This window comes from Paralichthys olivaceus, chromosome 4 (genome assembly GCF_024713975.1).
Source record: "Paralichthys olivaceus isolate ysfri-2021 chromosome 4, ASM2471397v2, whole genome shotgun sequence".
Taxonomy (NCBI): Eukaryota; Metazoa; Chordata; class Actinopteri; order Pleuronectiformes; family Paralichthyidae; genus Paralichthys; species Paralichthys olivaceus.
The window spans coordinates 2010203-2234503 of NC_091096.1; the positions used below are offsets into that span (position 1 = coordinate 2010203).

Sequence of the window (224301 nt, forward strand, 5' to 3'; positions counted from 1 at the left end):
TGCGAGTCAAGAACTGAAAGACGAGAGGAAGTGTGTTCTCTGCCATCGGGGTGAATTAGGGCTCATTTGCTAAATGGTGAAACGTGATGTCCCTGCAGCCGAGCGGCGGATAAATCAAACCCTCTGTTGTGCTGCAGTGCAGAGAATCTCTCTCTCCTCTGTCCTCTCTTTTATTTCCCGCTCTCCGTGTCTCTCCTCCTCTCTCTCATGAGCTGTGGAGTTGATGGGGTTGATGATGGAGCGGCGCCGTGGCTCCAACGCTGTGAATATCCATCAGAGACACAGAGAAAGTGATGAAATGGAAGAAAAAAATCTCCATCACTGACTTTCCTGAACGTCTGGGTCTTTGATGCAACATTAGGCAGCTACTGCAGCGAAGGGGGGGGGGGGGGGGGTCACTGTGTCAGGGTGTGAGCACGTGTGTGTCTCTGTGTTTATGGGTCCTGTGTTTTCATCAGAACCACTTTAAACATCAGCTGGGTTGTGAAATAAAACGAGAAATCGTCAATTAGGAAATATGTTCGAGTAAATCTCCACGTGTAGAACACCGTGTGATTTTAGTCTTTAGATCAAACTCACACTGTTTCAGTAAATAGTCACGACGTCACCGCTGAACAAACACTGTGTGATCTGAACTTCATCTTTGTCGTTTGTAAAGTGCTGCTGGACGATGGTCTTGGGTCGACCGTGTTCTGTCCCCGAACACGTCATCAAAACCGAGTTAGAGAGAAAAAGAAGAAGCTTGTAGTAACCGGAGTGTAGCCGGTGATCCATGTTGGATCTAGTGGCCTCAGCTGCTACATGAGGTTCTCCTCAGATTGAAGCAGGTCTGTGCACTCAGCTGTGCCAGAACTCTTCAGTGTGAAGAATCTTCCAGTTCTGCACATCGGACGTATTTGACAGAGACATTGACACTGTGGTGAAATGTGCTGCACGCAGACCAAAACCCTGATTTGCGTCGTGAGGACGCAGCAATATCAACACATATAATTAACACACGTGTACATTGCAACACATCTCGTACATGTTTTTGGTTCAGCAGGTTTTCGGGATTGAAGAAGCTAGATTCAAGATTCAAATCCACGCTTTATTCTCTTTATTCGCAAAACACAAAATTGAAAACCCTTCCAGTTGAATGGAGAAAGACTTCCAGACTCCTGAAATGATGTGCGGAGGAGAAACATGATCTCTGAAGTGAACTTAACACGTCTGAAGCTTTTACTTTATTTTTAAATCAACACGTGAACATTCATGATGGAGTGGAGGAGTAAAACTGAATCCTCTGGAGGGATAAATCAAATGTCCTGGCAGCCAACGAGTTCACACTCACACACAAACATGTTAAGCTTTATTTCCCAGCAGGGGGCCTCGCTCTGAAGCTGCGTAGAACCATGTAGATGCTGCTCCCCACAGCTGTAACAACATATGGAGCTGCGTTCGCCAGCCAACACGGAGCTCGTCATTAAACAGCATTATTAAAATCACATACAGCAGCGGGGGGTCGATGAGAGGCTCGGCTGGGGCGCGCTGATTGCTTCATTAATTAGGTTTTCTGTTTTTTTTTTGTTGACAATTTGTTGCATGGGAGGTGCTCACTGTCAGTTTGTCTGTTACGTGTTGGAAGTTTGACGATAAATGTGGTTCATTCATCTGAAAATTGGCTAATTATGATTGTGTGTGTGTGTGTGTGTGTGTGTATGTGTGTGTGTGTGTGTGTGCAGTGTTTAGTCGAGGCAGCAGGTGGAACAGCAGGAAGTCACATCAAAGTCATTTGTGTCACACTAATGTAAACATGCCAGAACCCACAGGAAGCTCTGATGGATTGAAGTGAAGAAGCTGCAGGTTTGAGCTCCACTAAGTTAAATGAAGCTGCTCTCAGACGTGCACTGAACTCCGGAGATCCTCCACAGTTTCTCAGGACGATGTGTGACTTTCCCCAGGGACCACCGTGGTCCTCTGCCCGGGGACTTAACGCTGAGTCAGTGTTGATGGTCTTCTAGTCTCCGCACAGTCTGTTCAGCTGCGGGCCGCCACAGCCTCCGCAAAGGTGACCGGCTCCACAATCTTGTCCCTTGCCTCCAGATTCTGTTTATGAAAAACACAACCGTTAACATGGAGGAGATTCAAATTGTGCAGATGTTGATTGGAGCACAAACCATTTTCAAAATACCTGAAATGTTCAACTTTTACAAGCTGAATTTAAATCAGGCATCTTCAGTGCTGTAAGCCCCACCCTAAAGGTACACCCCCTGAACGGGGGGGGGGGGGGGGGGGGGGAACCTAATTTTGTTTCGACTTCCTGGTTCCTGGGGAAATTTACCTTAGGCGGAAACGCAGCTTGACGACTTCTTTAAATGGGTTGAAAAAAAAAACTTTGATCTTCAACATACCGAGCAGTGCAGCACTTCTGATTTTACTCAGAAAGTAAAGTCAAACTTTAAAATTTACATTCCCTTTAACTTTTTTGTGAGTTTTGAATATTTTACTCTTTTTCCATATATTTCAAGTCGTAATTGCAACTTCTCAAACTCCTCCGCTCTGAACTTGGAGCTGGAAACTTCCTCCAAACTTTTTTCTTTCTTAGAGATTTCACTGGATGTGTGTTGGGCGTCCTGATGAAAGTGGTGACATCACACAGACTGTTCTCGCTCCCTCAATCCACTTCTCACACTCTACATACTTTTCACACATCAAAGTGCTGCAGACGCTGGAAATATAAAATGAATTCTACGTATGATGGTCGTCACATCGCGAGCTGTGACCGTCGCAGCACAGGAAGTGAAGGGAGAGCAACATGGAAGGTGCTGCCGTTGAAAATACACCCAGACTCATCTCTCCTAACTTTTATAATCTCTCACTCTGTTTCCTCGAGTCATTACGAGGCTGCGATGAAGATAAAACTAAAACCCACAAAAAGGATCAGAACAACATTCAGGACGATGATGATGAAGAGGAGGGATGCACGCTCTCTGAGTTCTACCTCTGTGGATTAACACGCTTAATATTTCTGTGTTGTAGTTTTTTTTTATTTTTCCAGAGGGTCGTGACCTGATAATCTTTTTCTGAGCCACTCTGATGGTTTTCTGTGTTTTTTCCCTCAGTTGATGAAGTGAAAAGATCTTTTAAACGTTTAGTTTGAGTTCAGATCCCGTTGAATCCCTGAGTGAAACGTTTTTCCGTCTCCAGCAGATTTATATGATTCATGGATTAAATTAGGAGAAGGAACCTGTCTCCTGTCTGATAATCTGTCTTATTGTCCGTTGGACTCAGTGTCCTCGTTACACATATGAAGTAATAGATTACAATGTGGAAACTGTGGTTTAAGACAAATGATGCCTTCAGGACAAGAGCAGATAAATGAGCACAGCAACACAAACAGTCTAATGTTCTTTAATGAGTCAAATATATTTATCCCTTGTCTGTCTTATTTTCCTAAATGCTGCACATCTTATTTTGAAATTCTAATTGTAATATGTTATATCTATATCTTCCCCCGTCGCTTTAATTTGCTGTTTATCATTTGCTCCGGACATTTTCACTTCACCCCCCCCCCCCCCCCCCCCCGACCTCGTGTTGATGAACGATGTGAACATTTACATTTACAGCTGATTCACGAGCTTTGAGATGAATTGTTGCATGAATCACTGAGTCCTTTTGTTTTGTTTGATTTTTTTAATGAACCCAAACTAAAATCATCTCAGAGCTGACGAAGCATCTGAACCACCGGGACAACAACAACAACAACAACAACAACAACAACAACAACAACAACAACAACAACAACAACAACAACAACAACAACAACAACAACAACCACAACAACAACAACAGAGCTGCAGATGAATTGTGAGATTTTGTTGAATAAATTACACATTTAAAAACACAAACACATGCATCAGTGTCAGACGTCCTGATGAAACTAATGATTTGTAGTAAATCCTGGTTCGTGTGTTCTGTGGCTGCATGTCTGTATTCACACGTGTGGGATTTGTTTCATGTGTCATGTTTTATTCTTTATTGTCTTTATGAATCAGGAGGAGGAGGAGGAGGAACCACCTGACATCAGTGGTCCGGTCCCGCCCACACCCTCTCTGCTCGGCCCCACCCATTGGCCCCACCTGCTGCCTGTCTCTCCACACGCCACCTCCTCCTCCTCCTCCTCCTCCTCCTCCTCCTCCTCCTCCTCCTCCTCCTCCTGCTCCTCTCTGCTCAGAGGATTTGAACACTGCACGCTTCATAAAGCTTCACTGCGCTGGACTCACACCTTCATCCCTTATCCAGCTGCACACCTCCTCCTCCTCCTCTTCCTCCTCCTGTCTGCAGGGTTTATTGGAGCAGCTGCAGGAGAAGTGGAAGAAAAGAAGAAGGGGGAATGTGCGCAGGGTCCTTGAACGCCTCAGAGAAGTTCACCTGTTGATTTCACGCCGAAGATTTCAGGAATACTTCAGGAGCACGCCTCTCTCATCCCCATGGCAAAGTTCCTGGCCGAGCTACTGGGATGCACACTTCCAGACAAGAGCGCTGCGCCATTGTTCGAGGTGAGAAGCTTTGTTCTGGGACCAGTTCCCTCATGATCTATAATCCCTCACCGATATTCATCCATCACAAGGTTGCATGTTCACATCATAGATTCTCCATGGCAACGGGAGGCTGAGGCAGCTCCCTCTGTGATTGACAGCTCTAGATGTTTGTCTGGCTGCAGATTCATAAAAAGAAAACCTGTAATATTCCTGAAAACACGAGCTCGTGCTTCACCTCTGCTGCTGCTGCTGCTGCTGCTGCTGCTGCTGCTGCTGCTTCACCTCTGCTGCTGCTGCTGCTGCCCTCAGTGACTTTGTGACCAGCTTGTTTCACTTTGTGTGTTTTTTTTTTTATTCTCCTCCTCTGACGTGGAGCAGATTCTATGATGTTCACAGTTACCTGCCAAAAATAATTTTAGGACGATTACGTGGGGATTTTCATTGTGAGCTGCACTCGGTGCCAGAAAGAGTCTCAAAGGATAAATGGTTGAAACACTCAAGTATATGGGTCAGTGTGCCTCACACACACACACACACACACACACACACACACACGTCTGCCTCAGGACAGTTCACTTTTATTCGACTCTTCACGGGTTGATGGATAAATCTGCTGTGAAATGTGTTTTTGTAGAAAATGCAGAACTTTGTCGGCTCCTCCTCCGATGCTGCCTGTAGGTTTGTCTTCGTGTTTTCTCTGCTGATCAGCTGCTGAGTTAAGTGTTTACTTAAATTAAATGAGTGTTGATCAGACCAGTGATGGATGGATTGTCTTTCTTATCCCTGAGGGGCCAAAACATGTTACAGAGAATAAATAAACATTTAAAATACAGGACAGAATCGAAACTGCCACATTTGCGTGAGTGTGGAATTAGAAGAAATTGCATTTAAATATAAAAATCCATTCCTCATTAAATATGTCTGCGACCTCCATTTTATCTCAAGCTGATGAGTCTAATGATTCTTATGGAAGGAGCCAAAACTCTGGTTTGAATTCATCATTACTTTGTTGTCATGAGAGCGAAACCTTAATGATGCATGAAATGTCGCCTGGGCTGTCGGGACGATCTCGGTTGGTCCAGGATTGAAATACGGAGCAGCTGCCGGGTGATTCATTAAGTTTGTCTTGTTCCCTTTTTACACGGAATCACTATCAAACATTTGCTGCACGTCCCGGTGTTGGAATAATCTCACGTGAAATACAGCGACAATTTAAAACCGTTTAGCTTCAGGCATTTTCTTGTCGTGTCTCCAATTTGAGGCTATAGATTAATGTCACGTGCTGCCTGGGTTATATAAGTGCAATGGTAACTAGACTAGATTTCCACCGTGCAGGAACCCTAACTCCTTCAAGTCAGGGAAGATATATATATATATACTGTATATTTATATATATATGTATATATTTACTGACTTTATATTCAGTCCCAGATTGTTGTTAGTTCGTTTCTGTCTGATTCCAAAAGGAAACACAATTCATTTTAGTGTCGGGACCTGTTGCGTAACATGGGCTCAAAATGAATAAACAGTTTTTTTATATTCATCACACACAAACACACAGCAGCAATAATCCACTGCAGCCGCGGGACCGTTAATCCGCCGGGCATCATCTCAATCTGCTGAACACACACTGTGTGAGAGCCGCGTATTAAAATCATCTCAGAAATGTGTCGAAGAGGATCATCGCAGCAACTTCTGGGAAAATTAAACGATGACCTGCTCTGTGTGGATCGACCGGGGGACAGAGATTAGATTCACACACGTTATATAAATCCACGTTTTCAGTTCGGCCTCCAACCACGAATCTGTCGAAGAGATGCTCTGCTGATTTTCACTTTAGATCCATTAAAACTACGTCTGTTCGAACTCTGCTGCGTCACGTCTCCACGTTTAAATCAGATTTCTATGTAGGTGTTTTGTCTTTTTTTTACCGGTTGATTGGGACCAAAGAGTCCGTGCAGCTGCAGAGGAGAGCGATTGGGCGAAAGTTCCCATCAGGGCGAGGTGTCAGTCAAACCGCTAACCGCTCATCACAGGGTCGTTCCCGCCGGGCGGAGGAATGACTGTTGATGAAGCCCCTTCTTCTCAATTCATGGCAAACAGCTGCGCTGCCTCCACATGTGCCAAACACAAGAGCGAGCAGATTTCATCCACAGACGTTTGTCATCGAGTGTCGACCCCCGTGACTGAATGATGAATCACGACGTCCTTGAACTCTAATGGCTGCTGGAAACCAGCGCCAAGAAAACTGAACCATACTTCTTCCATAACTTTCTAAATGCTAGTTTGACTATTCTGAATTAATACGATTCTTTTTGAGAGTTTTGATATTAAAGGCTTGAATAGAAATATATTTTTGGATAAGATCACCTCGAGTTTGTGGCAGAGGAAACAGACAAAAGATGGCGGCAAACAAATCCAGGTCTGGAGTAAACTTCTCACCAGAAACCTGCCGGTAAAAAGACTCATTTCTACCACGTTAGTTAAAGTAGGTTAACAAGTGTGATTTCATTAGAAATAGTTTTTAATCAATGTCGTGTTTGCAAATAATTCATTCAGCCAGTTCGGCCTCACTCGTGTGTTTCCTATGTGATGTAACCACACGGTGGCAGCGTGCAACACACATCCACGTGCAGCTCGCTGGTTGAGTCCAGAGAGAGAGAGAGAGAGAGAGAGAGAGAGAGAGAGAGAAAGTGATGGACTGAGATTTAATCCACCGACTCTCGGAGGAAAGAGACGTTTGTTTCATTTCTTCCTTCTTGTGAAGAAAAACTAAAACAACCGTTGATTGAAATACCTTCTGCTTTTTACAGGATTTGAAGATTCTTCTTTAAAAACACAAATGTTCTTCAGGAGCATCGTTTTTACTGCTTTTAAAAACCGTTGGACTCTGACGGTGGCGTGTTGCTTATGTTGCATGTCTTGTTATTTTTGTGGATTCAGATTCAGTCACACCGACCGAGAGCTGAGAGAACGAAGCAGATATTGTTCTTATAGACGAATGTGGTTTTTCTTTAAGTCGCTCTCCGGCTCAGAGCTGCTGAGTTTCACCGAAAAACAAATCCTCTTCTGAGACGACAGGTGTGATCACAGACATCCAGTCCTTCAGTGAACTCAAATCAAACTGTCTCCCATGATCCCGGAGTGAACGTGACGAGAGAGGAGGAGGAGGAGGAGGAGGAGGAGAGGAAGGAAAGGGCTGAGGGAGGGAGTCGAGTGATAAGGAGCTTCACACGGTCATTTGAGGCGTCACCGGCTGTCAGTCATTATATAAGGAGTCCGTCACTGTGCGAATCCTCGTCATTAGAATCCCTTTTACTCACTTTTCATTGTTTGCATCCTGGAGGTTTAGAAAACTTACTGTTCATCCTGCCTGGTTTATCTGCACAACGTTGTGCTTTTACTTTTAAGACAAATAGCCATGACCACTAACTGTTCACGTGCCAAATGTGAAGTCGCTAAGACGAACGCTTCGTTTGCTGAAGGTTTGACTCTAAAGATGAGAAAAGATTGAATCAACTGAACTGTAAATTCTGCAGCTTGAGGTCAAACGGTGAAAGAAAAAGTAAAAAATGTCGAAGATGAAGATGAAGCAGCCTGACTGACGACGGAGGGAACGTCTCTGTGCAGCTTCACCGCAAACACCAGGCGAGTTGATGGAGCGAGGCAGATTTCATTTCAGGGGAAACTCTGCTGGATTTCTGTTCCAGCATTTTAACTCTGTGCAAATATGCTTTTGACTGTGGTTTGATTCCGGGAGACTCATTCACATGAATAGCAATGAGATGCGCTCTGCATTCAGGAAGAGGAGACCCCCCGCCATTCATATGCACATAACAGTGTCTCATACACACCGGCTCATTGGCAGTCACACACACACACACACACACACACACACACACACACACACACACACAGTGTCCTCCTCATGCACGTCCCCTCGAGATGAGTTGAGCCGTCTTTTCATCCAGCGCCACCATCGGGTAACGTTCTGAACTACTGCAGCAGAAAACACGACGAACACGGTACCGACCGAATAAACATCGCAGCGTCGTCAGCGTTAGCTCGGCCGATGTGAGCGTTCGGCCTTAACGACTTCCTGTTTGTGTCAGTAAAACCATGTGACCGCGGAGTTGACCTTGACCTGTGAGGGTGACTCCCCCAACAGAACGACCAGGACCCCACTGACACCTCGTACATCATTACTCCAGGACGACTGATGCACCGAGGTCCCAACGTCTCTCTCTAACACACACACACACACACACACACACACACTCGTCGTCTGACCTTCCACAGAGGGCGAGCACGTTTCATCTGCAGGGGCGAGGAGCTTCAGCAGCGACGGGTCACTGAGGTCACAGCCCGCTGGGACAAATTTAGCAGAGTGTCTCAGGACGACGGACGTTTACTGCAGCTTGTTTACTGCAGCTTCCAGAGACGAAGTGCTGAAGTGGAGTAAAAGTGCAGTTAAAGGTCCAACGTGTCCGATTCAGGTGAAAGGTGAAATGTATTCACTGGTTCATCTCGTCTAAATTGTATGAGTTGTAGTTTTCTTTACCCCAGAAAAGACAGTTTATATTCAAATACTTTATATTTACACCGAGGGGACCCTCTGTACCTTTAAATGTAGGAGGACAGAAAATATGAATCGACAGTAAACTCAGATCTATGATCCTCTCCGTATCTTTGACGCCTGCAACGTCCCGACATGCAAACTTTTACTTGCATGTTAAAGTTGAAACCAGGGGCCCCTCTGTGTTTTACGCCGTGACTCAGTGATTCTGCAATCTTAAAAAAAAAAAAAAAAAGAGAGACAGAATTTAGAAATCTCCAAAAGATGAATGAGACGCCCCCTTCCTCTCATTTCCCTCACCCTTCCCCTCCCCCTCACCTCGTCCCTCTCCTCCCATCGGGGACGTGTTCTCGGCTGTATCAGACTCCTCTAAAAGGTCACAGGCAATTTCCTGCAGTAAAAAAACCAAAAGGACAAAAATGATGAAACACGTTTCTTCTGTTTCGTCCACAGAACGAGTCTCCTCCGTCAGACTCGGGGAACACGAGTTGCTTGTTGATTTAAAGCGACGTCTGTAAAATCGAGCCGTGGAGAAAAAAGATCCCGTCTGATTGGGTTGAAGGCGGCGTCATAAGATATGGATGATATATTTGCTCTGTGGTTTTCAGAGAATTAACGAGATAATGAATCAGCGGAGGTGAAGAGTGTTTGAAGGAAAGTTTGCGATTGACATTTAAACTTTTCTGGGCGGAGGAAGGTCGAAGTGAAACAAGTCGTTAATTATTCTCAGATATTTTCCCGATTCATTAAAAACCAAGTCACGAAGTGAATCTTTTGTTTTCACAAGTGATTTATAATCTTGTGTCATCACCTCAGTACAAATGATGAAAGCAGAAATACTCTAAAGATTATTCTGTGAATGAGCTCGGTGCAGTTTGAGCCTCAGTTTGTTTTCAGTGTTTGATTTCTTTTTATTCTGACACTTTTCTTTTCATGTGCAGATAAAAAGCTGCTCTGAAGTTGAGAGAGAATTTTAAATGTGGATTCTCCAAATCCAAATGTGATAAATTGTCTTTTTAAGTGTGTCTCTACTCATCGTCCTGTTGTTGTGGACGAGTCTGACCAGAATCTCCGGCTGCTTCTTCTCAGATGAAACACAAACTCTGCAGAAACACCGGATTTTGCCATTTCCCAGAGTTCAATCTGTTTCACGATTCCACCACGTTTGTTTTTTAGCAAGATTTCAAAAAAACTGGATCAGAAAAGCGATTTCTGCATTTTTCTTTTTCACTTTCTTTGATTTGTGTTGATTCATGGATATTATAGAAAAATACTCGTATGTTATATCAGGAAACTGATTTCTATTCGTGTGCAGTTTGGTGCAGCGTGGTTAAATTTAAAGGGACTGTTGTGGGGCAGGTATGTACAACCTTAACGTGCAGCTGCAGGCCTGTAGGGGGCGCATTGTGTTACACGTTTCCTCTATAGGTGATCGTGTTTGACAGATATCTGATTTCTTTAAAACATGCTCACGTTTTTATTAAACACACAAATGATTCTGTTCAAACTTTGTCTAACGATGACTCACAGGTGTTATGCACAAAATTCCCTAATTGAAAGAAGAGTGAACACAGAGCAGCTCATGTTCATTTAGCCTCCAACTAATAGTGTCATTAATTATTTGTACATCAAGACTTTAGAACATAAAAGCTCTGCGAGCCTCGTGGGGGCAGAAGCTGTTGCATGCTTATAAATAATCATGTCACTATCTTTGTTAAACTGATGAAGTGTTTATAAAAATAGATTAAAAAAAAAAAACCCTCCATATTCCTGGAGGTCTGTTTTTCAGCTTTTCCCTAAAAAACCACGAGTCGCAGCGTCGAGCGTCAGATTCCAGACTCGTGTAAAAAAGGTCCTGTCTCTGCTTCCATCAATCACCTGTGGGACAAATAAATGAAACCTGCAGCAGCAGAACCAGAAAACTCGACTGTCGCCTCTGCTGCTCCGGTCTCACACCTGCTCCCCCCCCCCCCCACACCCCCCCCCCCCCCTAAACATCTCCAGATGCTGCAGCTCGTAAAATCCAATCCACCGTTTCCTCCTGAAGGTTCAATGCTGCTTCCTCTCTGGATCAAACGATATCTGTACACTGGGCGACATACTGCGTGTGTGAGCGTGTGCATGTATGTTGTTGTGATGTGCATGTGTGGATGTGTACGTGCAGAGCTGTGTGTGTGTGTGTGTGTGTGTATTTCAGTGTGTATCTCTGTCTTCTGTCCAGAGATTCATCAGGACTCGTTCTGTCTTCGTCTCAGAAGCTCGACCTGTTCCTCTCTCATCTCGCTCCGTTCATCTTAACGCTTCAGTTCAGCTGCAGCTATTTTGCATTTTTACATTTGCAGCGTTCAGGAAGTGACATTAATGAAACAGAAGAGTGAAGCGAGGGGGCGACAGGGAGGAGAAGTCCAGATATTGTTAAAGGAACTAAATAAATCTTACTACTTCCTCCTCTTATCCTCTCATCCAGTGGTGGACCGCACATCTGGAGCCCCGGGACATTTCCCGCTGGCCTGATGTTCTTTTTGGCTTTGAACCGATGACTCGACCCCAAAATTATAACAAGCAGAAATAAAGTGACAGACTTTTCAAATCCATTTTTCTGGCAACCGACATAAAAAAAAAAAAAAAATCCTTGAGAGGTGACACAGATATTTCACCTCACTCTGGGAACTAGTCCAACTCCCGCTCTGAATTATTGTCCCCGTCCTCTCTCGTCCACATCCATCTATGTCTTCACAAGTAAACACATATTTACCTTCATATATAAGAATAACCTTTCTAATAACTAACACGATGTTGTCTCCTCTCCCTCTCCACAGTGTCGTGGTCAGCCTCCTCTCGGACTGAGGCCTCCCTCCAAACAGCGGGTACGTGAACCAGCGTCTGCTCGTGTCTCTGTTTGTCGGAGCTGAACTGATTTGCAGGAAATAATGTTTGGATCTTTAAAGTTAAACATGTTTGTGACGCTTGTAGAGCATGAGGCATGTTGGTTATTGGCCTTGGTGGAACAATGTGTTCCCCCGAGAGACAGTCTGTGTCCTTCACACACACACACACACACACACACACACACACACCGGCAGACTGTACGGAATGTACCATTGAGTCGGTTCAGCGTACGCAAAACACTGAGCTGAAAACATCACATGACGACAGCGGCGGGCTGAAACAGTGATTGGTTACCATGGATACCCTCTGGTGACCTTTGACCTCAGGCGAGCCGCGATCATGACGTGCATCTTGTTAGATCGAACGACTCTGTGACTCGTGGACGATTCTTCTCTGGATCCCACGTGTTTATTCTTCTTCTCTGACACACGCTGACACTTTGATTATCTGAGACGGCGACAGGATGTTGTCAAATTAAAAAAGGAAGCGCTGGTAACTAAGGGTGACCAGGTTTTCTTTGAAGATGGTATAGAACACACACACACACACACACACACACACACACACACACACACACTCACACTCAGGACTAAACGCTGGAGGCCGCCACTTTGATCTTCTCCCTCTGTTTGACTCCTGTCCCCCCCTCCCCCCTCCGCTCACTGTTTCTTGTTTAATGTCGTCCTCTCTCTCTCTCTCTCTCTCTCTCTCTGTCGTATCATATACAGTTACATCCATAAAACCTTTGTTGGAACCAGAAAACCTCATTCTGATATTTCTGTAAAACACGTTCTGCTTCTTGACCTCGGTCTGATTCTCCGTCTCTGTCTGAGAATGCAGCCGAACACATCTTTCATCTCGCTCCTAATTCCCTCTGTCAGTTTTACGAGTATTAAACGAACCCGGACGACTGTGTAATCTGGCGGTTTGTGTTTCGGCGGGCGGGCCCCTCGAGGTCGCTGAGCATTCAGGTGTTCGCCTGGCTGTTACCTCGTCAGGATCAAAGCCGGGTAGAGGAGCCTGGCCTTGATCATTTGAGAAGCATGAGCTCAGCACCGGGCTTTTGTTCCCTGCTCAGAGCTCAGGAGTGACACTGACACCGAGAGGCAGCAGGAGAGGAATCTGTGACGCTGGTTTACTTGTAGATTGAATGGTGATAGTGCAGCTTGTTCTTCACACAAAGAAGAATTAAATTCACCTCCAGCGGTTACGTAACATTTAACTGAACCTCCATGCGAGACGGGGAAACACCGGAGGCCGGCGGATACAGAACCAACTCTGTTCAGCTCCGAGCAACGATGGTTTCACGGGTGCTGAGAAATTCTTCCGGCGATTGAACACAAACCGGAGGAGACGACGGCAAACAGCCACGAATCCACAGACCTCAAGTCAGCAGAGGCAGCAAATATTTCATTTTTCACACCAATGTCCTGAGTCAATATCACAAGACGCCTCCTCAGGTTCAGAGTTTGTCAGAGCGACGACTCGTGGCTGCGTTCGTCTGTTTGTTTACAGGAAAAACTTTGTGTCATCATATCACATGTACTTTAAATCAAGCTGCTCTTTTACTGGTGCTTCAGTTTTAAGAAGTTGATTTCTCTGCATGACGGCAGCAGGGTACTGTTATAGCTCCTGGGCGTGTACGTGTGTGTGTGTGTGTGTGTGTGTGTGTGTGTGTGTGTGTGTGTGTGTGTGTGTGTGTGTGTGTGTGTCCCACAGACAGACTCATTCTAACTCTTCGTTCAGGAAATGATTCACCATCATAAGGTGTCATGTGATATAAGAAGTCAGAAATAGATTTTTCCAGGTATCGCTGCCTCCTACAGGACTTCACACAAACTGTAGCTCGTGTAGCTTCACTGATGGTTCTGCTCCCTCTCGTCACACAACGCCCAGAAAAATGTACCATCGCGACGTCCCTACTGGTCGGTAACTCCGCAGGGTCGACCCCCTTCTGCCCCGTCAGCTGACAAATCATCTTCCCACAAGGCTTCCTCCAGAGGAATAATCCAATTTTAATTTCCGCAGACCTACAGCATGCATGCCATCTCCGCAATAAAGCCCACAGGATTATTTTTCAATTTAAACATGGTGTCGTCAGCTCTGATACTTTAGTTTAAAGAACAATCTTCACTGAGGGACCAGTTTTTTTAATGAATGTGAGACAGGAAGCAGACGTGGTGATGGACTGATGATATAAACAGTTTTCTCTTCGATGCAGGTTGTAGATATCAGTCCTCTTAATGTAAATGTTAATATTTATTTATTTACGATCCGAGAATTATTCTCAGTGAACATGTAAAAAAAAATATCAATGTTAAAGGAAGTGAAAAAACAAAAACTCTTTCAGGTTGTGAGTTAAACTTGATGGAAAAATGTGAATCCAGAAAGAAAGAGAGGATTTTTAGAACCTTCTTTAACGGAGAAGCATAATTCCTGGATCTTGATGAAATAAATCAGATTGATATTTATCACGTTGCTTTATTGAATTCAAGGGTCATTCATTCATTCGTTCATTCAGATTCGCTGCAGGTTTGACATTCTTGTGTTTTATTTCCGTTCTAAGCCTCGACTGTAATCGTAGTAAGCGTTCAGAGAACCTTGTCGATGCCAAATGAAACATGCAGTCAATCTCGGACAAATATCAAAACTACACAACGGCTATAAATACACAATCGCTGCGTGGCGCCGTGGCCTGATTCGCTCCTGACCTGGTTCACGGTGAATGACGGACGGACCGGGTCACATGATTCTGAAGTCTTTTCAAACTAGGGCAGCGGAGCGGCCGTCCAGAAATCACACAGACTTTGATCCAGGTTTTGTAACAGCGTCACATGACGGCCTGTAAAGCTCGTGGTCAGTGAGTCAAAAAGGAGAAAAAAAGAGATTAACTGGACGTCACAGGAGAGAAAATAAACTGTGACCAGAAGCTGGGATCGAATACATCATTTCTAATAAATGCAAAACGGGGAAAACATTGATTACTAATCAGACGAAGTGTTACGCAACAGAATACGACTGCAGGACTAATCGTGTGGGGGGGGGGGGCAGAGGTTCGATGTCTCCGTTCAGCTGTAAAAAATTGTCACTTCAACTTTTACCAGGTCAGCTGTAGTTCAGAGCAGCCTCCGTCTGCGAGATAGTAATCCTGCTTCCCTCAGATGTCGCGGAGCGGCGGTTTCCTGGTGGTCAGCCTCTATCAGCAGCTCTGTAGTTTCGTCCCGAGCGACGGGTCAAAGGTCGGAGGGAGAAGCGTCGCTTTGAGGTTCAAGGCCCCCGAAGCGATTATCTCATGACAGCAAATGAAAACGCCGAGAGGCAGAAGCGGACGTTAGTGTCGTCTGTTCACTGTCAATTACTCCAACATCTGAACCTCAGAGCAGTTTGAACGATGTGAAGCCGCTCTCTGACTCGAACTGAACTCCGGAGATCTTCAGCAGCGTGAGAGCCTCTGGACATGCTGCGGACTTTCTCCGCCTGCTCCTCTGGTGTGAATCTTTAAGGTTTCTGTCATTAAGGTCATTCTGATCACACTGATGTATGATTTAATCAGTTATTTGATGATATTAACGAGGTGAAATGTCACGATTGACAGCTCGGACTGACTCGTGATTGGTCGAGTGCTGGTATTGATCCGGCCTCGACCCGGCGGCTCCTCGATCGCTGAAGGCCGCTCTGCTGTGACACTACTCACAGGTGCCAGTAGCTGCAGTGATTTCTCTTTGCTTCATAATTCCTGAAATATCTGATGACCTTTATCTGTTCTTTGTTTTTAATTAGTCTCTGCTCTGCCCCGTAAATGATTCACATAACTCGGCCTGAGCTTGTATTAATAACTAATAGGACTAAGTGACATGAGGGAACAGCCAGTTCTCTGGCGCGGCCGAGGGTCGAAAATCTCCGAGATTACGCCGGTCACGCCGCGACAAAGATTTCTGCTCCTGCAGCAGGAGGTCAACCGACAAAGAGCAGAAATGGACCAGTTCTGTAAACTATATCGGTCATTACGTGTGTTATGGGTTTGGGAATGATTTTTGCCAGCGTGGTCGACTGCGGAGCTTTGATAACGGCTTGTGTAGCTGCAGCACAAGAAGGCTGTATTAGGAATTTGTGAAATATGAGTTGATCTCTTGATCCTGGGGCTCGATAATGCAAACCTCCATGATTTAATCAGCGTAATCCCTCTTTCTGGTAATATGCTTTAAGAGGATTTATCTCTATATGTTATTATGGCATCAGCTCCTCAGAAGAGATTATTCATTTTCCCTCTGAATCATATGTTCGACTGTATTATTAAAAAGCACATTATTTTATAAAAGAACAAGGATTTCTTCTCCTGCAGGAGCGTGACACACACATAACACACACACACACACACGCAATCGAACACATGTTAACGTGTTACCTCGACCAGAAGCAGAATAAATACAACATCCAGTGTGGCAGCATCAAAATGGTCTTTCCCATTGATTTCCTGTTTGTGTGTCACAGAGAAACACGTCGGCTAATAGGCTGAGTTATGCAACAGCATGCAGCTGTGGGCTTTTACTCATAAATCCCTGCCAGGGCTCAACTTGAGGAGATTAAATTTGAGTGAATGCCCACCCTGACCGCAGCGCGTGGCTGCAGAGTCACTTTCACTTCATTTGACACTCCGCTGGAATAAAGAGAAGGAGACTCGAAACCTTTGTTTTGGGGAAAGATTTGATTTCGTGCTCTCGAAGATGCAGAAGTGTTTTTTTTATTCTGCAAAGATTTCACAAATGGAACTAGAATGTCAAGCTCCTCTGAGTCTAAGTCTAAGCAAATATAAAATAACTCTGAAAACACTTTATCTCACAATGAGAAAGTAAAAGATAATAAATCTGGATCTGCACCATAATTGAAACGGTTCTTCCGTTAGTTCAACCTAGTTTCATGACGATCTGTCCGATAGTAAAACATTTATGTTGGAAACTTGTCTGAATAATTTGCACCTCATGACTCCGAACTGTTAATCACCCGCCTGGACTGTAGATCTCACTTCTTTCTCTTCTTTCCCATAATCCAGTTGTGTGGGCGGTGATCTGTGTCTTCTGTCTCAGCGTCAGGTCGTCACGTGACCTGCAGAGAGAAGCACTTTTATTCTGCTCCGTTGGCTCTTTCTCCGTTTAACGCTTCAATTTTAATTGGCCCGTATGTGCTGCCCACATTCTGCTCCACATTAAACGCAGATGACGACCATTACTCTGGGCGAAGGCACCTGTCCCGCAGTAATAAATTAGACATTTTTATTAGCGCCATAATTTTCCCCCGTTGTGCCGTCAGTGCCGTCCACCTCCACCGCCCCACAGCTCATCAGGTTTCTGCTCGGTCGCTGCTTTGTGCCAATAGATTTATTTGCTTTAGTTTGCTGGATTAGTTTTGACCGATACACTTGACTGAGGACGAGATAAACTGAGCTGCAGCAGCGATTCTGGAGGAATCTAGGTCATGAATTCAACTTTTTATTTTTTCTAAGTTGTTCTTTTGTTTATTTATTGATCATTTGAATCATAATGTCTGGAGCTCATTGAACTACATGATTGTCCTTTAAGTATATACGGTAATACCTTCATTTACTTTGATTAAACGAAGCTGTTGTTTAAAACCATTTTGCTGCAATGACGTCATTTGGTGCCAGAATCTATGAAGGGGGATGGAGTCTCAAGACCTATACTGCAGCCAACCACCAGGGGCTGATCGATACGCTTGGCTTCACGTCCAGGAAGCTGTCGTCCATCTTTATTTTTAGTCTTTATATAGACAGTGTTTTTGTGTGTTTTACAGACGCACACAAATTTTCCTTTACCCCAAAAAAACCCCTCAAAAGATGGAGATGTGAGCACAGATGTCAGACTGCTTCATTTCATGTCCGAGTGAAAGCTGATAATTCCAGTAATTCAAAGGAACTTCTCTGTGTTTTCCCTCTCATCCATGAAGCTTCGTCTCTTCTATGGCGTAGCCGTGATTTCCACGGATATTAAAAGAATCCTCATAAAGTCCCTTAGAATCCTGGTTTTGTGTCACAGGCAATATGTGTATATTTACATTTTGAGGCCTCAATAACTTTACGCTACGATTTCTTTGCTCCGTTGTATAAAACGACCCTGATGTGACTGAATCTCTACTCTCTTCTCCTCAGACGACTATTTTCGGGACGTTAAACAACGAGAGAGGCCGATGTGACAACAGACTGGTGAGTCACCTCCATGTTAACTTTCTCCAACCGGAACGTGACGCTGGCAAAGTCAGGACGTTTGGGTTCTGAGGGTGTCACTGTGACGACGGCTTTAACTGAAGCAAGTTGTGGGAATTTTAATTAACCTAAAATTCCTGAGGATAAATATTCTCAAAAACAGATGTCCACCTTTCTGTGTGTGTGTGTGTGTGTGTGTGTGTGTGTGTGTGTGCGTCTGCGTCCTCTGAACATGAATGTACATTTTTGTGGATATTGACACGTTCTGAAAGGAACATCGTCTTTCAGCTGCGTTCCGAGCCTCCTCTGCCCGACAGATGGTAAACGTCTTGTGAGTTTGTCGATGACACCAGGTTTTTGTAGATTTCCTCTGTCTCTGTGAAATACAAACGAGGACGGCAGACGCCACAGAAAGCCAATTAACCAGCTACAGAGGAAATTATTAAGCTGGCTTCTCGTTTGCGTGGCTTCAACTCTGGGAGCAGGCGAGTCTCTGGTGAGCTTGTGCCAACTGGCACGACTTGTTTAATCACTTAGCCCAGCGGCACAGAGTGAAGCCGGCAGATTTATGGTTACGTCCATTGATCAGAAAACAATGAACGTGTCTCTTTGTGCTCCGTCTACAAAGCCCCCACGGGCCCCGTGACCATTCAGCAGCATCTCTGACGGCCGGCCCCTGGCTTCATTCAGTCCGGGCTCAGTAATGGACTGCAGCAGGTGGGTGGGCAGACCACTGTTGATCCACAGACATCTGATGGAGCTGATCACGAAAGACATTTAAACCCTTTGAGGATGTAAAGAGACACAGCAGGTTATCGGTGTTTGGTGACATTTGTTCTGGTGGAACGTGTCCAGGTTCTTCAGCTGCTCCGAGTCGAGGGACTCCGTCTTTATTCAGCTTTGAATTAATGTTAATGTGACGGAAGACGTGAGCACTAAAACTTAATTCCAAACCAAACCAGGTTTAATTCATAATGTGACCGATAATTTACTGATAATAAAAATTATTATAGTTTCTCTCGATGATTATCATTTGTCCAGAAGGAAAAACCTGACGAGAGAGTTGACGCAGACACTGATGACATATTTAAGTTTATTATTTTATGCATTTAAGCCTTTAACCAAAAGCTTTTACCTTTTTTTATACTCAAAACTCAAACACGTAGAAGAAATTTGGGGAAACAGATTTTATTTGCAGCCATTTTCCTCAAGCGGTGCAAAAATATGGATTCACATGCATGAATTGATAAAAAGGGAGCTTAAATAAATCCCTGTCACTCGTCAGCTCGCTCTGTGTTTGTGGGTCAGAGATCAGGGTTTTTAGGGTTAAGGGGCTAAAGCTCTAGAAAACCATCACATCACTTAAAACCAGGCTTTATTTCTCTCCAGCTGGTTTCAGTGTTTCAGACGATCCACTCAGGATTCATCCATTCACTTCCCTTTCTCTCAGTTCAGGTGAGGTTTTCTGCTCCTCCCTGACTTCACGTCTCCCCTCTGGATGTTTTTTGCCTTTGGGCTCACGAGGCCCAGGTGGAGCGGCGTCAGGCGCTGGCCGAAGATTATGCTAATGTTATGGATGGTGAACAAAAGGATCTCAGTGGGTGAGGCAGCCAGAGAAGACGAGCCGCCATGATATCGCCGCAGACGGCTTAACTCTCATGCATCACGGGTCTTTGTGGGATTAATCTAATAATGAAGCCAGAGTTTTGCCTAAATCCTAATCGATTTTTGTCACCCATGTGGACGTTGAACTGTATTTGAATAGTGGATAAATCCGACACACGCAGCTGCGTCTGACAACCAGGATGAACATTCGTATCTGTGACATAGAATAAGAATAACTTACTGATCTAGATTTCACTCATACGTCATTAGAGCTGTTTCCATTAATTGCAGTTTAATGACAGATAATTAACAGCGGCCTTTTGTTGACGATTACGTAACTCTTTGATTTTCATTAAAGTTGAATAAACAAATACAGCTGAGATTGAATCAGAGCCCTGTGACCGGTATTAGAGATTGGTTTCACATGACGACGACAGCACGAAGCTGACCACGGAAGGAAACTGTCTCAGTTCAGGAGGCTGCGTCCTCAGGAGGCTGCATTTGAAGACCGTGTCACGGGGGCGCGACTAGGCTGTCCCATCTCGAAGGCCCTGACCCACGTGTCCTTCCACCCTCAACGAACAAAGGCTAGCATATTTTTTCCTGCTGAACATTGGAGATAAACTCTGGTTGTTAAAAACTTCTCAGTGTTTTTAACTGATCACAGTTCAGCTTCACTCTTCAACTGTCTGGAGCTGATTCAGTTGAAGCTGAGAGAGAACAGACGCTCAGGAAACTTTCTCCATGTTCACACTCACGCTGCTGGTTTAGGTTTACTGTAGTTTGTAGTGTCCCCTCATAAACACAGATCTGTGTTTTCAAATGTCTGGGTACATAATGTGCTCAAATGCCTGTTGATTGACACGTCCTTGTCCTTTGCAGGGAATTGAACTTCAGAGCGGTCGGTCCGCGAGGTCACGCTGCTGCCAAAGTCCATTTACACGCTCGCGCTCATCGTTCATTTTTAACATTTGCTCTGTTCACCCTTTGCTCACAGACCCAGAACGTCCCTGACATATATATAAACCAGGCTCAGAGAGGTATGATGAGCATGTGGCACAGGAACGTCTTTTAGAATCCAGGGTGGTTGCATAAGACTGATTTAAGGGCACCGGTTATTTAAACATGTTTTTTTCCAAAAAAGAACATTCAGAAACCAAAGCGTGTTTCTTCAGAGACCAGAATTTTCTCCGACGTCAGCAAATCTCCGCTGGGAACGTGGACGTCGGCCAAAACCAAAGTGCTGCATTTCTTCCCCCTCGTCCATTTGTGATTCAGCAGCAGCAGAAATAAACGAAAGGTTTATCAACGCACAGTGACTGTCAGTTAAAGTAATGAACCCGGGACACAGAGGCCGAGAAGTCGTGGTTACATCACACAAACGGCAATTATGGTTAATTAATATGTCACAACCTCTCGTAAACGAGTCAGGGAGGTTCGTCTTCGAAGAGATAATGTGACGGCAAGGGGACGAAACCAAAACGTCCGATGATTACACTTTTAAAATTGAAGTAATTTGCAAATATTAGATCGTCGTGTATTTCTCGACTCTCGGTGTGTAAAGGTCTGAACTCAGGGTTAGGATCTTACTAGAGAGTGAGTTACGAGGCCTCACAGACGGAGGCGGTCGTCTGTACGATTCTCCGGAACATCACGTTTTTCTGACACTTGACATTTTTGTCTAATTGAACATGTAATCCCGCTAGAGGCCTCGTGTGACGAGCTCCACTTGGAGACCGGATTAGTCCACACAGGACAGGACTGTACCACTGGTGCTGACATTTTGACCTGCGAGGCCCCAGTGGGAATTAAAGTCCTGACCCGGGGTGCGTTAGTGAACCGCCTCCACATGGCGCCTAAGTGGCCACCAATGAATTAATTACATTAATGGCTGATGTTCGTGAAGACACTGTGATTATCATCCGGTTCGCTTGGAATCCCCAGAGTTGCTCCGCAGAGCAACGCGAGGACATTATCGTCCACTGTTGTCAATCACACGGACACTCGAGTTTCCTGACGAGATAAGATAAAGAGGTTAATCTTTTTTACTACATTCATTTAAAAAAAATTCACTCTTCAACTTCATGACGTCAAAGTGGTGGAGTTATGTCTTTGATAATTGTGTGAAGCTAACTGCTAACGTTAGCAAATATAACAAACGTCCATGACGGAATGACTGACCGAACGAGTGTTTCTCATTGGCTGCTTTTCTTACAGACGGGTTCTCCGCTGTGGTATCAGGTCTTTTTGCTTGTGTGTTCCTGTCCTTACGTCTTTGTGAGGACCATTTTAAGCAGAGACAGAACAGAGTGAGGACATTTGAGGGTTAGACGTAGGTTTGGGTTAGGGACTCAGGAATGTTTTATGTCTGTGAGTGTCCTCACTAAGACACAAGTACAAACGTGTGTCTGTGTGTGGACTCAAGTAACCTTCTGTTGGAATCAGACTGGACACACACACACACACACACACACACACGTCCTTGGATGTTACGTAACCCTGTCATAGCAGGCTGCTGCGGACACACACACACACACACACACACACACACACACACTGAGCCATAGTGATGAAATTAGCCGTCTGAGGAGCAGAGGGAATATCGGGTGGATCTGTTTGGAAGAGTTTATTTTGAAACGTTTGACTACATGCGAGCTCGTCTCAGGACCTGCTGCTCGTCCTCTGATCATTAGTCAGAGCCTCGAGGTCTCTGCTTCTGTAGAGAGAGAGAGAGAGAGAGAGAGAGAGAGAGAGAGAGAGAGAGAGCGATGACCTGCTGACGTTAAAATAGCATCGACTCTTCCTGGAAACGTCACTTTGTCCAGTAAAGTGCGATGGTGTCTCGCTCAGAGGAGGGTTTCATTTCGTCTGATGGTGTTGATTTAGTTCAGGGACGAGAAGACGTCAAAGGTCAATATGTGAAATTAAAGTTCACGTTTACAAAATGGAAACTTCATCGAACATAAGGAATCAGATCTCATTTGGAGCGTGAGTTTGTACCGTGGTGAGAGCAAACGTCAGCGAGATGAGAACTGAAATGACAGAAACCATCTTTGAGAAAGTTTATTTCACGCGCACTTTGACTTTTTTGGTTTGGTCCATGTCCCATCTGCTAATATGGAGGAGGCGGGGTTTATGACCTTTTTGGGAGGTGAGGTGTCATCCACATTTATCTATAGTCTATTGTCTGTGGTCACAAACCTGCTGAGCGCTTCTCCTCTCTCATCACTTTGTGTATTTTTGTATGTTTCCGTGCTGCGAGTGGTAAAAAGCTCTGTCATCTATAAGAGTGAGAAGTTTCATCGTCACATTCGTCTTCAAACAGCATCTGTCATGAACCTGCTGATCAGCGAAGACGAGTTTTCCCTCTGTCATTATTTCTCCTGCGACCTGAGAGCTCGGAGTCTTTGTTGAAAAGCCGAAGTTTGACCTCTCTGAACCAGCTCCCTCCACTTAACCTCCAGACCTGAAAACAAAGGCAGAGTCGCTCTCTGACCTTCGACCTTTGAGTCTTATCTTTGAAGTGCACATGGAAAAACCAAAAACTCTGCGATGGACTGGTGACCTGTCCAGGGTTTAACCCCGCCTCTCTCGGACAACGTCAGCTGGGATTGGCTCCGGCCCCCACGTGACCCTCGAGGTTAAGTGGCACAGATGCTGGACGGAGACCGACAGGGATCAGCTGCTGGATGTGATTACAGGGACAGAAAAGTAGAAAACACTTAAAATACCAAATCCCTTTATTCCCATCAACCAGCCGAATCTAAATTCATAATAAACTTAATCAGGTATTGAACATTAGGCTGTGATAACGCTCCTCTCACTCACACTGGACCAATGGTAGCTCGCCTCCGCTCCCGTTGACTTCCTCCCTGACCGAGCGTTTATTTCGCTCCACCGGGGCTCGTGTTGTGATTTGCTCCCCCTCCCCTCCGACCCCGTCGAACGCAGTAATCCAAGAGGAGATGAAATTGGCTTAGTGACTGTGCGACCTGTCTGCGGAGGGAACGTCACAAAGGACGGCAGTGAACAGTTTAAGCTGATTAACCCCAATAAGTCGGTTTATCTCATTAAAGCTCGACTTCAGAGGCTCGGCTGTGTCGGCTGTATGAGTGTGAGCGAATACAGGGAGTTTAATTAACATAGTTTGACTCTGAAAAGCTTATGTAACAGTGACTTGTGTTCTCAGCTCACGCCACCTCCTGTAAATATCAGATCATTGGATCTGATGGTTCCAACACTTTCAGCAAACTTTAAATGTTTAACTCACAGAGACCAAACACACGTTCTCACTCTTATTCATACCGATCGTAGAGTTAATGTCAAGTTTGACAACAAGACAGCTCCGAGATATGAAGTCAAAATGTTTTCATCGCCCCCCTGGAGGCTGGCTGTGGTATAGGTCTCAAACCACGCCTCCTCCGTGGTAGTAAATGGGACACGTACAAATTAAAAAGTAGGTGTAAAAGTATTATTATATATTCCAAAGGTGGTTCTTTGTTCGTGTATTCATTAGTTATTTGTGGTGTTCAGCTAATTTGATAAATAAAGCAGATGCTGATTAGTGGCGGTTGTGTGATTGTTGAGTTGATCACCAGCAGGTAAACATCTAAATAGAAAAAAATCTATAAGCAGTCACCTACAGTCTTTTACATTAATTGTTTGTTGTTGTTTAAGTTGATAGATAAGAAACCGTCCCCGTGCTTGTTGTTCCAACATAAAGGAAGTGAGGAAGAATGTGTATAGTGACGGTAACAAATCTGTTTTCACATGTAAAGGCAGAACAAACGATTAACATAATACGTAATAAACACAGTTTTTTGTGGAAATATAAATATAAATAGTGTGTCGTCAGTTTACCAATGCGCTTTAATAATGATATGTTAGTATTTAAATACATGTAAATGAATATTTGTACCTGGACGTACAACACACTGTACAACCTCCTGAGACCAGACTCACTCTGATAATCAATGAAATTGATGCCACCGTCAGAAACCTCTAATTATGAGCAGTCACAGTGGTGTGGTGGAAACAGTGCGGATAATGAGTTTAGGCAGTGATCCGTGCGCACTCATATTAGTCAGCTGACATTATGAGAGGAAGAGTCAAGCTTCACCTCCCGCTTCTTTCTCTCCGACAGAAAAAACAATCAAAGCGTGGTTTGAATATGTTTGGTTTTTGTTTTTGCTTGTGAGATCAAGCAAAGGACGGATTCAGAAAGACAAACGGGGATTAGAAAGATTGTTTCCTGCGGTTTATGTGATAACAGCTCAGAGCGAGGGATGAAATTATAGAAAGAAATGAAAAGAAAAGGGACTGAAACAAAGAAATAAGAGATTTATGCACCAGATGAAGAATTGAATAGTTTCTATCTGCTGGATCCATATTTTTATTTGGACTTGAACCAAATTGTACCAGCTCTTCTAATTATAAGAGATAAACAAAAAGGAAGAAGAAGGTTTCTACTTGATTGAAATACAAATTGTAAATATATTTTAAAGATCTGAGTATTTTATAAATACCTATATCATAAAACCGCCTTCATTTTTTTTCATTAGAAATTCATATAATGATAATAAGTGTGGGACAAACGGACATGTCTGTGTTTGTATATAACGTCTGTGGTGTTTGTGTCCCGCTGTCCAAACGTCTTCATGTCTCCCCTCTCAAATTGTCCTTTAGCATCAGAAGCAGTGTGCGTGTGACGCCCGCGGGAGGTTAACAGGAGAACAGCAGCTCCTCTTATCATGTCCGAGCACAAAGCCTCAGAAAACAGTGTGTTTTAAATTTATGCATTGAAGATGCTCCGGGCTGCACGGTGCATACATCAGCCATTAAGCTAACGGATTTTCAGATCAAATCATAAACAGTCTTTGTTTGCGGCTGTAAGGAGACACTCTCTCTTAATATTAAGGGTTCATGTTTTATTCATGACACGTCGTGGCCCGTGGCCCGCAAAGGCTTTTTTATTCAGTTAAGAGAGATTACATTTGTTAAGTCGGTGGTTAAATTGTACGACAGGATGAGGTTGTGTAGATTTTCACGCACCGTCTGACACGGGCGGAGCGGTTGTGTTGTCACGTCTGTCCCAGAGCTCAGGGAAGAACGACAGAGAACATTAGGGCTGCAAATACGAGGCTCCGCTGATAGAGAGACAAACTGTCCAACAAATCAGAATATCATAAAAACTGCTTGTTGTAATTCGTCAGAACCCACAGTGACAGATTCAGAACATAAAGATATTCAGTTTAATATCAGAAGACACGTTTACATGGATTATTCTCCCCTTAGTCACATTGTGTGGACATGAATACGTCTTAACCTCATTATTATTTTTAGTTACCAGCTGCTCGACAACACAGAGTGTAAACAAGAAGTAGAACATGATGTTGATCTGAGTCATGATCACACTGTGACACGTGAACAAGCACGAATGGAATATTCTATTAGAAACTCATAAAAACACCCATAGTCAGATTATTGGTGTCCATGTGGACGCTGTTGCTACAGGAACCCTGGAAATCATCCAGCGGGACCGACTGCGAGAGCACAGATCACTTTCCTCTGACATTCTCTGGGTGATGTGATGATTTTCATTTTCGATAGTAACAATGACTTGAATTTATAAAGCACCTTTCAACGTTCCCGTGGCTGCTTCACAGAGCCAGTCAAACTAGTATAAATAAAATCTGACAATGTTGAAAATGCAGTGAAGAAGCAAATGACTTAACACTCAGGATAAATACAACTCCTACACAAATAAATTCAACTTTCACAATCACACAAATGTGCAAATCAAATATTCCAGACGTATCCGCTGCTGATGTCGTCTGTGTGTTTACAATGAAGTGGTGATTCAGTCACAATCACATTTTGCTGTAGGGCTGTATTCATGAACAGAGAAGCAGCAGCAGCATGTGTCTGTGAACTGGATCCACATCAGATATATTCTTCATTCAAGCTAATGTTTTTATTCCTGTATAAATATAATGACCTCACAGCTGCCAAACTGTCTTCTCCACATCTCCCAGAGCTGCGAGCGTCTTTGTTGTCTTTCCGCATAATGCCAGCCCGGCTGCCTTCGTTGATTTGTAAAGGTCGAGTGTGCAGTTGTTTGCTGAGGTGTAATAAGAGCGACTGTTTTCAGTTCCTTCATAAAGCTGCCACGTAATTAATGACTGATTCATTAGCAGGTTCATTTGTCCTCTTTGTCCATCAGGAAACTGCAGGTCCACCGTTTGGACTGACAGCGTACTTACAGTGTGTGTCCGTGTGTGTGTGTGTGTGTGTGTGTGTCCGTCCGTCCTTATTTGCAAATCAAATCTACAATCCTGTGAATCTTAATGAGAGGGTTGAGCTGCAGAGCTACTTCCACCTCAGTGATGGTGTAAGGTTCCGGCTGCAGCACAGACCAAATGAAGATGGACGTCATGTCTCCACTTCACAAACTGAACCAAACTATCTCAGACACGAACATCACCATCCTGTGCGTTTGTCGGGAGAGTCTGCACTCGGGTTCTTGCTACAACACAACGAGCGACATTCTCAAATAACTTTTCAGTTCGGTCCACGTCCCATCTGCTAACATGGAGGACAGTCAGCCACCAGGGGGCGATCCAGGCGTTTTGGTTTCACTTAGATGTGCCAAAGGTTGTAGAAATATATTGAATACTCAGTGAGTCAGTTGGGAGCAGCTTTTATTCTTTATGTTTATCACGAGTTACCAGTAAATAAATTGGTGCTTAATCGAGTTAAAACAATTAACTAATTATTAATTAATATTCCCCATGTTTCTCATGTATCATGTGACAGCAGTAAATAACCACAGGTAATGAATTTCATTAGTGAATCACTTGACTTCACTTTCACCGAGAGCTTGTGAGGACAGAGACGCTGTGTGAAGGACGCTCATGTAATCTGGAGGTCAGAGTATGTTTGGTATGTTGTCCTCCGGAATGTGAGCTGCAGCCGCTGCCATCCGCTCTGCACAGTGATGTCACACTCCTCCATGTTAACAGATGGGACGAGGGCCAAACTAGAGAAATCAAATAAAAATGTTTTCAGAGACTGCTTCCTTGACCTCGACTGAACTCCTGTATCCGAGATATGTTGGCGTCATGTTTGTACAATGGGAGGAAGAACGGAAACAAACAGTTTGGACAAACAGGAGCATCATCATCTTTATGAATCCTCAGTTTAATAACCCTCTTTATTAATCCTCAGGGACGTTGAGAGGGAAACGAGCAGCTGCTGATGTCTTTTAGTAAATTACACCAAAACAGTTTTCAAAATATTTCAGCTCCATGGAATTGAGAGTATCTGTCGAACCTTGTTGTTATCTACAGAATTAAAATAAGCTTGTTCTCATTTAAAAAGATTCCTGACCCTCGTCTGTCAGTCAACATTCTGAACATGTCTCACATACTCACTGTGTCACAGCTTCTGTCAAACAGTTCCACGGTCACTTGATTTTATTCTGAAGACATAAAAAAAATCTGTTTCCACGTTTTATTCCCAAATCATTTCTTTAAATAGCAGAATTTTTCAAATCTTGTCCCGACTCTTTACTTCAGATGGATTTGATTCTGTAAGTGAACTGAACGTGTGTGTGTGAGAAACATGGAGGTCGAGTTCAAACACATAGAGAAGGATCAGGAATCGACTCATTTCCCACTCCTCTAATAACTCCCTTAGGTGGGCAGCAGAATGAATAATGGAAGGGTTTGTGTGTGTGTGTGTGTGTGTGTGTGTGTGTGTGTGTGTGTCTCTGCAGCCCACCACACAATAATGATAATTGACCAATTAGCTGGCGGAGAGCAGCAGAAACACCTGGGGCTCGACCAGAGAGGTGAAACGTTAGAGAAGACAGAAACGAGACGAGGATCCAGTCAACAGTGATTTTCTTGTCGTCAGGTCGTCGGTAACGTCGCCACCTCCACGGTCCCACGGCTTAAACGAGAAACTGTCGAGTTACCGTTTATACAAATAACAACTTTCACTCAACTGTGATGCAGTGAAACGTCTGAGTATGATTTAAAAACATCACATTTTTAACTTAACGCTTTTGTCACTGGAGTGAGTTCTTCTTTATAAAGTGGATTAACCTCAACTCTCAGTCTTTCCTTAACTCTCCACACCTGGATCACAAAAAAGAAACCTTACATGTCGTAATAGCTGCTTTTAGTTTTCACCGAAACAAATGATTTATTCTGATATTACAAGATTTTAAAATACTGATGCAAACGCACCTCGTGACAAAGCGTAAATATATTTAAATACCTCGTCAAGTTTGTATAGATGTGACACACTATACAACATAGAGTGTGTTGATATATGAGGAATAACATGATTTTCAAACTTTACAAAACTTTTTTCTCATTTATCAAAAGAGGCCAGAGTTCTCAGTGTTGTGTGTGAGGCTGACCGACTGTGATGTTTTCACAGTCGGTCATAAAAGAACTTTCACTTAATAATTTATGGGAGTTTTTTAAAATTTAAATCAGGATCAAACTGATCAAAGAAAAAAAATGAACAGGCCTAAAAAAAAAACTGACCGAATCCTTGACCGAGCTCTGAATGCACTTTGATCAGGACTAATAGAAACAGTGGTGAGGGTTTAAACAGGACAAGTTGGTGTTAGTGTGAGTGAGTCGTGGTGTCATGTCTTGGTTTTTTTGCAGGTAACTACACAAGATGTTTATGGGTCACAGGTTAATGCAGGTCATCGTGTCAGGGGCGTGAATCTGGTTTCACAGCAACTCATCCCACGGTAGCTGAGATATTTGTCGCTGAATCTTTTCGACCGAGACCGAAAAAAGAATCTTTGACCTGTTTTTTGAAGACCAGACTCCAGATCTGCTCAGCGCTGCTCTGGTGAACCTCTGTGAACCGCTCACTGGAACTAAACTGCGAGACTCATATCAGCCCGACGACTTTCCATCACACAGCGACCCACTCTGAAATGCAAACATGTCACCGAGCTGCGAAGTCTGGCTTCATGGCTCCGGCCTGGAAAAAGAGTTGCACAAACAGTTCTGGGTCACGCCGTGCAGATTCAAAACACTGGTTATCTAACGGACCTTTGACGGCGGCGAGGATTACTGAGAGCCCGAGGCAGCTCCTCCTCGGACTCTTGGACGCTGGACTCCTCACATCTACAGATTAGAGTTTGACACAGGATGTGACGTCAAGAGATCATTTCTGATACGGGGCATAGTTATGCAACGAGAAGACTTTACAGAGGACGTTCTGCTGCATCGTGGGCCGATGATAAAGATGGACAATGCGTCTCCACTTTCCCTCCCATCGTCCAGAAATGAAGATCAAGATGTCCGAGAGCAGTGGTCTGGGTATAGATGTGAGGTTCCACGGAGCAAATCTGAAATGAAGCCAAAATCTCATGGATACGTCAAATTCTGGAGCCGTAGTTTGCGGAGTAGCGATGAGGGGTGTGGGTGAGCCTCAGCTGTCAATCATCACATTCACCCCTTTTTTATATCATCCAATAACTAATTAAAACCAAACTTTCTGGAGAAATGAGCAGACGTCAGTGTGATGAGAACGACCTATAATGACTGGATAATGTATATATTTTACTTCTTAGTTTGGTCCATGTCCTCTCTCCTAACACGGAGGAGGCAGGGTTAATAAAGGTCAGTGATCATGACTTTGCTGCTCTTTCTGCATCACCGCTCCATGTTAGATGTTCCTACTGGAAACCGCTGAGTACAATTACTAAAGCTGCAGCCGGCCAATTGAGAATTTAGTTCCTTGCTCAAGGGCAGCGTGACAGCAGGAAGAGAACAGCATCGTTCTGTGTTTCCAGGTCTGGGACTCAGGGAGCAGCGACCCTCCGGTCACTGGTGTGTCTCTCTGACTCAAGGCTACCGCTGTCCCCTCTGCAACCTCCCCGTCCTGTTTTGTTTTTTTTAAGCACACAGGAAGTCAAGTACTTTTTTTTGTTCTTTAAGAAACTCGCAGCTACGTATTCATACCTCGCTGTGCGAGCTCCAAATGCCACGGTTCAGCGAGCCCGGCCTCAGACGCCCCGAGGCGACAGTAGCTGTTTGATCTGCAAAGGCCACATTTGAACCTCCTGCTGTCGGCTTTGAGCACAACCATTCCACGATGCTGCTTTTGAAGAGCTGACCACAGCTGCTGCTCTGCCAGAGGACCGCTCTGCTCTGTATGTTTAGTATGGATAAGACTCCGCCTGGTTCAGGGAGCAGGATGGAAATGTGGATCATTGCAGACGGTCGTCATTTGTTTGATTGAGATTCTAAACCTCTTTTAGAACCTGACGAGAGAATAACTCTAAAACTAAACGTGGTCGATTGAAATCCAAAGTCTTTCATTGTAAAATATGCAAACCAGAAACTGTTACCTGTGGATTCAAGCTGTGTGAAAAAGGAAAATAAGGATTTAAATATGTGTTGAATATACTTTATATTTACATATTTGTATGTGTGCATTGTGTGTATGTCCACGATCAGCTGACATATTGCAAACATAGCCGCTATCAGATATCAACCTTGAGCTGTAGTTTCCACTGAGATAATGAGGATGATGATGAAGATGAGGATGATGTGAGTGATGAAGATGAGGCTGATGAAGATGAGGATAATGTGAGGGTGATGAAGAGGATGATGATGATGAAGATTATGTTGAACCTCCATCATAGACCTTTAGTAAAATCCCAGCTGCAGCTTTGTTTTTGTTCAAAAACATTTTTATCTTAAACTGAAACTTTACATATTCAAGACTGTTGTTTTTATTAAAAACCAAATCAGCTGCTCAGGAAATAATTGAACGTGATCAGATGTCATCATCGAAAAAACCTTTCCACAGTGAATCAAACTACACAGAATATTATATATATACATGTATATATATACATATATTTATATACATATATATATATATATATATATATATCATAGATCATTTTTATACTTCATTTCGTTCCAGTCCTTGATCGACCCTCCATCCTCGTCTCCTCCAACTTTAACTCTCAACATCCGATTACTTCTTAGAGTTGTTGTTATTCTCGGTGAATGACATTGAGGAGGTTGGAGAACTGGAGTTGTCTCCGACAGAACAAAAGCTGAACTCTTTGTTATGCAGCCGAAGCGTGGACGAGCTCTCTAGCAGCGCGGGATGAGCTCATTTACACACATTGCCACGGGCATGAAGGAGGCTAGAGAGAGGAGACGGCAAACGGAGGAAGATGAGGCTAATTATTCTCCCCGCGGAGAAGAACAAACTTCCCCTGGCTTTCTATGGGGAGGGGCGGGGGGGGGGGTTGTCAGGATATGATTCCCCGGTGAGCAAAGAAGAAACGCTGAGGAGACGAAGAGAGGAGGAAAGTGACATAAAGCCCAAAGTAAAATACGGATTCTCAATTAGCAGCTCGTCACGGCATCTTTGGGGACTTGTATCCAGTACGAGTGACGTCTGCCACCATGGTGGAGCAAAGGAAAACAAAAAATATTATTCCGGGCACTTTGCTTCCCATGAAATGATCTGATCTTGTTGTGGCGTGTAGTCGCTAACCGCACACTTCATTTCATTCGTTCTCACTGAAGTCCAGGCATTTCCTGAAACTCTCTGCAGGGGCTGTATGTGAAAAAGCAAATGTCCGAGTGGAAGATTCCCAGAAACTTCACAGCGATAATGACGCTCAACTATTAGATTTCAGTGATCAAAGGTCAAGGTCGCAGCGACCTCACATGATTCTGTAAAAGAAATATTGATTCTAGTTTCTTCTTGGTCCAGAACCTGATAAAAACCAAGACCGTGGTTCAGATACAGATTATTTTATGATCTTGCCCTGATCCTAGATCTTTGTGATCTTTCCTAAAATACAGCTTGTGTTTAGAGGAACATTAAAAAAAACATATTAAAACCTCTTTTAAATTAGCAGGTTTATAAAACACACATTAATTTGTCCCTGTAGGGAAAGAATGTGTGCAACACGAAGGCATCGTCATGGCGACTGAAACTGAAGACAGTGAAAGATCATGGGATCATTATTCTCTAAATAAAGACGCATCATATAGAGATTCTGTGACCGAGATACATCATCATGTCTGATCGGACTCAAACAACAACGAGCACGTTGGTCAGAAGAAGCTTCTTCTTCTTCTCCCTCTCATGAGAAGTTTGTTCTCTTTGAAGCTACTTCAGACAAACTTTCCCCTGAAGGACACGAGTATCGACTCCCCAGTCCTGGAACTGATAATCCTGCCTGGAAGTTCACGCAGCCAACCGAGGTGAGGGGATTGTTTCTGTGTCTCCCACTTTGTGTTTTGAGTTTATTTCTTTACATTAACACACACACACACACAGACAGCTGTGTACGTGCACAGACAGATCGTGGTCTGTCAGTACCAGTAATCCATAAGGATCATCCTCTCTGGTCTTTCTTTAAAGTGCTCCAGCTGACGGTTATATAAGTTACGGGGGATTAACCCACTGCAGAGAACATCTCGCATCCTTGTTTACGTTGTGTCTTACAGTCACAGTCACACTCGATGTGTCGCACAGTGACTTCAGTTGTTCCCTGATGAAATGTGTCTGAAAGCAAAAAACCTTAAAAAGGTTTAAAAGTATCCTCGAACTTGTTTTTGTGCATTTTTTAGTTTGTGCTTAACAGAGAAGCTGAATTATTGAGAAACATGTTTATACGAAATTGGATTTTTGTAGTAAACCTTGACTTTGCATGACTCACCTCTGCAGACAAACTGCAGTTCTCGACCCGACAGGAGTCACGATGGTTAACTGTGCGATCTTCTATCATCTGAAATGAAATGACCTGCACACATTTCATATTTGTGCTGAGATTTCAAACTGTTCCTCCAGCGGTCCTGATGAAATGCATCAAATCTTCCACAGAGCGTTTTGTTGGTCGATGACGTGTCTTTGGTGGGAGCCTGTTTTCAAAGTGGATGTTTTGACGGCAGCGTCAGGATGAATTGTGTTCCAGAGAAGATGAGTCAGATCATCTCCAGACATTTTTCTATGAGGTGTGACTTTCTGTTGCGATTGTGAAAAACGCTAAATCTGACAAAAAAAATCTACGTGAAACTAAATCATCTGTAAAAATGAAAAAAGAACAATGAAGGTTTGCACAAAGCTCAATTACACGAGGTTTGTGTTGATGTTTTTTGTCTGAGCAGGATTGTACGTTTAATTATCTGATCCTGCAGCTGCTGTGTGTCTCATCACATCACTGATGAATTCACCTTCTCCACCCATTTCAACCTAGTACATCCAAAAATCTTTCTCAGGAGAGAAGCAGCAGAATATTAACGATGGATGAAAGAGAACCTGACATTCTGGTACGGTTGTGAGAAGGAGGAGGTCTGTGGCAGAGAGGCACTTTTTAAATAATACAGATTTGGCTACGAGCACAGTTGTTATTATATTTCATCATCACGCTGAGTTTAAAATACTGAGTCAGGATTTTACACAGCCACAGTCGCAGCAAGAATAATTTTACTGTTCGTCTATATTCAACTTTATTGTTGTTTTCTGTCCTGTACCCATCCAACGCTGTGGCGTCGAAGCTTGATCATTAATTTAGTGCTAATGTCAGTATTTTCCTTTTGGGAAAAACATTTTACATGTTTGATTGTTTGTTTTGGCATCGTTTATATATATATATATATATATATATATGTCATATATACATTGTGAATGCACATGTACTTCATGTGAGTGTGGCACCTTATCATTGTCAGGGTGTAACTGAACGCAGGCCACTTCCTTTTCCCTCCAGAGGGTAAAACACAGTGACGTCAGTGACCCGCGCTGTCTGGAACACCTCGAGTACAAACACACTTGAACTTGAGCAGGGTTGACACAGGACGTGGAGGAAGAGGAGGCAGCGTGTTACAGTGCAGACGGGTACATTATGCCACAGTACAGTTTGTTCTGCTGTAACCGACTACACATTCCATCTCCGAAAACTCCCAGAAGCCCCGAGTCTCGGAGCTGGAATGTGCCCTAGTTATGCCTCATCTGCGATATACTACTGCAGCTCAATAATTCATGGCTTATTCCGTGTGGTCTACTTTCTGAACACGATCAAGCTGCTCCAGAATCCTGCAGCAGAGACGTGACAGCGATGCCTTCAAGGTGCAGCTGCATGGAAAATCTGCATGTTTGTACCGTTTCATTTTAACTTTGTACCTGTTTATTACTGCTCCTTCTCAACAGAGCAGCTGCTGGTCTCACACCTCAAACCCAAACTCACCATTGAGCCAATTAATCATAACCAGTAACAGTTAGAAACTGGTTTTAAGCAGATAGCTGGTTTAGAGGAGGCAGATTAACCAGATTAACCTGGGAGGCTGCTATCATAACAGTTATAATTTGAAATACAAAGAAATGTCTTTATGACGTCCGATCAAGCGACTGATGAGGTTTCAGTTTATTAAAGAAACGTTTATTCGCTGCAGGGGGCGCTCTTGCTCAGTAACCTTTTCTTAGTGTTGCTTTAAGGCGATTATCATTAAATCTGTCAAGGTTCGTTTGTCAGGTCGCAGGATGACTCAAAAACCATCTGACTGATTATTACGGAACTTGGTGGAATGTTTTGGAATTTCCCTGCATGGGTATAATTCAGTGATTTGACAATTCTTCTGTATTTTGGGATTTATTTTGTGTCGCCTGTCGCTGCCCTCAGAGTAGAAATCCATGATGCAGAGATTATTATACAGGATCTGCACCGATAGACTAATTGTGAGGCCAAGAATAGAATGAGCTGCTCCGTGATTTGTGGATGGTCGTTAGGGAGCAGCGGGTTTCCCTCTTTCCCAGATGAACGAAACAAAGTCGCCCTTTAAACCGTGGAGTTATTTCACAAAGGTTGTGCAACGTCAGATTCCAACACTGGACAGACGCCTCTTTCAAACCGATCTATCCTCGGATCTACGGTGGACATCGATACCGCGGCTCAGGGGTCGTCCCAGGTTAAGCTCGGTGCCGCAGTGCATTTGAGAGTTTCCTGTGGGTTGTATGTTTTATAAGGATACCAGACTCTTGTAGAAAATGTAATATCCTGCGGGGGGGAAATCATTTGTTAGCTCGTCAGTCTGAAAGCTGCCTCTATTCCCTGGCTGCTGCCTTGAAGGGTGATCTGTGAAATAACACTCTCAGCCTTCAGACACTTATATTCCACACAAAGAACCAGGAGGACTTTCTTTCATTTCTCAAATTAGTACTTTTCCTTCGACCGCTCCCTCGTGCTCCACATGTTCTCAGGTTTGAACCGAAAAACAACCATCAAACGAATTGGAAATAAGCACAAAAAGAAGTACCACCTGTGGCTATTTCTGCAAATGTACTTTACTTTCTCAGCTTCGTATGTTCAGAGACAAATCTTACAGTGGTTTCCGTAATATCTGTATCCGAGGAGAAAGGGGATATTTGAAAGTATAATAATGCGGCAGACTCTTGCTGATTCCTCATTCGGTCCTGACATGGATTTCCTGGAGTCAGATCATTTTCCGTCAGGCATCACTTTTGTGATTCAGCTCTGATGCTGAGAAATCTGTGAAAGATGCAGCCGGTGAATGTTTCAAAGAATAAAGTGGACAGATGGAAGAGAGCGGGATCGATTTGTTTATCTCGTTGCCTTTTCACGCTCCCACTTCTCCACCAGATCCTTTTCCCCCGTCTATTTATTCTTTCACTTCTCTCACATTGCAGGCCAGCCATTGTTCCCCTGCCCTCCGGCCTCCCTGTCTTCTCTCTCTTATTTCTTCACTCCCGTGTCTGTCTCGCTGTTTATCCACCATCTATTCAGAGGCAAAAATAAAACCCGAGAGCCCGAGTCCATCTGGACCTGTTGTGGCATGCCATTTGGTACCCTGAACGGCAGCCAGCCCTGGGCCGCCATCTGTGCCACTCTTTGTCACAGAGGTACCGCTCTGGGGCATCGCCAGTGGCACACAAACCATCCGCCCATCCAGTCACCCAGTCGGAGAGAGAGAGAGAGAGAGAGAGACGGTCGGAGAGAGTGAAGAGCCCTAAAAAGGACTGTTCCAACTGACTGACTCGCCCTTGCTCTTACATAAAGCCGACAAATGATGTAATCCTGGACATTCTTCCACTTTCTTTGTGTGGGTGGTTCCGTCTCTCCGGGCCGGACTGCTGGATGAAAGGAGCTGTTGAGATTGTGTATCCGCAGATTAGCGCTGCGCTGGTTTTTTGGGACTGCAGTGTTCCTCTGCAGCTGCAGCTCACAATGTGTGGCACTTGACTGAAGAGCCTCGGCCCGAGGCTTCTCCTCCGGAGCCACCGATGACCGGCCAGTGGGTGGCGGTGCGGTGAATTCGTACTGTATGCGTGTGTGAAGGAGTGAGTGGGAGAATTCATGCATGTGAGTTTGTGTGTTTGTCGGAGTTAGTTGAATTGTGACCTGCTGAGCCTGAGACTCATTAGTCACAATGCCGATACTCGCCTGCTAGGCTGAACACACACACACACACACACAAACGGGTCTGTACACACTTGCAGACACACACTGGAGACGTGACCATGCAGAAGAATCCCTGCTTCCGACTGTTTATCCATTTTTTCCGTCTGTGCGTCACCAGATCGGTGATTCAAAGACAAGGCGGGCTCCACCGGAGAGGCCTCAGACGACGCAGACATGTTTGCGTCGTGACGTTTATCAGTGAATGTAGAGCAACTTCGCTTTTTTCTTTAACTATTCCCATTATTTCTTCCTTTCAAGTATTCTGTCTGTTCAAAGAATGTGAAACCACATCTGAAATAAATACTCTCTAAATGAGGTGTAGCTCCGCATGTCGTGTTTTTGATGGCGGCTGTGCCAAGAAATATAAACTGATAAACATCTTACATCACACACCACGACTGCACCATTTGTCAAGAGGCATAATGATTTACTATCAGACTGGTGTACAGGCTGGGAGGGAGAGTTTCTCTCTGTTTTAATATTAAAACAAAACCGCCGCCTGTAGCTACGTGCTGTGAGCGCCGACACATTAAAAAAGGCAAATCTATAATAATACAACAAGTGATAAGTAAAGTTAATCTTTCAGCTCTCTCAGAACTTCCCTCGGAGGTCAGAGCAGGGTCAGACTCATGATGGAGCCTCTGTGACGTTCGTTCATCTCAGAGAAAAATGCAGCCCTCAAAAATTGTCTTCCTGATAAACTGGGAGACGGAAAAATTGAAAAATCCATTCTTCTAATACCCGGCCGGACCCTTCGTCACCGTGGACTGAAGGTTTGGGTAATGGAACAGAAGCACTTCCATCATCTGTCACCGACCAAAACACATTTCTCATCAAGTGGCTCCAGTCACTGACTTCCCACTGGGTTCTCTGACCCTCAGGGACACTTCACACCTTGTTCGTTCCAGAGCTTCAGACTTTTCAGTTTCGTCGAACGATGGTTGAGTTATAATCCAGCGGCAATCACCTCATTAGATTTCTGTGCCCGAGCTCTGTACTGACACTGTTTCCCGGCTCCCAGGCAACGTGAACATTACCACATGTGCTTAGTCAACATGAGACTCTGGTGGCAACACGCTCTCTACATGGCTGTGGTAGCGTGTTCGTTAGCCAACAGTTCAAACTCTAGTCGACGCAACATACAAATGAATTCATGGTGGAGTGTGAACACTGATTTCACATGAGTTCAGTTCATGTAAACACGTCCCTGCTCCTCCTTATTCCTTTGTGCACATACACACACGCTGACTGTTTCTATTGATCCCGGGCGGGGCGTCCTCTCACCCACTGTCCTCATCGTCATGACGGGAGGAAGGGCGAGAAAAGGAAGAGGAGGAGGCCGGGTCGAGTTGGGTCGAGTTGGGTGGGGCGGTTTGTTTTGGTGGCGTCTCATTGTTTCCCTGGTTTCCTCAAGTCACTTCCCCCACAACGCAAACACATGAAATAAAAACAGATCCAGGGAACATCTGACTCCCTCTGTTTGGATGCGAGAGGAGTAAAATACCATTGTCCCGTATATTTGATAAACTCTGATGTTCTAAGATGGAGGTCGATGATAAGCTTTGTTGGCAATGTACCGTTTCTGTAAATCAGGCTCGAGCACTTTTGTAGTTTACTTTTAATTAACATTTCATGTATTTAATGTTACACCCTTTAGATCTAAAAGAACTACAAACAAATCAAATGTGCAAAGAAAATATGATTATTTTGTTTTATTCTGTTGCCGGGGGATAAAAACATTCAGCTTTGTCATCAAAGGCAAAAATCTTTTATAAAAGGAGGTGAATGATTTTATTTTTTAATGATTTTAGTTTATTTTCATTTATCACCCTCTGCTCTGACAATGTCTTAGATCATCGTGTCAAACCAATAAAACCCTCGGTGAATTAAACACACACACACACACACACACACACACACACACACACACACACACACACACACACACACACACACACACACACATACAGTCTACCAGCTGCTCAGGCTAATTAACCAGTGACCTCTGCTCCTCCAGCCGTGCTCCTCTGTGTTTTTATGCAGTTAATGATATTAGTGTTTGGCGACGCTGCTGCATCTTCACCGCTCGTCTTCACCGCTCGTCTTGATGCCAGAGCACCTGCCTTCTCCAACCGCTGCAGAGTCTGGTAATAATCTGTCTTCAGCGCAGAGATCAGGAGCTTTTTCTTTTTTATTCGTGATGAGGAGAAGCAGGTGTTTCACTGCAGGAACATACAAATGTTTCTTCTCTTACAAATGACCCAGGACGGAAACGTTGAAATGTTTCAACCACGTGCTGACATGTGGATTTATGTGTCTCGCATAAAATGAGCAGGTTACATTGATTTTTTTTTTTTTTTTTTACATGTTCCATCATATTGATTTTAGGGTGTCATCAAAACCAAGATGCGTGTAAGGTCGATAAGTCTGAACCATTTCCTAAATGACATCAGTATTTTTGGAAAAGCTTTCTGGTTCTTTTCTACATTTGGAAAAGCTGCTGATCCCGTTTTAGTTTGAAAGTTTTGTCTCAGTCTGGACGAACAGAAACTCAAGACTTTTGGAAACTATGCAGTCACCCACTTCCTGATCGTGTTATCAGTCACCAATAATCTACCAGATATTAGTTGCCAGGTTACATAACAGTTTCTGCTGATGTGTTTCATGTAGAAAATATTTACCTTCTACTTTCTTTTTCACTTAGAATATAAGCACCTGTATATCTCACATCACAAGTATAAGTTATAATACTTGTTATATAAATACATATATGCCAGTTCAATAAGATATTTGTGGAGTAAATGAATGGAACCTAATTTAGACTCTATTGTTTTCCATTGTCTTTCCTCATCTGGATTACGTTGTATCTCTGTTGCCGGATTTTTCCTCAACACTGTCGAACAGAGGAAACGTTGGTGTCCGACCTCGTCCGTGAAATCTGAGGCTGATCTGCAGGAACGAGCGAGAGATGTCTTTTATGACGGTGTGAAGGGACAGTCTGTGCACGGTGGGAGACGAGGCTGGGGACAGCTGTAGAAACACAGAGAGACAAGCCTGGAAACAGATCAGATCCGTTTGTTTCAAACGTTGTTCAGTTTCTCTCCAGGCTATTACAGTGAAAAAACGTTTTTCACTCCCATAGGTCTAATTAAAGTGTCGCGTTAGGAGATATAACACGATGTTTTGAGAATATTTTAAACGTAGACACGAGAGAACGGGTCTCATTTTGAGGTCGTATGTAAAGAAATGAAGCCAAAATACCTCAGTATGTATGGATATCGGGAAAAATTAGCAGAACTAGCTAAAATGACAGAACTCGTCTTTGAGTAACATTCATTTAACGTGTATTTAGCATTTTTGTTAGATCCATTCAGGAGATAAAGACTGAGGGGGCAGGTTTGTGACCGATACCGCAGCCGGCCACAAGGGGGCAAACCAGACATTTTGGCTTCACCTTTGGGGAGCTGTCGTGTCGTCCATCTTTATATCCAGTCTATGGTCGAAACAGTATTTTGTGTTTTTGTTGTATTTGTTGCTCTTCTTCTATCTTAACTAAAAATCCCTGGTTCTACGTGAGAGGAAGAGGAAAAGACAAATTGTTTGCATGAGAAAAGGAAAGTGTGAGATTGATGTTGATGTGATGAGAGTTGGCAGATCATCGTCCTGGTTTCACTTAACACGTCGTGTTATTTCATGCTCTCTGTTACCGTTCGCCCTCTTTTCTCAGTCTCTGATCACACTCTGCTCCCTATACTCTCAGATCCATAGGAGAAGTGGCCCAGTTCTTTTTTTTTTTACGGTTATATAAGCACATTCTTGGTTGAATTGGAAGCAGCAGTTCCTCCACGTGGTTTTGATCAGCTGTGCCCCGAGTAGTAGGTGTTGACTGACGGTAGTTCGGGGGGGAGGGAGCTCCTCCTGTGTGGTCGGGATCAGTTTACCAGAGGGAGCGTGGACACTTGTCCGCGCTGTGAAAACAGTCTGAGCAGCCGAACGCCAGGAATTCCTCGGACGCCAGAAGGGGGTCGCCCCGGTGACTTATGGGGGGGACGCATTCCTTTCAGAGCCTGGAATCCGAAGATGGTGGAGGGGGTGAGGGTCTGATGCTGGAGTCTGGTTCACTGAATGAAATAAACCTTTGTGGGTTTCATTGTCAAGAATATTTCACAAATCGGGACAAAAGCTTTTGCTTGAGCCACAATTGCAGCTCACAGACAAACTGTTCCTGTATCCGCTCAAATATCCAAGCAGTCAAAATGCAGAATAATATCATTATATTATATGTTTTAGATTTGAATGTGTAACGTTAACATCAGATTAATGTAGCTGGTTCATTAAAAAGATAACATAACATAAACTAATCCATAATGTTACAGCAGTGAGAGTCAAAAAATTATTATCACTAAGTAATTCAGTTTGTCATTAAAGCCCTTGTGGCCTAATGGACAAGTCACTGGCCTCCTAAGACAGCCATTGTTTGTCTGAGTCCCATGGGGTGAGTATCAGCAGAGTGGCGCAGCGGAAGCGTGCTGGGCCCATAACCCAGAGGTCGATGGATCGAAACCATCCTCTGCTAATGGGATCATTTAGCCAATTTCCCAAGTGGAGGTGATAAAGGCGTTTGTCATCTGATATCATGTGCAGGAGATCAAGAAACCTGTTTAAAAGAACTTTCACATCATTCAAGAACCCACCCTGGCTGCACCCGTCGGTTCTTTAGCTTCTGTTTTTAAACCTTCAGTCATTTTCTCATAGACTTCAGGAGCTTCTGCTTCATGTTTAATCCTCCGTCTGAACGTGAGTCGCACTGCACAGACTCTTTTCACACTCATCAGCTGATCAGTGTGTTGATCTCACACAAACCTTGTTCTGCTCAGTGAAGGTCAAACATAGAAGTCAGGGAACAATAAGCACATTTAACAAGTGCAATATTCGAGTTGATTACTTTTAACTTAATTCAGCTCAGTTTCCACCTCGATGTGTAAAAGTTTCTTGACCTGCAAATCATCACGTTTCCATTCCAGCCAAGGAGCCTCGGTCAGTGGCCGCCGATATCTGAAGATATCAACGCGGACTTGATCCTGCGGCCACTGACCGAGGCTCCGTTACAGAACCACAGTGTTCCTGATTCAGGAAACCTTAATATCATTAACCACGGCGGCCGTGCTCCACCATGGCAGGTCGACAGTGTGGAGGCCCGACAAGAGAATCATTCATTCAGCTATTTACTGGTTCAGTCATGTTTATTACGTCACTTCAATAGTATTTCCTTTTTAATGTTGTAAAAACCCAACCAGGAGGAATGCAACTATTTCTCTACGATCACAAATATGTGCAACTATATTTAGGAGGCTTTAAAGTCTTTGTTCCACTTTTAGCTCCTCGGTTCCTGTTTGAAGTTTCAGCTCGTGAAAACAAAGGAGGAAGGAATTGCAGATGGAAATGCCTGTAGAGTTGCACACATTTGCAGATGACTGTGACTCGAATAAGACGTACAGTACAGGAAGTGTGACATGGGACCGGAGATAATTTTAGCTTCGTGTGCTGACAAACAGAAAGGTGCTCTGGATGTTCACACAGTAGATCTGGAGAAATCTGCCTTCACATGGTGTTTTCCACCGAAGCCAAACCTTCACCACACACTTCCCCAGATGCTCCCTGGCGCTTCGTCTCTAATTGATCTGCGCTGCTGAATACATCACAGCGGACGGGATGTTTTTCACATGCAGGCATCTGGTGTCCATAAGAAATGTTCTGAAGCGCAGATGCTCTGCAGTAAGTTCGCTGTTGGTCACAGTGGCCTCTGCAAATTGGTGGCTACTATAAAAATGCGAGCAAATTAGAGGGCGTGCGGGCGCGGGACCAAGAGTTCTGTAATTCATTTGAGAGAGTAAAGCTCACAGCTCCACATCACAACAGAGCCCACTTGTATGTCTGATAAATGACCTGCGTGTACGTTTTGAGATTCTGTGGGTCTGTGTCCCGCCCTGTTGCACGGGCATGTGCTGCACAGTCGCAAATCAAAGCTACAGCGCAACGATTTCTGCTGCAATATCAACAGACCATGATAAGCTCTCGATCACCACCCACAGACATGGGATTTTTTCTGTTTTTCAGTGTTGGCAATGGGCCGTTTGCGTGGTCACCAGAAGATCTGTGATGCTGAGGGGTGTGTGTCCGTTTGATTTTTATAAATTAAGAGATAAGGTGCCTTTCAAAAATATATCGCCTTGTACATTTATGTAGTTTTCAGACCTGCACTGAAGTCTGGACATTTTTCAGAAATGATGCGGAGGGGCTGAAAGTGAGAATGCAGAAGTCAGAGTCAGTTGCTCTGGACATTTTCTGGAACCTTCCCCGTCAGTCCTCCTGGTCAAATGTCAGAGTGAGTCCATGTAAGAATGCAGTGTCCAGATTTTCATCACTTTTCTCACATTGTGATGTCTGATGTGTTTTTCATTTCATTTTCATTTCCCCAGATAATAATTCATGGATCTTGATGAAAGAAATCAGGCACATTAAGGGGACTGATATTTATGAGTGGGTGATGGTTTCACCAGTGTGTTTCATCTAAACTGTACAAATTGTTGAGGGACATTCTCGTTTTTCAAATGTTTCAGGATTGGTCTTTGAATCTTGAAGTCTAGACATGAGAATTTGTATTAAAAAATATATTTTTTTTACTACACACAGGGTTGCTCTGCAGGAACAACACTTGTAACAAGGGCTCCAGTTGACATCACTTTGATTCTTAGGAGACTAAAAGCTGGAGAGAGAGAAAAAAACACAGATTCCAGGAATAGCTGCACAGCTCCCATGTCGAGTCTTTGTTTGCATGTGGTGTGAAAGTTTGCGAGCGGCTGATCTAAACAACTGCTGCTGGTTGTCAGGAGACATGAAAGGGCTGAAGATGGAGCCACGCCAAAGAGCAGCGTGCAGGCAGGGAGCCTCCACAGCAGCAAGGCACCTCACTTCCACTGCGGCCGCTGCTGACGCAAACATCCCCAGCGTGTGAGCCGCCCGTACCTGATCTTACCTCACTGTGATGTGTGCTCGCTGACCTGGTTTTCTGCACCACAAATCACACACAAGACTCTCCAGGTGTGTGTGTGTGTGTGTTTGTCAGAGGCTTTGCCAGAGTGTGTGTGTGTGTGTTTGCGTGTGCGTGATTGGAATTGTGCGTGAGAGTTTCTGATGTTCCTGTGCAGGCCAGTGGGGAACAGCCTGGAGGTACATGTGAGTGAAGAGATGAATGTCCAGTCGACTGTCTCTGCTCCCCTCTGCCTCTGTAATTACCTAATGCTGTGATGACTCAGCACTGAGTCGTGAACCTTCCGCTTCAGGGCCTGTCGCTGGTCCCAGGATTGAAACGACAGAATCAGACCTTCTCATGTCTGTTGTGCAAAATGTCTCAAAGTATCGTCCGTAGTTGTTGTCCAGAGATTTGAGAGCTTTTGGTGTTAAGAACCGACACTGGGAAAATGGTTGATTCAACAAATCTAAATCTTTGTGAAGTGGCAACGGAGAGAATTTCACCAAAGAGGTCATTTTCTTATACATAAGTATATTTATATATATATGTATGTATATATGTATGACATGATTCACTGCAACACAATGAGGAGACAGAGGAGAATGGGCTCAGAGTATGGACGTCAAAGACATTACTGTTAAAGTCACTGTGTCACAGAACAAAGGCTGAAAGCTCAACATGCAAATGTGATGCACGAGAGCAGACTGAATCATTAACAGCACTTTAACCTCCCCACCCTCACCCCCACCCTCACCCCCACCCTCCCCCACTAATCGCCGTGTTTGTGGATGAAAGACGTGAAATGGAAGAAGCGACTCCAGAGGTCTTAATGCTCTCAGCAGAGAACGCAGAGACAAACCATTATCACCTCCTTCAGGAGCTGTTTCCTCCTGATGTGCTCCTCTTGTTATTCAAACTACAGATGAATTTGGTCTCTGGGGCCGTCACTGCTCACACTCAGGTGAATGCACCTTGGGCAACATCCACACGAATACATTTTAATTTTAAAACTACAGCGATCCACATCAGAGGTCGTCCAATCACATCTGGAAATTCACATCACGTGACCATTCATAACATTGGCTCCATCCATGTTTGAAAGAAACGTTTTCAGACTGAAGTCTGTCCACATGAGACATGAGACATGTGAGACATCAATCCATGTCCATCGCCTGACCACTCCCGTACATGGGATTGTGCTGTGGCGAAGGTTGAGGCCGGTTTATGCCCGAGGTCTCTGTGGTGGGATCCCACTGTGCCAACTGCTGTTTCATTGAAATGAATGAGGTGGCTGCATTTTTTCATGCCGTGCTTTTGTCTCTGTGATCACACCTCATTAGTGTTTGACTTAAATCTCAACCCCCGACTCCCATAAGCCGCCTCACGCTGACATGTTTCTGCCATTTCTGTGATGTTTGAAACTAATACGCAGTCTCTCTACGGGTCCTCGTCTTTTGCAAATGCAGTGGTCTGTATTTCTAAAGAGCTTTTGCAGTCAAAACTGCATTCACCCGATCATCCATTGGACGTGCATTAGACTTAAATTGTCTTAGTGTCATGTTGTCAATCATGTGTGAAGCACTTTGCACTAACCTGCGTGAATGGTGCTGTATAAATAAAGTTTGATTGATTTTATTTGTTTATCTCTTTCAAACATTTAATAAAAACATAAAATACATATGTAGAAAAAAATCAGAGGAAGAACAAAACAGATAAATTCACAAATGAGAGAAGCAGCAACGCTTGTCCAGCTTCACCCCTAATATCAAAACAGCCAATAATAAAGCCAGGTTGAAAACTTTAACTAAACTACAAAAGTTGAAGTTTATTATATATTTATTTTATTATTTTACACAGTTTTATCTTTATATCGAATTTAAAATGTCAGACTATAAATGTATTTTTATTTATTTTTCATTATTTTTTAGATTTTTCCTTTTATTCGCTAATTTCTCTGTTGCGCCTGACCGGAAACACGTCACGCGTCGCGCTGCGTCACCCGGAAGAGAGGAGCGTTTGTTTACATTGCTGCGGCTCGTCGAGATGAATCCTCCGATGATCAACTCCACAAACTCCGTGTCGACAACGAGAAGTAAGAGAAGCACAGAACCGCCGACATGTTTCATTCTGCTGCTCCTCACACGGCCGAGCTAACAGCTAGGTCCGCTAGCTGCTAACGTTAGCTCCGGATGTTGTTGTGGGAGGCGGAAGTGTCTCAGTCGGTCGGTTTCACTCTCTTCTGAAGTCGGTGAACTATGAATTGTTCTCTTATCTCACTAATGTCCACCCGTCGCGACTTCAATAACACACGAGCCCCCTGTTGTGTTGCGATGCGTGTATCCGAGTTAGCATGTTAGCTAGCCCTGTACTTCTGATTGGCCAATGTGAGGATCTGACTTCAGCTGAGGATGAATTGAAACGGTGACTGTGCAGAGCAGCGCTGACAGACACTGACTCCCTGGTGTTATCAGGAGACTTTAAAGCTGTGATGCTCTTCGTTATCATCTGAATGTGAAAACTCTGAACTCCTTGTTGTCTTCTAATTTCTCAGTGTGACTGAAAATGTGCTCGTGTACAGTCAGTGTGTGTCTTCACCTGAGCTGAAGTCTCAGATTATTTTGCCTGAGGAAGAAGCTGAACAGCTGCAGGTTTGCTCTTGATGGTTGTAATGTGATGATTCTCAGTGTCCTGGTTTGAGGATAAAATGAGCGGAGGCCTGTTTCTGTGAATCGCTGCTGGAGTCAGATCCTCACAGTTCAAACTGCGATAACGACACACTGCTGCCAGTTTATTAGGTACACCTGACAGAAGTTAATACAGTCTAATAGATAGATACTTGATCCTGAGGGAAATGTAGGCGTTCAGTAGCACATAAAACAGTCAAACACAAGATTATAGGAATGTACTGTGACTGTGCTAATGGATGTATTCATAATACAAGTATTGCAAGTACAAGGTGATTGAAAGATACAGGTGATGGAAGCCAAATATTAATACAGATTTAAAGATAAATAACTGCAGCTATACAAAGTCTTGCATAATACAGCAATCCTGCAGTAAGTCATTTCCTCTCGAATGATTTAGTTCAATCGTTTTGAGAACAAACACCTCAGACTTGAATACAACATGTTTTTATGTGTTTAGAGCATTTCAACAACACATTGAAATCTCTGTGCAGGGAAGCGAGAGGCCGAACGCTCTGTTAACTGGACGGTGGAGGAAACGCAGGTGCTGCTCTGCGCCTGGAGCGACGAGCGTGTCCAGAAGAGCCTGGCAGAAAACCTCCGCAACCGCCATGTTTTCAAACACCTTTCAGCCCGCATGAGTGAAATGGGCTTCGCTCGGAGTCCGCACCAATGCCGGCTTCGGGTGAAAACTCTCAAGGCCAATTACGTGAGGGCCAAACTCCAGAGGAGCGTCAACAGCGCGCAGCAGTGCACTTTTAAATACTTTGCAGAGATGGATGCTGTGTTGGGACGGAGGTCAGTGGGAGGAGAGGGAGGGTCGTTATTTTCTTCTTCGGAACAGATGGCAGACGGCATCGACAGGACAGGAAGCATCCCACAAGATTTTAACTCTAATACTGAGATCGGCGGTCACCATTTCGGTCCTTTGGGGAGGACGGGGAGACAACGGTCGAGCTCTGTGGAGGTGAGAGGAGCTCGTCAGTCTTGGCAGCTCAGCTCTGAAGTGAAGTTGGAGGAGAGAGAAGATTCAACGGATGAGTTTGAGTTCATGGACGCAGGATTCTCACAATGTCCGAGAGACAGATCCCACCAAGTTTATCTGGAATCAACTGTTCATCAGGAGATAAGTGGTATGTATTGATTGTTATATTAATGTTATAAAAAAAACCATTTTATTATGTTATTACAATATTTTTTAAGTATTAATTTCTACTTTTAATATTTTATTATTAGCAAGGTAGTGTATTTATTTAAATTCAAATTCTTTGCACCAAATTTCAGTAAAGTGAAATATTTCACTGAAATAATCAGGAATTTTTCTTTCGTGTGTTCTGTTGATATTTTACTTTGACTCAGCTCAGCAAAGCTTCAAATGAAACGAGATGTTAATAAATATGTCGTCATGTTGATTCATATTTTATGATTGAGTTTAAGAAATGATTTAGTCCACAGTGACATCTTTAAATGGTTGTTATTTTACCATCAGCTGTCTTGAACCTTAAGACGCTTCATTTCAAATGAAGTGAAGAAAATCATCAAATATACAAATGTTTGTCAGGATTTATTGATTAAAACAGTTTCAGATTCATTTCTTGTTTTTATTATCCTGTGTCAGGTTCTCCAGTGGAAAACAGCTTCAGCTCTCCTTCCCCACACGTCGTGCACCCGCCACCATCTCCTCCCCCTCCTCCTCTTACCCAGCCCGCCGTTTCTCCTCTTCCTGCACCACCAGATCCTATCACCCTCCCCACTTCTGGCCGCCATCACCTTGCGTCCCCCGGCACGGAACCCGTCCTCAAGCACCTGCTGGTGAGCTTCCAGCGGCTGGTGTCGGACACCCGGGGCCTGCTGGTGCAGCTGGAGAGCCAGCGGCAGGAGCAGGCTCGCTGGCACCAGGAGCTCCTGACCAAGTGGCTGGAGAGAGAGGAGCGTCGGCAGAGGGAGACGGCTGAGAGGGAGGAGAGGAGGGAGAAAGCTCGCATGGAGCACGAGATCCGAGTCCTGGAGCTCCTCACCAGTCTGGGCAGAGAACATGGGTGTAAATGTGGAGGCAGCCAGACTGTACCAGAGGCAGCGACCGGTCCGAGTCACAACACTGACAAAAACAGAAACTAGGTCGCTTGAGGATTTTTTAAATGTTTGAGCCAAAGAGTGGAATAGTTGAGCTCAGGTGGAACCAAACAACGGCAGTGATCATGCAAAACGACACGTTGAGGGCAGTTTGGTTTCAGGTCTCAGATCCGAGTTCACAGCCCAGAATCTGCACTGAACTCCCAATGACTGCAAGACTCCTGATCACAGGACAACAGGTCGTGTGGTGTGAACTCGGTGAACTCTGTGTCGCTTGCAGTGAGATTTGCACAGAACCAAAAACAGGAAAAGACCCTCAAACTTGCAGGTTGGTTGTTTTGCTCAGAAAACTTAGGAAAATGAAAAACAAGCTTTTCTCCCTGGTCCCTGGGACAACATGGGTTCAACACGTTGATTGATCCAAATGTAATTTAATCGATTCATGCACTTTTACAGAAATTAAAACCTCGATATTTTCAACCGTTTGCTCCTCAGCCTGTTTGAATGTTTCTTTAGAACATCTGCTCTCCCACTGGATGTTTGTCCGTGAACACGACGCTGGCCTGTGACCCTGGTGGCTCACATGGGAATCATGTTACTGTATAGCCCTGGTGATTGTCTTCACTGCTCAGCTCTGCCCGTGCTATTTTGGGAACACAGTACAGACTTATAGTCGATGTTTGTTTATGTCCTTGCAGGAACATTTTCAAATCCATGTCACGGTTACATAAGAGACCTTAGACACACTCCTCACATTCCATTCAGGCTCTGTTTCCATAAGAGTGAACAGCTGATGCTTTAAGTCCCGTCGCATGTGAACGAATCCACATTACGTGAGTGATTTATTTTTGCTGTTAAAGCTTCAGTGATTTAAACAAAACAACCCCCCCCCCTTCTTGTTACACTCACATTTAAATCCAGTTTATTAAACCTCTGGGTAGCTGCTCTGTGCCGATTGTTCCCCGAACAGACAAACTGGAATCTTTCACTCGACTCTTCCAACACAAGCCGTCCTGAGTGTGAACGAGCTGAAATGGAACAGCTCCGCTTCCTTGAACTTTTGAAATGCTAAAACCTGATTGTAATCTACACTGGTCAGGGTGGTGTTGTGTCGCAGCCTGGAAACCAGACCAGTCAGCAAACTCAGGTTTATTCACACCCCCCCCCCCCCCCCCCCCCCCCCCCCCCCCCCCCGAGACGGGTTGGGCCGATCACAAATATTTATCTGTGATGCCTGACAGCCGACACACATTGTGTCGCTAAAGCGTCTTCATTAACAACCAAGATGGGTGAGCTAGTGTTGACAGGTCCGTTTAACCGTCTATTGAGAAACTATTTAACGAAACGGAAAAGAACCAACAACAACAAAGTTTATAGCTTTCGTTGATTCGCATTTTGTTGCTCTGAGGGTTTTTGTCTCTCCAGTTTCATCCAGAGACATTTTGGTCTGTGACCACTGACTGTGGCGCTTTGAATTTGATGCCAGAATAATTGTGTAAGGGCACGGCCACCAGAGTTAAACTCCAAACAAAAGCCACGCTGCAATTTGTCTCGCCACAGGAAGTGAATGTTTTTATTCGCCTCCTCAAAACGGACAGGAGGCGAAGGTTTGCCACTGATGAAGAAACAAAAAACAGTCAGTGTCATTTGTTAAAGTTGATCAAAACAGCTACAGACCCAAACTGACATCGATTTGAATGTTTGGTTAAAGTCCCAATATTCAAATTCTATTATTCCTGATCAGCTCTGATCATCGTTTATTTAACAATCTTTTTTTTTTTTTTTTTTGCAATACAAGAGAAAAATGTCGAACACCGGAAAAGAAAACATGATCCAGACCTGAACTTCCTGTTTGAGCCTCAATCTTGATCTCGACCTCGTGTGCAGTCTTTAAAGCGAGAGAGCGGCAGGATTACTGCATATACATAAATCTGCGTTAATCCCATGTTACGTAATGCCACTGGATGCTGACAAGATTTGGGATGATTCACCGTTATTTTACCGAGGCTTATTACTCTGCTCGTAAACCAGGAGGAAATCCACCGAGCGCAAACAGACATCCGGTATCTAGTCCGTGCACAAGTCACCTTTCTTTATTGTTTGAACACACGTTACTCGTACAGGAGCCTGTTTTTGTAGATAAGAAGATCTGTCAGGAAGCGTTTGCTCAAATTAAATTAGACATAAAACAGAATTTACAGCTTCTTGCTGTTTTCCCCTCAGGTTGTTTTATTTGCTCTTATCTCATCTGGTTTGAATAAATATAAAAAAGGGCAAAATACATAAAGACGACTAAATTATTAACCACCCAACAGTCCTGTGTAACACAGCAGATAGAGTTTGACAGAGAACGCTGCGTCGGGGGATTTAATACAGTTGTCATTTCAATATGATTGTGGTTCGCGTGATTATTTCACTTAATCCGTACACATTAAAAAAAAATAAATAAAATAGAAATCCAATGATTCATCCTCGCTCTGGACTTTACATCGTGTGAGAACAGCAGCTTCTGTTTCCTCTCGATGTCGCCCAATCAAACGGTTGTTGCCTTGAATTATTTCGGACAAGTACTGAGCGAGATGTTTTGTTCTTTCAGCTCTTCCATCAATATAATTATGATCTGTTTCTTTTGTTGTTTTATGAAAATTTAGTTAATTGAAATGAGGGATGCAGATATACAAAATGGAAAAAGGGCGGAGGGAGGTGTCGGGATGAAAAGAGGACGGACGGCAGGAGAATAATGTGAAAATATTTATGTGGCAGGTCAATTAAAACACGCAACATTAAACATACAGCTCAGGATGCATAACTGCTTATTAGTGAGCATTTTTATTGCAGTGTGATTTTATTGTCATGGCGACATTAGAGTTTTTAGCGATGCTAGCAGCGCGGTTCTCTGAATGGAAATGTGGGTTAGTAACTCATTCAATCACACGGGTGAAGACTTAATTAACTATTAGAAGAATCTGATCGCCTACAGTCATTCACTGTCCCCACAGTAATAATCATAATGACGATAATAGCTGTTTTAATTAGTGGTAGTCCTATTATCATTGGTAATGTTGTTATTATTGTTGTTATTATTTATATTTTTATTATCCTGCAGACTCTCAGTGTAGTCATTATATATTTTATTATATGAATAACAATAATAGTAATAAATATTGTAAGTAGTAGTTGTAGCAGTAGTACTATTACCCTTGTTAATGTTATTATTTATATTATTATACATTCATTCAAATCTGCCACTCGGTTCAGTCAATATATTTTATTATATGAATAATAATAATAATAATAGCTATTATTAGTATATGTCGTAGTAGTAGTACTATTATCATTGTGAATGATTATTATTAATTTTGTTTATTACACCATCATTGTTCGTGTATTTATTCGAATCTCTTCAGAGGTCAAATTAAATTTCTCTGAAATGAAACGTGTGAGAGAGAAACTGATGGAAAAACCCTGAGTGGGAGAAAGAGGGAGTAAAAAGGAAAAGAGAAGTGAAATTGAAGACGAGAGAAAAGGGGGAGGACGAGACGGGAGGAGGGAGGGAGGGAGGGGAAGGAGGCGGGATGATAAGGGGGAGTCCTGAGCTCTGATTGGCTGCTTCCTCCCCCTCACCCTGAAGTCTGGAGGCTTTTCTCTGCGCTGCAGCTCAGATTCATCTGAAGGCGACGGAGCAGCAGCAGCGGCTTCTCTCCTCCTCTCATCCATCCATCCATCCATCCACGCGTCTTGTCTTTCAACCGGGAATACACGCTCCTCTCTGCGGCATTTCCACCCGAATGATGCGGCGCTGACCCTCCAGAGGAGCCCGGGAGCAGCGACTGTGGTTTCACCGCCTCGGGTTTTTTTTTTTTATTCTCATGTAAAGAGGGAGAAAGTCTCAGCTGTTGAAAAGGTTCTTTCCTCTCGGTTGCTCTGGAAAAGAGTGAATCTGCGTCCGGATCTCCGCTGGTTGAGGTGAGAGGAATCACTCCGCTGCTCTGTCGAGGTTTTCACTCAGTGTTGGGATGTTTACGCGCCGTGGAGCCGTTTGGCCAAAATGCGCGCAGGTGGTGGAAGAGGCGCACTCAGTCGGTCTGTGGCTGCGGGTCTGAGCCGGTGTGTGACACTGACATCGATGATTCTCACGATACATTCCAGTTTCTGTCACATTTCGAACGATGATCTCTGCTCCTTGTGGTGTGGAATCTTCGTTCTGGACAGAAACTCTTAACTAAAGTGATCAGTGTTATACCTGCTCACTGTGTTTGCACCATACATACGAAATATAAAGATTTATTTTCAGACTTTTGTTGTGAATCTAGTGATTAAATTCTGAATGTGACACAGACTCATCAGGGCGATGTTTCATATTAACCATGATAATGATTATGTCACATTATTATTTACTTTCACAGTTAAAGTCTTGATTTCTTCTCCTGAGAAGAAGATTTTCTTGTTTAAACTCTTTGTTATCATTATTACTAATCTGAGGGGGGACCCTTTATGTGCTATATACTCCCTCATCCTCCCCCAATCCTCCCCCTCGCCTCAGGTCCAGTGTGACTCTGCATGTATTGACCTTGTCTAGAGAAAACATCTTAATCTTAATGATCGTGTTGCACAAATCATGAGGCTTCACCAGAAAGTCGAGGTGTTTCCCCACAAACAGATCTTTGAAACCAGTGACTATTTTTACTCCACCGCCCTGTGGCTAAGAGGATTCCCCCCCCCCCCACCCCTGTCCCCTCTCCCCTGCAAGACAGTAAAGGATCAGTGAAGTTAATCCCACATCTCTCCTCAGTGACTCCTTCCTGTCCTCCTCCTTGGCCTCTCCGTGTCGCTGCTCTGTGTATTACAGACGTGCTCCTGGTTCTCCTTAATGTGCTGACGAGCTCAATCCGTTTATTGGTGATTTGTCAGGACTGTGGCTGTGTGTGTGTGTGTGTGGGGGGGCTCCTCTGGAAACACTTGGGTTGTTGTTGCTGTGGGTTGCTACTGTTCCCTGGTGCAGCGTTGTGGTTGTGGTGGGGTTTGTTTGCACCAGTGCACATACATGCAGGACTTAGTGGAACTGGGAAGTCGCCCATCATGAGGAAGTGAGGGTCTGTGACAGGGGCCTGACACTCGGTGCAGCCGGGGATGTGACCGTAGATTACAAAGGTGTGCAGACTGCAGAGCTGTGAGGACGACGAGACGTGTCCGCACAGCTGCAGCAGCGCTGTCTTCAGATCTGTCACGTAAAACCTGAGCCAGCATTGATTTACTGATTTTTGCAGGTCACAAGACGTCTGAGAATTTATTGAACGAGGACTGAACCTGCCAAAACAAACACAAGTCTTATTCAGAAGCTGCTCACTGCAACTGAGTCCCATCACACAGTTTCATCTGTCGTTGATTGAATATGTTCAAATTTCCATTTTTTAAGGTCACAAAGTGGTGAAGCAGAATTTGATGTGGCTGCAAAGTGGGTCCAGACTATAACCTGACACGCAGGCACCTCCCAGTTTAGCCCAGTGTCAACCAGAGACCTGCAGATTGTTCCATCAAATGAATCTTTGGGTTCTTCACAGACTCAGACACCTGAGCTGAAATTCGTCTGTTTGATGTTTCGTCATCACAGTCCACTTCCCCATTTTCCACGCAGGGGCGGGTGGAGGATCAGAAGCCTCGGGGGTGTTGCTCCTGCTGCAGCGTCCCTCAGTGCAGGGTGTTTAGTGTCCGCAGGGGGGAGGGGGGGGTGGGGGTTCATGTTGCTGTCAGGGACTGATGACACCAGCTGACGGGGTCCTATATGGAAGCTGTGATTTTTATCACTCGGTGCAGCAGCTGCAGACATGAACCTGCGTCCAAACACTGTCGGTGCCTCGTCACTCATCACTGGAGTGAACGTAGTGGAGGGAGATAAACTTTGTGTTCAGATGTTGGTCACTGCGTCGTCCCTGATCATGAGTTGATTGGAAAGAGTCAGAGGGTTTGAAGAAACGCTGGGATCGTTTTCCAGTCTTCTAACATCGTTTCTGATTCAGCCAATGACAGAACAAGGGGCTTCAGGGTTAATGGCTGGTATAAGGACACATGCTAATATGGCTGCTGGACCTTTAGATTCTCTGCTGATGAATTTTACATTTACAGCAAACAAGATAATGTCCAGGATGAAAAAGAGGAGGTAAACACGTGGAGGACGAGCTCGGAAAGGTTTTGGTGATGAGGGCCGACGTGGGTGTGGATGATCTCCTGCTGCGTTCTTCATTTGTTAAGGACAAAACGTTGGAAAATGTCCAGACCCAATTTTCTGGACATTTCCCTGAGTGCATGTCAGAGAACAGCTGAAGTTAAACTGCGCAGCGTGAGCCGCCCTCTGGCAGGACGGAGGGGGTGAAAAGGTTAAGTGAGAAGATGATTTATCTGCGGTCGCCCTCTTCTCCTCTGGTCGGAGAATGTCGGAGTCAGTTTCCAGCTCTGGAGTTGTGGTATGTTGTGATTTCTTCCGTAATAGTCGGAGTTGTGTTTTCCTACTGAAATCTCCTCGGCCTAGTTGTGGTGCGTTCGGTCCTCCTGACCACACACCAGCTTCAAACACCAGCCGTCTTTATTTAGGCTGCTTCCACTATTCCACCGTGGCCTCCTCGCCCTCCTGTGCAGCCACTCGGATATCTCTCACCCTCATTTCCTCAAGCCATGCATGAGTGAGATTCCTCGTGCCCCTCTGTGTTTACTGAGGGGGGGGGGGGGTGTATTGATTTACTACAGGTCCCGTTTAAAGTGTCTCTGCCAGAATCACATTCTCTCGCTGTTACAGCCTCTTTCTCTCAGAAGCTTTTCTTTGTGAGGCTCCGTCTCCTCAACCGAATCGCTGTTTTTCATTTAAGGAAGTTTTATTACATCACAAATCTCTCTGCCTGCTCGTGAGTGCATGTTTGATATTGCTCAGGAAAATAAAAGTACCTCACTTGAGTGTCTGGCTGATGGCGTGCGTCTAGCGGACCGCGGGAATGATTTCCTGTGTGTTCAGGGCGTTCGTTTTCCTTTACGGCCTCTGAACTGCTGATGGGTGCTCATCAGGAGCGGTCGTTAACACCGCGGGCAGCGTGGCTGTTTGATAGGCCGTGTTTTGAACGAGCGGGAAACCAGACTCTCATCATTTTCTCTCTGGGGAAGCAGCTCCGCCCAAACGTTAGGGACAAAATTACCTGTAAACGCGTGTCATCGATGGCGCCGCGGCCTGGAGGTGATTCCAGGGTTTTTAAGTCCTAATGGGACATTTGCCCGAGGAGGTCTGGTGCTGTTTTTTTAAGCCAGTTGCAAAATGTCCCCAAATTGTAAATGTTACAGCGCATGATCATCTGAAGACGCTTGTCTCAGACCAGTTTACTTCGTCTCGTCTTTGTTTAAATGTCAGGGAGAGGCGGGGGAAAGCTCCAGACCTTAAGATCAACACAAGGTAGCACAGACTCAACGTCATGTGACGATCGCTGCTCCAGTTTTCTGTCGATAAACAAAACACGTTTCGAATATTTAAAGATAAAATCTGTGACCTCAAACCATCTTTATACACAGAAATGTAAATGTGCTTTTGTTTTTGAAATCCATTTAACTTCTCTCCCACACTGAGGCAGATGGTTCCTCGTACACGTCCAGTCTGACTATAATTACCCCCCCCCCCCCAGCGAGCTGTGGCATTTTGTTTGTTTACCCTCAGCTGCCACCCGGCCAGCGGCCACGCTAAACCAACAGCGCTGAGCTGAGGGTTTGTTTTTGTCGGGAGCCCCAGGACCCGACATGTGGCCCCCACACACACTCTACCACCACCACCACCACCACCGCCACGACACCTGGAAGCTAAATGTAAATAAGTGTGTCTCAGTCGTCGCTCGCTGACGCTCTTTGTTTTAAGGATTATAAAAGTTGCAGCTGGTGAGTGAGGAGCAGGGATCAGTTTGTTTTCACTCTGTTGTGACAAAGAAATGTTCAAGATGCAATTGATCCATTAACTTTAAATACAAATGCATCTGAATATTTAAAACTGTCACTCACACCAAAGTCAAATGTTATCTTTGGCTGAAGTTTAAACCATGATGACATGAAGACCAAAGTGAAAATATATAAACAATCAATGATGTAGAACGCTGTAACTGAAATGTATTTAAAGTAAACAGGTCTATGAAATAATAACAGGCTCAGAGCAATAATCCCTCAATGTCCTGAATGTGCACAGAACCTCCCCGTGTTTATAATAAGGAAATATATTTATTCTATCACTCCGCCCGGTTAATGGTTAGAAAAGAAGGCGTGGATCAGGGAGGTGGTGGATCAGATCCCACCCGGCTGGGAAAAGAGCAACAGTCGTGTTCTCAGCCCTCGATCACCTGCTGCTCGTCTCAACCCCAGTTCTGGACAGCAGATGTCTGTGGTCCTACTTGGATGCTACCGCTGCTGAGCAACAGGACTTAAATAAATAAATTATACTTCTAAGAAAAGAGCATTTAAGTTTAGCACCGCCGCCGCCCCCCCCATGTAGTCTGAAGTAAACAAACAGCCATGATCTGGTCGACTTGCTTCAGGATCTCTGCCTCCGTCAGACTCTCGCTGCCTCTCTCTGTGGGGAAGCCACATGGTGCAGCAGATGCTCGGGCTGCTGTGCTCTGACTCCTCACGCTCGTCTTTCTCATGGAAATGTCCATGGTTGTCTCGCTGAATAATAGCGATGGAGGGTGTGTGGGTGTGTGTGTGTGTGTGCACGCGTGCTTTATGGCGTGGAGGGCTGGGCGGTGTGCCTCGTGTGGCTGGAGGTTTTATGTGAACTTATGAATACACAGGGTATTGTTTTGGTTTCTGTCTCCAGCACTGCAGCGTCTTGTGATCCTGTTTTTAAAGGTTATGCTCTTTTAAATGCATCTAAATCATTTCTCTTGGTTCCCACGCCTGGTCTGATCAGATGATGTTTATCCCTGTTGCATATGATGTGGGTTTTTTTTTTCCTCCAGTTCTGTCACGGGACAATGAAACCCTGGATTTATTTGAACTTTCTGTGCCAGTGTGTGGGCAGGTGCAGTTTATACGTCCTGGCATCCCCGTGTCCGCCCCTGGCAGCGCTGCATTGCATCAGCCTCTCGGGCTTCCTGGCTCGGCATCCAGCCACGGGGCGGCATATTGTCCAGGAGGCAGGGGTGTGAGGGTGTGTGGGGGGCGGGGTTGCTTACACCCTGTGCCGAACCCCCCCCCCCCAGTTTGTGTTTCCTCCGCCATAAGTCTGACAGAACCTAAATGCCAGGTTCAGAGGTCAGGAGGCTGCGAGAGGATGGAGGGGATGACGTGGTTGTTCTATCTTTGTGAGGACCAGGATCTGGATTTGTACATTCTCAGAGTAGAAATAACAAAAGTCCTGCAAAAGAAAAGGTGGAATTATAGCACCCAAACCTCGTTATTTAAAATGCTCAAACTAAACTCAAAATACACGTCAAATAAAATGTTCCTGAAGAGGATATCTGTCATTTAAGGTTGTTGGGGGGTTTTTTGTGTCGCGATGCCTTGAAGCTTTTTCCTCTATCGCTTGAATCAAAGCTCCAACTGATCGGAATCAAAGAGCCGATGTCAAGAGGTTTGTGCTGCGGGAGAAGTTTCCATCAATGTTTGCATGGAGCCTGTAATCGAGCACAAGACTGTACACGTGTTCCTCCACTTGTTGTGACACACACACACACTGTGACATGTGAAAAGTTAAATCCTCACTCGTCTTCTTCGCTGAGGTTGTAGGTTTATGTAACAGTGGATGAAGCTCATCCTCCTGCACACTTTAATTGTCGTCTATCCAGTGCAACACACTAATCCCACCAGGGTCAAGAGTTCAGTTTTCCGACTCATGACTCATATGTGACTCCATCCTTTTTCCTTTTTTCTGCCTCGACCACATCTCTTTTTTTTTCAGTTGCCCATTTGTCCAAATAAACTAAACTCAAACTCTGAAACCAGCAGATCCAGAGGAGGAAGGGTGTTGACTGCGTCCAAACCATTTCCCCAAACAAACCTCTGCCGTCTTGTGTTTGTGTGTCTGAGCTATTTTGGGTTTGTTTTGACCGTCCTGCATCAGCGTCTGCGGTGAAATATCAGAGAAGACGTCCTCGCTGACTGCTCCTGTGTTTTGTTTTATGTCTTGCAGGACAACATGCCTCAGACTCCACCATTCACGGGGCAGCTAAACACAGGCAGCTACAACAAGAACCTGTACCAGACCAAGGAGGAAGGCTACCCCGGCCTCTACTATCATGACAACAACCTGGTGTCCGGGTCCCTGGAGGCCCTCATCCGCCACCTGGTCCCAACTGTAGATTATTACCCAGATGTGAGTAGTTTGAACATTTCACCTGTTTATATTCCTGGTGGTTTCTTTCCCTTTGCAGTCTCATCAGAGTGTTTATTCTGTCTGAGACGCTCTGGTGCATTGAGACGCTTTAAAGCACCAAAGCTGCTTCTGCTGCTTTTTGCATCCGTGTTCGTTGTGTAGGTGATGATTCCCTGCAGTGACGTTGTAAAGCAGATTTGCTTTTGCAGTAAACTCATAATGTCTTCTCTCTACAGAGGACGTACATCTTCACCTTCCTGCTCAGCTCTCGCCTCTTCATCCACCCGTATGAGCTCATGTCCAGGGTGTGTCACCTGTGTATGGAGCAACAGCGACTCGGCGACCCCCAGGGTGACAAGGTAACAGGATAAGTTCTCCTAGTTCCTTGTTTTCCGACGTAGAGTTCGTTCTTCCTCGTTTTCATGATGTTTTTCACGCATTTCCAGATGAGAGTCAGGAAGAATGCCCCCAAGATCCTCCAGCTCCTGACCGAGTGGACGGAAACCTTCCCGTACGACTTCAGGGACGAGAGGATGATGCGCAGCCTGAAGGAGCTGACCCACCGACTGGCCAGCGGAGACGAGGTCGGTTCACTCTTTTATTTCTTCATGCTTCCCCACTAATTCAGTTCATAAAGCTGTTGTCACAGGCCGTCCGTGGAGGCCATGTTGTGTAGCCTGCACGTGCTGCAAAGCTACGGACTCAGGCAGATTCTGGCCGATAGCGGCAGAGGGAGGTGGACGGGGCTTCTCTGGCAACAAGAGAATGGCTGAGCCGAGAGAAAAGCCCCATTGTTGAAGGGACGGGTCGCTTTTTTTGTGAATCCCTCCGGTGCTCTGTCCTAGGCAGCGTTTGGATTGTTCCACCGCTGCAGAGCTGAACGTCACCGGCTTAGCGTCTTTGCGCTGTTTGGATAACAGATTTTTTTTTTTTTATCAGGGTGGATCTGTTTGTGTCCTGATTCTTGTCACTCTGAAGCGAACGCAGAAAGTGTTTCTATCACATTTACAATTCCTTTAACGCTTCGTTGCTCCTTTAGCGGAACATGTTTTTTGTTTTGTCGTCTCGGCCTCGTGTCTGTCGATGAAGACGTTAAAAGAAAAGTGTAGAAAAAGTCGACACAAGACTATTTAGTCGGAGTCTTTATTTTTTAAATCGTGATTTCTTGCTCTAGTCGGGTTCGCGTGGCCTTTGTTCGGTCCGTCATCACGAATCCTGATGTTTTCACGTGCCCCCCCCCCCACTGTTCTGTATGTTGTGCATGACTCATCAAAGTGACGAGCACGAGTATTGATCCCGATCTAATCTAGAAATCAATACGTTTCTCACTTGGACGCATTTACACCTCCCAATATCTGCAACAACCCCCCCCCACACACAAAACACACCCTAACACCTACACATGAGAAATGCTCTGTTCTGTTCTCTCACAAACATCTGGTGATTTCCACCTTGAAGAAAACAAAAACACCCTTTAACAGATTCTCTGGTGCTTTCCGCTGATTGTTGGTGATATCATGCTTCAGTTCATCTAAAGGATTAAAAGCCACAGGTATTAATTATTCTAGTTACTAAACGTCTACACTATGAGGTGACGTGTTTAAAGTGTTGGGCCTTCATCACAGTTAAGAATAAAGTTGTATTAAAGTCAGCAGAATCATTCAATCGGGATTTTATTCGTTTGTTTCTCTCATTTGTATCTGATGTGTTTATTTGGAGATGAAAATAAATTCATAAATTCATCATGACCGAGCATCTGAAAGCAACAAGAAACTCTGCGGTTGAAAGTTGAACTCGGGGTCAGATTGTGTAACCACTTTAACTTTTGCTTTCAATTTCAAAATATTTCCCCTTTTTAAAATTCCACTTCTTCTGCTTCCAGTGTCTCAACCGTTACGAGTGACGGGACATCACCACTTCCCCTTTGCCCTCAATCGTCTGTGTAACTGAGGAAGTCACGCTCGACTCTGTATTTGCACATTTTGATCTGTGGCATTTACACAAAAATCTCTTTCAGTGAACAGAGAAACGTTATAAAAACTTCACGTACAGTTTGTTCTGTGTGGACAAAGAAACCTTTGACAGTGACGGGACACCCTCCAGATGTGTGGTGTGCATGTGCGCTCATGATTAGCACAGCGTGACCGAGAAATGCTCTTTCAGATGAATAGTTCTCAGGGACACTTGAGGTTGTGTATTCATACGTGTGAGACCACTTTGTCCCCCACTGTATATTCTTCCAGATTTAAACTGCACAAACACTTTGGTGGGTTTTCTTAGAAGTCTAACGAGACATCAGCACAAGTGATTTGCGTTTGTGTTCTTCACAGATTCTCCCAAATCATGTTACGAAAACTAAACGCATAAAAACCATGAGCGACTCTGGAGTTAAAGAGTTGGGATGCTGGTTCTTCAGAGGTTTGACCGCAGCTCTCTGGGAACGGGTTCCACTCCAAAATAGATGTCCCCTGAACATCTGGTCAAAGACGTGTCCAAAACCACACTCGAAACATTCCAGGACCTTGATCTCTGCAGTAACACTGTCATTATGGATGTGGTTGGATATATAGGGAAGCGGCAGCGGAGAAGAAAACAAGCACTGATCTCGATCTGACCTCATTCAGCGGCGCAGAGTTCTTGTTTTTCTTCAAATTGTGCAGTAAATGCAGATGGTTCACAAAGTATAAGACAGACTTTTGGACAAATACGACCTTCAGTTGATTCCTTCTAGAGATTGCAAATGTACGAACTCTTGACTTTTCTGGATAACGTGACCTGGATGTGACGTTCCACGGCGGGGAGGTATTTCTGTCCCTTCGTGACTCGGCAGCATGGACACGCTTGCAGATAAATTCGTTCCCACCCAGTGCACCTTTAACTATCTGTTCATTAGTGCTGCTCGGCTGAGCTGCTAAAAACAGTCCGGCCTTCACGTGGGTCAGCTGGTGCTCCACGGGAAATGACACGGCTCAGCCAAGAAAACAGGACCTCCGGTGATTCCATGGCGTGAAGAGACTACGCGCTCGGCTACGGTGACTTGTACTGAGCGGCCGGCTGCCACCTCAGGATCACTGCCAGGTTCTTCAGAGCGGGGAACAGCACGCCCCCCCCCCGCCCCCGCCAAGCCCCGCCGTCCGGACCGCCGATAGTTATGATGAGAAATGTCAGGCACGTTCTCGTCTCCAAGATCTGAGACTATATTTGTCCGACCCCGGCCTGTCCTCTGTTTTTAGTTTGGACAGAAGCTGCGGCAGATGGTTGAATCTGAAGTGGCAACTGAAGCGATTTTCACTGGTCACGTGTTCCGCTGTCGTCCAACTGTGCAGGAGCTCGGTCCAGCGTGAGCTGAGGGAGCGCGGTGTTTACCACTGATATCAGTATTATATTTCATGAAGGGCTGCAGCTAATGATCAGTTTGAATGTTTTTGTTTTTATTAACACCTAAATACAGAAGAGAAGAGTCTGTCACGAAATCTGCAAGAAGAAGACGAATGCTTGTTTTTATCCGACCCAAAATATAGAGATATTTCATTTACTTATTTCATTTCCAGAATCGTAATCAACAATCTCGATGAATCATTTATTAATCGAGACACAAACAGCAGTACAACATGAGAAAGTGTGTTTTTCTAATCTAATAACTTTGGGTGTTTTTAATTCCTCACATATTTTTGACATTTCACAACATGAAGTGTTTAACTGCAGAAAATAACCGATAATGAAAAATATGATCAGTTACAGGCTTCAGCAGCGTCACCACCTTCCTGAGGAGCAGTGATCATTTGAATATTTTATTTTCTCTCTTGTTATCGGTCCGTCTCCACCGGCACTGAAAAATGAAAACCTCATTTCTCTCTGCAACTTCATTTTCTTTGCCTCTGTCCTGTGCTCCTCCAATCATCCCTCACCGAAACTGCAATATCCACTCGGCTGCAATTGATTGGCTGACTTTCCAATGTGTGTGTGTGTGTGTGTGTGTGTGTCATCGCACTTGTAACAGCCACATCACCGACAGACAGACGCATTAGTCACGCCCCCGAGAAGTGGATTTCAGTAAAGTTACCGCCCCGGTCGTTTCCAGCCGACTGATGAGAGTCTGCTCATTTTTCCCAGAGAACCTAAGCGCCGCACAGAGAACTCACATTTGATTGCCTCGGCTCGGGGGCCTCCACATCCATTACAGTGCCGGTTGTGTTTCCTTTCACCCCGTTGAGCTGGAGTCTTGTTTGTAGAACCCAGATTCTGGAGGCTGCTCTGGCAGAAAGTCCAGAGAGAAGGGATGTGGTTGCGAGAAAAGGGGCCTCAGCTCCCCAGATTTCTTGGACCGCTCGTAGCAGCGGTACGAAAGAATCCGTGCGCTGGATCCTCCGCGCTCACACAACAACACACGGCCTACAACACGTACACTGAATCTAACACACGTGTCTGCCCTCCTTTCCTCTGTAGACCCACTTATGCAACTTCTGTGCTAAACTGTGTCAGCAAGGGAGCGATTATCTAATCGTGGCCAGTTCTGAGTCAGGGGAATGTTCCAAACTGGACGACCCCTCGACCCCTGAGGCCAGGAAGTCAAGAGTCCGCCCTCCTGGTAACGAGCGCGGCAGGGAGACGCTTGCGTAACAAAGCGAGCGACCCTCCGAGTGCGTGACCAAGAGGCTGCTGTTGTGCAGAATGAACACCGTCGTTCTGCCTCGGAGAGAGCGGGGTTGTTGTAGTTACCACTGAGGTTGTCATCGCTCGGTGCCACAGAGCAGCGGGTTAGTGAGGCACAGTGGTGAGGAGTCAACCTAAAACACCCGCGGCTCCTCCAACATCGAGGTGTGGTCAGTTTTACGTCACACTCACATTTCTAGTTGTCGTCTCTTTCTCGTGCTCATAGAAACCAAACAAAGCAAAGTGATGGAACCACTGGTTTCACTGATTCTACCTAATTCTGCTTGTTTTTTTAGGAGGATCCTTATCTTTCTGTCATACATGGAATTATTTTAGGGTTATTTGTATTTTTAAAAATTTGTGACGCACTTTGTAAGTTAATTTTGAGAAGTAGTTAATAAATAAATATTATTATATGGACTTTGGGCTCAGATACTGATACTTTTACATTCTCACATATCGGCTCATTTATGTTTCATAATAATTCCAAAGATAAAATAAATTAACATAATTTGTGCATTGTTTATTCTGTGAAATGAAGGTTTACACATTTGTGCATATCAGCAAACACACACGCAGCTACAGATCTACAGTGTTGATATGTGAAAGGCTCAAATCAGCTGATACTGTCGGTCAAGTAAAAGTCATAAAGTCTTCGGAGGTTTCTACGGCTCCTCAATGATCCAGGTCGTTTGTCCCGTGAACAAAACTTTGTTCACGTTCTTTTGAACGACGGTGTTCATCAAGGAACCGTGTTGTGTTCCCAAGTGAGATCATTTAAAGCTCCGTAACTTTGAGGTTATAACTAACTCTCTCCTCTTCTCCATCGCTCCCTCAGGTTTACAGGAAGGCGGTCGGTCAGATGAGCCAGGGCCTGATCAGGAGGTTGACGGTGCTCAGCCAGTACGAGGAAGCGCTGGTCAAGATCAACGCCACCGCGGCCGAGCGACTGACGGCTCTAAAAGCGAAGCCGCAGGCGTCCATCCAGAGAGACATGCTGTCCATCTGCAACGACCCGTTCACTGTCGCCCAGCAGCTCACGCACATAGAACTGGTGAGAACCACTTACGTCTTTTGGTCAAGGACGATTCCCATCGATCATCCGTTTAAACCATCGCACCTTATCCATCACTGTTGTGACACGTCAAACCAGGTTAAGATGTAAATGTCGTCTTCCAAAGAACAATGTGAAATCCTGTCAGGGACTCACACTCGTATCGGCTCAGAGAGAAAGAGCCGATCGATCTGCAGAGGAGAACATGTGAGACTGTGATGGATTAGAAACCGCTGCTCGTGCCGCGGACACAACGCGGCATTGATTTTAAACTGTGGCGTTTGACCAGCGCTTTATTCTCATTATGTGTCACTTTGATGAATAGAAATAACAACTCGGTAAAAATAGGGTTCGAGAAAAGTTAGTACAAGATCGAATAGAGAGAGAATCTTACAGTTAAATATCAACGGTGATGGAAACATCATTTTATTGTCGGAGGTAAAAAATCAAAGATTCATTGTATTTATTTTCCTTTTCAGGAGAGACTGAGTTACATCGGACCTGAAGAATTCGTCCAGGCCTTCGTCCAGAAAGACCCTTTAGACAATGATAAGGTAACGTCTGCAGGCTTTACACACACACACACACACACACACACACACACACACAGTGATTATGCAACAATTTCTTTTGGCTGAACTCCTGATTCAGACCTGAATCTTCTGTGTGTGGGTTAGAAATGAGACGGCCTAGTTTCTCCTGCAGACAGATGTTTATACAACACGGGCTGCACGGGTCAGAGCGAGGGCAGGTTATTACCAGACTGTGTGTAGCGGATATTTGGTCTGCAACCACACACACACACACACACATTTTCAGAATGATACACTCGGCCACACCTCACTGAAAATTTCCTCAAATCATCCCAATGTCTGGATTAGATGGGCATGCATGCACCTTATCTCCTAGCAACCGCTGCTGCTCAGGGTTTGTTTTGGGAAGGGGAGTGAGTGTGTGTGTGTGTGTGTGTGTGTGTGTGTGTGTGTGAGTGTGTGTGTGTCTGGCGGTGGGTTCTTTTGTCTGGCATTCGGCTGCTAGGCAACAGCTCATTTTTGGAAGCCAGGTGATGGGGGGGTTAAGACGGCCTTTGTGCCTCAGGCTCGCCTCACTCTCACCCCAACGAGCCACTTGGAAGAGACGGGAACGAGTGTGTGTGAGTGTGTGTGTGTGTGTGTGTGTGTGTGTGTGTGTGTGTGTGTGTGTGGCGTAAGGCCAAAGGAATGTATGGAATTAGATCAAGAACCCAAACAAAGGAGCAGCATGAATAATGTGACGGACTCTGACCACTACAGAGTGAAGTTCAGTGTGATCGGCTCCATGAAGCCAGGACTTTATTTCTTTATGCTCATCGATGCATCACCTGCTTTAACTCTCCAGTTCAGCTCTGTTCTTGTTTGGCTGTTGTCTAACGAGGATCCTGTTGTTTTTGCAGAGTTGCTTCAGTGATCACAAGAAGGCCAGCAACCTGGAGGCTTATGTGGAATGGTTCAACAGACTCAGTTATCTGGTGGCTACAGAAATCTGCATGGTGAGTGACGCAGCATCACGAAGCCCAGGTTCACTTGGAACCGGAAAATGTTTTCGAATTTTTCTCGATTTGATGCTTAAATTATTTTAAATAAGTTCTTCTGAATCAGTCATGTAAATAAAATAAGTTTTCATTTTGTTAACAGCCCGTGAAGAAGAAGCACCGAGCTCGAGTCATCGAGTTCTTCATCGACGTGGCGCGGGAATGTTTCAACATCGGCAACTTCAACTCCCTCATGGCGATCATCTGTGAGTAGTTCTTCTACAGGAGAAAACACAAACATTCATTTGCACCGACGAGCGTCACATCTTCTCTCGTTCCCTCTGATCCACACTCTCCTGCTCTGGGGCAGGTTCTTCCGGTCGTTAGTAAATCAGATCAGCGTAGTAAATGCAATTCGTTGTTGTTTGGTGCAACGATGAACTCTTCCCCTGCAGCACGAACCTCTCGTCTCAGTTCATTTCCAACTTATGTAACTTACTCCGGCCTCATGATATCAGTGAGGGTCGTCAGCTGAGGGGACGGACGACTGATGATGCAGATAATTGACTCGATAGAATTTGGTCCGAGGTGGGAAGCAGCTTTCTGTTGTCCACGTTTGCAGGAGTGTTTGTACAGTAGCTGCAGAGAATCATGGGTAGTTTGTTAAAGCTCGATCCGGGTTCCATATGGATGTCAGAGGCCTAAAGCATCGTCAGGGACCTGGTCATCCTCACAGGCCCGAGGGGGTGAGGAGGGGTCGTGAGGATCTCTGTGTCCAGGGGGGGGGGGGGGGGGGGGAGGCAGCTGGCAGAGGACGCAGAACGACCCCGTCCAGGCAGATGGTCAGCACTGACCAGAGTCTGTGTGAGGGGGGGGGAGGGGGAGAGAGACGGTGATGATGAGAGTGGAGAATATTAGAGCGTCCAGCTGTCCTCTGTCTTTCTCCCCTGAGAGAGAGAGAGAGAGAAAACAGCCGCAGGCAAAGCTCTCTCCACCGGCCTCGTCTCCAGGGAACCAGCAGCAGTGATGTGATTAAAGGGTTAGTTCACTCAAATAATGAAAAGCTAATTTCACTTAATCATCTAAAGGAGGACGATGTGTCCTGTCGTATTTCTGGAAATCTGTTCAGTAGTTTCACTGTGATCCTGCTGACGGACCAGTGATAGAACCGTGCGATGACCTGATGTCACTTCAGGTTTCTCTGTCTGTGCCGTTTGGGTGAAATGATCCTTTAAACCCAAACAACATGCGACGTTGTGTCTGTGGTGAATAGAGGCTCTGAACAGGGTGTTTTGTAAAGAGGACGTCTCACACCTGTCCTCACACACTCGTGTCTTTGTGCTGCGCCCTGGAGAGAACGTGCTCGGTCACACACACACACACACACACACACACACACACACACACACACACACACACACACACACACGCTGTGGTCGGGACTTTGGTTCGTTTCGTGCCGGCAGCGTTGAAGGTTCATGTAAAAACCAAGTGCAGCGAGTTCAGGGACAGAATGAGGCTCTGCTGGGTTTAGTGGTTCATGTTTCTTGTGTCTATTGAACAGAATCTGAGCTCCATTGTGTACTGCAGGTTTGTGTTGTCGTTCTGCTGTGATGGTGACCCCTCAATACACACACACACACACACACAGAGGATTACCATATGGGAAGCATAGGGCTGGCAGGGGAAACGAGGCGTGTGTTAACTCCATTGTTCCTGCTGCCTTTTGCCTCGCTGCATCAGAAGAAACAACAGGAGAAAGAAAGAAAAGGGGGATGGCTGACATGTCAGGGGAGAAAGAGTGGAACGGGGGGAGGTGTGTGCGTCTGGCTCAATGAGAAAAATGCCATGTGTTAATGCGGAGGTGTCATGTGTGATATCTCTCTCATTGTGATATTTATTGTGTGTGTGTGTGTGTGTGTGTCCGTCCTGCAGCTGGGATGAACATGAGTCCTGTGTCTCGACTGAAGAAAACCTGGAGTAAAGTCAAGACGGCAAAGTTCGACATCTTAGAGGTGAGTTTCCATTAAACCAGATTTTAAAGTTCCTCCGTCACGTCTCACCTCCTCCTGTCTGTCGCTCACCTTCAATCAAATCAAATACACTTTATTGTCCCAGAACATTGTACAACAAAAAACACAAAAACAGTTCACAAGGACATATCGTCTAAGACCCAGAATAATAATGCAGAATGAAAGTGAGGTGAATATTGCACCTGTCCTGAAACTCTTAAAGGATATAACTCTTATATCTTAAAAACCAGAGTGTGAAATGTTCCGGACAAATGTTATATATGAAATGTATTAGATTTTTTTAATCCTATCACATCTGTATTCAATCTGAACGACTGGAATTGTTCAACATGTCGGCAGCTGCTCCCTCACATCCACTCGTCTCTCAGCGACACCTCGGTTTGTTAGTCGAGTTCTGACCGGAGCTGAATTTAACTTAAACTGACTGTGTTGGTTTTTTTTTTCTCCTCTTAGCATCAGATGGATCCTTCCAGCAATTTCTACAACTACAGGACGGCTCTGAGAGGAGCCACGCAGAGATCCATCACCGCCAACAGCAGCCGAGAGAAGGTGAGGCCACGCTCGCTGCTTCGTATTTACAGATAAATAATCTAACCTCGACTTTTTTGAACTGGTTCATTTGTAGTTCAGCTCAAATCTGAACTCTCGGTGCTGCGAAGAACCAAAGAGGGAGAATTTAATAAACTATTTAAAATCCAGTTTGTTAAAATAAGGTTCAAATTCCAGCAGCAGAGGAACACGTCAATTTGGACGAAGGATTCTCAGAGTGTTTGGTGACGTCTCTGCAGCCGAGGCACTTTAAGCTGATTACAGTAAAGTAGAAAGATGAGATGTTTATCTTCGTGTGTAGTTCAACAGCAAACATGAAGGAAACGGTCGGAGTCAAAGCAGAAAAACAAACCAGCGCAGTTTGTTGTGTCTCGTTAGCGCTTGGACGCCGCGTTCCCATCGAGGTTCAACATCAGCGCGTCTCCAGTGAACCTGGACGCGGGACAGAGGTTACATAACGGTGCAGCGCTCCTAGGGGACAGATATAAATGGGTCAGGATCTGACGAGCGTCTTGGTTTTCCTCCTCATCAAACACGCTGTGAAGGAAAGAGAAAACATGGCGGCCTGCCAGATCACATAGCGTTCCCCGCTGCCTCTCTGGTTCCCCCGCCCTGTCCGTGCCAGCTCCGAGCTCGCGGGCTGCCAGGCGTTAGTGGTTATCCTCCCCTCACGTCATCGCATGCTGAATAGGAGTTTTACCGTCAGTCAGTGTCTGGCTGCCTGAGGTTTGTGAGGGGATGTGGTGTTTTTGTTTTGGAGCTCTCATAATGCTAACAGACAAGAGGTCGGGGTCATGAAACGGAAAGTTCCCAAGAAGTCTGGTATGTTCTTGCCCCTGTGACCTCTGCTCTTAGGCGGGGGTGGGGGCGGGGGGGCGCTGCGTATGTTCGCCAGGCGTCCACTCGGCTGTTGAACTTGTCAACAGAGACAAAGTTAATGCTTCGTTTCGATCAAAGATTGAAATGAAACCAAAGCAGTTGGATTCTAATTATATCCAGTTAAATCACACATGCTTCTACTTTACAAACAGAAACTTCAAATAGTGAGAGACCCAGATTATGATGAGAGCTCAACAGGATGAATAAAATAAGAGGAATAAAAAAATAGGAATGCAGAGAATAATCAACAAAAACCAGCTGATCAACATTAACAAGCGTAAAAATAAATCTAATAAATCCAGACTCTGGCTCCAGGCCCTCAACTCTCTCTGTGTCCAGCTGTGAAAATGACTTCCTCTCTGCTGCTACATACGTGTGTCCATACGTGACCGCAGACTTCACACGCTGCACAGACGTGACCAAACATCCCCGGACGTGATGTCCAGACACCTCAAGCTTTTCTTGTTTTGACAGACACACTGAACTGGGTTCACTTGGTCAAACATCTCACTTCTCTGTTGGTGATCGGAGGAATTTGTCTCGGGAAACTTTGTTGTGTAATTGTTTTTACAAACACGCTGCTACACGTTGGAAAGCTCGTGGTTTTATTTTCATTTTAACGTCATGATGAAAACAGAAGTGAGTCTTTCTGTAAAAGATTTTGACTCCATGTTTACAAAGATCTCACACACAGTGTGTTGGGTGGAAATCCCCTTCACGTCTCCTCAGTGAAACTAAATCTCTCCCTCTCTCTGTTTTCTTGCAGATCGTCATCCCTTTCTTCAGCCTGCTCATTAAAGACATCTACTTCCTGAACGAGGGATGTGCCAACAGGCTGCAGAACGGTCGCATCAACTTTGAGGTGAGCTGAGTTTTAAATTCCCCACAGGGAGTTTCCCGTCAACAGTTTTACACCCTCGACGTCTTGTGTCAGAAATCGTCACCGCGCGAGGCGACGGATTCGGTGACGATTATTTCCACTTCCCTAAAAGAGTGTTGAGATTGAAGAAGTGTGTGAAGTTCAGCTGTGTTTCCATGGAGCAAACACACTGAACACTGGAGAGTTTCCACTGCTCTTTACTCACAGCTTCACTGATTCAGACTCTATTTTTAAATCTTAATTTTATCCTGGGAAACTCGGCCGAAGCCTTTTTCTGTCGATGACGTTCGCACACGCGAACAGATTAACACCTCAGAACAGCTGACTGAGAAACCACCGCGAGCCGTACAAGGTTAAATACCTTGCTCAAAGGCAGCGCGGGGGGGGGGTGTTGTATTTGGAACATGAAGTAAAGTAGAAATACATACACGGTTGACATGTTAACTCATATTCACCTTCGTCCATTTACGGTTTCATTTCAGAAATTCTGGGAACTCGCCAAACAAGTGAGTGAATTCATGGCCTGGAAGAAAGTGGAGTGTCCGTTTGAGAAGGATCGTAAGATCCTGCAGTACCTGCTGACGGCCCCCGTGCTACCTGAAGATGGTGAGTCAGTTCATGAATCAATCAGTGTCGTAGAGGAGCGTTCAGAGAGCACGGAAAGTGAAAGAGGTTCCTGTTTTTCTTGATCCGCTCCAGGATTTCAAAGCTTCTTCCATTAAAACGTAACCTTCGCAGCAGAGGTGATGACCTCATCAGTTGAGGACAATGAATGAATGATGTAGAACCTTTGTGCTAAATCACAATCACATGATATTTCATGTCAGGAATCTGTTTTTTTTCTTTGTGGACGACACGTCTTCAAAAATCATTTTTCATTAATGCTTATTGATTTTTTTCTTCCTCTAATGGCAGCTTTGTATCTGGCGTCGTACGACAGCGAAGGTCCTGAGAACAACATGGAGAAGGACAGATGGAAGTCTCTGAGGTGTGTATGAACAGACACACACACACACACACACACACACACACACACACCCTCAGGAGTTTTAGATTCTTTCAGTCTCGACTGTCAGCCCACATCACCCCCTGCCTCCTCACTGATCAGACTCACCCAGAGGGATGTAGGTCACACACTGAGGCTGACCTGCACACGATTCAATAAATGCATTAAACACACACACACACACTCTCTCACACACACACACACTCTCTCACACACATTCATTATTCTTTGTCACCGCTTTGCCATCGCTTGCGTAGACAAATGCAAAGGACATCAGTCATTTTCACACAATTACATCCTGTGTACACACACACACACACACACACACACACACACACACACACACACACACACACACACACACACACACACACACACAATGCTGTGTAATGAGGGTGTGGTGCATTGTGTGTGTTAGTGTGTGTGTGTGTGTGTTCCTCTCTCTGGCTGATCAAAGCCCAGGAGAGCTGACAGAGGGACATTTGCTCTCTGCAGCTTCACACTCTGAAGTTAAATGAACACAAACTGAATCAGGGACGTCCAGTTTCTCCTGAGACATGTTTGGATTAACTTTGGTTCAGATCACTGACTCTGGTTCAGCTCAGTAATAATTTCACTTTTTCACAAACCAAATGTTTAATGTTCTTTTATAAATTGCTTTTTGCTAAATCAATATTACTTTAGCCAATTTATGAAAGTTTAAAATAATCACACTCATGACTCCTTTAAAACATAAAGTGCTGCACACATTCACTGAGCATTTTACATTTTTACTTCTTTTTTAAGAGTAAAAGAAAAAACGTTTAGTTCGGGTTTGGCAAATAACGTACGATTTAAAGATATTTTAAAAACTCCTAAAGCCAAATAGATATATTTTTCCTCGGGGAGTTGGTAGAGACCGACACTGAATGAGAAACAGGATGAAAATCACGCTCTGTTTAAACCGAACAGTTTGTTAATAGATAAAAAAATCATAACAACATATTTACATGAGCTCGATGTGGAAGTCTTCCCCTAGTGGCCAAAAATATATAAACGAATGCACATGATTTCTGCTCGTTTGACAAAATAACGAAAGATACGAAATAAACCTGTGAAACTCGACTGTGGACAATGATCACATGTTGAACGCTGCCAAAAAGAGACACACGATCAGAACTCTGTGCGTGATGTCACGTTTCCCGATCGGCTGCCAGCTCAGCTCTTCGTCCCCCCCGAGCTTCGCCTGTGCTGCGACACGATCTGTCACGTTGTTGCAGCCGAGCTGCGTCAGCAGAACGAGCTGAGGAACGCTTCGACGCTGCCTCAGGGGACGAGTGTCGCTCTGCACACGTCACCTCTGAAGACAAACTGCAGCTGCAGCTCACGTTCCGCTTTGTGAAGTTGGATCAGTGTCGAAAACTAATTTCACTGAAATCAGATATGCCGGATACGATCGGTTACGCCATTAAAAGAAACTTTTAAGATCAAATCTTAAAAACTTCTCTGGAGCAGAAAACAGAGAGAATTCAGTTTTTCATCGCTCTAACTCCAGTTTTCTTTCTTCTCTCCACAGATCCACTCTGCTGAGCAGAGTCTAAACCTCCAGACTGAAGAAACCAGATGGAGGACAAACCCCCGACAAGGAAGCCGCGCTCGCTCAGCGCCGCTGTTGTCCAAACCAAGTATTCCCGTATCGGAAGGGAAATGACAATCTCTACTTTGGCTGGCGAGGACGTTTTGTGTCCCTCCAGCTTCAGATTTCTACCAAGCTCTGCTTTTCCTTCTCCTCCTGCTCTTTTTTCATCTTTGTATGACTTTGTAGAGTCTTTTTAAGAAAACAAGAAACACCACAAACTGTCAGAATAAAAGCACGGGCAGGTGCTTCTTCTTGTCGGAAACATTTGACCCTGACAAACCTCCTGCGAGCGTCAACGGACTCGTTCCTCTGCCACACTTTTTTTTTCCCACTGAAACTACAACGTTAGCTGCTGGTTGGCTAACGCTCTCTGGTTCCACAAGCCAGCACTCTGAACGGAGATCGAACCCGAACACACGAGTTCATCATGAAGCTAGCCACGATCTCTCGTTCTGTCTCTCTCCTTTTGTACGACGCCCGAGCATCTTCCGCTTCATGTTCTTGAAGGTTTCGTTAAATGTGACGTTGTAAGAGAAAATGCACCGGCTGCGTTTTCAACATAGAACTGACTTGTTTTGTTTGTGTTGTATAAAACTGTGTGATCCCTGAGCAGGAAGCAACGCTTGTTGTGTCTCTGACCGTCTTCAGGCCTCGGTACACTTCAGACAAAGTTTCTCTGACGGTTAACGTCATCGCTGTATTTGTATATACAGGTCTACGTATCTAAATTAGATGCATTTGTACACAGACATCTTCTGCAAACTGCTCGTATGAAACATCTCGCTGAGACAGTTGTGACCGAATAAAGTTTACTTCCTAAAACTTTTGATTCACAAAACCCAGATCATTACTTTGATCTGATCCTCCTGTGATGTTAACGCTCTACATGTCCGACAGTTTCCATCACGATTTCTGCATCATCAGTTTTCTGAAATGTCCTGGATCCGCCCTTCTGTGCCAAAAGTTCTCGGATTCTTCTTTTGCCCAAAACCGACCCTTCCACCAAGTTTCAAGAAAACAGCTTCTCGTTTCGTGTGTTGATTGAAACCTTTGTTTGAGACGTACCGACGTCTTCGTCAGTGAACGTAAATGAAACGTGGTCTCGTGCGTTTTCCTGCTGATCCTGATCAAATGGGTGTTAAATGTCCCTCAGCTGTTGAGGACAGGAGTCAAGGGCCCCGTGTTCCTGCTCCACCTGCCTGCCGTAGTCAACGAGTGTGGTTGTGCTGCCCCCTGGTGGTTCAGTCAGAAAAGTGAATGGATTTGTGTGGTTGAATAATGTGAACTGAGGATTTCTTTGTTTTTTATTCTCCATGTTATCAGAGTCTAGTTTCCTCCCTGTTTGTTTTATTTATAACTGTGTAGTCACATTATGTCCTCATGCCAATATTTACTATTGTTTTATTTAATTTTGTACTAGGTACATAACATTCTGAAGTAGTCTTCAGATATTGGCTTAAATATTATTATGTTTATTTTTTACACGTTCGTATGAGATTTATTTTTCGAGGCAGCAGCTCAGAGTATGAAGTTGAAAGTATTTGACTGACGTGTGCGTTGCCTGGACGGCTCCTCCCTCACCGCAGAGTGCTGTTGTGTTTGTGTACATAATGTTTTTCTTTTCCCCGCAGCGTGTTCATCCGTTTGTATTTGGACTGTTTGAATTGAATAGAGGAACAATTTATAAATGAATTAGTTGTGTTTAAAAGAGAAAGTTAATAAAATAATGTTCAAAATTACAAAGTGACTGCGTTTGTGTTTTTTTCTCTGCTTTTAAAGTTACTCTGTGAAATGAAGATCAGAGGATCACTTACTGGATTTTTGAAGCTTTAGATTTCATCACATGACCTAAAGTCGAGTGGAGACGATAAAACAAGAGGCTGAAAATCATAGAAGTAAAAAGCTTTTAAAATAAAAACAATGATTGTAATTATAATTCAGAGAATTAATTTTTTATTCTCTGTGTGTTTATATTCAGTTACCAGAACAAAATGTTATTGACCTTTAACAACCCGGCTTTCGACTAACCACAGAACAGAAACTGGACCAATGGCACTTTCCATTTTAGTATTATTGGAGGAAACTGGCATTTTAGCCAGAGGTGGCTCTTCTTGTTTTTTCATCTTGAAGGACGTGATTTTAGTGTAAAAAACTTTTGACCACATGTGGAGTTCACCAAGGGTCAATTATAGAACCATTATTGTTTTTCTGTTTGTTATTAAAAAAACAACACATTGCACCACAACTATGATGATCATTTTCAGCAAAGTACAAAAAAAATAAAGGGAAATTTTGCAAAACTAAAGAGCTTTTTTTTATTCCAAAAATCTCAAATTTAAGCTTTAAAGATAATTTTTTTTATAACAAAACAGTTCATAGTTAATACATTGTAAAAAAAAAAAATCACAATATGAATCTATATGATTTATTAAAATGTTTTAACCAAATTAATGCAAATTTTGTTTGTTTTATGACAAATGTTTGTAAAATATATTGAAATCTTCAGGTAACTGGCCAAAGAGTTTACTTAACGTCAGACGATCTAAAGTTATGAATTCTTACAAACTGTCCAGGTCAAATTAATTGAGCTGTGAAGTCATGAACTTGTGGACTCACCAGTTTGTGGTTTGTTTGAAAAGATGAAGCATCACAGATCATCAATTAACAGTTCCAGGAACTTTCTGCACAAAAACAATACAAACGTAGATTAAAACTCTGGATCTGATGAGGAACAATGACACAGATGAACCAGAAGAACTAAATGAAAATAAGCTTCATTATAATCTGAATAATATATATTAAGTTTCTCTTAAACACTTTGTGGTTATGAAGTTTTGTATAAAGTTGACAAAACAAAAACTTTATATTTGAAGCAGTGAACAGACAGAGGTCCTCTGGACAAACGCAATAAAAATACATATGTGGCTCTACCTACTGGCCAAAGGGAGTTAAAACAACTGACGGAGGCATTAATAAATACTGTGGGTTAAGAATAGATGAATAAATGTACACACATAAATGTAAACCTATAAACTACGAAGGGTTAGCTATGGCACAAATATAAAAAAATCATAAATAAATATATAATTTTTTTACAGTTTGTTTTTATAAAAATGCCTTTTCTGTATTTATTTTTTCTTTCAATTCTACATATTTATTATATATATTTATGTATTTCTACATGTGTTTATTTTTCTAGTTCTTTATTTCTACATTAGTTTTTTTATTCATTCCTAAATTAATTTCGTAAAACTATTCATTTATATATTTTTAATTTATTTACTGAACTCTAAGAAACTTTTTACTTTGCTCCATGTCCCATGAACTACACTCCTGCCAGCCACCAGGGGGCGATCAAGATGATTTGGCTTCACTTCTGGAGAGCTGTCATGTTGTCCATCTTTGTTCACGGTCTATAGTTTAAACCCACGTGAGGCGACGCTGTTCAACCGAAACATTCAATTCTTCCCATCCGAACTCGTTTCCTGCCACAGTTCCCTCGAGCAAGTGACTGCGGCTGTAGCTCCGCCCCCGGGTGAAGGTATGGAAAGGTGTCCTCAGATCAGGTGCCAGCGCCTCAGATTGCGGGTTGAGGACCAGTGAGCTGGTTGTGGTTTTGTGCTGCAGCTGAACCAGCTCTGGACACCTGCCATCTCTGCTCTGTGTGGATGGAATCTGCTGCAGGCCTCAGACACACGCTGGGAAAACCAATTAATCATTTATGGATGTGGAGGACCGACGACGCGTCCGATCCACATCTGAACTTTGGGAAAGTGAGGGCAACACATGTGTGTGTGATGTGAAACCTTCTTCCATCATTCTTCCAGCTGCGAGGACGCTGCCTCCAGTCCAATGTGAGCGTCGGTGCCACTGGACACTTGGACGAGTCCACCGGAGCAGCATGGAGACATTTTATCTTCCTAACTGTTGTTTTTAAACGTTTGAAGAATCGATCACTTCCTTCAATTATGTATTGATGAGTTTAGTGGTGAGTAGACAATGAGTGAATTTCATTTTTGGGTGAACTGTCGCTTTAAAAACACTTTTGAGTTGACATCACCTTTAAACAAACACACACACACACACACACACACACACACACACACAACACACACGCACACACACACACACACACACACACACAACACACACACGCACGCGTCGTAGACCTGACCTGTCAATCATACCCGGGTCGCCGCCGCGAGAGAGCGCGCGAGGAGGAGAGGCAGCGCGAGCTTGGCGGAGGCAGAGGAGGAGAGGATGAGGAGGAGTAAGGAAGGAGGAGGAGGAAGGAGCGTCTCTCCGCTGATGCTCTGAGTCTTTCTGCCTCTTCGTCGTTTTTAAAGCTCCGGTGAAAACTGCGACATCCGGTAAGAAGCTCCGAGAAATAAACTGGATTCATTTCACCGGGAACACGAAGCAGGTGCGACATCATCCGGTCCGGTCTCCTGTTCTGTCTCTAGACTTTTTAAACGTAGGAACATACGTGTCAGTCATGTTGTTGTCATGTGATGATGTTGTTGAAGACACCTGGGATCAGAAATACGAGCTTTTATTTTTTAAGAGTTAAGATAAAAGCAGCTCTGAGATGTTTGATGTTTGATGGCGGTAGTTTGGGTTTTCAGAATAAAGTGCTGCAGCAGTGACCTGACATCCTCTGACTGTGTCCCAGCAGGAATGTGACGGATGAAGTGGACTGTGTGTGTTTGTGAGGGGGCGACAGTCCCACACAACAAACACTGGATTGTTCTCGGACATTTTTTCCCCACTTACACACTCTGACTACCAGAGAGTCGAGCTCTGGAACATCCATCAGAACCAAGAAGTTTCCGTCATCTTCTTATTCCGATCAACTGTAATTATTGTTGTTTCCCGTGCAGCATTTCCTCGGCTATCGTCCGAGCAGACAGGGAGTGACTGTTGCTGTAACGTAATACTTCCTGCCTCCTGAATAATAAATGGAGGACACACACTCTCTGACCATTATATACTGATCTGCTCTCTCTTTCTGTCTCCGGCTCTCTCTCCTCCCAGCGTCAGCTCTTTTGTGTGAAACATCACCCCCGGCTTCCTCAAACAAAACCTCTCTCCCCCGCTGATAGCTCCATCATCTCAGCAAACACTGACATTCAGACCTCTCGTCTCCTCAGGTGGTACCATGGGGAACGGCTCGATGAAATCAAAGCGTTACAAACACACGGGCGCCTCCAACGGACGAGCCCACAAGGATCACTGCTGCGGGTACAAGATCTCGTCCCTGGATTCCCTGAGGGTCCTGGTGGAGGAGCTGGAGCGAGAAGGCAAGAGGAAGGACGAGGAGCTTTGTGCCAGAGAGCAGCAGATCAGAGGTCTTCAGGAGCAGCTCGTCAAGCAGACGCGAGCTCTGGCCGAGCTGAGCGAGGAGCTGCAGAACAAGTGCATCCAGCTCAGCAAGCTCCAGGACGTCATGAAGGGTCCGAGTGGACCCACTGGAATCCCGGCGTCACGGGCTCCCTCCATCAAAACGCGCGGAAAGAACAGCCCTAACCTCAGCGTCCGCATCAAGGAAACCCTCAACAGGAGGAAAGGGGCCAAAGCCGGGGTGTCAGCCGAACCCACGTCCAGGACGTACGACTCCAGCAGCCTGCCCAAGTTCTCCCTCGAGAACGCCCGGGTACCCAAGGATGCAAGGTGAGAGTTTTCTCTCTCTCTTTTAGGAAAGTTCGAAAGATAAGCAGAGGGAAAAAGGAGGCCAGACGGGAGCATGGTAAAGGTTCATGATTGGAGGGACTGAAGCAAAATGTGTTGGAATAAACTGGAGAAGCAAATAGTTCATTAAACCATGGCTGCGGTGGAAGGTTCGTAAGTGAGTGAAATGACCCTGAAGCATCTAAGTAGCAGCCACGATAAGAGCTGTTTGGATTCTCTAAACGTTGACTGACTGAACTTCAAATCTATAAATGTAGATGACTTTCCAATCCACTAGGGGGCGATCGAGATGCTTTGGGTTCATCACACGAAGCCGTCATATCGTCCATCTTTATATTCAGTTTATAGTCTTGCCCCGGTGGCAAAATTGATGGTAACTATCATCAAAAATGGAACGATATGATGACAACCTGCTCCGTGTGCCGGTAGCTAACTTGCAGAATTTATAGTCAGGCAGGGAGTTAGCATTAGCATTGTATGCAGAGTTAGTAAAAGCCCATGAACGCAGGATGAGACTTCAAACAGCTGAAATCATTTTTTAATTTGAGGAAAGTCAAAGATTTAGATGTAGCTAGAAGTACCGGCCCCTGGTTGTATGCCTCCGCCAACCGGGACAGTTTCAGTTTATGTATTTCTGTAATTCAGTCTCATTTGAGGTCGTTCTGACATTTCAACTTCCACCACTGAAAACGTATCAATGAATGTTTGTGAGTCTGCACAGCCACAGACCAGCTCTGCTCTAAACAGCCAAATGAAGCACAGAGGGATTTCCTTCAGGCCCGAAGCACATTTTACAGTTTTTATCTGCTGATCAGGAGGCTGGTGCCTTTCTATTAGAGCACTGGGGCTTTGTTTTGTGTTGTTGAGTTAATCTGTGAGTTCACCTGAAACGTCTTTACTAAATTAGAAGAAATTCCCTGAATGTGTTCTTGAGATATCGTGTTCACAAGGTCAGGACAGACAATAATATATATATATATAGAATAATAGGAGATAAATGAACACAGAGACACAACATTGCTTCTTTAACACTCTGCCCACGTGTCCTCGTCGCCTCCTCGTCTGATTTGTCTTTATCTGTTCTACATTCGTCATATTTGTTCTTAAATGAACAAACACAATAAGCACTGAGCCGATTTATCATCGTTCCACGAGAAAGACTCATGTTTTACATTTGTCCTGCTGATCTGAGAGTATAGATCCCCCCCCCCCCGTCATGTGACATAATTTACTGTGCACACGACGAGCTGGCTCAGACAGACAGAGGGTTATTTAATGACATTATATATTCCTACATGACAGCCAAACTTTTGTCTTGGTGATTGTTCTTCACGACATGAACAAGACAATCTGCTGTGAATAAATCCCCCCCCCCCCCCCCCCCAATCTAATCCTCATGTTTTAAACATATGTCGCTAATAAGCCCAGAACGAATGACAAAACCAGAATGAATGTAGATGAGGCTCTCATGCCGACCGGCCCTTTGAACATCTGTGGTGCAACACGTTGCAGACGCCGGCGGAGTTAATGACACGGCGAGCTGGGAGGAGAGAGAGGAATAATAAAGAACTGAACGTCATCTGCTCTGGTTTTTACGAAGCCCAGTGTGACAGTTTATCACACACGATACAGTGGATAAACAGAACGCCCACCGTCCGCACCGCTCACCTCTCCCTGCAGCCACCACCGCGTCTCATGATCTATAGTTAGCATTCAACCGGGGCCCTCAACCTTTTCTGTTTTACTGCTCCCCGAAGAAAGTGATGTCTTCTTCGTACGGCCCCTCGCTGCAGCTGTTAAAATGCACAACGGTGAACTCTGACAGCTCCTGATGATTTTATGTCTGAGCTGTTTTGGATGATTCATTGTTGGAAGGAGACCAGAGGGTGCAATGGTTTCACATGGGAGAGCAAATATTTAACCCGGGGTGAAAAGCTGGTGAGCAGCGTGGACGTGGGTGTCCTCAGGAACGCTCGAGGAAATCTATCAATTATTACTGTCTCCTTAAATCTAATCAAACTGCTCTAAATCACACTCACGTCGATAAATGTGCCTGAGTTTTTGAATCAATATCCGTTAATTATTCCCTGAGAAATCACAGAAAATGTCAAAATAACAATTTCACAATAGAAGTAAAAACCTTGATCTGAACCAAAATTCATTGGATTAATGTCAATTCACATCCAACACGTACTCGTTTTATTATTCAAATCATTTCTCTGTTGCTGTTGAATTACGACCAAGGTTGAGTCATGGAGCCAAGTAAACATCATTTGGAGAAAGTTACAAACATCTCTGTGATTTCACTCTGGTGAGAGGACACGTCGATGGTTAAGTGAGACGAGACAAGGTTTAATAAATTTGTCCCCATAACATCTAATGGTTTGCAGCCATTTTGTCTTTGCAGACTGATATACTTGTTAAAGTCTGTACGGCTCATCTGCCACGATGCTTCAGGTAAAGACAACAAATATACAACACGTCGTCCGTCTCCAGAAAAACTTCATTCCTTCCCGCAAAAAATGACAAGAACCTACAGCTGTCAGATAAATAAATCTACGAGAGTGTGAACGTTTGTGCGGCTTGCTTGGTTTTCAGGAGACCGCTGGACCTTGGCGGAGGAATCTCGCTCAACGGTCCTCTGGGTGAAAATGTCCCCACAGTGAAAGTCTTTCTCATCTGTGTTGACAGTGTGAAGAAGCTGCTGACGGACGCCCTGAACAAGAACCAGTACCTGAAGAGGCTGGAGCTGCAGCAGGTCAAAGACATGGTGGAGTGTATGTATGAGCGCACCTACCAGCAGGGGGAGTACGTCATCACGCAGGGAGAACACGGGAACCATCTGTTCGTCCTGGCAGGTTGGTTCACTCCCGTTTCAATTCAATTTCCACGAGATCCGACTGTTTCTCCACAGCCGCTGATGACGACCCGTCAGATCCACCAGGTAGTGGTCACACATCACATGACAGCTTGTGTCCAATGAGAAGCAAACGTGAAGAAGCCAACGGGCCGGAGCAGGTGATGACATCCACCTGGATGAATCAGTGGGCGGAGTCTTGTGTGGTATTCATATTTGTAAGAGTGGTGGGTGGAGCCTGACTGTCTCAAAGACACAGCACGCCCACCGGCGGCCATTGTGCGGTACTAGATGTCAATCACACAATATCCACGCCGCCAATGAAGCAGTGCATTATGGTCTATTTGACTCTAAATGGATCATGATGTAAAAATAAACATCAGGTTTTTTGAAGAACTAGAGATCGAGACATAACCTCCTCGTTTACTGACGTTATAAAGTGGAATCATTTTCTCACAGACTTCTTTAAAAAAACAGTGGAGTCGCCCTCTGCAGGTTGTTTCAGGCACTTCTGCATTGGCTTCATTTTCTGAACCTGGCCCGTGTTTATTAAAAGTTTGAGTTATTCCAGCTTCACACAGTTTTACATTAAATCAAGACTTTGACTCACAGAGAAACATCTTGTCTGGGTCCTGGTTTTTAAAGATCTTCAGAGAGTCCACTGAGTGTTTATGATTTTGAGTGGACTCTCAGAAACCAGGCCTTTGGCTGATATCGGCAAAAACCACTGATGAACCTGACGACTGTGTTCTTAGCATAAAGTGCGCGTTCTTTCCAAACTGTGCAGCGTTCGTGTGGCTCCACTGTGAGTGACCAGTGTTTGCTGACTGCGAGGGTAGAGAGTTAAAAATCGGAAACTGGCAGAAAACTCATCGGAACTTGCCACATCGGCCTGCGGTGTTTCAAACTGACTATTTCTGGATTCTCAGTCTTTGCCCTATTGTGCAGCCTGTCTGACCACGAGCCAATCAAATCAGAGTGAACCAGCGTTTGATTGGTCATACTTCTCCACACAGATTATTGGATCTAAACCTTTGAAAGGTTAACTAGCTTCATGTTATTCTTTGTAAAATGTAGATTTGAAGGATGTTGGCCTGTTGAGCGTCTTGTTGGCAAAGCAGTGTGAATTCCTCTGGTTCACCAGGACGGACGTGGTCGGAGAGTGAAGTTAATTTTGGACGCTGATGTGATTATACATCCAGACACAGTGTTGTGAAGTAAATGGAACTGAAGAAACAATACCCCTCTTATTTCATTCTTTACTGTTTTTCCCTTCACTTCTAATTTTATTAATTGCTTTTATATTCAGGGAGTAATTGAAAGTTTCTGAAATTCGTTTTGCTGTTTACTGTGAAATAATTTCTCATCCTGGACAAGAAAACACGTCAGGTTGATAGAATGAGTGATGTAGTATCATAATAATAATATGTAAAGATATGAGGTTAGTACCGTCGCCTCACAACAACAAGGTTCTTGGTTCGAATCCCTGCTCAGTAGTCGTCTCTTTGCGTTGAGTTTTTTTGCAGCTTCATCCCTCAGTCCGCAAAGTCAATACAATTTAAAGTCAAAATGTAAAATCAGTACAAATAGAGGTAAAGTCAGAATTTGAGTTATATGGTCACATTTTCTTGAACTGCGAAAAACGATGTCCTAACTCCAGCTGAAGCTCAAACAAACGTTTGACCTCCGAGGATCATTCACATGTGAGATAATGATGCCGACGTTGGTGATCGTGGGCTCGTTTAATCAAGTTCTTTTATTTCTTGTTAACTTGTTTTATTTCCCTAAAAATACATGTTGTGTTCAAGTTGTAGGAGGATACAGATGGAAGGACGGAGGCGGACGAGACTGGATTCATTCTGTTGTCTTATATAAAAGATTTGAGTTTTTTAAAGTCACCACGTATATTGTATGAATAACCAGGGACTCGTCCGGTCTTGAATGAACTGAGTGTTATTTAAACGTCATTGGATTCCGTCTGTGACACGCGTCTGTTTGTCTCTTGTGTGTTTTTGTCTCTGTCCTAAATGTAGGTTAAAAAACAACAACTATTGATTGTCCTCGTTTTATATTTACAGACGGGAAGCTGGACGTGTTTCAGCACAACAAGCTGCTCACATCGATAACGGTGTGGACCACTTTCGGGGAATTAGCCATCCTGTACAACTGCACACGGACGGCATCGGTGCGAGGTAACGACGTTTACGCTGTGAAGACGTAAACTCAAGTTCTCTTGAGCCTTTTTCACACGTTCAGACCTGACGCAGGGACATTACAACTGTGTGTGTGTGTGTGAATGCAAATGTCCAAATCAGATGAACCAGACATCGAGTGAGACAGAAGCAACAATTAGATATGAAACAGGTGGAATTGTGGGAATTCAGTGAACTATTCTTCGTTCTGCTGGTGGGAAAAGATGATGGTAAAAGATACTGAAGTGGTATTTTCCTCTCAACCTTCAATGTCTCTTGACTCTAATCTGAAAGTTCTCTGACCTTCGTCGGAGTTGGAGCGACTCCTCGAGGATTCACCCGACTGTGGCAGCGGGGGAGTCAGATAAATCACAAGTAAACAAGCATTTGCATGTGGTGTGTTTACAAAGGCTTTACGTGACATCCACAGCTCTGCGTTCTGATTGGTGCTCACCTCCTTGGCATTTAGAGCGCGCACAGCGAACGCTCTGTGAGCGCTCTTTGTCCCGGTTTGTATATTTAACCAAGTTACTGACTGGTGGTCCTCGGGGGAGGGTCACCGTGTGCTTGACCTCAATATTAAGGGTGAACTGGAAACACGGTGACAGTTTGACAAGTCTCTCTGAGAGTTTTACACGATAACAGATGAAGTGGATACAGGGCCAGCTCTGTCTTTGCTACCGGTTTGTGTCAGGCCCTCACAGACACTTCCTCCTGGTGCCGACAGAGGCCCGTCTCCGAGCTTCTGTAGATCTGAGTCATCAGGACGCAGGAAAAGATCACTGTGTTGCTTTTCTCACCTATTTCGTCCGTTCGTTAAAACAACACATTCCTCTGATGGAGAGATTTAATGAAACGAGAACGTGTGAAGACAGATGAGGACGGAGAAAAGAGACTGTGACTCATCCCTTCACGGTCGTCAGTTAATGTTGAGTGTCCTCTAATCAGGGGGGCGGGGCATGAAAGGTCAGAATCTGGACCACGTCTCCGGTAATGTGACGTTTATTTTACAGCCGTGAACAAAGTGCGGACGTGGGCTTTGGATCGGGAGGTGTTCCAGAACATCATGAGGAGGACGGCGGAGACGCGACAAGAGCAGCACCGCAACTTCCTCCGAAGGTCAGAACCCAAGTTGTCAAAGCATCAGCTTACTGATATGATTCTCGTTGATTGATGACGTGCGACAACTTTGAGAATGACACGTACACTTCTGCTGCCTGATGTTCTCGACAGCCAATTAGGAACAAATATCTTTTAGAGGAAGTAAATATGGTTCATAAACACTTAGTCCGGATAAAACAAGCTAATGTCCAAATAGAATTAGGATCAGTTCATCTAGCAGGAAGTCGTAAAGCAGCGTAAAGAGCGAGAGCAGATGCCGACCAATCACAACGGAGTGGCTCAGCTGGCCAATCAGAGCAGACGTTTTGTATTTATAATAAAGTTTATGGTTTTAAATTTAACATCTTGGGAATAACTGACGTTAAAAACGTCCCTGCCATCATGTTTGTGCTCATTTGAACCGAATTGAAAATGAACGTTCATCATCTGTGTTTTTTCCGTCAGTGTTTCACTCTTGGCCAATCTACCGGAGGACAAGCTCAGCAAAATCGTGGACTGCCTGGAGGTGGTAAGTTATTCTGTCAGACTTGTCTTATGATTCTACTGGAGGGACAATTTGACTTTTCATTGTATTGCGCAACTCTCTGGCAGCTCCCGCGAGCCCCGGCACTGCAGATAGCTGCTGTCAAAATATCATTACCATTTGGCCATATACCATTACTGCATGTCAGCATATTCTGTCCACCTCCAGTCGGCAAGACCTCACAAATTACCTTGTTGATGAACAGAGCCGGTGTTATTCCTGTCATCGCCGGGCGCTGTATATTGTTACCATAATTATTTGACCAAGGCCCCAGAAAGTGTTTATTCAAATGGAGGGGGGGGGGTGATTTCTAAAAGATGTGCGAGTGACAGGCTTTTGGTGTGAGAACACACAAGTGTGTGAGGGGGAATGTGTGCACAAGTGCATGTGTTGAAACGTGCAGGAGAAGGGCTCGCTTCATTTCTCCTGCGTGAGCGTTGCATTTCAACAGCGAGAGGGAAAACTGAGCAGAGTCAAAAAAAAACAAAAAAAAACAGCTTTTCTCAGCGTCTTCTCACAATGAAAACTTCAAGGTCGTTCCCTGCGATCGCTGCTCGTCCTGCTCATTTCCTCCTCTAGTGGAGAATTTCCTTATTCAGTCATTTCCAATGGAGCTGGGTGTGGGGTGTGGGGGGGATGTGGGGGGGGCTGTAACCTAATAGTGGTGCAGATGTTCGTTGAGAACTCGCCAGATAATATTGAAGCTTCTTGTCAAACAGTGGGGGAATGGAATGTGTGTGTTTGCATCTGTGTGTGTGTGTGTGTGTGTGTGTGAGAGTGTTGGGGGGGTGGGGGGGGGGTGCACCTTCTCTGTCAGGTCGAATCTGCAGATTGGAATTCGAACTGGAAAGATTCAATAGCCAAAAACAACGAACTCTGTCGAAAGTAGAAACACGAAAAAAAAAAAAAAAAACCAAAGATAAAAATAACTCCTAATCTTTTCATTCACTCGGGATCCTGCAACGAAGCGTCGAGTAACGTGGAGCCTGAGGAGCGGCCGAGGGAGAGCGACTCAAAGTTAATGATATTTTCTTTGTGTTATCCCCGAGAAAAAGAAACACGTAGATACACTCAGCCTCCGTCAGACGAGCAGAATGTGGCGCTCTGCTGCAAGTGCACAAGTCTCTGACATTAGAGATGTTCGGTGGCCCTGAGGGGAAATACACCGCCACTTAATACACACAACTAAACACCAGTCTGACAACTCACTGAAATACTCACAACACACTGAAATACTCACAACACACTGAAATACTTACAACACAACAGAAGGGAACACTCACAAAGTGTTGCCAGTATTAGGTTGTGTTGTGAGTATTTGATTGAGTTGTTAGTTGTAGGTTGTGTTTTGAGAATCTGGAAGCATGCAGAGTATTTGGATATATTCCGAGTATCTGATTGTATTGTGAGTATTTGGATGTTTCGAGAGTATCTGCTTGTGTTCTGAATATTCAGATGTGTTCAGGTTATTTGGGTTTAATGTGCGTTTTTGGTTTCGTTGTAAGTATTTGGACGTGTTCAGGGTATTTGGGTGTGTTGTGAGTTTGTGGTTGTCAGTATTTGGATTTGTTGTGAGTATTAGATGCTGCACAATAGAACAGACACACACAGGTTGTGAGAGCAGGATGTGACACTGACTTTTCAGACAACGATTGGTTTGTGTTGTGCGACCGCTTGATGTTAATCATGTACCATAATCGTCCCTTGAAGCAAAACAGAGCAGGTTGATTCTTAGAATAGATAAAATGGTTTGTGTTTGTTCTCTGACGGCGAAGAGTCGTTTAATTTAAGAATCCAAATGTTCACAAGCAGTCGTCCTCTCTTCTTCAAGTCTGTCCGGCAACGTCTTTTCCAAATGTGCTTCCACACGGAAGAGTTGGGAGAGAAAAAAATCCACAATCCTCGTTCCAAGCAAAAAATATCCAGCGAACTTCATCCGACGAGTCCGAGCGAATCAAATCAAAGAGGCAGCCTCCGGAGTCTGTTTGGTTGTTGTCAGGACAGAGTTTCTGTGCCGAGCCATCGTGACGGGACATCGACACAAAGATGAGTTTCATTCTAAAAGGTTGTCATTGTTAGAAGGTGCCCGCTGCAGCTCGACTGCCGAAGCCTCGCATGAACCTCAGATTAACGTTGGAATGTATTTTTATACAGACGACTGTGGATGTGATGTTAAACTAACACTGGAGGCACATTAGAGAGGAGATCTCTGAATGAGCAGTGAACCTGAGGGCACCTGACACTCTGCTGAAGAAACAAACCGCAAACTCACACGAGACGATTAAATGAGACACTGACACGAAGAAGATCCTTCGTCAGTTTGCACCGTTAAGATCCAAGTGTTTTCAACGTGTCACCACTTTGTTTAAGACTCAAAGGACCTGGTTTGAGTTTAAGTTGGGAAAGATTAACATTGTTAGAAGACGACTAGTATCTCTGGTGTCCAAACTTAATACCACGCCGTGTCCTGCGCTCCGATTGGCATCGAATTATCTAGATATTGATCGTGCTAGAATCCTCGTTGGAGGAGGCGACGTGTCGGTGAACCTCTCGTTTTTCAGTCGTTCTCTTATAGCGGTTGATGATTGCGGATCGAACTTTGATTTGGGGGCAAATATTACATATCGTATCCTTTAAAAAGTGTAAAAACTTACAGAACGTACTCATATAGAAACAAACACAATGTCTGACATCCTGTTACACGGACTATGTACGTTTTTCATACATAAAAAAATGCAAATGTATTGGAATGTCTGTGTTACTTATGCATTTGACACCTTTTTAAAAATCACTCATGTCAGAAGTGATTTCTCAACAGCTCCTTGAATGCAGCACGGTGCTTTCAAGGAGCTGCAGAAGACTGTGTCGGTCTTAAAAAACAGGTCCGGTCCTTCGTCTTGATTTAATGAAGCCGACAGAGAGAGAGACACGTGCTGTTTGGATCTGTGACTGGTCGATCGACTGTCGCTGCAGATAGGAACGATTGCTGCTAAAGCCAACACACACACACACACACACACACACACACACAGGCAAACCCATTTAGAGCAGATCGATGTCAAAGATAAGGAGAAGGGGATCTCAGGCTTTTTAGCCAAAGCCTCCTCTGTCTTCCCTGAAAAGATAAATGTCTGACCCCAGTTCCGGATCTGCAGCTCGGCAGCTCGGCTTCAACAAACCCGAGACACAATTCAAACGCTGTCGCTCCCCTGCACAGCCTCTGTGTCACCCAGACAGTCTTTATAAACAAAACTGTGGCGTGTTGTCTCCGCTGTCATGGACGGGTGTTAAACCGGCCTCTCCTGAAGCGTAAACGGGACGTAAACAAGCTCGGGCGCTCGAGGAAAATGCCACTTGTGTCAAGAGTTTGGACAGTAAACACCGGGGAATGTTTACGCGTGGTTGCTCTGATTTCTTTGTCTTCCACCACAGTCCTCTGCAGTCCAACGGATTACAGCCGTGAGCGGTTGTCTCAGCTGCGGGAAACCCCGTTCCAGGGAATGCCTCGTCCCGGTCACCTTCACTCTCTGCACTTCTTCCCCTGAACGCTTTAGCTCGGCTCGCTGACTCAGCAGTCTGGCGGCGGCGCTGCGGCGGGGACGGTGTGTCGGGTTTGGTAAATGGACCGAGTTGCAGGGTCGTGTCTTTGAATGAGAGCTGCGAACAGACGGAGGGAACAAACTGTTCCTCTGTGTTTAATTCAGGAATATTTCAAAGTGTCGCTCAGTTTTATGAAGCTCGTAAAACTTGAGCTAAACACTGAAACGATCTCTCTCAGCGGAGCGAGATCTTACTCCTGCAGCAGCTGGACAGAGAGCGACTCGGCCTTCACACGTCTGAGACTACAGCGTCGGTTTATACCAGAGGAACCGATTATTTCTGATTCACGATCCGTCCTAAATCAGGGTAGAAGGCGCTGTATATTTCTCCTGCAGTTATAGCGACGCCTCGGGCTGTGTAACTTATTCTTCCAGGTAAAACTGAAGCAAAGTCCCATTTCAGGGACCGAATCCCTCGGAGGCACCAGTCTACGAAGGTGTCGCCTCCGTGGACCGAGTGAGACGTCTAGACTACATAGGATTTCCTACCAGCTTGTGCCGCTCTTACATCGTTAGCTTCTTACAGCAGCTGCACTTACTGCAGCACCTGCGTAGCTAGCTTGTTAGCTTCGTCACCGGTGTGCGATGAATCCTGGGAAAGGTTGGCCTGCCAGTTGCTCAGGATCGGTATTTGTCTGTGGAGCGTTTAAAGTGAATTAAAGTAAAAGTTAATTGTTATTATATGAAACAGGATGCTGCTGCACGTACAGTCCGTTTTACATAAACATTCAATATTAACCTCGACCGGTGTCAAACACAAGATTGACCGACATCAAATTCAGCCGATGATCATAAGTATAATTAAAGTGTGTCGTTAACCCCACGAGCCCCAAAGTCCTCGTCCGACCAGACTGAGACACTCTGAGTGACGAACATCATCGACGGCTGAACCGCAGCTCTGATCCCGCAGGGGGCCGGCTACCAGGAATCAACCCGAGCCGCTCGATGGTTAAATCAATGTGACGCTTCAGTTCTGACCGCCATCTCTCCCCCCCCACCCCCCCCCCTCTCTCCCTCTCTCCCTCTGCACATTAGGAGTACTATGACAAGGGGGAGTATGTCATCCGGGAGGGCGAGGAGGGCAGCACCTTCTACATCATCGCCCAGGGAAAGGTAATGTGAAAAAAAAAACACAAGCACCACAAAGTCCTCTCCGAAACCTCGATGATGTGACCTTCATCTGTTTATTAGAAGCATTCGCTGACTGTGGAAGAGGAAAATGAATATTGAATAGAAGCAGCTGCAGGAAACGTAAGTTCTGATATTTCGTCATCCGTCCCGTCTGCAGACGTTTCAACAGCACTGACCTCAGTTCAGTTCCTCAGTTCAGACAAAACTGCAAAATGTCTTTAACGCACTGAAGTGGAAGCAGCTTCAGTCTAAAGGATTTCCCCGTCAGTCAGCGCGAGCGTTGAACGGCTGCAGAGGAAGTAAATGTGCCGCGTGATGGAGGTGAATTAACTGAGTCCGACGCTCATTTCACTTTCCTTCAGTAACAAGGTTTAAACCATAGACTGTACATAAAGAGGTTTAAACAGAATGTTGGGTCAAACTCCGTGTGAGCGTGTGAGGTGTGGGACCCGTCGGCCCGATGAGTCAGCAACCTGACACCGCGGCGCTGAGGGCGATGGAGAGGGGCCAGAGCCGTCCACCGGGGACTTTCAAAATGCCATTACGAGCCAATGTGAGACAGCGGCTCCTCAGCGCCGAGCCAACCGCACCAGAGAGAGACACATGTTGTTTGGGAGGAAGGGGGCTAATACAGGAAATGGCTCCGCTACGCCCCCCCCCCCTCTTGTACCTCCTGACCGGAGAGGGAATAAACTCTGAGAGCGCCTGCCACCAGAAAAAACAAGGGAAGTGAAGGTCACCGAGGTCAAATGTGACACTTAGTTAAAACACACCACCGCGGCTATGATGTCATTGAGGCCTTCCCTCGGCAGGAGGACGCCACGCCGGTCTGACCTCGGCTGGGGTGAAACCACTGGTTTTTAAAGCCTCGCAAATTACAGACGGGTTTCACAACATCAAGGTCGCTGCAGTGTTTGTGTTGAAAACCCGCGTTTGAGATGCCACTTGATCAGAACCCATCGTGTTCCACTTACTATAATTGAACGTGTCGATTGTTTTTAGAATCCTTTCATTTTCTTTTTCGATGCACTGTGAAAATATACGTGGAGAAAATTGAGAGCACCTGTGAAAGCTCCGGCTGTGAACTGTGAAACTAGCAGAGTGTAAAGGAAGCGTGCCGTTGTGCAGGTGAAGGTGACCCAGACCACCGAGGCCCACAAGGTGCCGCAGATCATCAACACGCTGCAGAAGGGGGATTACTTCGGAGAGAAAGCACTCATCAGGTAAAATAACAGATCGCGAGCCGGGAGAGAAATGTTTTAACAGCTATTGCACGTTACGTTAATTTCACTCACGTGCGTTTTGAAAGAAACTAATCCTCAAACCTTTATCAAAACAGTCGAGGGGTCGGAAATGTGTTTATTTTTGTGCACGTGTTTTTTCAGTGACGACGTCAGGTCAGCGAATATCGTGGCAGAAGAGAACGGGGTGGAATGTCTCGTCATCGACAGAGAGTGAGAGGAGCTTTGTTTCCTAACCGTGTCACTTCCTGTGTGTTCACTCTGCATCTTAATGACGGTGGTGGCTCAGCAGAAATATCAGTTCACTAGTTCTGTTTGTTATTCTCTGTTAAATTGGGGAAAATGTAAAAAAAAACTATGTTTAAGAAAGAAAGAAAGAATGAAAATCTTGGATTCGCTCGTTTGTCCTGATCCATAATTGAATAAGAGTTTTACAAAAATCTGTTTTTGTGATCATGCTAACAGACACATGTTGTTTTTGTTCTCTACAGGACATTCGATCAGACGGTGGGCACCTTCAACGAGCTGCAGAAGTACCTCCAGGGCTACGTGGCAACGCTCGATCGTGACGACAAGAAGAGACATGCCAGGTAGACGCGGTGCCAGAGACATGAAGAGAAAGCTGTGTTAACGGTCTGAACCGCTCTCATAGAGCCGCCACTGTGAGAGCAGCTGGCAGAACGAAGTGCACGGAGAAGTTCTCCATCAGTGAAGCCGTTTGAGTTTTATTTCTATGGAGTAATCAGGTTATTGAGGTTTTTAAGGAAGGAGGAGACACGTTGTGGGACGAGGAGACACGTCATCGTAAAAAATGATGCATTAACTGGTCAGAAGGTGTTTTTTTGCTAAAAGTGAAAACAGAAACTAAACCCACCTGTCGTCGTCATATTTGGAATTCCGTGGATTAAGCGTCGAGGGCCCTCTGTCCGTCTCTGTCTCCGTCCAGGAAGTCGGTGTCACGCCACCAGAGTCAGCCGCTGCCTCCTGATGTCGTCCAGCTGAAGGACATGGTGTCGGTGTTCCCTCCGTCCAAACCCTTCGACCACCTGGACACCATCGCTACACTCGGGGTCGGTGGCTTTGGACGAGTAGAACTGGTGAGTGTGCATCATAGATGATATGATCTTTGACTGACTGACCAATTAACCAATTAACTAACTAACTAACTATCTATCACCCCCCCCCCCCCTCCTCTGCAGGTGAAGGTGAAGGGCAAAGACATCACCTTCGCTCTGAAGGTCATCAAGAAGAAGCACGTGGTGGACAACAGACAGGAGGAGCACATCCACTCTGAGAGGAAGATCCTCGCCGAGGCTCGCTCACCTTTCGTCGTCAAGTCAGTCCTCTAAACACTTTTCCATCTCTTCTCCCACACGATGAAGCTCTGCTCCATTAGTCGAGGAAAAAAACCGGCGCGGAGCTTATTAGTTTTTGATGAGATCACGGTCGAGGCCTCGAGCAGATTCCATCTCCTCGGCGGAGCAGGACGGCTGCAAGTGCAGAGACGTCCGCTGAGGAAATGTCATTATTTGTTTTGAAATATTGCAGCGGCGGCTTTTCTTTGCTGATGATCCAGTTTCTCCAGATGCAGCGGAACAGACTCTGATATTAAAGTCGTTCTTCACTCTGACCTCCTCTTCGCACCCGCTCTGTATTTATTGTACATTTTTCATGTGTTCGTGGATTTAACATCACCTCCGTTATCTCCAGTGACAAACTCTGATGTTGATCATGCTCCTGGGTCTCTAACATTTTTAAGAAGCAACAATTTGAGCAGGAACTTCTTTAAATATTGATCATGGTGCTCTAATGGTGAAAGTGATTATCGATATTTAAATTAAAGAACGAGATCAGAGAAAACATCCGGCATATTTTCACCATCAGGAAAATAATTTTAGATTTTACTTGAATGCACCAATTCGGGTTTTGAGTAAAACCTGAATATTGAGAACGAGAAAATCATATATCAAACAAATACCAAATACATAGAGAATGAACCAATGTAAATAAACATTTAAATAGATAATTAAATAAATATTGTGAGAAAAGCTCAGATCTGTTGATCTTTAACAAACTGGAGATCCGTCGAGCTCGGGCTCAAATATAAAACAACATGTGTTCAGTTGCTCATGAAAGACAGAGCAGCCGTGATGTCCTGGTCAAAACTTTTTACCGAACTTCTCTCGTCTGTGCTTCTGTTCTCAGACTCTATCGAACGTTCAGGGACAACAAATACGTGTACATGCTGCTGGAGGCGTGTCTGGGCGGAGAGATCTGGAGCCTGCTCAGAGACAGGTAGGACGAAGCAGCCGCTGACCCATGACTCGTGTGTCGTCTCATTTTAAAAGCTCGTTATCGTAAATGAAGCGCTGCCTGTAAGTGAGTTCAGGTGGATTCTCTCAATAACGTCTCTTCCTCTGCCAGCTGACATATTAAATCACGCTTGTCTGGTCTTACCTGCAGGGGGAGCTTCGACGAGCCCGTCGCCAAATTCTGTGTCGGCTGCGTCACGGAGGCGTTCGACTACCTCCATCGCAAAGGTGTCCTCTACCGAGACCTGAAGCCGGAGAACCTCATGCTGGACACTGAGGGATACATCAAACTGGTGAGTGGGATCCAATGTGTTCCGTCCAGAAAACACGACGTCGCCACAGGTTTTGGTTTTTCAAATGTTTGATTAACTCTGTGTTTGCAGGTCGACTTTGGGTTTGCCAAGAAGATCCGATGCGGCCAAAAGACCTGGACGTTCTGTGGGACCCCGGAGTACGTGGCCCCAGAGATCATCCTCAACAAAGGCCACAACTTCAGCGTGGACTTCTGGTCTCTGGGCATCCTGGTGTTTGAGCTCCTTACCGGCAGGTGAGTGTCTGCGCCTCACGTCTGCAGCCGGACGTCAGGAGACTGAACGAAATGAAACCCGTTTGTCTTCCACCGCCCCACAGTCCTCCGTTCTCAGGGAGCGACCAGATGATGACGTACACGTTCATCCTGAAAGGCATCGAGAAAATGGACTTCCCCAAGAAGATCAGCAAGAGACCTGAGGACCTCATCCGCAAGTTGTGCAGGTACGACATCACACGTGTCAATCCTGAAACCGGCCACGCTTACTACACGAACTCTGCCAACCAGTATCTCCGATCACGTCCTGCTGACGGGCGAACAAACCAAGTTTTGTGTTTTCCAGTCAACGTTTTCCAGATGTGCAACTAAATCAACAGGAGGCGAAGTCCCGGAATGTCTTAAAGCACTCAAAGCGTTTCTCACTCTGGTCTGACTTTACAGGCGAAATCCCTCAGAGCGACTGGGCAACCTCAAAAATGGAATCACCGATATCAAGAAACACAGGTAAGAAGGAAGTGACGCATGTCGTCTCTTTTAGCTGCAGTGATTAGCACTAACCGAACATGAGGAGCGTGGGCCGGTGGTTTACGACCTTCTGGCTGATTAGATCATCACTCGCTGCGAAACATATCGAAAAGACTTATTACATTCGTGCTACAGTCACTGAAATAACTACTTATACTTACAAATAACATGTTTGGGCTTTTACTTAACTCGTGTTTTTGTTCTATAATGTGTCTGAAGGTGGTTCAATGGTTTCAACTGGGACGGACTGAAGGCGAGGACTCTGTCGTCTCCACTGAGAAGAGAGGTGAGTGGAGACAATCGTCCAAACTTAGAAGAAGAAGAAGACACAAGAAGTGAACTTGAGATCGTTGCAGATTTAAAATTCCTGTTTTTACAAAACAAAATGTTGTCTTCTCGTCCTCAAAAGGTCAGTGGGCCGACAGATCACAGCTACTTTGACAGTTACCCTGCAGATGAGGACAGTCCTCCTGAGGAGCTGTCTGGTTGGGACATGGACTTCTAAAAACCCGTCTTTTCCTTCAGGTCTCTGTGTGTGTGTGTGTGTGTGTGTGTGTGTGTTTGACCCCTGGACGGTTCGAGCGTTAGAAGCTTTGTTGTCTCGGCCGAGGTTTCAAAGTGGGAGACGTCACGAGTTGCAGCGTTAGCTTTGCTCAATCAGCCTCCGGGCCAGAAAGTGAAAGTGTGCGTGACGTTCTCGAGCTTCAGCTCATCAGTGCTGCGGAGGGAGAGATCACTGAAACAGATCAGTGTCTTATTTCACACTGTTATGTTTTTACATTCCTTAATCAATCTGCACCCATTTAATAATCTCTTACAGAAACCTCTAAATGTTTATTGTTCTCCGGGCCCTCATGACGGCTCCAGATGTGGCTGGTAGGGAAACTTGCGACGCAGCTGCAAGGTCTTTTATTTCCTGCAGCTGAGGAGCCGAGGGAGCTGCTGGTTAGATGTTTGCAGGTTGTTTACGGCTGCGGAGGAATTGAGGTGTGTGGGCAGAAGGTAGAATACGTGTGGAGAACAAAGGCAGAGGGAAGAAACTCCACTTTACCGCTCAGCCGGCTTCAAACCACAACACACCGCAGCACAAACAGGATTTTAATTTGTGCTCAGAAGCTGCAAGAGTCAACACACACACACACACACACACACACACACACACACACACACACACACACAGAGGAACACAAACACCTTCTGCTCTTCATGGAGGAGCGTGAGCATCATCCAGCAGTTTTTATGGTTTTAGAGCGATTACCAGGAGATTCTCAGGAGCTCGGGTTGAAGTTAAAGTATTTTTTCTTTTAAAACACTGAAGATTTTACAGTAAATGAACTGTGTCTATTTGTAAATACACTGTAAAGCACAATCATCCCAAATACACAATGTACACAATCCAGGCTGCGTGTTCCTTCATGTAAACATGAACACACATAGCGTATATATATATATATATATATATATATATATATATATATATATATATATATATATATATATATATATATATATATATATATATTCTGTTTGTACGTAGACTCGTGTGTGTATGGATGTGTGTATGTGTGTGTGTGTTTGTGTGTGTGTGTGTGTGTTGACAGTAGGAAATCTTCGGACGAGCTGTGGCCTTATAAAAAGAACTGATTTCTGGACACAGCTGTGTTTCTGTTTTTCGTGAATCAAATCTGACGTCTGGTTCAGGTTTGTTCTGTCGACTGAACTGAAACATCCGTCATGTTTCCGTCAGATCGAGAATCTGTGACTGAACCTGACTTTAAATGAAGTTTCACGAAAACAGAAACGTTAACCCAAGCTGTTTGAAGCCTCGGCGTTTGTTTAGAAATCCTGTTTGCTGAATATTTGTATTTTTATGTTCAGATGTGTTCAGGTCTCTTAGCATCGCGGTTGAAATCTCAAAAAAACAACATTTAAAAAAAATGGAACATTGGTAAAATGCATAAGTTTCTATAATTTTATAAGCAAATCTGAGGCTGTTCCCACACAAATGCTGCGTTAGCTGAGTACTACAGTACGAAATACACGATGTACATTTCTGTAAATATTGACCTTTTTGTGCGTAAGTGAAAGAAATGTTGGTTTTGTAAGATATGAGAATGAAACGGGAATAAACTTTGAATATTTTGTTTCTGTGTTTTTTGTTTTGTGCCTCTTTCCTCTCGAACCTTCGCTCACGAGATTTTAGAAACACACAACATACTGTGTTCACTATTGCATACTTTTATTCATTTCTTTGAATGCTTTGTGAGGAGGGTCGGAGCTCAGAGGGGAGGGGGGAGGGGGGGCCCTTTAAACAGTTCACCACACCTTCACATCAGCAGTGACTAACGTCCGTCACAGACGTAAAGAGCATCAACATGTCAGGGCTCCGGGCTCCGTTTCCCAGACCACACCTCCACAAGATATGCAACATACAGAAAATAAATAGATGCATGTTAAAGGTCATTTCCATATACAAATATATTTTATGAAGCTTATTGTACAAGCATTTTTTAACCTACAGTAAAACATTTACAAGTTGGGGTTGAACAGTGAAGTAGAAAAACCTCTTATGAACTGCTGGTGTACTCGAACTGAACATGTGCGCGTCTTTGAAACCTGCACGTCCAAGTTTAGACCCCAAAACAACTCGTCACGACCGCACTGTTGCACGGTCACGACCAGAAGGGGGCGCCTCTTTCAACGGCATGCATTACTAAAACCTGTATTGGCACAAAGGTGAGGAAGCACAAGAAAGTGTCAGTACAAAATATATAAAGTTAAACAATCTGCCCTTAGCTATTGACACAAAATAAATGTCTCTGAAATACCAAAATAGTGAATTATTTGAAATACATAATAGAATAAATTCCACTGACGATCATCGAGAATAAGATGTTGGAGACGACGTGTTCTGTACCATAAAAAAAAAAATCTCCTTTGACTTCGGTTCCTCTGAGCGAAGATGAACCAAATGTTTGAAAAGCAGAAATCCACAGTTCAGAAGACTCTTCTGCTCCTCAGAGACACGACGGAGCGTCATCACCGGAGAGAGCTATATACAACGACACTGTACAAGTGTATAGAGAACGTGAACGCTGCGATATTCTAGTTTCAATTAGCTCTGAATAAATATTTGGTTCGTTGAACTCGTGTCGACCGCTCGCTCACCTGAGCCTGCTGTTCAAAGTTAATGTGACTCGCCCGATGTCAAATGTATGTTACACCACGTTACATAATAATATTAAAGGCTCATGTGACCCAGCTCTCACTGATCATTCATTATGTGACGTCATGTTTCCTACATTTGGTTTTGACTCATCTTGGGAGAACGTGGTGGAAACTTGAGGCTCGATCCAACATGAGCCTTTGAGAAGTCGAGGCACTTTTAAAATATAAAGGGTTTAAACCAAAAATGACGAGCTGAAGGCAAAACTGATTCCAGACCAGCGCTGAATATTTGTTTGATATAAACACGTTTCCAGAGGCATTCTGGGAGTTTACAATAGCTTTTTCTTAATGAACGTCATTCTACGCTGTAAAGACGACAAACAGTTTTAAACATTATCATCAAACAATGTCGAAAATAAAAAGAAGAGAAGAAGGTTTGCTAAGTCTCGTGACTCATTTGATTTGTTTCTGAACGAAGTTTGATTCCACGCACGTGTCGTCGACGTGGTTTGACTCTTGTATTAAAACACAAAGAGATGAAGTCGTTTCTTCTTTTTTAAATGTTTATAAATCTAATAACGCTTCAACATTTTCTCGGCAAATCAATGGAATTAAGGTTCTCCTCAAAAAAACGTGTTAATGAAGAACCGCCAATGAGACGCAGCTCACTCCTTCCAATATAATAAACTCTTATAACGTGGGTTCTGTACAGAGGGAGCAGTGGTCGGAACACGTGTGAGGCTTCCTGCCGTCTACATCACAACTCTGGCTTTGGAATCTAATATATCTCTCTATAGCAGCCAAGCCAATAATTATACAATAACTTCTCATATAGTGAATAACACAGTGATAGTACAGACACGGACGCATAGAAACGAAAACCATGCAAGTGCGAGCAGAGGGGACTTTGTGTTAATGACCAGAGTCGAGCTGTGGAAAGAGAAAGAGGAGCGTGACCTCCGCCCTGACCTCCGCCCTCGTCAGGTGTCATTTCTCCTCGAGAGCGATTTTTCTTTCAGTTCGTGCCTCGTTCTGCGTTTTTCATATCTTGAAAGTGAGTTTGTGATTCGACCTGCTCTCGATGAAGCCGGCGGGATGAACAGTGGTGCGATGGGAGCGTGGAGATTTGGACCTTCACCTTCCGGGTTGTCTTCCTCGAGGAGGAACTCACGCGGTCCGCTCCTTCCCGTGAACGGACCCGTCTCCTCTTCACCTGGAACAACAGGCAGCGCTCTCCTCCAGTGCAAAAGGGAAGTTGTGTTCAGTGGGTGTTTGTGAGCGAGTGAGTGAGACTGAAGAAACGGGAGGAGAGAGTTTCGCTTGGCTGCAAGTGTTGATGGTTTTTTTCTTTTGTGTGGAACGTAAGTTTGACGTGAACAAGCTTTGAAGGAACAAGAGATTTAAAAAAAAATAAAATAAAGAACTATCTACAGGCGCAGGAGTCTACAGTCATGTTGGGGTAGACCTTCAGCACCACGTTCTTGTCCTCGTCGAAGAACAGGATGCTGAGGGAAGACATCTTCTCCGGGACGCAGCACGGCTCAGGGATGCCCGGGACCACACCCACTGCCCGCACTATGCTCTGGATGGTGGCGTGGTTCGACGGTTTCAGAGCCTAAAGCAAAAACACAACAGGGATTAAATATATCTCGTTCTGTTTCCATGTGTCTGTCGGCAGGATTATGTAAAAACTACAGGATGTGACGAGGGTCAGGAGAGAAACCACCACATGTTGGTGCGGATCAAGATCAGGGGGCGGGTCCAGGTTTTCTCTTTCTCTAACATTTTGATGGAAATTCAGAATCAATTTTAAAAAGTTGCAAAGTTACAGAAAGAGAAAAACAATCTTGGTCCTGTCCCTTTAATCCAATCAGCTCCTTCGTTCATTCCAGAACTCTTCCACAAAGTTTCAGGAGGAATCAAGAGTTAATAACCAGCTTTAATAAAAAAGTTTTATAAAATCCCACTAATGGAGCCGATCGCTTGTTTTCCTGAGATACTGATCAGTGAGTCACTTCAATCATCATTTTTCATTAAGGTGAAGGTTTAAAACATGTTCTTTTCATGATCCCTCGTTCCTCTCGCTATCACTCAAGTTCATCTCCTCGATCACAGAGAGGAAGAAACTATTATCAGCTGAAACGTTCATCGTTGACATCTGTCATCGTTTAAAGCTCCTGGTTCTGGTTTGAAGGACTCTGTTGTCGTGCACGCACACGTTCAGTTTTCCTGTGAAATGACGGAGATGCTTCTGGTCTAAGTGTCCGACCTTGTATGACGTCGCGGTCGTGATGCGTTTCACAACTCTCACAGTTCATTTGTGTTCAGAAGCATCAGGCAGATGTTTCCCTCACAGTTCCCACACGTGTTTATCACCTCGTCAGTTCGTGTCTCCAATAAGTGACGGGACTCTTCCCACGCGACGCGATAACCTGCAGGCAGAGCCGCTTTTAACAGCAGCTATTTAGCCGCATCTGAGGCTTTGACCTGACAAAGGAGCAGGAACATCACAGGATCTCAGCTCGGACTGACTGAGCGGCAAACCCTTCAGGAGGGGGAGGCGGGTTTCACCTCAGGCCCCCGGGCTCGACTTCTGGGACTAATTACATCCAGCTACAAAGGCCGGTGACTCCGAGGTAATGAATTAAGTGGATGGAAACCCAGGCATTCCGGCCATGTTTAAAATACCTGTGATGTTATCTTGTCACCAGGGGGCCGCGAGCTGCGAGAGGAGACGCTCAACATCGAGTTTCTTTGTTTCTCTCGCTTCTTTACACAAGTTCTGCAAAACGTGTTAAAGTGAGTGACGGCATCTGAGGAGGAAGTTTGAAGAAAGTTTTTTCCGTCGAGGTCACTGCTGGTTTCCCCTCGACTGAGGTTAGAAACCTTTATTGATTTTGTGATGTTGAGGTCGACCACCTGCTCCTCAGGAAGTTGTATATCTGACTGTTCTTCACGTTTTGGTACAAACCCACTCAGATTACATCGTCTGGGGTTTGACCAGTGTGAGACGCGGCTCGTCTTGGACTAATATTATGTTTTATTAAATTTAACTCGGGTGCATACCTCCAAAGATCTTAATTCCTCGGAAGATAAAAGCACGAAGAAGAACGTGCACTTCTACCGCTGTGTGGAGTTTACGTTGGCAGAGGAAGCTGGAAACAGATGGCAAACGTTTCTGTCAGTTTCTTTGACATTATCATCTATAATACGAAGCAGGCGTCGCGGACTTCTGAAGTAAATGTTTCCCGAATCAACATAATACAGAACAGTACGAGCGGCAGTAAACACGGGACTGATGGATGGCTCAACATGGACGGTTCTGTTTTACATAATGCGCACCATCACCACAACCGCACGAAAAGAAAAAGGACAAAATCAAATCAGGAGTTTTAGTCGAAAAGCTCCAACGATCTACAATCGTTTGACCTCGAAGAAACGAAGATCAGCCACGAAATAAAATTTAGAGGCAAGACAAAGTCAAATGATTCAGAAATCACAAGAACAAACTATACTGGCTGAACATCAGATGAAATAATCATAATTTAGTGTTAAATTAAGGCTCTGGCTGTTTTCTCGTTATCTTACAAACCCTAAGATTTGTCTCGAAACCTCTTGTGGCATCGATAATCTCTGCAGTTGTGATGTACAGCACTGACTCTCACCTTCGGCATGGGGAACTGGCAGGACCCTGAGCAGTAGTAGGCGTCAAACGACTTTGGTGATATTATCCATTCGCTCCATCCAATGTCAGCGAAGTCCACTTTCAGGTACCTGCGTGCGCAGTTCCTCGGCTCGTTCCACTGCTTCTTTCGCGCCTTTTTAATCGTCTGCTCGTCGAACTGCAGCAGGGGCATCTTGTGCCGCTGATTCTTGCGCGTCTTTTTCCGTGGCCGACGGGCCTGCTTGTTTTCAAAAGGCTCGTACGGACTAGTCTCGTCCCACCCGGTCGTCTCGTACGGATACTCGGGACCGGGGAGTTCATTGTTTTGCAGCGGGAGCAGAACGTTCACCGAGCGCTTGTGTCTGGGCCGGGGCTGTTCTTGTTCGGTGTGGTTTCGCTCCAGGAGGCCCAGTTTATGGGAGCCTTGTGAGATGGGGCCCTCCCCCGCCACTGGATGGTGTCTCTGCAGGGTGGCTACAACACTTTCAGGTTCTGAAATGGCCGAGTCGTTGGCGTAGACCAGGATGTAGGGTGAGCGGTCCGACAGGAGCTTCTTCCACGGCTGGGGCCCTTGCGAGGCCACGTCGATTCCGATGAGCAGCTCGTCGTGATGCTTGGCCTGGTTGACCACACGGGTTATGTCCTTCCACTGCCAGGATATGAAGTCCCTGTAGAGGGTGGACACGTTGATTCGAAACTGTCCGAGAGTCCTCATGTTGTTATCCACGGAGGCGAAGCTCCAGATGACCATGTGGATGTGGCTGTGTCTGCGGGGCCCGTGGCGGCCGCAGCTTTTGGTCCTGGAGCAGCCGTGGGTGCCGTTCTGAAGGTCGCGGATGTAATAATGAAGAGTGGCCGACAGAACATCTTCTGACTTGGTGAGAGAGGTGAGGTTGAAAATCTGCAGCTGCTTCTTGTTTATGGTCCCTGTGCATTAAATGAAGACAACAAACAACCATTACTTCTCCTGCGGTTATATAACATGTACAGTTGAACAGATTCATTGATTTCTTACAGCAAAACATGTACGATACATATACAAACATGTTTCTATTAACTCCACTTGTCATTATGTAAGTCTAAGAATTGTTCCATTGAAGAGAAAGAGGTTTTTGTTTTGTTTGTGAAATGAAGATGAAAATGAAGATGATGAAAAATGGACAATCCACAAGTTTATCAGCTTCATTTTTTTATAAAATATATATTTGGGACTTCTGAAGATCATAGTTTCAGTAAAAATGCGGAACATCCAAAGTAACTGGGACGATATTTCAGAAAAGACAATTTGTAATATTAAATAAATCTCAAGATATCTCTAAACCTGCCCAAATAAAACCAGCACGGCTACAAACCATCAGGGATGAGTGAAAAACACATCTTTGAATGTTGGTAATTTTGGTGAACTGACTCTTTAAGTGCTGTGATATACATCTACCAGACGACAGGAGGCAGTATAGTCCAATAATCTTCGACCCCGCCAGTGGAGACCGGTCGTTTTAAACAGTGTCGGTGTCCAAGTGATAATGACACAGCGCAGCTTCTCAGTAATTCACAGTTTTTCTATTAGTTCCTGTAGAAAACTCTTGTAAAAGCTGTTCGGGCGCAGCAGCAGCTCGGTGCTGTGGCGGAGCTGCGCTGCTGGGACACAGTGAGACCGAGCAGCTGCCAGATGTGGCTCCAGGGAAAAAAACCCGTCTAGACTATCTGACAGTAAAATCTCAAGGCGTGAAAAACAATTGTGTCCGCAAACGATGTTGTGTTACACTCGGAGATCTGGTGAGGAATCTGTGTTTCTGGCGCAGGGAGGAGGGCAACAGGTTGATTCCACGACTGGATCAACAGGTGGATTTCAGTTTCAGCTGCGCGTAATGGCACATTTGTTGTTTTTACTTTTTTTTTTTTTTTTTTTTAAACCTAAATCAGGATCGTACACTTGTTCTTAATGGAATGCATCGATCATTTTAAAATTTGGCCAAATTGCGCACACGCTCCAAGAAAAAACAAAGCTCGGTGCACTTGAAATATGCGGATAACATTTCCCTCTGACAGAGGCAGACAGAGAAGTTAGCAGATCAGATTAAACTTCAAATATTAATTCATTAAGACGTATGTATTCCCTCTCTAGACTGGCAGAACTCCGTGTTGTAATCATGCGTAAAAGTTTGGATACGTACCCCAGTGCGCTTTAAAGCTGCGGACAGTGTTGCCGTCCTTGAAGGGAAATCCAGCCCGGTTGTACTTCGCGTAAAGCATCTGCATGTGTTCCGTCATTGTATCCTGTAAAAGCAGGTCCTGCTCTTCCTTTGCGTGATGCTTTTTATCCTCCGAATGCGTAAAATCCACCTTTCGCCTCTCTGGGATAGTGTCAGTCTTCAGCATCGCGCAGTATCCAACGCACAGATAACTCCATCCGTAAAGCAGCACGACCACAAACCGAGAGTAGAGAGCCATGCTTGAGCGAGAGCGACGGTAACGACGGGGAAAACGACAGTTGTGGAAGAGCTAGCGCGTTTCCAGAAATGGTCCCTATCTCCAAAAAGACAAACCATCACCTGAGGAACGGTCCTCTGTGAGAACGTGGTACCATCACCTCTGACACCAGTCCCAGCGAGGAGGGGGTGAAGGGAGGTGCGCGGGAGAGAGAGAGAGAGAGTGGCAGCGTTATCCAGGCTGCGTTCGATAAAGTTGCAGATGTGAACGCGCAGTGGATGATAAAAGTCCCGCAGCGCAGATGTGGGAGAAGTGAGCTGCAGAAACAGCGACGCTCTTGGTTTTGTAGACGAGCTCTGTGCAGAGTTCGGGACCAGCAGTCAACCGTGCCCCCGTCTCAGCTTTCATTGAAGGTAAAGCATGTTGTGCTTGGTATTATAGGGCTTGTGGGACCAGCTGGGTATTCCTCTCCCCCCTCTCTCTCTCTCTCTCTTTCACACGCACACACACATGCACACGCACACACACGCTCAGAGGGAGAGAGAGAGAGAGAGAGGGAGGAGAGTTTCCTGTTCAAGATACTTTTACGCACATTCAGCCTGGGGACAAATCATCTTATCACGACCTGGATGAGTCCGTAGTTCACTTATCTGGAGACTGATGTTCTTCAACCTTGTTTGAGTATTTAATTAAAGGACATTCCACCGATGTACTGAAGTGATTTCAGCATCTAAACTGTTGTGGCGGAACAGCCCCCTCCGTGCGTAATTTCTACTCCGCAGAGCTGTGCGTCTGGGCCGCGCTGCTGAATGAAGCGGCTTATTGTCGGCATTAAAGGCTCTCTCCTCTATTTAGTTCTGTTCAATGGAGTTAAGCACACACATCCTGTACCATCGCGGTCCGATCCGGATGCTGTACTGTCTCCCCACCACCAGCAGACCCCCACCCCGAAAACAGCCCATACAGGCGGGGTTTAAACACCCCACCCTGCCGACTTCCACCCCCCGCCACCGGGCTTCTCTTTCAGGGGCGCTCGGGAGGAAATGATTAGGACATTTCCTCGCCCTTGGACATCTGATGGCAATAATATTAGCATGACATGTCCGTCATAGCAGTCAACACATGGACGGATTTAACCCCTTCAACTGGGGGGGGGGGGGGCAGGACAGCATCAGTGTAAACAACAGCACAGCAGTAGCAGAATGACGTCAGCTGGAGGCATAATAATCATCTGAATAATCAATCAATCAATCAATCAGTGAACTTTTCTTTCCACCTGTTGCTCATGAGGAAGAAATACGAGTTGAACTTTTTTCATATTTAACTCAATTGAAAAAAAGTGAATTGAAGAAAGCAGGAGAGATGGTTCAGGATTGTATGAGAGCGAACATCACACTTAATGAAAACATGATGCGATATCACTTACAGATATTTAATGAAACACAAAAGTAAAATCAAAAAGTGACTTTTTGAATTAAAGAAAGTTTATCTGCTGAAAATTGATCTGGTGTGAGTTTAACACGAGGCCGTGACATCTTGAAGATGTGCACAAATCCTGCCGGAGATAAAATAACTTTACGAAACACTACGATGAGACTCTAACATCATTTAACACATTCTACATTAAACACACCTACAGATTCTGAATGTGCTGAGTCTGTGGCTACATTTACACAGAGTCACGGTACATTTGTTCAAATTATTCTTTCAGGTCATGTTTCTCACACATTAAACATTTTTCTGCATCACGTTCGGTTTGAAGACTTTTTTTGTTGACGTCCATTTAAAGCGCAAATGTTCTGAAATACTGTCAAACACTTAAAGATGCCACAGCATTGAAACCTGAATAAATAACTCTCCTACCGTCAAGGGCCCAGTTTAGTCTGAATCCACCTCTTAGCCTCATGTTGTGTATATTAGCGGCAAGTCCGGCCTCACACTAATAAAAACCACGCTCCAGTTTAAACACTGACAGCTTAAGAGCGTAGTAAAAGAAATGAAGAGTAAATGAGCTTTTATTGTGAAATCATTACAGTTTACAGACACATGATCTGTCTGGGTGAGGTTTGCTCGTCCATAGAGGTGAGGCACATAAAAAAAAGTGGCCTGTGAATTTTATTTTAACGGTCGGTGTTTGGAAAGGCTGATGCGGAGCTTCCACCAGGACACGTGAAAGAGCTGAGGCCTCTAAACTTAAACAGGCAGGGACGAGGTTGAGATTTTTCAGTGGCCACCCGGCCAGTTTGAGTCTTTATTTCAGACGAACAAAAAAAAAACAAAGCAGGGTAGATAGTGAGATAATGGGGCGGACGGATCATTGGTTGGGACAGTCCTCGCCTTGAGGAAATGAGATTCCCAACATAATCCTTCCCTCAGATTTGAATGTGCCTCTAATCCTGGTTGGTCCAGTTTGTTTTGTTGGGGGGTGAAGACGAACCAGTTTTATCCATTTTATCACAAAGAGCACAACATACATTTAAAATGTACAAGTCAATTTTAAAGTCTTCAACTTTTCAACCCTCGGTCATGTTTCTTTTGTCTACTTCAAATGGTTCTTCATCGTCATCCAAATCTAGAGCTCATATCTTCTTTAAAAAACAAAAAGCAGAAACCCTCTAACTAAGAAAAGACAAAACCAGACCCCTCGTTCCTCAACCTCTCACAGACCCAGAACCCGGATCCCCCGTGTCACTGCACATATTGTTTCAATGAGGTTAACGGGGTCCGATTCAGTGAAAACAGACAAACAGATGCAGCCTGTGGACGGAGGCTCTGGTATCTGTGTGGCTCAGAGACATTAGGGGTTTGGGTTCAAATCAACTCATTTGTTTAAACCCTGTCACTTTCAGAATTCAAGTCCAGCAAGAGAAACAAGAGGGCGAATTAATATTGTCTGTCTCCGTTTCACACGCAGATCCAGTAAAACATCTCTCTGATAGATGCTGGATTCACAAAACATAACAAACCATTTGAAAAGAGAAGATCCACACACCTACAGCTCCTGTTACAGGATTTAGTTGCCAGTGACATTTCGAGCTCAAGCTTCTTCCTCAGACTTGTTCAGACTAAAGTTTTGAGGGAGTAGCTCTTCAGTTTGGGAAATATATCTGTTGTTGAGGGTTCGATGAAAAAGAAAATATCAACACCACTCTGCCGTTGGTTAATATTCAGATTTAAACAGAAGACAGTTCGTTTAGTTGTTTTTTCGGCAGAGAAGAAATCGGACTTAACAACCTGTAAATCTTTTGTATGAATTAAATTTAAAAGACATTGAGTGTTACTTTGTGAACGTGAGGTAAAGCTTGTAACTTTTGGAGAAGCTAGATGTTTCAGCTCGTTTCCAGGATTTATGCTAAGCTAAGATGCTGTATTTTCATATCTGCAGACGAGAGTGTTTCTGGGTCGATGACGAGTTTGGTTTGGACAAAAATGTTCGTATGATAATCGGGATCGGGTCAGTCACGTGGGCTGGGCTGATTTTGACATCAATCAGGGTAACACAAGCTCTGTGCAGCTTACGTTAAACCCAGAATGCATTGCGTTCAGGTCCGGCTTGGACAGGAAAATGCTAATTCTCTGAAAACAAACGAGCTAATTTCTCCAAATATTGTCAAAACTATCATTTTAAAGATTCTTATATTTTCATTTAAAGGTGATTTTGTTTGTTATTTCAAGAAACCAAAGACTTTATTGAACATTTATATTTTCATTAAACAGTGTCACTAAATAAAAAGCTGGTGTATGTGTGTTATGACCTGAGGAGAACCTGAGCGCAGGATGAAAAAAATATTTCCACTTTTCCCATAAAGTGGAAACTGTACTTGGTCAGGACACATAAATGTCCCCACACCTCAGGTCCACCTGCAGTTTCTTTGTGACTTAATGGACAAAGTGTTTTGGCGAATATACAGAAAAATAATTAACAAACAGATAACTGGAGTCCTGTCATTTGTTAGATAATTGTACTCCTGGTGGAACGGATGTTTAAAAAAAAACAATAAAATACAGAAATTAAAGTGAATCAGCAGCTAAACCTCTTCAGCACTTCAATCATTTCTAAAGAAGCCGTGGTCTCCCACTGAAAACTGTCACAGCGAATGACTAATATGTAAATGATAAAGCACTTTGATGTCCTGTAACGTGTGCCTTGCATCTGGGAACATGCGGAATGCTTTAAGCCCATTACCCATTCTTCCAGTCCAATTGGAGCTACCGCAGCCTGGGGGAGGACATAAAAGCAACCCCCATCATCTTTCAAAGCTCTTACGCCTTTAATTTGTTTAGACAAACAGCCCAAAACATGCCAGGCCAAACCAAGGAAGGAGCCCGGGGTCCCTGAGCAGGTTCCTGGCCCCTGACTAAGGGAATGTCAAACAAACTGAGCCAAACCTGGTTTGCACTAATATCGTCTTGGTGAAAGACAAATAGTGGATTTGATTTGGGGGGGGGGGAGCCTAATGAGACCACAGTGTCTCAGAATCTGAATATAGATTCAACATCTCAAGTTATTTGCAAGAAAACATTCAAGTAGTCACACCAGTCCGCCCACTTCTTCCTCTGGGAATCCTCCATTTAAAGTCACTTTTTACTGCAGCACCTCCACCCAGATGGCATGCATGATATGAGAGGAACAGTTTGTAAATGATGGTGCGACTACAGCAACTCAGTCAAATTAGAGGCTTCCAGTGTTCTCCAATATGTGCCATATGTATGGACGTGTCGGCAGCATCCTCTGAAGCTCAGACCGTTCTGATGTTGTGGTCGTAGATGACGACATGGATGTAGAGGTCCGACGGTAGGAATGTCCTGTTGGAGTCTTCACCAGGTCCAGACTGGAACCCAGCACAGAGGCAGAGCAGTTAGTGTCAGTGTAAATCACTTGTTTTGACGTGTTTATTCACCAGTGTGGCTGCATACATGCATTTTAATGACACGTCTAACTTGGACTGATCTCATGAAGGAACAGGAAGTAAAGTCCTTTCTGTCATTTCGCTCAGACTCACATTTTTCAGGCCATTTGGATGAAAACTTTGCATTTTCTAGTAACATTAGCTTCATTGTCAGCCTGAACACACGTGAGGTTTGTAAAAGCAGCATTAAGTAAATTTAGACAATGACAGGGCAGCGTGTCTCCGTCTCACAGTCATTTAAAAAAGTGCTTCTCACGTTGTTCAACAAGTTCACATGTTCTGCACTTAAAGACCAAATGCTTCTCTGGACTGCAGGTTGTGACCATTGTGCAGACAACTACTATAATTGTAACTGGACCTATGGGATCCATCAATACACCTGCTTTACTTCAACGAGGACGTTTGCAATGAGTGCAGTTATTAGTTGTACGAGAAGAAAAGGCTTTCATCAAAGTTTGGTACAATATTTCCACCTTGAGCTACCGGCTGCCGGGATATTACTCTTTATAGCCTGCGCTGCCTGTCCAGCAGCTAAATATTAGCAAGTAGCTGTTTATATCTAGCAGCTAGTAGCTCAAGGTGGAAGTGTTGAAACCACTGTGAATAAAGATGCCTGACACGTCTTCACTTCATGTCGGATGAACTATTTAAAAATGACAGTAAAACTTATTTAACGTGCGAACATTTAGGAGGCCTATACTGAAGCCAGCCACCAGGGGGCGATCAGGGCTCTGGCTTCACTTTGGGGAGCTGTCATGTGGTCCATCTATATTTACAGTCTGCGGTTGGAACGATGACACTTTTTCCTTTACACAGAACGATTTGACGTTGATATAAAATGATCTCTTAGCTTAGATAGAGAAAACCACACATCTCTGACACATGCATTTGTAATAGGAAGATGAAAGGGGAAGCCAGATGCAGCTCAATTTGACAGTGTTAATTTTGCAAGATGTTCAGTGTAACGCTGAATGTCCAAACTGACACTGCCCCACCACTAAGATGAGAAGCCTCTGCCAGCTGGTAGCATTTATTTAAGGCTAAGTGTGTCAAAAGCTTCCAGTGGGCGTGGATCCATAGGCAGCCATTACACTCAATTTACACTTTTACCTCAAACGCACTTGTGGGAGTCCTAATAAGTGAGGCCTTCTTCCTCTGCGAGTTCAAACGAGCATCAATAAAAATAGACCAATAAAAAAAATGACCTCATAGACAAAAAATGAAAATGGCTGGGTAAACTAAATGATAAGGGTTTTTCACCCAAGTAGTCCTCTCTCTGCTTCTAACGTCCGCGATTCTGCCTTTGCTTGGATTAAATCGAGCCATTGTCGTAAATAAAATATGACAACCCCCTCCACCCCCCAACCCACTTTTTGGCGAGGACAGAAGAAGCGGTCGTGGTACGACAAAGGCAGAAAAACAAACAAACCACCCAAAATGAGTTGATGGGAGCCTTGATTCTGGAAGGTTCTTCTGTGGCCACATGAGCAGCTCGTGAGCTCACGGTGGGTTAAAAGCCGGATGGTTCTGTGCTCTCAATGCCGAGCCAACGTGGGCTGAGCCGAGCTGAGCTGGGTTCTGGGGCGGTTTGCTGTGTCTGGCTTCCTATGCCTCCTCTTGTGTTTTTAATAGACAGCCTGGTCGGGGCGGTGCTCGACCGCAGCTAGAACACTGCGCTGCCATTTTGGCGATTGGCCTCAAAAACGCAGTCCCCACAGCTCCGTCGGCAATTTCAAAATAGTTCAGCCCCAGAAAACTACTTCCCTACCCCCCAGCGAAGAGGGAAACTGGAGAGAAAAAAAAACAGTCTGTCAGCCGTCATTCTTCCAGGGGCCCTGTCAGACTCACAGCGTGGAGGAAGCACCTGTCCCGACCCCTTGATCCTCCATTCTTTGTGCAGGTGGAAAGCAAATATCTTTCCCTCCCACTAATTTCTTTCTCTCTCTGCTTCTCCCTGCAACTGCTTCTCCTGCAGAGCAGGACTCTGATATCTGGGGTCAATTAGGACTCACTAAAAAGTAGATAATTCTTGAAGTTGGCAGAGAGAAAACTAACTATTTTAAGTGTTTCAGCGTTTTTTTTTTTTGTAGTCGACGGTTAAATGTGAGGAGAAGCTGAGAGCACGGAAAGGAACAGAAGGTCTCAGGCAATATCAAACAAACAGGATGTTGTGGGCACATGGCAAGTTAGTCACCTGAGTTCATATTAAAGTTCAAAGTTATTCCTGGAGGATTCGAAAAGAGTTCTTTTGTTTTTTGCCCTGTAGCTGCTCTGCTTCCCTGGGACAGTTTTACTGCTGTGCAACAGGTGAGCTGATTAATTAGCAGGACCATTTGTCACCCTGGGGCTGAAAAACAACAAGAACAGGAGCAGCAACAGCAAACCTACCGAGGGGTCCACATTCAGGATCTTTTTGTCCCTCTTATTCCTGAAGAGAAGACCGATGGGGTCTTCATAAAGAACCTCAAAGTTGGGGCTGGAGTTGGACGTGGACACCTGCGTCTCCCAGTTGTAGTAGCTGAAGAAAGAAAGATAACGGCATTAATTAAGGGACTGAGGTGAAGCCATTTTTGAAGCTTTAAACAAGCTTTCAAACCGTGAGACCTCCTTCAGGGACCATAGCTGTATGTGAGGAAACACTTAGAAAGATTTAATTCAGACATGTGTGATGCATTGGCTGCGTTTCCCAGACATTTGGTTTATTTTTGGTTTCGGGCCCCACGCAGACATTGCTTAAGAGAGACACATTTGAAACCCTTTTATTTCAATGAAAGGATGCAACCCATAGAATTCAGGCATCGTGGGGGAGTGCTGCGGTGTGGTTGTACTTTTTTGTTGTCGAATAAAAAGTGTTGAAAATAGGTCGGCTTCAGATGAGGTTCTATGTGAACCAAGAAAACCGATGTATATTGCACCTTACTGTCTGTTCCTCTTGCCCTCTGTGGTGGTGCATACACAGACTTTATATAAAGATCGACAACGTAACAGCTCGCCAATAAAGACGCCTCTAGATTGCGCCCCGGTGGCTGGCCGCAGCATAAACCTCACCTCCTGCATATTGGCCGATGGGACATCCACTAAAATAAAAAGCCAAAATACACGGCAAATGAATTTTACAGACTTTCTATTAAGCTTGGGTTAATAATCATGTCCTTGTCGCAACAGGGCAGCGTTCCTATCTGGGACATTTTGTCTTAATTTATGATGTGTCGTCTTTATTCAGAATCTATGGAGAGTTCTTTAGGATTCACTGGGTAAATATATATTTTTTATATTTTCCCAGTCGTAAACAGAAAAGTGACTTCATAAGGTTTTAATTTTTTTTGGATTTCAAATCGGACTGAATGACATTTGATCTGCATATAGAATGATAGAGGCTCCACCAAATGTTTTGAATGTAATGACACTTATTGAAATACTAAGGGAAAAGAATATATTTTAAAAACATGGAAATAACATGTGGTATTCTGTTTTTTTTTTTTAAACAATCCCACATAGCATGAGGCTTTAAATCAACACACGAGCACCACATTGAGGTCGCGACTTTGCGTGTTTCACGGAGGAAAGAAAACTTTGCGGATTGCAGAGAGTTACGCAGCCGTCGTTATCGCATCAATATTCCACAGCAGGTTACAGGAGACCTTTGCTTTGCAGAGCAGAGAGGAAAGGCAACCTGCAGAGTTACGTGTCTTCAGCCAGAGACGGAGAAGGTACAAGTCTGTTTCTAATTTGATCTTGAGGGCGCTGTGTGTTGGAGTTCACCAAACCAAGCATTAAAGTAAAGCTGTGGCTAATAAGCAACTGAAACCAAAGAAAGGCTTGAATTCCAAAATAAATGGCTGATTAATTTACAGCATCCGATTGGATTCCTGCTCTCCTGTTATTTTTGATAAAGCAGAGAAATAGTGTCAGAGGTTTTAACCGAGTCAAAAACAATCAAGACAATATTAAGTGTTTTAATTTGAGGGTGTGATTTATCAACGTGTCACTTCACAGTTGGGTTTTGTAAATTGTTGCCAAGTCACTGATCAAATGCAGAAAGGAAGCAGCGTGTGGAAAAAAAAAAAAAAGATCCGTATCAGTTTGACATTCCCGAGCCATAAAATTGGCAGATCCTCCTTTTGTGTTGATGTGAAATACAATGAGGCTGTTTGGGAATTGAAAACATCTCATGGTGTTGAATGGTGCATTGTTCCTGTGTTCAGGTTGGATTCAGCTGAGACGAGCCAGGCACGAAAATAAGAAACCAAAGACACGATTCTCGAAAAAGGTTTAACTTTGAGCAAAAATACAAAATCTATATGAACGAGGTCGGATTCAGCTTCACTGCTCCGTCTGTTTTCAATTCATCAGGTCGAACAACTTGTTAATTTATTATTCTAAAACCTGATTTATTTCTACGACGGTCCGACCAACAAATGATCAATAACACGACTGTGGAAACAGATTTGAACGTTGCTATAGCAACTTATAAGTAATACATAACCCTTGTGTTTTATAAATCTTTACTGCCAAGACAGCCCTGTCCATTTCCAGAGGTTCTCATCATTAGCTGTTCACATCACTAGTAACACAACTCCACATGTCACACACTGAGGCACTGAAGGTTGCTTTCACGGGCCCCGGTTATTCCCCAGCAGCCATTTGTGGTCCAAGAACAAAGTTGGACCTCAGGGAGAAGGCTCAGTGTAAATTTTGGAAGAGTGTCGGGGGTTTAAATGGACTGAAGCTGCAGCAGCAGGTTGTAAATATGAGAGCGTAACGCAATGGAGTGGTTCCAACATTCTGCAGATAATATGCCACTCGCTGTGCAGTTCTACTGGAGCCAACAGATGATGAACAGCAGATATAAAGAACTAATGAGCCACACTGTGAAACACATCTAGAAATGTACATTTACAGTGTGAGACCTGTGCAAACTTTTGTGTGTTCGGTCTCATCAAGGTGTTTTCTGCTGGATAATCTCAAGTGGCTCATGAAACCTGTTTGCAAATCACCATTTGCGTTTGGATCACGGAAATATCACAGCAACACATAAAGGATGCCTCCTACAAACACACAAGCAGACATATAGCTAAAGAAATATGAAAACGTATCCATGTGGCTTTTCCAAAGCTCAGAGAACCCTGCTACGAAAATTTAAGAAATGCAAATACATATTTTTTGCAGAATGGCCCGTTTTTGAATAGCTGTGAAAAGAGCCAGCTGTTCCAGCCAATAACAAGAGCTACTGATTTTACTGCTGGCTGCTTGGTTTTTCCTGGATTGGTCACTTGTCATTTTCTCAAAGACAGCTATTCAGAGTAATGAGAGAGGATCTAGATCCATGTCAGCCTCTGGAGACCTGCACCAACACTGAATATGCTGACACAGACCCAGGCTCAACTCCTGGGAGAAATATTTTACCTATTTATGGACCATATTTCAAGATAACAAATACTGACTCAAGAGCTGAGCAGAGACATTGAAGATACAGTTACATAATGAAAATGTGATGAATGAGATTGCTGTGAAAAAGAAGTGAAGAAGAAGTGGTGGAACTATGTAAAACAAGTGTGAAATGATACAACACTTTGCATTCAGACCTATTTTATTTTATAAACGTCCTCTTTGGGCCTCGATTGAGACTTTCAGTGACAGTTAAAGTCAAAGTAATTTGACATCTAACGTGGACATGTCTCTAATGACCTGACTTGGACTGGTCTGGACTGACTTTGTCTCGAATGACTTGGACATTGTGTTGAATGACTTAAAAATTCACTTGAGCCTTTGACTCGAAACCGGATTCTGACTTATTTCAAATTAGTTGTAACCTGGTTTGAACTTTCACTTGGGTCTTGTTTTATCTGCACCAGAGTTTGTAAGATAAACTTCACCCCGGCCAAAAATAACCAAAGACCCCTGACAACCCCACCACTGCATCCAGCAGGTGAGAGATAAAGTAGGTGGTTGAGCTGTAGAGGCTCGATGAAGTCCTGGGGTCTCAAACGCACCGTTTGGGATGTGCACACTCAGCAGTTGCCGTAACAACTAAGTGAGGTTCAGGTCTGTAAACACGTGAGCTGTGGATGAACGATGAAAAGATGATGACACACAAGTTTTGCATTATTACGCTGTTACACACTTTCTACCTGTGAACGTTTTTCAACAATAACCAACAACACACTGCTCATGGGAACAACCAGCTCTGAACGTGCTGGAGGTCTCGGGCATGAGCTAACCCCACTTGTTTCGTCGGACTCGACAACTGCTTCCAGATTCCTCTCGTACATTCCTCATTTTTCTCTCGGGGTGGGATGGTAGAAAACAAACACTCACCCCTTCGCATCCCTGATCCTTAGCACAATATAGTAAGGTCTTGTTTTTGTTTTAAACTGGTATAAAATACAACAGAACATGTGACATGAGTAAATCTTCCTCTCCAGGAAACACATGCACTGGATTCCAAACTTGTCTGGGGAAATACACTGATGCATAAAATTATAAGGTATGATAGGACGAGGAGTCGGGCATTTTTTCCCCCAACTGAGCTGAGTGAAGCAGTTTGAGAATAGACTGCTGCAATGCCCCAATTATGAAATACAAATTGAGGTTTTCTCCCTTAAAACTCAGAGGAAAATTATATTGTCTGAGACTCGCTTTCAGACATACGCATACTTCCTCTCTTTGTGAATTAGATCCGACAGTGTTTCAGTGACTATTTATACCGAAATGCCACACAACAATTAACATTTTTCTGGTCAACCACTTTTATTCCATGGTGAACCACTTACTTTTGCTGTTGAAATGGGACAGATGTGAGATATATTTTAACACTGAACATGAAAAAGACTGACGGAAAGTGTAAAACGTTTTTTTTTTTTTTTTTTTTTTTGAAGCGATGCAGAGAATTTCGTTCATACGTTACTTGGATGTGTTTATTGGATCCACCTCCCTCGCTGTCCCATATGAACTGTCACCAGGGCAACTGACTGCACGGTCGGTGCACATTGGGTCACAAAGAAAGCTCCTGCAGCTGGATGGCACCACACCCAGACACATGGACCAGTAAAAAGTGTGAGAACCTGGATTTGGTGGAAACAATGACAGCGCTCCCAGTACCGGTTCCTCGTTCCCTATGCATTCACCGTGGCCATTTGACACGTGCACCGTGTCCTTTCACTTCCCACAGTTACCGTGCTTAGCTCTATTGTTACCTCCAGACGGTCATTTTCCAGGGTAATGTCAACAGTCTCATTATAGGGCTCAGAGGAGCTGGACTCTCTGCTCTGGATGATATATATCATAAAAGAGCAAATACCTAGCATGTGTATTCATCCAGCTGTTTCGTTCTGTAGTGGCTGAAGAATTCACGCCCAGCAACTGTTTCTGGAGTGAATGTTTCCAGTGTAAATCACAGAAAGATTTCTTCAGTGTTGAGAGTAATGGGTTGAATTAACCATTAAAGCCTCGCCGGGGGTGTAATGCTCATTCAATGACAAATCGCAGATGTGTCCCGTCAACACGACTCCATTAACAAACTCACCTTTAATTTATTTCACATTATTGTGCTCATCTGAATTTATTCATATTCAAACACAAGCAAAGTGTACCTGCCTTTATTATCTCACTGTAACTGATCATTCTGTCGACTGATTAAAAAAAAAAAGAAGATGTAGGCTACGTGAGAAAAATAGAGGAAATCAGATTAAGAGTGAAACATTATTGGGAAAATCAGATAAAAAATAATAAATAGTACAAAATGTAAATCAAATAAAGAATCTTGTGCATCACGAGCTTTGAGAATTGCATGACGTTTCATTTGTTTACACACACACACACACACACACACACACACACACACACACACACACACACACACACAGGGACCAGAGCGATTGCATAATGCAGTGACACAACTGGGTGTTATCCCATATTGATGTGCAGCTGAGAGAGATTATGGGTCAACCTCTGTTTGTTGGGATCAGAAAATAGCGTCGAGCAGCCAAATAGCTTCACTCATAAAGAACGCTCACAAGTTATCAGTCCAGTGTGATAACACATTTATGCTGAGGATTTATAATCCCAGATTATATACAAGAGATTCAGTCCCACTTCATATGTGGTCTGTTTCGGAGGTTAGATTTTAATTACAGCGCCGACATGGACAGAACAGCCTGTCAAACTTGGCAGGAAGTGTCGGAGGCACGGCTGGCGGAACGCAGAGTTAATCCATCAAACAGAGTCCAAACAGTATCAGCACCAGAGAACAAACAGTCCAACTGGATTCAACCCGTTAATAAAGTGTGTGCACGCCATGTGTGAAGATCAACGAACATGACATGGAAAGTTCCAACTCACCAGCAAATATTTATCGAGCTGCGGCAGAATATCTCGCCGACCCCCGTTAAAGCTCGGACACAATGCGCCAAAGCAGAGCGGTGGAATCACCTTTGGAGCTGAAACAGTTTCTCTTTTGTATTAAAAGTTAATAAAACAGGACAGCAGTGCAAATATTTGCACAGTGAAAAATGAAGCCAGACACACAGGTGCGTTGCAGAGGCCGAGCGTGGAGGCAATATGGTTTTGGCTCTGGGGGGGGGGGGGGCATGCGCCGCAGTTCTGCTGAGCAGATCCGTCAAGTTCAATGTTTCAGTACGGAGGGGGGGAAGTTTTATATGATCCAGCTTTTTTTTAAAAAGATGTTTGAATCAGAGAGATTCATTGAGTAATAAAGGCATGACTTCCCTTACTTCTGATATAAATCACTGTATTTGAACTGCGTACTTAAGAGGAAACAGAAAAATAAATCTACCACAACTATAAAACTCTACTTGTAAACTTGTTTTTTTTCTTTGGATACAGTAACGTGGTTGCAGCTTTTATGCAAAACACACTGAAACAATTTAAAGAGGAAAAGAATCAATTAGGAGAACCATGTATGTGAGATGTTGCCCAGGCCTCTTAAAGCTCTTTACCGAAGAGAGGCAGAGATAAAGGGAGGGAGGTGGGGGGAACAGCCAGAGCACATAAACAGATGGTCACTTTGCTGGGGAACATTAAATAGACATCAGAGATGCTGTAGGCACATCTGGAGTGGCAGGAAGCTGGGTACACGGAGATGCAGATCTGTGGGATAATTAGATGAGGGTCAGGACTTTGTGTGTGCATTGATGTGTGTGTGTCGACATCAGAAGCTCCACAGTAAGAAGTAATAGAGACAAACATGTCACGATGATACTGCAGAGTGTTTTCTCCTACATGTGCCGTATCAGTGTCGTTAAATATCCTGAGAGGCTTCACCCAGTTTGCCCTGAAGTCACTGGAACTAAAGCAAAGCAGTTTCACATGTGTGTCTGAAAGTTATTGTCCCGCAGAAGCAGTTACAGTGACTTCACTTCATATCAGTTTGTATAAAGTCGGCTTTTTATCACTATTATCACCAGCGGTGCTTCTATTTTAATGTGGTTTTCTTATTCGCAGATTTAAACTTTCTACAAATGCAAGAAGAAAAATTCTGTCATTGATTTTTGAGGCTCCTGATGCAGTTTCCATGGAAGTCAGAGGCGTAGAACATACGCCTTTACAACTGATGTTTATACGACCCACCCACCCAGTGTGCCTGCTAAAATAAATCAAGCCCGGCAGTCGGCTGATTTTTGCTCCTTACCCCTATAGACCCCCGAGGTGACTGAGCATGCAAAAGAAAAAAAAAGTAAAAAGGTAAAAGTGCAAAAAAATCAAATGTAGAAATACTTTTTTATAACTGAGATTTTTTGCCAAATCGTTGATGTAGACTTTATCTCCGCCGACTGGCCTGGCACGTTTGTAGTCGTTTTTGTGTTTTCGCCTGGACGCAGGTATTTTGTAAAACAAAAGCCATGTGGACAGAGAATTTTTTAAACGCAGGAGAAAATATCCCCTTTTTGTTTGGGTCAGTGTTGTGTCATTTTTTATTTTTTTTGCAAAGTCCCATCACACCCATCACATAAATTTGGAAAGTATACATTTGTCTTGCACACTGTGGGAGCAGACAGATGTTTGACATGTTGCATCATTTTTCACCTCCAATTATATCTTCTTCTTCTTCTTCTTGTCTTTTAAATTCCAATACTCCAGGTAGATTCTCTGCTACTGCTCTTCTTCTGTGAGACGTTGCAGACTGTGCATGTGAACCTATCCACCCTTCCTTGCTGGAGGTGGGAGGTAGAGAGCAGAGCTGGCGCTGGTGTCGCTGCTCTGTGTTCTTTGTGGCTGAGGAGGAGGAGGAGGGAGAGGATTCAGAGTCCTGCGGTGGGAGGTTTAGTGCACTGAGTGGGCAGCAGCTCCAGCATCTGCTCCCTCTTAGCGGCAACCACACTGGGTGTTATTGTTCCCGACAGAGATTTAAAAAAAAAAAAAAAGAATTGGGGGGGGGGGGGGGACGGAATGGTAGAGGATGACATGGGGGAGAGAAAAGGGGAGAGGTAGCAAAGCATGGATGAGGATGTTGGAGAAGTTGAAGATAAAGACAGATAGTTAATCTCATGGAGTCCAGTTTTAGAGGAACAGGGGGTTTAACGTCAGAGACCTGTTGTTGGGGGGGGCTGGTAAAAGCACCATTAGGGAGTGGGTCATACCTCCAGGCATGCTCGCCCAATGACTCACACCTACAGCCTGTCAGGGCTTCCACTCACCAGAGAAGAGGTCGGGTTCAAGGCCACAAGTGTGTGTCACAGCACGTGGCGAGAAAAAAACCAATAAAGCTTTCTATGTCTCACACGACTGAAAACCTTATCCTTGACGTCGTACACGTTGTGTATCTCAGCTATTTGTGAAAACTTGTAGACAGCAAAGGCCAAATCGAAACGACACCATCTTGTCTAGAGAGGATTCCCTGCTTGTCCCTAACCACTCACACAGCCCACACATAGCTTCACCACACGGGCGCACTATGAATCCTGGGATAGGTTTGCCTGAGACGGATCCGACTATTAGATACTTCGTCGTGAAGAAGCATTTGAAATGGACCGCCACGTCCCACCGCAGTCTTTAAATGTAGCCTCTAAAGGACGTGACGGATCCATGAAATGCGACACAGCTTCAGAATACTATTCATTAGACCTGTAAATCATGTAGCTGCAGTCACCGGAAATATGTGACTAATTATTGGTGTTATTACAGGTATTACATCTTGTACATCAATAGTCTGATCCAAATACTTCGATGATACTGGAGATTTGTTCATAATCCTTCATTCCTATTGTCCTCTGTTGTGAAATACGCCTTCTGATGCAGCCCTGTTGTTAGGATTCAATGCATCAGGTTGTTAAATTGTGTAAAAGCTGAAGTTGTACCTGGATTGTAGCTTGGAGAAATAAAGAGCTTGTCCTTGAAGATCTGACACGTTCAGACACTGTTCACCATGTTCTGCTCGGTGTCAAAGAGGTTACACAGGCTGGATGCCATTTGGCTGAACTCTGAACAAAAACCATGTAATACGCGAACTCGTTCTGTGTCTGTCCCCATGGGATTTCTTGCACTTACCTGAAAAGTTTGGTAATATGTTACTATGCACGAGTATGTGGAATGTGGGGATGGTTTTGGCTCCAGTAATTTGCTGACAGCTCTCTATGTACACAGTTCTGCTGATAGACAACAAATTATACAGATGTTACCTGCCTCACTGAGGGATATAAACTGGATTTTAGCTGACACCCGTGAGGTCAACAGTTCACTTGTGGCCGGTGATGAACTTGTGCGATTGGCACCGGTGCGGGTGGTTGTGACCTACAGCACACGATGTATCTTCACTGAATGAACCAGATTTAATACACCTGAAAACTTTGGGGTTTGATGGACTAATAGAATCTAAGTGTGTTTTTGATATTTCCAAAGTCAGCAGTCACAGTTTTCAAATTTAAATCAAAAAGATCAAAACTACAAGGCCTCTTCACATTTCAGAAGCAGGAGACAAGTTTGGCCATTTTGTTTTAAACATAAGTTTGATGAAGATCAGATTATCAGGCGATTTACTGTTTCAGGTCTTTATAAAAAGGAAACATCACACCTCTAATTATGGAATCTAATGGTTTATTAACATGACAGGTTTGTTGAATAAATGTGCTTCCTTAAGTAAATCATTAAATTAAGCAATCTACTCATCTATCAGTGTATTTAATCTTTGATTTTTATCAGTGCTGACAAATTTACTGCGCATCAACAGAAGATCAAGATCTCATGGGTTAAACCTGCTCTGATTCCGACTCCAATCAAATTTGTCTTGTCCAGACAGGTTCAGCATTTTGGCAGCTTCACTCAGCTGTACTTCAGCAGTGTATATTTATTCCACATCTGCGCTGAAGCCACAGTGGCTGGTTCTGAACGTACCAACTATACTGGCCCTTCACACAGCTCCTTCCAAGCCTATATTGGTCTCTCACGTCAACCTGAATCTTTAATCCTGGATAATAAGATTTCCTTAGCCTTCAAATCTTGTCAAATCCCACTGCAGTCCCGGCCTCCCCAACCAACATGGACATGTTACAATGGAAGGAGACTTACCATAAATCCGAACGCCCTGGCATGAGCCTCTTCTTTCCGCTGAAATATGGTTCAAAATCTTGGGTCTTGAGTCTGTGGGCGTAGTCTATATAGCCAGACACTTCCTGTCCAAGAGTATTATGATCCCTTATGAAAATGACCGACTGTAAAAAAGAGAGAGAAGAAAGAAAACCCTCTGTGTAAATAATCATGGCCATCAAATCTCTCCTGAGTAAAAGCCAGGAAGGACAATGTCACTTGTTAAAACTGGACAGATAGAGGGGATCTGTTTCAAATCCTCCCACTTTGAAATACAAAGGCTCGTGTTATACTTTGGCTCAGACTCGCATCAGAATCGACTCCAACTTATGGCGTCCTGCGATGGCCCGAGCTCACCGAGGTGTTCTGTCTACAGAGTATCCTGCTCAGATAAGTGCGTGGGTCTCCAGCCGAATCCTTCGGCTTACAGTAACTAGAGTCTCAGTTCCGTTCCAACACACCTACGGTTGGGGCGAGAATGGAGTTTGAGATGACATGAGATGTAGAATCCTGAGTTTGAACTTAATACTGTAAGTTGTGAGAATTGTTAAAACTTCCCGTAGAAAATAAATCAAAAAATACATTTAGATAAACAAAAGAGGGGGTCATTGGCATTTCATTGACAATTTTAGCCTAAACGATCCATCCATCCATTATCTCAACTATTTATCCTTTAGGCGTCTTGAGGATCATGGGAGGATGTTTTACCGATGTTATTTTGTATGCAGCATTCTGCCATCATTCATATGAAGGAGAGCTATTCATTCATCAGTGAGTGAATCTCTGACTAAACTGCAACAACCAACAAATACATAGAATGAGTCTATAAATAAAGATCTTAAAGAGGGTGTCACATTCCTAATTTTCAGAATTTGTGCTCTGCTTGAATCTACTCAGGTAAGAGAATTATGGAAAATCACACCTAAGCTCCACTGCAATAGAAACGTGACCCCACCTCGAGGTTTTGAACCTTCTTGACCTGCGAGGAAGTAAGTGGACCTGTGAAATCCTCTCGCTTGATGCCAACAAAAATGTACATTGACTGTGAAACCAGGGGTGCTGCAACATGGTAGGCAAAGATGTCGATCGGCTGGGGCCCCCCGAGCTGAGAGGAGGGCCCACAGCAACTACTGATTTGATCTGCTGTGTACAGAGGAACGCAACGACACCACGGACAGAAACCCCCTGATGAGGCCCCACGACACTAACCCTCTGCCAAAAGCTTTGTAATTTTAGAGGTTTGGTCGAAAACTAGAAGGTCCATCGTGTATAACGTGTTTCTTGGGGGATTCACATAAAGGGCCCCCAGGTCCCCTCTTGCCTCAAAGTCCCTTGAAACGCTCCTGTGGTAAACATTAAGTGTATTCAAGGGCCAGTTGCTAGGATACCTGTTTGGTTTGAAATATGAAATAGCTCAAGATCAGGATCTAGATCTTGTCTGAGCTTTTCAGAAAAACACCCCTGGAAACGAGAGCGTCACTTTAAAGTTCAAACACAGATTTCTGATTAGATTACAATGAGTAAGAACAAAAAGAGGTTTGAATCCTCCAAAGCAAACCCAACAAAAACATTAGCACCCATCACAGACCAGCTCTTTGAAGTACGTGCAGACCAGACACAACCTGGAATAAAAAGAATGACGAATGGTTTTGTCACCTGACTCAGACAAAGCGAATGAAAGGTAAGTTGTCCAAATCCCCTCGGGTGACAGCTCGACATGAAATGATCTTTTCATGTCGATTTGATGGTTTAGATAACGCATGGTGACAATGGATGTGAGGAACTCCACACACAGAACACGCTCAGGTGTGAAGAGGTTGTTTTGTCTGCCTTCACAAAAATAAAAAAGCATCTTTTCTTTATTTGGTCTCGGCTTTGACTTGAGAGGCTCTTTTTCTGTCTGACTTGAGTGTGAACGTGTCCCACTTGTCAGGCTACAGTCGCACAGAGAGAGGATCCAAGTGGAATACCTCAGATGGTGATATCACATTTGTATAACTGTCAGGACACGGGCCATCTGTGGATCACTTTACTACAAATGCATGAGATAACTAGCGCTCCAGAGCTGAGAAAACAAGAGGACTCCTTTCTCTGTGTCCCTCAAACGCTTAAAACAGATGCTATCAGGTTCACAGCTGGCTGGAGGCCTGGGCTAGATATCCTATCTACTGGCTTCTGTCCTCCTGCAGCCAGGCTTGAAAAGACATTATCAGGTGGACGCTGCAAAAGCGGCCGGTTACATTTGGTGAGTGGTGATAAAAATATCTGTTAAATTGGTTGTTGGCAGATAAGTCAATAAGGTCAGTCTGTCAAATGAGACAGCACCGGTTTCACACGGTAAGAAATACAGATCTGTGGTCCTACGCCTTTTATTTCAGATTTTATATGTGTTTGATTTTTTCCATGTCTGCCAATTGAAGTGTATCAAGATAAAACAATGGCTTCAGTTGCTTTATATAAAACAAGATGCAGTAAACTTTTTGTTCATCGTGACCCATATTTTCTAAATATTAGGATTATACGATGAGATGAGAGATGTCGTCCATCTTTATCTCGTCTATGTTCGCGATAATGATCTGGTAAAATAACCATGCAGATTAAACTTTGTGACGGTTTAACCAGATTATGTTGTTACTTATATTAGGATTAAAGTGAGTGAGTGCTTTATATCAGATTAACGTCTGTACAGAAGGTTATATAAATTGAATCACCTGTAAACTGGTGTCTGTTTACTACATGTCTGTTTGTCTAACAGCCCAGGTTTCTCACCTCGTATCCCTGATATAGTGTAGAGGTGGATGACTGATGTATTTATACTCACATTGAGAATACTTTTATAGATTATAATCTGTTTTTGGCTGATTCAGTACATGAAAGTACATGAAGATTGACATTGAGCAGAACTTGATTTTTACATCAGTGACTCACAACATTGCAAACACTTATTTACCACATGCACCCAAAGATATCAAAAGCAGAGCTACAATAGTATAAAGGGTACATGTCATGTATCTCATATTACTCAGCCTGGTACAAAGTTATGAGAAATTGAAAGGATAGAGAGTTTGTTTTTAGCTTTTTGTCAGGAAATAACTTTCAGATGCCTTGAGCCCTTTTTTCAAATGCATCTGCTCCTATAAATAAATCCATGTATGTTTCAGTGAAAAACACATGTCTAAAATACAAACAGCAAAGTGCGGAAAACTGCTGGAAGCAAAACAAAGGCGCAACTTTAGTTTTACTAACTCGCCTTCGACAGGTAAGCCAAAGTTCATTCCTCTCTCAGGGAACTGGAGGAGCAGAACCATCCGAGTCAGACTTGGTTATTTGCTGCAAACAAGCCACAGCCTCAGTGTTGGAGGGAGCAGGGGGACCTCCACCTCACACCATGGAAAACAAAGTGGAAGCCTTACGTCACCTGCCAGCAATTACCAAGAACAGGTGCTGTGACCTCACAGGGCAGCGAGCGAGAGGCCCCGCTTTATGGCAAACATCAGGCTGGTTAGTGCCTGAGAAGCTGAGCGCCGCACGGGTCCCAGGTAGAGATTCTGCCTCTTTGTGATACTTAATATTACGTTTCTGAAGCTCTCCTTTTTTTTTATGCGTACACAGTTGAAATTTCAGATGGCTGCAAGCAAAACACCGGTGACCTTAAGATGAAGGTTATATAAACCCATGAAGAACAGTAGACCGGGGGGGTTTCTTTTTAAATCCATGATCCGTGCAGTTAATAAACACAACAAAGCATCTCCAATCCCCACGGGTACCCCACCCTCAAAAGAATCCACTGGTAACATGTTTATATGCTCAGAAACAAGCAGTGAAACTTGAACAGTGTTGACAATTGTAATTACTGAAGTCTGTGAAAACTGCGGCCTCTCGACAATAAGTGAAACCACACAGATGTGATTCACCTCACAAACCTTTGGCTAATCTTTCAAAGGCCCACGGCTGAAAGAGAGGGATTTACAAATTCAAGTCAAACAGAAGCTGACAGCAGGCTGACACGTACTGTGCCCCTCCTTTGTGCTTTGACAATGTCCTACAGGTGAGGACACAATGGCCGGACCACCTGACATCCGGTGGCATGAGGAGTGTGTGTGTGTGTGTGTGTGTGTGTGTGTGTGTGTGTGTGTGTGTGTGTGTGTGTGAGACTGTAGGTGTTTGTGTGTGGGACACAGAAAGTCGATCTACTATTTTGTTTGACCAACAAGCCAAACCACATTCAAATCCACTAGATTTTTATTTGGATCCGCACCAATTGCTCCAACTCATAGACATCATCCCGAAAAGAATTACTGGATTCGGATCCACACCAATGTTTTATGGGTTCTTTCTGGCCCTGTGCTCCATCCTTCCACTACGTTTCATGGAAATCCATCAAGTAGTTTATGCAGACTGCTGACAAATAAAAAACAAACATTACTGCCGTAGCGGGGGTAATAAATAAACCCACGTTCAGGCCCTGACTCCCAATAACCTCTCTCACACTCACACACACACAGTGACACAATCTGCCTGCCAGCCCCAAAGACCCCCCCCCCCCCCCCCCCCCCCCCCCCCCCCCCCCCCCCCCCCCCCCCCCCCCCCCCCCCCCCCCCCCCCCCCCATCTCCCAGCCCACCTCTGCCCACACCAAACAACCCTCCACCCAGACCCTTCCCCCCTCAGTCCTGGTAACAATCCTGCAGTGTCAGGGAGCCGTGCAGGTGTCTTGTGGTGTCAGCTGCCGTACTGTTTATTATTGGTGGGCTGTGCTTCAGAGGAATCCCAGGCCATCACTAACAACTGTGTAAATTTGTTGGGGTAAGGAAAACACGGCCTGTACGACAGGAATGTTTTCAGGTGGGAGCCCCTTTTTCTGGCAGGATTCACCCCTGTCCCCTTTCTGGATATTCCTTTAGAGGTGTGTGTGTGTGTGTTTGGTGGGGAGGGGGTTTCATGAGTAAGATGAGGAGGAGGAGGGGTCGCCGCTTATTTGACTTGAAAGTGACTTCACACATGCGTCTTGTGCAACAGATGCGACGGTAGAAACCATGTGTGCTGAGGTGTGTGTCCGGTGCATCGACCAGAATTAAACATCCTGCAGGTTATGTGATCCAGAGCCAGAGCTCGCTCACTCACTCAATGAAGAGTTTGTAGCCAACGAACCAGGTAATCGAAGCCGCTAACAGACGTTAGCCTGCACCAACTGCTCCCACCTTTAATGTGAAGGTCACACTGAGAACTCAGATTGCACTCCTTTTTGATGTATTAAGTTTAATTACAAGAGGTAATACGGATTTCAAGAACAGGCTGTGAACCTCATTTAAAATAAGCCGGAACAAGATTATTTACCACCATGAGAAAGCAAAGGACGAGTGTTTAAAAAGACGACTATAACATGAAACACGAAAGATAAAGGGAAAGAACAGAGAACTCAATATGTTTAAATGTTACAGCATATGTTAAAGCCGTGCTGAAAACCCAATAGAACTTGTTATTTTTGATGTTTTAATGAGGCTGTACCATTTACAAGAGAAGAACTCACAAATATAAAACACATGCTGCTTTTTCAAAGAAACTCAGAGAAAATGTAGCTTCAAACGTCCTGGGTGCTCAGTTAAATAGCTGTTTAAACACATCTAGATTCTACATTCAGGATTCAATCCTTTATTGCCATATCAATAAATTCAGTTGAGATTTGTCTTGATGATAAACACTAAAAATAGTTAATTGAGTATGAAACAGAAATAATCCCGAATCATAATAATAATAAAGTTACTAGTTACTTAAAATCTCTTAATTAAATTAATTTAAAGATGAGATAGATAAAAAACAGCCACTCTTCACAGCCAGTTATTAATAATCTGAATCAGGAAAAATAGATATTCTCATCTGCTTAGTTTCTGAATGACACTTCACAATAAACTGACAATATACATTAATCAGCCATGACATTTTGAATGTTTAAAGCAATTTTAAAATCCGACCGATTTATCAGTTGGTGGACAGAACTTGTCCGATACGATCCTTTCACAAGTATATCAATGAGTGTTTATTGTCTGATCTTAAAACTGAATAAACAATCTATTTAGTTGTATTCGTGTTTTCCTTTTATATATGATTATTTATAATAATATAAGTTTATGGTTAAACTGTAAAATATCAAGCCTAAGTTACATTTCTTTGAATCATTGATTTTGAAGCAACAGATAAATCGATATTTGAAACTAGTTACTTCCTCAACAATCCATATCAGTCAGGATCTAAACATAATGTCCACTGAGACATCGTGTGCTGTGGCTCGACTAATTTAGATTATTAAGACTTTACAAAATGCTCATGCTATCTGGGAGAGACCAGGAATCGAGGCGGTTGAGGCGGTTTGGTGCAGCATCTGATCATGAAACCTCTTGGGTGCCTTCCACCTGAGGTTTCACTGGTTCTTCCAACTGGCAGCAGACCCCGGGGTAGACCCTGAACGTGCTGGAGGGATTATATATCTCATCTGGCTGAGGAACACGTCGGGGTCCCCCTGCACGAGGTGGAAAATGCTGCTGGGGAGAGGGACGTCTGGATTAGTTTGCTCCACAATCCCGGATAAGCGGTAAAAAATGGACGGATGGAAATTGGTTATGACATATTGGCCAATATGGATTTCCTTGTATAAAAATACAAGAAGGTAGCCCAGTCATTGCTTCCTACTGGACAAATACACAGTGCTACTTCACTCCTGTGGTCTCTGCACAAATACAGTTAAGGTGTTCCACACAAACAAAGCCTTTTACGAAACAGCGGCTGACTGCAGTTCCTATCAGCGCTCTTTGGAGAGACACCACATACAAACATGCCTATTGTACAGGCTCGCTCTTTGTGAAGTGTGTTGGAGTGTGCCTTCTAGATACAGGCGCAGGGCAGCGAGCTGTTTGTTCAGGGCTGTGAGTCACTATAATCTGTTTGAGCACCCTCTAGCATACCCTCTCATCATAACCCTCCACATGGGCTGCTGATAGACTGCACTCACTCTTCCCAGACCTCCCTGCACTCTCTCTCTCTCTGCTGGCAAACGCTGCCGCTTTTCCATCCACAAGAAGAAAATAAAAGAAATCAAGAGAAGTTTAATTTTAAATCTGTTCTATATCTACGAAAATAAATAAAGACTAGAGCTTTGATTCTATGCTTCCTGGAAAGACTGAGCCTTTTTCAGCTCTGCAGCACTATGACTTCAAATCCATCGAGTGTTTACAATGCAAACATTATTTTTAACCTTGTCATTTATGTCACTGTCTAGGATTCCACGTTTCCATCGTTTCACGGAGATAACTCAACGCCATGTAGAAGACAATGGGAAAATTTTTTTTTTACATTTCTACAGCTTCTTGTATTAATTGTTGTAACGGGCCAGATTGTGTGTGAATGCAATAAGGATGGAAATAATCAAAAGACATTTCTTTTCCTTTCGTTTATAATTACAGGGTGTGTCACTAGACAGATGTCTTGGCACCGAGTGCAAAAATGCACAAGTGAACTGTTCAAAAGGACTTCATGCTCTACGCTGTGGTTTTACGTTATATCTGTATTCTCTTAAAGCCCAGCACAAAGGCTGGCCAGGCCACACAACAAGGTACAAAGAAAACCTTGTTTATTCTATGCAATGAGCAGATTTTCTTTTTGTTAAATGATATTTTTTCAGTTTATTCCGTTCTTAAATATTTGAACTTGTTCTATTTAAGTTTGATAATGATCTACAACAATAAATTACCTTACTGTCAAAATTTTCTTTATTTTTTCTTTCTCAGCAGAACCCCTGGTACAGTGTGTATGACTGTGATTTTGCAGATCAAATAAAGGGCGTGTTTGTGTATATGTGCATTGTCAGAGCTTTGTTGTTCATTTCTTTGTAATTTTACTTCTTTGAAGACGACAACTATTTTCGTCAAATTTTGAAAGTTCTGGGAAATTCTGATGTTTTCCAAGAAGAGCGAGGCTCAGATTAGGTAATAACGCAGCATATACAGTACGTGTCCCTCTTGATTCATGACAAATACAGTTGCTAGAATACGCAGATGTTTTGGCTGTTGTTTAGACGTCCGTTAAGCAAAAAGGCAGATTTGTGCATTTGTTTACCGCGTGCTCTCCATCTGCATCCATAAACAGACGGCATGGGTGTTTGCGCAAGAGATGAAATAAATAAATCCAGCGGCAGGTGTCCTCCTATTGGGCTTTCGAAACACCCAATGGTGCACAGCTACGCCCAGTGAGGTTAGCCATGAGGGCAGAACAACCGTGGCCAGACTCCAAAGGGGAAGCGGCTCGGTCAATCAGCGAGGGAAGGCAAGGAAGCTAGCTCAACCCTCGGCTGCATTGGCCTCAGTCTTTTTGGAGAACCCGCCAGTAAAGCCATCCCCACAAAATAAGTGGCTTGAACCCACACACTTGAAATTACAGGGCACTTGGAATCAGAAAATGCTATCCTGCTTTTCGCAATTGGTGTTTTAGAAAATCTATTAAAACCTCCTTAGTTTGGCCCACGGTGCAGCTTTGCTGTTTTTCTGCGACTGCATCTGTTCATGTTGGCTGCACGGATTGTGCTTAGTTTTGAAAAATGACATTGTCCTAAGAAACAATGCATTTCACCAATTTACTGCAAACATGGCTTCATGAAAACATTGTAGTAAGACAGAAAAAGCAGCAACACGGTTTTCTGACGCTCTAAGTTATGTTTGACTCTGGAGGACATATTGGCTGTGCCTATCAAACTGCAGAGCTCAGTGGGAGAGAGTAACATAGTCACCCCACGCTCGTACTGTAGTGTTGTGCCGAAGCAAATTCACGATGCAGCGTCAAAAACATAAAAATGTGACCTGGACCAGTTTCCTCAAACCAAAATTTCATGTTGCGTTCTCCTACTTTGTATAAATATGAATGTTTGTGACAAAGAGGCTGAACAAAAAAGAAATCGTTAGCTTAGCTATCCTCTTTTCTTCTCAGTCAACTAAGGTAGAGTCCTAAAACTCAAACATAGAGGACTGGAAAACAGAAGGAAAAAATGTGTGCAACAAATGCAGATCTGTGACGACAGAAGCAGTGAAGTGCTCAGTAAATCCTCTTCTGCACGGTCCAACACAACAAGAAGGCATTTTTTCTAGACCTAGTCGCTACTGCGACAACCAACTCACTCTGTCCACAGGTCACTTAACAAATAAAAAGTGATCAGAGAACTAATTGGATCACTAGTGTGCAGCCTGTTAGGAGAGTTAAAGATTTAAAATCTGTGGCAGGTGGCAGAATTTTTCCCTGGTCTCCACAACTGCAGCAATAAAGACGTTCTACATATGGAGAATAAGCTGTCAGTCTGACAGGTGGCATCACTTACATCGCTTGGTGCAGAGCTCTGCAACAGAAACGGGCTAAAGTTTCTGCTCTCTGGAAGAGAGAAAAAAAAAAATCCTGCCCCTACAGTAAATTAGTCGCATGCCTGAATTCAGGGAGGAATTACGGGTTGAGAATAGCAGGCGGGTCTGGCACATGTGGTCAAAACACAAATCAGTCAAACGCCATCTCAGCTACGGATTTCAGACACCAAAGTGACCAAGCAAGGCATATCTGTTCCCTCCCCACCACTCCTACAATCATTTTCCACATTCCACTGGCTTTTAAATTACCAGTTGGAAGAAGAATACAAGTTTAGCCTAAAATATATGTGAAAGCAGAGCAACGCAGTCGCTTGTCCACTAGTGAGTTTGTGAAAGCTTCCCTGAAGACATGAAAAACCAGGATTATGGTGTCATTAACTCTGCAGGCTCTTTAATCCTTTCTGTTGCATTTCCTGTCCTGTTTAGGGACCAAGTCTTTAAGTCTGAGGACTAAACCTGGTTGGGTTTTCCAGAGTTTGTCTTTCACATATGAAGAAGGCAGCAGGAGCTTGTCAAGGTCGGGCACGCTCACAACCATCAGGACAATGTCTGGAACAGTCAGGCGAGGGGGGGCGACTGGGTAGAGGCAGGACGTGCCGTGTAAATTCTGTGCATGTGCTTCTGATTAGATCACAACACCTGCATTGGTCCTTATCTCCAAAAGTTCATGAATATCGTTTTTTGACGTGTTCATCTGCGTCTTCAACATGCAAGGCTCCTCTTTTTCACTATAAAATATTTGTATTCTTTTAGCTTTTATCAGTTTTGCATCTGTCCAGTCAACATGCCCACTCGCTTACTGTTAATTTTCCAGAAATGTTACTGCATTTTTTAACAGATATTTTACTAGGGCGCTGACAGGAAAAGTTCTGGAGCAACTGATTGCGTTCTTATGTCACATTAGTTCATGCAAGTTCTGCTGTAGAAGCATGGAGCAGACTCTCACAATCGTAGCTTCCTCCAAACTTACTTTGCTACCTCAGGGTAATTCTGGATTTCTAAATACTGAGTAAACTTCTGTTTACCTAAATAATTACAGCAGTAGCCGCACAACCATGAAGCTGAAAGGAGGACTGCAATTTGCTTTTGCAATGACTCTGTGCAGGACTGGATTTGAGGTCTTAAGAGACCAGATGGTGGAACCAAACTTACAATAAGACATCAAGAAAAACATTAGTGTAGGTTGGCTTTTTATTCATCATCCTGAACTGCAGCACCATGGTTTACTGGATGTGAAATTGACCATTTGTCTGAGTTTTAGAGAGTCAACACTGCATGAAGAGAAGGTCCTTCAGGTTGGTGACGTTCATCTGTTTTGATGAGCATATGTCCCACAAATCAGCCATTTGTGGATTATTCTCAGTCGTAATTGTCACAGAAAACCGGACAAGTGCAACTGTGAGCATGATGAGAAATACTCAGACGCTGAGTCAAACACACCTAAACTCCACAAGCTTACAACCAGATTTCTGCTTGTGCAGGTGCGTGAAACCCGTTACAGCTTGTGAGATTTGTAAAGCAAGCATTCATCCACATCTGAGTCCCTGAAACTTTCTTCGTGAACATCTGACATAAAAGTCTTGAGGTTTTCTCGTCTTTGCTTTTCGGTGGGGAGCTGCTCAGAATCTAAGCTGCCGTGTTTTCTCTTGGAGGGAACAAAGGCCAGAGCTGAGGGAAACCGTAGCTGTGTTGAGGGTTTTATTTCTCATACATCTGTGGGAAAAAGGGGGGCACGCAAACAGTGTTAGCGTCTGAGGTAGACGCCATATCATCTGTGACAACTGATTAAACACTGTGGAAGAGCCAGGTTGTTTTTACTGAAAGTGATATGCTACAAAGTTAATACAATACAGTTAAGACTGTCAATCATCTCTTTACTGGGCTGTCTGGAATAATAACGCTCAACTCCGGTCCAGGCCTTTCTTGCAACTGGAAAATCAAAAAGAGCAGTTGAAGGCTTTAGAATTTAATCCGAGGATGATCTGAGGATTACTAAACTCTGTGAGTCATTTATATATTTGTCTTGCATTCTAATAGCCTTTTAAAACTGTTTGTCAAACCCATGATCTTTCCTCAACCTCAACCAAGTAGCTTTAATGTGAGACCCACGTGGTGAACCCCAGTGTTCAGTGTCACAGTCTGAGCTGTGTGAGGACGCCACACTGTACACACTTGATTAAAAAAAGGTCATCTTGAATGGGACATTTCTTACGAAATATGCGGAGAAGCACATTAGTAGATTACAGATGTTTGCTCATTTAGACTGTTGGTGAAGATGGGCGACATGTCAGCTACCTAAAGTGAATCCAAAGTCTCAAGCACCCCCTGGTGGCTGGCTACAGTATAGGTCATAGACCCCACCTCCTCCATGGTACTGGATGGGACATCAAGCTTGATTGAATTTAAGGGACTGTTGGGCCTTGGTGGAAGTACACACTCTACAGGAAATTCTTATAAATATACACAAATTGACTGCGTCTACAAATATTTCTGGAGTAGTGTCACCATCATTCCCAATTTTTTTATAAATCTCTGCCGCTGTGATTAGCTCACCACTTTCCTTTTACAATGCACCGAGGGACAGTTGAGTCTCTGCAGCAAACTCAAGTGGATCTGAGCATGAACACACAACACACTGAAGTATGGAGTCAGTGCATCTGTTCAACAGACGTACAGTAACACAGAGATGACATGGAGCAACTGATGCTGAACGGCACATTACAAACATCCTGCAAGTCATTCGACTGGAAAAAGAAACACATTCAACCTGGTGGGTCCAAATTCTTGTCATTGTCACCTTGGAGACAAATCATCATAATGTGGTTCAAATTGTCATACAGAGTTACCCAGAGTGCAGCTATGCAGAAATTACACAGTGCCCTCAGTTCTAAAGTGGGCACGAACAAGCCTGCCACAAACAACTTTATTTTTGAGTGCACTCCCTTCCTGTTATGAGAGACGGATGTTTTAACAGATTTTTTGAGTGGAGGCAAGTACATGTTTCACTGGTCAGCTGCATCTGCAGCCGATACAGCAGCGGCCCGCGCTCACAAAGTTACTACTTTGAGCAGGGATGTTGGGGACAGTGACCACACGACGAGGATCATACAGTAGTAAACACATACCAACCGTTCACGCCGACACTTGTTAGAATTTAAAGAGTAACCGGCACCTTCCAGAGGGAACTGGTGCAGAACCAAATGAAAATCTGGATCTAGTGTGGGAGTTGTTGGGCCTTGGTGGAGGTAATATGCGCTCTACTTAGTGCACCTCTAGTTTCACATTTATACCTTTGGATTTAGTGTTTTTCTTATTTTTATATAATGTTTTTGTGCCTGTTTGTTGGTTTATTTCTCAGCAGAATTAAGCAGAATCTACAGAACCTATTTCATCCAAACACGGTGCAGTGATGGGGCCTTGTTCTAGGTAAGAACCCTTTCAATTTAGGTACGGATGCTGATTTATGAGCTGATGCAGGAATCTTTATCTCTTTAACTATGTTTTATGATGATTAAATATGTTTTATCAGACCTCTTATATTTTCACAATCAAAACTATAGAAAACCATGAGTAAGTTTGTCTGAGTGCTTTGAAACTTGACTTTTGCAATAAGTGGTTAAGAAAGTTAAAACTCACTTTGCTGAGTCAAATAGCACATGCAGTGTGCAACGGGTTAAGAGTTTAATTGCATTTGTGCTTTAAGTGTTACACCTGTTCAACATCCCTTTGCTGCTCTCGCACTCTGTAACTCAAGTCCACTCCAGCTTCAAAGATGAGAAGACCTCACTAATGTAAAACCAACATGCATGTGTCTCTGATCTGTTGCTCTGAAAACACGCCAAGTTTGTAAGTTTGTCTGATCCCGTCAGTTCAGGAGGTAAAGTCCACTTAGAGTTAAAAAAAACCCTTACGTCAGTATGAAGGGGTATGAAACAAGAAAAAGGCCTGTTTACATGAGCAACATTCAGCATCTGTACTTGCATATGAAAACACAGCAGCTCTGATGTGCTCTGAAGCCAACACAGGTGTAAATCTTCACTTGAGCTCAGGTGTGGAAACCAGAAATCAGCAGAGAACAAAAAAACAAAGATGTTGAGAGGAACTTGTCCTCTGAATTACCTCTGTGAAAACACACTCGCCAGAAAACCCCTGAGACATAATTATTTTCTTTCCTTCTTTGTCTTGGACGAAGTTTGGTTGTGCTTTTGTCAGATGAAGTGAGACTAAGGGGTTTAGTGTCTTTATTTCCCACGTTTTTTACTGACTACATGTCTGTGCTGGGATCCCACTGTGGTGTAGATGGGCACTTGTGAAAGGACTGTGTCGTGACGCTAATTCGGCTATTCATTAAACGTTTCAGTTACCAGACTATGAGGGAAAAAAAATATTAATTTGGCTGTAAAAATGATCGACAAAATTCCCTGTTTATTTCTGCAGGACTTTGTGCCCTTTTGTCCTGATGCTGCTGAATCAGGATGTCGAAAGGCCACATAACTCAAAACCAAGACAACCGCATAAAGCTGTGAAAATCACCGAATCACAAAGTCATTTCCTCAACATCTTGCATCCTCTGATACAGGAAGCCACATAGTAAATGCTTAGAAGGTTCGTCCTCATACTTTTCACCACAATCCAAACACCTCCCAGACAGGAGGGGCAGTCTGTGTCCCAGCTTTCATGTCATTTTGTGTAACGACAGAGGTTCACACACAGGTCCGTAAACTGTCCTGTTGTGCAGAGATGAGAAAAGACTGAGCTTCTTACCCAGGATATTTTCAGTTCTGGATATAGGGAGAAATTGGAGACGCGCCGTTTATATCTATTTACAGTCTATGTTTAAGACACAAAAGAAGGAGAATTTATTCTTGGTGCAAAATACAAATTGACTTGAGGATTTAGATTTAAACAGGAAACAAGCTCCAGAATCAAATACTCTAATCATCTACAAACAAAGGTAGTAAATTAACTGTGCTACATTCTTTTGATGCTTCATAACCAAGTACGTTTACATCAATAAATCAAAACTATATTGCCAAGTCGAAAAATAAATCTTCTAAATATTTATAGAACATTCTAGCCACCAAAATTAGAAGCAATCAGTAGCGGTGCGTGCAAAGGTTACAGCAACAAGCACTGATAAGATGGATCTACTGAATGATTATGAATCCAGCTCATGATGAAGTAAACGACTCTGCTCCAGCGCACACAACCTCCTTCCGTTAAACTCCACCTACTCGTTGTTCCCACTCTTCATGTTTCGCCCTAAACTGTCAATCCTCTGACAGAAAACAGACTTCAAAGTCTCTGGGTGGGGCACAATTTCCTCCCAAAACGCTTGGTCTGATCTTAGCAACTCTACCGAAACGTAATTTGCAGACATGAAACAATTACCTTCCTGTTTGAGGCAAGAATGCCATGCGTTATTACAAATCGTCATTTGAGACATTTCAACTTTCTTATTTGTCCAGGATCCGCGATGTTGTGGTGTGTGTGTCACAGCAGGCTTCTCTTTGAGGGCTTGAAGTGAACAAGCACTTTTCTAATTGTCAGCTCTTGCTCCCCGTGCACATTAATCTGGCCGGTGCAGCCATGGATTAGCTCCAAACAGAGGGGAAGTCCCTGCCTGTTGATCTTATATGAACCACACACACACCACACACGACTCTGAATGTGCCTATGCATGTGAGTGCAAGCACGCATGCAAACGGGAACTTATACAGTATGCATGTGCAAGTACAAACCCACACACATTCACGAACACACACTCATAATATTGATTCCAGTCCACGAGCTAACGAGAACCAGCTTCTCTAACCGCTCACTGCATGTGACACGATGGAGCTCCGCTGTATTAAGTCTGTTAACATTTAGGAATATAACTGAGTCAAGCCAGGAATCACCAGTGTGCTAAAGGCGGCAGGGTGGCCTCGCGGTTACAGCAACCACCTCGTAACTAAAAGGTCACAGGCGTGATCCCTGCAATGGCCCATGTGTCCATCAAATTTAAATTGAAGCCAAACCCTTTCATTCACTGTAACAGGCTCTAAATGTCAGCTGAACGCCAAATGTGGAAATGATACGCTTCAGGACTGCATGTGCCGTAGTATTTAGAATACAAATGAAGCTTTAAAATTCATTGGTCAGCATTTCTGTTCTTCACATTCGTTTATATGAAAATGATTGCGAGTGAAGCTACCCTTACTTTACAACCATCCCTTTCACAGGTCTGCAACACATTACTGGATGGACTCTGCATGGTCTGGTTCGGTTTTATATATTTAATCATTAAAGTTAAAGCTGTATTGAACATTTTTATATGTTTGTTGGATCACGTGACAGCTTTTATGTGAAAGGAGTCACTCGTTAGGATGAACTCATTATGCAAATGTCACATTAAGATGTTGTGGAAGGATCGGGCGGAATACTGACGAGGTATTTCAGGAGCACTGTTTTCTGTCGAGAAGAGAAGCTTGATAAAAACCCTTTTGAAATTTGCAGCCAGTTTAAATGCATAAAAAAACGTATAGCTCACAAGAGGAAAGAAAAGCTGACATCACGTCTCCTTTTAAATAGTAGCATCAGACTAAGATTCTGGAGAATTTTAGTTTGTTGTCCAACTCTGGTCAGAATAAATCCCGCTGGGTCGGACTCTGACTGAAATAACAGGTTTGGTCAGGATTGTAGAAAAAGTTCAAGTTTAATCTCTGCTCGTTAAGGCTGTTTTCACAATTACAGCAAATACCTTAAAGAGAACATCATTCTGAAATAATTCAGTGCAGAAATTAGGGCTGCATTCTAGTCATATAAATGAACTCTTACTTCAACTGCACTATCTGTAATAATGATATTAATCAATACATTTCTCTGGACTGAGCGCTCCCTGATGACTGAGACAGCTTTTTATTTTCTTCACAACGTTTAATTTGTCACTTTTACCGATATCCAACATTGATGTGAATTTAGGAAACAGGCTGAATCTACTGTGTCTGAGTCAGTGGGCCCGTTGGAGCCCTGAGCTGTGATTTAGGATGATTACACAGGTGCATTTTAACATAAAAATGCACTGAGAAAGGTTGATCGAGACCAAATCGTACGACTGTTGCTCCCTGCCCCTCTTTAGAGCAGTTCGCTATAATTTCTGTCTGTTTTGAAAGCCATAAGAGGCCTTTTCACCACTACACTCATTAATATAAAAACTCGCCTAGTCCAACTTCAAATAGAAACTCTGTCTTCTGAGCTTTTGCAGCTGTATAAAGAACTTTGGGCCTATGAGCTGAAGCTAACACACACATAATCGCTCTAATAGCTCCGCTCATGGCGTATGGATGAGTTGTTCCGTGATTATTGTTTACCCTGCTTAACATAACTTATAAAGCAGGTGCAGCGTTATCAGAGCCGTATATTTGTGGACACATTCCCGGGCAGACAAAAGACGCAGGTGTAAGGCTTTGAAAGGGAAAGTGTACACAGCACAATCAGTTCTTAAAACAGACAAATGACTGCCAAGGCTCGGTCTGGGCAGAGCTTAAGGAAAATGTTTGCACTAAATTCAATTACTTTTGTTCATGGAGTCGGCATTGAAAGTGTTTGTTAAAGGCAGATTCCTACAGGGCATTAATAGGTGTGCAATGATTCCAGCTTGTGACACTGGGTCACGTTTCTTATGGCTCACACGTTTGCAAACTTCAGAGAGTATTTTAAGACAGCCCCTATAATTAGCTCATATCTTTTTAAACAAACTATTTGAAGAAGCTAATGAGGTGAAAACGTGGGCGAACCTGCTTCAGCCATGCTCCTAGTTTCTGCCAGAGGGACTGTGCAGAAAGTTCAGTCTCCCAATTATATCTACATCCATGCTCCCCTTTTAACAAAATGTGGTGAGATTTCATTGGTGGCCAAATGTGGATAATAATTTAGGTGGTCAAACACTAACAAATGAAAGACCTGCACAAGATTGATTCTCAGTTTGGTAATTAAAGGTTAAACAGACAGAAATAAACACAGAAAAGGAAGGTTATGATTAGGCCTTTGAAGAGTTCACAAATCTGCATGTGGTAATATAAGAGATATGCCTATAGAGCAGCGGAGTACTGCACTTCAAAGTTGAGACCTCCATACAATATGAGCGACTGAGCTGCATACATGTGCTGTAATTGTTTAAGGATGTTGGGATTATAGATCAGAATGGCTCTGCAGATGCAGAGGATTCAAAATGAAGACCAAATGATTTGACTGTGGCCAGAAAATCCTCCAGACTAAGTGGTAAAACATGTTGCTTTTGACTGACTTCCAGAAAATTACCCACATTAGCCTTTTCTGACCAAATGGATATTTTAAATATTATTTATGTGATGTTGGTTTTTACTGATGTGTCATCTCTATGGTCAGAATACGGTTAGATTTAGACACAAAAAGTGCTTGATCAAGGATCAGGGAAGTTAATGGTTTGAGTTACCAAAAATTCTCGGTAAAGGCTTCTGGTCTTGGTTATGGTTAAAAGAAGAATGTGTTGGTTAAGGATGAGGGAAGAAACCCATCATGGTTAAAAGAAACATTGGAAGGAGATGGTTGTGGATGCAAATTGTGGTTTTCCATGACAAAGTCACATTTTGTTGACTTGTCGGTGCACGAAGCTCCTCCCTGAGGTTTTGTGGTTCTACAGCGATGTCACGCAACTTGCCCCTGATGGACAAAGCACATAATTCACATGGCCACTGGAGGTCATTGTTTGATGAGCGTAAACAGAAGTTCTATTTTGCATTTGAACAAGCAGCTAATGCAATCTTTGAGTACTTCTCCTACAGTAAATTATGCATTGTACAGTTTGCTATTAATGTGATCCTCTAATGAAACCACATTCAAGTACAATAGATACAGAGTTTTATTGGGATCTGCACAGATATCAGTCCCCTGAATATGCCTGATCTTTGTCCTTCAAGATCCACAAATTATTCCCCAGGAAACTTGTCAATACTGAAATAAAAACATTGGCAGTGTTTGAAACCAAGTGAAATTATAAAGTTGTCCAGTTTTTATTGCTTCTTCGCTGCAATAGTCTGCATGAAGGGTTCAGAAGAAAGTTGGCCTGGATGGTTGGGAGAACAAAGTGTGTGACTGTTCCCACTGTCCCCTGTCAACATTGGTTTCTTTAAACCATGGCCACACTGTTTTTCTAACCTTAACAAAGCGGTTTTAGTCGCCTAAACTTAATCACACCTTAACCATCGAGGTGGCAGATCAGAAATGACTCATGACTCATTTTTGGAATAGTAATGTGGTTTTTGGATGTTACAGATAAACAGAAAATGTTGCAGGGTTCGAGGACCCTTCGATTTTTCGCTTTCTAACCTTTTTGGGGTAAAAAGCTGTTTTATCTGTTCCAACAGGATGAATTGATGGACACTTTTTTCTAAATCTAAATCAAAACTTAGTAAATGTATAAATACAAAGCAACCGGTGTTAAATAAAGAAGGTACCACTGCTTGTGAAATATCCCAGAGGCAGCTTGTCCCTTTAAAATAGTGATGTTAAGCCACTGAGTAAAATCAATAAGCCAACAAGGCAAACATGTGTCCCGGTAGTGAAGCCACAATACCCCAAAGCCCTGGTTTCAGCTAATCTGAAGGTATGCTGAGTGTCCTTATGTGGGGAACAATAAGGGTGTGTGGTGGGAAGAGGAGGAAATACCAAGCAGGCCACGCAAAATTAACTGAGGTGTGCTTTTAAAAGTGGGAGGGATCCAAAATAAATCTTGAAAGACTTGACTATCATGCTCCCTGTCTGACTCTTATCCAAGTTTAGCCACACACACACAACTAGAGGTTAATTCTTTTGACCTGAGACAAACTCTTTCCACATTATTAGGCATTTCTGCCGCTGACAGAAGCTTTCAAAGCCTTTTCGTTACAGACCAAACATGTCAGAGAAAGTACCAAGAATGCCAACCATCTCAATGAGGCAGCAGCCTCCTGTTTGGTGGTCGAGATGAGTGAACTGTTCACAGGGCTGTGAGTAACAATTAAAAGCAATTACTCAGTTTCTTTTAGCCAGTGCACTATTCAGTTACAATCATCCGACCACAGGATCTGTGTGTAATCACAACGTAAAAGCATATATATTTAGATCTGTTAGTATTTTCGTATTTCCTATTATTCTTTAACAATGGATATTGGACATTGGACAGATGACCAAATAAACCCAAACCTTTATATGGTTTAATTTGTTCCTAACCTTGCTAAATGGCACCTGACCCTACAGCCCAATGAATGAAACATTATAATTTTGCCAATTGAAGACCAACGTGATAACATTATGCTTCACTTTGACCCCTTGTCCGTCGGTATTGTTTAAATCCTCTTCTATCGTGGACTCCAGTGAGACTGAGGTGGTACTATTCAGTCACACTGGAGTCCAGTGGGGCAGCTGAGGTTAAGCACCTTGCTCAAGGCCACCTCGGTACTAATTAAAAGGTGCCCTTGAGCAGTGGCTGTTGACTTCCCCCACACAGATCTTTTCCAGACCTTTGCAGGGTTTCAATCTGTTGATCTTTGCGTCACAAGTCCACAACTAACCTTTAGGCGACTGCTGTAGTTATTCCTCAGCACCTTTTCTTTTTAAAAATGCAAGGGTCTCTATTTATTTAGAGAAGTCCGTATTAGTCGTGTTTACCCTGGACGAAGGTTAAAATGTTACATGGCTGGATGAACTCACTCTTAACACAAGCTTAAGTTCCAGCTCAAACATTTCCGCAAAGTTGTCAGGCTCTTGGAGCTTAAACCAATCAGTGTTTAGAAACTCAGATGACTTGTTTATCTTATGAACAGCAAACACTGAGGTGAAAGCTGTAAATCTAAACATGCGATGCACATGATACCCGACAGCTGAAGCTTTAGGACAGGGTCGAAAATGTTCAGTCTCAAATGTTTCAGCTTAAATGGATCCATAATTCCACATATTTTGAAGTTAGCCAATTTGTTTTACAGTTCATAAAACCTGATTTGTATTGTATTACACAGTGTGTGTTTGACAGCAGGGACATTTTTAGCAACTGTGGCATGAGTGAAGAGCTGGAGAGGACATACAGTACTTGCACCATCCAAGGTTTAAATAGTCAAGTGACCAGATCAAGCCTGACCTAGTTTCAGCTTATCACAGATTTATCATATTGGTGTGCAGATATAGATATAATTTCTGTATTGAAATGATGACTACAATTTCAACTTCATCGTTACTAAGTACTAAGTGCTACAGAGTTCTCGACCAAACAGGTCTCACATGTGGACCTTACAAGACACTCGTACTGTGGTGACCACAACACTGTGACACAAAACAGAGCACCTCCACTCCTTGTAATTTAAAAGTTATTTTACAAACCATTATCGTAAATTTCTCTTTGCGAGCTCTTTCGTTCGTATCAGTTTATGATGCGTCAGTTGGCCCTGAGGGGGATGGAAAACGAGGTGGGCCAAACTTGCTGTATGTGGGCTAAGTGGCAGCTCGATGTGTCATGGGAAAGAAAACATGCCCCCCATGGCTGGCTTGTTTAAGGTATCCTTTCAAAGGTTACCGTCTTTCTTTAATGCCAACATCACAGGCTGGTCTGGCCCCAAGCTAGTCACAAACAGGAAGTCTCTGCTAATCCTGGTCTTCCCTAATGACGCAGAGGAATTCTCAATATTCCCATTGTCTTCCTGGCTGCACTTCCTCTAAGTGGTCAACCGCACTGTTTGGCTCTAAATCCGCTCAAGAACCATGAACTGGAATGATAAGGTGCTCTTAAATAAATGTTTTTGAGGGTGATGACTCACTTTATGAAGCTGCCACTGTGATAACATCATCAAACCTTGAATTATTTTGTGTCCATGGCTAAAACTGGTAGCTACACTTCACTAAAGAGGAGTTAAAATCATTGCATTGCAGCATTGTGTGGTATTTTCCCAGCAATAAAGTTTATATATATATATATATACACACTCAGTTGGCAGTTTATTGCAAGTCCTGCAACAAATTCTCCCTTCCTGTAGGATTCAGTGTTTAGTTTTTGTGTCACAGATGTGTTGACTCAACTGTATGATCAGATTTGGAAAATGTAGTCTGTGGCACTGTTGAAAACCATGGTGGTATGTTGACAGGTGTTTTCAACCCCATTCAAATCATTATGGTTTGGCTCAACAGCATAAAAATCCCTCTGTGATGCAAAACACTAAAAAGTGCATTCACAGGAGATTCAAATCGTGCTGCTGTTGTACTTTCGTTGAATACTAGTCACCAAGCAAGGACTTTTTGGGGGTAGTACCATCTCCCCCAAAAACTTTATTTTGACTACAGTCCCTGCAGTTCCAGTTCCTGCAAAGGTTCCTAGGGGAAAAGCTCCTGCATTTTAAATCTAGTTTTAGACAGCATTTGTTTAAGCTAGGCGTTATAATAACCTGACATGTGTGGCCTTTGCTGCTCAAAGACGTCAGTTCTTGTGGTTAAAAGTTATGTCCACAAACCGTTTTTTTTTTAATGCTTTTAAGCTTTAGTGCAGCTGGTGTGGGCTGTTTTGAATCAATCTGTGAGATTATTGACGGAAATTTAACTGCATGGTAACTTGAGTCCTGTCTCTGTACGCTGATGCACAGATTAAACCCGAGCCTGTCGTGGGTATAGTCCAGTCCAGCTCAGCTCCTATCAGCATTATTCCAAAGCACTCAGGCATGACATCTGCCAAGAGGCCTGCTGCAGGGTTTGGCCTCATCACCAGGAACACGTCCAAGTCAAATATTGTTGCCCTCGCACATTGTGGGGCAGCACCCTGTCACAGCTCCTCTTTAACCAGGAAGTGATGTTTATGACAGTGCTCGGAAAATTAATGGCACCGTTTCCATTGGGGGGGGGGTGCGTGGGAGGTACTACATACCACACACACTCATGCATTTGGATATGAGGGGGGAAGCCGGGGTCAGGGTTCTTGAGTTTTTCTTTTTCTACATCACAACTTGACCAGTGTGTTATCGGCAGCAGAGATATGTCCGACACCGAGCTCCAAAAAAGTAGGATCAAAGTGGATGACATAAGCCAGCGCAGCCTTCAGAGGAACAAGATAAATGTACAGAGCGGATTCTTTATCAAAGGCTCGCCTGTTTTAAGATCCTGATTAAAGCTTGCAGAACTCCCCCTCCCCCATCCCAGTGGAAATAGGTGTTCAAACATGATTCTGTTTTAGTTGGCCTGCAGCTCTGCTGAGAAGCTCCCCCCTTTGGGCTTGCCGCGAGACTCCTGCAATCGTCGGCTGTCACACTGCAGCACAAGGAATTCACAGTGTTTTTACTGTGTTTTTCAAACCATGAAATGTACTTCAGTCCAGCCCTGCGAGAGGAAAAGAATAATAGAGACTGCCACATTGTTTGATCTCTGCTTTCTGTGGATATGAAATAACTAAAAAAAAAAAAAGAAGGGCTTGTGGTTTAAGACAACACTAACATTGTCCAAAGCAATAAGAGCAGCGCTACATGTCTGGTAGTGCAAACACGTTTGTCTTTTTTCACATTTTTCCTGGTCTCTGCCGGCCGATAGGAGATTCACTGCGAAGGAAAGATGAGCAGATTTTGTTTTGTTACGTTGTCACAGCGGATAAGATAAATGAGGGGGATATCCATATTACAACCAGGTCACCACTGTGATATCAGCTGGGCCAGATGGCGGCTGGAAATACACGGCTGATAAATAGAGTTGAGCTGGAAGCTCTGTCAGGGCACATGGTGAAAATGACCAAGACGACAAGATGGAAAGTAAACACCAGGGCTCAGCTAAATGCTGGGGAATTCTGGCTGTGGTTACAAGGTTTATCTACTGTACCAGCCACTTTGGTAGGTAACTTATGTAAATAGTTAAAGCAGCAGGTGTCTTTTGGCCAGCCACTGTGGTAACTGTGGCCAAACGTTACTTTGGAAGTGTGTGTGTGTGATTTGTAGTGTAAAGATAAATAAGTTGTAAGCTCCTGTAATAAACAGGTTAATAAAATATTTATTTATAAGAAGTGGTTTCTGTGCCGGACTTTAAACTGATTTTAAGACCAGTTGAGCGGTGGTGTGATTTGTTGTTCATGTGTTTAGGCAGATGTTCCTTTATAACATGTTCAGTCTAATAAATCAAATGAACAACTTCTTCCTCTATTTATTCCGAACAAATCAAAGTAACTGCAACCGGAAAATATAGCACTTCCTGTTTGAAGAGATCTTTTTGACGGGCTGTTTAGAACAACATGTAAACGAATCTGGCCGTGTGTTATTGTAGTGGCTCTCTAACTAGGGGTCGGGACCCCCCTGGGGAGGTCATGTGACACCATTGGGGGGGGGGGGGGGGGGGTCGTGTGAGGATTTCCTGAAATCGAATACAATTTCAAAAACAATCAGAAAAAGCACATTTTAGCCATAATTGTAAAAAAAAGATTAGAAAATGGTCAAATAAAAAACAAACACACATCATGAGCCCGCAGATTTACTTTTTCCTCACATGACCCCTAAGTGATTATGACAGATTAGCAACAGCATCACTTGCAGGAGGTCAATTTACAGCACTTCAGCAAAGATTAGGACATGTGCACATACATGCTTCTGCTTAAATCAATATCCTCTGATTCGACCACCTCTGTGGGTAATGGGGATCACAGGTCTCTGGCACTATTATTATTACCAAAATAATGGAAGTGCAAAGTGGAGAGAATTACAAGGCTGTGTTTCCTTATGCAAAGTGTGAGTTCTGCACAGGCCTAAAGTCGAGACTTCGAACCCAACCAGCGCCGACATCTTCAAGACTGACTGGGCTGACTCGACTGGTATTGCCAAATTTTAAGACCCATGCTGCAGACCTGACACCTGAGGCTTTATTTATCTTTATTTCATCCATTACTGACCTCTGGGGCTCACGCAACATGTTGTCAACACCTTGTCTCTTTACTTCTTCCCACTGAGAATTTCATATACCTACTGTTCACAAACTCTCAAAGAGAATTCCATTTGAAAATAACCAAACTAAGCTGATTCTGGCAGCCTGTTCAATGAACAAAGAATGAACCAAGCGGCGGATGGATTCACAGGGCCCACAAAATGAAAAGTACATGTTGTACAATTTTGAAGCGTGTTATTACTCAAGGACTAAAATCAGAGGACATATTGTGCGTACACTGGAAAATCACACGTCCAAAAAGAAATAGCTCGTTAGAACGCTTAAAATCTAATAATGATTTAACAAAAGCTGAGACAACACGAGATGACGTGACTGTGAAGCGATATTTAGTCGTCCTGAAGCAAATACATCACAAACAAATCTTTAGCGCTCATTATCTCTCGTAAGATTAATAGGTGACCTATTGCTGTTCTGACAAATATGGGCGTGCACATTTCACGCTTGTTTGACTTCCAACAAAGATCATTAAAGCAGATAACTTTATCAGTTTCAACACTTATATGTGACATATGGCAGCCTTAACTGTCAGATAAACTGTGAGCATGATTTATAGGGTGAGATTTGTTTTACATCAGTGGTACTAATTACTGTGTATTCTTGTTTGACGACATCTCTTTGGGTAAGGCTCTGCGTGATGAATGTGAGTTGCTTTTAGTTCATTTTCATCTTCATTACATAAATAAAATAAAACTATGTCAGTTGCACTAATTTGGAGAACCCTTAGTTTTCTGGCTTTTAACCTTCTAATAATTTTTTTTTCGTTCCAATAAGTGCAGTTCTTAGATAACATGCATGAATAAGCACATTTAATTAAATAAGACCAAAGATTATGCTTTGTTTAATAGCAGGTAGCTGAAATATAAAATATTTAAAATCCCTTGTATTTGTGAAGAGACTCAAACCATCTGCATGTCTCTCTGGCAAGAACCTCATACATGTGTTAATATGCATTACAATGACATGAAAATATGCAGGGAATTTGGCCTGTTCAGATTTAAGAAGCTTGAAAGTTAAACCATGAGCTCAATTCTTTGGCATTTCTGTGGGACTTTGTGTAGGAAACAGGGAGAGACACTCTGACATTGACCTGATGAGAAACTGTCCATCAATAGCAGCTGGTCTCTCAGGAAACGAATCAAAAACACAAACTCCTGGACTTGCTCTGAGATAGCAGGGAGGGGACTGGATTGTTATTGGACTGGAGACGAGAGGAGAAGGTACATGGGCTGCAGCCTGAACCGGACGCCTCTGGAAGACATGTGCGCTGCACTGAGTAGAAGAGATGCCGCCCTGTATTTACTCAGGTGGAATAATACACAGCCAAAGCAGTCCAGTGTCGTGATAAAACAAAGAAGATTCTGAAGAATGTGCTCCATATGTTGCAGAGAGCGGATAAGCATTAGCTGAATTCCCAGATTGGGTATCAGTGTTTTGACCATAAATGGATTCGTTCATCACTCCTGGGGCTACCTTGTTAGCCTAAATAATCACCTTGTGAACCTTGGTAGTGCTTTAAGAATAAACCATATCTTCCTCGTAGCTAAGTGTTAAGTAGTTTTCGCACAGAGGCTGAATTGTTCACCCTGGAGGAAAAAGGAAACTGCAGGAAGGGATTCCACAGATTGATCAGAGGCATTGCAAAGTTGCTTCAAGACCTACTTTAAGATGTTGAGAGCCAAGTTTGATACATTCCTAAAGGCTTGGAGCTCAAACACTGCACATCACCCTTTGTTAATCTACAAAGTGCTCATGTCTCTCCTACAACTTAAAGTTAATTTATAAATATAACCAGGAAAAGTTGTGAGAGTTTCAGAATTGGCAGAGAAGCTGATAACTTGAGGACAAGGCTAATGCCACAAACAGCAGTTTTAATTAAGAGTGTGTTTATCCACAGTGGTTCGCAGTGTTGCATAAACTGGTTGCACTTACTCAGTGCAACACCAATGTGTTTTTCTGTCTCGGTAAAACAGAAGGTTTTGCATTACTCTAATAGCTGGATAAAAATCAATTAATGATTTATGTTCTCTCCCCCCTTAGGTCACTTGAGTATATGAATAGTCTTCTTAAAAGCAGATGCAGGAGTTTAAGTAGTTGTGTTTAAAAAGATAAATGTCCCAGACACTGCACCTGCAGCCTCACAGACCAGATACAGAGTCTCACAAGTTCAGTTCTGTAACACTTGGCTTCCCTCCCCAACAGGAGGCCAGGAAAAAGATGGGTCCAGACACAAACTGGAGCGATCTAATCACTGTTTTGGAGGGAAATCCAGAGGCATGATGTAAGAAAGATGCAATGCAGAAGAAATACAAACAAAGGAAGAAATGTATGGCTGCAATGAGAGCATCATTAAAACCACATCTCTTGTTTTTCTTTAGAAGGCGTTTATCTGAATTTATTGGTACTTCTTTAAAATCTGTTTATCCATTTAAATCTATTTTAGCGGCTACTTCTCAGAGTGAAGCAGCCTTACTATAGGACCTGTTACATAAAGTGTTGATTTTGAGCCTGAGGAGTCTAAAAAACACCACCTGCACATGGCAGGTGCACATTCCTCCAGGGACCAGCCAGAAACCTTTAGGTAGTATTTAACACAGATGTTCAGTCCTCCCTAACATGTAACTGTGTCTTCCTAATACATGGATGGGAGTTTGAGTAAAAACATACCACAGTTCATGAGACTATGAAAAATACAAATGAAAGGAATGTAAAAGATAATGTGGCCGTAAATAATGATTGATTACAGCCATGAATGGTTTCAACTTCACAGCACAAGATTGTATTTGACTGTCTCAGGAGAGAGAGAGAAGCCCGTGACCTTGATAAATCAAAGGGAAATATTCAGGCCACAATATGACCCAGTATTTTCTGGGAAAACTGTGAAAATGTTGAAAATATCTCACAAGTTAAAGAATGTTATAGTTCCCTAACACAAACCGCATCCTTCCACCAAGTTTCGTGGAAATACATTCTGTTGTTTCTGTGTAATCGTTCTTAGAAACTAATCAAACAAAAGTATAAACCAACCAACAAACATCAGACAGGAACAAAACCTCCTTGCCTGAGCTAAAAATACACTGGATTATCTCTAACGAAGTATTTCCTTCTCTTCAGTTGTGGTAGAAAGAGACAACACGGAAGTGAGCTCCTGCAGATCTGCAGTCCTGGTTTCTTGCGATTTAGGAGCTATTAATACGAGACAGAATACAAGACACTGCCCTAATACCAAAAGCAAATAAAGTAATCCCTTCAATAATCTGCTTCCCAGTAAATCTTCTACTGTGTCCGACATGAGGGCTGTTTAAGACCGGTGACACGAGCAAATGTAGTTCATCCAGACTCCCAGATGGCTTCCGCTTAATGCGAGACTTCCTTCGAGACAGATTAATATGATTGCCCATCTTCCCAGTGGCAAATAAAGCTGATGGATGTTTTGACCGCGACGGGCCACAGCCCAAATGTGTTCCCAGTGTATTTGGGAAAAAAAAAATCCTCAGAGATTAGATTAAGTGTATCCATTTTCATTTGCTCTGAAAATGGTCCAGGGGCCACATTTTTGGGGCGATGTCTCTGGACAATTGCAGCTGTTCGTGGGGAGGGGAGGGGCCCCTAGAAGAAACCATTACAGTGGGGCTCATCCTGGCTTTCAGTGGCAAAACAGTGAGGTGAGCAGTGCCACTTGCATTCTGGGATAGGCCTGACGTATTGTCTGATGTGTGATTTCATGGGTAAACGAACCATCCGCCCTGAAATGGTTTCCAAATGGCCACGGGCATGTTCTCACTGGATCTGGCTTTTGTAACTTATCCAACTAATTATACTTTCATTCAAGAAAGCTGCATCTCCCAGAAGAAACTCTGTCTCAATGATTCAAATAAGTATGATTTGGATTAAATCTAGTCTATTATTATCTCTCAATCGCCATGTATTAAGAGATAAAGGACGATTGTATATAACATGAGGGCGGTTTAATCTTTCTTTTCCTCATTCCTTTCCAAATCCCTCAGTGGCAGATATGGTGCATTGAGAGACAGGGCACAGCTGCCATTTTGGCTGCATGGACTAACATAACACATAATGCTTTGGCTATCCATTTTCTTTTTATAGTCTAAGTCACTAGCAACGAAATCCACGCGCTGTAATCAGCCAAGAGTAATATTTCACAGTTTCAGTGTTATGGTTTTCCTCAAGACTTGCAATTGTGAGAAAGTACAGCCCAAGTCTTACAGTTTAAAGCTCAGGGAAAAATAATCGTGACATGAAATAACAGTCAAAATAATAAATAGAACAACAGCGCTACAGGTTGTTAAGTTCTGTTTGAGTCATTCATGATCTATCATGTAGGGGTTGACACCGAGTCTTAGAACTAAAAAATAAAATAGATGCTTATTAGCTAATTCTCAAATGTCACAATGGATGCCCCTCTCTAGACAAAAGGTTCTTTTTTTTCCTCTTGATAGATGGTTGCAAACGGTCGGGGCCTTATCCCCACCTCTCCACAACTCTGTGACACCATTCAAGTCAAGGTCATACGATAGCTCTGCAGGACTCTTTCCTTTCTAAAGACTGTCCACCTTGGTCCTGCTGCTTTGAAATCAAACTTGCCATTGTTATTTTTACTGCCCATGACAAGGACAAAGGACCTGGGCAGCGGGGACACACACATGGCCTGTAACGCAATAGGGCTGGGAATTCCTCTTTAATTTCAATGCTATACTTGATCTCTGGGCTGCATGACTGACCACCTTATTATCTATAGCGACAGGAGCTTATCAATACAGAACTCGCTGGGTCCACAGACCAAAGACAAACACTTCCTTTATGCAGGATGTCCCCTCTGGGCATGAGACACACAGCGCAGGCCAACCAGCTAAATTCCACAACTAAAAGGGTAGGAGACCGAAAATCATTTCTGAACATTCAAATTAGTCCGAAGACATTTTTCTGAGGCAAAATGTATACATATCAGAACCAGAGTTGTACAGCACAGACCGCAGAGGGATATCTTTGTATTGCTTTAGCATTAGCCTGAACTATTTTAACCCTTTAACCACTGCTCCTGCAACAGGGGCGTCACAACATTGCCTGAGCCGAGAGGGGGCCCTGGAGAAAGGATGATTACTTAACAACATTTTTAACAAAACCCCCAATGATCCGCTATGTGCCGGAAACTGCAATGTCACCAGAGATGGAAAAAACCCGAACGAGGCCCCATGCAACTAACTTTCCACAAAAACCTTTTGGTTGAGGACACAAATGTGTAAATGCTTCCAAAAAGTGAAGCCAAAGATTCTCAATTTCCACCTGGGGTCTGGCTGCATCTCAGGTCATTAATCTTGCCTCCTCCATGATAAAGTAATAAATAAAAGTCTAAAACGTCAAACTACATATTAATTAACTTTTTTCTCAAAGATGTTAGTACTGTGTAGCACTTTTCATTTCAAATTGGTGTGAATAACCATGTTTCATGTGGGAAAATGTATCAGCTTGCTCACACTGCTGCTCAACTTCAGAAGAGAAATGTACTCTTCCTGAGAAGAGTCTGAAATGCCTCCATGCAGCGTGCACAATCTTTTCTGTATCAGCGCTGACTGACCGTAGAAAACCTTACATACATCCGAACATACATTCTCATTGCTTTATAGTGATGTAAAATGTCTCTCGTTATGTATGACACATTAATGAGTGTAACTGCGCACCAAATTTTGCATGCCATAAAATCTTTGCGGGTGATTTTTTTTTTAATACTTTTTTCTTGTTTGCCAGGTTTGACAGGTTGAATGCGAGTCCCTGTGGTTCCTCTTTACCGCTGACACAACAAACTGACTTCTGGACAGTCCTGCTGCTTCAGAACGAGGCTGAGAGCAAACACATCCACTCGACTGTGAGGCACTTTGCCAGGTGCATTGTTTTAATGACGTTTCCTCTTGTTACCAAGTGAGTGATGGTTTAAGTCATGAAATAAGAAACGCGTTTAATCACCTCTTCAGTGGAGTGAAATTTACCTTCAAGGTACAATATGCTCTCTAGTCATTAGAAAAAGCATTTGTAAATGAATAACAGTAATTAAACAATGTTTGATTTAATATATTTCAATATATATGTTTGTCATGTGATTTATTTGCAGTGAACCATGAAAAATCCTTGTGTTATTCACTGTTAATGAAATAATAACATCACATGCTATTAGTCTAATATAATATTACATATGTTTCCTTGCAATTTAGTGGACAGATGGGACATGGGCCAAGGAAGAAGCTATTAAGTTTTGGTGAGATTTAAAATATAAAAAAATCCCAAATCCTCAGGTAACAATTCATGGATGTTGGTAAAAGAAATCAGAAATGTTTAGGGGGCCGTTATATGTAAGTGTGAGCAATTTGGTGCAGATAAAAATAATCCATGAACCGTTCTAGTTTTTTTAAATTGTAATTTATTGGCACAATCTCTAAGAGTAAGTGGCTCACTGCTTCATGTGTAACTGCTTTTCATTGTGCTCACTCACATCAGTTTAACATTAGTTTGATGTGTTGTAACTTCACACTGACACCGTCAGAGCCTCTTAACAAACACCTGAAAACAAACAGGGAGCCGAGTGGGTGGTGGCAGCACACCTTCAGTTTCAGATGTGAGCCTCCCAACAATTGACACCCTCAGGCATCCTGTGCAGGTGTGACCTGAATTTGATAAAAAACTTAACTTCTAACCCAGTGCAAATAAAGCCAAAGCTGCCCAGGTGCAGCTTTTGTTTGTGTGTGACTTTTGGCAGCGAAGCAGCTTTCGCAACAGGGCTGAGGGAGTAAAAGCACAATGAAGGCAGGGCACTGAAAGCCTGGAAGTTCAGCTGAGAGAGCGGACGGCTCCGTCTACAGACTGAAAACTGAGAGCTCATGAGAAAACTAGAAGAAGAAATGTATCAAAGTCAATATTTTCAATGCAAAATAGGCTTCGGTGCATAAGATTTCTTTGCCTCTATCCTGAAGGGCAGGAAACAGGAGGGGGGCAGGGACCGCACACAAAGGGAAGATGAGCTCTGTTCATCAGGAGTCATGTCTGCTATCAATCTTTTGTATTTGGGGCAGGATAGAAAAGACAGAATAACCTGACAAGTGTATTAACTGACAGGTGTAATTTCAACCGGACTTGAAAGGCTGAGAAAGACATGAAAGGAGGACAAAGGAGTGACTCCCCCCAAGATGAATGAGGCGGAAGATGACAATGAATATGTCATCCATTTAAAGGAATGCCAATTACTCAGCTCTAAGTATTTTCTTCTCCTCGTCCATTGTGCGACTAAAATGGATGATTTTCTGTGTCTTTACCATCCTTCACAACAATGATGAACCCTTCATGATGAATTCAGTAGGTGAAACTTGAGACTGTGTCAGTAAACTCTGGCTGAGTTTACAACAAAGATAGTAAAAGTTTACTGCCTCGTTTAGATTTTAAAGTACTTACCGTGTAGATTCACCAAAGGAATTTGTTGGTGAGTGCGTTAAAGAATGCAACATAGAATTACCTAAATGCCTAAAATAACAATAATGTGTAAACATAAAAATATAATGGGGGGAAAAAATGGAAAACACTTGCTGGACGAGGGCTGCTTTGCATTAGAGTGCAGTAAAAAATGTGCAGGGATGAGGAGATGGAATGTGTTAAGAGCGACTGATCCTCGGGTTTGAGGAGCGTGGCTGATAGGAGCTGGAGTCATGTGTGACAAAAGGCCTTCAGAGAGCCCGCGGTTAACAGTGTGAACGATACCGTATGACGCTGGGTGGTCTTATTATTGGACCTTATGGAAGATTAGCGGGCGTAATGTGACACTTTCATGAAGAGGATTTCAGGTGCAAGACAGATAAGAGGGGGGGAATCCAAACTGCATACATTCAACGTCCTCATACTGACTTTAGTTAGCATGTATTTATGTATCTATCTATCTATCTATATATATATATATATATATATATATATATATAAAAACACCAAACATACCAGTGCACACCTACAAATTACAATTCAAGCATTAAAAAAGATACAGAAATAAATATAGAGTGAACAGGATACTACACATGTTTTACTGTATGTCCGCACATGTGCATATGTTGTCTGGAATACATCTGTGTAATGTAAATATACCGATGAGGTCAAGCCTCGTCAAACTGTATTAAGTTTAGCTGTTACTTAAACAGTTTCAAAGGGACAAGGTATTAAGTGCACAAATGTGGATTCAATTTTAAACAGAGCGCGGCTCAAAGGAAAATAAACATCGTCCCAATCCAATTTTTCAGCTAAGGGAAGCTCTGAAGAGATGAAAAATAAGAAGAGGTGGGAAAATATCATGTCAGCAAAACAATGTTGGGAATACACAACATGATATTTTGCTTGTTTTTATTCTGGCTCTCGTTTCTGTATACAGGAAGTGATACTTTAAAAATCACTTAATCTTTCGCAGGAGGTTTCTTTTAGAAAAAAGAGACAGAAATGTAGAGTCAAAAGACGGACTGGCAGAGAGACAGTGGGCTTTTGCATGGTGCTGTTTACATAGTGAACATCCAGTGGGAAAACTTCTGGTGTTACTACCTCTGCTCCCCTCCATGCACTTCATGTGATCTCATAATTGCAAATCCCACGGGGGCAGGTAAACGGGGGTCAAACAAAATTCCTTTTTCCTACACCGGCATCTAAGAAGTGAATTATATCAAGTGTGTCAACACCAACACTCCCCGCAGACCGGTGACTACAATCCCTGAAATGGTACATATTCCATTCATCATATACTCTAAGTAGACGCAGAGGATGGTGTTAAAAGTTGTGTTTGTAGTAAAAATATTCAGCTTCATGGTCAGAGGTTAAAATCTCTCCCCTGTGCATCCAAGTTTTATCAAGCAGATACTGCAGATGATTTATAAAATACACCTTCCTGGGCTCATTAAACAGCAAAGCACGACTACAGACATGTCAATGTGCAAACACTCAAAACACCAAGGTTTTCTACTTTCTAGCCCTGTACTGAAACAGAATTCAGATACCACCTTGGGCCATTGAGGTCAATACGTAGAAAGTTCAGTATTGTCGACTGATATTTTCTCGTGTGTTAGCTTGTCTTCCGACGGGAAGCTGGTATAATGATAAAGCTTTGGAGGTAGATACCGTATGAACCAGGTTAAAGTAACCACCCGTTCATGGCTCGACAGGAAAGTTAAAAATCCTGCTGTTTGGTGGTAAAATTATTACTGAGGTTATAAATCAAGTGAGTTTCTCATTGACAGTGGAGTCGCCCTCTGCTGGTCATTCAAGATAATAAAGGCGCCTGACACTTCCACATTGGGTTCACTTTCCCGTCACAGAAACTAAAAACTAGCTCCTCAGATTGTAAACACCTCTTCAGGCTTGTATTCTTTTTTAAGATTATTATGGCTGTTGAATCTGAGAAGCACACATAGGACGAGGTAGTTGGACTTTGGTAAACACAGTTTTATGGATGGTAGAAGGGCGATTGGCTGACTCTCATGGTCTTTGGAGTGTGGAGGGAGGGAGGGCATTTCCACTCCACTTGACACAGTATGGATTTTGTTCCCAAACTAATGGAATTGCAGAAATATTTGAAGGGGAATCCCATTACGTAGCAATTGGAGTGCTGTAATAATGTACTCACAGTCATTTTCCCACTGCGGTTGGCCTCCTCTCGCTCTGCCAGGGCTTTCAGGAAGTTATCTTTGAGTTCTTTTCCTGCACTTGCCAGTGTCCTGGAAAAGACAACATGCAAACGGTTTGAAATGTTTCTCTTAACCTGAGGAAAAAGTCACATGAAGACTTAAAGGTTCTTTATGGAAGCTTCTCAACCTATGATGTACTGTCGACAGAAGATGTTTCCTAACCATGCCTCTTTGACTTTCTTGATATTTCTAATGACACTAATTAAGTTTCCAGGACTTAAGAAAAATATGTGATACATGAAATATTCAAATACTTTATACAATTATTATGCAGGAGGCAAAAGACGGTGAGCATGATATACAGCCAGAGTCATGAGGCAGACTCAAGCCAGCTTCTAATATGTCAGTGCACAGCTCTTCAACGAACATGCCAAGCTCCCAGGACACTCCCGAATACTCCAGATACCATTTCATAACACAAAACATTGTAAATAAATTTGAGTAAAAAAAATTGGAAAACTGCAAATTTCAAAAGAATGTCACAGCTGCCTGCAGAGGCACTGACCACATCACAGTTTAATGACTTTAGATGAAACCGTGGCAGCTTTTTCTTACACTCTTGGCTGGCTTGTTTCCATGGAAACAGGGTTTTTGGCACTAACTAGTGTATCCACACCTGAAAAAACACTGGCACTAATATATGAACGGTTAACACGGCAGTACGAGCAACAGCACTCTGGCACACATTCAGAATGGACTGTGCACAACTTTCATCAGATCCACAGCGACTTAACGTCTTTTGAGGCTGTAAACAGCTCATTGGTGAGCTCTCAGCTGTGGGTAAGAATTCAGAAGAAGGGAAACTGTAAAAAGAAAACGCAGAAAGGCCACATTTACAGTACGGTTGGAAAAAAACCCATTTCTGAACTGAGAATCTGGACTGAAAATATTTGATTTTATATTGTATATGTATATTTTCCGTGTGTGTGTCAACAAATTTGCACTTGAAGTTTAACACACATTGAGGCAGAACTATTTTCACCTCATTTAAATCAACATGTAATTTTATAGTAACTTTATTTCATCCTGGTACGTTTTTTACTGACAAATTCATTGGTTCATTTACAGTTACAGCACTTTTCCATTGCAGCACTTTTAAAAATTAGAGCGTTAAATTTAAGTCTTTTATGTGGTTGAAACTGGATTAAAACAATTTGGGACTAAGGCAAATAAAATAAGGGAATAAAATAAAACTTTGAAATACAACATTAAATCAATGCCTAAATTTACTGGATTCTGTCTTGGCCCATGACTCTTCCTTCCTCTATGTTTCATGGGAATCCATTCAGAAGTTCTTGCGTAATCCTGCTGAAAAAACAACCTGTGAAGGTAAAAGTTAAGATTTGAGTCAGGAATAATCTGATCAAAGGGTACTGTAGTTGTTGCTATGGACAGATTTGTTGTGTTAAAGAAAGAGTTTAGGTTCAGCACAGAGAAGTTCAGTAAGAGAAAGTAATAATCCTCAAAACTTCCCTTAAGACACCTGCAGGATTGAACCGGCAGTCCCTGAGTTATAAATCTGTTTCTTTCATTTTTATGTTACTGCTGAATATTCACTATTACTGGATCCAGCTCTGTCTGCAGCTCTGGCCAACAAGAAGACAAGTTCGGTTATATTTTACAGTAATGGCTCCTCAGATCCACTTTCCATTCCACCTTCAGAAGCCTCAGCAGCCACAACAGGCTCAGACAAACAGCCAGTTTCTGCTCTTAGCGTAGCTTAACATCACAGTGAAAGAGCTGAGAGAATCGGGATGTTTGAATTTACTAGAATTTGGGAAAGGGTTGTAATTTATACGAGTCGTTTGGCCCGTGACTCCATCATGAAAGTCTTAGAGGAATCACACAGTGGTAAAAGTGCAGGGACAGCACATATTTGGAGGTTGGAACCTCGCTCCATCTCCTGAGTGAGTGAAGGATTGCTGCTGGGTCAAGGGGGCTGAGGCCCCAAAGTAAACACAGGTGTTGAGGAGGCAAGTGACTGGGGTTACCCCATCCAGTAGCTAAAGCAACACACACAGTCACGGAGAGTGAATAATACTCCGGCAAAACAGATGGGCCACTGCAAGTTTGAGTTTCCTGTCAATTAACAAATTTCTTATCAAGCCTCATTTAGGAGGGATAACAAGAATTTCACTATTAAATGATGGTTATTAGCGGCTAATGACTGGGTATTAAATGAACTGTGATCAAGCCCTGCGTCTTGTTTTTGGATTGTGGTCAAGGCAGGTGGGCCCTGGAAGGGATGTGAACAGTCATCATCTGCAATGCTAAAAAAAAAAGTCTTAAAGCATCTGTCTCCCATACATAAAATAGTTTTATATTTAATTATTTTTGTCGCCTTAAAGTAAATTCAAATTGAATCCTCCTGACAAGTTAGTGGGTTCTTTCTTGGTCTGGTTTCAAGATTTAAAAAAAAAAAGTTTTCTCTTAATATTGCTAACAGACAAACCAGAAGCTAAATATGAAAAAACTAAAATCAATCACTAAGGCTCCTGATCGTCACGATGTTCCGTATGGTATAAAGCAGAGTTTATGTAACGCTTTGTCCGCCTCTGTTGGGGGTGAACAGCTGTTACTGCAAAGTTACTTTCCTCCAAGTGTGTTTACACATGTGTAAACAAAGCATTACATAGAAACGAACTCAACCATACCAGAACCCAAACCCAGGGGCCTTCCTCCTGGACCATAAGCCCCCTAAACTGATGTTGTAAACTCAGTACTAACCACCCTGTCGAAGCCTTTCACACAAGCCCTGGATTTAATGTGTATCAGATTTAGGTGGATAAAAATAAAGTTCTGACAGTCCAATGAACGCTTGTTCCATCACGGCTTCACTTGATATGGAAAAATGAGACCTCACAGATTCATGGCCTGTCAATCAAACAAGCCACCTGCTTAAAAAGGTTTATTTCCACTGCTTTGTGACATTTTCTATTTTTACTACGGTTTAGAACCAGTTTTTGTAATATGCATTCCTTTTTTCCACATTTTGTACTGTAATTTCTGCATCGTCACAAGCTAGTGAGGGGAAATAATGTAGTATATAAATATCCTGGTTTGCTTCTAAATCTAATTTTGTGTATTCCAGTGCTATTTTGACAAAAGATGACACAACTGTGTAAAACCTGGCATGCTTGCACTTTCACCTTTTTCTAAGTGCCTGCTGTTCATGTGTTTACCACTAAATATATTCACATCCGTCACCTTCGAAAGTGTGTTAACCCAAGTGTCACTGACCTGCAGCCTAAACAATGATTCGTCTCTCTGCTGAACTCTTCGTTATCTGTTTGCACAGCTGAAAGAGTGAACTGCACCGATGGGCCATAACACCACTCGTTCAAAGATTCGATGACTAATGTTGATTATCCTGTAAAGACGCTGCCTGTCAAGGTCTATCTATTGGACATGGAGTCATGAACATTCACAAGTCAGGCTCAGCTGACATTTCACCTTATTTTTATAGCATCCAGTAACTAATTCAAACCAGACTTAGTGAAAGAATGATCACAAGAACTACCTAAATCACAGCAACCATTTATTTGATGTGTATTTTCACTTTTTAGTTTGGCTCATAGTCTGTTAGCTAACATGTAGGAGGCTAGTTTTATGACTGCAGCTAGCCACCAGGGGGCGATCCAGATGATTTGGCTTAACTTTATTTAAAGTCTATGGAAGCTGCAGTCACAGTGCCCCTGCTGGTCATGGTGTTCCTGAATGGGTGTATTCATATAAAGTCATTTTACTGCAGAATGTCGCTTTGGGCTTTATCTCCAGTGCCAAACTAATGTGATCTGTACCACATTGTGTCCTCTTTCACACGCCAAAAATTGCAACAGCATATAATTCCCAGCATAATTAATGGAGTCTATGCCATTAAAATATCTTTGAGGATTCAGAGCCAAACATTCCTTCTGAAATCATTTCACAAATAAATGTCCAGCAACTGAACAAAAGGTGTTTTCTGAGATATTTTCATTTCATGGAGGGTATGAGGATATTGTGCTTTGACATCAGTTCTTGTTTTATTCTCAGGACAGACTGACTGATTGAAGCTTTCATTAGCCCACAGCTTCTGACAGTGTGACAGATGGGAACACTCAATAATACAGTGATTTCTTAAGAAACAACACGCACTGTACCAGAATATTTTTCCTGAGTGCTTGGGAAAATTAATCTTATGGAAAATATTATTTTGGGCTGGTGGACGTTCAGGGAAATTCCACACAGCATGACAATTTACTTTATTTTGGGCTTTTTCTAAAATCCTCTGTCACCTCTGATTACAATGAGCCGAACGTATCAGTTACACATGTGCTACGCATGATATTCTACCTGAGTTTTCTTTGTCTATTGTGGTCACAGTGGCTTTTGGGGGTTGGGGAGGTTACGCTGCCTGAGAGGTGCGTGTTTTTGAGTGTGGATCAAAAGAAACATTGTCATCTTTTTGGTGCAGACTTCTTTTTGACGCTGTGTTAGACATATTCCGTTTGGACAATGGTCAGAGCAATCTTTGCATATTCAAAAGGTTGATATTGTTGTCCAGATGATTCAGATCACATGTTTTTAAGAGAAATCTGATGTGTAGATAGATTTCGATAGATGTCAAAGTTTTAGAGATGATGATCTTTTCTGATGCAAGTCCTGGAATTAGAGAACAAGCTCTCACCCCTGGATGGCTGCTGTCTCTGTCTTACACATGTTAAGCACGTGTTTTCACTCTCATCAGTTGAAGATGTCGCAAAACAGAGTGGGATCATGGGAGTGGTTGTCATCACCACCATTTCTTGTCACATAATCTTTTTGGGTCGACAATATAAAATCTGGATCCCTTATGAGCAACAAAATATATAACATAGACCTCGACATTTCTAGACTTTTTGGGAAGAGTTGCTACGTATTATATCTTTAAATGTATATTCAATTCATTTCAACTGCTTGTTGACAAAGAATTTCTCCAGAAAGGAAAATGATAAAGGTTTATTTCTAGTATTATATAACTGCTGGACCTTTTTGCCGAGACCGACTCTTCTTACACTCAGAAATCAATTAAAAGAAGATGGCAGTAATTCAAGGCCAAATTAGAGACCTTTTCCTGCAGACCAAGCCTCAGGGAGAACCTTGGAGGCCATTTGATCTGTGACACTCCCCCTGCAGCAGTTAGAAATACAAAGAACAGGTGACTGTGTGGCCTTATGGGAAAACCCTATATGATGTGGAAACCACTTCCTTTCCTTTATCAGGGGTACTTAGCAACAGCGTTTCAGATATTGTTGATGAAACACTCATTATCTTCAGAGCCAAAACGGTCATGCACCACAACCGTGAACATTTCTAGACTCTCATCAGTTGGACCAGACATGATACGAAGAGAGTCAGTCATTGCCCACAGAATCTACAGCGAGTAAGTAGGCATGACTCATGACCCTCATTTAGTAAAAACATGTCTCGAACTATCGCCGATATCCAGAGAATCGGGTCAGTCATTGTTTGGTTTCTTCTAAGTAGCATTTATCAAGTCATTAACATGAAGTATCAATGACATCATTCAGGTCAAACAACAGCTTGTTATGTAATATCTGCTGTATCAGCTGCTTGTTATACGTGTTGAGCTACTGTGCAGTGGGACACGATGGTGAGCTTGGGCCTGGCAGGACGTTGGTCTCTGGACAAAGCTTGCGGGGGAGAACTCCAAATTTACACACCCATCCAAAATCACAAAGTGCAAACACGGCAATTGGCTTGACAGCAAATGTAATAGAAACTGTAGAACCCCGTCGCCTGAGGGCCCTCGCCGGAGCAGCGGAGTGGCAGGGGTTTGGCTCGCTAAAAATGAGCCTGGGATCAGCGTTGTGAGCCACTCATGTCAGTCACATCCACAATCTTATTTTGGCTGAGCATCTGGAGGCTGGATCCACAGTGAAATGTATTCACTGTGCGTGTTCGTAGTACCGGTTTTACTTGGCACAGCAAGTGATAGCTCACTTTTAATATAGAGTAGAGAGCCGGAGAGCGGAGAATTCTTGAGGCAGACTGTAAAAACGTAGCAGCACAATGGACAATGAGCATGGCTGTGGTTTGGACTGTGGGGAGATCGCGGGGAGCCTGATGGAAACCTCGCAGCGCTGCCGTGAGCACGCGAGGTCAGGACATATGCTGACATGGACTTCTGGGCCAGAGCCAGAGCCGGAGCAGACAGGAAACAGAGGCCTCACATCTCCTCAGCAGAGCTCCGCTTCTCCTCGTGTTTGTCTCTGACTCTAGATCAAATGTTTTTCTTGTTCATGACAAAGTGCATGACTTCTAATTTGGATGGATTTTGATCGAATTAACAGAAGACGGTTTCCAACTTCTGGCAGTTTGGGAAATGTAAGATTATTATGTTCTGCGAAAATCAAAGTCTTACCGCACTGAGGCAGTTTTGAGACGAGCCCACATTCCTATATTTTTTATCTTCTTACACATGTGTTAATTTTCTTTTGCTGGCTTAGTGTTTTACAACATTTTCATCAAATTAGAACAGATTAAATAATTACGTCACGCCCATGCCCTCAAATAAAAGTCAAAGGAACATAATTTATGTTCGTTTAAAAGGGAACTTTTTTCACCATCTGCTAAGGCACTGAGGAGAATTATAACAGTTTCAATGTGGCAATTATCTGTATATGCAAAGTCAACATTCACACTGATAATGTTCACATCACAATTAAAAAAGTGTGTTCACAAGTATGACATCAACAACACCAGTTATTAATTATCAATTTATAATCAATCAGTGCTAATCTGAACTCCACAGAGGAAGTATGACATGACTGCTGCTCAAAAGTGAAGCCAAAGTGCCTCCACGCCTCCTGGTGGCCCGGCTGCAGTAAAGGTCATAAACTCCATGTTAGCAGATGGGACATGGGCCAAATTAATGAATGTTTCATACTTAACTTGGAAAACAGGGAAACTGAAAAACTAGTACAACCTAACATGTGGATATCTCACCAACTTTAAATTTGATCCACAAGTGAAAACAGGAAATCAAAACCATGCCCTGTTTTTTTTTTTTTGGTAACCATCTGTTGACTCTCCATTGAGTTTACTCCACAACTAAACATCCTCACACTAATCGTCCTGTTCATTCATTCAAGTGTCCTTTTCTCCGATCATGTATTGAATTTCACTGATGTCTGATGAGCGCACCAGGTCTTTTGTTTGTTATTTGTGTGATGTGCTGGCAAAGCCGCTCCCCCTGCTTTCACAGCCGAGCTGTCAGGGGGAGCACGTTGTCCTTAAGAATGGGCCGGGGCAACAACAGGGCAACATCTGATTAGCATTCACAGCACCATCCCCACTCCCTTGGTATTTTATTACCACAGGTGCAGGGGCATTCATTGATCAGATGCACGCTACAGGCGAGGTTTGCCCTTAATTGAAAACAGCTCTATTTATACACCTGCAGGCACTAAAGGTCTCCAAGAGCGCACAGGGAGGTTAAAGCAGAAGAGAAAGGAAGGGAAGAAACACAAAGCAGTGACAGAGCGGTGAAAAAAGACATGCCTTGGGAGACATAGGTTAAGGCCCACAGAGAAGGCGAAAGACATTTCCAAACCAGCATGGCCGTCCGGCGCCATGAGAGGATAAAATGCTAGTGTCCAAGTCTTTAGGGAAGGATTTTTAAAACTGAGATCAACATCTGTTGAAAGAGGCTCAAATAAATGGCAAATGTTTGGTTATTCCTAATATCACTGAGTTGATTCACTTGGTTGAATAATGACTTGTAGATTGTTTACCACACAGCTGCCAGCTTTTGTGGCCACTCTGAACACTGTACTGATTGTGTTCAGACACGTCGCAGGTGGTATATTGCATCCTGGGGCCCGTGTTTTCACAGTGTGACCATAACAGGAGGTCAGGGGGTCAGTTTGGTGGAAGTCCAATCAGAAAACCACAGAGGAATGAACAATCTGCATTTAGACTTCTGATGGAAGAAGTCTGCAAAAGCTCTGCAGTTTTTTTTTTCCTGTCTTGTCAAAGTTTCACATTTTCAAGGTGGGAAAATAATTTAAGATGATAATAAGGTTTACATCCACATATATTGTTGAGTAGTCACCTACAGGTTGTTAGTGTTGCAGCAACAATCCAAACAGCAAGTGAATGTGTTCACTTTCTTTAATTTCCTCTCAGGACATTTGATGACTCACACAGGTGTAAAGCTGGAGACACTGTTCGAATTTCTTATTTTAGAGCTGGACCGCATTTGACCTTTATGATGCATTGTTTGTCTTTCGGTGTGCAGGTTGTCGAAACAAGATGGAGAAAGAAAATGTCAAACTCGCGGCCTCAAAGCAGCAGCTCACGAACCAATGGGTGATGTCAAGGTGGGCTAACATGGTTAAAATGGAGGCCAGGCTGGTTGAGCTATGGCAACATGTCTGTCTGTTGGATGTTTCCATGATCTTCGGCTTTACGTAACAGACAATTCACAGTGTGAGTTGGAATTCAACAACATTTCTAAAAGTGAACCGCCTAGGCCCAGTTTAAGGAAACTGCAAAACAAGCAGATGTATCAGATGATTATTTAATGGTTAGATATAAAATTAAAAAAACTTAATTTGCTTTAAACTATCATTTACCAAGAACAGGATCACATCCAATGTAAAGTGTTTTCTTTTTGAAATAGCATAACATGCTGGTTAATTATCTTGGAAACGATTCAAAAACCACTTGCTGCGGTCTGATCAGACTGTTATGAGTGAGCAAATGTCCCATTATTAACAGAGCATTTTAATCTTCTGAAGAAAGACGAGCCCAATAATAATTGATCGTGGCAAAAAATCACATTCACGTGAGCCAGGAGAGGATTTTTAAACAGTTCAGATATTCTCTCAAACAGGTGCGTCAGTATTCAAAACAGAAATTACTACAATGAACTGGACGGGAACCAGCCTCCACTTTAATGCTGGCACAATAACATCTCATTATTTCAAAGTCATGTTTTATTTGAACACGGCTCCTGTCGAGTTCAATATGAGGCAAATGAGAAACAACTGCACTGTCGTATTTCTCTCGAGGTGTTGAAGCTCATTAAACACACGATTGGCTAAAGGTTAAGTTAACAGTGCTAATCTAACACACTCTCTTGTCAATATCTCCTCACAGTCCGCTAATTCTCCCTGAAGAAATAACGTCTGGTGTTCCTCAACTGCTCTGGTTCTGTAAATGGGAAACATTATTCCAACCTATCAGCAACAGGGAGCGTTCGTGCCCCTGGGGGGGGGGTGCTTAAACTGGCACATGGCCCACGCTTTAAATTTCAAAGAACTTGAATCATGTCAAAAGTTTTCCAGACAATGATTCAGAGGTTGACTCATGTTTTGGAACAGCACTGTACAGAGGTGCCCAAACTTGAAATATCCAGATTAATGGCTATTTGGCTTTATTTTTTTCATCGTGGGAATCAATGTTAAATGCATTCAACATATTGGTATTGGAAATGTTTTACTCCTTTCCCCCACTAGTGTAGATGTTTTGATTTGTTATTAAGACCAAGAAAATACAAACAACTAACTTTAATAATGTTTAACTTAAAAAAAATCCTTAAAAGTAGATGTTTAAAAATGTTATTATTCATATTAAGTTGCGTTGTCCATTGTAACTGTGGTGAATCCACAGCCGCAGGAACAAACTACAAACTTTTCAGAGCCACCTCTCAAACCACAGGAGACAGATTTTCCATGACTTTAAAATGCGTCTGACTGGATGTTGTCAATGTGGTGTATGTCATCCTGTATTCCAAACAAAGTCAGGACACATACAAACACGCTCCAGGATCGCAGCCTTTGAAAGGGCCTCAACATGGATGTAGATCTTGGAAGCGGAACAGACTTCTGTGTATATAACATCCCAGTGTTCCCGTACAACATTTCCCTGGATCCTGCTGGGACAAGATGAAAGTCTTTGTGGCCTAATATCAGTGTAACTGCAGGTGTGGAGGCTCCCATTTCACCAGTGTCACTGATGTTCACAGAGAGAGGAGGAGGAGGAGGGGAGGGGACGGCGAGACGGCACATTTGGATAAGCATCTGAGGGTTCAATCAAATGCAACACCTAACACAGGTAAATGTTTGGATACTGCACAGCCGTGTGTGTGTAACTGTGTGTGTGTGTGTGTGTGTGTGTGTACGGTTTTTTTTGGAGTCTGCTCTGGCTTGTCATCAAAGGAGACACCACCACACAGCTTTATCAAGCATCTGTGTGATCACTTTCCTCAGGGGAGGGCAGTTTACAGAGGACTGCAGTTTGTAGTTGTGTCATTCAGCTCGTTTTAATTAAACGTTTTGATCTGATTTTTGAACTTGGACACTCTTTTGCAAACTTTTTTTTGAAGTCAATCACAGCGTCTCTAAAAAAGAAAAAATCACCTCTTGTTGTGTCTGAGCTGTTGACTGCAAATAAAGATGGACGACACGTCTCCACTTCCTCCACCTATCCAGAAATGAGGCCGAAATACTGACTGTGGTGTGGAGCCTATCCAGCTGTCAATCAGGAGGTCTTTGCCAATTCGGAACTCAGAAGATCAAATTTATGACGTAAACATTTTGACTTTACGTTTGGTCAGAATCTGGTGCCTAGTATATTGTGACAATGACAGCAATCAACCAGTACCTGACCACACTTCATTGGACCCTCTCGCCACCCATACGCACAGAGGTCAGAGGTCAGGATTAGCTACAGCAGCATTCTTAAAGCTGCTAGCAAGTGTATTGTCTGATGGTGGAGCTAGAGCTTTTCCTTCTCCTCGTATGCTCCCTGTGTCGACAAGATAAAACAAAACATGCTGACAGTGCAGTAGATTATAATAAATAAATAAAAGAATCCTATCGTTGTCAATAATATGAGCAGAGATAAAGAAAAGATAGAAAGTGTCTGAGGCATCACAGCAGTCCAACAGAGGCCTCCACCATCGCTCATCTCAAATATTATTCTTTCACACTGAAAGACAAGTCGACACAATGAACCACAGAACGCTAACACAGAGCGGCTGAGGCCACAACAGCAGCTTCTCTTCTCTCAGCCACAGCGACTGACTGATTCCAAAATCCACTGACCACATGTGAAAAAGCCAAACTTCATTTTCAGGGGACAACACACTGATATTCTCTCATCACACTGGTGGCTGGTGTGAATGTCTCTGCCCTGTTCATGCAGACCACACCTCAGCGAGTGTAGTGGGTTGGTGGGAAGTTAACTCACACTGGACGGCTCCTGTTGTATAACGCGTTGCTCTTCGTGGCCTCGGTAGCGAGCGCAGCTGCTTTCTTCTCCTCAAATTCCTCTCTGCTCAGGACCGTGCCCTTGTGGCCGTGCTTGACCATCTTACGAGCCAACTCCCTGCTCTGCCAGAGAGAAGAGAAGGAGAGGAGTCAGGCGAGGAGAGCCGACACGGTCAGGCTGCAGTCAGGACCGGAGATTGTCACATGTTGTTGGTGTGGTTTTTTTTTTTTTCAACTCCATACAACCATTAAACCTGGGGACAGTTTGGTGAAAGGCAATGAAAGAAGACCAAACACAGGATGCAGACATGAACTTTCCAACATCCACTAAAACACAACAGAACAACTGTTCAGTTGTGTTAAGCTAAAAGTGCAATTTCTTTGTAAATTCTAAAGATTATAATAAATAAACTAAATAGTTGACATGACAGATAACCCTTTAAGAATAGGTGTGGAAACTCAATGTCTTGATCGGGTCCTCTGGCTGTCGCCTGCATGATGACGTTGAAAAAATCATATAAAATAATTTGAATGATATAAAAGAGAGAACTTGGTATTTTTACTTGACAAATACCAAATGATTCATTTGACGTCTATTTTAGATAAACATCTGGATCTGACTTCAGCTCCTTATTCATCTGAATAAAATGAAATCTGAATTTTGTCAGCAGCTACGGCCTTTAGCTTAAAGTTGTAATTGTACATATTGAGTGTACAAGCGTTTGTATGTTACAGCCTCTGCAGGAATTTTTAGCAATAACATTTCAATCACCATTCGCAGACCTGCTGCCATTGGACGCCAAGCCATAAAGTCATCAGCTCAAAACCAAATCTTGCTGTCAGATCCTGTGGTGTGTCAGATCAAAGCATGTGCCACATGTCCTCCGACCCAAAAATCCTCGCAGCCCCGGGCCTGCGTCCGCACCCGAGAGGAAAAGTTATATTTTCTCTCCACTTTGATGTGGCTCGCCAGAAATGACTCTCAGACATTTGCCAGTCCTAAAATTGGCCCAAGAATCATTGTCTTCATTTTCAAGGCTCATTGAACAAGTCTGTTCGAATGAACTACGTTGAACAGTCCACACACCAGGATGTGGACTAACCCTGCAGAACACTGGCCGAGGACGCAGTGACTTACGACACAACCTGTTAAAGACTTCAGGTTTCTGAGTATGTGACGAGTCCTTCAAGATTATCTGGGAAGAATGGGTTTATAATTAGCTAATGTATCAGGACTCGAGGCTTGTCAGTGTGACCGCACAGGTTGGATGACCCCGGTTGATGATGATGAGTGACTGCAGCTGATTATCAGAGCAGATAAGACTGGTTCCCCTCTCCATGTGGACACAGGTGTTCAAACAAAGCGGCCATAGCAGCAGCAGCTCTGGATACATCATTAACAAGTGTGCCCTCTGCTGGAATACAGCAGGATGGCACATCTCTGACCAGCACTCACTAACCTGGAGAGATGTTCATCACAGAAGAACTATTATTTAACATATATATATATAAACATTCATAAATATAGATAACATAGATCTAAATATAAAGGTGGTTTTGATTGGTGAATGGAATCACTGCTCTGAAGGACAAAATGATTCCAGCTTGTTTCATAAAAAAAAAAAAAAGCATAGATACATTTCATGAAATAACACAATGTGCAAACATGAGACATTTAAATAACCCAAAACTAAAACTTTATTTATTTAATGTTACACATTTCTGACTTCCGGGAGCCTTGTCTTAATGTCTCGCCACAAATTTGTGATTTTCATTACAAATGTTCCTACTATAAGGTAGTTGTGTGTATAGGTGCATGGACCATGTTGTCGCAGGACGAGCGGTGAACTCTGCTGTTTGACAGATTTGCTGAAGCCAACTGAGGACACATGAGAGTACAAAATACTTAAAGATAAGGATCAGAATCAATACGTCGTTGTTGTCACTGCTGGTTTGAAATGATGCACCTGAGTGGGGGGATGTACCCGCTCCCTCTCATTAACAAGCTTTCAATGACACACACACACACACAGTTGTGTCTCCGGTGTTGAACATTAACGATGGATCAGTTCAGGAACTGATTCACATCATTATTCTCACCTGTGACATGTTTCTCCTGAGACATGAGTCAAAACAGAGACCCTACAAACCTGTGTGTGACTGCCACCTAGTGTGTAGCTGCAGGCACCACACCTACAAAACTGTGTGTGCACGACTCCAGATAATTGAATGCAGCAAAAGTGAATTTAAGTTCATGGAAATAACGACAATAATAATAATTATGAAACTTCCACTCGTTGTAGACACTGAATAGACGTCGCTTCGAGCACAGAGGACGCGACGCCAGACTCCATTCAAAACTTTGGCAAACTTCCTCGTAAATACGTTGTTAAATAAAAGTGCGTTAAATGCGGTAAATACTCGTAAAACACAGTTTCAACTACTACCAACACTGAGTTTACCAAGCAGCAGATAATTAAATGATGAATAATGTCGTAAAAGCTGTTTTATTGCGCTACAATCTCGTTACAACACACTGACGTTAGCTAGCTGCTTCTGCCGTTTTGAGAGCGACTGAACTGAACTAACTGATGTTTCATCGTTAAATACAAGCGGCTCGCAGGATTTGGTACAAGCCGAATGGAAGAATAGCTCACTGTGCTTTTTGAGAAGTCGAAATTTTAGTTTTAACAGTGACCATCACTGCAGTCTAGTGAAGGCAAACTTAAAATGGGAGTTTGGCTAACGTAGTTCTGGCGCGGTGTTGAGAGCACGAGGGAAGCCGGGTTCCAGGCCGCGAAGAGGCGGCTGAAGTCGACGGTAAGAACCGGTGAGACTCACCTTCAAGTAAAATATGTCCGTGGACGTGACTTTGGAGTCCAGATAATCTTCGTACTCTTTAAACTGGGTCGCAGAGTCCTGGAAACGAGCGGTGGCGCTGCTGAGCTCCATCTTCTTCTCTGTGTGTGGCTGACACACGCTGCCATGGCAACAGCACGAACCGGAAGTCAACCAGGGTATTTAATTGTGACACTGATCATTAATCAATGATGTTGTTAAAGTAAATGTGATTAACATAATATTTTTAGACCGTAGGAATATTTAAGAATTTCCTTAAGAAGGAAGTATGAGGATTACATGTCATTATTTATTGAGACATATCGAGAAGTTCGCAGAAAATGACCCCAAAAATTATAAATAACAAGCTCATGTTGTTATTTTATTGTACAAAAATAAATCAAGACTGCTTCTCTACTCCTGGTTATTACGTGAAAGTAAACAAATATATACATATATTGCACACATAATATCACACAGTTAAAAATAGCCAAATATAGATAGAAAAACATATTTAACCCATTGTATAAAAGGTACAGAGTCAAGATATATATAGTATAAAAGCTAAAGAGTTCAACTCTACATAGTATGAAAGCTACAGTTAAAATTAATAAAGTAATCTATCTATCTAAACATAGTATAAAAGCCCCAGATTTAAACTAGAGATTATTTAAAATTATTATCATTATTATTATTATTATAAAATCTGTCTCACTCTGAAACAGGTAACTTCTTAAAAGTCTCTGTCCCTTTAAGAACGTAACTTTTTTTTAATATAGTTTGATTGAGAGCACACCCCCTCAACTTGTATTCCACTGATCTGATTGGTCCTCTGAGAGAATCCCTCCATTTTTTCCCCCATCAATATGATTGGCTGAGGGGCGGGACTAACGGAGCGAGGCGCGGGAACGTAGCGCGTTAGTGACGTAGCTAGCAGCTACGGAAGTAAACCGGATTTAAGAGTGAAGTAGGAGGACTCACCTGTAAAATGTCTCTTCAGTAGATTTGTTAAAGCTTATTTACAGGAGCGGTTTGTTAGCATCACTGCTAGTTTGGTGCTAATTGTGTATGTGTCACCACTCAGCGAAAACCATGTGACCTGTAAAGCAACTCATCAGGACTGAGGAGGTCTGTTTGGATTCTTCTTCGTCTGAGGACATATTAGAAATGGGGACTTTCTTCTTCCAACCATGTTTGGACAAAGTAAGGAGACCGTCATTGAACTGTGTGTCTCAGGTGAGTAACCCACTGCTGCTCCCTGAGTGAAGACCAGTCCTGCTCTCAGGTACCTCTCACCCACACATGCTAACGCTCTGCTACAGGCCTGTACATGGGTCTACTGCCGGCTTTGGTGTTTCACTTAACTTAAGTTGACTTACTAAGATAAGATAATCCTTTATTTGTCCCACTGCAGGTAAAGGGGACAGTCAATAAACTCTTATAATAAGTAAACATGCAATAAAAGCTCAAGGAAATAATAACATATACATTTATAAGAAATAGAAGTTTATAACACACTGTAATATATACATATATATATATATATGTATGTATGTGTGTATATATCTGTATGTGTGTGCGTGTGTGTGTGCTGCGACATTTTAAGACATTTATGTAGGAAGGTGAATCATAGAACTAAGCTCATTTGAATTAACAGGAACTATACCCTGAATGGACGAAGTGTTACATGTCCTCTGTATCAGGCTGCTATACATTGAGGATGTATAAACAATTTATTTTGGGCTTACATGTGGAATAATTTATGAGACGACACGGTAATCCTGTCCCATGGAAACCCAACCTTATTTAGAACCTTTACTGTCTGTAAAATACAAAATAAAACGCTCAGGGGGAACGTTGTCGTCTCTATTTACAGAAATACTGTTACTCTTGGCTGTCATCGCCATCTTTTATTATCTTTTTGTTTAATTTTCTCATTCAGCGTGACGTTTAATGGCTCTGCTGTGACGTGCACGGAAAGTGAGGTCACGAAGTATAAAGATATTGTCGTGCATGCGCTCGGCTCCTGTGAGGCGGCCACATAACGTATGTAGCCAACATGAGGGAGAATAAAAGACAGTGGAGGCAGACATCGGAGGGGTAATGTAGGTTGGTTGGCGAGGGAACTCTGCTCTGTTTAAATAAACAGTCACGCAAAGCTTAGACGCATTTGTTTTTTCTTACCTAGAAACAAAGACTCACTTTATTATTTATCAGCAATATGAATAATAAACTCAAAACATCTCTGTCTCTTTTCTACTCTGATTCATTTTAATTATACAATAAAATCATACTGTCAAAGTCCTAAAACGGTTCTTTCTGTAGTCAGTTGGATTAAATGATTCTTCTACACTGTAGTTCTTCATCTTCTGTCTTTCATAGTTACAGTCTTTGTCTCAATCCTTGAGAAAGTAAAAAAAAAAAAAAAAGTAAAATTTCAAATTGTTCTGGAAAGAGAGTAGGAGAAAAAACTTCTCCCATTTTTCATGTCTTATAACTAATCAAGTCATCCATATTAACCATATAAAGATTTTAGATCTGCATCAGTAAAACCGCTTATATATATTCATACACAAGATTTTATTTTTGTAAAAATGATTGTACAAAATATATTTTTACACTTTGGGATGAGTATGAAGACACAAAGTAATGACAACACAGATCATTAAAAAATAAAGGCATCAACATGTCTGTCACCCTGCAATAATTATAGTGATTATTTAGCTTTGTTCATATGCTACATGCTCCTGTTGAACACTGTTGTATTATCCTTTATTTCAACCTTGTATAATGGGGCATTTAACTTATTTTGTGTGTCCCCTGTATTTATTGCTGTGTATAGTATATATTTATATAGGGTAACTGTTGAAGGATAAGTGGTAGGCTTAAGATAAAACAGATGTGGTTCCGAATGCAGATTAACAATTTTGTGTGTAAATTAGTCGAAGTTAAAAGTTTTGTTTTACAGAATAAACAATGCAGAAAACATGTGCATTTATATTTACGGTTTACGTAAAAAAATATGTTTATGTTTAAGTTCTATGTATTTGGTGCCTCATATACATTTGTTATCACTTTCATATAAGGGATTGATAACATTATAGGAAATGTTCTTAAATTGCCTGTTTTATACTTTCATGACTTTGCACTAATCTAAACCGCATTTGTAAATCACTCGGGTTACGATGCTGCGTGAAATGATCTTGATATTAAAAACGTACCAGACAAATTCCATAACATAGAATAAAAGCTGTAAAGATGGTATTTTTGTATATTTGTTTTACCATCCACAAAATCCAAAGGTTAGAAAACAGGTTGTGACCAGTAAAGTTGTGCTGTGGATGATTAATTTGAATTTCTCAGTACCGCAAGCTTCTGTACGTCAAACAAAGAACTTAAAGACAGCATGAGTTTTATGGTTTAGACTCTGTAGGTCTTTCAGCATTCTGTCTTCCCTCGTAAATTGGGTTCCTGGTCATTCCCCGGCTGTTTGCCATCCGATACACCTACAGCTTGAACCTTCCCGAAAACACAGCCCCACTCTTTCTCTGCATCTTTATCCCCGTGATGACGGTGGTGAGCTCCTCCTGGGTGGAATGCCACAAGGTCGTCACTCCAGATCTTTGCAAGTGACAGCCGGTCTCTAAAATGATAGTTTTGACGGACAGTTTTCTCCTTGATCCCTCACAGCTGTCCAGGAAGAGGAGGAGGGGGGGTGTCTCTAGGGAACCAGTCTTCTTTTCATGTGGATTGTCACAAATCTGGTGTTAGCGAAGGGACAGTTGGTCGGTGTGAGACATGTTTGAAGAGCTTTTCTAGCCAGGTTTGAGACAGACAGAGTTAAATTCATCACATAATTTATCTTTCAACCAGCAGGGAGAACATACTCGCGATATTATTCTTCAGTGATAAGAATTCAAATAGAAATGTTCAGTTATGTTTTGTGCCTCCCTCTGGTACAAAGACATGTCTTCTGCTACATTACCATTCATTCATTACCTATTTCAATTTTTGACAAGGACTTAGGAAAATAAATCTGATTCTGAAAAGCCTGAGTGACTCTACCCTGCTCTCACATAAAGTTCACATGACCCACTTTTAAGCAAAAAAAAAAAAAAACCGTGCCTCTGTTGGACATTTCCATTCAAGACAGCAGAACAGCACAGAAGCATTTCAAATAAGTGTCACTAAGAAAATGCAGATAGTCATGGATTGTCCATCATGTACATAACTAATAACAGGACAGAGCATCATTGACCCAAGAGGAACGAAAACACAACTATGATCATAACTTGATCAAAGATAAACTCTGTACTTGTACCTGACAGCCCTTTTTTTAACCCGGAATGTTTTGAATGTGAAAAAATGACCCTCGTCAGTTTATTGGGTGACGTCCAATTCTTTTATATCCAATGTCTATGAACCTTATATCCCACAAACTGAGCAGAACTTTGTGCTGGCTATCCGAACCGGTACTTGGGCCAGTATTTGACTTGTGTCCGTCTCTGAGCTGTTCCAGCGTGGACGTTCGCCTTCACCACTGCAGGTTTAGGTGGAGCTGGTGGTGGAGGCGAAGATTTCCTCCTCTCTTTGCTCCTGTCTGTGATGGTGAACCCTCGCTCGGCCTTGTCCTGCAGGCTGACCCTTGGTAAGAAGTGGGTGGAGACATGCTGGGATTTGACCCGTGGACTCGAGCCCATTTTAGCTTTACCCCTCTTGTTGAGGGCCACAAACCACTCGCGACCAGTCCTGTGGTTCCTGTGGATCACTGAGGCGTACGTGTTGTAGCTGTTCTCCTGGAAACGTTCCCTGAACTTACAGTCGTCTGTGAACCATTCCTACAAAAGAGGGGGGGATATAAAAAAATCACAGGTGTGTCTCTGATTTAATGGGGATACAAATACAGAAAATTATAGTCATAGACTATAAGTTTACAAGGTTTACGTTAGGCCCAAAGTTGAAGGAAATATTGACGATACAGAGCTAATACATATATGTCATCAAGTCATGTCGCTAGTCATATATGTCATCATATATGTCAAGTAAAACTGCATTCATGATGGCAACATGCTGAACAGCCTGCAGTTGCTTCCTTACCAGCCCCAACAACGAGGCAACATAACACCCTCTGATTGTGATCTGCTCCAGAATAACTGAGGCGAGCCCGGGGGGGCGGGTGGTCTAAATAACTTTCCTTATCACAGAGATGCTCTGACTGACAGCAGCAGAGTCTCCTCTGTACTCGTCAAAACTCATTACAGTGCTGTATTAACTTCATATACAAGGAAGGACACACACACACATAGGCTGTTGATCGCTTTGCTTGTTAAGCTAACTGTAGATCAGTTAAAAAGACTTAGAAGTTATTAAAAACCAGAGTTTATCTCCAATATTAAGCAGGAAACTTGTAAAATATGAAGAATTCTAAACAGAAGTAAGACTTTGTTACAGCCGCAGCTCCTCTGGTTCAGGAACCAGAGGATCATGGGTAATATCCAGTGTTCAGTTGTGTTTCAGTTCAGTGGGACGACACAGTCAGAGCCCAACACATTGATAGACTTTGTTTTTTCTCTACATGAAAACCTCGTCATCGCTCTGACCTGGAGCCCAACAGAAGTAATCACCTTGTGTGGCTGCAGGGGGCGCTGTTGCTTGGTAACAGTTACATAGTGTTGTTTTAAAGTACAAGATCAAAATCACAAGGGAAGGATAAAAAATAAAAATTCGTGCAGTTTGTCCCCATGTTGCTGTTTGCAGTAAATTGCAACTTAAACTAGCCTGTATTATACTTAGGATGATTTTTACACGATTGTAGCATCTTGGAAAATATTCTAATATCGTATATTATTAGGGTTTGTAAAAAATAAATATGAGCAGAGGCTGCTGTCACACGAACGGGCAAACTGTGATGAATTATACTAATGGGGATAACAGCACATGCTTTCAGACAGTCTCTCCTCAGAGGAATGTTGTGATGCTGCTGTGATGACAGTTGTGGAATAAGTGATAAATGAGGTTCAAACCCTGAATTATTCTTGCGTCCTTGTATGAACTGTCCATTTTGGAAAGTAAGAAAATTTGTCATCCACCAGAAATGTGGTGGGAGATGAAGTTTCAAATGTTTTTTTTCTTATGATCCTTTAACCTTTCTGCCATTACCAGAAAGTTCTGATCCAACATGTGAGAGGCGTCTGATTATTTAGTATATTTCAACGCCACAATCTGAGATATGCAGATATTCCACAGAATGTCCCTGTTTGCTACCTAAAAATATCTGCAGTGGGAAACTGACATGTACCCAGGGATGGCTGGTTCCTTGCTGCAGTACAACTTCCTTGTGTAACCTCCTGCCATTCTGAAACAAAACAAACTGTTCTGCTTTGCTAAAGAGTGCAGCATAGCAGAAAATGATGCCATTACAGCGTTTGGTAAACATGCCAGTCACAGGAGAGCATGTCCGCAGCCGCCGCAGGAAAGTACCAACGTCTAAGTTATCCAAAGTGACCAACTGTTCCTTTGGGCTGTTGTCTTTAAAGATGATTAGAACTCCGGAGTCACTGCTACGGGTGGATTGACGTGATTTAACAGAACGCTGCATTTGAGCAACATACCAGCTCTGGTACCAGTCAGAGAATTACACATTTCTAAACAACCATAGTACTCACGCACACACAAACATGCATACCAGGAAGAAGATTTGGGCCCTGCTTTGTTTCATCGCCAGATTCCAGAGATCTTATTGTTAAAATCATAATGCTTGTACAGCTGTTTAACCTGGCTCTTGCCCTGCTTGATTGGTCACACTCTTTTAAAGGGACCTTTCCCATGATCCCCGGGGTAAGCTGCTGTATGGAGGGGCAGAGGTGGAAAGTTTCTGATGGCTATTTTTTTTTTTCTCCATCACTGTGTCCTTCTTTATTCGTACAACCAAGATGAACAGATTGAAATTACACAAAAATATGAGACTATACACTAAGGTATAACTAAACTTGTGACTCTAATCTTATGCAGATTAACTTTAGGGACTAGTTTCATAGTAGTAACACTTAACAGTCTATATAAAACCTTTCCTATAAATGCCCAGGAAGCATTCTGTGAAGGCAAATTGATGCTTGTTGAGAGATGTCAGAAAATATAACCTGCTCTCCTTAAAGAAATTTCCAAAAGGAAGACTAATACGTTCGTCTGTGAGTCTGAGTGAACATTGGTCTCAAATTTGAAATGATTCTCTGTAGACGTTCTTAAGATAAAGTGTTCACAAGTCACAGTGACCTTCACATTCTAATCAAGTGATCTTTGAGTCCAAGTCAATGTTTGTACCAAATTTGAAGGAATTCCTCAAGTGATGTTGTGTGATCTGATCACCGCTGAGAAAACCTCTCACTTTTTACACATCAAATCCTTTACAATATCCTCTGTAGCTTTTTCCGTCACGTATTTCTGTCTCTCTCCTAACCACCTGTCACTCAGTGCATGTGACCCTGTGACCCCTCAAACATTATGTTTGGGATGTCTTGCTGAGAAGGTCACGGAGAGCAAAGAGGATCAGACTCTTCCGCCATCGTTCAGCCAATAAACTGCCACTGAGGAAACATCTAAATATGACGGACGATGCAACAAGATAAGGTTCAGGATGTCACCTGACACCCGGCGTACGCTCAGGCCTCTCTGTGGCCTGCAGGTTTTACATCCACCCCAAATCAGCAGGAGCCACACACTGGAGTTTATGTTAGACAAATGACAATATCTCTCCAAAGGAACATTAGCAGTAATCTAGTATCAGCTTGTACAATATTGAATTGCACAATTTGTTTGTCCAGAAATCTCAGCTCAAGGACGACATGAGGTTTTTGTAGAGCCTTCAATGAGGATTTGTTTGATTTCAGTTCAAGAACTAGAATGTCACTCAGTAGAGTTCATACCCACCAAGGCCCCGCAGCCACCTTAATTCATTAGATCCAGATTTTTATTTGGATCTGTACCAAGTTTTACACATAACAGACCGGCAGCAACATTTAATGGGTCCTTCCCTGATTGATACAGCAGAGAAACAAACACAGACAGAAACATAACCTCCTTGGTGAAAGCAATAACGGCATCAACCTGACTTTTGATTTTGTAGATTGACGCAGATACAACATGTGGAGCATAAGGACCGGACATGGAGAGCTGGAGACTTTTGATTTTTGACTTTTTGACAATGTAGAACAGGAAACTGGGGCAGATGAGACACGACTTACAGACAACAGACTTCCAGCAGAACGAAAACGATGATTGAGGTTTTAGCATCGAGGTTATGTCCCTCAGTTTTTTTATTATCCGGGCCCACGTTGTCTCAGTTCATGTGTAAATCCAGTTCATGATGTGCTCTGAAGCTGTAGTGATGACTGAATATGTTTCTGCTGGCGGACAACGACCGGTCACAGTGGAGTCATTTCTAACACGCAAGGCCTGAGAATTAGCTTTGATGAAAGTTGCCACATCGTTCCCTGCTGACATGGTTTCATGAAACAATACGAGGAGCTGAGGGGGAATAAATCACTGTGTCGGAGCGTTAAGAGCCACAGCAGCTCACTGACTCTCTGTGATTGTTTACTCAACATATTGATTTTCACTTTGGGGCTCACTCTTCTATGCCACTGTATTATCAGCACTCCCAGATAGGACTTAATCTGCTTTCCCCATTAGCACATGCTAATAGGAAGCCACTTCTATCGGCTTGCCTGCCAAGGCTCCCAAAGATGACTCGACAGTGGCCAGACTGCTTACAGCAGCAAGACCAAGCTGCTGTAGGGAGATTTGAGTTTACTGTGTGTTTGGGGGGATTTAAAAATCTTCAAAACTGCGGCTAAAGATTACAGCAGTATGTCCCATGACATGCTGATGTCAGATGTGAGGAGTCTGGACAGATGCAGAGCTGCAGAAATTAATAAATAAAACAAATATAGCTACGCTAGGCATAGTTTTGATGGAGGAACACACCAGTTTCATGGGTCCAAATGAAGGTGAACTGCAGTGGAGAGTTGCTGTCATCAGTGAACAATATGAAACTTTGAGAGTAGATAATAAACGGTAATAATTGATCCCCAAAGCTGCTTTTCAGATCTGCGCTCAAGTCAGGACATTTTCTGGAGGGGCTGTATGTGAGAATGCATTTGTTCAAGTGAGTTGTTCCTCTAGTAAAATATCCAGAAAATGTTAGAGTTGGCCCAAGTGAGGATACAGCAAGAAAATGTCTGGAAAGTTCACAGCGAGTGAGTGGACGTGTTAATGATACTTCTATCTGTGATGTCCTGCCTCCTGCTGCTCCACCCACCCCACACCTGAGTGTTCCAGACATTTTCCTGTTGAACTTGTCTGACCCGGAAAATCCCCTTGCTACATTCTTTATACGTGAAAGTCAACCTCTGTTCCACACTTCTCACAGGAGATCGTACCCATTCACCAAAGTTGCATAGAGCAGGAACAGATGTTCAGGGTGAGGAGTGGGAATCAAAGAGGAAACATTCACACTAATTTTAATGAGGTTGCTATTTTAAGGTAAAAAGTTGTTTTTAGTTATTTGTTAACATCGGAGAATAACAGCACAGGAGCCGTCGCAGCTGCATGATTGGACGACAACATCTCAATTAACGCTTGTTATCTACAAATAAATGTCACTTCAAAATAACATCCAGTCGTCCTGCACTGTCAGCGGAATGAGCAGTATGTGCTGAGAGGGAATTAGAGAGCACGAGGTGACAAACAGAAGGAGTAAGTGAAGTGAGCGAGATACTTACGGTGGCGTGGAGCCGTCCTCTTTTATTCATGGCCAGGAATCTGTTACTGTAGACCCCTTTGATGCCAATGACCCCCTGAGAAACCGCAAAGAGCTCCAGAACACCTGTGAGGACAAACAACACGCTCTGATGACCGGGGGGGTTCACAGTGTATTTTTACTGCACTCGTCATTTTCTGTTTCTCGTCTCTTCTCGAAGCCGCCAGAGTGGACGTGACCTGATCTGAGGCCGGAACAGTTCAATTATCTTAATCTCACAACATGTTCATGAGGATTTGATGAGGATATTTGTAGATCTTATATTCACATATAACAAGGTGCAACATTCTCGACTCTTGAGGGAGGAAAAACTACTAAAAAAGGTTCTGGGTGAAGAAAAGTGAAAAGTATTCCTGAATTCATGCATTTACATACAGATCTGCTCCAAACTCCCGAGTCATCCCTCAACAAAATGTCATGGATATTGGTTCCTAATCCTGTTGACAGATAGACAATACACCCAAAATCCTTTAACCTCCTTCTCGTAGGTTAACACTAAAGCTGTCTACTAAATCCAAACTGATGAACGGCTTGTTCCTTCCTATACTTTGGGTTATTGAACACAATTAAATATAACAAAATAACTTGAATGTCACTCAGTTGAGTACATATGTCCGCCAAGGCCCCACAGGTTCCTTAAATTCAATCAAGCTCCACCAAATTACACACAGTCTTAGATATCAATCCCCTAAATAAAAATAAGAATCTCAAAATATTAAAGAGATCATTCTTTGATCCACCGTCCTTATTAAACTCACTCCTACTTTTAACAAAAGTTAACGACTCATTCCTTGGCTCATGTCCTTTGCTTCCATGTTTGGTTCTGTAGTTTTTGTTATCCTGCTGACAGACAGACAAACCAATGAAGACGTGACCTCCTTTGTGGAGGTGTAACAATCAAACAGAAAGAAAGAAAGAGTGTTGAACCATGTGTCATGGTCGCTCCACCTTCATCTGTCACAACAAACCAAAATACGTCATGAAAACACTTGAAATTCAACAGGTTGAATATTTATATAATTGCAAACAGGAGGGAAGTGCTGTGACAAACCTGAAATAGAATCGTTTTCCTAGATAACTGTTATAGTGAACTGTGTGTACGAGACTATCTGAGACGATCTGATGCAGGGCGACGGTAAAACAATCTTCATGTTACAAATCTAAGACGCCTGCTCGTCTCCGGTGCTGTCATGCAGGACTCTAAAGCCCACATGGCTGTTGCGATGAAATCTGTGTAACCTGACAACTCTTCTGAGGGGGACCATGAAATGGACGCACAAGTGCACTTTTACGGAGCGATGAGGGATCTGATGGTGCAGTAGAAACAGAATTTTGATTTGTGGCTTCAGTGTCTTGTCCCTAACAACATAGGACGAGATTCACGTCTAGGCCTCGAGTCGTAACTTGTATTTAACTATTTTGTATTTGAAATTATACATAAATAGTTAGTTAGATAATAGTTTTGTGTGAGTCTGTAATCTAATCGTCAAGTTTTTAGTGATGGTATCTTATTTCTTTACTTGGAAATGCAGATAAATAATTACACTTAAATGTCCTGTAGAGTCTTTGTTAGTCATCTACCTCCTTTTTAAAACATTTAAATTCAAATATCTCATTCTTATTCACAATTTATGTTTGCGTTTCATAAATTTGACTACAGGGCACAAGCTGATCAATCATATAACACATTCATTCCTATAAAAGGACTGGACCCAGGAGAAATGCATCAGAGGAATCATGGGCAATATTCACACTGCAAAATAACTCAAAAATCACATTTGTGCTGCTTCAAGGGAAAAGTTATTTCCACCGATTATTCTTCTTCAACTGTTTCGGTTTTTTTAATTAAAAAGAAGCTAAAAGTAATTGAATTTGCGCAGAAATGAAATAACGCTTTCACTAGTTTCAACATATTCTGTTTTTAGGATGATAGGGGTTAAGTTTTGAGCTGGATATTTTTTGCAGTGTGCGGAGCAGCGTGGTTGTGATGACAATCGGTCTGATTGGAAATCCAACACATCCTGGTCCCAGTGTCCCTGCTGCACCTGTTACTTCCACAAATACCTGCCAACATCCAGAGACTCAGACAAAGCTCTTCACCCACATGACGCTGCGCAAATACCTCACTGGGTCCGGCAGCCTAAGTTTGGCTGCGCGCTCCTCACACTCCTCGTGCGTAAATCATCATTGTTTAAACTTCCAGTGGATCACATTTAAAAACAGACAGGGCTGCAGGAGGGAATCAATGAGAGACAATGCGGGACTGATGGATCCAAGTGCGTCCCGAGGAGAGGACGCACTTGGATCCATGCGTGTAATTTAGCAGCCATGCAGAGCGCGCAGTGAGTGCACCGTGAGACCGGAGGGAACCACTTACTCAGTTGGTTGGGCGCATGGCTGCCGTTGACTCTGCCGTCGGGATGAATCTGCAGATGGAAGCCGATGCCAACCCTACAGTAGAGCCTGCAAGTCCTGCGTCCCGAGCGGATCCCTTCCTCCAGAAGTTGGCTCTCCAAAGAGACGTGCTCCTCTCCGGCGGCGGCGCAAACCAAGTGAGCGAAGGTCAAAAGGTAAAGAGGAACATTCATTCTTCCACAGAGGAGACACTCGCTAGGACACTTCGCGCATTTTGGCGTCGCTCGTCCCGAGGTCCGGGCTCCAGAAACCGTGCGCACACACGCACACACTCACGCATGCAGCGCTTGTGTGTGGGCATTACCCGGGCTGCAGTAGCTGGAGTTGTTCTGCTGGCACGGGGATATTTATAACGCCAATGATCTCATTACTCGATGCATGCCTGAGCTCTAAAGGACGCTCTTTCATCCAGATTCTGTCGCCGAGATGCCACTCCTGCACATCACCGAGCCACGACAGCGGGGCGTGAAGGAAGCGCGACTGACACCGCACACTTTCCGAGGACTCGTCCGCGCCAGGACGCACTAAGCGCGGCATTTTACGCACGAGGAGACATCGTTGTCACAGATAGAGGGCTCGATTCAATAACGCACATTGAAGGAACGACTTAAAACGTTGCCTCTGTGCTCACGGGGAGAGTTGAAGCTGAATAACGAATCGTTAAACGCAGGAGCAGCTCAGGGAGCACAGATCCTCAGGTGTTGCAGCAGCAGAGTTTAAACTGTGGCTCAGACTCAGCTGTATTTATAGGCTTTAGTCCACTTTATCATCTGATACGTGCACATGCTTAAAACACAAGCGTCTGCCAAGCTCGTGCATGTGGACATATAGTGGCCATGGAGACAATTGATCAAATTGTGTATTCTTTTTTTTTTATTATCAGAAATTAAAAAAACCAATTGTGTGTTTTAGCTACTTTGATTTTATTATTTCCTCTCATGAACATTTGAATTTTCATTATTACAGTGACTGTTCCAGCAACAGTTGTGAAAGTGTCATCATTCATCAAAAACAACCTGCAACACTTCGTGTGTTCAGATGCTCCATTCAGAGTCAATCAGAGACTACATTTCATTCTATTAAAAGTGAAAAATGTTAAGAACCCATCTGACTCTTTTTAGTAGTTGAGGTCACAGGTTTGATTCCCTCCTGTGAGCCTTTGAGAACGACGCACCCAGAAAACCCACAAATCTTATCCAGTCAGAACCTGTTGTTTGTGCCCCATTTTATTTACAGCAAAGGTATTTTGAGATGTTACAGGTGTAAATATCAAATATTAAATTGAAAATAGCTAAATTTCATTTGTGTCAGTGTCACTCCCTGGGGTTGTGCATGTGGTTCACTGTCACACCTGAATGGAGCAGAGCCCATCTTAAAATCTATAAATGTAATGGCCACAGTTCTTGATGTATTGATGATAGAGTTCTTTCTAGATTTCTTCTTCTCTATAGTTTAAATGAATGAGTTTTCCTGTGAACACTAATGACTCACTTCCTGCTATTATACAAAAATGAAGCCAAAATATCTTGGGGGGACGCCATCTTGTTTTGGTGATTTTATTTAGAGTCTGCACATTAATGATCATGATGTGGAGCTTCATTATCAACAATACACTCTCAGCCAGTCTCAGCTGTCAATCATGAGGTTTCACCCGAGGTGTTATAGAGTCTAATAACAAAGTAAAACCAAAAAGCCTGCAACAGTTCTAATCTTATTTCTTATATCATGTTGTATATTTGATAAACACCCATGTGATGCTGTTTTCTTTGACTGTGCTAACTGCGGCACATGTTTAGCATTAAGTTAATTAATTTTCTATCTTCACATGTATTCATTGTAATCCCAGCCCTCATTGTTTTCAGGGGCCCTGCTATGTTTGAATTTGATTAGTTTGTGCCCGGCAGTGGATTACGGCCAGAATAGGGGCCTAATTGTCTCTGGCACACAGAGCAGGGGCCGAGCCCACATTACCTTCTATGTAAACAGCGGGCCAGTGTTTAGTCCCACTGTTCTAATGGCCAGTCATTCCTGTGAGTCCATTCCAGTAACAGTGAGGTAATCCTCCGCAGTCGTATAAACACGGATGATCCTGATTGATTCTCCCGCCCCATTGATCCCAGCTTTTAGCAGCTTTTTAGTCTAAGCAAACGGCAGACAAACGGCAGACAGCAGGTTCTGCCACGGCCCTGAAATGTCTGAGCCCAGAGACGGTGATCAATCTGAGGGTCGAGGGCACTTTGAGGGAGCATCTGACCGGCCAAGGTCTCAATCATCAGCACGATGACAACACTGCTCTGGTGTCCAGTGGGGCTCAAATAGTCTGCATTGTTATCATTGCACTGTGTGTTTAATAAGAGGAAACTTAAAATAAAAGCACAGAGGTCAAATCTGAAGTGAAATGTAATTGCAAGTTTTCCTGAAGTTTCACCTCTAATCAAAGAAGGTTCTTCGTTTCTCAATAACAAGTGGGAAGTTTCAGGTTCAAATCTTGCCTGTTTACACTTGTACAACAACACATACTCAAAGTTTGAACACAAACTTGCACTCAGTAAGTTTTCTCAAGACTTCTCGCCACCGTGACGTGAAAGGAATTAATGTCATTGCATGGAGCAGGAGATCAGGATCAAGAAGTCTCATGAGAGTCTGTTGTACATTGTCCCGGATCATCGTCACTTAAAGCTCGAGGGATTCAAACATGTGTGAAAGTAGTGTTTGTGGACTCTTCAGGTAAATATGTGTCAGCGCTGCAGGTGAGGATGAGCAAAAGATATGAACCTCTAAAAAGCTGAAGTGAAGCTGTTCAGCAAATTAAACGAATATATGTTTTTCTGCTTGTCCCAATTCACCCCTCAGCCCTACACTGGTTGTATTCCTCTAGCCCTTCAACCGTGGTATATTCACGACCCCCCTAAAAACAAAGGTTTTCCAGACGGAGCGAATCAAGATATCGCTGCAAAATAACCATGAATAACCAACTTCTAATGAAACATTTTAGAAGTTATGATCCTGGAACAACTGCAGAATTCTGTTGGAAATAACTGAGTTGAAATATTATTCACTGGCTGCATCTTCAGTCTCATCGCTGACACTGTGCAGGTTCCTCAGTTTCATACCTGCACTGATGTAGATAAATGAATTAGCATCTGCGTTTGCTTGTTCTGTATTTGTGAGTCAGAATTAATGAGCTGTGTCTCAGATTGTTGTTTATCAATGTTCGTGGGAGTCGAACAACTCGAGCTTGCTCAGAGACTGTGTATGTTTTCTCAAACCACTTAATATTTTAAGAGGCTTTTCTGCGGAGACTTGTCCCGGGCTTCTGTTTGGACTGAAGACGTCAGCCAAGTTCCCTTCATATCCATCAGGCCTGTTTGTGTGTGATTTACAGTGTTTATATTCATGCTTTGTTCAGGAACGAGGACCAGACCTTTAGTGTGAAGATGCCATGTTCATCCACACACACAAACACACGACTGCCAGCTGACTGGATGGACTTTGCGGAGCGTCATGTCAAAAGTGTCATCGTGGGTCATCACTATCAGAGCTTCCCGCCATCGCAGCCTCTCCAACATGTCGTCTTCACCGTCCAACATGCTGTCGACCATGTTGTTCGCACTCCACTGATGGACACTGAGACACAACAGACACCCCCCCACCTCTCGAGCTCTCCTTCTTTCTAAGCTCAAGGTCCAATGACGGCTCTGTGAAAGGACAAGACGGAACCTGTGCCGGGAGGAGGAAAAGTCACAGGAGGAGAGAGAGGAATTAATTAAATTGTTTCTGAAGCCGAGCATTGAAACTAAACTTCAGAGTGAGATGATAAACAAAGAGCTGGGGCAGAAACTAGCAGGAGAGAGACGCTGCTGCTTTTTGTTGTTGTTGTTTTTCTGCTCACTGTCTCTTGGCGGAGCTACAAACCAACACCTGTTCACATGTAACTGACACCACCTGAAGAGGAAGTGTGTGTCTGTGTGTGTGTGTGTGTGTGTGTGTTTTAATAAGCATCACTGTGTAAAAGGGACCCTGAGAGAAAAGCGTTAAAATCATAATTGTTTCTTTTGCCGCCATGAGTTTACCTTCAACGAGGAGTTTATGTTTTCACCCATTTGCAAGACTATGAAAAATCAACTTAACTGTTTTTCCACAAAACTCAGCGAACAAATGTGGGTCCGGAAAGAACCTGTTACACTTTGGTGCAGATCCGGATGAGGGGGCGGATCCAGGACGGGATGTTTTTCTACATTTTCAGTTTTGCCAGGAAAAAGAAAAAGACAGAATCGGTTTCAGACCCTGTTCGGTCGTTCACACACACTGATGCTTCAATTTTAGCCTCAACAAATGAAGCCCAGACGAGCTTGGTGCTGTAGCTGGATCTGCCGATGTTCTTTTCTTTATCAGTTTGTCTTAAATCACCAGAGTAAATCAGCCCTGTGTAACATGAGCTTTGTGAACCAGAGCTCCAATCTGAGCTCCATGTGATGGATCTAAGAGAGAATTAGTCATTCTTATTGAAACCAGCCGTTGGACGTGGCTGCAGATCAAGAACAGATGCAGTCACAGAGGAAAGACTTCAGGTGTATGGCTGGTTCCTGCAGGTCCTGAGCTCCTGAGGCTGTGGTGGAGATGTGCGCTTGTAGGATTTCAGGCGTTGAAATGTCTCCTGCGGAGTCTTGATTGGTCTTCAGCTCCCGGTGAAAACAGCTGAGAGCAGCTGATGGCGATCCTCGACCTGGAGCAGAGCCAGCAGACGGGAATGAGGTCAGAGCTCGTCCTCACACTGTGTTTGTGTGGTTCTGCTGGAATTTGACTTTGTGACATTAGCGCCGGAGAATACCTGAAATGCTTGAAATCCCATTCTCTGCTGGTTAAATATAAATATGAAGCCTTTGTTGAATGTTCGTCAACTTACATTTTTTAATCAGAAATCTATTGTATTTTGAAACCAATAATAATGTCAGACTTGACAGTTATTATTCATCTGAGTAGTATTGTGGCCTAGAGATACTGCAGAGTTGAATGATTCCCAATTAGATCCTGTTGCTTTCAAATTATCACTGATATTTTTTCTTTCTTCTTTTAGACAGATTGATGCAACGAGACACTGAAGTGATTTACTTTTAGATTTCCCAATTCTTTCCTGATTGCGATGGGAAAAGTTTGTCTGTTCTCTGACTGTGACAGTTTCTCTCTCGCTCTGATTCACTGAGGCAACAATAGATTTAACTCCAGTAAATGAATTACAGGTCAACAACAAGTCGACCAAAGCATCTTGTCTTTGAACAAGCAGCTCTCAGTGGCGTTCTATTTATGCACCGTCCTGTGATTTTGAGCAGATCTCCCACTTGTTGCCTGAAACCTCTATAAGGGGTCGCGCTCTTTGTTCTGCTCTTGTCACTCGTAATGGCTCATCACTTTTCCTCTGGAGGAAACTTCCTTTTCCACTGAGCGGCCCCTGGGTGGCCCCTGGTCGAAGACAGAAGATGAATCTGGTCTGTTTCTTCTCTCAGGAAACAGTCGGACTGAGCAGCACTGATCTTCACTCATCCATTATCCACCTCTGCATCTGGCCCATCGGGCCACCATACGTCTTCATTTGGACCTTTCACCGGGCCTGAGCACAGGTTTGAGCATATTTGTAACACAAACGCACATGTCCAAGATAAGCATATGTCTTCATGCAGCCTTTTAATTTCCCTTTATCCCAATGAATCCGTGAGTTTTATATTTGTTGTATAAATTTGGGATGTTGCTGTTTTAAGTTCACATCAGAAATAAGATGCTTAGCTCAAAAATGACAGGGCAGGGATTTCAATGGTGGAAGAGTTGGAATGAATTTAAAAGTTTTAAAGGTGTTTTTTGAAGTAAATTTTTGCACAAATAAAGTAGTAGCAGATATCTCCAGGCAAAATGTGTCCCGACTGTTTGCTGGTTTTCTAAACAGTTCCTGCTGCCTCACATTAATGACATGCTAATGTTTCTTTACGAACTCTGCAAACTACCCGTCAGTATGTTTTAGGAACACAGTGTATAAATCGACAGTGAGAGTTAATGATGCAGATTGAATATTCGTGGTAGTTGGAATTCAGTAGCTATTCATTAGCTATGTGGATGAATGAAAGCAACTAATTTAGCTTAGTACTGTAAACTGTCATCACCTCCGCTCACTCCCACCAGGAAGAAAAAAACCGAGCTTGATACTTAATCCAGCTCTGCCTCTGTCTTCGTAGGAGATGTAATCAAATCAGAATTGAAGTGACATCTCAGCAGTGTCACAACGACCCGTTCCCTCTAGTTTTACTATGCGTTTCCTCTGCGGCCTGCGAGGAGATGGTTGTGGGTGTGTGTGTGTGTGTGTGTGTGTGTGTGTGTGTGTGTGTGTGTGTGTGTGTGTGTGTGTGTGTGTGGTGGACGGCTGTTGGTTGTAAATAAGTAAGAATATCCTCTGCTTTTTTAGCGGCACGATACATGACGGGCCAACTCTCCACCCGAGCCCAGAGAGAGGGCCGGGCGCTGCGGTCATTACCACGGCTGATAAAGTTGGACTGACTTTCATGACACGAGGCCTCAGAGAAAAGCGAACGCTGCGGCTGTTATGGAGATGCACTTCAAACGTAGGAGGGGAGGAGGGGCCGCGCAGTGGAATGTGTAACAAAGTAATTCGAGCACTTTTAGAGTTATCGGCTCCTGCTGCGAGAAACGGTCATTACATCATGGATGTCAACCAGCAGCCGACCTGCTGGAAATACAGTCAGACCAGTGTTCAGGTTTTCTTTTTCATTTAAAATACAATATTGTAGTTTAAGTACAAAGTGAGAAATGTCGAATATTAGAATTTTAAGGGATGTCATGAACTTCTTCAGATTCTGTGCAAAAACATGAGCTAAATATTGAACTTTGACATTTTCCTTCTGTATATATGTGACATAAGTTTTTTTTTTTAATGCATTTTTAAATCAGCACAAATATTGTGTATCACCTGAATAACTCCCAACATTTGTGGCTGAAGAGTTTCATGATTTATTTAAACTTTACACCAAGACTGACGCATAATTTTTTAAAATACACAATATTCCTCAGTTTGGTTGATTCAAACACATCTACAGTCACTATGTCTTTATTCAAATGGGTATAATTTTATTAACTGTCTCATGTTTAACTAAACAGATTCAGGATTTATTGTCATTTTTATTATAGATTTAACGTCACATCAAAACATATAGACTTGAGTACATTTGTAACCTTTAACCTGTAGAACATAAGTAATTATCCTTTACAACCTTAATATAATAATATAATCCTTTATATCCTTTATAATATAATGTGTATTAATATATAAATATGTGTATAAATGCATTCAGAAACTGTGTATATTCTAATAAAATGATAAAACATATTATAGAATTTTAATGAATTACTTCCCAATACTTTTAATTCTACTTTTGCGCAAGATACAAAAAGAAAAAAATAAATAAAAAATATATATATGATCTCCAATTTAGTGTCATTTACACTCAATATCCTTCGTTAGTGTAATTTATACACTGCATGTATGTAAATACATGTATAATGATTTTTGTATCACATGACTCTGGACACATAAATCTTTTTCTAATTTCTTTAAACTGATTTGTTCCTCCTCCAGACTTTTCTGTTCACGGCTGAGTTTGAGGCAGAGAAACAGGTGTAACCTAAATATCTAACCTCCGGAGTCTTCGCCTTCACCACGATGTGAAGAATCCGAGAGCGAGTCGTGCCCTGAATCCAGGTAGAGTCCCAGAGAGACACTCTGTCACAGGCATGCGGGATCATCTCCGAGTGGACGTGATGTGTAAATTTGTCCCTGTCAGCGGACCTGTAGATTGAGTGCATTGTGGGTCAGAAATAGGGCAAATGCACAGGGGAGCTGAGCTGTTTGTGTATATTTAGACCTGAAAAAAAAAATAAGGATGTGACAGCGATATCCTAATCAGACGGCAGCAGAAGGAGCCGGCCTTGTGTAAACCAAGATTATGACTTAAAAACAGATTGTGATGTGTGCGAGCCGGGCGGCGGGCCAGGACTCTGTCGCTGCGTGAAGTCGATACTTTAGATTTGAACTTTTTCTGTCACAGCCTCGTTAGCTGCGCAGCCTGAACCCTCTGTGCGCTGAGGGCCCCTCTGTGTGGAGCCTCCTGCACCGAGCAGACGCTGTAAGGGACGAGGTTTGTGACCCCGGTTATTAAGAACCTGTTTTAACGATATGTTACAACAATTCTTCACTAAAATGGCAAATAAAACAAACTATCTCGTCTGTGAACGTCATGTTGTTAGACCACAACTCCCATGATCCCACGCTGCTTCACAAAGTCAGCCAACTAGGTCTTTTGTTTTGTTAAAGAGACCCCTAGTGGCTGAACTTACAAATTGTACATTTAAGGATTACGGATATGGACAAAACAGACATAGCAGTACCACTGATAGTCATAGGGGGCAGTGTAGCCACTCGTTCAAACGAGGTGATCGTAAGACACGAGGAAGCAATTTCAACAATGGCAGAACTTTTTGGGGAGAATTTTTGCAGGTCGGTAAGTCACACGACCACTTTCCTCTGCGCTGCCCTCTAGTGGATGCATTGCTTAACAACCATGCCAGCATAAAGGATGTTATAAAGGATGTTTTTGTATGTACGTGAACCTTAACATGACCTATACTGCAGGCAGCCACTAGGGGGCGATCCAGATGGGTCAGCCTCACTTTTATGGAGCTCTAATGTCGTACAACTTTATTTAAAGTCGGCTGAATGCCAAATTGTCCCTGCGCTCTGCCCGAGACCGACACCGTGTCTGTCTCGGGTTTCTTTACCTGCTCGCTCACTTCGCTGCTCGGTCGCTGCAGATAACGGCGTCAGCTAAATGCCTGAAATGTAAAAATGTAGCGTGACTGCGGCGCAGGGCCAAATGGAAGTGCCAGCTTAGCAGAGATATAAACTGTCCAACTCCGCTCGGCGCTGAGTGATGCAGTGACGAATGTGTTGGGGGGCGAGTTGTGGCACAAAAGGGACGATGACACAAGCAGCAAAGCATGAGGGCACTAAATATCACCAGTGTGTGTGTGTGTGTGTGTGTCTGTGTGTGTGTCTGTGTGTGTGTGTGTTGTCGCTCCTCGATCACATGCCTCCGTGGTGAGATTGACCTGTTTGGATTGCTGACATGGGAGGTGTGTGTTGATGTGAGATGAGATGTAACGTGCACCGGTGCTGCTGTTAATCATCGTGTGAGCATCTCGGTGCTGAATCCAGCCCCCCCCCCCCACTTCCACCTCTTTATGTGTCGTCTTATCTTGTGCGAACATGTGTCACTACCGTCTCACTGGGATTCAGTTGTGATTTTATTTCTCTGTTGTGTGACACAGAGCGGACGAATGAGATCTGTAGTCACAAAGAACACTTATCTTAAACTCTCATCCCTGGTGGTTTTTAGTTTGAAAGATAGTTTTACACATTTCAGTTTCAAAGTGGGCGGATCTGCTGGTTCCAGAAACGTTTTTTCCTCCAGTGGGTTAATGTCTTTATTGTTATCACCTCTTGTTCCTCTGAATCTTTCCATTAGCTAAGCTCTAAATACTACAATTCCCATGAGCCTCAGCTGGCATGGGAGAGGAAGTCGGACTGAGAGGTCAATGAGAGTTTCAGCATTTTCTGACGATTTCATAGTTTATAGATCAATCAGCACCTTTGCTTCTGGATTCTCCCAGAGTGCACTTCACTTTCACTGCTGCACGTGTGATTCTCGGGGGGGGGGGCCCAGGTGATTGCCTGCCTCGTGTTGTAGCGGCCCTGCTGCAGAAGTGCTATTGATATTGTCTCCACACAGGATAAATGAAGTGATCACAGATTTAAACAACCTGTGACCTTTGACCTTACTCTTGTTAATTGCACTTTATTTTTAATGTCCACTTTATGGCGGGACAGAATTCGATCCTCAGTTTCTTCTGATTTATAAATATTTCAATAAATCTTTTTTATTTCAGAGTTTAAACTTATTTTATCATAATTAACAGAATTAGCTGCACAGTGATCTTATGACTTAGAAGATTGTATGACAATATAAATTAAATGTTGGTATTAATTTTATTCACCACTATATTATTTTCATTACACGCTCAGGCCATTGTGTTTACTTGTCTTGCAGTATTCACGTCGACCACTTGATGGCGCTGTTGAATCACTTTTCTTCTTGACAGATTCTCCACCGGGTTCCACCGCTTCTCTTTTTTTTAAATCTTGTAATTATGTCATTCTCAGTAAATAAAGATAATGGAGCCACAGACATCAGGACTCGTTTACATTCTGTGTTGTTCAAATCAATAAGAAACACGTGTGTTTAATATTTAAAATCTAAAACAGATGAACGTGATGTTCATGTGAATGAAACGCGTCTGTTCAGTTTCAGAAAGGTCGTTTTCTTCCACGCAGGTTTACTGAAACTGGATATTAGAGATTTCCTCACATGATTTCTTCTCAGTGCCTGTGGGAGTTTAGTGGATTTATCTGTTTTATTTGATCGTTGCTGTTAATTTATAAATCAGATATAATATATAATCAAATACGTTCATCAGACACTAATCTGAAATCTAGAAGTGTTTTATTCTCTTTGTCACTTCTGTCGTTTCTTCTTCACCATAAAAACTCGAAGCTAATTACAGATCGATATTTCGTCTTTTAAAAAAAATTTCCGAGGAACAATGAACTGTATTATTTATTTTAAATGTTAGAGATTAAACTCTATTTAATATAAAATGTACATATATTATATATACATGTTTATTATATATATATACTGGAAACGAAGCAACATCTCAAGGAAAGACATCATTGCTGTGGACAGTCCTCATTTAATACGTACCAGTAAAAGATGTAATTAAAAAGGTAATAATAAAAATGATGATGCTTATAGGCTTGATAATAAATATAATAATAAATCACTCAGTATTTCTACATTAATATCTGATTGAAAATTAATAACCAAACATTGTATGTACTTTTTATACAATTTAACATTTTTATTTAGACTGAATATTGGAACTATTTTAAGTTTTAACATTAAATAATCAAAAAGTAGAACTGGGTAAAAATACTTTATATTAAGAATTTATACACATGCAGTATTTTATTAAAGCATTTTATAAATATAATAATATAGACAGACCAAGGACACTGATCATCAACGATCAAATTCCATGTTTGAACAAAAACATCCAGGAAGGCCAGAGTTGAAAATAAAGCTATTTTATTGTCAATGCATTCAACATGATTAGATAAACTATCAAGTAGTAAATTTCCGCAAAAGGAAGAAACACTGAAACTATTCCCCACTGACACAAAATATTACACTTTGTATTTCAAATAAAACCAATTATTTACATTGTAATGTATAGACTGCATCTTAAATCAATATCATTTCATATTACATGCACTCTGAAATATAGTCTGACATAATATCCCCAATTTGTGTCCATATTTATTGTAGACATGGAAAAACTTGCTGCGGTGTAAACCATGACGTGTGACTACACTTGTATTTCTTCTCTATGTTTGCATTTATATGACATAAAATACAACTTACTGTACATCTACACATATTTAAATCTTCCCTTATCTTCAAACTTTTAAGTGCTTTATAAATAGATTACTTCTTGAAGTCAAAACGCAAATTGCATACACCCAAAACATGACATTTTGTACAGGGGAGAAGAAGTAAACCGACCGGAAAGGAATTAGAAGATTAAAGTCCAAAGTGAAAACAAGTGCAAGGGGTGCTTTTGTATTTTAATGTGGCCTAACTCCCGTTGCAGTGCTTAGATCCAGGCAGGGTTTCAGTCCCTCTGTGTTCAAGTCCCTTCCATGCTTTAAAAGTCAGTTGTGGGAGGTCATGTGACGTGACAGGTGATGACGCTCCCGGAAGGACTCGTTGCAAATTGGGCACTTGAGTTTCTCCTCGCGCCGCCGCTTGACGAGAGGCTCCATGGCGAACTCCTTTTTGTGGTGGGACCGCATGTGGTAAACTAAGTCCGAGGTCATGCGGAAGGAGGCGTTGCACTTGGCGCACCAGTTCTGCGCCGGCAGGCAGAGGGAGGTGAAGGAAGGCGGCAGGAGGGTGAGCGCTGAGGGCATTTGAAGCTGGATAGGTCCAGAGCTTTTGGGCCAGAAGGCGGTGGTGTAGACAAACGGGTTCTGCTTGGCCATGCCGCCCGGCACAGGGCAGTTGGCGCCCAGTTCTGCCCCCTGCAGCTTAGCAGCAAGGTGGTCGGCCTGGTAGAGTCTGGAGGAAGAGATGGTGTCGCCCACCGCTGGGTGGCAGTCCAGCAGCTTGGGCGGCATCACCAGTGGTGAGATCTGGGAGAAGGAAGAACGAGATGGCTGACTGAAGGCGCTCTTCCTCTCGCCACCACTGCCGCCACCCTGCTGGCTAACGGAGGTGAAAGCGCTGCCCATGGGCGAGGTCTGGGCCGGCTGGGTCTCCGACAGGACCTGCCTGATGTTGAGGTGCTTCTCCGATGGGTTGCTGCTGGGTCGACCTCCATCTTTGTTTTCAGCGTTGGAGGTCTGGAGGTTTTTGCTGCCGCTGTGATGTTTGAGGTTCTTCTTGACCTCGGTGAAGGCGCTGCGTTTGACCTCCCCGCTCTCTGTGGAGCCTGGTGGGGAGAAGGACCTGCGGTTATCCTCCAGGCCGTACACGCCTCTGTAATTCTGTGCAGACGTCGCAAGCTCGTCTTTAGATTTGGTCTGTGGAAGGCTGGGTGCTCGGCACTCCTCTATTTCCGAGAACTTCCTCTTCCCCGAGCTCTCGCTGCAGATCTCAGCCTCCTTGTCGCTCGGAGGGCTGGTCCGGTTGTTCTCTAGATCCCTGGCCAGGTTGTGAAAGTCTGTGGAGGGTTTGCTGCTGTCCTGGGGGCTGCTGAAGCCCTCAGAGCGACCCAGCTTCGGGCTGGACCTGGTCGGGGTTGTGTTGGGTCGCTCGGTGCTTCTCTCCTTGCTGGGCTCCTCGTCAGCCCCCGTGATGCTCTGCAGTCTCTTGGTACAGCGGAACCGGAGATGGGCCAAGAATGGAAACTCGAACTGGAAGCGCTGGCTGCAGTCTGGACACGAGTGGTGTGACGAACCTGAGAAGAAGAGAGATGGAAATTAGCTCTCACAAAAAAAGAGACTCTTGAAACCACCCTGCTTCAATCTGCTGTCTTATGCAAGAATGATGTCTTTTGTAATTCAGACATTAGCACAGATCATTTGTCCCGGGTGCATCATTATATTTAAATATGCTTAAAACATAATGATGAAACCAATTCCAGAGCAAATGCATTTCCAAAGAAGCTTCACAGCTACAACTTGTGTGTCTGTGAAGTGAAATTAACTCCATAAAGAACAAATAATGATGTTCGGGAGCCATGACAGGTAACAAAGCAGCGGACTGTCCAGCGAGGATTGGATGTGAACCCACTCACCTTTGCTCTTTGCCGGCGCTCTGCTGGAGCTGAGCAGCAGCAGGTCGATGAGGTCCTTGCCGTACCACACCAGCAGCTCCTCGTCCTTCTCGATCCGGCGCAGGGAGCGGTAAAAGAGCTGGCCGTTCTTCACGTAGGCCTCCAGGTTCTGCTCCTCCTTGTCCCGGGCCGACTGGACCAGCCGCAGCCACATCAAGCCCTCCGAGGTGCTGTTGGCAGCTGAGGTGTCCACCTGAGCAACACAGGTCAAATTCAGTGTTAGCAAATGTTCCTACACATTTTTCTGCCTCAAAATCCTATTTTTTTTATAGATTGAAATTATTAAAATTTCACCAAAATGTACAAATAATCTCAAATAGACCAAAAATTATCAGACTATAAAATGATGCCAGCGAATCAGCAGATTCTGTGTTTTAGAATTTAAAAATTACATTTAATCTACAAACATTAAAACATGATAGTGGTTTTGCTGCTGTGTGCATGGGGATATTTCTGAATTGGACTCATTGCTGCAGTGTCAAAATAAGAGAAGACGTATTTGTAGCTTTGGACTCAATATATTTGGAGCTGCACAGCAATAAAAGCCTAAATATTGATAAATAGAAGCTTTAAATTGTTTTACAACGAAATATAAAGACACCGATGTTTTGACAGAAGGGGAAACATTGGGGGGGATGAAATGAAACAGCTACTCACCCTGAAGATGTAAGGTGCTGTGCGTTTGTCGGTGGATTTCAGCGCTATGAAGGCGATGCTGTCGTACAGCGACGTGTGGCTCAGCACACAAGGCCCGAAAATGGCGTTTTCTGGGATGTCACAGGTCGTGAAGACGCTGGTGAAGATGTCGGTGAGACACTGCTGCACCGCTTTGGCGTCCCCGTCCCACACCAACTTCTGAGAGCTGGACTCCTCCATGACACCCTGCAGAGACACGTCATCACAACCGTGAGACCCAGGGAAACTGGAACCAACATTATATTTTTATTTTCCCCCCCAAAGTGTTTTATTTCTCATCGTTAATTCTCAACATGAGAAGAATGAGTGAGACGCGTGTTTTCTGGTTGTTCGCTGTTTCTCTGTCTCTGCTGATAAATGAATCTGTTCCTGGACAGATTGACTGAAGCAGCTGTCAGGGGCGTCGTTAGGGAAACGCTTTCTCTTTTTTTTTTTTTTTTTTGGCCAGGCTTTCTAATTAATTCAAACCCCATAATAAGTTCATGGCGGCATCACCTTCAGCATATTGATGATACGATTTCCCAATGTTGTCAATTACGCAGCAAAATACAAATTAATAAGATCATCTGAAATTATATTGTTATTATTATTATACAAATCTATTATCATAAAGGCCTTGAAAACTCAAATAAATAGGAAAACTTGTATTTTTTATTATTCTATTTGATTATATATAGGTGGTAATATTAATACTAATATTATAAAACGTTCTGCTGTAGTTGTAGTGATTGGCTTAATTAAATATTGTAAAATAAAATTACTCCTCCCTGGTTAAAGACTTAACAATGTGTTTTAATGTCGTCCATCCCGTCTATTTAATATGAATCTAATATTGTGATGTTTTGTTTGTTTGTTTGAATCTCATAGAATCACTGGAGGATGGAGATGAGTCTCCTCCTGAGGTTCGTGCGTGTCCAATGGACGGAGCGTGTCCAATGGTTTCAAGTGGACTGTCAAAGTCAGTGATTTCCTGTCAGCGAACCTTTCTCTCCTTCTACACGCGGCAGCGTATGTCGCCCTATTACCATAATCCACACTTTCCCCCGTGAGACTGATTAAAGCAGCACGACCGCGTAATCATTTCTTTTTCCAACCTCGGACTGTGCGTAATTCACGCACACGGCTGCGGCTGCTCTCCTCCCTCATCCTCCGTGCGCAAACCGGCACCTGACACACGCACATGCCCCCAACCCCACCCCCGTAAATCACCGGAGAGTAAAAGAAAGAAACATATAACAAATAACTCAATTAAAATTATAGTTATCTTGGTGTTCAAGGCCGCACAACCCTATGGTGCGAACATCGAGGATTCCCCACAGTGGGGATTCCTAAATTGTAAAAATAATCCAGGCTACGTATTTTAAATAAAACAATAAATCATGACTCTTTTCTTCTTCTCGGGCTCGAAATAAATCCGTGTCTCATTTTGGCCACAGTGCGATTAATATGCGAGGTTTCATTTTCTTGTTAAGAGTTAAATACGTGTAATAAATCCCTAGAATCCACCGAATTAACTAAAACCAACACACAGCTTCTGATAAATTAAACTATGGATTTAAAAACATTAAATCAAGAAATCCACAGCTGGAGTAAAAGTTTCTTCTGTGCAAAAATATAGAGAGAAATCAGTTTTTCACGCACCCAGGAGCTCAGAGTCAGAAATAAAGAGTTTTATATTGATAACTGCACTCACTCATTATAAAGATGAGCAAAGAGGAAATTCAACGATCTCTCACTAATATCAGTTGTTCATTTGTGTTTACGCACAGAAAGCGAGTTTTCCTCTTTTAGCTTCCAACAGCTGATTGTACTTTGATTTGTCTAATTAAAAACTGAAATCAAATTAAATAACATAGAATATATATGTTTCTTTTTCTTTTTCTTTTCTTTTTTTACTCCTGCTGATTTGAAGCATTTTTATATTTTCCCCCAAGAGGCTCGACAGCAGCAGAAATATTCTGTGTGGATCATTTTGCGCACGGTGCAGTGGAGAGCGTTTCCAAAGCGGCTCTCCGCGCAAACATTTAGTTTCCGGCACCAAACAGAACCTCCTCTGTGTTCACCTCCACTGAAAGAGTCGATGCACGAGGGAGAGAACCGCACGAAATATCCCGCGAATGATGCGCGTCAACGTCAAACTGGGATAAGGAGGAAAAAAAGAGCTAAAGCGCCGAATGTTTGCACATCCAGAAACTGCAGGGGAGCAGCAGCCACCCTCCAATTCAAACCCACTGCGGGTGGGGTGGGGGTGAGCAGAGATGGGGGGGTGTTTGGGGGTGGGTGGGGGGGTGTTTAACCCATCTGCTAAAGCTGTGCCGTGCCGTGCCAGGCTGAAAACTGTCCTAAATCAGCGCTGCTCTGCCTGAACTGCGGGGTTTTGTCCGCGGCGCTGGAACATCTGCGTTTCGGTGTTTGTGCGGGATGTGCGGGGGGTGGGGGGGGGAGACATGTGCCGCGTAAAAACAAACCCACAGCCCGTCCCTCAACTCTCCGGACCCACACACAGCAGCTCCGCGTCTCGCTCACCTACCTTTCCTTTCCGTCGATGAGCGGGAACAATAATCCACAAATGAACTGGGAGCGATGCTGCGAATCCAAACCCTCCTGCGGTCCTCGATCGTGGCGCACACACACACACACACAAAAAGCCCCGAGACCGAGCAGCGGGATGAGGTGTTGGCTGGTGGAGGTGATGGAGATGGTGGTGCGCTCCCGGTCTGGTCCGTGGTGTCAGAACATCCCCCCCCTCGGTGAATGTGACAGTGCTGCTGCTGCTGCAGAGACTCGCCGACACTGGCAGTGACCGAGCAGGGTAGAGAGAGCTTCAGGGACAGAGGGAGACAGAGAGAGAGAGAGAGAGAGGGAGGCGTGCAGATGGGGCCCGGTGCTCTGGCTGACTGGCACACCGACACACACTTTTTGTTTGCGGCACATAATCTACCCAATGAGGCGTGTCACTCTCCGTCTCCTCCCTTTAACTCTTCACTGGCCGACTGTCATTTGATGCGATTTATGGACGTGCACGAGGGATAAAGACGCCCCCCCCCCCCCCCCCCAACCACCCGCACCCCCCACCTTCACCACCCAGACCCCCCCCCTCACATTATTATTGTAATTCTAATCACAATAGTTGGTGGTTGTATTGTAGTAAAGTGGCATTTGAGAAGTCGAGGTTGGAAAAACGCAAGAAATGAAAGTGCAGTTTCTCCTGAATGATGAGAAAACATCATCACCATTATTATCATTATTATTATTATTATTATTATTATTATCATTACTATCATTATAGGTGGTTATTATTTAGTTTTTCACCCAAAGAGGGATCCATGACACTTTTACGCACAAGTCTTAATTACACGCATGCTAATAAAAATGACCCTTTGTGGATTCTACCCAAATTCAAAGTCCTTTTTTTCGGACTCGAACACCGAGGCAGACAGCACCCGAGCCACCGTGAGCACCCTTCACCTCCCCGCCGTGCCACCCGGCTCTGCACGCGGCCAGAGCGGCTGCGCTTCCGGGAGTCTCACAGCGGAGCCCTGCTGCTGCTCTGTACTGTGTTCAGGCTCATTTAGGGGGCGCCAGTGTATAATGTGCATCAGATGAATGGAGGATATTTTGATGGAGAGGAAACAACAGCAACTCATATAACATCTATTTTAACTGAATTTCAATTTTTTTAAATAATAAATGCAACCATGGGAGATAATTCCAATAGTTTTAAAGGTAAAATTAAAAATCAATGTTACTATCCTGTCCCCGATGTGTTAGAGTGTTAAATTCAGTTTTACCAAATGAACTGTGAGGGAAACCAAACACTGAATAAATTATGTCCAAATAACAATTATCATCTCAATTATTATATTCGACTAAACACCAGGCATCGATGTGACAGCTCATCTGAATCAACTCGTTTCCACCGAAGAGAATTCAAAATAAAACAATCGAATAAAAATCTGTTATTTCAGACGCACAGAAGATATATTTTAGTTTTACTGGAGCAACCCTGTTAGAATCCAAACCTAATGCAGGTACAGGGAGGTCAGAGGTCATGGTGACTACCTGGATACAGTCACTTGCTCATGGGCCCTTCAGAAGGGACAGGATGAAAAAAGAAAGGAAAGGTTGTGGGTTAAATCACTAATTATATTTTATTCATCATAGGATCTGTTGCTATTAGAGATGAAGCGATTAAAGCTGAAGTGCAGTTCATCTGAAATATCCTTTTGGATTTTTGGTGAAGGAATAAATTCACACTCGCAAATCCATAAAAACCCAGTTGCTAAAGCTTGAAGAGAACTGCTGCTTACTTGTCTCACGCTATGTGTTTTATTTAAATTACTAAATCGAACTTGTTCTGGGGAGATATTTATACATATTTATACATATTTATCCTGTTTGTGTGCACGATTAAATATAATTTCAAGTAAGGCATTATAAAATAAAAACAGGCACAAGTCGTGAGAAAAACAATAAAATTAAAACACTTTTAGAGAATTTAGATTTTTGTTTTTTCAAATTTCAACACATTTTCATTTTTGGAGCCGGATTTTATCAGAGATAAATGTCACTCACAACAGATATTCAATTAGATTCATCAGTTTAAAGGATTCTAATAAGATCAGCATTTTACCTTTTGTGTTTAATCACAAAATCAGCTATGTGTGATTCTCGGCTCCGTCTGGATTGGGTGTTTGGTGTCCACACTGAAATCCAGAGAAAGACGAGAAGAGAAACATTCTCGACAAACAGCTCCGAATAGAAAGAAGAAATGTGATTGACAACCAGAGGACAGATCTGAGTGTGTGCATGTGATTCATCGGGACCAGAGTGGGTCTGTGCATCATCTGTATAATGTGTGGTGTCGTTAACATCACATTTCATTATTACAGAAAAAGATCAGATATAATATAGATGTTTAAAATACTTACAGGACACAGTTAATGGAGGATTGATGAAGACTCCAGTCCAGAGAAGTTTGAATGTTGATGTGGGCTCCATGTGCACAGATGGTGGCTTTAGTTTTTATAATGTTTCGTGTTTCAGCAGGATAACATTTAATGAAACACACGTTAGCATGTTAAAATATATGCTAATCCTATAATAGTGGTCTACCACACTTTAGCTTGCTAGCATTAGCGTTACCCTTAGATCAGAATCAGAGCACTTCATTGATCCCCGTAGGGATGTTGGGATATCTACTAGTAATTTATCCTGAAATCCTTGAGTTGAGTGCTCAGTATATATTCGCTGAACCGTGTGAGCTGAGATGTGTTGGCCAACGTTTTCAGAAAAGGCCTCAGAAGTCCATTTACACAGGATGTGAAGACAGAAGTTTGTATACTCTGTTGTATCCTATTCTTAAAATCCTTGATCTTTGCATTTCCTGAATTACTTTCCCTGCCTGCTAGCTCGCTAAATGGTTGCCAACAATTATGTTAACGTCAGCGTCCATGTTTTTAATGATTGAAATACTTGAACGTCAAGTTTATCACACACATGTTCCACCAACAAGAGAAGGCCGGTTCCATCTGAGGCAGCAAACACATGGATATCATCAGAGAGGCGTCAGAATAACAACACTGTTTATTTAGAAAAAAGTTGTCATATCAGAATTGCCAATTATAATTATATAAATGAAAGGCTGGACTCTGGTGGACGTCTGGAGGTAGATGATCATGCAGCATGTCCAAATTTCATGCAAACCGGTGACTAATGTTTGTCTTTCTCTAATTTTAACCAAATGTTTCAGATGTTTAAGCCCAAATATACCAACAGCTGTGGTTCAGGAGGTAGAGTGGGTCATCCGCTAAACCAAGGGTTCGGCAGTTTGATCCCAGCGTCCCCCACCGTATGAATGTGTGTGAATGGATGAATGGACTGTGCAGATATGATGGACTCAAGAGTTCTTCACCGGGACATCGAGCGGTCACTTTTCACTGAAGCGTCTCTGAGGTCAAATTACCTGTTGAATAAAAAGTGTATGAGTGAAGCAGGTGGACGCTCACGACATCACTAATTCACCGTCATCGTGCGACGCCTTCTGGGAACAATCTTATAAAAGCTCCACCATCCATTATAGAAGAATTCTGACAGCTTCATATTTTTATCAACAGGTGAATAATAGAAAAAAAAAAACTGAGCAACTTCTGATCCAAACTTTATCTTTAATCCCCCCCCCCCCCCCTCCAACACACACACACACACACACACACACTTTCATTCAGCGTGTCACGGGAACAACAACAGAAGCTCGTGCAAATGGATTTCAGCAGACAGACACTGGCTTCCCGGACGGATTGTCTTCCTGTCACCGTCTCATCAAATATTACGCATGTTTTTTCTTTTTTTTTTTGCTTCGGATGAAAAAAAAAACTTGCAGCTCTGGAGACGAAGGCATTGATCTTCAATGAGTAAACACATCACAGGAAGAACACAGTTATTCAGCCGGACGTCCTCAGACCGTGGACATGTTGACAGTTATTGTTTCCTACAAAGCTGTTTAATAAATCTCCATCCACTTTGATACATGGAGCTGAATATGTTTTTTTTTTTTTTAAATGGTCCAACACACACACACACACACACACACACACACACACACACACACACACACACACACACACACACACACACACACACACACACACACCTCTGTGGCTTCACACAGCACATGAAACATAACTTGGGTCTTTCATGTACACAGAAGAAGGAGAGGTTCTGCATGAGGAGGTTTAAAAGTCCAGCGACTGTGATCTTTGTCTCAGCACGTGTCTTTAAATCACCGTCCACGGCTCGGACCTGTGATGATGTCTGTCCAACGTGTGGACGTGACCAAGAATGTGTGCACAGACAGTCAAGTGTTTTTTCTCTTCTTTTGCTTTTTGAAGTCACATCACAACAATCTGAAAATCTAAGTTCACATGTTTGACCTGCCCACAGGTCGCCCCGCTGTGCCCCTGATTGTCCACTAGGGACATCGTCACTGTTCAGATGTGAGTCAACTCCGAGTTGAGTTGTTGTTTTAAAAACAGTCCAGATGCAACGAAGAGGATGTAGATCCCTGCGACACGTGGTCGTGCACGGTCAGCAGCACCGAGGCAGAACTGTTGGTGCAGGAGTCAGCGTAGACCTTTCAGTCTCCTTCCAATGGAGGGCAGAAGAGGAGAGGGAAGAGACAGGCAGGAGTGAAGAGGAAGTGTGGGATGTTTGTGTGACAGAGGAAGAAAAAGACACACACACACACACACACACATACACACACACACACACACGAGGAGATAATTCCTGTGACAGTGGAAGAGGAATGTGAAAGCTGCTCATGTGAGACTGGGGAGAAAGAACACTCAGCAGCGAAGGGTTGGAGAGATGGTTCCACTCATTCCATCACGTTTAAGATCCTGCGTCTCGATGATATAACACAAAGCTTCAGCTACGTCCTGGATCTGAAACCTGCCGTCCTCTCACACAGGAAGTGAAGTGTGCTCTTCCTGTTCATGTGGAATGAGAATTTATTTCAGGTTATTCTCACCCACTCTCCACGGCTGTAATATTCACACATGTGTTAATTCACTGCTGAAAGTAGTCGTTATAGGTTTTAAAGTAAAAGATTAAAATCTTATTATCTGTTTTAAACTTTTATATTTTCAGTAAAGGGCAGTACCAGACAGTTGCTGGTTTGAATCCTGGTTCTCTTGGAGTCTTGTCTGTGTCTCTGTGGACTTTGCATGTTCTCCCCTGCGTCTTCACGGGTTTTCTCCGGTTACTCTGACTCACTCCTTCACTCCAGAGACATTCAAGATGGAGATTAGGTTAATTAAAGATCCTCAATACTGTGAATTAATGAATGTGAGCGTGAAAGTTTGTTGTTTGTCTTCGTACGTTGAGACAAAACAACTGTGATACGCTGGAGACCTGGTGATGGATGGATGGATGGATGGATGGATGAGTGAGTGGATGAATGGATGGATCTTCAGTGGGATCCAGAGAAAACACAACGGGATGATAAACAGCTCTTTTGTAAAATCCCATTATGTTTTGTGTTTGTACTTCCTGTTTTATTTTGTCAATGCTTACATTTCCCATCTTTTCAGTTCCTGGTTTCCTGTCAGTTCTTCCTGGTGTTTCCTTTTTGTCTTTATGCCCGATGGTCATTTTTCACTTCAAATTGTCTCTTGTCTGTTTCTGGTTTGTTTAGTTTTTTATCTCAAACCTTGGATCAAATTTTTTTTTGGCTGAAAACCTCAAAGAAATTTACGTAAAAGTAAATAACTGTGTTTTATTTCCATCCGGTTTGTTGTTTCAACGAACCCACTTAGTTCTTATGTAAAACATTTAAAACCTAGTTGGTGTCACATCAGTGCAAAAATACAAACAAGATTAATTCCCCACTTTTATCTTTAAATCAACGAAAACGCTTTAATCCTCATGCAGCACGTGAAACGAGCGGGTCCTCACATCGCATTGGACCTGGACAAAAATGAAGCGAAATGAGAAAATAAAAGGAGAACAAACACAGAGGGGAAGTGAAAAGGGAAAAAAATGTGGGAAGGAATGAATTAATAATGAGCCACTTCTATACCGGATCCAGCGATTATACAAATGGGGGAAACGGCCAAAAAATATTCTGTATGGCATATGGCACTTCAGCTGCCATATGTGCCAGTTTTCACAAAAATTGGCAATGACGTTCATGATGGTCAGTAGTAACTGCCAAAAACACAGCGAGGCCGAACAGAGGGAGAGAGAGAGAGAACGACAGAGAGAGGGGGGGGGGGGGGCAGTAATGCATCAATAGCTTTGCTGGCTCGCTCGGACTCTCCACAGCTTCTGCTGCTCCAGCTACAAAGAGAGAGAGAGAAAGAGAGAAGAAGGGAAGAAAGAGGAAGAGACAAAGAGAAACTAAAACATTCCCATCTTCTGAGCGTGAACAATGTTCGTACGCTGTCACTTTAATGCTTGTGCTCAGGTGGCACAAAAACACAGATGCTTCAAAACGTCCCCCGGGTTCCTCGAAATGTCGCCGTCTCTTTCCACGTTCGGAAATCATGTCGGAGGGATTTTTAGTGTTATTGTTTGATTTTTTAAAATTCAGAATATAAAAAGCTGTGAGTGGGCGGGTCCAGGTACCTGTTTGAGCCACCAGGGGCAGCGAAGCTACGACTGTTAATGTGCGAACCCAAACTGTGGAACCGTGAACGATCCAACGCTTGAAGATAAAGTTTGGTTTTGCTGCTCGATAATCGGATGAAGGAGATCAAGCGTCGCTCTTGCTGCTTCCTCTGCAACACAAGACATGTCTCAACCATCGTACTCAATGACGTGTTGTTAGCTCAAAAGCTAACAAGGATTGCAGGTTAAAGTCTGAGACTGTTTACGTCTTGATCATAATGATGGACAACATGGTCTTTCATATTTCAGCCAACGCGCTGGACACTGCTCCATTTAGGCCAAGTGGGAGAAGGTAGCCAAAACGAGGGTCAGAGGTTAACATGGACTGAATTTGTTTTTCTCCCAAATCATTTAAAAAAACAAATCTTGGCTTTAAACGAATCAGAGAATGATGTCAACACTTGGCTCGGACACGAAGGTCTGTCGGCCGCGTAGCTGAGATGAAATGATAAATCCTGTGATTGATGAAAACCTTCAGTGACTTGGCCGATGGACGCTTCTTCCTCGTTGTTTCTCCGACTCTCTCGCTCAGCCTCTGTTTGTTCTGATCGTGAAACTAATGAACGCAGCGCCGACTTCTGTCGTGTGAATCCTTCTCGTTCGTTGCTTTTCAGCTCGATTCCCGAGAGCTGAGAAAAACCTGGTGTCTCATCAGAAGGTGATTATTTTGGGATGTTTTCAAAGAAACGGTGACACATTTTCCATCTGCAGCATCAAAACCGTCCAGCTGCCCGACGTGACTTCATAACTGGCATCCATCTCCCAAAATGTTGTGATTCTTGCTGCTCCCTGTTCTGTGACACGAAGGCCACGGAGGCCAACTCTCCCTTCTGTGGAGTGCGTGATTCCAAAAAAGAAAGTGACAGGAACTCCACCGCAGACTCGGACAGCGAGGGGGTTTGTGTGTCCCGTAAGAGCGAAGAGGAGCGAGCTGAGGGGCCTTTTCCAAACCCGCGCCACCGGCACCTCCACCTCCACCCCAGGCAATCTGCCACAGCGGCTCAGGGCTCAGCGCTGCACTGAGCTGCCATGGCAAGACTTAATGTTCCAGGTCCCTCTGCCCTCAGGGCGTCCGCCCGCACACAACCCAACACAGAAAACACACTTTGGGGACAGAGCAGCTCGTCGGCCTCTGTCAGGGAAACGTCCTCCAAAGTCTTCAAATGAAATATTTGGCTTTTCTCTGCTCGTCGCACACAACCAGGATCATTTCAACAGAATGAGCTGCTTCAAAAGTTTGTTCATGATGACGATCAGATCTGTTTTGAGAGTTTATTTACTGGAAGTGAATACAAACATACTGTCGAGTACAAGATTATATAACTGCAGGTGTTTCTTACTATGTTGAACATCGTGTCCGTTTGTTTGTTTATTGTAAGTTTTCCAGATTTCCATGAAACTTGATTGTTTGCAGTCACAGAAGAACTCGTTCAAAGTTTTTACTTTCTTTAACATTGTGAGAAATTTTTCCAGATTCCCCAGAGAATAAATCACACAAATAAAATAAATCACAGATCTTGATGATAAAAAAAAACTGTTGGAAGGAAAGAATCTGTTGAATCTTGCAGCTCTGGATCAGGAGGCGGATACTTTTCAACATTTCTTTGATTTCTCAGAGAAATATATGAAGATTCTGTATTTGGTGAATTTAAATGTGGTTAAATGGATTTTTTTTAGCTGCTGTTTGGAAACTAATGAGACTAGAAACCTGTAACTATCACTAATGTGTATCTGAGAAACTTAATATGGCCTCTGCTCCAGAGTGGTTCTTTAATTTAAGGGGCCTGTTGGGCCTCGGTGGAGTCATCAAGTGTGTGATCTCTGTCTCTCTCCTGTTGCGATGATAAGAATCTAAATTATATAAAACACGAAGGGACAAACTAAAATGTATTTACCGTATACTGTCAACATTTCAGGCCGACGTCACGCCGTCAGACTGGTCCAGTGAGAATGAAGGTTCATGTCACCGATGTTAATGTTGAACCTCTTTTTGAAAACAGTCGGAAGGGGAGGAGGTGAGCGCTGTTTTGATGAAGCAAAGAGCCACGAAGAAGAAAAACGTGCAGGATGAAGATGACAGTTGATGTGGAATACCTCGAGGAGGGGCTGTCGACAATACAGATCCACCACCGCCTCTCCGAACCCACGGTGGCCCCAGGACTGCGGCGGGAAACAGCAAATCAAAGCCAGGAGCAGCAAACACACAGCGGGGCCCCGACGGGTAGCGGCAGGCGGACGCCGGCAGTGAGCAGAGCAGTGTGTGTGTGTGTGTGCAGGGCAGTGTAGCACAGCTGCTGAGTAGAGGGCATTGGATCTGTGTGTAGATGTGTGTGATTGGGGCTGTGTGGCCCCTCTCAGAGTCCCTGCACAGGGAGAGCTCCGGGTTCCACTGGTGCATCAAAGTTTCACCTCAAAGAGACAAAAACACACAGAGACAGGAAGAGACAGAGAAGTCAGGGGGTGAGTGTTGGCTGTCACACTTGAAATGCTGAACAAAAAAACGGAAAGATGAAACTCTGAAGACGAGGGTGGTAAGGTTGTTCCAGAGCCGGTCCGGGGAGAAATATTCATAAAGTGCCTGTTTCCGAGAGCTGGAAGAAGTTGTGCTGACGGCGATGTGACGGAGAAACGGACCTCCATCGCGGACACTCGCGGAGCAGCGAGGGTAAAACCACGTGGCCGCAGGGACGTGCAGCTCAGACGCAGCTCAGACGCAGCTGAGGCGGAACTGACACGTTTTTCGCCACATCGCAACTTTGGCTTCGCTCCCGACAGGAAACTTCTGCAAAGAGTTTATCTGATTTGATTTTTCAGCTGCCAGAAGTTCCCGGGAACTGGATGCTGAGAAACTGAAAGAACTGTGTCGTCCATATGTCCGCGAGAATTAATTGAATACAGGATAAAGCAAACGCTTCACCAGCAAACATGAAAATCTTTGTTTTACAGCACTTTAAAAATACTAGTAATACTAATATGATAATATAAATACACAACAATATGAAGCTGCTTCGTGTTTCCTGCTGCAGCTGTAAAAACTCACTGAACTGATGATCGAGGTTTTCTTTTATTTAAAGCTGAAGCTGCAAACATTTATTAAATCTGATTTATCTGATCGTGTCGTCTATTTCACTTTGTGACTCTGGAGAAACTTTTAATATTTTTCCAAACCTCAGGATAAAAAACCAAGATCCCTTCTTTTTCTTACGAATTGTTTCAGGACCATATGGCTTAAAGGATCTGAGTGGTGGCATAAAAAAAAGAGAATAAATCCCCCGGGATTTCCAGAGCGAGCTGAGGGTGGGGTGATGGGGGGAGGGGGGGGGGCACCATCCCAGGACATGCCGGCAGTCACCAGGGATCCTTTAACTTCTGACCCTGGTCGACATGGATAACTATGTCTGACTATAATCGTTTTGAAGCCCCCCTCTCCTTCAAGACATTTAAGCCGAGGGAAGGATCCTGGTCTTAATGAGTGACCCCTGGTTTTAACGAAGCCCCCCCCCCCCCATCGCCCCCGGCACCTTGTTCCCTGGACTTAGTCAGGGATCATGCACCCGGGGTACATCGACCTCATTCTTGTCACGTCAGGGCTAAGCAGGCGGCGTTGGCCCGTGCTCTTTCTACGTGAGGGGGGAGGTTTCACAGCAGATTTACCTCATAACCACCATCATCTTCCCCTCTGCTCTCTGGGAATCCCCCTAATTCCCACTGCGGTCTCCTTTGTCTTTGTTGTTGCGTCTGGGCCTGGCACGCACCACCAGTCCCTAGTTTGTCTTCTGTGCTCTTTAAGAAAATGAGGCAGGAGAAAAGAACGTGTTACTAAGACGCCCGCAGGACGGAGCTTCGGGTTTTAATTGGTCTCAGACTCATTGGCCTCGAGTTTGTAGAGATTGAAAGAAGTTACGCAAAAGAGTTTAACCCAATAGATGATCAGATAAGACAAATCGAAGAGGGGGTCAGCTTCACACGGGACTAAAATAAAATAAAACTCCAGTAAAGTAGGCTTCAACAGGCACAATAGGCTTCTTAATTTAATGTGCAAATGAAACAATCTGCTGTAATAGCAGCAGCGATGGATGAGTCCCTGGTTGTGTGACTCTGGGGTTTAAAGCGCTGCGGCGGCGCTCAGGTGCATCAGCTCAAACTGCCTCAGGAAGCTGGAGCACGAAGACTTTTGGAGGCAGCAAATGTTTTACAGCGATGCCAAGTATGAGACCCGTTGGAATGTTTGGTCTCGGTTCGAGTCTAAGCTTCTATCGCAGCCTCGCTCCCTCCCTCCCTCGCTCTCACACACACCTCCCCACCCCCTTGGACTTGAGCGGTGCTTGGTGTTAAGCGAACATGACTTGAGGCTCAGGCACTGCAGCTCAACGTCCGGCTAAATATTGCTGAGATTGGCCCAAGTTTACTGGTATTGTAAGTGCGCCCATTTAATCCCGCAGCCTCGGACCACACATCCGCAGCACTCATTACTGTCACTGCCCTTTAGCATTAGATTAGTGACCCTTTGGGAATTAGACGATGACCAGAGAAGGAGGCCGGAGTGATTGCCAGGAGGGATGTGCAGGGGTATTTGCCCACCATCCATCCAAACCTCTTATGTTTGCTTTGGGAAAACGGACGCCGTGGCCTGGACTCATGTCATCCTATGTGGCCGGTAATCGCATTAAAAGTTCACACAGTGAAGGAAAGTGTGCTGTGCAGTCCTGTGCTCACAGGGATCCCATGTGAAGGGAGACCACGCAGCTCTCTGGTGTACGTTACAGGGACATGGCCCGAGGCTGAGATGGAGCTTGTTAGCTGATGGTCCTTTAGATGCTCGCAGTGATGCAGAGACACTGAGGGAACTTTAACAGGAAATACAGCTGCCTGCTGAACTGAACATTCATCTGACAGGAAAACTTTGAAATAGGTTTCACTTTCTGGTGGATGACTTTTGAAAGCATTTCACTGTGAAACATTTGACCAGCTGATATTTTGGACCCCCCCCCTTCAGCAGCCGACACCTTGTGGCCCCATGAGATATCTAATAAACTGTGAACTTTCAGAGTCAAACAGAACCTGAGGAGTGTATTCCAGAGTGAATCAACAATTTCATGGCGCTGGAGGTAAAATGAAACAAAACTCTCCCCTGAGAGACAAATGAAATGATTCCCATCGGCCTGTTATAGTTTGTGAGTGTTTTCTGTTTGTTTGGCTGATTTCTAGGAAACAAGAGTCGACTCTGGAGGAGTCCTTGTGCTCTTGTGTTCCTCCAAACAATAACAAGACTGGTTGAAGCATCAAGCGTCATTCTTCATGAACACTCCGATACTTGCACACTGACTAACATGTGTTTGCTCTCACTCGGGCTTGGCGGGGAGGGAATGTGCTGAGGTTATTGAGTACAGGGATCACAGATCTACTTGTTTCCCAGCGAGTGTATCTTAGCTCATGTGAGTAGTGACCCTCCTAATCAATGCTGTCAGGTTTATAACAGCGGGGGAATTATTCTGTCAAACTTTGGCCAATATCACACTTGATTCTTGGCTTCATTTTGAAAAAATAGGCGCAAATGGATTCTTCCTGTCAAAGTTTCATATTTTCAGCACATTTATCAATTAGAAACTTCAGCTGCATGACTTTGTGACTCAGGTCCTGAACTCCAGCCAGGTCTGCTCTGAACACCAAAGAGTACTGGTACATGTGTACTTTAAAAATAATCTGAACGTGGAAGCACAGAGGTGACACTGAAAGTTTTTGACTGTGATGATGATGATGGTAATTGTTCCTTCCAGCAGTAACAGCTGGAACTCTGTTGTCAAACTTGCGTAAGGCCCCTCAATCAATTCATCACAAAGATGGATGACGTGTAATATCCTGCATGCAAACGCCGCCATCTTTAGAGACATAGAATCTGCCGTAGCGTTTGTGGGAGGTGCTCGACCAATCATTAGATTAGATTAGATTAGATTCAACTTTATTGTCATTACACATGTACATGTACAGGGCAACGAAATGCAGTTTAGCATCCAACCAGAAGTGCAATAGGCAGTAAAGTGCATGTGGCATAAATATTGTGGTATATAAAAAGTATGTTACATGTTGTTTTTACAGTGTATGGACAATATTTACAGATCAGAAGCTATGTACAGGTGAGACCATATATACAGGTTAAAGTGAGCAAGATATACATAATGATTGAGGGAGGTACTATGAACATATTATACAGATGGATTGTTCGTTAAGTGGGAGAAGACTATAAACAGGAACTAGCATAACATAATTTACAATAGAGGAGATGGCAGATGATAAATTAGGCGATACAAAGACAGATGACATGAGCAACTTATAGTGCAAAAATAAATAATAGCAGTGGCTAAGTTACTAGACTAGTGCAATGTTCGGTACATAGTACTGTGCAAACAGATTGTATAAGTGAAAGTGAGCATGTGCAGAGTAGTCCAATAGTGCAGTGTGATGGTGTAAAAGTCTTTGGTCAGTGACTGAGTGACTGTGAATTGGTGTGTCAGCGGGGGTCAGAGTTCAGTAAGGTCACAGCTCTGGGGAAAAAGCTGTTCCTCAGTCTGCTGGTCCTTGTCCGGAGGCTTCTGAAACGCCTGCCAGAGGGCAGGAGGGAAAATAGTCCATGTGCCGGGTGGGAGGGGTCCTTCAGAATGCTGCGGGCACGACGCAGACAGCGCTTCTTTTGGACGTCCTCAATGGCAGGGAGTGGAGTTCCTGTGATGCGCTGGGCAGTTTTCACTACGCGCTGCAGGTGTTTGCGCTCCGCAGCAGAGCAGCTTCCGTACCAGACTGTGACACAGTTTGTTAGGATGCTCTCGATCACGCAGTGGTAGAAGTTCACCAGGATGGCTGAAGACAGATGGTTCTTCTTCAGAGTCCTCAAGAAGAAGAGGCGCTGGTGAGCTTTCTTGACCAGGCTGGAGGTGTTGGTGGTCCAGGACAGGTCCTCTGAGATGTGGGTCCCCAGGAACTTGAAGCTGGAGACGCGTTCGACGGCCATTCCGTTCATGTGAATGGAGTCATGCGTGCTTCTTCTCTCCTTCCTGAAGTCCACAATGAGCTCCTTGGTCTTGCTGGTGTTAAGGAGCAGGTTATTGTCGGCGCACCATGTGGTCAGGTGCTGTACCTCCTCTCTGTAGGCTGTCTCGTCGTTGTTAGTGATGAGACCAATCACGGTGGTGTCGTCTGCAAACTTGATGATGGAGTTGGATCCATGCACAGGTCTGCAGTCGTGGGTGAAGAGGGAGTACAGGAAGGGGCTCAGCACACAGCCTTGTGGCACACCGGTGTTGAGTGTGACAGTGGTGGAGCAGATGTGGCCTGACCTCACGTGTTGTGGTCTGTTGGTCAGAAAGTCCATGATCCAGTTGCAGAGGGCGGTGTTGGTGCCCAGGGCTCCAAGTTTGGTGATTAACTTGGAGGGGATGACCGTGTTGAATGCTGAGCTGAAGTCAATGAACAGCAAACGTGCATAGGTGTGGTTATTGTCCAGATGTGAGAGCACAGAGTGCAGTGCTGTGGAGACTGCATCGTCTATGCTCCTGTTGCTACGGTAAGCAAACTGATGTGGATCCAGTGTGGGAGGGAGGGAGTCCTTCAGGTGCGCCAGGACCAGTCGCTCGAAGCACTTCATGATGATAGGTGTGAGTGCTACAGGGCGGTAGTCGTTGAGGCATGTCGGCTTGGAGTGTTTTGGCACTGGCACGATGGATGTCGCTTTAAAGCATGTTGGCACAGCTGCTTGGGCGAGGGACAGGTTGAAAATGTCCGTAAAGATCCCAGTGAGCTGCTCCGCACATGCTCTGAGCACACGTCCTGGGATGCCGTCTGGTCCAGCAGCCTTGTGTGCCTTGATTCTGCTCAGTGCCGTGTGGACATCAGTGGGGGAGAGTGAGAGGGGCTGGTGGTCTGCAGGGAGCGTTGTCTTGGTGGCGGTGTCTCTGTTGTCTCTCTCAAAGCGAGCATAGAAGTGGTTTAGCTCGTTCAGGAAGGAGACATCCGTGGCTGTGGGGGTGGGGTTGCTGGGCCTGTAGTCTGTGATGGCCTGGATGCCTTGCCACATGCGTCGGGGGTCATAGTTGGAAAAGTGACCCTCTATCCTCAGCTTGTAGCAGTGCTTGGCCTTCTTGATGCCCCTCCTCAGGTTTGCCCTGGATGTGCTGTAGGCCTGTGCATCCCCTGATCTGAAGGCAGCATTACGGGCCTTCAGCAGGAGCCGCACCTCCTTGTTCATCCATGGCTTCTGGTTGGGGTAGGTGGTGATCTGTTTCTCTGTCGTGACGTCATCAATGATGGTGGTGATGTAGTCCATAACAGAGGAGGCATAATTGTCAATGTCCAAGTGTGAGCCACAGGTGGCTTGAGAAGCAAACGTACTCCAGTCTGTGTGTTGAAACCTGTCCTGGAGTACAGAGTCTGTCTCTGCTGGCCACACCTTGATGGTCCTCACTGATGGCCTGACACGGTTGATGAGGGGTGAATATTTGGGGGTGAGGAACAAAGAAAGGTGATCTGACTGTCCGATGTGGGGGAGGGGGGTCGCGGTGTAAGCGGCAGCCATGTTAGTGTAAACATGGTCCAAAGTCTTGTTTCCTCTGGTGTGGCAGGAAACATGCTGGTGGAATTTGGGGAGTACAGTCTTTAAGTTTGAGTGATTAAAATCACCCGCAACAATAAAAGCCGCCTCCGGGTGGTCAGTCTGTTGTTTACTAATGGCCGCATAAAGTTCGTTCATTGCGAGCTTAGCATTAGCATCCGGTGGAATATAAGCAGCAGTGATGATGGTGGATGTAAATTCCCGTGGCAGATAGAAAGGTCTACATTTAACCATGAGAAACTCCAGGTTAGCTGAGCAGTGGCTTCCAAGAGTAACAGAGTCTGTACACCAAGCTTTGTTGACATAAATGCACAAACCTCCGCCTCTGGTCTTGCCGGAGTCATCAGCTGATCTATCCGCCCGGTGTGTGTGGCGTCCGTCAAGCTCGATAGCACTGTCCGGTACACCGCCGTGTAGCCATGTTTCGGTGAGAATCATGACATTGCAGTCCAAAAGTCTCTTACTGTGAGTGAGGCGCAGTCGTATCTCGTCCATCTTGTTAGCCAAAGACCGAACATTAGCGAGGAAGATGCTGGGCAAGGGAAGCCGGTGTGGTGTAAGTCTTAGCCTTGCTTTTAGCCCTCCGCGTTTCCCTCGCCGTTGTTTACGATCTCTGCGCCGCCTGCGAGCACTTCCGCCTGGCCGGGTAGAGTGCGAAGCCACCGGTGTTCTGGCGATCTCCGGGATGGAAGGGAGATCGGTGATAAAAGTGTCCGAGAAACGTAATCCGATCTCCAAAAGCTCATACCGGGTGTATGATGTAAAGGCACAGTTGTTTTGTCCAAACAGACCCGAGATGAGCAGGAATAAAACTGCAAAATTGCAAAAACTGGGGAGACGCTGAGCCGCGCGATGTTCTCGCGCCGCCATCATGCCGCCAATCATGAGTCTTAGCTGTGAATCCTGATGTTTCAACTCATTTTAACTCACCGGGGCAATGAACACAGAAACCGTCTGAAAAATCCATTGAACGTGCACTTCGACTTTTTCATTTGGTCCATCTCCCAGCCATTAACATGGAGGAGATGGGATTTTATTCTGCAGCCAGCCGCCAGGTGGCGATCAAGGTGCTTTGGCTTCACTTTTGTGGAGCAGTTATGTCGTTCAGGATTTGACCTGACTTTTCTGGTGACGAATGAATTTACGTTAAAAAAAACTAACTTGCAACGACGCAAACCCGCTTCTTAAAGAGTCTGAATATAATTCATCAATGCAAAGATGTGTATTAAAACTCCTCTGAAGTAACATCAGGTCTAGGTTTGACGATAGTTTTATAGTACAGTAGTATAGTTTGTAGTTGTAGCAGCAGAGTTTATAGTTTCGTCATAATTCGTATTTCTGTTGCCTCCGTTTTTTACCTCGGTTCCAGTCGTCATATCAACGTGTATTCAGCCTCAGTGGAACCATCTTCTCCGTCTCAGCCTCATCTCCAGCTCTGCTCTAAGTTCAGGATGTTTTTCATTTTTCTCCCCAGCTGTCACTCAGGCTCGGGCGGAGGCCCCTTCAGCCCTCACGCTCGTGCTGCTAATCTCGAGCGACACGGGCCGAGCTCCCTCCGCTGTTGCGTTCTGGAAACTTGAGCAGGAAAAGGCGTCGGGAAAGCGGACTTGATGGGGACTTGGCGGTCGGCTGGCGACGAGGGTGAGGCACGGTACTGAAAATGGCAGCTGTCAAAAGATGTGACGCTGAGGGGGGAGCCGGCGAGCTTCAACCCCCTCCACCCCACCCACCCCACCCACTGCCTCCCTGCTCCGTCTGAGGACTTTGTCACATGTGTTAGATACTTCTGGTCGTCAGAGTAAATGCGGAGCGGCAAGCTTGTCAAGTTGAGTGAGGAGGTATGTCCGTGCATGAACTCCAGTGTGACTGCTTAGGTAAATCCATTAAAGCTCCGGGAACAAGGGGGATTGTTTACATTGATTCAGCCAAAGCTGAGGGAGCAGATGATACGAAGATCTCATCACATCTAACATCACTTTTCATAAACAGAGTTTGCAAACACGTCCACAGGAAGAAAAAACACTGTGACACTGCAAGGAGTTGCACTTTTCTGTGTTTTAGGACGCTGTTGGGGACTTCAGGTAATAATTAGTTTTACCATCTTTGAGCAACACAAGAAACTGTTGGAATAGTTCAAGCTGCAAAAAGTTGTAGATAGTTACGCTGTCTCAGCTGCAACGTTCAAAATGTTTTTAAAGTCTTTACGCAGTTCCATTTAGCATTTATACCGTTAAACCACAAACTCACCACAGAGTCAAATAGGTTTAATAAGCAGGAATTATAAAAGCGCTCATTTCGATTAACCAATCTTCACCAGAAGCAGTTTCAGGTCCCATAACCACTTTTTGTAACTTATGAACCTTCACGTCCGGAAAATAAAGGTGAAAACAACTTGTCCTTTAATTTTGTTTAACAAGATTCCAACACTGGTTTTTTTTAAATTTGAAAAGAAACCATTGCTGCACAATATCGAGATAAATGTCCAGTTCTGGATCTGACATTAAGACAAAACAGTGACAGAAAATAATTAGATGCATGTGATGGATTTATTTTAAATACCAGTCTGTGGGTCAGGGGGAAGAATATGAAGGAGAGTTCTGGATCAGCACCAAAATATGAAAATCTGCTCTGAGTCCAACATCCGGTCACATTTGATGAGACACAACTGGAAATATGATGATTTCTTGCTGATCACACGAGGAGTTGCCAAAAGAAAGAGGCTCAACTGGAGATGGCTAAAGATTCTTATCTCCTCACAGATGTTCAAAGAGAAGTGTGCGGTCATCAGGAGGTTACACGTGATCACGGGGGTCCACGGTATATTCATGCTTCAACCATGCGTGTGATCCTTCCTGCACATGCATGTAAAAGTTTAATGCAGCCAACATGCTGTGCTGTGATACTTTCAGTGGAGCACCTGTCCTCCTGAGGGGTCGTGAGAGGTCAGATCCTCTCCGGAGCCTCGAGAACACGACGACAATGTGCCAGCGAGTTTCTTTCTTACGCTGGAAAAGTGCAAAGACTCCCATGACAGGCTGGAAAAAACATCGGCAAGATGAACTGTGAACACGGCAATTGTTCTTCGCTATCTTGCTGTAAGCCCCTGGGGCTTTTTTCAACCGGGGCTGGTGGTGGAACGAGCGTAAGAAGGGAGGTGGGGGGGGGGGGGGGGGGGGGGGGGGGGGGGGGGTTTGGAGGTGACGAGGTTGCAGCCATTATTTTTCTGCCAACTTAAGCGACAGCAAGGCTCGTAGACTTCCTTCTTCTTCTTCAAAAAGTGTTTTCGCCCCCGAGGGACAGGGCGCTGTGGGACGATCATTAAGCTGTAAAAGGATTGGCCCTCACCAATCACCCCCCGTCAGTGTTCAGCAGCGCCGCAGCCTGACATGTGAAGCAACAGCTACTCGAGAGCCTCGTCCACTTTGGTTCTCGCATCAGCGGCCGCGCTCTTGCTGTTCAGTCTCTTTGTCGTTATTTGTTCCACTCACTGTTTCTCCGCCTCTTATGTACTCGTTCAGTCGAACACGCTCGTAAAATAACCTTAACCCCGATTTTCCGTCGACTACATTCTGTGCAACTTAACTCTCGGTCACACATTTTCCACACGAACCTGCGACGAAGACGTTTTCACACCTGAGAGTCCGAAGCTTCATGTGTTTGTTCACGTCGTAATTTAGGGACTAAAGAATTTTGTCTGACATACGTACGTCCTGTCGTCATCACCTACACGAGCTGCGTCTACCTACACTTGATGCGACTGGTTTGTAGACGGGCGTCTGTCTGACGTGGACGTGTTGAAAATAAATCTCTCTGTGTGAAAAGAGAAAACGAATAAACTGATTCACTTTGTTAACATCAATATGGTTTTACTATAAGTAAAACGAACGTCCTCATCATCGGAGGTGAAGACTGCAGCTGATTCCTCTTCTTTTTCTTCTTCTATTGTTTGATGCTGTCTCAACTTCCTGTGTTTGGTCCAAAGTGTGAGCGTCTAAAAAAAAACATGGTTCGGTTTGATTATCTAGAAAAATCCAGACTAAACCATGTGGGTGCGAAAGAATCAAGATCTTTTCTCCAGCAACAAAACACCACCGAGATATTTATACAGGACTTTTTACTCCAGCTGTGTAGATTTCACGAATTCAGTGTTTATTTTAATTGGAACTAAATGGAATATTTTGCCAACGGAGACGTGAGAAAAGTTTTATCACAGGAAGTTTGGTGAGACAAGATTGTTGTAATGGCAGCTGGCGACCACCAGAGGCTGATAACAGTTGTAGCTCGGTGACCTTTAACTTGCTTGTCGGTGACCTCATCCTATTGATTTGTACAAGACGCTGTTGCTCTTCATTGACGAGAATCAGATAAATACACACCCACACTGAATGGTTCGTAAACAGGAACTCGAATGTTTCAGGAAATCACAGTTGCAGATGAAGAAAGTGAGATTTATGCTCGTTTTCCCACCACACCATCGCTGTGGTTGAAGAAATGAAGACATGTTGTTTTCTCTGTATAAGATTGACACAACACGATGAGCCTGAGGAAATGTTTGTGTCTCCGTATGAATTCCTGGGCAATATCCTCATCTATGGTAAAAGCTGTTTACTTTGGATCTAGCCAACACGCATCGTTCTGCACTTTAAAAATGTAATTTCTCTTTACCACTTTATTTTCAACGCACATCGTGAGCACAGAAGTTTAATTTCAGACGATGGAAGTTCACAGGTTCGGTCCTTGCGACAATAAGCAGTTGTGTCAGTGAACTGTCGTACATTATGAAATGCCCTTGAGCAAGACTCTTAAACTACCAACTTGTTCTCTCTTGCAAAGAGCCTCAGTTAAATATTCGCCCGAAAATGTGGCAAACGCAACACGGTGATGAAATTCTGCGACTTCTCCAGAGGTGAGCGGGTCTCAGGAGGCGGCGCTGACCTGGTGTTTACACAGACACGTCAATCTGTCACGGGGGGGGCGACAGAATAACGGAGCTGACACTTCTCTGCAGTGTTCTGGACAGAGAGGTGAGCAAACAATCACCAGGAGCTGAAAGTGTCCATAAATAAAACACAGAGCGGAGGGAGGACGGAGGAATGAGAGACAGGAAAACCAACGTCTGAACCGAGAGGAAGCCGGTTATTATTATTTATTGTTTCGAGGATCCACATCTGGAGGATTTACAATATAAGTCACAGTTATTAATATTTTCCACTTTGTTAGAGATACGTCACCATTTAAAGTCCAGGACCTGCAAACCTCGCAGTGGCACAAGATCTAAACTCAGGACGTCACCTAAGTCAGCTGGATTCATTGTTTGGGGAGTTGGAGACAGATGTTTTTCATGACGAAGGACAAAAGACTGAGCTGAACACACGGAGCGGTCATGTTATAAGAATGTGAAAATCGTCACTTTCAACATATTGAACAGGAGAACAAAATAAATAAGTCACGTTCTCACCAGGACAAACCAAACTAGGACATTATAAAGACGCTCGCACTGCCCCAGCCCCCGACCACTGAACATCAGGAAACCGCTGAGTGTTTCCACTTTGACATTAATCGTCTCCGCCTAATGTTTCCCTAAATTAATCCATACGCCCTCACACAGGCTTTCACTCGCTCCCATGATACTCCACGCCAAAGAGATCCTTGATGTCTCAACAACGCAGCTGAAGAAGTTGAAAAGGTAATTCTGAAATAACTTCATCACCTGCTTTCCCCTCATGAAGCCGTCCCAGACGCCTCGTCTGAGACTGTATTAATCCCGACTTCCCTCTAATCCAATTAAAGATGGGAGCAGAGGTGCTGTCACTGCCAAACATGTTTCCACCGGAGCCAAGAGAGAAAAAAGAAGCCTCGAGACAGATTAAGGCAAAGAAGATCCTTAATTTGTTAATCACTGAACTCTGCTGTCACTGATAGGGGGAACGAACACGTCTTCATACACGCCGGCTGATATGAGCGGGGAGTCAAGCGTGAAACACAAAGGGGGAATCAAGAACAATTACCAGGAGACGACGTGAGGATCAAACGTGGATTCATTTCATTATGTGGACGATGCATCGCTGCCTGTCCTTCTCTAAATGCAAACGTCTGCCTCCGAGGACCACGGAGTCAGCGCACATGTGTGTTTTAACCATCGTGCAGGGATGAGACGATGGAACAAGTCAGCTCAACAAAGAGACGTTTGACAAGATGTTCACGTAAAAATGTAAATCCAGTGTATCAGCGAAGTTTTCATTCTTAATTCATTTCTCTCGATGGAGATATTGTGTTTTTTGGTTGATCATCCATCCATTTATTTTTCCAGTCTTCGTTATTACGATATTTGACGAACGCCTTGTGTTTGTCGGATTGATCGAATGGACCAAGATGATTTTGCTGGTCAAGGGTTAATGGACAAGATCACCGTGACGTCATGTTTTTGGTCTTGTGAACACGTGGGATCATCTTTCAGCATGTTCCTTCAAATTCAGTGCAAACGTTCACTTGGACTCAAGAATGACCTGATTGAAAGTTGGAGGTCAAAGGTCAAGTTCACTGCGACCGCGGTGCTTCTACTTTATCACTTTCTTTGTCATCGCGAGATGTGGAAACGATCATGGATCTTCACGTAGATACTCAGCTCAGGGGACTGATGTCTCCGAGTGTGTGTGTAATTTGGTGCACTTGTATTTAAGGGAACTGCTCCGTGCACAGAGTGACTGAAATCCCTGTTTGTCCATGAGAAGAGAATCAGAGGCACAATCACCTTTTGTTTTTAGTCGACCACAAGGGAGCATGTGTGCATCATTAGTATTTACACACCGGACAGGTGCACACACACACACACACGTTCAGCTTTTGCATAGTTTGACACTTGGCCTCAAGTCATGATTGATAGATGCTGTTTACTTCTGGGCAAGGCACTCAATTTCAACTTAAGATGCCATTAGTGACAAACAATGCTTTCTCAACGGAGGAAAAACAAACTAAAACAACACTTATTAAGGTAATTATGAGTTATAGATGCTATTAAGGCTCGATGGATCTTTGTTATGGTGACTAATACTTCTTTGGTTGCTTTTCTTGAGGTGGCTCGATTTCCTGACGCCGCTCCAATTATCAATAACGAGATTTTTTTTTCTGTGCTCCTCATGAAGCGTCGTAAACACGCAGAAGTTCTGATTTGAAGGACCTTCAGAGGACGGAGCTGAATAACCTCCCTCTCACAGAAATGAACCCACAGTGAGTCACGGAGATGCAGGAAACTGATTCAGCACTGCTCACATCAGGTTTACACAACAACACAAAGACACAAAGACACAAAGACACAAAGACACAAAGACGGATGCCTCTGAGAGAAAACCTGCTCTCGGTCACACGTCCGCTGCTGTGGCAGTTTCTGACCCCTGAGACGAGACCGGCTATAAAACACAGAGAAGCTTCATATGAGACACGAAACGACAACCACTCGTTAAAGAATTATGCAATTTAGTCGAAATTAGTCTGAATGTCTGCTAATGTGTGGGCGCCGCAGTCTGCGGTAGGAAGCTCCTGTGGTCTCTCCATCGATAAAACAGCTCACTAGGTTATTTTCTTGGGGTCTGTGGTGCGTCAGCATGTAGAGCACTGATGATTGTGGGTATAACGTCCTGTGAGATGGAAGTGTTGGTATTTCCAGTGGCTAACAGTACGTGTAACGTACCGGCAGTTGTCCTCCCGTCCCTCGATAGTAGAAATCAGAGGAATGCTTCTTTCTCAGTGATTAGAAATATTTGCTCGTTCTCACACTTTTGCATTTTGTCACGCGTCTCTCTCTTGATTAGCTTCAACACATCGCTGCTTCTTTAAATTATGGTTGTTGTTTTAACTGTCACTTTTGATTTCCCCTCCAGTTTAAAAGCCCCCGTGACAAATCGATGTACTACAACTATTTTCTCAATCCACTGATTCTCGTAAACATTTCCCCAAATAAGAGGAAATAAATGCTTCTCCTCATCTTTTCTTTGCCTCTCTTTGTTCTGCGCAGCCCCGACTGGATGCACCGAGTTAGGTAGCATATACTAAAACCAAACGCCGTGCAGGAGAATTAACATTCTAATTAAAATCTAGTTAGACTTTGATTTGGCAGATAATTATACTCGTGTGTTGCTGTTCTCAGGACTATTCAGATTTGATGAGGTGTGTTAGTGGTAATTACCTCACTGATATGGAGTTGTGTGACAGCACAATTTCCACTCAGAGGCAAAACAAAAGAAAATAGATTTAGTTAGTGTGTGAAATCCATTTGAAGGAGACGCTGCGGTTTGAGGAACTGGTTCTTTTACTCTTTAAGGTGAGAGCAGAATAAAAGAATGAAGCAGTCAGGATTTCAACTAAATGTGGTTCATGGATGTCAGTGTCACTGTCCCGTCTTGAGACAATGTCTGTCTCACATCTGTCCACTGTATGTACAGAACTGTGATTGTGCAAGAAAGCAGATGAGTGTGTGGACCCATGAGCTCATTGATTTACAACGTGAGTGTCTGTCAGTGTTTTTACTACATTTCATAGCCTGAAGTCAAATCCTCTGCCAGCGACACACGCCTTGTTCAAACAGGAGGGGTGAGGGATCAGATAAGACCAAACCTGGAATTTCCTGTACGTCTTACAACACGAGGAGAGCTGTCACTAGTTTGATGTAACCTGAGGGCAGGGGCAGACTGGGACAATTATTCAGGCCCAGAATTTCCCTCCTTACCAGGCAAACATTTGTTCACACAAAGCACCAGACCGCAGGTTTTTTAGGCTAACCCTGTTTGTTGATGTAACGGTTATCTCCAGTAAAATGTTCTGAAACTTGACTCACAATGGGGGTCACCATGAACACTGCCAGCAGAAACACGGCAGTTATGAAATGTAATTACTCATCTAGATGCAACAGGTACAACTGTGAAAACATTTGAATCATCCATCCTGGTTTTCCTGGAAGACTCCTGTTTTGGAATGCCGCTCGGCCACATGTTCATGTTGCAGTCGGTTAAAAGCTCGGCGAGTGGCGGCGGCAGGGTGATGAGAGACGGCTTCGGTTTTATGCAGCTCCGTGTTGCCAGGTTTAAATCAATGAGCGGAGAGATGCACCCAGTCTGCCACGTCTGGGGATTTTAAATCAAACAATGAACCATCCATGCTGAAGATGGAGGCACCTGCAGGTTCCTTGATGTGTCTTGAATAAAAAACATAATTCAACGTCAAACTGAAAATCGCTCTTGCACTGTTAAATATCATGTCTGACCACAGACTGTGGATTAAGATGGACGACGTGTTTCCACTTCCTCCAAATGTCCAGAAATGAAGCTGAAATGTCCCCAACATGAACGCTGCCATCCTGCACCTGCATGAAGTCATTTTCTCTCTCCTATTTAAGCATTAATTAAAACCAGCACAGGGAATCAAACCCTCAACCTTCGCTGTGTGAGTCAGTGCATTAGTGTTGCAGTTTACAAAGTCCGTAAAATCTGAAGAGAAATAAAATGAAGTGTGGATTTTGTTGACGTGACATGATGAAGAGGCCTTGAACAGAAGACGGAGCAGATGTTATTGGGTGTGTGAGCTCCAGCTGGACTTCACACTGATGCTGCCTTTAAGAGCTGTCGGACAGACTGGAATCCAAACTCATATAAAACTACTATTTACTAATAGTACTAATTCCACAAATGTCGTTCTGTCTGTAAGTGGAGTGAATATCTCGTGAACGTTCATATTATCGACTTCATTGTCTTTTGTGAATTGACAGATAAAGTGCGGTGGTGAGTTCGGTGCCATTTGGACACGTGATGGTTCAATATTGATAAAAATTATATAAACAGGCAAACAGCTCTGCAGCAGTGAGTGGGGGCGGGGCAGTCCGTCTTCAGTCTGCAGACTGAGCTGCAAAT

At 43.6% G+C, this 224301-nt stretch overlaps 7 protein-coding genes, 1 long non-coding RNA gene and 1 other non-coding gene across 17 annotated transcripts; 5 read left to right on the forward strand and 4 right to left on the reverse strand.

The window, feature by feature from the left end:
- Nucleotides 1-4255: 4255 nt before the first annotated feature.
- rasgef1ba (RasGEF domain family, member 1Ba) lies at nt 4256-75340 on the forward strand. 3 transcript variants are annotated; one of them, XM_069523323.1, is made up of 16 exons: nt 4256-4538; nt 11916-11963; nt 18149-18202; nt 59233-59415; nt 59652-59774; nt 59862-59999; nt 64907-65122; nt 65602-65676; nt 66555-66650; nt 66796-66898; nt 68568-68647; nt 69119-69214; nt 70860-70955; nt 71456-71579; nt 71889-71961; nt 73535-75340. In XM_069523323.1, the coding sequence occupies exons 1-16, from the start codon at nt 4470-4472 to the stop codon at nt 73557-73559; spliced, it is 1599 nt and encodes a 532-aa protein (XP_069379424.1). In that variant the 5' UTR covers nt 4256-4469; the 3' UTR covers nt 73560-75340. The 3 variants fall into 3 exon arrangements, with proteins under 3 accessions (XP_069379424.1, XP_069379426.1, XP_069379425.1); XM_069523325.1 differs by lacking the exons at nt 4256-4538; nt 11916-11963; nt 18149-18202 and adding an exon at nt 49274-49413; XM_069523324.1 differs by lacking the exons at nt 4256-4538; nt 11916-11963; nt 18149-18202 and adding an exon at nt 52691-53051.
- Nucleotides 41800-41871, forward strand: trnam-cau (transfer RNA methionine (anticodon CAU)). The gene has a single exon. It is a non-coding gene; the product is annotated as a tRNA-Met (tRNA).
- Nucleotides 46283-49130, forward strand: LOC109646966 (myb/SANT-like DNA-binding domain-containing protein 7). Of its 2 annotated transcripts, none has more exons than XM_020112737.2 (3): nt 46283-46420; nt 47507-48145; nt 48631-49130. In XM_020112737.2, exons 1-3 carry the CDS (start codon nt 46372-46374, stop codon nt 49128-49130), a joined length of 1188 nt encoding a protein of 395 aa, XP_019968296.1. In that variant the 5' UTR covers nt 46283-46371. The 2 variants fall into 2 exon arrangements, with proteins under 2 accessions (XP_019968296.1, XP_069379427.1); XM_069523326.1 differs by having other exon boundaries at nt 46358-46572.
- Nucleotides 75341-76913: 1573 nt separating the features above from the next.
- On the forward strand, nt 76914-96807 carry prkg2 (protein kinase cGMP-dependent 2). 5 transcript variants are annotated; one of them, XM_069523332.1, is made up of 19 exons: nt 76914-77585; nt 78748-79267; nt 81977-82143; nt 84221-84334; nt 85348-85453; nt 85901-85964; nt 90614-90691; nt 91838-91932; nt 92095-92163; nt 92442-92540; nt 92897-93047; nt 93150-93286; nt 94156-94245; nt 94414-94555; nt 94646-94809; nt 94893-95015; nt 95233-95295; nt 95536-95602; nt 95726-96807. In XM_069523332.1, exons 2-19 carry the CDS (start codon nt 78756-78758, stop codon nt 95819-95821), a joined length of 2337 nt encoding a protein of 778 aa, XP_069379433.1. In that variant the 5' UTR covers nt 76914-77585; nt 78748-78755; the 3' UTR covers nt 95822-96807. The 5 variants fall into 5 exon arrangements, with proteins under 5 accessions (XP_069379433.1, XP_069379429.1, XP_069379430.1 ...); XM_069523328.1 differs by lacking the exon at nt 76914-77585 and adding an exon at nt 77699-78020 and having other exon boundaries at nt 78632-79267; XM_069523329.1 differs by lacking the exon at nt 76914-77585 and adding an exon at nt 77699-78020.
- Nucleotides 96808-97538: 731 nt separating this feature from the next.
- Nucleotides 97539-105178, reverse strand: bmp3 (bone morphogenetic protein 3). Its single transcript, XM_020105081.2, has 3 exons — nt 104323-105178; nt 102150-103075; nt 97539-100099 (listed from the first exon to the last, which is right to left on the reverse strand). Exons 1-3 carry the CDS (start codon nt 104597-104599, stop codon nt 99908-99910), a joined length of 1395 nt encoding a protein of 464 aa, XP_019960640.1. The 5' UTR covers nt 104600-105178; the 3' UTR covers nt 97539-99907.
- Nucleotides 105179-109026: 3848 nt separating this feature from the next.
- On the reverse strand, nt 109027-170344 carry cfap299 (cilia and flagella associated protein 299). The gene is made up of 6 exons (XM_069523333.1): nt 170190-170344; nt 167329-167471; nt 156027-156117; nt 122011-122153; nt 111877-112006; nt 109027-109410 (listed from the first exon to the last, which is right to left on the reverse strand). Exons 1-6 carry the CDS (start codon nt 170298-170300, stop codon nt 109318-109320), a joined length of 711 nt encoding a protein of 236 aa, XP_069379434.1. The 5' UTR covers nt 170301-170344; the 3' UTR covers nt 109027-109317.
- Nucleotides 132881-153933, forward strand: LOC138407432 (uncharacterized). Its single transcript, XR_011240836.1, has 3 exons — nt 132881-134195; nt 134787-134851; nt 152138-153933. It is a non-coding gene; the product is annotated as an uncharacterized lncRNA (long non-coding RNA).
- Nucleotides 170345-172701: 2357 nt separating the features above from the next.
- Nucleotides 172702-185411, reverse strand: fgf5 (fibroblast growth factor 5). The gene is made up of 3 exons (XM_020107902.2): nt 182381-185411; nt 179966-180069; nt 172702-175024 (listed from the first exon to the last, which is right to left on the reverse strand). Exons 1-3 carry the CDS (start codon nt 182589-182591, stop codon nt 174647-174649), a joined length of 693 nt encoding a protein of 230 aa, XP_019963461.1. The 5' UTR covers nt 182592-185411; the 3' UTR covers nt 172702-174646.
- An 8254-nt stretch (nt 185412-193665) lies between these two features.
- Nucleotides 193666-199577, reverse strand: prdm8b (PR domain containing 8b). 2 transcript variants are annotated; one of them, XM_020107900.2, is made up of 4 exons: nt 199156-199577; nt 196591-196815; nt 195895-196126; nt 193666-195555 (listed from the first exon to the last, which is right to left on the reverse strand). In XM_020107900.2, the coding sequence occupies exons 2-4, from the start codon at nt 196807-196809 to the stop codon at nt 194309-194311; spliced, it is 1698 nt and encodes a 565-aa protein (XP_019963459.1). In that variant the 5' UTR covers nt 196810-196815; nt 199156-199577; the 3' UTR covers nt 193666-194308. The 2 variants fall into 2 exon arrangements, with proteins under 2 accessions (XP_019963459.1, XP_019963457.1); XM_020107898.2 differs by having other exon boundaries at nt 199160-199539.
- Between the last annotated feature and the right edge of the window lie 24724 nt (nt 199578-224301).

Bases quoted from the DNA above. Each gene is read 5' to 3' on its own strand.
- rasgef1ba (XM_069523323.1), top strand. From the start codon at position 4,470: ATGGCAAAGTTCCTGGCCGAGCTACTGGGATGCACACTTCCAGACAAG. The intron at 59,775-59,861 runs GTAACAGGATAA...ACGCATTTCCAG, and splicing joins GCGACCCCCAGGGTGACAAG to ATGAGAGTCAGGAAGAATGC. The intron at 71,962-73,534 runs GTGTGTATGAAC...TTCTCTCCACAG, and splicing joins GACAGATGGAAGTCTCTGAG to ATCCACTCTGCTGAGCAGAG.
- LOC109646966 (XM_020112737.2), top strand. From the start codon at position 46,372: ATGAATCCTCCGATGATCAACTCCACAAACTCCGTGTCGACAACGAGA. The intron at 46,421-47,506 runs GTAAGAGAAGCA...ATCTCTGTGCAG, and splicing joins CTCCGTGTCGACAACGAGAA to GGAAGCGAGAGGCCGAACGC. The intron at 48,146-48,630 runs GTATGTATTGAT...ATCCTGTGTCAG, and splicing joins TGTTCATCAGGAGATAAGTG to GTTCTCCAGTGGAAAACAGC.
- prkg2 (XM_069523332.1), top strand. From the start codon at position 78,756: ATGGGGAACGGCTCGATGAAATCAAAGCGTTACAAACACACGGGCGCC. The intron at 92,541-92,896 runs GTAGACGCGGTG...GTCTCCGTCCAG, and splicing joins GACAAGAAGAGACATGCCAG to GAAGTCGGTGTCACGCCACC. The intron at 95,016-95,232 runs GTACGACATCAC...CTGACTTTACAG, and splicing joins CTCATCCGCAAGTTGTGCAG to GCGAAATCCCTCAGAGCGAC.
- bmp3 (XM_020105081.2), bottom strand. From the start codon at position 104,599: ATGGCTCTCTACTCTCGGTTTGTGGTCGTGCTGCTTTACGGATGGAGT. The intron at 103,076-104,322 runs GTACGTATCCAA...TTTAATGCACAG, and splicing joins CAGCTTTAAAGCGCACTGGG to GGACCATAAACAAGAAGCAG. The intron at 100,100-102,149 runs GTGAGAGTCAGT...TTTTTGCTTTAG, and splicing joins GCCAGTTCCCCATGCCGAAG to GCTCTGAAACCGTCGAACCA.
- cfap299 (XM_069523333.1), bottom strand. From the start codon at position 170,300: ATGGAGCTCAGCAGCGCCACCGCTCGTTTCCAGGACTCTGCGACCCAG. The intron at 112,007-122,010 runs GTAAGTCTCCTT...TTCTTTCTTCAG, and splicing joins CCAGGGCGTTCGGATTTATG to CTACTACAACTGGGAGACGC. The intron at 109,411-111,876 runs GTAGGTTTGCTG...GCTGGGTTCCAG, and splicing joins TCCTGAATGTGGACCCCTCG to TCTGGACCTGGTGAAGACTC.
- fgf5 (XM_020107902.2), bottom strand. From the start codon at position 182,591: ATGAATGTTCCTCTTTACCTTTTGACCTTCGCTCACTTGGTTTGCGCC. The intron at 180,070-182,380 runs GTAAGTGGTTCC...TTGTCCTCACAG, and splicing joins CCATGCGCCCAACCAACTGA to GTGTTCTGGAGCTCTTTGCG. The intron at 175,025-179,965 runs GTAAGTATCTCG...CCTCTTTTGTAG, and splicing joins GAGGACGGCTCCACGCCACC to GAATGGTTCACAGACGACTG.
- prdm8b (XM_020107900.2), bottom strand. From the start codon at position 196,809: ATGGAGGAGTCCAGCTCTCAGAAGTTGGTGTGGGACGGGGACGCCAAA. The intron at 196,127-196,590 runs GTGAGTAGCTGT...TGTGTTGCTCAG, and splicing joins CAGCACCTTACATCTTCAGG to GTGGACACCTCAGCTGCCAA. The intron at 195,556-195,894 runs GTGAGTGGGTTC...TCTTCTTCTCAG, and splicing joins AGCGCCGGCAAAGAGCAAAG to GTTCGTCACACCACTCGTGT.